This window comes from Rhipicephalus microplus, unplaced genomic scaffold (genome assembly GCF_043290135.1).
Source record: "Rhipicephalus microplus isolate Deutch F79 unplaced genomic scaffold, USDA_Rmic scaffold_49, whole genome shotgun sequence".
In the NCBI taxonomy this organism is placed as follows: domain Eukaryota; kingdom Metazoa; phylum Arthropoda; class Arachnida; order Ixodida; family Ixodidae; genus Rhipicephalus; species Rhipicephalus microplus.
This window is the reverse complement of record NW_027464622.1, coordinates 33,939-322,296: the sequence shown is the minus strand read 5'-3', so window position 1 is coordinate 322,296 and position 288,358 is coordinate 33,939. Positions and strand designations below refer to the sequence as shown.

The 288,358-nt window shown below is 49.8% G+C and overlaps 2 protein-coding genes across 4 annotated transcripts; both read left to right on the top strand.

Moving 5' to 3' along the window:
• The first annotated feature begins 26,062 nt into the window (after positions 1-26,062).
• LOC119161975 (organic cation transporter-like protein) lies at positions 26,063-26,974 on the top strand. Its single transcript, XM_037414464.1, has one exon. The coding sequence runs from the start codon at positions 26,063-26,065 to the stop codon at positions 26,972-26,974; it is 912 nt and encodes a 303-aa protein (XP_037270361.1).
• Positions 26,975-46,120: 19,146 nt separating this feature from the next.
• Positions 46,121-276,160, top strand: pan (transcription factor pangolin). 3 transcript variants are annotated; one of them, XM_037413461.2, is made up of 10 exons: positions 46,121-46,412; positions 46,557-46,644; positions 90,096-90,184; positions 227,221-227,353; positions 235,076-235,166; positions 257,667-257,864; positions 261,561-261,933; positions 262,476-262,635; positions 269,407-269,479; positions 270,794-276,160. In XM_037413461.2, exons 1-10 carry the CDS (start codon positions 46,275-46,277, stop codon positions 271,161-271,163), a joined length of 1,713 nt encoding a protein of 570 aa, XP_037269358.2. In that variant the 5' UTR covers positions 46,121-46,274; the 3' UTR covers positions 271,164-276,160. The 3 variants fall into 3 exon arrangements, with proteins under 3 accessions (XP_037269358.2, XP_037269356.2, XP_037269357.2); XM_037413459.2 differs by having other exon boundaries at positions 46,121-46,644; XM_037413460.2 differs by having other exon boundaries at positions 46,123-46,644; positions 261,582-261,933.
• Positions 276,161-288,358: the final 12,198 nt, after the last annotated feature.

Here is a 288,358-nt window from a genome sequence, read left to right as displayed (position 1 = left end):
GCGCGGGTAACCTTGCGGAGAAGACAAACGAGACAGCACGCGCCGCTCTCCACAAAAATTGCTCCCACGCTGTGTGGTGGTGACCCGTTTTCGGTAAAATTATTTTGATCGAGCAAGTGTAGGGCAGTAAATGGCACCTAAGCTCTTTAAACTCTCATCTCTGACAACAATTCTTGAAAAGGCCTCGACATGTTTAGTTTAACGTCCCAAAACCACCATATTATTATGAGAGAAGCCGTAGTGGAGGGCTCCGGAAATTTCGACCACCTGGGGTTCTTTATTGATATACTCCAAGATCAGAAGTTTGAATCAATGCGCCCGCGCTGCGGGAGCCAGAATATCATTTTAGTAAACCTCGTACTTATAATCGACATGTCATAAAGCATTCGTTAAACATGGTTGTAGTACCATAATTTATCTTGCTAAAATAAACGTAAACCCAAGTGTTTGTCTCACTAGGCACGATGAATTAAATGTGGATTTTACCTGTTCCTAGAAGCGTTTAGGATGAACATTGTCCTACAGGCTACCTTATCTATTAACCACTTTCAACCATGAAGGCCCCGCCGCGGTGGTCTAGTGGCTAAGGTACTCGGCTGCTGACCCGCAGGGCACGGGTTCGATTCCCGGCTGCGGCGGCTGCGTTTCCGATGGAGGCGGAAACGTTGTAGGCCCGTGTGCTCAGATTTGGGCGCACGTTAAAGAACCCCAGGTGGTCAAAATTTCCGGAGCCCTCCACTACGGCGTCTCTCATAATCATATGGTGGTTTTGGGACGTTAAACCCCACATATCAATCAATCATCAACCATGAAGACATTGACCCTTTGTCCTTCCTTCTGCCATTGAGAACTTCCTATGAATCTATTTAAATATTGCAAGAAACGTCGCTACGATTGGCTGTCTTGCGCATTTTAAAATAAATATTATTACTGTATTGTATCTTTTACTGTGATATCTCTGTGTATCAGTGTATAGTTTTGATCCTGATGATTTCTGACACTTCATTATAATAATATAAGTAATTAATTTCATATGAATAATTCCCAACTATAGTGCTGTAGATATATGTAACATTAAATAATCAAAGTTGCCACATTAGATGCTTCGCCCAGCTAATTCACTTTCCCGATGTCACAAACCGAACGCTCAAAAAAGGGCGCGTCGCCAAATTCTCGCGACGAAGCGCCGAGAGGTCAAGGATAAAAAAAGAAAACAAGCATCCAAAGACTCCCCGGGCGCACCTCCATCTCCCCTCAGAAGCGTAGGTTCGCCGACGAACCTCCTCACATCGGCAACCGAGCAAGCCCTAGAAAGTTCTCGATGGAAAGGGGCGTGGTGATGCAGGGTTGTGTCATCCGTCGCGGACGGCCCTCGTACCGTCTCGCGCTTTCCCCAGCCTTCGCTGCGTATCGCGCCGACGAAATGATGAGAATTTTCTGGAATCTCGCGCGGAAGGTATTTAACCGAGCAGCAGAGATGGGAGATCAGGAGAAGAAGGAAGTTAGCGCCAGTGTGCGTGGGGTTATTCCGCCGCGTCTGTCGGTGAAGGTTTTGTCCGTAGGGACAAAGCAGGAGAAGAAGAAAGTATGCGCCAGAGAGCGTAGGGTGTTCCGCCTTGTGGGCGAAGCCTTTTGTCTTCCGTGACAAAGGAGGAGAAGAAGAGGATTTCCACCTGAGGGGTGAAGACTCGAGCTACAGGCAAGAGTGTGTGTCTACCGCTATCGAGCGAAGACGCGTGGCAACAGCTGCGTGTGTGAAGCTGACGTGTTTCCGGCGAAGAAGTTTGGAGCTTGGAGAGCGGCCAATTGAAGACGCGAGGTTTCCTGGAAGAGAAACTTTGGGGGCAGCGGAGCGACAACAACGCTGGACTTTGAGTGATTCTCGGAAGAGTATCATTCAGACTTTTGTTCCAAGAACTTTGGACTGAATAGGTTTTCTAACTCTTTAGTCTTTAAGTGTCTTGGTTGTTCGATGCATGCGACTGCATTGTAGTGCATATTGTTGTCTGTGTCCGTTGTTTTGAGTGTGGCTGATTGTGCTGTGTAGTACATTGTTTGATTGGTGACATATTGTATTCAACTATTGTCGAGTGTGCATACTTGTGTATCGTTTTGATCTGCCATAACTGAGAATATAATATTGTTTTGTTTATCAACTGTCGGCTCTGACTTGTTCTTTGGACCACAGCCGGCGTCCGCTGGTGCGCCAAATAGGACCACTTCTAAATTGTCCACGCTTTTGTGGTGCGGTTCGGGGGGCTGATACTTTGGCCCTTGGAATTAGCCCGGCGATCACCTCCCTAATTAACGGGACCTGTGACAGTGTTTGCCCGTCGTGCTTTTGGAAAGGCGCTCGTACTGCGATATGGTCTGTGCCTCTATCAATTCTTCCAGCGTGTTGTGAAGACCCAGATCGAGTAATTTACTCGTGCTCGTCTTCATTGGTAGCCCTATCGCCTGTTTGTAGGCCTTCCTGATTAAGCCCTCCATCTTTGTCTTTTCCGCTACGTGCCACTTGAGGTAGGATTAGAAGAAGAAGGGAAAAGAACATTTCTTCAAGCCTGGGACGCTCGTCGTGACGCTTGCACGTGCATCACCTTTGTGATGCACGTGCATCACCTGTTCACATACCTGTGTCGTTGCATTTGCCAGGTCAAAACAGCGAGGAGGCGCTGGTCAAGACTACGTCTCAGCACTGTTCGCACTGCCGTCTACCGCCAACTGCAGCCAGAGCCACGGCAGCACAACTGAAAAGAGAAAAAAAAATTGCAGCAGCAAGGATAGTAATCTCCCATTATGAACACAGAAAATACGGCTAGTTTTTCGAAAGGGGGTCTTCTCCTTTCTCTCTTGTTTTCACTACAACTTAGAAGTGTGGCAGCTTGGGCTAGTTGGTATGACATGACGATAGTTATAGCACGAGAACCGAACGACGACACAGAGACAAGAAGGACACTGTCCTTCGTGTCCTTCTTTTCTCTAGTATCGTCAGTTTGTTTCGCCCCTCTCTTTCTTTTCCTAAAGCACCACGTCCCACGAAGAGTCTAGTATACTTGTAGGTTAATATCTCAGCTACCATTTATCCAACCAAAATAACTTTTTCACAAGTGTGAGTGCGTGTATGCGTTCTAAAAGTCTGCATCATTTACGACGCCTTATATATACCTCAATTCACTACATTTATAAATAATTAACACTGATGTTAGTCATTCAAGTTTTATTAGTTCAGTTTACATATTCTATCAAAATAAATTTTGCGCAGTGGTAGACCTTGACTTGGCATTTGTTGATATTGAAAGCGCACAAATGTTACCGTTAATGTGTACTGACAAGACCAAAAATAATGATACAAGTCGTCATTAACATCAAGGAATGGACCATAAAGGAGACGAAAATGACGATTGAACAAAAGCTCGTGTTGTTGTTGCCACTCCGCCATCTTGGTTCAAGGACACTGTGTATTCCGTGTACAATCTGTAAATATATTTCTATCCTCTGCCTACTCTCACCCCGTGACATTTTGGTGGAGGTATGGGGTAACAAGACGGAGCTACGCAGCGGCCGACGCTTCATTTCTTCCACGATGGCACAAGAGGGTCCAGCTCCAGCTCCCTCAGCGGCCACCACAACGACGACAGTTGTTTTGCCCAAGCTGAAAGACCATGGAACGTTCTGCGGGACCAGCAACGTCGACATTGAAGAATGGTTGCCGCTGTACGAGCGAAGAAGCAGGAATTATCGCTGAAACGAAACGCTCATGCTGGCGAACATCTTATTTTACCTGAAGGGGACAGCCAAAGTGTGGTTTGAGAACCACGAAGCGGAAATGGGCAGCTGGGATGCGCGCGAGGAAATGATGCGTGAACTGTTTGGCAAATCGACTGGCAGGAAGACAGTGGCCAAGAAGGAGCTGGCATCTCGCGTTCAAACGTCCCGGAGTCGTACCTGTCTTTCATATACAGGACGTGCTCGCCCTTTGCCGCAAAGCGGACGACGGCATGGAGGAGTCCGAGAAGGTAGCGCACATATTAAAAGGCATTGCCGATGACGCTTTCAATTTGCTAATTTGCAAGAACTGTGACACAGTAGATGCCATTACCCGAGAGTGCCAGCGTGTTGAGGCCACCCAAAGCCGACGTATTTCCCATCAGTTCGCTCGACTTCCCAACACTGATGGAACATGGTCGTGCGAAGACATGCCTTTACCACAGGCACCGCTGACTGCAGAGCACGTCACGAAGATCATCCATCGAGAACTTGAAGCTATGTCTCCCGCTTTAACTTTCTCTCGTGACTTTGACACCAGCTCCCAAATGGGGCCTTTAGCGCACGCCATCGTTCGCCAAGAACTTTCGAACGTTGGCCTAAAATCTGTGTGCATTGCCGCCCCCTCCCAACCGACTGACCGTCGTTCGCCAGTTTCCTACGCCCAAGGCCAGAGGCTCCCAGCACGCTCTCGCATTCCCGCTGAGTGGAGGACTGCTGATGACCGGCCCATTTATTTTAACTGCCACCGTATTGATCACGTGGCCCGCTATTACAATAGCAGGTGGTATTGGCGTCAGCATTCCTACGGCTACAGCCGTCGCGCATGCCCCGCCGCGGTGGTCTAGTGGCTAAGGTACTCGGTTGCTGACCCGCAGGTCGTGGGATCAAATCCCGGCTGCGGCGGCTGCATTTCCGATGGAGGCGGAAATGTTGTAGGCCCATGTGCTCAGATTTGGGTGAACGTTAAAGAACCCCAGGCGGTCGAAATTTCCGGAACCCTCCACTACGGCGTCTCTCATAATCATATGGCGGTTTTGGGACGTTAAACCCCACATATCAATCAACCGTCGCGCAGAGGCAGGTAATGGCCACTTCGGAACTCGCCACGAGTCACCTCGGCCAGCCGGTGGTGACGGTTCGTCGATGGTGCATTGTCGGTCACCATCCCCTCCCGGCCACCAGTCCCGCATAGCGCTTCTCATCACCCATCGTCGCGCTCCCCCTCATTTCGCCGTCCTCCTTCGCCGACTGCACATCTGGCTCGGGAAAAATTGACGATGCAGCTCCCAGAGGTGATGCTGCATCAACAATTCACCAGCCAAATCCTCTGACTATGCCGACATGACGCAAACTTATAGACGTTAAAGTAGATGATTCACTTGTTTTTGCTCTTGTAGACACAGGGTCCCACACTTCGGTGATGAACTCAGAGCTTCGCCGCCGCCTTAAAAAGGTTTCAACACCACCCACAGTGCCGCTCATCCAAGTCGCCGACGGTGGAACTTTTCCTGTGCTTGGCATGTGCTCCGCACGTGTTAGTGTTGCTGATCGCTCCACAACTGTGCTTTTTGCCATGCTCGAGAAGTGATCTCATGAACTCATCCTGGGCATGGACTTTCTTGCCACGCACTCTGCCTTAATTGACTGTGGAGTAGGCTTGCTTCAGCTTGACCTACCTTATTGCTATGACACTCCAATTACACCTCAACCACGTTTGTGTTCTGTCGAGTACGCTCGCCTACGCCCCAAGCCGTTACCTATGTAATCATGAGGTCTTTTCCTCCGGTACCCGACGGCGATTATGTGCTGGCACCGATTTTGGACGTGTTATTAGAAAGAAATGTGGCCCTTCCTCATACTCTGCTGACGATTACGAATAATGTGGCGTCGCTACCGATACTGAACTTCAGCCGGTGCGCTCAAGTTGTTCCAGATGGTATGGCTCCAGCCAACGTCTCTTCCATCAGTGAACATTTTGTTTCTGCATTCATTGCAGACGCTCCTTTGCCCGCTACTGCATCCTCTTCACAGAGCTTCACTGATGCCGACTTTGACAAGATGATTGCGCCAGACCTCGTTCCAGCACAAGCAGCCGATCTCCGGCATATCTTGGCTTCCTTCAGGGACATCTTCGACTTTGGCAACAGCCCTTTAGGTCAGACGTCAGTTGTTACTCACAGGATTAACACTGAAGACGGCAGCCCAATCCGACGACGCCCTTATCTCGTGTCACATGCAGAGCGGCAAGTCATCCAGCGTGAAGTTGATAAAATGCTCACAAAAGACGCCATAGAACCATCTTGCAGTCCATGGACCTCACCAGTCGTTCTAGAAAAAAAAGAATGGCAGCTGGCGCTTCTGCGTCGACTACCGTGGCCTAAACAAGTTCACGCGCAAGAACGTCTACCCACTGCCACGGATTGATGATGTCCTTGAGTGCCTGCGCGGGTCTGCCTACTTCTCCTTATCGACCTGCGTTCAGGATACTGACAGATTTCCGTCAATGAATTAGACCATGAAAAGACTGCATTTGTTACACCGGATGGACTTTTTCAGTTCAAGGTAATGCCTTTTGGCTTATGCAATGCTGCCGCTTCATTTGAGAGAATGATGGTCTCCTTGCTACGGGGTTACAAATGGTCAACGTGCCTCTGTTATCTTTATGACGTCATTGTATTCTCGCCGTCATTCGAAAGTCACCTTAGCCATGTGTCAGTTTTCTGTAATTTTCCAAAAGGGCAGGCCTGCAGCTCAACTCCTCCAAATGCCATTTGGGCCGCCAAACAATCACTGTGCTAGGCTATATTGTCAGTGCTAAAGGCGTGCAACTCGATCCCGACAAAATTCGCGTCGTTACAGATTTCCCCATACTACGTTCCACGAAAGATGTACGGAGCTTTCTCGGCCTCTATTCCTATTTCCGGCGTTTCGTCCACAACTTCGCCGACATTGCCCATCCCTTGACACAGCTACTGCAGAAGGACACGCCGTTTTCTTGGGGTCCCCAGCAAGCCAATTCGTTTCGCCGACTTACTGCGTTGCTCACTTCCCCGCCCATCTTCGGTCATTTCGATCCTTCAGCGCCCACTGAATTTCGCACCGACGCCAGCGGACACGGTATTGGCACTGTCCTCGCCCAGCGGCAACAGGGTCAAAATCGTGTAATCTCCTACGCAAGTCGCCTCCTCTCCCCATCGAAGTGCAAGTTTTCCATCACTGAGCGCGAGTGCCTCGCTCTTGTATGAGTAGTTGCGAAATTCCGACCATACTTGTTCGGCCGCCACTTTTCGGTCATCACGGATCACCACGCCCTATGCTGGTTGTCCTCCCTCAAAGATCCTTTTGGACGCCTGGGTCGTCCGGCTTTAAAGCCATACATAGCGAACAACTCAGTCATGCCAATTTGCGGTATATCATACGCCGTCTAGCTTCTGACACCTCGGGTCCTTCTCTTCGCCTGTTCACGCTTCATGACGAAATTCTCTATCGGCGCAACACAAGCATCGAAGGCCCAGAACTTCTTCTGGTAGTTCCTGCAACACTCCGTTCCACTGTGCTCGAACAACTTCATGATGCTCCAACTGCTGGACATCTTGGAGCAGCCCGAACGTATCACCGCCTACGCCGTCGATTCTTCTGGCCCGGCCTTTACCGCTCTGTGCGCCGATACATTGCAGCCTGTGAGTCCTGTCAGCGCCGCAAGCGTCCTGGCCCACTTCATCCTATCGACATTCGAACAGACCCGTTCTACCGCGTCGGCCTCGATATCATTGGACCATTTCGAACGTCTCTGAGTGGGAATAAGAGGGTAGTGGTGACTACAGACTACGCGACACGCTTTGCCATCACGCGAGCGCTACCAACAAGCTGTGCTACTGATGTCGCAGACTTTCTCCTTCATTACATTATTCTCCACCATGGAGCGCCGCGGCTGACCGACCGTGGTCGTTCATTTCTCTCCAAGGTCGTGGACGACATTCTTCGCTCATGTTCCACACGTCATAAACTCATTACTGCATACCACCCGGAAACAAATGGACTCACTGAGCACCTTAACCACACACTGCACGACAATGCTATCCATGTATCTCTCGGCAGATCATCGTGATTGGGATGCCACTTTGCCTTACGTGACGTTTGCCTTCAACTCGTCACGACACGACACCGCTGGCTTTTCTCCCTTCTATCTCTTGTACGGCCGTCACTCCACTTTGCCTTTTGACACTCTTCTGCCGTCGCATACTGACACTCCTACCGAGTACGCTCGCGATGCAACTACTCGGGCTCGAGCGGCCCGTCAGATTGCCGGGATCGCCTTTCTGCCTCGCAGCTGTCTAAAAAGGATCGCTACGACAGCCGTCACAGAGCTGTCTCTTACTCCCCAGGATTGTTGGTCTTGCTCTGGACTCCCTCCCGTCACGTTGGTCTGTTCTCGAAGTTCCTCGCTTGCTACAATGGGCCTTACAAAGTCTTGCGCCAACTGACCGAGGTCACCTATGAGATCGCCCCCTTGGACACTCCATCCTCGTCGTCTCTGCCATACACTGATATTGTACACGTCTCCCGCCTTAAGCCGTACTTCTCTGCTCAGGATCACACGCTTTCTCAAGCACCGAGATGGCGCTTTCACCAGTGGCGGCTATATGATACAAGCCGTCATTAACATCACGAAATAAACCATAAAGGCGACGAAGATGATTGAACAAACGCTCGTGTTGTTGCCACTCCGCCATCTTGGTTCAAGGACACTGTGTACTCCGTGTACAATCTGGATGTAAATATATTTCTACCCTCTGTCTACTCTCACCCCGTGACAATACCTTTTAACCAGATAGGTTTACCTATAACAATCATTACCGTTTGATAGATTCTACTTAAAGCTATGTTTTTGCTATTGTTGCATATCTAATCAGCGCTCCAAATATTAGTGACTTGATTCACTTCACCGAAGTTATTATGGCGTAAACGCAGCGAAAAAGGACGAGTACAAGAAAGTGAACAACGACAAGTGCTTGTGGTGTCCACTTTTTTTTGCACTATATTTATGCCATAATGAATCAGTACCAACTCGCTCACCTCTCCGTTTTGCTTTACCGAAGTTATGTTAAGAAAAAGAAACACGTAGTTCAAACAACGCATTATCGGAATTCCGCTGATTTTGCACTGGCGTCTTGTGAAATTAGCCAATTATTGATCACATGTTTGGTTTGTCAACCCAACATTATCTAATCCTAGCACTACCTGACAAGAACAACGCAGGTAATTCAAGGATAGCTCCCTCACAATTTTTTCGCCGTACCAGCAACCGCCGGGACCATCAACACTCGCGAGATCACAATGTGTCGTTCACTGCCAGAAACCACCACACGATTTTCGTTCGCGCAACTCCCTTCTGTTGTTGATACCCTTCATTGCTGCCTGTCGCTTTTGATACCCAGAAGGTGCTCAGAACGATTTCCTTTTCTCCAACGCGGCCGAACGGTTCGCACAATCCTCACTGCACCGACTTGGTATGCGCCATGTTGGTTTGGGGGGAACGGGCTCCCGGCGGCGAGGCTGCCTACGTCACTCCTCGAACAGCCAATGAATACCAGTGAGCGATGACCCGGAGCAATCGGGGAGCATCCACCGAGGCAAAAACGATGCGCGGGAGCATTTTCGGAGGAACCACGGGAGCATAATCAGGGAATTGGCCCCGTTTTCCTGAGGTGGTTTCCTTCGTGCGGCGATCACCGGAGAAAAACGGTGGAAAACGAATATACTTGCTCCGGTACAATCCGGTTTGAGTGGGGCCACCGGAGCAGAGCGGGCGTATCCTTCACCGATTCCTCCCAACTGGGTATATTTTTGCTTTCAGTGTGTGGTTTGCCGGCGCTGCCCAATTCTATTTCCTCATCGGAGCGGTGAAAGACGCTAATTTTTGGATACACTGTATATAGATGAGAAAAGCGAGGTGTCGTGGAGGGAGTATAGGAGAAGAAAGCCCATCTTTTAAAGAGTTAACTGCGGCTTGACGTTAAGATGCTATTTTTGATTCAGTGGCGCAACCACGCGCAGTTAGGCCAGTGTACCCAAAATATAGACAAGTACACTTTGTAATCCATGACGTAACACGCGGAGATTTATGCTTGAAATAGAAAAAAAAATTGGCAGATCCCACGTACCCTGGGAATCGAAGTGGAAAGCATGCGGAAGGAAGGTGAGCGTGTCGCATTCTTTTCTATCGAGCTACACGTCATGAAATGACGCTAAACATATGTAAAAATGTCGCACGCACGGATATATGTTGAAGAGTTGCAGATGTTTATGTAACGTGTTGTTTGCACTTGCGCAACGATGCCAACAGGGACATGCGTATTACCAACACCAGAAGCTGATATGAAGCGCTGATGCTCGCGAGGATGCTGGCCCAGGACACTGCTACATAAATCAACTTAGCGCATTGCACCTAACCACAATTGCCGCTAACCCGACGTGATGGCTGTATCAAAGGAGTACAGATGTAATTTTTATAAAATTAGATAGGCAGCACTGCAACCACTATTGACGTTTCACGAAAGTTAGCGTCTATAGGGATAAATAGTTCCGAGACTTGGCGAATATCTGTAGGGAAGGATGCTTCATTTCCACGCAGAATGCTTGGGTTCGATTCTAGCTGACACCCTGACATTTATTCTTTGCATTCGTCGGGTCGACGCTACCAATGTCAGGTAAGTGTGTTCTCGTCGTTCCTCGGTATATACTAAGTGTCTATCACATGTGGTACATACACGCATTTCAATGGCACATACTCGCCCGTGGGTATGTGCCATAGTCTGGCGGGAAGTGTTTGACGATGTATGCGACAGGAATATAACATGCCCCGCCGCGGTGGTCTAGTCACTAAGGTACTCGGCTGCTGACCCGCAGGTCGCGGGACCAAATCCCGGCTTCGGCGGCTGCATTTCCGATGTAGGCGGAAATGTTGTAGGCCCGTGTGCTCAGATTTGGGTGCACGTTAAAGAACCCCAGGTGGTCGAAATTTCCGGAGCCCTCCATTACGGCGTCTCTCATAATCATATGGTGGTTTCGGGACGTTAAACCCCACATATCAATCAATCAATCAATCAATCAAATCAGGAATGTGTCATTATTCAGGTTTTGACTAGCGCGTCATGTTTGTCAAACCATCTTACCCTCCCATGCTAATTTTGGTTTACGCCAAATTAAGGGGGTGATCACGAGAGCACCCAAACGTAAGCGGCTAGGTAGATAGATACGCTCAAAGTCGCCGAAGTTCGCTAAGAAATGCTTCGTATTTAAAAAAATATATTCGGCATTGATTTTTGCTTATAGTATCATATATAGCAAAATTATGATTTTGAAATTAACTTCGTTCTGAGAGTATAATTTATCAATGTAAGACGATCAGGCCCGTAGCCAAAGGGTGACCTAGCCCCCCCCCCCCCCCCCGAAATCCTTATTGAGGGGAATGTTTTATGGATAATAAGCAATAAAAATAGGTGTTTTTCGAAAATAGTCATGATATCAGCAAGGACCCCCTCCCCTAAAAATAGTACCATGTGCGTCAGCACGATTCATTGTTTCACTCAAGTGTCACTTTGGATGTCTCGAATGTTAAAAATCTTTTCCGAAATGGCTGGCTAGGTTAAACAACTTTAGACGCCAAGCTGGTACCGCCCTACGTTTCAGATTGACCCGACCAAACGTTCATCGGGGTTCCTCTTTTCCATCGTGTCGCTAAGGCCGTGCGCGTGCAAAGTTGCTTGCTTGGCCAAAGATAGGTGGTCGAGGTTGTTCTGGTTATTAATGTACCACAACTTGAGCGGAAGCCTCCTTGCCAGGTTTCTCGCGGGGCCCATGACAACAAAGACATCAAAATCGATTAGACAGTAACGATTCTCAGAGTGTTCGTCAAGGGCGTCACGCTGATCTCCATTCTCCACCCGTCGTTCTTGTGTTGGCACGTTCGGCCATGTCGCCGATGCAACTGGCTGGGCAACGGTAGTATCACGCTCAGAATAAACGGCGCGCCTTTCACTGTCATACTGTCAAGGGCTTGTAAACGCATAGGAGGTGGCTTGACGTAATGGGATCTATGCCGTCTTCAGTGGATGTTGTCACATCATTGATTAGATGATTTGTTGCTGTCGTTGGGCTGCCTTTTCAGTCTTATTGTAAATTGTATAGTTTACCGACCTATTTGACATTTTGCATTTGTATAGTGCGTAAAGAGCGAAGCCAATGACAGACAGATAGACAAGAACGCCATGCATCTGTTTTTGTACATACTTTCAGTGCTCCTTCGAAAATTTGTTTGTCTAGCTGACCATCGACATGCCATTTGTGCGATAAACGGAGTATTAAGCACACAGTTCGACACTGAATTAGGAAACCCGAGATGCTTGTGTTGCTTGATAATCCGGCATGCAGGGCCACTTCTGACCGATTGTTAGTGACGAGCGTTGCCTATAAAATATTTTATTTTGGTTTTAAAGGACACCAAATTTGGAAGCTTGAGATGCTTGTGTTGTTTGAGAGTCTGCCATGCGGGGACACTTCTGACCGAATATTAATGTCGAGCGTTGTCGATAAGATATAATAATTTGCTTTTAAAGTAAGGGTGCTTGCTCGCCCGAGTATTCAGGTTCAATCGACATTTTCTGTGGTTTGACGTACATAGGGGGCCCACCGGAGAGGGGGGGGGGGGGGGGGTGATTTTAAATGACAAGAAAAGTGAGCCCCGTAATTGTCTCTCAGGACACCTCAACAGTAGCTCACGTGGGATGGGGGTAGAGAAGGGATTAAAGGGTAGCATTAACAGGTAAAGAGATAGAGAGAGAGAGAGAGGAAGGAGAGAGCGAGGCGCAGGGACAGCGAACGACGGAAGTAAGGAGAAGATAGGAAAGATGGACACGGTCGCAGGAGTCCGAAGACGGGGCACCACTCGGCGAGAGCTCTTGTCGGCGGCAGGAGATGGCGTAGTGCGAGCCCAGTCGGCCATAGCTGCGCTGTCGTCGGAGATCGCGGGGGCACAACCGGTCGGCACGAAATCCAGCAAGCGAGTCCGGGGTACGCCGGGATGTTGACAAGTTCATGGTGGCTCAGCAAGTATTATTGGCGTCAGAGAACACTTGCGGGGCGCACACAATACCCCGACGGGCACCGGGCGAGGACTATTGTTCGTCACCCCTCTCGATAGTTTGTCGGGCTGTTCTCAAGGTGGTTTTGGCTGCTTAAACCAGGAATGCATGCTTTTCTTTTTTCTGAGGGGGAAACGTTCAAAGCATCCACATCGTTTTATTCTTCACCAACCGCGGGTCCCCCTATTTGAAAACAGTGCGTTTCAACGTCACCAGAGCTCAAGTCATGGCCTCCGAGATCGCGGGCGCGCATCTCGGAGGCCATGCTCGAGCACACGTAGTTTCAGGCACTTCCCCGCTCTGAGGCGCTAGTTTCCATGTATTTAAGCGGGCATTTCGAACTGACGCAAAACCGTTCTGACTTAGCCACGCTAGTAATATATATACAATGCTTAGAGCATTTACAATTAAATTTGGGCATTACCAGACGCAAGGCTACAAGCTAGTGTGAAAAGTTCGCAAGCAAAACTTTTGCTGCCAGGAGTCCTTTAAGAAAAAAAAAGTGGGAGATGTTTCAAACAAGTACATTTAAGAGAGAAGATTTTAAGCAAATTGTTCCTTGTTCACCCAGCACCAGTTATCCCAACAACAAATGGCTGCGAGGCCAAAGAAGCCGGGTGCGTACAGCGAGAGAATATTAGGGATTGATTGATATGTGGGGTTTAACGTCCCAAACCCACTATATGATTATGAGAGACGCCGTAGTGGAGGGCTCCGGAAATTTCGTCCACCTGGGGTTCTTTAACGTGCACCCAAATCTGAGCACACGGGCCTACAACACTTCCGCCTCCATCGGAAATGCAGCCGCCGCAGCCGGGATTCGAACCCGCGACCAGCGGGTCAGTAGCCGAGTACCTTAGCCACTAGACCACCACGGCGGGGCGAGAATATTAGGGAAAGGTGGCTGCGAGAAGGCCTACGCCAAGGACGACGAGTCCGTGTCGTGTCTTTCGTTCGAACCTATATGTGCCGCGAATCAACGTAGAAGCAATAGCCTATAGCAACGACTTAGCAGTAACCTATAAAAACAAACGGCATCAGCTAAAGCCCAGAAATAAGGCTATAGAAGCAATCACAGTAGTCTTCGGAATTGTCCTGTTTCGCTGTGTGAAGGTTTGCGCGGCTTAGTGCTATAGTGACCCTCTCACTGTTTAAAAACACAGCCCCTTGGTGGCATCCAGTTTTGTCCACCGATCTGCCGTAATAGCACCGGTGGGCAAGAAGAGCTTTAGTGAACAGCCCGCTGATTTTCCGCACTTTCTTTCCCTTATTTGGGAAAATATAATCAAATATATGTTCTTTTTAGCTACATAAATATTATAAGAAATTCCCTTGAACTTTACGCACCAGCCTTTCATCTGAAAAAATAAAAAGAGACATTTCTTACATTTCAAAGGAACTTGAAAACGTGCTTTCAGTTTCGGCGTCAGCGGCTGGTAAGTGAGGTGACCGGAAGTTTTACAACGCTTTCAATTTTGAAACCGTCTATATCCTCACTTCTTCTCCTTTTTTTTTTTTTTCGAGGGGGCCTGAGGGTGATTATATCGGTAATAGATACTTGCAGATGAGTTTATATGTGGCCATCTTGGAGGTAGTGCAACACCGGATGAGGCTGTGTTACAATTAAGCTTATTTTTCTCTCTGGTGTGGTTGGGCATGTTCTTTTTTTTTCGGTGCCGTTCTCCCACAATGTTTCCTATCCCCAAGGTAAGCTGCAGAGTGGGCAGTCTTCGACTTATGCCTTCTGTATAACCTAATCTCATTGTTTATATGCTAGTGATAATTAGAGCGCAACACAGCGTCAGCAGCTGGTGGTGCGACTGCCTGTCTTCCGTAGAAGTTGAAGTGGAGGCCTCCGGTCTTTGCGGACTCGCCGGATGGTGGCGTTGCGGCGTCGCCTCGTGGCTTCTGCATGCGGCACTACAAAGCTCGTGCTATACGCTATGATTTCTTTTTTTTTTCTTCCTCGTTCGATGGGAAAACCAGGTCCCGCCGCCTATTGTGTCCCACCGGAAAGGTCGGATAGCGATGGCGGCGTCTCTCGTTCCGACAAACGACAATGAGCGTCGACTCCTCGGCGTCTGCAGGTTGCGCATCGATCCGATTGCATCCGCTCTCTCCGGAGGCGCCATGCGTGCCCGCCGGACGATATGACATGCGAGTCTCTGGAAATCGCGGCGACCCGCGAGATTCGTCGCCCGCAGTGCTCGCCAGCACAGTACATTTCCACTGTGATACTACATAAACTACCTTACCTTAGACACATGGGCGCCACCATTTCGGGCTGCTAAGTCAACGTTTTCTTGTTTTTGTGTGCTGAAATGCGAATGAAACATGCTTTGCATCAACACAACCATTTTTTCGTGCGTGTGCGCCTACCGTAACGCTGTCCGTTCAGTTGTTAAAGATGCAAAACACAATGGTCCTCAGATCGGCGGACGAGGATAAGCGAGCGTCGATAAGCGGCCATGGGGCAGGAAATTTGTGCGGCCACGAAACCAAGTATGCATATTGACGGGTGATGACGGCGAAGGAAACAGTGTCGTTCTTGAGGGCGTTTGCGAAGTGAATGGTAAATGCGCACTTCGGTGCGCCAGTTTCGGTTTCACCCGTTAAATTAGCCAGATTTTATCGCCCCGAGGTGATTACCAGTGGCCCTCTTTCGGAAGAAAGGATAATAGGAGGAAAAGAACGGCAGAGAGGACATCTCAAAGTGCACTCTGAGATCTCAAAGTGCCATGGCTATGGACCATTCCCAGGAAGGACTTGAATTCGTCCATCTGACTCGACCACTTATTTCCACTGGTTAAAAAGTTCATTTTTATAATTACTGCGGTAATTATTGTTTGTACGTATCTGAATATCACTTCTGCCGCGGTGTAAGGAACGCCAGAGGTTGCACGCAGATAAACCTCCTTTCTGCAATTTTTCAAAAATAGTGGACACGTTTCTTGAAAAACCTTGTCACGATATACATACTGTACTGGCACCATCCGCGCGCACAATGCTTCTCAGGACCGAGATGCTAAAGGCAAAACGCGCGTACCAGTTTAGCATTCATCACGCTCACACGACGCTGCTTGCAAGTGGTCAGCAACACAAGCCGAAGCACCTGTGTATTGAGGGAGGAACACAGAATGATTCAATCGTTATTCTGACCAAAATGCCATGTTTACTTGCGCATACTTCATTATTAGCTAGTATGCTCGGCTCTTACATCGCTGCTCAATTTAACGTGATATTTCATTAGCCGAGAAAAAAATGCATTTTGAGAGGAAGCCAGCCCTAACACGATGGTATTTCACGGGAGAAGGACAGGTGCTCCACGGTCTTGTGGGTTATGCTGTCAAAATTTTATGCCATAACCGAGTGCATATGTATGACAATCTATGCGGAGAGCATCTAGAGGTGTGAAGCCCCCACCCTCCTCTTGCATCAGTGGCATTTACCAGGAGGTGGCACACCGGGCACGTGCCCCCCACCCAATTTTTTTACTGTCGTGATATACAGAGCAAAAGATGACCCCATCCGGGGGGTGTCTTTTTCCCCTTTCAAAAAAAAAAAACAGTTAGGTTGCCTTCTCCTCCCGAAAAAAATTTCTGCCGACGTCCCTGTCCTCTTTCGTCCATTTGTGTACCTATATGTAGAACAGAAACTGAGTGGTCTTGTTCACTCCTTTTTGAAACAGAAAACACGCAGTGAGAAAAATATACGTCAAAAAAGAAAAGTATAACGCAAAAAAAATGGTCCAATTCCACGTACAGTTGGAATCAATGATAAGCCAAGCACGAATGAGGAAGTTTGATATGTCCCTTCAAAATCAGCACAACATTTCGAGGATGACGTAAATTATGCCTTGCATAACTTTCATGTCATGATTATCATGCAAGAACGTGTCATTCACCTTCGTAGTCTATTCACGTCGCGTGATACCAAATTTGGTGTATGTAGAGCTAGGCAAATTTAACGGCCGCCAGCGCGCTATGAGCGTATACCATGTAGTAACGTTTTACATGACACGCAAGTCACGATTATCATGTTTGGACGTATCATTTATACCAAGCTTCGTCATCCATTCACATCACGTAATACCAAATTGGTATATGTGAAGCTACAGATAGGGAAACGGCCGTGAGCGCATCATGAGCACGCCATGTAGTCATGTTCTTACATGACACGCATGTCATGATTATTATGTTTGCACCAGTCATATACCTTCGCAATCTATTGACGTCACGTAGCAACAAATTTGGTATATGTGAAGCCAGCCAAACAACCAGGAGCGCACCATGAGCGTGGAGTGTGGCTTACATGACATGCATGTCATAATTTCCCCGTTGGGGTCTGTCACTTATGTTTGCCATGAAGTCATGTCATACCACACCAGTTTTGCGATGTGTCACGTGAACGAAACTACCGCGAGCGCAGCAAGACCATAACATGTAAATCATGGCAGTCATGACACCATCGGCAAAAACAGCCAGGTCTACACCGAAAAGACCAACATCTGCTAAGCGCGTATAAGATGCTAGCGAAAACTGTGATCGGGCCGCTCGGACTATATAGCTGCTGTATACGCCAACGCATTCGACCAACTTGAATAGCCCCCGCTTCGGATGCAGCCCATGACTGCACGATGCGCCTGCTCAAAACTTCACAGTCGACTGCTTCACTGTCCCCCAGGCCTCGCAAGCGACGTCGATGTCAGGAGACCGGCCAGCGCTCTTTAAAAATGCACTCGGACATGGGGTTTTCCTTTCCGCCGGCTCCATAGACGCAGAGTACATTATGAGAACTTCTACCAAAACAAGAAAAAAAAACGTCTTGAACAATAACCGCTCGCGTGCTGTGATACCGCTAAAAGCTCATCTCGATTCTCGAAATGAAGACGATTATCTGTGGTCGGTTGCTTCGATAGAAGGTGAGCTGCTGCACCCCTTCACAAGACCGCTCGTTCTTTTTTTGTGTGTTTTGTTTTATTTGCAATCATAGTAGTCGATAATTTTTTAAAGCACCAAAACGGCGATATGATTGCCGCTGCAGTGGAGGGCTCCGCAAACTTTAAGTCCTCGCTGTTTTTTAGCACGGGTCTCTAGCATTTCGCGTCCGTTGAAAAGCGTGGCTGCCGTGATTCACTTTATGTATAGATATATTGCAAAATATGAGGTATCTGCGCCACCGCCGAGGGGTAGTGACGGAGTACGAGGAGACGAGAGGACGCCGACGTGTGCTCGGTCGACGCCCAGTAATTTCCGCTTTGTCAGGTGCGGGGGAATAAGTCGCTTATCGTTATCTCCATTTAACTGCTTCCGCGGCAGCTTCGTGGTCGTTGTCGGCTTGCCTAAGTGATGTCCAGCCGAGAGGAAACACACGGAGGCCCTTTTTTTTTTCTCCCATCGTGTATTGCACTGGGAAGCGTACGCGTACGCATGAAAGGGGGAGCGGGTGCTTACTTAAGGTCACGCGGGTTTTCGATAATAATGTTGACCGAAGGCTCCTTCTGTGGCATATGAAGAACTGTTGAAAGGATACTAAACAAAAAACAAACATTTTGTGCAGATTAGTTAAGTGCAACTTCACAATCCCGAACACCACTCTTACCACGATGCGACGCTCGGTCAGCGAGAAAATGCGCGACAAAATGAAAAAACAAATAACAAAACAGAATTCTACGTACAGTGGGAATCGATGGTATGTGAAGCACAAATGAGGAAGGTTGATATATCACTTTAAAATTGGCACAACGTTTCGAGGCCGACGTAAATTATGCCATGCATAACTTTCATGCCATGATTATCATGTTAGGACATGTCATTCATCCTCGTCGTCTGCTCCCGACACGAGATCAGTGAGTGAGCGAGAACAACTTTATGATGGTCCAGTGCAGACGCTGAGGTTGCCACGCGTCACCCGGCTACTCCTCCCACGTGGGGACCGGCAGGTCTAGCCTGATGGCCCGAATACAGATGGCGCGTGCCATGAGGGCATTTTACTCCCGAATACCGACTATGTTTTGGCAACAGGAGCATACAGGTTCGAGCAGGCTCGATAATGTGGACGGTAGCGAAAAACTGTATTTTAACGAGTTTCACTTAAAGCGGACTTGGCTCTTCTATGGAATAACGCCACTTGTACAAGTGAATATCTCTTCATTCTATAACTTACAATTTCAAGTTAATTGTTCACTTCGCGTTTACTGCCATCAACTGTGCGGTATTCACCTCTCTTCTCATGTCGGACGATACTGATTTTGGTGTACATCATGCTACCAAAACGACCGCCACCGCACCATAAGCGGGACCTTGATTGATATGTGAGGTTTAACGCCCCAAAATCACCATATGATTATCAAAGACGCCGTAGTGGAGGGCTCCGTAAATTTCGACTACCTGGGATTAACGTGCACCCAAATCTGAGCTCACGAGTCTACAGCATTTTCACCTCCATCGAAAATGCAGCCGCTGCAGCCGGGGTTCGATCACGCGACCTGCGGGTAGCAGCCGAGTACCTTTGCCACTAGATCACCGCGGCGGGGCAATAAGCGTGGCCTGTATAGGTCCCGCCCTACATGATATGCATGCAATGAATTTCATGTTACCATCCGTCATTTATGTTCTTCACACAGACGCATCGCGCAATACCACTCATGGTGTTAATCAAGATAGCGAAACGGCCGCCAGCGCACCAAGAGTGTGGCTTGCAAGTCATGCCGAAAATGACATGCATATCAGAATTTCTATTCTACCGCCTGTTATTTACGTTTCTCATAGAGTCAGGCCCGTGGCATGTTGCGAGCTTCGCGGCCGCGCCGTGAGGCGTCGCTACCATTGAAACGACGAAAGCCATGGAGGAAGGAAAAAACTTAGGAGGGGCCCTGACGTCACTCGTGGGGAAGTCGTGGTGAAGCCGGAAGTCGGCCATACTGAATGGACAAATTCTCTCTTATTTACATCCGAATGTAAGGCAGAAGGCGTGACTCTCTCTCCGGCTCGGAAAGCACGTGGGCTGCGCAGCGCGCGTGTCATGACGATCCGAAACTATGAAACGGCGCTCAACACTCTGGGCCAGCGCGACAACTTCGGCGAAATTGTTTCGTCCGAGTAATAACAGCGAGTAACAGATTCCCGACAACGAAGTAAGTACAAGAGAACGCGCGCTAGATGCACTGACAACGGCGAGTGTTTTCACGTCATTAATTCACGCACTGTACAGACATCACGATCGGTCGTGCACCTTCTACGGTTGCATTCCGAAACGAGGCCGACGCAGCGCCCGGCCACTGTGCCCGTGTTCCACGTGAAACTCACCGGCGTCAGCATTCTGCGGCCGTGGTGACCTTCAACACGGTGCAAGTGACACTTGAACGCGGTTGCTCTAACGTTGAGATTACAAAGCTGTGGGCGAGCATAACAAGCGGAACAGAAAAGGGGTTTTAGTACGCACATGCAAGTTGTTACTGTACACATACCGAACACGAAACTACGTATGTGCACATGGTCCTCATTGCGTCTTGCTGGGCACAACAGTTTAGTTCGTTGCCACAAGCAGGAGCACTGCCTAACCGTCACTGACCTGCAAGGCGTTCGTCGTCGTTCCACTTCGTCATGGTGCCCAACGCAATTTCGCTGAACACTTCAAATGCTTCATCCCCGTCATCCGCCGCATGACACATGGATATGCGCTCGTTCTACGCACTGTTAAGGCCCCGTGGTGGACGAAAGGTTTCGCAAACGTTGCTAAGAATACAGAAACTGCCAGGAGAATACTGCGTAATCAATAACGCGGCGCAGAGCACGGATATTGTCCGCCACGGCTCAGCACGAGACCTGGGGAGGCACACATGCCGCCGCCAGCCGCGGCCGCTCACTGCTAGAACAGCTACACTGCGCAACACGTAACCACAGCAACGCTGCCATTGTGCCAAGTGAATATGGCCGCCATGATGTCATTTCCTCCACACTTTTCACGTAGCGCACAGGCTGGGCATGCCCCACGGAGGAAGGAAATGGCATGCCCTCTCTACTAGAAGTGTTCAGTGGCGTGACCACGCCTCGCCGCCTGATCCCTTCCGCGTTGCCTATAGTGGCGGCGCTGCAGTCAAATAGTACTGAAAGAGTCACGCGCCACGTGCAGATACTGCTATGTGCTTCGGTTCCCCCGTCGCGCTTTCTATAGAACACTGATTTCTTCTGTCTTCACTCTTTCTTCGTTGGCTAGGCGTCTACAATATTCAGAATAATTGAGCCGATTTATTGAAAGTTAGCTGCGCTCAGAAAGCTGTGAGATTAAAAAACAAATACTGTGTCAAACGTTCACAGAACCAGGAAGCCGTAAGTAAAGAGGGGAAAGGAAGGGAATGCGAATGCCCTACACCATGAAATGTTGCCGTAATTTAACTTTTCAGGGTATACTGAAACATTTACACGCATTCACAGCAACCACCAACTGCCAAAGGTAGTCGTTCTGCTGCAACCCCCTAAAAAAAACAAAACAAATTTTGGGTAGCCTTACGTCAAACGTTTACAGTTGGCGGAGCTAAATATAGCGTGTCTCTGTACAAATTCGCACTGTAAATATTTCACTTTTTTTGAATGTATGACGTCTTAAAAATCGTTCAAGTCTACCGTAGTCGGACGAGAAATGCACCGCCTAAAAATAGTAGCTGTGCTAAGGGGCATTGCATGGATATTGTCAATGGGTCGGTGACGTGTGACTTAAATGCGTGTACTTGTGGATATATATATATATATATATATATATATATATATATATATATATATATATATATATATATATATATATATATATATATATATATATATATATATTTGTGTGTGTGTGTTACTGTGTACATATAGTAGGTAAATTTCTCAAAACAAGATGCACCACTGCGTGCCTACACTTTTGACACCTAATAATAGAACAACGCTTATAATTCAAAACATCGTCATAAATTTGCTAGCTTGCAATGGCGTTACGCCAATAGAATATTTAGAAAGCAGCGCAATTTAAGCTGTCGATACAAAATAACAACTGATTACAATGAATTTATGCAGATTAACAGACGGGCTACATATACAATTGACGCATTTTAATATGTAATAAGCCGTCCAGAAAGCAATAATTATTATCTTAAACAAAACTGGCATAATAAAACTGAGTCGTCACCGATAAACATACTGTGACAATGTTACGTATACTCGGGTTTCTCGTGAAACAATCGAGTGCACGTAGGCTCGTACGAGGAACACTGTGCTCTTGATATCGTAGAGACTTCCGACAAAACGTGCGTATGATTGAATCGCGGTTTTGATACTTCTCTCTTTGTATAGTTCCCCAGTAGCCACTTGTGATTTAACGCAGCTCAAAGCGCTGCTTGAGTGAGAAGCTAGGCGGATCCGTGCCAATTCCGATTATTGACATGGTGTGTGTGTGTGTGTGTGTGTGTGTGTGTGTGTGTGTGTGTGTGTGTGTGTGTGTGTGTGTGTGTGTGTCGGCAGGCTGTTGAAACTGCAGTGAATGTATCGACGCAATTTCGGCGTGCCGGCATATTCACTCGTGCATCATGGCGCGTAGCAAATGCATCCACTGATAAAGGCTCGGAAACGCGTTAAACGCGCTAAAAACGGGCAATCACACGCTTTCGCAGGCTTCGGCGCGAGCGCTTCCAATGCAGACGCTCCTGAGTTCTTCAGTACCATGGGACAACAGCGCCGCCGCCACTGTAACCCGCCGGAGAATCAGCCGAGATGCGGCGCAGCCGCCTCGTTGGTTTCACTGCCCCCTTATAGTACATTGTACCCTCCCATCTTTCCTTCCTCCGCGACGAGAGCGCACCGCCGGCGACGGCAAACGAAACGCCATCTAAGCCTTTTTTGACGATTTTGTTTGTAAGACTTGAGAATGATACGCATAAAAAACTGATTCTCATTTAATTTTAAGCATTTGTAAACATGAATAGTGAGAACACGTAGAAGATTGGAAAGTGACCCACTTTATCTGGCAGCGCGAACCCGATAACAGCAGTCGGGCCGCACTGCTCGTGAAAGACACGCGGATACGATGCGTTGATATTAATTACAGGAAGCTTGCCGAATACTGTCAACGAAGTGTTACGACATCTTCAGCTACAGAAGTGCTGGAACGTTATCAGTATACCTTTACTTACTGCAGAGAACTTTTCGTGGAGTGCGATGGATATATCAGCCAGCGCTGGACAGCTTCTGTGCTCCGCGCATCTGCGTTGCAGCTATGCGTAGTACGTACCTTGTTTGCACATGAACGCTGATGCACACATATTGTTCACCGTTGTACACTCTAAAACGTTACTACGTGATTGATTGATTTGTGGGGTTTAACGTCTCAAAACCACCATATGATTATGAGAGACGCCGTAGTGGAGGGCTCCGGAAATTTAGACCACCTGGGGTTCTCTAACGTGCACCCAAATCTGAGCACACGGCCCTACAACAACGTTACTACGTGACCTTTATATCATGTGAACGTTAATTGACTTGGAATAAAACAATTTATTGCCACAAGTCTGTGTGATCAGCGTTGTCATCTCGCTCTGCCTGTATGCGGCATCACTCACTAAAGTATGCAAGATACTTATGAGCTTCTGGTAAGTAGTTTACTGCATTGTACTATATGGAAACGAGATAAATTGAGACAGGGAGCTGATTCAATGATTGGGGAACCGCCATGACGCAGAAGCAGACGACGACGGCGTCGTCTGCTATGCGAATGTCCAGCAGCCTTATCAAAACGTCCTGGTGCTTTGTAACTCATTTCGTGTTATACGCAGCTATAAACTATACAAACAATATTTTTAGTTATTATTTGTTCAAGAAAAGCTATTTAAGTACAGAAGATAATGAAAACTTTTTCAGTTGTCAGTAAAGTAGTAATTTGGGTGCACGTTAAAGAACCCCAGGTGGTCGAAATTTCCGGAGCCCTCCACTACGGCGTCTCTCATAATCATATGGTGATTTTGGGACGTTAAACCCCACATATCAATCAAGTAAAGTAGTAATTTTCAATCTTTCTACAACTGCCACCGGAACCCAGATGGTGCTATCATCCCGTTTATATTCGTCCTCATCGGCTCTATGGGCATGCCACTCCACTGATATAGTCATGTCAAGCGATACTAATTTTGGTCACTATGTTACAACTGGAAAAAAACGAGAAAACTCGCCAAAGAACACATATGACAGGACACAACACTGTGTCCTGTCATATGTGTGCTTTAGTAAGTTTTGTTCTTCTTTTCGCGCCGCAACATAATGAATGAATACTGACTCGCCCAGTATACTGTACTCCTCAGCTTTGGTGTATATCAAGCTACCGAAATGACTGCCATCCCACCATAAAATTGACATGTGAGTCACGCCCTACATGATATCCATGAAGCTATCTTCATGCTACCACCTCTCATTTGTGTTCTCCCTACAGACACGTCACGCAACATCACTTTTGTTGTTAATAAAAATAGTTAAACGGCCGCTCGCGCACCATGAGCGTGACTTGTAAGTCATGCCCTTGACGACATGCACGATATTCACGTTACCCCCGGTTATTTATGTTCGTCTAATAAATGTGTGTCGCCATACTTGTGTTGGTATATATCAATTCAATTATTCACCCTAAAGCACCCCGATGCCATGATATGTGAGTTATGCCTCACATCATATGCATGCCGTTTATAGCATAACGCAAGGCTCATTAGGGCCAGTAACTTACGTGCGTCATACACCCTCGTCACCCCTCGTCAACCCTGTTATATGTCAAGTTAACAAAACAGCCGCACGATCACCAAGAGCGTGGAATGAAAATCACGACGTTCATAGCAATAATAATATGCGGGGTTTTACGTCACGAAATCACGATATGATTGTTTATGAGAGACGCCTCCGGAAATGGAGCATCTGCTTTTAACGTGCAACCACGTTTTTCACGACACGAATATCATGGTTTTCATGTTATGATGCGTCGTTTATGCTCGTCAGAGAGTCATGTCATGCCGTGCCGATTTCGCTATACATCTCACTAATGAAATCACGAGAGCACGAAGTCGTAAGCTAATAATAATAATAATAATAATAATAATAATAATAATAATAATAATAATAATAATAATAATAATAATAATAATAATAATAATAATAATAATAATAATAATAATATAACAATAATAAAGTAGTAGTAGTAGTAGTAGTAGTAGTAGTAGTAGTAGTAGTAGTAGTAGTAGTATAGCAGCATTAATCGTGAAAACCTTTATTGACTACAAGTTTTCTGGGAAAGTGGACCAGGTGCTCAATCCAGCACTTTACTGGCCTTTGCGTTCTGCTGGGCTTCGTCAAGCAAAGCCAGACGGCTCTCTCGATCCCATGCTAGAAACCCAGAAATCGGTGTTTTGAAGTCATTGTTCTCACTCGCACGTAAGTGAGCGAGAGTTGGCTGTTCTCCCCACCAAGATAATATCAACTGTAATAATTGAAGTTTTTTGACGCCTTCGCAATCAAAATCGGACGTTAGCGTCGGTCGAGAATTCCACCTCCAATATCTCTGGCTGAAAACTGCGAACGCCTTTGGCGCATTGCCGCAACCATAGACTATTCAGTCGATTATTTCAGAGCGTGCATGTTAATGATGATAATGTTCTTGCATTCGTGGCACTCGCCCACACAGGAGCATCGGCCAAGAACCAGGGTGGCAGGATCTTTGGGTTTGTTGGTTATGTATTTCAAAGCATCCAATGGAGTTTCTGTAAAACGCAAAACCAATCGTAAATGTTGTATGAAAATGCTACACGAGCTATCGGTCAGGCAATCAGATAGTCTCAGAGCAAAAACTAATAGTATCAATAGAGTAAAAAGGTAATCTTTTTGTTTTCATTATATACGCACATACAGCAGGCAAACCTCCCGGTGGCTATAACATTTTGTAATCGCTCCAAAGGATAAAATTACTGTCACTTTTATTTGCGTAGGCGTGGCATAATAGCAGTGCGTGTTACCACGAAAGAAAACCTCGCTCACCCGTTTCCTGTGGTACAGAAGAAGATGAACAGGCAACCAATTGTCCCTGCAGAGCATGGCCGCAGAGAGAGAAGCACTTGGAGAAGTTAGAGCCCAAGAAGAACCGAGATGGCTGGCGTTACCGAGATGGCTGGCGTTAACGAGCCTCCGTTCGGCGACGGTCGCGTACAGCTCGTGAGCCTTCTCAACGCAGCGATCTCGTTGGCGGTGTACATACTGCACTACGAAAGCTGCGGGATCACCGCCTGCGTCATGGACCACTGGTGCAGCGGCCCAGAGGAACTTGGGAACCTCAGCGTCAAGCAGTGGAAAGAGTCGGCCATTCCAATGAACAGCATCTACAGCACCGTACGCGAACCGCCTTTTGGTGTAGCGAACAATCACGTCGTTCCCTGCGCCTCGTGGGAGTTCGACCTGGACAAGTACGGGAACAGCAGCGAGTGGGCGCTGGTATGCGACCGAGCGCGGCTTATCGGGCTAGCCAGGCTCGTCTACGCCGCCTCCTGCATCGTATCTACGCCCCTGGTGTACAGGCTCGTGGATCACACCGGTCGCAAGCTGGTCGTTTTCGGCACCATTCCGGTGGTGCTCATCACGGGCGTCGCCAGAAGCCTCCCGAACAATTTCCAGTTTTTCATCATCGTTCGCGCTGTCGTCTCAGCGGCAACGAGCTGCATTGTGCCGCCGGTGCTCGCGATCCTCTGGGAAGTGAGTACACCGCGGAAGGCGCCCTTGTACTGCGTCATCTCCATTCTGGTCACGTTGGTCGTCCCCGACAGCGTGGTGGCCGCCGCAGAAGCGCTGAAGACCGGCTGGACCACGCTTGAGCTATTCCTCATGGTGCCGACGTTCCTGCTTGTAACGCTGTACTTTACCTTAGCGGACTCTCAGCTGACTCGTTGCCACAGGCCACGCAGCAGAAACTGTACGGGTATCGGTGCACCTGGCCAGGTCCAACGAAGTGACCATGGCCCTCCGCCGTCAACTGTTTGCCTTGCAGGACAAGACGCAGGCGAGTAATGGGGCGGAGATGGTAGAACAGACCAACGCCTGCGGCTTGCACCTCAGAGTCCGTACTGTTCTCTTTTTTACACGTGGACGGTGTGGGCCTACGGCGCGACAGCTACGTCACCAACGACGAAATGCCCGCAAGCGGCCCGGTAAAGCTTATCGCCATAAGCCGCCGTCACTTCCCTCAGCGTGTGTCTCTTGTCCACACGCTGGGTGGTTGAGTACGGCCCCAAACGCACCGTCGTCGCCAACGGGCTTCTCTTCAGCGCCTCGCTTGACGCCACTACTGCCACTTCAGTGAACGATGAGATGGTTCGCAACGTCCTAACTGTCCTCACAAAAGTGAGCGGCCACAGCCTTCTCTTGAATTTCAGCATGCTGACCCTCCAGATGTACACCGTCACTGCACGTTGCGTCCCCATGGCCATCGCTATCGTCTGCAGCCGAGTGGGCGACACCTTAGCGCAGATAAGCACCGCTTTCTTAGGGCCTACTTGGCACACGGGCAACAATCTCGCCATCGCCGCTGTGACCATGGCACTATTCGTGATAGCCGGCGAGTACCTTCCCGACGAGCACAAGATGAGTCCTTCGGTCGCGTCTTCAAGCCGCAGGCGCAACTCGGCAGGTGAAGAACTAAGGCGAGCTTTTCGAGATGCTCTCAAGCCACTTCAAGTGAAATGCCTGAAGCAGAGTGAAAAGAGGCCACGTGAGAATTGATGGAATATTCGGCATCAATAAATTTGGCTTACCCATCGTCCCCTGCAGACGATATTTTTCTTGTCTTGTCTTGTCGCCTTGAAGAACTTGGCTCATACCCACAAAGCGGATTGGCCACACTGTACCTTATAATAGATAGTTTTTGTACAAGGCTTGCTAAAAAAGAGAGAAATTAGATAAAAACAATAATAATGTTCCATTGCAACAACGTGCAAAAGTGCAGAAGAATTCGATAAACCAGAATATATAAAACAAATTAGTAAGAATGAAGAAGGGGGACAAAGAATTGGATATATCTGGTAGTACCACTAGCAGCGTATCGTTCCGGTTGCCTGAATGAATTTATGTAGCGCTGACAGAATAGCACATCGGCCCACACCCAACTGACTGGCTCCAAACAATAATAAGGTGAATGTATTAACAGACAATCTGTAGCCAGCCGGTCTGAGAACTGGCTAACCTCCCTGTCCTTCCTCTTACATTCCTCCTCCGAGCATACCAATCGGTCTCTCAAGAATGATTCGGCGCAGTGAGGCGAAGCGGCGGCATGTGAGAAGAAAGACGATATTTCAAGCTTTCAATTCAGCTGAATTTTCACTTTTCTTTTTCTTCTCTCGCGTTTCCAATCGGGTTAATGGTAACACTGTCTAGCCATATATCTGCGTACCTAGAATTTTTTCTCTGCCTTCTTATACAATTGAGATTCTTAACCACAACAGTGCCTCAGTTGGGTTCTCTTGCTCTGTTCTTCATCAGATAATTCACCTATTCGCTTTTTTGCGCATCCAAATCTGTCATACTATTAAAAAGTACTTATGCACTGTTACGCCTGAGAGTCCAGACCAAACGCCATTGCCTCTGCAAAGGCAATCTGTGTCAAGGCCAGCGAGTGAGCCCACCTAGCGCCATCAACTCAACGACGTCATCAAAGCGGTGGCGCTGGTCTGTCTTTCGCAACGCACGGCGTGCTCTCTCAGCCCACGGGCCTGATAACAGCCCGATGAAGCAATCGGCGTCATCCAGTCTGGCGAGTCTTACGTAATGCGTGGCAACATCTCTCGTCCTTGGGTGCAGCTCAGCGCAGCGGCTCCAGATTAGAGGATCATGGCGCTACCCAGTGGCGGGTCCCGATTTGAGGAAGCTGACGCCAGCAGCGGCGGTTCCGATTGGACGTTGGTGACGCAAGGCATAACCCGGGGCCTATAAAAAAAGCCAAGCGGCGCATCGACAAGCAGCCGACGTATGCGTCAGAGCGATAACATCTCGGCTCTTCGAGTCCCTAAGCTGTCGGCCCTAGTGCCGATTATGTAACGCCTCTACTTCTATGCTGTATATAAATCTTGCCTTAACTCACCGTCGTCTTGTCCGCTCGTCTATCAGCTCTGCGCAGAAGCAGTGGCGAGCTGAGAAACACACGCTACCAAACGGCTGGTGACCTTGGTGGCCCGTGACCTCGGTGCACTACGCAACAATGTGTGATGTCAACGCCAACGCGGACTTAATCCCGGGCCTTTAAAGATGTTTACGTTAATTTCTTAAACCCACGCGTTGGAAAACAAGGAAAAGAAAACTGTCGGGGTAACGAATGCGCATTTCGGAGTGTAGTTTCTGGAAGGATTCTGTTGACGGTTCTCGCGGGCCCACCGCGCAAACACCAGGACCGGGTGGTGCCTTGTTGTCTACGGACAGTATATGGTGGCGATGGTCCGTGTGGATCCTTCAGATTTATGGCATGGGGGGGGGGGGGGCAGCATAGCACCTCTAGTAGGTTCTGTACATGCGACCCGGCTGCAGCGCCTGTGCCGGGCCCGGCCTGACATTCCGTCAGCCTCCGTGGCTCCAGGGCTCATTACTGCGTTCTGCCCGGATGACCACCTGCGGCGTTGAAGGACGAAGAAGCGATGACTGTGGAGAATTTTTCGGGAGACACCGGGTTACATGGAGGGGTCGAAACTCGATCTGAACATCGGGTCGTCGGGCACCGGAAACCGGGGCAATTGGAGCGGCTGAAAACATTTCGGCACAGCACTCCAAACTCCGGGCGTCGGCCATTACAGACGGCGCGCTTTGTCGGAACAGGAGGGCGCTGCGAGCGCGCAACCGATTAGGACCTGCAGCGTTTCGGCTCCATCGTTTTTCGATCGGAACCCCTGACCACCTCTTCGGACCCTCAAGAAAACCTCTCCACCGTCACCGGAATGTGATCCGGTTCATCTGGACACCCCATTTCGGCAAGTGGACCCACCTCACAACTTTCACGGGCGACTTACATCTGGACGCCGGAGGCGGCCCCGCTCGGCCTACTGGCTATGGCGCCCCCCCCGGCAAAATGGGCGATCGGTCCCCCACCACGACCGTCACCGTGGCGGACACCTACACCGGATACGACCCCCACAGCATGATGTGGACTACCATCTCTACCTCGGACAGCAGGCCGGAGCTGCCCCAAACATTTAAGAGCACCGCGCTTGCTGCCGCGGTGGCAAGACGCGAGCGAGCGACGCGGCAGTGGCGGCCTCCCCGACCACGGCTGTCGACGAGGCAGACCGCTCCTCCTCCACACTTCCGCCGCCTGCGCCGCGCTCCGCGGGCCCGCAACAGGGGAGGAAGCGGCCCTCGTGGCAGCCTCGGCCTCTGCCGAAGCCGAAGGAAACTGATTTTGTTGTTGTTCTGAAAGCACGGACACAACTATCCCTCACCGCTGTTTTCCCCGAGAACGGAGCCGGCAGCGCGCTCATCGCCCACCTCGGAGCGAACGCGAACCGGCTGGTCACAGTCGTGATGGTGCAGGACGAAAACCTCATCCTGGCCTACACACCACATCCGCTTATTGCGGACAAACTAATTGGTGAACTGACAGTTCCTTCATCCGTCGGACCGGTGCCCCTGTTTGGGTATCTCCGCGCGGGCACCCAGGACTCCTGCTACGGAGTGGTGACAGTGCGCTGCTCTGACTCTGAAGCCGAACTTCGCCAACGCTTCTACTGGCCGGAAGGCGAAATACTGCACATCCGGCGTTTGGGCACCTCCAACAAGGCGCGGCTCACTTTTGCAGGAAAGGTGAAGCCCAGGTACGTCACCTATGACGCCCTGCTGATCCCGGTGCAGCCATACAGAAAAACTGTACCAGCCTGCAACCAGTGCGGCTCAGTTGGGCATCGACCCGACGCTTGCCCTGACCCTAAACCGGACCTCTGTGGTACCTGTGGCAACACAGTGCCACTCATAGATGATGCTCGCGCACCTCACGAATGCACGCCGAAGTGTGCTCTATGCGCCGGACCCCACGTCACCGGGGACCGGTGCTGTAAGGAACGTTACAGGGCACCACCACCAAAACCATCCACTCTTCTACCGAAGAACCAAACCGGCTCCAAGAAACGCAAACGCCCGCGAACACGGAAGCCAAGCAGGCCGACCACCGGGACTTCACCGCAGGGGGCCCAGCCTCCTGCCACCAAACCTTCTCCTCCACCCCATCATCCTGGCGCGGGGGCCCCGTGCCCTCCAAGCGAGGCCCCACCCCGGCCGGACCTCCCGCCGCGAGGTCCACCTCGAGCCAGGGCCCACCTTCCTCCCCTACACCGCACCCGCCGTCACCCGGAATCCAGCCTGCTGCCCAAGGGGATGCCACATGGGCCGCTCGCGTCCGACAAGGACCCGAGGTGAGCGGCTCGGGCGGGGCAGCCTCCCCATCCGGAACCCCCTCGAACCCACCCAAACCTCAAACTTCTTCCGCCCCCACACGGGAACAACTCGAAATTAAACAGCTCCGGGCCCAAGTGGCCTCGTTGACCCGTGCAATGGAGGCACTCGCAAACCGCCCGCCTCCATCTAACTCGACACCTTCCGGGCAGGCGCCGGAAGCGATGGATAGTGTCCCCTCGGAACAAAGAGACACCACGGCACTTCTCGCTCCGATTGAGGCGCGTCTAAATAGCCTGGAGGGCCAGGTGGCCTCCATAGTAACTACTATCGAGGATCGCTTGGCTGCCGCCCTCCAAACCGTATTCGCCAGAATCCCGGGCATGATAGTGGCCCAGCTGCCCCAACTCGCTTCCAGCACCCGTCGTCCCACCCCAAAACTTAAGCGGGTTAATAAACCTCAGACGCCCCGGCCACTTCCCCAAAGGGCTGAGGCTGACAGGCAGCCTACCATATTGACTGCAACATCAGCAGCAAGCCCCGGACCGAGCGGTGGAGCACCTCTGGATCTCTCTGCTCTCCTGGAGGCTACCCAAAATTCTAATACCCATGATGGCGGGCAACGCCTCTAGATGGCGCCGCGCCCGCGTTAATTCGGACCCTTTCACAATCCTCCAATGAAACTGCCGGGGATTTCGGGCTCGCACTCAGCGGGCTGCTCTCCGGCTCCACTTAGAAACCTATCCCCAATTACCCGCGGTAGTGGCCCTACAGGAACCGGGCGAACACGCCGCCCTTACAAACTATACCGTGTATCAAAGGGACGCGCAAACGGCACTTTGCGTGCATCGAGATTACACCGCCAGTTTGGTGGATCTCGAATGCAACCCGGCTTACTCGTATGCTATGGTGACTCTCCTCCCTCTAAGGAAGCAGGACCCATCCATACACATTCTTAACATCTACAGTTCACCCAAACTGCCCAACATAACATACGCCGACATCTTTAGCAAAGCTCACACGGTGGCAGGCAAAGAACCACTAGTCATAGTAGGCGATTTCAATGCCCCCAGCCCTCACTGGGGTTATCATCAGGAGGAACGACGTGGTCGGAAATTGGCGGAACTCATTTCCACCATGGGCCTAACCATCCTGACGGACCCCACACACCCAACCCGCATTGGAAACTCTGTTACCCGAGACACATGTCCCGATCTCACACTCACCAAAAACATCAAACACGCAGATTGGCTCAATACCGAGGAAACCCTCGGTAGTGACCACTGCATTGTCATTACCACAATCCGGACACACCCCCTTACTCGTCCCCACCACCAAGCGAAACTTCCAGACTGGACCAAATTTCGCTTGGTATACTCCAATCCGACCCCCATAGCTCACCAAGGATACTACACTTGGTCCCAACATCTCGTAAACTCACTCCACAAAATCGAGCAGACGGTTCAACTTTCAGAGGCCACGCCGGCGGTGGACAACCACCTCCTGCATCTCTGGGAGGCTCGGCACAGCCTAGTGCGCCGATGGCGCCGACAGAAACACAACCGCCAGCTCAAAATCCGCATAGCGGCTCTCACCCTAGAGGCCGACGAGTACGCGGCCCAGCTCGCCGACTCAAACTGGGTAGAGCGCTGCAACACTGCCGCCACACAGATGTCAAGCCGCAACACCTGGCATCTCTTTAGGGCTCTCATCGACCCTAGCCAAACACGCACAGAAACACAGAAACACCTTCAGCGCGCGCTTCACGCCTATGCGGGTGACGCGGAAAAATTGGCACAGGCTCTCAGAGACAAATATCTCTGTAGCCAACAGGACCCCATCGGACCGGCGTATTCATATGCAGGTACGGAGAACGCCGAGTTGGATCGTTGCTTTCAGCTCCACCATCTGAAGGCGGCCCTGTCCAAAATGAAACGAGGCACAGCGCCAGGTCGGGATCGAGTGACGGTTCGGCTCCTAGCCAACCTCCCTGACTCGGCGTACATTCACCTCCTCGACTACTTCAATCAGATCTGGGAGGGGCGCGAACCCCTACCGCTCGATTGGAAAACGGCCTTAGCAACTTTCATCCCTAAATCAGGCAAATCTGTAAACATCGACAATCTCAGACCAATTTTCCTAACCTCATGCGTAGGGAAACTTATGGAAGCCATGGTCCGGGACAGGCTCTCTGAATACTTAGAGGCCCGACACACTTTTGCAGACACTATGTACGGCTTCCGCCCACATCGCTCTGCTCAGGACATCCTCCTGCAACTCCATCATGACGTTGTCGAACCGGTCGAACATCCCAGTGACGACAAGGTAGTCCTCGCCTTAGATCTCAAGAGAGCTTTCGATAACGTTACCCATGACATCATCCTTACCAACCTATCACAAACAAACTGTGGGCATAATGCTTTTAGGTACGTCCGCCAATTCCTCATAGAACGGCAGACATACCTGCGTATTCAAGACAAGGAGCATGGACCGTACCTTCTCGGTACGCGCGGAACACCACAGTGAGCAGTCCTCTCTCCTCTTCTGTTCAATCTTGCCATGGCTCACCTTCCCTCATTGCTAAACGATGTCCCAGGCGTGCAGCACGCTCTGTACGCCGACGACATCACGCTATGGGCAACTCAGGGTTCCCTTGGTAGCATCGAGACATGCCTGCAACATGCCGCGTCGATAGTTGACAGCTACGCCCGCGGCTGCGGTCTCGAATGCTCACCCACCAAATCGGAATACGTGCATCTTCGCCCCAAACCGAACGACACGACACAAATTGAACTCACCTTGTGTAACAGGGCCATTCCGGAACGCGACGAAATCAGAGTCCTGGGACTCTTCATACACAAACACCGCGAAATTGACACCACTCTGCGCAAACTACGCACTGTGGGGGATCAGGTGGGCCGCATGATCCGCCGGGTTTCGAACAAGCGAGGAGGTCTCAAGAGCCGTGCTGCTCTGCGCCTCGCCAACGCTTTCGTGACCAGCCGGATCCTTTATTCGACACCTTACGTGTGTCTGCGTAAATGCGACGAGAATACACTAGACTGTATACTCCGCAAAATTTACAAACGTGCCCTAGACCTCCCCATCTCAACGTCGAACCAACGTCTCGCAGACCTGGGCATGACAAACACGTACAGGGAACTTAAAGAGGCTCATCTCAATAACCAGTACCTGCGCCTTAGTAGGTCTCAGGATGGGAACAACCTCCTACACCGCCTCCACATTTCCAACACCCACAAGGTGGAAGAGCGTACCGCAATCCCCGAGGATCGGCGTGGTGCACTGATCATTCCGCCTCTGCCCCAAAACATGACAAATGGGACTCACGATGGGCGGCGTACAGCGCGGGCTACAGCCCTACAACAACGGTATGGCTCACGACCGAGAGTCTTCTACACGGACGCATCCGGCCCCCACCACGGCGGGTGGTACACGGCCGCTGTGGTTCACCAAAACGTACCTATTCAAGGGCTCACCTTTCGAGCACCGGACATCACACACGCGGAGGAGGTCGCCATAGCCCTCGCCGCAGCGGACCCCGCATCTCGGATAAGTATTACCGATTCGCGGAGGGCGTGCCAAAATGTCACACGGGGTTGCATCAATGATCGCGCCGCCGAAATCCTTAAGCGATGCTATTATCTAGATCGCCCAAATCCACGCACCGTCATCTGGACTCCTGCTCATACGGGGCTAGTTGGAAACGAGGCTGCAGATGCCTCGGCCCACGCGCTTAATTACCGGGACCCGCCTCGCCCTCCATCGCCTGATGTTCCAGAACCCAATCCGGCTACCTCTTTCAGAGAAATCACCGCTATGTACAAATCGAACAGACTCCGCTTCCCACCCCCAGCATCGGGCCTGCCCAAGAAGGACGAGCGCTGGCTCCTCCGTCTCTATACCAATACAGTATTGTGCCCGGCGATATTCAAACATTTCAATCCGGCATTCTCTGGGGAATGCCCGCACTGTGACCATCCGTTCGCGGATCCTTTCCATATGGTGTGGGCATGCCCCTCAAATCCGGCGGTCCCGCCACTTCCTTCCCCTTCCCTCCCTACCCGAGAGAGCTGGGAGGCTGCCCTGCTCGGTTGCTCGACCCTAGAGGACCAGCGTGCCCTAGTGGCCCGAGCGCGTGCTGCAGCAGAAGCCACAGGGGTCCCGGACTAGGGACTCCTCCTAGATTTTGTAAGGGGCCGGCCCTTAAAGCCATCCCCAACTCTGTCCTGTCAACTGAGTAAATAAAGTTTACTACCTACCTACCTACCTTGTCGGAACATTGGGACTCCTGGTCGCCCGTAATTCTAGTGTCATCGGACAGCTCGCCCATCTCTCTCTCTAAAGTTTGAGTTTGTACAATGTTACTTGCTCTACCTTGCTTGGGAGAGGGCTTTCCACTGGCGTAGGCTGCGGGGGCAGTCGTTGAAGCTGACACACACCGACTGACAGAGGAATGTGTCGTGTCAACAGTGGCAATTGGTTAGGTGCTACGGAGGGGTGGAGCGGGTACTGCAAAAGGGACAGCGCAACGGCGATCGAGGAGACGATGCGATGAGATCTAGATGGCAGAGAGACGGAATGAAAAAGGAAGATAACGGTGTGAAGAGATAGCGATGAGAGTCGATTAGATGATTGATGCAGGGATGGTGTGACGAGGAATGAAAGTTAGAGATGGGGAACGAGGAAGCGAGTGATTGCGGGACGTTATGAAAGAAGACTAAGATGGTAATCACTGAGAGAGACGACGAAGACGACGAAGACGATGAGGACCTTTACAAAATTCTTGTTAATTTGTTTTATATATTCTGGTTTATCGCATTCTTCTGCACTTTTTCACGTTTTTTAAATGTATATTATTATTGTTCCTATCTAATTTCTCTTTCTTTTTTTAGCAAGCGTTGTAAAAAAGTTATCTATTATGAGGTACAGTGTGGCCAATCCCCCATGTGGGTATGAGCCAAGATATCCTAGGCGACAAGACAAGACAAGAATCGGACAGTGACCCCAGGAAGAAGCCCTGAGCCACGACTCGAACATGCAGCTCCGACTGAGCTCCCGACAACATGGACAACTCGTAAGACGAACTTTATGTACCTTATTTAGACAAGCTTTGCAGGAAGGGATGTGGTGCGTTGAGACATTGCGTGGTTTTATTGATAACTTCATCATTTGTGTCGTCGTGTGTTTCCTTTATATTTGCGTACGTATTGTTGCAGTTACTTCATTTACGTGACCTGTGTCCATCGTCGCTAGTGTCTAAATTTTGTTTTATAATTTTTTGTAGTGGTTGTTGTACGCGGGCAGCATGAGTGTTTGCAACTAGTAATAAACGAAATGCATCAGTAATTAGGAACAGGTCGTAGCGTCACCCATTTCCCGGCCCTGGCACGAATCCCTCTGTGTGGAAAGTGGCTGAGACGCATAGCCAAGAGGGAACCGAAAAAGGGTTGAGTGGTGTTACCTCTCTTTGGTGATCGGTGGCGTAGCGGGGAAGTCTCAAGTGTCGGCGGCGGTGCGAGTCGTAACAGCACCGAAAACTGCTGTATCACATCTTCAAAATCGTCTGTGCCTATAAAACTGTTGTCGATGGGTTTTTAATCCTCCTTTCTCCTGCTTTTCTTAAATTTTGTACACTTATTTACAGTGAACTCATTTCCGAGTGTTGTTTTTTTTGCACTAGTGCGAGTGTTTGATTACTGTCAAAATATTTTTTGTATTTCACCTTCACCCCTTAACATATTGTAACTTATTTTTCTAGTATGTATTGTGCTTACATGTTCATAAGTCGAATTGCACTTTCTATAATAATCAAATTTCGCATATATATATATATATATATATATATATATATATATATATATATATATATATATATATATATATATTGATACCCACTACGGCAATAACAATAACAAGTTTAGAATAGTAGGCTGGCATTCGCTATGTTATTTTGCGTCACTCTTCTGAGAAGCGTGGTATCCGCTAAACTATTCCGAAGAATTTCGTGTCACTTGTTCACTGAAGTGGCTGACGACGATGAGGAATTATGCCTGAAGTGGGAATGTGCCACAATTAGGAGCTCAACAAAAACAAGCTTTTGTAGCGAGTTGGAGTTACAGTGTCTAGAAGTATATTTCTGGACACTGTAGTTAGAGCATTGGACGACCCGCTCGTTACGCTATTTGCATTGTGCGACGACTCCTTGTTCTTTCGCTGTTTCAAAACGCTTTATAAGTCGTATCAACGCGATTGCTTTTCCGACATTAAGCATGCCTAAGGCAAGTTTGCCAAGAAGTCCCTATATCGGCATGGCTCGGTGGTCGAATACTGAGCTGGCACCCAGAGCACCTGGGTTCAAGCCCCACTGTCTCATTGGTGCTAGGTTCTTTTTTTCTAACTTCGCGCGATATGGTTACGGACACCGGTGGCGGCGGCAGACAACTGAGAGTGACCCGAGTTGTGATCTCATAACAGCTTTCGCTGTAAAAGATTCGGCGGTTACGCTCCGGATGTACCTAATACCATTCTAATTCATTTCCTCCTTCATTTGGAATATTTTGTATTGTAGCAGCAGACTTACCGCGTAACAGTGAATCGATTTGGTTTCAAGATAATTTATTGGTGCAGCCTTCTTCTTGTCAACTTCTGACACAAAACGACCACGTTCATCTTTGATTTTTCTCTTCAAGCAGATTTGATTGATATGTGGGGTTTAACGTCCCAAACCCACCATAATATTATGATAGACGCCGTAGTGGAGGGCTCCGGAAATTTCGACCACCTGGGGTTCTTTAACGTGCGCCCAAATCTGAGCACACGGGCCTACAACATTTCCCTCTCCGTCGGAAATGCAGCCGCCGCAGCCAGGATACGAACCCACGACCTGCGGGTCAGCAGCCGAGTACCTTAGCCACTAGACCACCGCGGCGGATCTCGCTTCAAGCAGAATTTGAACCATCGAATATTTCTTTGTAGTATACTAGGTAAAAATTGTAGTATATTAAAATTTAGGTAAAAAGGTAAAAATTTGTAGTATATTAGGAAAAATTATGAAGTCGGTAAATTCGTCAATCTGCTTCGTTATATCAAGATGTGATTAAACGGAAGTTTTAAATTTAAAAGGGCCAGTAAACAACCCCGAGTTCCAAAAATTGTTATCAAGAGAAATATGCACACTTTTACTTAGTGAACATGCTGCCGCAAGAACTTTGCGAATACGTGCCATATTAAGGAGGTTACAGGGGCTGGAACATCGGTTTCAACTGGTTTTAAATTTTCGCGCGGTCTCGCCACACTTCTTCCTAACGGGAAGGCGTAGACCATTGTCGTGACTGGTTTAGACCAATGGACCAGCTTCGTGTTGGTGGTAGTGGTTAGAAAAAGAAGGCGCCTAATTTCTGCAGCCCGGTTGGGAGCACGGTGCAGTGCCTGCTACGTGAACTCGCCGATCACCGACTTTGCGTCACTGCCACGTGACGTGTGACGTGTGAAGTGCTTTTCGAGAAGGAGGCTCTGCGCGGCGTACAGCACTGTAATATTCGGAAAACGTGATCGCCGCGGTGTGCACTACTGTGCATACGGCGGTGTGCCGCGGTATGCGCTAATTGTCGAGCTTCTTTCAGGGGTGTAAAAAAAAAAAGAAAGAAGTCTTAGCCTGTTACTTGTCCTTTAAGCAAAATGTAGTCGCCAAGAGAGTTTTTTTAGGGCGTGGATGGCATGTTGAGGCAGTACAACAACCGAATTTCAATAATGCGAGAAAAAAATTAAAAATTTAGGATCCTGCAAGTGCGACTTTAATACCGCACATGAGAAGTAGTCTCCTTCATGGCAGCCGTTAAAGAACCCCAGGTGGTCAAAATTTCCGAAGCCCCCCACTACGGCGTCTCTCATACCCATATGGTGGTTTTGGGACGTTAAACCCCACAAATCTAATCTAATCTAATCTTCTTCATGGCAGCGGAGTGTCACGTGTGAAACTGAAACAATATGCAGGTCTAACGTGCTCTGGTGATACAAGATGATCGTTCACAAAAGCCACATGCAACTTAATCATATGACCACTGGCCAATCCGGCACGTTTGTCTTGCTTCTTGCGATACATGTCCGGCCTCTTTGGGGGCTTTCCTGGTCGGCTGCGTGTGGCACGCGAGGGCTTGTGAGTCCGTTGCGGGAAGCAGATCGAATGAGGCTCACTTTTTTTCTCTCTCTCTCTCTTCGCCAATATTATACTTCCTGTATTTTTTATTTCCCTTACCACATCCCTCTGTCAACCTGTTCAGGTGTCCTCGTAAGGAGAGACAGTCACGAGTCAGCACTTTTATCTTCGACTGATGTTATCACTTAAGGAGCAGCAGAACTTACAATTCGGTCTTCCTCCGGTGCAGCTCTGCAACTTCGTAATATTGAATGCACGGATGAACATGCTTCCCAAACATTCAGGTTCAAGGACATGAGGTTATGGAAAGTGAAATACTTCGATATATCGAGAATTGCGGGATCATGAAGCTCGTTCAATTAAGGTTTAAGTGTATTTATCTGTTACTATCCTGCCTATACGCTCGTGTGAGACTTCGCGAATCATTTCTTGATCGCATAGCGAATTTCCTTGTCTTCCTAGATTCTTGGCTTTTTCTTTTTTTTCCACCAGGTCTCTTGCTTCTGTTCCCTTATTACTGAGTCGTCATTACATAGAAACTCGCTATATTTGCGCTTGCCATGTGTTTAATTCAACACAGTGTTACGAAAGCCGGGCGACGCCAACACGGTCCCGAAGGCGCCACTGCTCCGATCTCCGCCGACACGGCCACCAGACGTTTGGTAGCGTAGGTTTCTCAGCTCGCGACTGCTTCTGCGCAGAGCTGATAGACGAGCAGACGAGACGACATTGAGTTAGGCAAGGTTTATGTACAGCATAGATACAGAGGCGTTACAAATTCGGCAGAGGCCGACAGCTTAGAGACTCGAAGAGTCGAGCTCTCTTCTCTGACACATAGGTCTACTGCTGGCGACGCGCCGCAGGGCTGTTTTTAAGGCACCGGGTGGATCCTTTGAGTAACCAAGTGTCCAACCAGAAGACCGTGAGGTCAGAATCCTGCAAAGGGGCTCGCCGCTGGGCCGCGTCATTCTCACCGAATCCGGAGCCGCTGCGCGTGGTTGCAGCCAAGGACGAGTGACGTCGCCACGCATTGCGTAAGATTCGCCAGACTGGAAGGCGCCGATTGCCTCGACAGGCTCGTGGGCTGAGGGGGCTCGCTGGGCGTTGCGCGATGGACCGGCGCCGCCGCGTGATGACGCCGTTGAGTTGTTCGCGTCAGGCGGGCTCGCGTGCTGGCCTTGACACAGATTGCCTTTTTCAGAGGCATGGACGTTCGGTGTGGACTCGCAGGCGTAACAACAGCTTGTGGCCTATACTTGCCGTATGTCACTTGAATATGAGCTACCCAGCTTTATATGAGGCTTTTTTTTTCCGTCGACATGCCTGAACCACAAAGTGACGTGCACGTTTTAGGTCGTCACAAGCTTCTGCACTTACTTCCTCGTGGATACGCTCAACGTTTTCATAAATTCATTATGTATGGTGAGATTGTAATTGGCGGTAGATCGCGTGTTCGCGGATCCCTACATGATTTGACATGAGCCACCTCTCGCTTGGCGGCTGTTAAACCTAACCACCGCTAATACGTGCATGCCTTGAGGCACTAACGGCTTTACAAGTGGTGATAGCGTCCCACAAATCATACGTGTGTTTGTGCATATATGCATGCTCAACATAAAAATTTCGGGCTTTGAAGCTCCCGTGTGGTTATTGTAAACAATTAAGCTAACAGTATAGTCGATCAGAAAGCGCTGTATGGTGGGAACAATATGTATGGCTGCCATGTATACTCGTATGTGCTGCATGTGGTAAAAGGTCACGTGAAACATTCACTTGTCCTCCATTGAATAATTGGAATCAGACTTTGGAGATGAAAGCGCGATACAATCAGCATAACTATATGGGCAAGGAAACGCTTCTCTTTTCTCGTCACGAAATCGCACCCCTACAGGTATACATGATCGCTTACGGTTTTTACATTTCCTCGATGAACTTATAATCAAATGCTCAGCTATGACTTTGTCAAGCCACAAGCCAAAGCACTCTAACCATCAGACCCCCCCCCCCCCCCCTCATCCTTCGCCGCTCCTCCAATAATTTAAGGGGGAGGGCAAAGTCTGACCTCTTAGTCCGACCTGCACATGCGTAATTGTTTAAAGGGACCCTAAAAGTATTATTCTAGAATTAGTAAATTACTCTTTCACAGTACCAAAACCACCAAGCTTGCCACGACAAGACGCTTGGTAAGTGAGAAAACGTGCGAAAAGAAAGTGCGGCTGGTGAGACTGGCGACTTCACCTTGAACTTCCAGGCCCCAGTCAGCTTGACGCCATCATTAGTAGATCTTGACAGTGGCATCCAGGGCATATATCGTTCCCAATCAGTAAAAACAAAATGAAGTAAATGGTACTCTGATGGGGTCACAGATTTAACATACCAAGTTTCGGGAAGTTTCCTTGGACTGATGTCGTCAAAACGCCGCACAAATGTTCTATGGAATTCTCGATTTCATGTGTGGAGATTATCGGCGCGAAACGTACCTTTAGACTTTTCCCCCTCAATTAACGAACGTACGATGTTGAAACTGACGTCATTACAGCTCTCCGAGTACAATTCATTGGTGTAGAGCAATTCATTATTTCCCTTTAGTGCCCCTATAAAAGCAGTGTTTAAAGCAGGCCAGGGGGTCTTCCTCAATCTAGGACCACTAATTCTACCAAAGGCTGTTTACTTCCCACCTTTACCCCTCACTTACCACCTCTGAAAGCCGGTAACCAAAGGCAGGTCACCGTGAGAACTGCGTCATCGCATCATTTTTCTTATCATTTTTGCGAACACCACGAATAGGTGGTAGCACAGGCACATGAAGTAGGATTCATGCCCTCAGCGCTCCAAGCAATGTTATAGATGGATCACCTGCAGCAACGTTGGGACGACACCAAGGCAAGCAAAAGGGGCCAAGCTTCAGGCACAGATGAAGCGTCTAAAGAAAAAGAGCCCCATTGTTCCACAATTATGGGAAGAAATAGAGGTTTTGGTGGCTGCAAGACCGTAAGACAGTCCAAGAATATGATACTCGAAAGAAAACAATTAACGGGGAGATAGGGATGCTGCGGTGAAACTTGCCATCTCCACTGACGCAGAAGCAAGCCTGTGCTAACCTCACTGTGCATGACTGTAAGGCACGCCGGAAAGGGAGACTGTGTTAATTTTGACAAGTTGAACGTCTGTCGGCGTGGCGCAGGGGTTAGTATACTCAGTTCATAATTCGAAGGTGCCAGTTTCGATGCCACGCTGTCGCAGCGTTTTTTTTTACGGGTGCCTAATACATTCTTTTCTATACAATTATTTTCATTATTTCTTTAGCGGCAGCTTGTCGCGGTAGTTCTGACGCTGCTTCGCGCTCCAGCATTGCCGGCTGGAGCAAGCCATCCACCATCCGCTCCACCATACGCCACCATACTCCATGTGCCACCATTTCCACCGCCATAATCCACCAAAATGGTGGATGGTGGAATCCACCACTCCTATGGCGGACGTTTTTTCAATAGGAAATCAACGCACGAAGGCGTTCTTGCGGTTCGTCCTGATCAATATTACCGTGGTCGGGATTAGAACCCATGGCCTCGGGCTTCGTTACGGATGGCAGATGCTGCAGAGGGTTGAAGAGCTTCCCTTCATGTAAACAGAAGCCGGAACAAACACTGAATCTCATTTTCCTCTCAAAACCCCAAGGTTATCTCATATCTGGTTACAATACAGCTTGATGATCTCCTTGGAAGACATGACAGTACCGGCAGGGCGACGCCGTTTGACTTCTGGAATATGAGGAGCTAAATCTGCGGATTTACTTTTAGATATGTGGATAAACTTGTAAATTTGCCTTCAATAATATCGGTGGTCAAATGGCTCTTTTTTTACGGGTGCTTGATATATTCTTTTTATACAATTATTTTTATTATTTCTTTAGCGGCAGCTCGTCACGGTGGTTTTGACGCTGCTTCGCGCTCCAGCATTACCGGCTGGAGCAAGCCATTCACCATCCGCTCCACCATACGCCACCATACACCATGTGCCACCATTTCCACCGCCATAATCCACCAAAATGGTGGATGGTGGAATCCACCACTCCTATGGCGGACGTTTTTTCAATAGGAAATCAACGCACGAAGGCGTTCTTGCGGTTCGTCCTGATCAATATTACCGTGGTCGGGATTAGAACCCATGGCCTCGGGCTTCGTTACGGATGGCAGATGCTGCAGAGGGTTGAAGAGCTTTCCTTCATGTAAACAGAAGCCAGAACAAACACTGAATCTCATTTTCCTCTCAAAAACCCAAGGTTATCTCATATCTGGTTACAATAGAGTTTGATGATCTCCTTGGAAGACATGACAGTACTGAATCTCATTTTCCTCTCAAAAACCCAAGGTTATCTCATATCTGGTTACAATAGAGTTTGATGATCTCCTTGGAAGACATGACAGTACTGGCAGGGCGACGCCATTTGACTTCTGGAATATGAGGAGCTAAATCTGTGGATTTCCTTTTAGACATGTGGATAAACTTGTAAATTTGCCTTCAATAACATCGGTGGTCAAATGGCTTTTTTACGGGTGCTTGATACATTCTTTTTATACAATTATTTTTATTATTTCTTTAGCGGCAGCTCGTCACGGTGGTTTTGACGCTGCTTCGCGCTCCAGCATTGCCGGCTGGAGCAAGCCATCCACCATCCGCTCCACCATACGCCACCATACACCATGTGCCACCATTTCCACCGCCATAATCCACCACTCCTATGGTGGACGTTTTTTTCAATAGGGAAATCAACGCACGAAGGCGTTCTTGCGGTTCGTCCTGATCAAAATTACCGCGGTCGGGATTAGAACCCATGGCCTCGGGCTTCGTTACGGATGGCAGATGCTGCAGAGGGTTGAAGATCTTCCCTTCACGTAAACAGAAGCCGGAACAAATACTGAATCTCATTTTCCTCTAAAAACCCAAGGTTATCGAATATCTGGTTACAATTGAGTTTGATGATCTCCTTGGAAGACATGACAGTACCGGCAGGGCGACGCCGTTTGACTTCTGGAATATGAGGAGCTAAATCTGTGGATTTCCATTTAGATATGTGGATAAACTTGTATATTCGCCTTCATTAACATCAGTGGTCAAATGGCGATAGTTATAGCGCGAGAACAGAACGACGACATAGAGACAAGAAGGACACGAAGGCTCGGGTCCTTCTTGTCTCTGTCACACTTCTAAGGTCAAATGGCGTCTGTTCCTTTCTGCAGTTCTCTCTCGTTGAGCTACTTACGATGGTACTTATGTTCAAACACCAATTCGCTCAACATTCAACTCTATTAAAGAGTGACGAAGATCAGAAGAGCGGACTCGCGTGCCCTTATGGAGTATGCAACGCGCCAAAGAGTACCGCGGCGACGCAATGAAAGGCGACGAGTTAAGCCTTCGCCCACGAAACTGTCGCTGTTTATCTTCAAGAGAGGGCGACACTGCAGCGGCTCCCAGCTCTGTGCACGGTGTACAGAGCGTGGGAATATTTTACAAATTGTAGTTAATTTGGTCACTAAAATCGTTCGTATTAAAAACTTTATTTAGGGGGAGTAGTCCTAATTACTACTTTGCGAGACGTAGCCACCTTTTAGGGTATGAGATATAGTATTTGCAGAACTTCTCCAAGCTAGGGTTTTTATGAAGTTAATGCGAGAGACTAAACGTATTGCCAGCTGTGAAAAAAAAAAGTGCGCCTTAAACAAAAAGAAAGTGCAAATGATAGATGCAAGACGACGGCTGGCGTAAATGTGACACACGAAGACACACGCTTGATCTTACGGCCCTCTCTCGGCTTTTTGTCTTGTGCGCTCTACGTCCATGTTACAGTGTACATCATGTCGAACGTCATGGCGATATCAGTACGCTTTGATAACGCACATATCTTTGCCATTTAATAATAATAATAATTTTTGAAGTTTCACGTCCCAAAACCACCATATCGTTACGAGAGACGCTGTAGAGGAGGGCTAAGAAAACTTCCACCACCTGGTGTTCTTTAACATGCACCGAAGTCTAGGCCCATGGGTCCTTGCCATCTAAGGCGAAATGATAGCACTGCATGGTGGTGGTTAGAAGAGGAGAGAGGCACCTAATTTCTGCAGCCCGGACGGGAGCACGGCGCAGTGCCTGCAGGGACGTGTTCATGCGACAGTCTGCGACCCGTACGATCGCCGGCAACGTAATAGCGCGCGCCGTGCCATCATGCGGCCGGTGAAAGTAGCCAGGCCGGAGGCGCGTGAGCGGCGTCGCGGCAGCGAGGCGGAGACAGCACCACCTCCGGCCGTCGCCGCACCATCTCGTTAGCGTTTTCACGGGCGAGGAGGGCGAGATCGGCCGTCGCGCGGTCACGCTGCTCCGGAATGTTTACCCTTTTGGCGCACCTCCTCACTCCTGCGCGGACAAAGGCGCCCTCACCGAAGCGGCGGAGCACTAACACGTGTTGTTGTTTATTTTGCTGAAGCCGCCAGGCGTGCGAAGTAGCGCCCCTGCGGAATTTCGACGGCAGTGGCGCTTCGGTCGCTCTAGGCGTTCGGTTTCCGAAGCTCCCCGACGGCGCCCGCGCTTCGTCATTGGCTGCAGCTTCTAGACCTCGCGGTGCACGTGCTCTCTGATTTGTCCCGGCAGCAAGTAGCGCGAGCGGAGCGGTACAGCGATGTCGCGTTGTTGTGGCGGTGGCGACGAGCGCTGCCGTTGAAGGCGGGTCTGCTACGCGTGTTCTGTGTGCGGTGCGGTGGCGTGTGTGCGGGCACGATGCCGCATGGCAGCGGCGGAGACGACTTGGCCTCCTCGGACGAGATCAAAGTGTTCAAAGACGAAGGCGAAGAGGAGAAGCGCTCCTCGGAGAACTTGACGGACCTCAAGTCAAGCCTGGTAACTGAAGGCGAGGAGGTAAGTGCCGCCGTCGCCGCTGCCAGGACCTCGGCTTGCCTCGCCGCGTCGTGCCACGCTGACTTTGGAGTATCTCGGCTGCAGCAAGATGCGTCGACAGCGAGGGGCCTGACGCCGACCTCGGGTTTGTGCCGGTTTTTGCAGGAGAAGATAGTTGGCCTACCCGGGCAAGCGACCTCCGGCTACGCTTCGCCGAAGCCCACGCGGTCGGACGCCTTCGGTTCGCTATTCGGTGAGTGAACTAATCGTGAACTGTTTCAACAGCCGATCTATCCTGGAGCGCCAGGCGCTTTGTCGTCGCCCTCTCATTTCATGCGCTTCCAGCGCGCATTACGTGAGAATGCGACGACGCACGCATGCTGTTTGTTGTGTCGAGTGTTTGCACACTTATTTGCATGGAATGTTCTTCTTTCTTTCAACGTTGTTTAGCGCTGAATTTCGGGAAGTATTGTGTAAAGTTACGCAGCACGGCGTTCCCCTATAACTACCGCATTACATTACCCGGGAGGATGTGCTGACAACCCAATTAATACAGTACTTCACATATTGGTTCCCATTCTAGTTCTCTTTCGTTGGATTTGTAGTGAATGACCGGTCAATTTGCCAGTCGCTTTCGGCCCGATTACTCTCATGAACTCAGATTTTTTCGTTCATTTTCGTTTGTTGCAGGCTTAGTTCTTAAAACTACACCTTAGCTCAATTACTGTGCTGCTCTATTCTTATTGCAGACAATTTAGAACATTTAGGTAAGGTGAAGTCATTTTGTAAGATAGTCGGGAAACCGCCGGGCTACGAAAAAAAGGCCCGTTGAAACGAATACACAAGGACAATTCGATGCGTTCTCGAGCCAAATTAGCGCTCGATTCTCTGCCACGGTTCGTGTAAATGTGAAAGTTTAGTGACCGTTCTGTTCTGTGTATTGGGGTTTCTTTTATTTAGAATTTGTTCTAAAGTTTGCTGGCGCTACTGTTTCTCCTGTCACCGGTGCGTCGTGGTTGGCGCTTCTTTTTTTGCTGATAGTAAAACGTGATAAGGGTGACTGTGAGCGCGACCATGGTGAACGCGAGGTTTGGTCTTCGTTCGAGCGCTGACTAAAGGCAGAGCGGGAAACCCAGATAAGATAAGGCCTGATATGCCGGCTGGTGAAGGCTCGGGGAGGACTCGAGAAGCAATGGAGGGGGTGCGGCCCCGTCTTGAACGCGCGCGGAGGGGGCAGTCGAGAACGAAGGGGAGTGGTGGTGCGGGGAGGGGGGGTTGTGAGCCCTCTGTCGGAATGCGGTTTGTCTCCTGCGGCTGGTGCCAGTGACGTGTATGCTCTTCTGCTGTGAAGCAGGCGGTCGCTTTGGAAGCTATCTTTCTTTGCTTGGTCTTTTTCTATTTTTATATTTCTGTTGGCCGACTGAAACAGTAGGGAACAGTCAGTCCCCTGCCGTCGACGATCTCTGCCCAGTCCGCATTCGAAAAACACGTTACTATATTGTTTTCACAGAGTAGACGTCATCAGTGAATAAAAAAAAAAAAAGCACCGGTTGCAGCGCTACGACAGTTTTTGGACTGTGTAGCTTTCGATGATACTGCAGGGTGACATCGGTGATGAGCCCATTATTGAGTACAGGCTGATCAGATTTTGCAACCTCTTCCTCTTCTCTAAAGCAGTGGCTAATCGCATTAGCATTCGATTTCATTGCGTTAATCTGATTTTTTCTGATCTCATTACGATTTTCGTGCAGGAAACATGATTGCGATTCATTTAGTATGTACAGGATTGGTATTGAAGTAAATATTCATGAAATGTGCTTCAGGTAGACGTTAAAAAGCCACCGCGGAAATGCCCGCAGTGTTCAGCACCTCTATACGATTTCTTGCGAACGTTTAAGCGTATGTGTTAGTGATCAAGCGTCCGAACGAGCGTCAGATGTCGTACCACAGACTCCATTTTGACTGGTAACGAGGGCTTTAGCCTATCGCTGTCAGCGCCAAGGCTGCCGAGCATGGCCGACTGTCGGAGTCTGGCAGATTGCGATAGAGCGACGGTGGTGAAATCTTCAAATTTTATCGCGCTCTTTCACAGGGAGCGGCAGGCGCGTATCCGTGGCAAAGAGAAAAAGTGATTTGGTCCTGGGGGAAGTGTATTTTTCTGATGCGCGTGCTCTGTTGCACTGTCTTTGGTGCAAAACAGCGTGGGCAGAAAAACGCAGGACAGGATTCATCCTCTTACCCTTGGTGCTATTTAAGTGTATGGAATGGATAGTTTGCTGCTGGACAACTCTTTATTACAGGGCGGTGTTACGGCTGACGTGACAATTCTGGTGTGGGATTTTCGCTGACTTTTGATGCTTTTATTTATCGTCGCCGCGTTCGAAAACAAAGACTTGGGTGCACGTTAAAGAACCCCAGGTGGTCAAAATTTCCGGAGCCCTCCACTACGGCGTCTCTCATAATCAAATGGTGCTTTTGGTACGTTAAACCCCACAAATCAATCAATCAGCGTTCGAAAACAATTGTGGACTACTGAGCTGTGTTTGATATTGTTACAAAAGCGGTTTCTTCGCGGTCCGTGTAACAATGTTCGTGTAAAAATATTACTATAGCAGTCGTGATGCTAGTAGAGCATGTGTTTGTTGTCTGTCCGTGTGTTCCTTGCGCTTTAATCACGTCCGCTGGATGCGTTATTGCCAAGTGCCGGGTTTTGAGGCTAGCTGATCTCTTCCTAAATCGGCGTTCTAAAACCCGTGGTTAGCCGTATTTCGTTTTCATTACTGCGGCTTACAAAAAATGGTTTGAGGTCCATGTACTCAGATTATTTAGGTGCACGTTGGAGAACCAACCGCAGGTGTTCGAAATTTCCGGAGCCCTCCACTGCGGCGTCTCTCATGATCATATCGCGGTTTTGGTAAGTTAAACCCCAACAATTATTATCACAGCAGCTTCGTAGGACAAGCATTCATCGGTTGCCCCGCTGCGGTGGTCTAGTGGCTAAGGTACTCGGCTGCTGACCCGCAGGTCGCGGGTTCGATTCCCGGCTGCGGCGGCTGCATTTCCGATGGAGGCGGAAATGTTGTAGGCCCGTGTACTCAGATTTGGGTGCACGTTAAAGAACCCCAGGTGGTCGAAAGTTCCGGAGCCTTCCACTACGGCGTCTCTCATAATCATATGGTGGTTTTGGGACGTTAAACCCCAGAAATCAATCAATCAAGCATTCATCGGTTTTGTCCAAAAATCGAATTCATATGTCAATTGCGAGATATATTGCTCCGATAAGCTCGCTCTTTGGCTTCTTTTCTGACGTTCTTGGAGCGATATATGGAAACGAGTCGATCACAATCGGGGCTTCCATTCCGTTTACTGTTTCGTGAAAATATTTTACACTGATGTAATTATAGACAGGTGCATCTCGTGTGGGCAATCTACACGCTCCGGCTACGCCTATATTTCGCCATTCTTATTCACAGTTAAAGTAGCGAAATATAACGAAATAACGCGTCAATTCATGCAGAAGTGCACTTGCAACTATCGTAGATACCATCTCAAGCTTCGCGGCGGTTTGGGCTATAGTCGCTGATGCTCTTTTGCATCGTTTGTTGACTGGAGCCATAGGAAAGGCGAATCGCGAAGCAATTTCGGCAACTTTGTTCAGAGTCCTTCTCCACTATGCATACTTGGGCACAACGCGATAACGACGAAGACGGAAGAGAACAGGCGGGAGCGACGCGAACGTCACTATCGATGTTGGAACCATGCGGCGTCTGGGAACAATCCTGCATGAAAGGAACGTGTGCCACCCGGAGCGTGTAAAGAATCGTACAGTTGGTATTGCGTGACGTCCTCCGCAAGGGGCGCTAGCGCGGCAGCCGCCCATAGTTGTGGTCTCGCGTGCGATCATCATTGGACCGCGGCCAAAGTTTTAAAACGTGTTAATGAGGTGCAGCGCCGCCAAACGTGACGCGGTCATATACCGGATCGCTCTCTGGATTTCGTGCCGACCGGTTGTGCCCTCGGGATATCCGACGTCAGCGTAGCTCTCGCCGACTGGGCTGGCCCTACGCCATCTCCTGACGCCGATCTCCGACGACAGCGCAGCTCTGGCCGACTGGCTCGCCCTACGCCATCTCTTGACGCCGACAAGAGCTCTCGCCGAGTGGTGCCCCATCCTCAGACTTCTGCGACCGTGTCCATCTTTGATATCTTCTTCGTACTTTCGTATGTGGCTGTCCCTGCGCCTCTCTCTATCTCTATACCTTTAATTCCTATCCTTTTTAATCCCTCTTTACCCCCATCCCCCGTGAGCTATTGAGGTGCCCCCCCCCCCCCCCCCCCCCAGAGACAGTTACGGGGCTCACTTGTATCTTCTTTCCATTTAAGAATCACCTCCCCGGACCATGGCTATGGCGGCGCACTCGCTGACGCTTCCTTGCGGGGAGGGTTCCTGCTGCATCGGTGTGTGTGGGAAGGTATACCGAAGTTGTCTCCGTGCAACAAAGCAGTTTTAACGCGCATATTTTACAGCGAAAGCTGTTATGAGATCGCAACGGGGGGCCGTATATAGTTGTCCGGTGTCGTCGATGTCCGTAACTGATATTGCGCGAAATAAGAAAAAAAAAATGGAAGAAATATCACGATGAAACGGGATTAAAACCTCGGCCCGCGCCAGCCTAGTATTCCACGCTTAGTCATGACATATTTTTTCTTTATTATTTAAAAAAAAATAGAAAAAAAGACATGTCGGTGCTCGAAACTGATGCGCGCAGAAACCCTACATAAGTGCTATGTCGGGAAGGAACCGCGTTAAAAATACGCAATATAACGTCGTAGAAGATTAAAAAAAAACAACTAGGCGTCATATAGAAAGCGAATAATGGGAGTAGACGTCGCACAATGTGAAGTGCGTTAATGATTGGGTCGTTGAATGCTTTCAATCCATTACGATAGGATCAGCCATAATAATTCATGGTCGTCAGCCACCGATTCAATTAATGGAGTAGTGAGCACCTTGCTACCGTGTACAATCGGCGTCAAATGAAACACGAACAGCGGACCGCGTGCCCCAGGTATTGGAAAAGGTGCGTCCTCCCTCCAGTGATCACCACAGACACTTCCCCTCACCTGGTTTGGATGCACCGCGGGACCGCCTTACAGTCCGATATTTTCGCTTCTGTCGTAGTTCTCATATTCGAAATGAAGGCAACAGGAATGAAAGAAAATGAAAGCGGAACGACGAAAATCTCTCGGCACTCCGGCCCCTCTGTCATTTCCATACCAGAATTAGAATGCTAAATAATAATGAAAATGCATTATAAGGTGATCGCGCAGTGCTAAAAAAAAAAAAACAACTGATGCGCGTTTCTGTAAATGGTGATGACTTGACGGAGTGCACTACACTGTTGCCATTGATTGGGCCACGCACTTCGTGGTTCATTTAACGCGTAGAGACTTTTAAAGGGCCCCGCTGCTGGGGGTCTAGTGGCTAAGGTACTCGGCTGCTGCCCCGCAGGTCGCGAGATCGAATCCCGGCGGTGGCTGCATTTTCGGTGGAGGCGAAAATGCTGTAGGCCCGTGTGCTCGGATTTGGGTGCACGTTAAAGAACCCCAGGTGGTCGAAATTTCCGGAGCCCTTCCACTACGGCGTCTCTCATAATCATGTGGTGATTTTGGGACGTTAAACCCTACAAATCAATCAACATATATGGTGCATGATGGCGGCGAAATCCAGCCGAGAGTGGCCATATAATTGCTGTCGCAATAAAAAAAGGAAGAAATAAGCTTGGTGCCGTTACTGCCTCTCTCATGTGAGGGCACCTGCACAGTGCCGCGCAGGGAATGGGAATTTAAGGGACGGAATAGAAAAGGCTGATAGTTGTATTAGTAACCCCAAGAGAGTTTGCAACGGTTTCTAAAAACGGCGCTCTTCCAGCTTTTGCTGCGACTGTGCTGCGCTTTCCGCGCAAACCTGGCGTTTTTTTTTTTTTTCAGCGGCGCCTAAAAAATCGCTTTCTGGATTATAGCCATCTTGGTTATGTTTAGGTACGCTCACTGTTCAAGCAATTTATTCGGTAGGTTCTCGGCGGCATTTAGCTTCAAAACATAGTTCAATTGGTTGGGCCGGTATGTAGTGGTGATGCCCTACTCTATATTCCTTTTTTATAGTCCTATCAGCCACCGCTCACGGCTGGCAGATCCCGTTGGTGACGTCGATAAACCTTCGCTCTGTTGCCAAGCTCAGAAAGACGTCAGCACGGGAAAATGTATGTACCGACATAGCTAATGCCTGATCGGATAGCGATTAAATTTCTAGAAAAGCGAAGATGCGTTCTGTCGGCGTGTCGCGACTTGTCTACACAGCGGTAGTTAGCGTCCATCTTCGCGGCCGTTTCAGCGTTGCGCCGGCAAGCGCCGCTGATCCTACGGCACAGCGTCTGACGCCGCCAGCGGCACTTGGCGGCGTGGCAGTCTTCTGCGGGTTCTTACCGCATTTACTCACGCAAGGGCAGCCCGCTTGTCTTTTACAATTGTTTCGGGCCTCGCACGAGGCAGGGTGCAGTCGCCGATGAGCTGGCGGAGGAGACCAGCCGTGGCAGTCCAGTCGTCCCAGGCCTTTCGCAGCATGCGAGACTGACACCAGGGCCCGCGGGCTTCTTGGCTCTCGCTTTGCACTTATAGCACAGCCTTATCTTGTTCTTCGTCGATGGGCTCTCATAGCTTGTGCAAGGCCCATAAGGCGACAATTCGAACGTGTTGCTACGCGATTCCTTCCGCCTGCTATAGTAAGGGTGTACCGAAGGGTTGAGATGCATTCTTTCGGCGGGATAGAAAGCGTGTCTACAGTGTCCTTGTCACATGAGTGAAACGCAACATCTATGGCGTGTTTTCTTTTTTTCTTTTGCGCGTGTTCGTCTGCACTAATTTTTTTGCTAGTTCTGGGCAACGCGTGCATTTGTCGCATCTCCTGGAGTAAGCTAGTTCATCTGGTCCTCTCTGTTTCGCTCAGCGTGCTTGGTCGTTCCCGCTGGCAGGCTGCGGCGTCTGCAATTGATAGCATGAGGCGGGATGAACCTTGCGTAAACAAATTTAAAGCTTTTATTCGAGAACAAAAATGATCTATTTCGTGTGACTCTCTCGACGCCCGGCCATATGCGGGGAAACACTGGAGAAAGTACGCTGGGAAGGCAACAATGTTTATTCACTGTATTTACGTCTTCATTATGCCACATTTCCCTACCTTTGTTCGAGAATCTCGGAACCGTGGCGTAACATCGGCGCCTGAGCCACGTCCCGTGAGATCCGCGCTAACTGGTTCGGCAGGCCCGGGCTGGCTGGCTGAAGGCTGGTCCTGGACTGAAGTCGCTGCTGCCGGGAATGATGAGCACAGCAGATATGGCGCGATAGCTCCAGACATTGACCTACGACGGTGCGAATGGTAGCATCTGTATACCGTTTCTGAATGAAGCCCTCAGTTGATAGTAAAAGCGCTGCTGTTGTTCCCCCTCTTTGACCGTGTGCTGGTCTGCGCTAGGAGAAAGTTATCATGCTAGTTCTGGGACTGCGGAAGGCTGGCTTCCACAGGCCTGCGACGCCAGCCTTCCAGAACTATACAAGTAACTGCGCAATGTTTATGCGGTGCTTGCACGAACCCGTTCAGTTAGGTCGATCATTTCGCTGTGCAGTGATAATTTACGATACTCTTGAATGCTTTTCACTCTTTCATTTCGTCTGCCATTATGATTACAGTGTTCTGCCGCTGATCAGAAAGTCGTGCGTTTGATCCCAGCAGCAGCGGTCGCACTTCGATGAAATGCACCATATGGTATGTGGGGTTTAACGTCCCAAAACCACTACATGATTATGAGAGACGCCGTAGTGGAGGGCTCCGGAAATTTCGACCACCTGGGGTTCTTTGACGTGCGCCCAAATCTGAGCACACGGGCCTACAACATTACCGCCTCCATCGGAAATGGAGTCGCAGTAGCCGGGATTCGATCCCGCGACCTGCGGGTCAGCAGCTGAATATCTTAGCCACTAGACCACCGCGGCGGGACAATGCACCATATGGTTGAAGCTTTCAATGCTTTACGGTGCGCCTAATATTCGTGTCGTGGTTATGACTCGTCAAAAAGCGTTATCTATTTTTTTTTATGTCGCATTCGAACTTTGCGAATGGTTTACCACTCCATAGGCACTGTCTCGGCTTCACACCCACGTCTGCACGACGATCCGTCCATGCGTTCTCGAGTAGTTTCGTCACCCCCGTGTGGAAGCGTTGGCGACATGGCTGGCCAGCATCGTAAATGATGGGGCGCAGCGGCGGTTATCGCTCATCCGAATCATCGCCCAGCCCTGCCGGGATAGGAGCGCGCGCTTCGGGGCGTCTGTGCAAAGTTCAGGGTCGTCTTTCGAGATCGGACGAGGTAGTGATTAAGCCGGACGATCAAAATTCGCTCGAGCCCCTAATTGGGGATGCTAATGATCGCTGTCCCCCCAAGTGGCCAATTTTACGGCACTGCCAACGCCGAAGCAGGCGATCGTTCTGCTGCTGGGCTGTTTTATTTGCAGTTCATGCCACCAACTCGTAAATTTTGACGTCCGAGGCGTGGAGGGAGGGATATTCCTCGAGAACTCTGTGCCTGGTTTGTCGTCGCGCGCCAAAGACGATTCCGGCGCCCATGTTCGACGCTCGCTGGCGGGCGTTGCAGCAGCGCGGCACCTGTGGGGCTTCTTTCAAAGCACACCGAAAGCGCGTCGGGCCCGTGCTCACGGTTCGGCCAGCGATTTATTAGCCTTTTTTTTCTCTCGCTCGTCATCACTTCTGTCTGACATGACGGTCAATTGCGTCTTACTTCACAGTGAACACCTTCGTTTGTGCCAGTGATGCGTATTAGCTGGTCTCGATATTTTCTTTTCATTTTTTTATGCGGAGCTTGTTATTAATAACATATATCGGTGGTGGCGTCGCCCGCGAAAAATCCGGCAACTGCACAGAAATGTGGCGGCCCTCGGAGGTGTGCACCTGTGACATGCGTATTTGTATGCGCCCGTTTGTTCAGTAGTTGACGCTGTCTCAATGGTGTGCTTGTCGGCGATCAGCCGTTTCCGATGTGAGAATCTGTTCTTTTTATCGAGTGCCCTTCTCATTTCACGTTGCCACATTTCAGTGTAGCCCGCTTATTAACACGTCACTGTCGTTGTTGCCCCCAAGCAACTCGAGTGTTGTGCTGCTAAGCGCGTCGATGGAGGTCCGATTCCTGGCATGGAGGAAGAAGAAGAAAAACAAAAGTTGGGAGGGAGCATTGCGATATGCGAATGAAAGCGAAGTAGTAGTCGGGCAGGCGTGCACACGCCAAGCATAGGATTGGATTGGATAAACTTTTATTTGGTCCTCCAAAACACAGATCACTGTGTTGCGGGCAGCTCCCACGTGGGGACTGAGATGCCAAGCTCCTCAGCCGCCTCGCGGGCTTGGTGGGACTCCTGAATTAATTACCTTTTATTGTCATCACGCGAGTGTTACTGTGCTCCGGCATCGCGCAGGTTTTTTTGGTGGGGCTGTCTGTGCGCACTATTGTAGGATGATCGGGGGGCAGTTGAGCGCACTATCAAGGAGCAACCCCCCTTCCACGTTGCTGCCTGTTGAGGGGGGGTCGCTGCTCGTAATGAGATTCCCGCCATGTCAGCCGAGTGGACGGAGGGTGCCCGGTGCGAGGTTCGTTGCCCCCTCGCGGCAGCCCCGAACATGGGCCATGTTTTGCCTCAGAACGAGCCTGTCACTTCGGTGCGTCTCGTCGCGTGTCTCGCGAGTGAGCGGGCGCCGCCGGCCAAAAAAAAAAAAAAAAAAAAAAAATCGTGGCGAGGATTGGCTGCGCCTGCGCGTTTTTCGCGCTAATCGCCCCCCCCCCCCCCCCTCTCATACCAGCCTCTGCCACCTGTCGCATCTCGAAGGCGAATCTCAGTGCATCAACCCAACGTTGGAACAAGCACGGCTCTTTTTGGCTCTCGATGCGCAAGACGCGTTATTCTAATATTGCCAAGTCGTCGCGACCTTCGCCACGTGACTTGCTTTTCTGCTCGCAGTCGCTCGTCGTTTGCATCCCTCTTGACTGCGGTGTGACTTCCTCTGTGGCGCGAATACTCGACGCGTTCTGGGCCTCAAAGACGTGGATCGCGTCTCATGGTCACAGCCGGTCGGGACCAAATTCCTCAGTAGTGATTGTCTCCTTTCTGCGGCTTGCTTGTAAGCCAATCGCGATCGAGCTGTTCGATCCGGACCAAGTTCAATCGCGCTCTGAAGTGGCCACGTGACACCGCTATTAGAAACACGACGATCATGGATAGGTCGCTCGTCTCGACGAAAAGTTCCCTGCCAGAACGGGGCGCAGCTTTGAGAGAATCCAGATGGACATGTTAATGGCCTTGCCTATCTTCACCCCCGCCGTATAACACGCGTACTTACTGCATCGACACTTGCAGCTTTTCTGCATCTCTTGTGCAGCATGTGTCATGTCCGAGAACGGCTTTTGAAAGAGGGGAAAAACGCTCGGCACATTATATGATGGCGGACATGCGCCGAATCGTCCGTTGTGAGGTTTCGCCTAATTACTGCGGCGCGTGTGTGCTCGACAAGTAATCCGAGTCGCTGGCAAGTTGGGCGCACAACGCGTGGCGTTCAATCTGCGCTCCTGAAAGGGCTGCCGCTGTTCTGCGCCTGCTCGGTGTCGCATTCGGAATGCGCTCTCATTAAGCCGTCCGGGCCTACAATGACCACGCTGATTGGCTGCAGCTGCGTTCGCCTGTCCGGTCAGCAGCGCGCGCTCTGTGGTGATTCGAAAGGCTGGCCCGCTGTAGACGACTCTCTTGGAGTGAGCGTTCCAAGTGCTCGCGTAGACAGCACTGTTGGACGCGCGAACTACGAGCACATTCGAGTCTAGAAGCGCTTGCAAAGCGTGATACCTTTTTCTGTGTGTATACTGCTCGCGCGATGTCATTGAAGAAACATCGCTGCACCACCCTTTGGAAAACGGGAATCGTGTTGGATTCATTTACACGTTAGATTCGCGGTATGCTTTGAAAACTGCTCCGAAATATTCAATGTACTAAGTGGCCCCGCCACGGTGGTCTAGTGGCTAAGGTACTCGGCTGCTGACCCGCAGGTCGCGGGATCAAATCCCGGCTGTGGCGGCTGCATTTCCGATGGAGGCGGAAATGTTGTAGGCCCGTGTACTCAGATTTGGGTGCACGTTAAAGAACCCCAGGTGGTCGAAATTTCCGGAGCCCTCCACTACGGCGTCTCGCATAATCAAATAGTGGTTTTGGTACGTTAAACCCCACAAATAAATGAATGAATGTATCAATCAATTAATCAATCAATCAATGTACTAAGTGGAGGAATCTCCTCCGTCCCATGTTTCCTGTGCTTGAGAGCGTCTAGTTTTGGAAATGAGACAGGGCCTCTGCCGATGCAACACCGCTGTGCTTTCATAATCGCTATAGGCTCATCATGAGAAACATTGGAATACGCGAAGCGTTTTCACAACCGATGGCTCACCGAGGAGGAGAATGCTTATTTCGCCGATTTGAGCTGCTGGGGCTTCATTCGGTTAGGCCACCGCTTTGGCGATGCACGTTATCGGGATTGCATGGTAAATTTTGTGACAAGCAGTCTAAACTTTTCTTCCTAACCTGTGGTGCAGGCCGGGGTACATTGATATTTTTATTAAATTTTTAAAAATGTTTCACCCCGTAATAACTATAATGTCGGGACACGTCGAAACGTAGTATTCGCGGCCGGGAATCGAAAGCCCAACGTTTGCTGTATGGTGGATAACTCTTGCTGTGCCGTGAAATTTCGAAGTGCAGCGTTAAAGGAGTCGCGAAAAGAAAAGTGAAGCTGCCTGGTTGTGAATTTCGCTGCCTCAGTATAGATTAGACGTGGCGATTTCGAAATATTTAGGCGCAATATCCAGTCTCTAATTAATGATGCCCGCTTTAAATCAGTTTTCTTGGGCTCTTAAGCGACCACACGGTACCACCGGCCGCCATGAGCCACTAACGTATGACGTCAGCGTAACGTCTTGCTAAGTGAAAATAATTATAAACACAGCGTTAGCTTTCTTCTGCTTGAAAATAATGGTTGTACAGAAAATTAAATAACAGCAATATTCGCTCTCTGAACTGTATAAGGTGCAAGTACAGCAAGTGATATGCTTGGCTCCGACACGTGGGCCTTCCCGGAATCTCGGTTGCCTTTGCTCGCTCGCTGCAGCATCCCAGTTTTTTTCTTCCTTTTTTTTTTCTTTCTGGTTCCGTTAGGTCATGTTTTACGGTTTGATTTGCGTGGCTTAGTTCTCGCGACGCAAACCGTGTGCGTCGTCAGACTGTGCCGCACTGGTTATCGAAGTTTAAACGTCCTTACCGCGCCGCAGTCGAAACGGCATGATGCTATAGCCTCGGTCAAGTATGCCTTAGCAAACATCGCTGCGTCGCCATGTTTTGTCGAGGACAGACACTTTTCATTGGCTCATTTAAAGTGACGTCAGCTGTACAGTTAACTGGAGCGTGAGCTGGGGAATGGGAATTGTGATTTCATCGCTGCTAAATGTACCCGGACGTTGAAATTAGTCAAGGTATATGCTGCATTCAATGGACGGCGAAGATACCAAATACACACACAGTTGAACATTTTTGGAAACCGTTTCGCGACCTCTTTAATCTTCCTTCAGAAGAACAAGAATTAATAGATGGATGCTTTGAGCGGCCCTTCTGTAACCTGTGGGCCATCAAGCTCAACCTTATTGCTGTAGTTACTCTATATACCGTTTTACACCAGAGTAACTTTGGTACACATGCTATTTTGTTTTGGTTCTTTATCGGTAGTTCTCCGCCACGAATCCGAAAACCGGCGTCCATAGACATGTTCACTTTTCCCGTGTACGATCCCCGAAAACCCAGGATGCCAGATTGTCTAGTTGGTCTAGTGCCCAGACGTACAACGTGGTGAATGGAGCAAGTACATGCCTCTCCCCCCCCCCCCCTTTTTTTTTTTGCATGCCGTCGTCATTTCGCGCTGCATGCCGCAGCCAGTTCACGCCTCTCTCACCGGCATTTTTTGTTTTTTCTTTCGGGGATGCTCGGGGGCTGGCCGAGAGGGGCAACGAGGGCCGACGCGCAGCAGTGGAAGCTCTGAACAACGAACGGCGCACGAGAACGATCTCCGTGAACAAGCGAACTTTGCTGCGACTTCTCTGTGGAACCTTTGCCTACTTCTCGTAACTTTAGTTTAATATAACTTTCTTTTTTTGTGTGTGTGATTCAAACACCCGCCTTTTATTAATGTGCGCATCGCTTACATATTCATTACTGCGTCTCTATATACATGACTGCGCGTTATAGGGCAACCCGACCTTGCTTCAAACAATGTAAAGGGCTTACCCCTCAATTATCACCCGAGGCTTGCCTCCTGATTTCGTCATTACCTTTTAAAATAGTTACCCTGAGCTGTTCGTTAATTCATTCATTTTTTTTTCAAGCAATTCTCTATATCAAGTTTCGCGCCTCACTAACCTAGCGCCTAACCATCCTTGTTGGCAGACGTTTGCGCCGCCAGCATTATACTTACTGGCGTTGCTGTACAAATATGCAAACACTTCCTCTGTACATCTTGGCCGTTCAGATATAAGAATGTCGCCTGGCACAGTCACACCGATGGATCGGTCTCATCTGCCGACTTCATAGGCGCTGTTCTCAATCTGACCATGCATGCCGTGTCGCAGTCAATTGCCGACTGTCATACTGTACAGCTGCGGCAGGAAACTTGCCGCCTGGCTGCCGCCATTTACGCATTGGAAGCCCAAACTCTAAAGTGTGTAGCGCCCCGCCGCGGTGGTCTAGTGGCTAAGGTACTCGGCTGCTGACCCGCAGGTCGCGGGTTTGAATCCCGGCTGCGGCGGCTGCATTTCCGATGGAAATGTTGTAGGCCCGTGTGCTCAGATTTGGGTGCACGAACCCCCGGGTGGTCGAAATTTCCGGAGCCCTCCACTACGGCGTCTCTCATAATCATATGGTGGTTTTGGGACGTTAAACCCCACAAATCAATCATCTAAAGTTCGTAGCGTTTCGCTCCTCTAAGGGCATTGCTTCAAGGTCGCGGGTTCGAATCCCGGCTGCGGCGGCTGCATTTCTCATGGAGGTGGAAATGCTGTAGGCCCGTGTGCTCAGATTGGGGTGCACGTTAAAGAACCCCAGGTGGTCGAAATTTCCGGAGCCCTCTGCTACGGGGTCTCTCATAATCATATGGTGGTTTTAGGACGTTAAACCCCACACATCAATCAATCAAGGGCATTGCTTCAGATTCTGCTATCCGCGTTTCACGCGGGCCGCATGAACAATTGGTGAATGGGACATTCGAATCTTTGCAACCGGCTGTGTCCACGGAACATGACACCCCATTCCGATGGCTGTTAACCTGTCAGGGCATTGTGGCGCCCTTGGTAACGACATCGCTGATGATGCGACCCTGTCCGCCAGAGGGACACACAGTATAGTTTCAATTACGTACCGCTGTCGATTACAGATGCCGCCAGGTGCCTTTTTTCGCTTGCTGGTCCAACGACGTAAACTTTGTAGAGCAATTGCTGCGTCTTGAACTGCCTCCAGCGTGAACCCGATTTATGAAAGTGCGAACGTCATTGCTGTTCTCCCGCCGTGACGCAACGTTACTGTGCCGCTTTTTGTTAGGAGGGGCTCTCACATAAGTGCACTCTTTCCGTGTGAGAATGGCGGACACCACCATGAGTTGTGAAGAGCTGATAAGGCACATGTTCTGCTTTTGCGGCTGTCATGTACAGTGCTCTCATGTCTATAACGACGGAGCGTCGCGCGCGAAACAGCGCGAGCGACATCTGCAGTCGCTAATACGCCGCATCTGAGCATGCGCGGCGCCAGTGATGTGCCTGCCTTGCAGTTTCCACCCTTCTTTATCTCAGTGGCCGCGATGACTGCTTCGGCCGTCGAAGCGCAGTCAACGTTGTAGAACCGAAAAAAAAAAAAAAAACGGCAATTGCCCGGACCGACGCCTTTTATACTCTAAACTTATTCTCGCTTCGTGATATCGTTTCACGGCGAGAATGGTTCGATTTGTTTTTTGCTTGCTTTTCGTTGTTTTGCTAAATTGTTCAGAGCGCTTTCTACGGCCAAAGTGGTTGTTACATCTTCGGTGATGAACAGCGACGAGTACTGCAAGGCAGGCGCATCACTAGCGCCGCGCATGCTCAGATGAGGCGTCTTTGCGGCTGCACATGTCGCCCGTGCTGTTCCGTGTGCGACGTTCCGTCGTTACAGACATAACAGTTGAGCACTGTACGTCGTGTATGGCATTTTCCGCACGTGCCTTCACGCTATTGCCTTTCTTCTTGGCTCCTGTGAAAAAAAAAAATCGCATTGAAAAAAGTATTGAAGGGCGCCTTTAGGGTCCGCGTAACGGGGAAACTTTTTTTTTTTTCACCCACTATTCACTGCCTATCAGGGCGCGCTGTCGAGCGACCATTTCACTGACCTCTCGAGGCGAGCCTATCGCGCTACACCCGACAACGGCAGGGTCTGTCTCCGTGTTTGCCCACTCTTGCAGCTGATACGGAAACGCTGGCGCGCCGCGAGAGCGCCAGGTGCTGTTCGATTACCTGTGTCGCAGCACTGCGCCGTTTCGCCGAGAACCTTCTGAATACCTGAACGGTGTCTTGCTACGCCTGCGCGAATCTTTAAACCGTGTTTGGCGTCTTCTGCTCAAGTCGAGCCGCGCAGAATGGCGCCCGTAAAGACCAAGCCGCAGCGGTTAACTTTTCGATGCATTTTCGGTGCCGTGGCGTAACCGGATTCGTTTGGGCGCTTTAGGAGTGCTGATTTTACCGCGCGGTATATGTCTTGCAGCACGGCACCGTTGTGGTTGGCACGTAGAGCTGTACTATAGTCTGCAAGACCTGTCTTTGCCAACCCTATGATCTTATCACTTTTCCGTTCGCATCGAAGCACTCGTACTGGAAACGTTTTCGGGTTGTGTGACGCGCTAACACGAAAGTGCGGCACCGCACGGTACCGCACATTGCTCTGCTAAAACATGTCACGTCCGGCGGTCAACCACAAGATGCTATCAATTTCGACGCGTCTGCCATAGCTCCGTCTCATCATCCTCGAAAATAAGCACAACGCTGTAGATGGTGGCTTTCAACGCTAAACTGTGCGCCATGACCGTAGCCTCACACTATAGTTTGCAAGCTCTCCACAACTCCTCCTGTACGAATGCCTCGCAAACCGCTGGGAGCTTGAGTGGCCTCCGAGCTTATACCTACGTGGCACCTATAGCAATGCCTCTGAGGTCGTGATTTATATGTTCTTGCGTCCCACTTCGGTCGCAAGTTGCACCCTTAGGGCTAGAACATGTGCGGTCTTGAATTTGTAGACTTGATCGTCGCTTAGCGTCACACTGGTTGTTTTTACTGCTTCATAATGGGTTTCTGGTCCATAGCGTCGGTCTCATGGACACTGTCGGATCATGTCTTTATCAGGAGCGCCGTACATTTAGTTCCACACAGACAGTGCACACAAGTTCGTGTAATCCGCATTTGTGTTCCACTGGTTTTGTTCAAGGAGTTTGTAGGAACCTGTCCTTGTCGCCCACCTTTGTAAGCAGCCATGGTCGTCGTCAGGATTTCCTCTTGTGGGGTGCGAAGCATTGTTGCATCGCGGCTTTGGGAGAGGGAGAGCACTGGTCTAGCTTGGGTGAGGGCAAGTGCTTTGTAACTTGAGGGGTGCAAGTGCCCCTTTTGCACCGCCTGCTCACGCCCATGTAAGCAGCTGATTTCGCGTAATACGGTTTGTAGAACATCATCGCATATCGTCTGATTACGCCCACTACACAGCGCAAGGGCGTCTCCCATGTTCCACCCCGCCGCGGTGATCTAGTGGCTAAAGTACTGGGCTGCTGACGGTATCGAATCCCGGCTGCATTTTCGATGGAGGTGAAAACGCTGTGTGGGCCTATGTCCTCAGATTTGGGTGCACGTTAAAGAACCCCAGGTGGTCGAAATTTCCGTAGCCCTCCACTACGACGTCTCTCATACACATGGTGGTTTTGGGACGCTAAATCACACACATATTAATCAGTCGAATCTTCCATGTTCCGCCAGTCAACCCTGTTTGGTGCTTGCTGTGGCCACGACCTCCTCTCTAAAATTATAGGAGGTCGTGGCTGTGGCCACGTTATACCTAATATGAGGTTCCAGTATGAGGCTGCTCGAGTATACCATGGCCTTGTGTTCTTAATTGGGTACAGTTTGTTTGAACGCGAACTAAGCTAACTCGTTCGAAACGTTTCGCACACTGTAATTGACATTACTATTGCAGTCATACTTTATTATGTGGCCGACTCTATGTATTGTGTGGGCTTGCTTCAGCAGTTGGTGACGATGACTTATATTCATGTCACGTATCCTGCGTGCCCTGGAACAAACCTTAGGGGCGTACAAATTGATTGTAAAGGGAAAGTGCTATTCATCGTTAATGTACAAGAGTAGATCTCCTGCTTCTGGACGAATTGCCCCGCACATAGAAGTTTTCCGTACGTGGCCGAGCCAACTTGGTGAATTATTGATCTTGAAAGAGAGCGAGTCGTGCCGAGCCTTGGCAGCGGCTTTTGTACCGTGAGCTTTTGTACAGCTAGGCAGGCATGGTCAACTTCGAGTACCTGATAATCGCTGATAAGTGGCGAAACAGGTGGATACTCCAATTCCCTTTGCTCGCTGCGAACATCTTCGGTGGGGTCTCATTCAAGTCCTCTATGGCTGCGTTGGTGACCGTCCCCGCTTTTGGGCGTTAATACTTCGAATCCGTATATGTTTAGCTCCTCTAAGGCGCAGTGTCAATCACTGCGCAGCCTGTTGTTGCGTTTGGCGAGCCACCCTTTTGCCGCGACCGCCAGAACGGAAGAAAGGCTACCGCCTCATTTTGTGGAGATAAGGAGCAGCGCCAAGACCCCCTGCTGTTTCCATGTGTTTCCAGCCACAATGCCGAGCTTTTGCCGATTACGTACGTCGGACCACCACGCCGTGCGTCTCTGACTGATGACGATAGTTATAGCGCGAGAACGAAACGACGACACAGAAACAAGAAGGACACGAGTGCTCTGTGTCGTCGTTTCGTTCTCGCGCTATAACTATCGTCATGCCGTACCAACTAGCCCAAGCTGCCACACTTCTGACTGATGAGCTGCTGACGCTCAAATCAGTACCAGATGTCCAGGTGTGGCCCCTCGGAGGCGCCTAGACCGTGACCGCCGTTCCACAAAGCATGGGTGGTCGGCCCGAGCAGCGAGATGACAGACCAACTTCACCCAGCTCGCTAGAAGCAAGATTCGCCGGAGGAGGCAGCATCGCTGGACCGTACACGTGTTTGGTTTGTGTATGTGTGTACGTTGGGGCAGTGCCGGCATAATGACCCTCGTGTGTGCTGTGGGACCTTTTATTGGACCGGGCAGTATATGGACCTATTCCCCGATCTAGGGACTTGGGGAAATGAGACTTTAAAATCTGCCCTCGCGGGCTGCTGAATTTGTTCAAGGTGCTTGTTCAATGGTGAGCCTTTCAATGTAGAGCTACGGGCCAGAGAGCTCTTGCCATGTAAACAAACCCTCTCTATTAAGTTCAACTTCGTCCTGCCTCGGTATCTTAATCCCGGATCTCCCGTGACTGGAGTCACGCTCACCGTGTGGAAGGAAGGAGAACAGCGCAGCGGCAGATCTCGCTTCGTTTTTTCGAGCGATGTTACAGAGGCTACTTTCACGCGTTCATTCTCGTATTCCGGTTAGTTTTCTAACGCGTCGGCAAGAGGCTGGGCGTCCCTGAACTCTGGGACTCTTATCTTTCTCACTCGCCGCATTAGCAAATGGTTTCGTTGGCGGTCTCGGAATACTATGCTACTACTTCCTGCGGTGTATGCAAACTTTCCGAATTCAAAGCCCGCTGCTTTCGATTGCCTGCGCGGTGAACGCGGGTTCGACGTATACTTTGCCGTACTCGAAGGGACCGAGATGTCTTCCCGCTGCCCCCGAGCGTCCCCGGCAGGTCATCCGGGGCAACGCGCAGTCGCCCCGCTCTGCTCGATGGGAAGACCTGCGCACAACGGTTCACCGCGGCCTTCCTAGCGGAAGCGGCAACAAACATGAAGTTGTTGCCCCGTCGCTTGGGCGCACTGTTTGTTTGGCTTGGCTCGTGGGTCCGCCTGCGGATCCTCTGCCAGCCGCTTGCCGGCATGCGACGCGAAGCGAGAAGCAATGCTGCTTCTTCTGGTTGCACCGTGCTGTTTTCTGAAGGCGGCTGTCCAGATTGACATCGTGGGTCTCTTGAGTGACCCGACGCGCTCGATGTCGCCGCGGAGAGGAGTGTGCGGAATGGCGAGTCTCGTCTTCGCCCGACTGTTTCGAAAGCGGGTTCTGCTCTCCCAACATCTCGGAGGCGAGCGGTCCTACTCGTTGCTTGCGTTTTCGGGATCGTGCGTCCAGATTGGCGACATATCTGACTAGTGGAGCCGGAGTGCAAAGGACGAAAGTTTTTCCGCTAGTTGGTCATTCACTACGGTGCTCTCATCAGCCACATAGACCACTTTACGTGAATCAGAAATAAGTACCGGAAAAACTTGTTCGGCTGTTGATGTGCAGTTCTGGTAAAAAATTACCAGGCCAAGCATCCATAGCAAAATACATGGGATAGTGGCCTGGGAACTTTTGACCCCTCCTGTACGTTTTGACGCGAATGCACGAATTAGTTCGGCGTACGCGCTAGCAAGGCTAATTAAAAGTTAGACAGGAGCTGCCGTGACTTTTTCTGGTCGGGAAGTGTGCTTGATGCATACTGAGCAGCCGGTTTGAGGAATGATGTCTTGTAATGAGTGAACAACATCAAAGTAATTGGTGTAACGGAAGAGTCAATAAACCATGAAATAAGCTTGCGTACATGTTACGTCATTTTAAAAGCGAGCACCGTGCTATAGAAGTTGGCGCCGAGAAAAAAAACTGCTTTAAAAGAGCACCAAGAGAAAAAAAAAACAGGTTTTTGTATAAATGAGTTTCTTTGTCACGATAACAAAAACATTATGCCTGATACAATACAAAAAGACGTGCAAAACGAAGAACCGTGCAAGAGAAAAGGCGGGAGGTGACGCTACTCTCATGTTTTATGCACAACCAGTTTATACCCTTTTATACCCTTAAGAGGGTTTTGCAGTGTCCATAATTAACCCTTACACATCAGGAAAAAGGTGTTTTTACTTCTTGAAAACACCCATACCATAGGGTGTTTTGAATGGCCTAAACACCTTTACACTGTAAACAAAAAAAAACGAGAAAAACAAGGATGTACCCGTCAGGGGACATGCATTTACAGATGACATCATCATAGATGTGCGCACACGCTTCAAATGCACAACCAAGCGTATTTTAAAATACCCCACGGATGGAGAATTTGCGCTACTTATACCGTTAAAGTGGCCATATGGTATATGTAGCAGTAGTATCATAACCCGCTGTTGAATGTCGGTGAGAATATTCTTGTTCTATATAAATAAACACTAAACATTAAGAGAACATGCATAAGTTTATGATGCGATTGTAGATAGTCCTGAAAGAGACGCATATTTTAATCTAAACTCGCCTATGTCCCGGGGACCTTTTATTTAGCGAGTCCCGTTCATCATTTTGCTCACTGTTGCTTGGGCCATGGGTGTTTAAGTAGGCATAGACTGCTGCGCCACACAGCCACATCCACACAGAAACCGCTGCTGCGCCGCAAGGAAGTGACGTCATGCACTTTCCTGTTAGGCGCTTCGTTCGAATAGTCGGAATGTCTAGCATTACGTCTAGAAGTAACGATAGAAGCCGTTAAAGTTACGCCCAAACGTAAAATTAAAAAGAAAAATCTTAGTTACGTCCAGCGTCACAACAATAAAAAAAAACCGGCTTGTTAAACCCTCTGGATGGATCTGCGGCTGTGGCGTAGTTGGCTAGAGCGGCACATACAGTGCGGGTGAAATGCTTTGTTCGAGCCCCACTGCGGTCGTTTTTTCTTTTGCGCAAGTATTGTTTTAACAATTGTCTCCTCATCGGCCTCCCGTCAGCCTAACTTGCTGCTGCTGCTGGTGGTGGTGTCTACAGGCCCTTGACGACCCTCGCTGAGTTGATATATATTACTATAATAAACTGTTTTGCGAATTAATTGTCCTCATCGGCGAGACGCAGGACGACACTCGAAACTCAAATGTAGCTGGCTGCATCGGTTTCTCCGCTACACCCGTCAACAACGTTGATCTGCACGGTTTATCAAAGTTGTGATGACAAATGCGCACTGCACCCGTAGCTACGCCGAATATGCAACAGGAACCAAGTTGTTGTTTGGCGTTGCATAAATCGTTGCCAGGCTTTGAGGGGTCGGTGTTGCCAAACTGCCGCCAAATTTGGCAAAGAAGTTTGCCCCTATATTTGTGCTTCACCCGTGAGGGCTCTGTGTCGTCGGCGGTGCATTTCGCGAGTGCGTTGGCGACGTTTCCCGTTTTAATTAACGGAATGAACTGTGCGTTGGAGAAGTCGGGGTGCGTTTACTTGCCGTGTATACGCATCTGTGCAATTAAGAGGTCGGTCTCGATCGTGTCTCTTAATTAGGGAATCAACGCGCAACGACGACGCGCATGAGTACACCGGGCTCTAAAGGAACTGAATTTTTGCGCCGCGTTTCACTGTACGTCGGACCGAAGCACGGAATATCTCCGTAGCTGTGCGTACCTATACGCGATTTCTGGGGAAACTGATAAGAGTCGCAGCATGCGGCGCGCTTCTCTTTTCTGATCGTGTCCGATCGGGTCTCAGAAGTAGGAAGCGCAGTTGATGGTGCCGCGTCGACCACGTGCGATGACTGGGACGCTACGCTTCCCCTAGCAGCACAGGGCGTATCGTTCGGACTCGTGTACATATGAAGAATAGACGTGTCAACTCTGGATGATTGGGGTACGTCGAATCATCCAATCACCGGAGTGCAACTAAGCACGACTCGCGCGTACCTGTGAATGGGACTCTGCCCGACGAGCCGCCGTCGCCTGCAGGGCCCCACCCACAATAAGCCAAACGACCAAGATTCCAATGAACGAATGTTTGTCTCAGGTTGAAATTCAGTTCCCCTTGAGCGTCTACTCATACTCGTCGTTGTGCGTTGATTCCCTAATTCTGAGACACCATCGAAACCGACCTCTTTACTGCACAGCTGCGCACACAGCAAGGCAAAGCGCCCCGATTTCTGCAACGCGCCGTTTATTCAGTTAATTAAAACGGCCAACGTCGCACGCGCACTCGCAAAATGCACTGCGGACGACACAGAGCCCTCACAGGGAAGGCACAACTACAGGGGCAAAATTATTCGTTAAATTTTGCGGCAGTCTGGCAACAGTGACCCCCTAAATCTGGCAATTGATTTATGCAACGCCAAACAGAACCTTGCCCAACAGCAAACCTTTTAATGTGGCTCAGCGTACCGTCACCACCTAACGAGGTAATCGGCAGGCCGCTTCAAAATACTGACGCGCCGCCGTAATGCTCTAGGCGATCAGCACTTGATGAACGATGCCCAAGGGCAACTGCCGACTGCGTTAGCCTACTTAACTACGAAACAGTGCCGAACAGTTTGTCTGCCTTGCTGAATAACACTCATGGTCTGTGACAGCACTGCAGCAGTTACCTACCAAATGATGTGAACGGCCGTACGTGTTCGCCCTCAGCGAAAAGGCGTGCAATGCAGGAGATTTGGCCTTTAGAGATCACAAACTTAGTAAAAAAAAACACTTTGCAGCCGCTCTGGGGTTTCACATTCCACATAAACTGGGCAAAAACATTTATTTCATCGTCGGCCTTGCCCTTCGCAACCAGCAAAATGAGGTACCTGGCAGCAAGGACACTTTCACCTTTGAGAACACCACGTTTTGACATTGTAATCTAGAAAATTATTTACGTCCAACAGCAATAATCGGTACTCCATACTGAGAAACTTCACGGCGCACACCCAGATGAGCTGCGGCGTGGTGGACGGCCGCGCTGCGCAACGCCAACGTCTGGGGTCAACTGTGGGCAATCCTTGCTAGCAACTTAGAAGTGTGGCGGCTTGGGCTAGTTGGTATGGCATGACGATAGTTATAGCGCGAGAACAAAACGACGACACAGATCTTTCGTGTCCTTCTTGTCTCTGTGTCGTCGTTTCGTTCTCGCGCTATAACTAGTTTCTTCAGCTCGCTATGAATCTTTTGTGCCAAAATGTTTCTCATCGGACACTCAACAACTTCCACTGTCTTGTGTTTACCAAATAAACGTTAACTGACTTGTCAAACACTTATTTAGTGTCATTTATGTTGGTTTAGCGTATTATTCAGCATAGTTTGTACATTTTAAGTGTCACACACTTTCGGTGAGGCCCCGCAGATCCAACATCGACGTGCGGCAGACTCACAGGCTTTCCACTTTACGCTTCGGCCTGCGACGCCTGAAAGGCCTTGAAGTGGCACATTTCAAATTTATTAGCAGATCGGTCGACCCGTGCGGGGTTGCACGTGTGGTGAGGTATGGGCCTGACTGACGCACTCGTAGAGCAGACACATAGATTTGATTACGCACAAACAGGCATTTAATTAAAACAAGGGCAAAGGCAGGAGAGTTAACAAAAATAACAGAGGAGGAAAACTTATACGCGATGAAAAAGAACGGCTATAAAACAAACTGTGCTCTCAAAGAAACACCGTAAGATGTACAAACAAAAGACAAATACGCGGAATTTTAATAAAATAAGATGGAAATAATAGAAGAGGGATACAGGGAAATAATTACAGAATGATCATGGTTGCGCTTTTGAATTTCTGAGTGAATTTCTGAGTGAATTTTTTTGAATTTCCGAGTAAAAAAAGGCTGGTTATAATAAACTAAGTTTTAAAAAAGTCACAATAAAAAGTTCCATACGAACCAGGCCAGCTCTTTGTACACGTAGGGGAGTTGACGGGTGCCGCTGAAGATCTCGCCGGCTTGGTAGACGACGAGGGTGCCCGGAATCGCAGCCCGCAGCCGTCTCAATACGTTGCGCGGGTCACTCCATGCTCGCCGCCTACGCGAGACTCGCGACACCGACGACCACGCTTCTTGCTGGCTGTAGGTCAACTGCCCATCCCGATGCAGACCAAACTTTTTCAAGGGCGTACGCGTGCTCCCGTCCCATCTGGAGGTCATTTCCTTCTTTTTAGACCGCACGTGCCCCCTTCGGTACAGGTGTAGGGAAGACGAGGTGGCGCCATCGCTGGGTCTTTAGTCGCCGGATGTCGTCCTCCCAACACAAACGCGCCATTCCTTGGACGATGCGAAAACTGCAGTCGTTTGTTACAGTTAATTATTTGATGCGAAAAATTTTTAACCAGAAATTATTGCTTTCCCTTGTTGGCGGAGGCACGCTTTGACTAACTGTGCACATTTAGTTGTTCGACCGCAAGATGAAGACAAATAGGGCTGGTTTTTGAGAAAATGTTTTGAATTCTGTTTATATTAGCCAAGGGAAATGGATGCCAATTTACGACTGCGTGATCGATTCGATTATTGGCTTGTACGTCATCCTCAGCCAAGCGACCAATATAGGAGTGGAGCGCTATATATATATATATATATATATATATATATATATATATATATATATATATATATATATATATATATATATATATATATATAATATGCGTTGAATGACATGTCATATACGGGCAAGTGGCGAAACGTTCGGGCCGCACGCTTTTGTTTATTCGGATGCGAACGGGGACCTTGACCCGGGATAAAGGAAGTCTATCTCTTGTGTAGGTTTTGAGCCGCAGCCTATTCATTTCGCTGCCGGACCCGGTCGGCCATATCGCTGTTCGCACAGAGGCGTTCGTGATTGTGCCGCAGAGGGTCTCTGCATCTCCAAGGAAGGCAGCCATCGCTGTGTTGGACGATGAGAGATGCGTTATGGAAAGGGCCATCACGCCGTGTTCATCAAATTGCCTGGTCTCAATGTGCTTTCTATAAGTTTTTCTCTTTTTTTTTGCCTTTGAGACAATAGATAATACTATTGACATTTCTTGATTGATGAGTTGATTGATTGATATGTGGGGTTTAACGTCCCAAGACCACCATATGATTATGAGGGACGCCGTAGTGGAGGGCTCGGCAAATTTTGACCATCTGTGGTTATTTAACGTGCGCCCAAATCTGAGCACACGGGCCCACAGCATTTTCGCCTCCATCGAAAATGTAGCCGCCGCAGCCGGGATTCGATCCCGCGACCCGTGGGTCAGCAGCCGAGTACCTTAGCCACTAGACCACCGCGGCGGGGCCTATTAACCCTTCTTTGTTCAGTCCCTAATGTCCAACGTACTATGTGTAATTTGTAAATACTACTCCGTGTATGGTGCATATCCGAGGTCATTATTTAACTGTATTAAGCTTAACGGATAGCCTATAATAACGATTTTGATAGGATTTGGCAAGTACTTAGTTCGTACATGCGTTAGCATGCTAGAAACTATAGTACCTGCAATGCAATTTGATATATAACTGCTAATGTCATTCCTTTGTCTCTTCTTGGTACGCGGGAATTTTGCATGGCCAGCAGTTAGGAGGAATGAGTTGCTCCGATTATGGGTGGACACGTCTTTCCACCAGTACATGTCTGCACAGATGTTTACTTATTATGACGCTCATACGTTGGCAGTATAGATATGTTGCGTTACCCAGAGAAAGAGAAGCAACCCCTCCGCTGCGCTGTTTGCAAAAAGTTAGGTTCGTTACATTAGATCTAAAGCCGTGGTGGGGCGGTGGCCCTGAGCCGGCAGTGATCACTGAAGCGTGTGGCTGTGTGCGTTCGTCCGTGTCCAAGTGATGTCGCGAGAACTAAGCAACCCCCTTCCTCCACACCTTTTAAACTGCAAACACCGACCGCGAAGCCGCCGCACGTCGCGAAATTCATTGTAAATGCTTTGTATAACACCCGTGTAACGCTGTGCACCTCATTTGCAGAGCACTGCAGGTGTTCATTGTTTTTACGAGTTTTGGACGGTGCCTACACGTTACCTCGCATCGCCTTTGGACGCACTGCTGATTACGATGGGTGTGCACTGGGCTTGCATTTTTCGCGGTTGCTTCGTTCCTGGGAAGAAGTGAGGCGGAATGAAATTGCTTTCTTTTGCACTCGTGGTTGCTCGCAACTCTTAAAACTTCTCCTTCAGCGAAAATAAACCGTATAGTTACGTGTAGGAAGATTATTTTGAATTTATTAATCGCGCAAGCCGCGTAAAGAATAACACGGGTGGAGGGACACTTAGCAAGCTAAAACAGTAAATAACAATGTGTTTATTAAAAAAATTTGCGGCTTCACAGGTTATAGATGTTGCGGTTAATTGCACAAACACGTGACGTAATCCAATGCGCGGTACCAATGCAATGCGTAAAGTGGATTGATTGATTGATTTGTGGGGTTTAACGTCCCCAAACCACCATAAGATTATGAAAGACGCCGTAGTGGAGGGCTCCGGAGATTTCGACCACCTGGGGTTCTTTAACGTGCACCCAAATCTGAGCACACGGGCCTACAGCATTTCGCTTCCATTGAAAATGCAGCCGCAGCAGCCGGGATTTGAACCCGTGACCTGCGGGTTAGCAGCCGTGTACCTTAGCCACTAGACCACCGGGGCGGGGCAACGCGTACAGTGGAGCCTTAATGTTTCTTTTGCGTTGACGTTTCACAGATTGCGCAATTCGCTAACACTTTATAAGCATACGTTGAGTGCACAGCGCCAAGCCAAGGATTGAAAAGTGCCGCGACCAGCAGCTTGTTCGCGCCCATGCAGTTCATCAACCATTTCTCGCAGCTGTTGTGGCAACGAAACGCACTCCCGCTACTAGATGGTTATCGATGCAATTATATTCCACATTGTTCAAGTGAGGCCTGGTAAGAAAATGACTGCAACTGCATTTTCCCGAACGTCCAGGGATGCTCATCTCGAAATCTGTGCTAGTCTCTGGATTCTTACTCTTATCGTATGCATATATGGCTTCAACGCTTGCAGAGGTCAAAGTGTATTTGGCTCGCAAAGGAATCCTTTTGCATACTAAAGATCGACCCAAATCTGATCGGATACACCTCCTGCTTTTCGGTCTGCTTAGGCGGCCAGGCGAGCCGATTTCCGGCGAGTTTTGCCGCTTCAGCACCCGTCGAGGCCGACTGTGAATGCGCCTTGAGCAACTTTTCTTGGCAATGAGGGTAAAGTAAACGAGGTATAATGCACATCCACTCCTCCCTCCGCGAAGTATAGTCCGGTTCGGCTCACGTTTCGAATGACGGGCGTGTTCGAATAATAACATTGCATACAATTTGTACGTCTTCTTAGACAGCCATTTGTGAGTGAAATTCGTCACAAGCTCCTGAAGACGAAGACGCCGTTTTGACTGTGAGGTCCACTTGAACGAGCGACGTTTTCGCACGTGCCAAAACGCGAAATGACATTGCGTAAGGTATAACAAAAATTAATATCTCCTTAGTGCCTGCTGCGTCTGCTTACAGACATCATCTCGTAGGAAATAAAGAAAAAGTAATGTGGATAATGTCTTTTATTTATGATTTTCACGCCGACAACACGCACGCAATTGTGGAACTGTATTCTTCAGCGGTGGCACACGCACACTTTGGCGGCGTAGCTTGGTTTGATTGCCCAGTTGTCCGCTAGGATAGAAAGGTGGCACTGGAGTGCTGGCATTGCGCATGCCTTGCCTGCCTGCGCGTCGGCAGCCGCTGAAATCTGCTTGCCGCTTTCAGTGCCTGTAAGGCTGGTTGCGTCCAAAGGAGCATCACAGCCTTCGCCATTGTGAGACCTAATGGAAATCCGACAGAGGGCTCCCACCGCAGTGCTGTCCCGCAGGTCGCGGGATCGAATCTAGGCTGCGGCGGCTGCATTTTCGATGCAGGCGGAAATGTTGTAGGCCCGTGTGCTCCGATTTGCGTGCACGTTAAAGCAGCCCAGGTGGTCGAAATTCCTGGAGTCCTCCACTACGGCCTCTCTCGTAATCATATGGTGGTTTATGGGTGTTAAACCCCACACATCAATCAATCGAATCAAATCCGAGAGAGGGACAGAAAGTGAGTCGAAATGAGCGTCGTATCAAGTCCACGAGCTGAAGCTATGCTGTGTGTATAATTCAACTTGACGCGTTGAATTTATTACCGTATGCTTGCGCTACAAATGCGTCATATATCTCAGCAAAGCAGACATTAATGTTTTATGTGAGAGTTAGGATAATTTCATTCATTTATCGTCGGTTGTGCACAAAGTTTTATGCCCTCCACTGCGAGGAATCTAATTCGGCCAACATTTTAACTTTAAACACAACGCAACACAACAATGTTTAGAACGTTGGCGACTTGTTGAAGCAGTCGAGCAAATAAAATGGTCTCTTCTCCAGCTGTGTAATTATTCATGTCGTCTTTGAAAGATGTATATTCAATGAACCGAGTATAGGCGTAGACTAAATATATGACATCACCAGGTGGGAGGCTTACCTTTCTCCTAGACTCATGGTTACGGCCCAGTCAACCAGGCGGATTGCGCAGTGCCTTTTAGATACATTAAATTGAAGTCATTCAAGTGCATCTTTTGAGGCAATGCTTGCTGCGGCTGTTTTTTTTTTCTTCTTGTCTGGTTATGGCGCTGACTGCGTATCGTCTTGTTTAGGGAAACGCGTTGGTTCGGTCATTCCTATGTCAAATGTGGTACGGTATCCGGAAGTTGGTTACAGATATGGCAAAGGTACATACGTCATGCCATGATTGTTTGCGTGTTGGTTTGAGGGCGATGGAAGGTGGCTTTCTTCTTTGTTGAGAAATGTGTGTGCCTGGTATACGGGATCAGCTCAGAAGCTTGCCAACGGAAACACTCCTTATTGACTGGCTCGCCCGATAAAATGACTTAACGAATACACTTCAGTATAGTTTCTGATTCTGTATGGTTGCACTAGTTCGGTATATAGCTTGTGCTCGCGGCACGAGAACTTTCTTTTTAATCATGGAAATGTCGAAATTTGTGGCTCTTCGGGAAGGAAGGTAGGACAAGAACAGAGAAGGCAGGGAGGTTAACCAGGCACATACATGCCCGGTTTGCTACCCTACGCTGGGGGAATGGGGAGTATAAAGATTAGATAGAGAGGAAAAAGAAAGAGACAACGAAAAATTCAGTCAATGGACTGACGCTCATGCAGTGGTGGACTACACATAAGTTAAAGGCGTTCACATAGGCCCGTGTAGTCCTGCGGGAATTTCTAGCTGGCCTCTTCAGTACTCTTAGCTTCCATTATTCATTCGGCTGTTTGTGTTTCATAGTGGATTGGACACCACTCATTGCGTCGTGGCATTTGAGAAAGTGGGTTGTTGGAAACGAATGACGGTACTGCTCTGTGAAAAGGCTTCCATGTACGAACTATGCAACTCAAACAACCGAATGAATAATGGAAGCAAAAGAGTATTGAAGAGTTAAGCTGCTCGTTACATATTTTGGAGATTCCAGAAAGACTACGGGCCTATGTAAACGCATGTTTTTAGGCATGCGATCATATGGAGATGGGATAGGGCCAACAGCTGTGTAAAAAAAAAAAAATCTAGATGGCCGTGAAATCAAAACGGCCACAAAGAGTGCGTCGTTTATGCAGGCGTATGTTATCAGTCGAAACGCGCTTCGTCATATGAAAAAGATATGACAAAAGCGCCCTCAGGCAGCGCGGATCTTCGGCTAAACAAGCACTACTTCCACTGTGGTCACTCGTAGAGTACGCTTGCATGTCTGTAAGGCCCCGCATGCTTCGGTGCAGCGACGTCACAACCCGCAACGGTGTAACCGAATGCTAAAGCCTCCTTTATTTACACCGCGGTTGTGCGCCTGGCTCACCCTCTTGGACTCTCAGTCGGGAAGGAGAATGAGCTTAGTAGTGCCTTCTTTGATGCAAAAAGGGTCGACTTCATTTTGGGAGACCCGTTCATACTGGGTGCAGCGGAAAGACGGTGGTGCGGGATGAGCGCGAAAGTTATCCCGTGAAGCAGCGTTACAGTTTCGGCAGCCCTTGCTGTCTTCGTGTGTCCGACTGCGTGCCGATCAAGGAATATCAGTGCGAACAAGCGTAAACGTTAATGTTGAATAGTAATAATGTTTCATTATTATCATTACCTCCATGATTGAAGTGACTGAAACCGCTAGTGATCATATATTTAAACAGTCTTTCGAACACTTGTATCTTGTTGCGTTCGAGTGCCTGCCTTGAGGAGACCAAAGTTGCAAAATGGCGGCACCAAATCAGCTGTAGGCAACTGTGCTTGACGAACTTACTCTAGAATTCGACTTTTTAAGCAACGCTAGCGAAATGATGAGCAGGAAACAAATGACGGCGCTGCTCTGTTAAATGTACGAACTAGTTCGAGGGAGACTCCCTTAGTTGACGATTCTAGCCTTATCGCTTTCACCCGCGGGCCTTGGCACCACGAACTGCGCGCACTGACGACACGTGCGTAAAGGCTTCCCCGAGTGCACGGGGCGCGGAACTTCCCTGCGGGGTGCGCATGGTGCCAGCGCGCACTGGGAGGGAACAAAAGAGGCAAATGTGAGAGGCCGTTCAAGGATCTGCGCCTTGCTGTGCCGGACAGTTGTGGCAGAGGACGGGAGGCAACGGCCGCGGGAAGGGGCCGTGCAGCACGCCGCGGGACTGCTCAAGATGGCCCCGGCGCGCTGCTCTTTATCGCGGCCGAGTTCAGAGGTGGCCTGCGTGACTGCAGCCTGGCCGCCCCCCTCTCCCCCGCGCGCCCTGCTGCCCCTCCTTTCCGTTTCGATCTTTCGCGCAGCCGGGGCATTTGTTTTTATAAAGGTAATGGGATTTTGGTCGGCCCCGACTCGTAACCTTCTTTCTCGGATGCGTGCCTTCGCAGCTCGTTCTCGGCATGTTTCTTTTCGTTTTTTCTCGCTCGACGGAAAGCTTTCTTCTCCGCGCCTTTTTCTTCTCGTTGGGTAACGCGTGGCTCGCTCCTGGCGGAACCCGCGAGGCAGCCGGAACGAGCGCGCTTCTCGCTCACTCTCCCTCGCATGACTGCGCCTCCTCCGCCGAGCCTTGTTTCCTCCCCGTCAAGTGCCACTTTAGCCTGGCGGTTTACCGTGTGGCGCTGCTAGCTTTCTTCTTTCTCGCCACGCGAAAGGCCATCGACGTTTCTGGCGATATCCAGCCTGGCCAACCCCGGTTCCCTGCTTCGGCGATAGTCGACTGCTTTGTCCATCTTGATGAGGCTCGGCTGCCGCGAATAGGCTCGGTGTCTGCGGCACGCGCCCATCGGGGCCCCGTCCGCGAGGGTTCTCCGGCCGTATTGGATTAGCATCGGCCGCACCTGTGGCCGTCTGCGTGATGGATGAAGCGACGCCAGCGGAGGTGTGTGAAGGGGGGCAGTATTCTACGGCAGCAGCGTTCCTCTCTTCTGGCCGATGTTTTCTTTTGGTGGCTGCCCCCCCCCCCCCCCCCCCCCCCCTTGGATTGCGTGTGTAGCCCGTCTCGCTCGCTTTCACTCGCCAACTTTCGTTCGACGAGGTTCATCTCCTTGCTCTGTCGCTGCTCGATTCGCTTCGTGGTGCTCGAGCCGAGCGAGTCCTACTGTTAGAACAGGTTGTGATCGCTGCGAGGGTAGCGGTTCTCCTTTCGTTTTCGACGCTTTCTCCAGCTTCTCACAGGAGGAGTTCGACGGGGACAGCCACGGGTTTAGGGTTGCCGTCCGTGCTCGGTCTTATTAAAGGGACTCCTTATCGAAGTTTCCGTAAACAGTAGCTAGATAAAGAGTTGGGCATGACCCAAAAAACGCACAAAATGCATGGATCATCGTCACCATCACCACCGGGCCCGGTGTTACGGTTCGCAAACTGTGAAGCCGCATTTGTGAAACTTCGCCAAGTCTTCCCGTTGACAGGTTTTCCCAAACTGAAGTGCTTTCGTTCACGATCTCGATCAGCTTCCTTCAGCTGTGCTTGACAGACGTGGTCCACGATTTAGCACCGTATATTGTTCATTTATCATCGTGTTGCGGCTACTGAGTTTCAGGAAGTAATGGTAGCATTATTAAGATAACACCCAGCCCTGTTTCTTGGCAGTCATCTCAGTCACGTGGCGTCGATTGGGCTTTCTTTTGAATACATTACTTAAAAACTCTGCGTCATGGGGCTGTATTATAAGAACTTGTTTGGCGCAAACAATACAGAAAAGCGAAAAAAAAGTGAGAAAATAAACAGACTGGTGCCAGTCTGTTTCTTTCCTCACCTCCTTTTTTTTTTCGTTTTTTCTTCGTATTGTTTGCGCCTAAGAAGTTCTCTTCTTATATTGATATGTACCAACTAGACCCGACACAAGTTTTTCTGGTCGGGATTTAATTGTATTAGAGGGAGGGACATACTTGAAAAATAAAATACTTAATGTTGAGACATCCTGAATCCATCCTGAATCCATCTGAATCCATGTTTTCAGATTTATAAACCCATTGTGAAAGGTGTTCGTATATGTAAATGAGAAAATAAGTGATAGAAATAGAAAAAAAGTGCATTTATGATGAATTACATTTCAAGCACTGCAACAATTTCTTGGTCCAAGACTTGCACCTTGTTTGTGTGAACGAGGTGCATTACGTCGGGTAGCTTTCGTGGTTTTAAAAATAAGTATCAGCCGAAAAAGAAAAAAAAAACATGCCTGCTCTGGGTAGTCCTCTATCCGAGCAAGGATGCGCTCCTCAGTCCTGGAGCCGTGTGCTTAGATTTGGGTGCACGTTAAAGAACCCCAGGTGGTGGAAATTTCCGGAGCCCTCCATTACGGCGTCTCTCGTGATCATATGGTGGTTTTGGGACGTTAAACCCCACCTATCAATCAATCAATCAATCCAATCAATCAGTCCTGGAAGCCTTGTGAGGATGATGAGCTTGCTTACTGCTCCGGTGGAATCACGGGAACGTTAGCATCTCAGCGCAAGTTCGGTGTCGGCATTCCTTTTCTATGTTCGCGGTTGCCTGTTCATGCGTAGTAAACTAGCCCGACCGTCTATTCAACGTTATTATTTCAGTTACATGGCAATGGTGATACGGTTCAGGGTGTTTACGAAGGCAAATTTTTTTTTTTTTTTGGGGGGGGGGGGGGGGGGGTGATCCGCCTGGTTGCCATCATGCACTGGTGTTTCAAAACGGACATGCAGCGCCACTGCGGCAACTGCTGGCGAAATGTCCCTGTTCCCTTCGCAAAGCCGGGCCCGGCCCTGCAGTGATGTTCTGTGCAGGGAATTTTTCCCTTTTTCGGGGAATTTTCGCCTGGCATTTTCATCAAAAAAGGAAAAAAAAGGACCCGTTGTGATATTGCAGGGAATTTCAGGAATGGCTAAATTATCTTGTGACGACCGATAATTAGCGGTCACAGTGCGCCTTCATCTGCTGTAATCGATTCAGGCACATGCACCACGCAAGCATAGCCTTCGAGATTTGTTTCTGATATTTACACGGAGCGATTTAGACTTGAAGCCCACAATGTGCAGTGTACTAACAGTATATGAATTAATAAACTAATGCTTTTGTTGGGTGGCAGTGAAGGGACTAGTCATGATTTCAAAAGTCGTCAGTACGTCAGACACGTGTAAATATAGTATGTGTATGCGTGTATGGGGGCGGAAATTAGAACTGTTGTGCAGGGAAATATGCTGGGAATTTCGTCAATGTTTACAGGGAAAAGTCCCCGAAATAGGAAATTTTCATGCCTGTAAATGGGAATTCGGTGTAGTACGGAACATCACTGGCCTGGCCGCAGCAGGTTGGCAATGACCCCTAGCAGTGAAAGGTCTGTATGCGGCTAAAAAAAAAAAAAAGTCTTCATTATGTGATGTTATTGCCTATCCGGATGTCATAGAAGCTGCAAGAACATGACCGGGAAACTGCTGAATGTGCAATTATAATCTTACAAGAAAACGTATATTTACAGATATTTACAACGATTACACGCGATGACAATGCCTGGCGCACTGGCGGGCTGGAACCAGTCTCTATCCACTTCGTAGTCCTTTCTTTCAGCCAGGGACCCTCTACCGATTTATGCCCCAATCCCACTACTGCCTTGTGGCACTACCCCGCGGCGTTAAAGCGCCGACCCGGCGCTTGTCACGAAAGGGGAGTGTTGGGTGACACATAAGGCTTCAGTCTGACGACGTGCACAACAGTGGATGGTGGTGGCATTGAGTGCGCTTCGTCGACGACTCGCTGTATCTCGTAGGTGAGGTTGGTAATCTTGCGAAGGACTTTGTATGGTCCGTCATAGCGAAATAAAAGTTTTTCGGAGAGGCCGATGTGACGACATGGGCGCATGTTGTGGCGGTAGAGAACTCCTTCATGAAGGAAATACAAGTTCAGAGAAGTGGGTGGAGTAGCGGAACTCAGGCTTTCTATGATGGGAAGTAAATCCGTGTCGCGGCGTTGCTCAGAAGCGATATCAAGAAAGTCTGATATTGATAAGACGCAAGCCTCCGTAGCTCTCTCTGTGGCGTCTGGTGGATCCACTGGATACCGTGACAGGCAGTCGGCGTCTTGATGGAGGTGACCAGATTTATACACGACCGAGAAGGTGTATTCTTGGAGGCGTAGTGTGGTGTTCGCGATAGCACACCTGATAACCGAACTGTCGTTAGTGCGCATGCGCCCACTAGTGCTTAAATGGTAACGCTCAAAGCACTGTCCTCCAGTCCCGTGATGTAACCCCAGTCGTACGCTTCGGCAATAAACGCTGTTGTTTGCCCGTTGGACCCTTGGCCTTGTCAGTCCCTGGACGAGATTCAACACTGGCGACGAGGATGGGATGAAAAATGAAGAGTAGCGAGCAGTGTGGTGAAGAAGCGACAATGCGGTCTGGTGAGCAGCTGGGCCAGATGGTGAGCAGAGGGCAGCTGGGCCAGATGGAGTCATTCGACGTTACTGCAAGCGACTGGACGGCATACAAGGAGAGGTTGCCAACAGACATCGGGACCAACAGACATCGTCCTGTTCGTCCAGACATCGTCATGTTGCGGACCAACAGACATCGTCCTGCGCACCTATACCGGAGCACTCGTCCAACCTTGCGGCGTGGCGGTCGTCAAGGTGCAGCACGGGGAGCAGACGGCGAAACTACCACTCTACCTCGTCGATCAAGCAGGACCACCACTGCTAGGGCGTGAATGGCTGCGCACAGTACGGCTAAACTGGAACCAGATTTGGGGCCTCAACCACGTCTCAAGGTCAGTGTTCGACTTGTCCTCGCGAACGAAGGAAAGGCTAGAATCGTTGCTCGAAAAATACAAAATGCTGTTTAAGGATGAGCTAGGCGCTATCACAGACGAAAGGGCCGAGCTGTTCTTCAAAGCCGATCACCGGCCGAGGTTCCTGAAGGCACGCAATGTGCCATTCGCACTGCAGTCAGCAGTAGAAGCAGAGATAGAAAAATTGGTGCAGCTGGGAATACTCACACCCGTGAATACATCAGAATATGCCACGCCCGCCGTGCCAGTGATAAAAAAAGATGGAAGCATACGTCTCTGTGGGGATTATAAGACAACGATAAACCCCTCTCTGGACATCACACACTACCCGCTACCTAAAATTGATGACCTATTAGCTGCGTTGGCCGGGGGAATGCACTTTAGTAAGATCGACCTTAACAGGGCATACCAACAAGTACTCATGTCAGAAGAGTCGAAGAAGTACTTGACTTTGAACACGCGGAAAGGGCTGTTTGCAGTCAACAGGCTACCTTTCGGAATAGCGTCAGCACCAGGTATTTTTCAGAAAATAATGGACACAATGCTGAAGGGCCTAAACGGAGTTTGTTGTTATCTCGATGACATCTTAGTCACAGGAAGAAACGCTGAAGAACACCTGGTAAACCTAGACGCACTCTTGAAACGGTTGCTGGAGCGAGGCGTCAAAATAAAGAAAGAAAAATGCGCGTTCTTTCAAAATGAGCTCTGTTACCTGGGGCACAAAATTACTGCAGCAGGAATATCTGCGTCACCAGAGAAAATTGAAGCAGTCATAAACGCTGCCGCACCGACAAACAAGCAGCAACTGCAGTCCTTCCTGGGTGTCGTTAATTATTATGGAAAGTTTGTGCCTAATCTTTCAACAATGGCTGTGCCTTTTTACCAGCTTTTACGGAAAGACGCTCCTTGGTGTTGGGACGACTGCTGCCGAGACGCGTTCAACGAAGTTAAAAGAATGCTGTCATCGCCGCAGGTGCTGGCCCACTACGACCCGGATAGGCCATTAAAGCTGGCCTGTGACGCATCGCAGTATGGGGTAGGTGCAGTGCTCTCCCATGTTTTTGAGGACGGGAAGTCTAGGCCAGTTGCTTTTGCTTCGCGCACGCTTTCCGAGGCAGAGAAGAAATATAGCCAGCTTGAAAAAGAGGCGCTGGCCATAATCTTTGGCATAAAAAAGTTTCACTGCTATATTTATGGCCGCGCATTCACTTTAATCACTGATCATAAACCCTTACAGCAAATTTTGGGGCCAACAACAGGTATTCCGCCTATCGCGGCTGCGCGCCTACAGCGGTGGGCTGTGACGTTGTCGGCATACAGATACGACCTTCTTTTTAGAAAATCAGCCGATAACGCAGAAGCCGATTTTTGCTCCCGTTTGCCGCTACCATGTGTGAAAGACGAAACGCAGGAGTCGGAAGAGACTTTCTATTCATTGCGGCTGGCCTCCCTACCAGTGTCGAGCAAGGGAATTGCCCATGCCACAGAGCAGGATAACGATCTGGCGAAAGTAAAAGAGTGCATAAGCACAGGCTGGCCAATATTTGTCAATGACCATAGACTGAAACAATACTTCGCCAGACGCAATCAACTGACATTGCATGGAGGATGCATTTTGCTGGGAACGCGGGTAGTCATTCCCGCAAAGCTGCAGAGAGCAGTTCTGGCCGAATTACACGAGGGTCACCCAGGTATAGTTCGCAGCAAGGCGCTTGCGCGTAGTTACGTCTGGTGGCCGTCCATCGAGGGGGACCTTGAGCGTATGGTGCAGTCATGTACAGATTGCCAAGAACAGCGCAGTGCCCCTTGCAAAGCTCCGTTGCACCCTTGGGCCTGGCCCTCAGCGCCGTGGCAGCGCATACATATAGATTTTGCAGGACCATTTCAACAGTCAATGTTTCTTATAGTGGTCGATGCTCACTCGAAGTGGCCCGAAGTTTTTATGATGCGTTCAACTACTGCAGATGCAACAGTTGAGTGCTTACGAGATGTTTTCGCTCGTTTTGGGTTCCCTGAGACAATCGTGTCGGATAACGGCCCACAGTTCACGTCAGAGGAGTTCAAGCAGTTTGTAAGGGAGATGGGTTGCCGACACGTGCAAACAGCCCCCTACAATCCCAGCACCAATGGACTTGCGGAGCGTTTCGTACAGACCCTGAAGAACGCGCTAAAAAAGGATGACGTGCATCAACCTATGAAGGTAAAGCTCAACAAGTTTCTGCTCGCTTATCGCAACACGCCCCACGCTACGACACACGAGGCACCAGCCAACTTGTTGTTGGGGCGACGTTTGCGCACCCGCCTCGATGTACTCAAACCCGCCGTGGGGGAAAGGGTGGCTTACAATCAGTTCAGACAGACGGTGAACCGACAGTGTCGTGTGCGTGACGTGAGTGTTGGTGATCATGTACTTGCACGAAATTACAGGGGACAGCCCAAATGGGTACCAGCTGTGGTGATGGCTCAAAGTGGACCAGTGTCTTTCAGGGTACGAGCGTCGACATCTTCAGGATGCTTCGAGTGGCGGCGCCACAAGAACCAGCTACTTCAAGGCACGGCAGGGCTTGCCGAAGACGTCGCGCAAGACGACGGTTTCTCCGTGTGGCCACAGAGTGACACCGAACCGGAGCCAGCACCTTCATTGCCTGCAGCTAGGGTTTCGCCTTCACCACCGACGTTGCTGACAGACACTTCTCGAGGCGACCTGGATCGGCGCTACCCGCTACGAAATCGCCGACCGCCTGATTGGTTCTGAGAGGGAACGTGAACTATTAGCTTCCGAATAAAAGCAGAGGAAGTGTGGTGTTCGCGATAGCACACCTGATAACCGAACTGTCGTTAGTGCGCATGCGCCCACTAGTGCTTAAATGGTAACGCTCAAAGCACTGTCCTCCAGTCCCGTGATGTAACCCCAGTCGTACGCTTCGGCAATAAACGCTGTTGTTTGCCCGTTGGACCCTTGGCCTTGTCAGTCCCTGGACGAGATTCAACACGTAGAGACCAACGACCGAGACGTCCCGTGGGATCCTTTAGCGAGGAAAGCCAGCAGAGTGCATGGTGATCAGTTACAACAGTAAAACTGCGGCCGAAGAGGTACGGGCGAAATTTAGCGACAGCCCAAACAAGAGCAAGACACTCTCTTTCGGTGATTGAATAGTTCCTCTCGGCAGGGGATAAAAGGCGGCTGGCGTAGGCGATGACACAGTCACGTCCATGCTGACGCTGAGCTAAAACAGCACCAATTCCGTGGCCACTCGCGTCCGTACGAACTTCTGTCGAGGCAGTCTGATCGAAGTGGGCTAATATTGGCGTAGTCGTGAGGGCTGCAATGAGCGCCGAAAATGCAGCACTCTGAGGCGAATTCCAAGTAAATGGGACGTCTTTTTTAAGAAGCTCGGTGAGAGGCCGCGCAATATCGGCGAAATTTCGGATGAAGCGGCGAAAATAGGAGCACAAACCAAGGAAGCTCCGGACATCCTTATGAGAAGAGGGCACGGGAAATTGAGTCAATGCGCGAATTTTGTCCGGATCGGGTTGTACCCCAGATGCGTTAACGAGGTGACCAAGTACAGTTATTTCGCGACGGCCGAAACGGCATTTGGAAGAGTTCAGCTGAAGACCAGCGTTGCGAAATACTTGGAGAATACTGGACAGTCGCTCTAGATGGCTTGCGAACGTCGGTGAAAAAACAATTATATCATCCAAGTAGCATAAGCAAGTGGACCATTTGAAGCCGCGCAGAAGGGAGTCCATCATGCGCTCAAAGGTGGCCGGCGCATTACAAAGCCCAAACGGCATTACTTTAAATTGATATAACCCATCGGGGGTTACAAATGCTGTTTTTTCTCGGTCCCGTGGGTCGACAGCGATCTGCCAATAACCAGATCGAAGGTCAATGGACGAGAAAAACTTTGCGCCATGAAGGCAGTCAAGGGCGTCATCTATTCTTGGTAAAGGGTAAACGTCCTTCTTAGTGACCTTGTTGAGATGTCTATAGTCGACACAAAATCGCCATGTGTTGTCCTTCTTCTTGACAAGCACTACCGGGGATGCCCACGGACTAGATGAGTGTTCGACGACGCCTTTGGCGAGCATTTTCTCGACCTCTTTCTGGATGACAGAGCGTTCGGCGGCGGAGACGCGGTAAGGGCGGCGATGAATTGGGTTGGCATCGCCGGTGTTGATGTGATGGGTCACAACTGAAGTCTGGCCTAAAGGGCGGTTGTCAAGATCGAATATGTCCGCATAGGATGTCAACAGACGGTGGAGGTCTTGTGCTTCGGAGGGCGAAAGATCTGGCGCTATCATTTTGGCAATGTCAATGCTTGACAGGTTGGGCGCAGTGAGCAAGTTGACATGCGGAGTAGGTTGCTGAGCCGACAGTTCAGAAATATCACACTCTTGCAGCGACGACATGACGCCTAGTTTAATACCAGCAGGCAGCACATGCGTGGAGAAACCAAAGTTCAAAAGAGACAAATGAGTCTGATTGTGGCATACTCTCACCACGGTGTGCGGGACAGCAATGGAGTGCTTTAGCACAACGTCGGTAATAGGTGAAACGACATATTCACCATCGCGCACAGGCGGATCACACACGAGCTGCACGTAAGTCGCGGCTTGCGGCGGAAGATGCAGGAACTCGGTGGCGCAAAGGCGACTTTGAGCGTCATGGGCAACAGCGGCGTCAAAAGGCAGTTCCAACTGAAGAAGACCTGTCGAGCAGTCGATAAGGGCGGAGTGCGCAGAGAGAAAGTCGAGGCCAAGAATCACGTCATGTGGGCACTGCTCAAGCACGGTGAACAATACGACGGTCTGGCGCCCAGCAATACATACGCGAGAAGTACACATGCCGAGAACGGCAGATGTGCTCCCATCGGCAAGCATTACTGCACACTTAATAGGAGGCGTGATCACTTTTCGCAGTTTAGTACAGAGAGCAGCGCTCATGACTGAAACTTGTGCACCAGTGTCTATCAGGGCTGTAACGGTAACGTCATCCACCAAAAGGTCCAAAATATTGCGGCGTGTAGGAATCGTCAACAGAGGATTTGCAGAATGGGTCGTTAATGCAGCGTCACCTCCGGGAGCTGCATGGTCTAGTTTCCCGAGGTTGAGGGCCCAGGTCGTGCAGGGGACCTGGATCGAGAAATCATCGGCGAGAGAGATCGGCGGCCTTGGGGCGATGGCGACCGGCTGAACCTTCGGCCCTGAACGTTAGTAGGAGCAGGCTGTGGATCGTACGGAGTAGAAAAGTGGCGAGAACTGCCTTCAAAGCGACGCCATGTCCCAGTGTTCCAAGATGAATTGGATGACCAACGATTGCGACAGTAGCGTGCAATGTGGCCGGCGCGAGAGCAGTGAAAGCAGATTGGTCTATCATCCGACGTTCTCCATTCAGCAGGGTTCCGGTAGCGGGAAGGGTAGCGTGAAGGGTACACCGGAATCTGGTTAACAGAAGCCGAGCTCTCGGTGGTGCGAACAGCGCAAACAGGTGTGATGCCGAGATTTGCTATTTCTTGGCGAACGACGGCTTGGATGAGGGAGACGGTGGATGCGTTGTCTTGAGGACCGTCAGAGGCGATGGCTGCAGGAGCCATTGCTTCGAGTTCGCGACGAACGATTCGGGTGACATCGCTCCCTGGAAATAGTCCGAGGCTGATAGGCGAAAAAAGTGTTGGATCGCAGCTCTCTGGAGAAAACGCTGCCTGTGTTGGCACGTTTTCTTTCGCTTTCTCTCCGCGTCACTGGCGATGCTGGGGAGGGGGGGGGGGGCAATTTTGTTTAATTTCGCATGCGCAATATACACGTGCGTATATAAAAGCATGCGCGAGCGCACATGAAGTACGGTTGAACCCCCACTGAAAAAAAAAAAAAAAAATCTGGCTACGCTACTCCTCCAGCTAGTAGTTGGCTGAGTATACCAACAGCGAAACCTCGTAGTTACAGCGTAACTACAGAAGCACGCTGCAACTACTCCTAGGTTGCGCTGTTCTCATATTCAGTTATGTCCTACTAGTCCAAGTTTCCACGCTCAATAACGACATTGTTGGTTCCTTTGTTTCTATTATTGTTTGACCGAATGGAGATTGGTGGCAACCAGTGCGACGTAAAACGGTGCCCGTTTTGTCGGCTGCGCCCATCGGTTGGGCTGAGGGCCCTCAGGATTCACTATACGATGGTTCGACGTGAATAAAAAACACAATACATATTTTCAGAAATGTTTTTGCGAGTGTTGAACAGCTGCTCACAGTTGACCGATGACTTTTTTTTTCCTGTCAAGCGCTGGTCGGCGGCTTCTGCTAAGCACACGTCTGATCAGTAGATGATTTGCGCTGCTGGTTGTTGACATACAGCCTTGCAGGTGTAATGGGCTTACAATTTTTCTTTGGTGCGATGATAACTAGTAGGAGAAAAGTGCACAGTCGGTTTACGCCTGCACAGAAAGTAAGTGTTTACAGCCAATCCAGAGAATGACACCAGGCTGTTGAAGTGAGCACGCCCATATCTGCGCAGTATGTAAAATAAAATTCCGAGGAGGGTTTCGTAACACGTAATCGGCCACCGCGTAATAGCTAATGCCCTCATTTGACATACTAACAGCTGGATAAACAGACAGGGGCCTTTCGTGTGGTCTCTTGTCTTTTTTATCGCTGCTAATGTGTAATTTCAACTATCCCAGCTTTCTGGTAATGCGCGTCGATCATAGGACAAGCGATGCGCCAGGTTGCCGATAAAGGTATTTTCTATCGCCAGCCAAGAAAAAAAAAAGTTTACTGACCACTAGGCTCATTTGCGCGACACACTTTCCGAAGATTTGCGTCGGACCGACGCCACTGTAGAGTTTCTTTCGCTCAATAAGCAGGATTGGCGAAGTGCTAGTCACCCTCACGAAGCAGACTACTTCGCCTGAAGTATTCGGGAACCTTTGCTGTTTGTCGGTAGCCGCAAAACAGAAAGCGGGACTCGTTTTGCGTGACCATTGTTACGCACCGGCCTTCTCCGCACACATCTTCAAGCTACGCGCCGGGAAGAAAACAAGGGCAAAGTGCGCGAAGTTGCCACGTTGGCGCTGCGCTCTCTGAGAGCGGTGGTGCCATCGAGTGAGTGTGACAGGCCTATACGATGAGTGGCATGGGTAATGAATGAATGGCTGTTCCTAGAACTAATATGATTGGTAAGATCGCTTCTTAATGTGGGTTACATGTATTACGCAAGCGTTTTTATTTCATTTTAATTTGTGGATTGCGCTAGAATATTTATCCATAAATCCTCCTTTCGAACAGCAATCAGCGGTGTACGTGCGTCGCTATCAGCTGCCGCTACTCTTATTACCGGCCATTTCGCACCATCTGCGGTCTTTTTCTTTCTTTTTTTTTAAGTGGTCGTGAGTCTTTGAGACACTTTCAACGCTGAGAAGCGCCTCTGGTCTGTTGAACCGGAGTACAAAGGCCGACTTCACTGTCTCGGCAAAGCATTTGGGGGGGGGGGGGGGGGCACGCATATATAAAACAGCACAGAAGGAAACTGCGGTGGTGTCCAGGGTGCCTTCGTTGTACCGGCGTGCTTGGTCCAGGCTGTGCGAAGCGCAGCTTCACCGCTCGGTGATGCGATTGTACTCGGGATCCGAGTTTCCCAATGTACACTAGAGGGAACTCTGGCGCTAGTGTCTATGGGAGCTGCAATGCACGGCGCTTCGGCGAGCATGGGAATGATGGGTAGTTCACACATTTGTCTAAACTTCGTACTTCTGGCCTGCTTTTGGCTCCGTGTGTGTTCGTGTGGCTTGAAGCTGTTTTCTCACGAAACAAAAATCAGCAAATGTTCAGCGATTGCGCTTCACCACCCTATTTTTTTTCGAATTACCTTTCCAAATTGGGTCACGAAGTTCAAAAGGGTTGAATCTTTCTTTCAAAACAAAATCGAAACACAGCTATGAAGGAAGCCACAAGTACGATTCGCCGCCCGCAAGTACGAAGACTAGGCAAATGTGTGCACTACCCATCATTCCCATGGTCGCTGAACGATCCCAGCGCCATAGTGCCCTCTAGTTAATTTTGAGAAACTCTATGTTCGGCATGGACCCTCGTAAACAAGGCATTATGAGCAAACTGCACCGCGTGTAATGCAATTGCGGTGGTAAATGCGCACTCACAGTCCCTTTAAATAGTGTGTGTCTGTGTCGCGATGCCGTCCGTACCGTTTTTGTGTGTTCAACCAGGCCCCGCGCGTTGTTGCAACATCGCGCTCATCTTTGTGCATTCTCTCTCTCTCGGTTTTCCAGGAAAGTCTTCGTTCGAACCCATTCCGGGGCCGTTTGGATATGTCGTTCCTCCTTACCACAACGGAGCCCTCGGCGCCGCCGTGTCAATGGTGAGTCAGAGCACGTTTTTATAGCGCGCGCGCTCTCTCTTATCTGTTGTGCCCGATGTGTGGCAGTTTGCGAGCGTGTTTTGGGGGGGATGCTCTCGCTGGCGCGACCTGTTGCCGAGAGGCGCGTCGAAAGGGAAAGGTGACCGCGCCTCGGGCAGCTTCGCCGCGGCCGGGCGTGTCCGACCGTGACGTCACTGCCGCGCCGAGTCTGCCTCGGGCGCGAACCTCTGCTAAGCGCCAGTAGTACTATTAGTAGCGATATCATTGATATGGGTTGGTGCGCGCGGCAATTTTGTCTTTTTGTTGTTTCTCTGCGAACGGGCTTTGCTTTTGCGTACTTGTAGGGTACGTTCGCAGAGTTTAACACGGTTATTCAAGGCTACAACCAAAGGCCTAGCTTTTGGTTTCTGTGCCATTCCGAACGCTTACAGTAACCATTTTTCGCGTTAAACGTAACTTATTTTACGCTATCGTACGTATTGTTTAGTGAAAGCGTTCTGTATGCACGCCTACCTCGTCGGCCAAGCTTCACGTGTGAACACGTATGCGCGGGTTAGCAACCCTGTTCGCGATTCACTCATTCAACTTCACATTCTTCGCGTCTGTCACTGCTGCCAAGGCTATTCCAGTGCCAGGATTTTTTTTTTTTTCACTGGGCACCCACGACAAGCGAGTTCGTGCGAGGGGGAAGAGGTTCAAAGACGGGCAACTCGTGCATTCTCATTTTGACTGTTACCTCTTCGGAGGGGGGCAATGAAAAATTATGGGCGGGGAGGGTTAGCCCCCCAGCTAGCGCCGCTCTCTGGTCAGTTAACTCTCATCTGTCGTTCGTTAGGGCTGCTGCTAAAATATGCAGTGTCGTCCATAGATTAATTTGTTTGTGCTTGTGCACATCGTGATTTGCCACGTGAAATTTCCCGCTAGACCTCGTTATTTTCGTTGCAGGGCACGACACCCTTCTGTATACTATTTTCAGAATACCGATCACAGTAGCTCATGCGCAGACTTATTTCTTTTTTTTAACTTAAAAAGAATAATAGCGAATATCAAATAAGCGCATATATCATATGCACTGGCTCACTTTGTGTACAGGACGAAGAAAGATTTGCTGCTATTACGGCAATACGCAACGTCCATCACGACACAACACTCATCTTGAATGATAGACATCCCTATCGAACGCCATTAATAGCGCATTTCACATTCCGCGATGCCCTATTTAAATTCACCCGCCTACCTAATTTAAGTGTACATAAAATAATAAAACCAGGTGGGAGCCCTCCTCCACTACGGACGGCGTGCCTCATAGTCGTCATATTCGTGGTGTAGGCGCGCAAAGCCCCAAGTATTACCGTTACCTTTTGAAAGTAATAATCCAATCTGTGTTATCGTTCTCACTGCCGAACTCTGCGTTTTGTCGCGGCCTTAATGCGACGTCGTACGGTTGCGTGCAAACCACGGCAGAATGTTTTACCGAGTGTAAAAAGAAAAGTTTACGCTTGCTTGATGATGCTTCTGTGACATCAGACTGAACATTATTCCGGACTAGCGTAAGTTTGACGTGTAAGATAAGAACAAACTGATGGTGGAGTAAACAATTTTCGGTCGTCAGCGCGAAGCCAGTGATAGACTAACAGGGTATAGGATTATCCCGCCAAGTGGAGTCTGGAGGGGCATCGCCAGGCTGTATTAACGTCGCAATTAACACCGCTACGTAACCAAAACCACTAAGTAATAATTGACTGACCTACTGCGAAACCTTGATTTCGAGTTCGTTTCGAACATTTGCTGAACGAGCAAGAATGATACCAAGTCGGGTGGTAGAAGTTTACAGGAACAGTGAAACTAGCGTCGTATGATGCCGCCGATCTTCAGGCGCGAACTTGTTTTTATGTATGAGCAACACAGCACGTTTGCGTGTTTTCTCGTTTCCACCAATCAATAAAGGGGAAAAGCGGTATACAGGAATTTATGAGTACGAGTGATTGACGCCATAACGGGCTGCGTTGCTCACGCTTTCAAAGGGCTAGTGTGTTTTTTTCGCTGCAGGATATCCTCTCGTCCACATACACTCGCAGCATTGTATAAGACAGTGCCTACCTTAGTTTATTCTCTCTCGCAACGTAAGTTGTTGCGCATTTGCTTTTGGGTTACGGGCCATAGCTTCGCGGTGGTGCCTTAGAACTCAGGACAACCATATTTCGATGACGTAGAGATTTATACGCGGATAGAAGATTGTTGCTATAGGTATTATTCGTAGCATCCCAAAGGGCCCCTTGCGTTCTTATAGCCAATGCGCGTCGCGTAATCGGGAATCGAGAAATCTGCGTCCACTCTATCTGCCTGTAGGCCGTTTCCCGTGGTTTCGCGCCTGCCGGTGTTTCCCAGCAGGCTCTCTCGTCTTCGCGAGCCTCGTCGGACAGGGCCGCGGGGGGGAGGGGGTACCAAAGAGAGGGAGCGAGTTCTACTAGGATTCTTGCGCGTTGCCTCTTCGCTGAAGATGCTGCCACGTAGGGCGTGGTTTGTTTGTGCTCGCTCCTGGTCAAATACGTCTTTTTTTTTTCTCCCCCTCTCCCGAGATCGTTGTGGGGCTCGAAGCCTACTTCCTGCGGCCGTCCATCTTCTGCGGGCGGCCTGTTTTTCTGCCGCGGCGCCTCTTCGCGGCCATCTCTGGTGTCCACCGCGCTCCTCAGAGCTAGTAGCTTACTGCCCCGCTGCGAGGCTCCTTTCTCTCGCTCTGCTGCCACTTGTACCAGTGCTGAGTCAGCTGCTGGGACCGCTCAGCTCTGAGGCGTCAGATACAATGTAGATTGCGACCGCTACGCCACTGGCATTGCGCTCTGGGTCGCGTTTTCACTAACGGCACCCCCGCGGCAGTGCTCTGTTGTCTTCCTTTCGCAGCGACCTCGTTTTGTAGCTTTTGCCGATCATACAAGCGTTTGAAGGAGGGACGGTGGTGTGTAAGGGCTAACGGTCAGCTCCTCAACTGTTTGGGATTGTGACGCGTTAACCGTGTTTCTGGATGGTTTGGATCAAACAGCCAATGCGGTTTGGTCCATCTGGGCCCGGGTGAGCTGCGGTGTTCCCTCATTAGCTTCTGTGCTGGTTCGGTGCACCTCACTCAATCAATCGGTCAAAAGAATCGCGTTGCTTGCAGTCTCCACCGTCGGGGAACTCACAACTTTTTTTTTTTCATATTGCTGCAATCCTGGATTTAAGATGAACATTCTCCAGCCCTATTCATACATCTACGTTTTTTTGTTTTTTTTTCGTACGTTGAGCCCCGTGAAAATAAAAAACAAGCGCGTCTCACTTTTTGTGACGGATGTTTTGCTGCCGACGCTTTGCTCGTCCAGCATGGAGCTGCGATGTAGTCATACATTATCACGGGTTCTCTGCTTTGTCCGAGTTTCCGTTTCGCGGGTGTTGAGAGCACTAGCCTGTCGAACGTATCGCGCTGATTCGTGCAGGCGACGCTGTCTCCAGTCAGCGTCGTTTTGGTGTTTCTTTTCCGGCCATTGTTTGCCACTACTGGTGTTCTATCGACTCCAGCGCTGGGCGAACAAGTGAACGATAGCGACGAGCGCTCTCCCAAGGACTTTCGCTGGCGGGTCAAAAGGCACTCGTGCCGTCAGGGTTATGTAGCTACCGCATTGTATTTTTTTTTTCTCGTTGGACGCGCGCGTTTCAGTGGTCAGCGTGCAAAAGCGAGGCAGGTGGGGAACGCTGTTTTGCATCGGCGTGACGACAGCTGTGCGAAATTAATGGTGCGCGCACTTCACAAAGCCGAGCTTGTCGACGTCGAAGAAGTGTTCCGTTTCGGAGGAAGGTGGCGCTGTTGTGCTTTCGGGGGGGGGGGGGGGGGGGGGCAGGGTGCGCCGGAATGCTCTCGAAACAGGGTTCCCTCCTTTCGCCGTTACGCTGTTGTTGAAGTCGCATTCTCGTCGCCTGTTTTAACGCCTCACCCCAACGGCCGTACCAAATGAAACATGGCAGTGTGCCTCACCGATGCATCGGTGAGGCGCTTCGGTCGCGATTGGCAATGCGAGCGCAATTTTCGCCCGCCCTTGCGTATAGGGAGCTCGGCCGACTGTAAATCTATCTCGGAGGCCCCACAGCTGGTCACTCTGTGATGGCGTCGCGATGTTCTTGTTAAGTAGGCGGCATCCTCTGTTATGTATACGCGGTGCGCATTGCGCGAGTCGCCGTTTTTTTTTTCTCCTCCTCGGCAGTGTAACGGCTTTGTAGAGTGCTCTCTCTCTCTCTCTCTCTCTAGTGAAACGCCCGTATAACGGAAAGAGCGCGCGGACCGCGACCATCGCGCGGGGCAAGGTCACGGTCGACGTTGCGTATTCTTCGTGCGCCGCGTGCGTTTCTGGCGAAAAAAACAAAACAAAAAAAGCAGCCGTGTGTGCGCCATTCTGCGCCCACCGATGAGAGAAAAAAAATATATATATACCGACTACACAGCGCCGTAGTAGCCTTCCCATGTCGTGGCCCGCGAGTTCCTTTAAAACGCATTGCTCAGTTCTTGAGAAAAGCAATTAGGCTCCCAGCAGCGGATTGCGCGCCGACCGAACATATACTTCTTTCAGGCGGCCTTCTGGTCTCCTTAACCTCCGTTTGGGCACTGATGACGCTTACGTCTCGTGCTATATATATATATATATATATATATATATATATATATATATATATATATATATATATATATATATATATATATATATATATATATATATATGAGAGACGACTTAGCGGTTGTCCTAATTTTATTTCCAAAGGTTTTGACCGGGGTGCACCAGTCTTCGTCAGCGTTTGCGAACAAGTGCGACGATCACTGGTCGACACCGTTAGAATAATATATTATAATGTGTGTGTGTGTGTGTGTAAGTGTGTGTGTGTGTGTGTGAATGTTGCATACTTTGCACTTGGCACACACACACACACATAAACACTCTTTTTCAGTGCATCTAGCATGTGTCTTTAGCCAGAACAATATTGTTATGCGGCTGAACGGGGGTCCAGAAATATGCGCGGCGTTTCCTGGCAGTTGATCAGGTCTCCTAGTCTGACACAAATGTGGGCTTGAAAGCAAAATACGCAGGTACTGACTGGCTCGTAGGGTCCTGGTATTTTATGCGCGCCCTCTAGAGAGCTTCTTAATGCCACCAGAGTTGAGTCACGTTTCTCTGCCATAGCGCGGCGTGGTTCGCTGGGATTCATTAACCTGGCCATTCAACGATTATTTTGTTTATATTTTGGAGGCAGTTGTCGATCGAGTTTTTTTGAGCCGAGGGCGCAGTCAGCTGTTCCGAATTCAGGCAGGTGCACTATATATATATATATATATATATATATATATATATATATATATATATATATATATATATATATTGCTAGTGAGCCCCCAACTGCTGCGCGTGCGCTTCTGGAACTGAGATCGGAACCCGAATTCTCGGAGCTCGGCGTGTCGAGGGCCGCTGGTGCTGCGGTGGTTGGGGGGGAGAGGAGTCTGTCACGGTGCAATCAAGCCCGGCGGCCGAGGAACGCTCGCATAAACACACGTCCGTATATGCGGCGAGCAATTAGCCGAAGCTGGGAACACAGGTGTTCATGATTACGAAACACGACTGGCGAAAACTTTCGCGCGGGCGGAGCTGCGAAACCCGAGCGGTGAGCAGAGAAGAGAGTGCGGCAAAGGGAAGCAGTTTTATTTTTAACCACCTCTCGCTCGCTCCCCATCTCTACTTGTAAGTGGATTAAAAAGCTGCGCTGGCGCTTTTAGCTTCTGCCCCGTAGGTTTTTTGCCTTCCGCGTTTATTAACGGACAGTTTTGATTTTTTTTTTTCTTTTTTCGCGCGGCCCGCATGGTTTTGGCGCACATAGAGCAGCACTGCTCAACCACCAGCGCGGCAAGCAAACCGGCGAGCAGTTCCTCTTCCGAGGGGGTGGCGATGTTTGCTTGGAAGCGGGTCGAGTGGAAGGTCCGCCTGAAGACGCTGTCCCCCCCCCCCCCCCCCTTTCACTCTGGGAGCCCCGGCGTCGTCTCTCGGCGCCTGCTCCTTGGTCGTCGCGCGTCGTCTTTGTTTCTCTTTGGTGCGGAACCTGTTTCTGGCTCTCTCCCTTTCCCCTCTTCCCGGGCTCCCGCGGCGGAGCCCGGCGACATGCCGGCGATGAGGAAGGACGGCCGAACGACGTGCTCGCTGCACGCACCCCTGAAAGAACGAACGTGGCGGACATGGTGGATACGCGCCTCTCTTCTTCAGAGCACGCGCTCAGTGAGAGTTGAAAAAGAAAGGCAAGCTGTGCGGCAGCGGGCGCACCGCAGGAGTTTCCCCAGTCGTTGTTGATCGAGAGAATCGGGCGGTTTGTTTAGCTGCCCTCCAGATTTGTTTTTTTTTTCTTCGCTTTCCGGTCGTCGTTCGGCGAAAAGTGTGTGTGGGGGGGGGGGGGGGACACCTAACATCCACCACTTCTTTTTTTTTTTTTGTTGACAGTGGTGCTACTTATGCGATTCATAATGGCACCACGCCGCTGCAAGACCGATGACTAATCCCGGCTATAGTTTGCATATACCCCCTTACTCCTGTCCATTTGATTTTGCAACTCACCATTGGGATGTACCTGCCATGGTGGTCTAGTGTTTATGGTGCTGGACCTTTGATCCGCAGGTTGCGGCGGCTGCATTTTTGATGAAGGCGAAAATGCTTGAAGCCCGTGTGCTTATTAGATTTAGGTGCACGTAAGGAACCCCAAGTAGTCGAAATTTCCGGAACCCTCTACCACGCCGTCCCTCATAATCACATGGTGGCTTTGGGACTTTAATACTTCAGATATTATTATTACCATTACGATGCATGTACTTCGCAGCGGACAACAGTTATTGTAGCCGCGAGTGCTGGCTGCCTGGCTTTACGATACTTTGGCATCTTCATTTTATTTTTACATATTTGACACGAGCGGCCATTTGCCGGTGAAATTCGTTCCGTATGGGACGCTCGTCTACCTTCAATCGTCAACTGTGGTTCTTGCAATGAACAAGAAACAAACGAGACGCCCTGTAAGCATACTTGCCTTGATCAGATCCCGGCGAAGCGTGTCTTTCGAACTATGCTCGCGAAGTGCTACTCTTCGCACTTGCAATGTCACAGGGAAGGGCCTTGTGATTTTGGGGACCAAGCGCATCAAGGTTTTAGCGCACATACTTTTTCTCACAATTGGTACTGGTACTGTCTCTAGGATTGCGTTTGCAACGTGTTGGAATGTAGTTACAAACGATGACATGCATGTTTAAGAGAACAGTACGTACAGCAAGGCCGCAGGTACGTAGTGCCATCAACTGTTCACTTACGGTGTAGCTCCGTTGTCGCCCTTTTGCACTGCGGCGGTGTACCACTCTTCCGAGTATTTCCGATGGCGTAGTGAAGGGTGTGTTCACTGGGTGTACTGGGAATCTACACTTTCACGGCAACTAAGGTGAATGCTTTATTGACGACATTGGAGGCTTTGTATGGTGCGAAATTGAAGGAAGGGCACCCGCAACTTCCAGAACCAAATAAAGAACAATCCAGATATGGTATGAGCTGAAGACAAAAAAAAAAAAAAAACAGGAATCCATGGCGTACCGACGCTTTGGTTACGGCGTGATATGCAGGTGTGCTATTTCAGGCTAAATTTGTTTCAGTAATGATGAACCACTTTTCTATAAACGAAGGAGATATTGAAATGAACTACTTTTTATGTCATCGCTCGAATTAAGTTGGCAGGACTCTATTCCGAGAAAGCCCTGGGCGACGAAATTGCGCTGGTCGTCAGGCCTCAGTGTCTTGCTGATTGCGAATGAATGAATGAATGAATGAATGAATGAATGAATGAATGAATGAATGAATGAGGCAGTCTTCCTTCGGGGATTAACCCATATCCTGGCTCTGCCTCCGTCAATGCTGCCTTGGTGGTTCAGGTGATGGCTCGAAATTCGACGGAATATTTTGCCCATCTTTATTGGTGGGGTGTGTAGCTTATACCGATGTCACGTGGAAAATATCCTATTTACAGTGAATATCATTTGTTTGTAATGTAATTTGTTTGCTGTCACATGGGGAAAGTAATGCCATTTGAGGAAAATGACATTTTCGGTTGAATGAGTTCCCGAAACACATTCGCATTCGATTTCTGACCAAATGGGTAGTTCCACGCCAGGGACATTTAGGGAGATGTCTGTTAACCTATGTATACTTAACTTTTTATCATTTGTAAATAGATCAACTTATTACTGCGTGAAAGTGTCAAAAAAAAAAAAAAAGCTACTCCGCTACAGCGGCTGGACGCTGGCCATGTTTCATGTGTGCTTTGTTGTCGTGTCTGTATGGTGGGCGTTGGTGGTCTGATTGCACGTGTTGTGGCGACTAAGGTGGTCACTTCACGAAATCGCTGCCGCCGTCTCATTTCTGCAGCCGGGAAGTGAGTCGTTCGCCCATTTTTCAGTTCACTGTATACTTACGCCCGGTCATTTTGTCGGCCATGTTGGTTTTTGAGTGTGTCGTGCAGCTGTGACAAGTTACGTAAAACGGCCGCGTTTATATTGTAGGAGCTCCTTGTTACCCATAAAGATTATTTTAGTGAAAACGTTAATCTTACATGCAAGTTTTAATATATTTTTGTTTCTCTCAAGGCCACGGCTTCGGAGGTCAAAGGTCATGGTCATCATTTCAAAATGACATTTGTTTTGGCGTGTGACAGCACGCAGGTAAAAGGACATTAGGGCCTCCTAATGTTCGTTGTAATTGACATTAGATTTACCGTGTGACGGGGGTATTAGTTTCTCGATAAAGGCGGAAATGCTGTAAGCCCGAGTGCTCAGATTTGGGCGCACGTTAAAGAACCCCAGGTGGTCGAAATTTCCGGAGCCCTCCACTACGGCGTCTCTCATAATCATATGGTGGTTTTGGGACGTTAAACCCCACGCATCGATTAGTTTCTCGATGACATCGCGCGAAGACGCTCCGCAACTCATTTCTAATTTCCCCACGTATGCGGCCTCTCGGTGCTTAGCTTACGGGCGGAATATAACAAAACGTAACGTATGTAGGGGTCCCATGAGTCACCACTGTTTACCTGTCACGAAGTTCGTTAAGATCTGCGCACCGTTTCTCGTCGTATTTCCGTCGTTTTGTCATACTGACTTAGAAAACTGCGTAAGCCGATTCTTTCAGTGGATTTAATGTATTTTCTTTTCTTCTTATGTGCATACATAGGGCTTGCGCCGTGGACTTGAAGTAACCTCTCCCGCTGTCTTTTGCGAGGTAAGAGTGCACCAAACGGAGAGCTTGAGGCGCAGGTTCGGTTTCCGGCGGTCCTATTTTCGATAGGCTTAAATGCTCAGAAGATCCGTTCGCTTAGGGTTCATCATCTTCATCAGCCTGGCTCATGTCCAGTTCAGTACGAAGACCTCTCTCAATGATTTCCAACCCACCCTTCCCTGTACGACCGAATTTCATTTTATGGCCCCGAATAAAAAAAAAAAGTCACTCCACGTAACACCCCTCCGCCATCGGTGCTCTTCACATCTCGTAATATTCATTCCAAGTCTTTTTTTTTTTAATTTCTATAGAAGATCGGCAACTTCTCTTTGTTCTATGGTCCACTCTGCTGTCTTCTCACCTCTTAGGGCTACGTCTATTATTTTCTGTAAAATTTGCACGCGGCATGGTCCTTAGGTTCTCTTCGACTTTCTTTGTTATTCTCCATGGCGCTGCGCCATGTGCTAGGACTGACAAAAAGTGCGCTTTCAAAGATACCCAGACGGTCGAAATTAATCACTAGCCCCCCCCCCCCCCCCCACCCACTGCGACGTGCCTCAAAATCATGTCATGGTTTTGGCGCGCAAATGCTCGGCAGTCGTCATCACGTGCAACTAGTGAAGCGTTGGTGATATCCGTGTTGCATTTGCTGTTTGCGCGCGCGTGTTCTTTCCTTTCTCTTGGCTTTCGTGGCACGGTCTGTCGGGGTTTTCGTATCGGTATGCCGATCGACTTTCGCGGGAGAAAGAACCGAGTAGTGTGCTACCCATGTGCTCTTACTTGTGTGTGTATTCTGCTCGCCTCACGTGCTCCGTCGCCTACAGCCGAAACAGACACCGGGCGTCGTCCTCCCCATGGCTGCTTAGGGGAGAAAAAAAAAAGCTAGTAACGTTTACTGCCTTTTCGGCCAGTTTAGTGTTTCGTTTCCAGGAAAAGGCATCTCTCCCGCAGTGGCGCTGCAGCACCCTCCTGTCTGTCTCGCGATGTGTTTGGTGCACCGGTCGGTATGTAAGTGCTCTTGTTGCTTTTTCCAGCCGCCGTGTCCCTCTTCTTCTGGGGCGGAGAAAAGGAAGCCACGGGGTGGTGTTTTGTTTGTTTAGTGGACCACAGAGCTCGCGTGTCTCCCGAGGCGGCCGCCTGACTTCGGCGCGGGTGCTCTTTGTGACGGCTTGGTTTTTCGGTGAGTGCCGGTCGGCTCTTCTCTCTCCGAGCGCGCAAGTTGTGCCCTATGCCATGTGTTTGTATACAGCGGTGGGCGCCGTCGATTTACCCTAGTAACCGAGACTCTTATAGTGACGTCGCGGTGCGTAGGTTCAACACCAACTAGACCACCAATTCCAGGTGGTGTCGGTAGGTTCCCCCTAGCCCAAAGCTCGCCACTGCCATGTAGTATGTTCACGTTGACAAGTGGCACAGCAACTGCAAAGCTGCCACCGAGCACAGCTCGCTGCAGAGCCGCAGGACGCGGGAGGTATACGCACTTGACCGTCATCCGCGAAGATCGCTAGCGTCGGGATCGCCATTTTGAAGGTCCGAGCTCTCTCTGCACGCGCTGTGTTGATCTGTACGGCGACTAGGATGATTAGAGACCGCCGGTTACACCTCCTCCACGCAGACGCACGAACCTTCAGAATGGCTTAGAAGTGTGGCAGTTTGGGCTAGTTGGTATGCAAGACGATAGTTATAGCGCGAGAACAAAACGACGACACAGAGACAAGAAGGACACGAGCGCTTCGTGTCCTTCTTGTCTCTGTGTCGTCGTTTTGTTCTCGCGCCATAACTATCTTCAGAATGGCGTGGCGATGGCACCTTGCCGATCAAGGCTCAGTGCGAAAGCCTTAGATCACCACTGGTCTATTTCCTTGAAACGTGGAGGAGGCTTATCAAACGTGAAAAAGTGATCGCCGTTGTCAACGCGAGTAATGCAAAAAAAAAAAAATATTGCGCGGTGGCGTGTCACGTCGCACGATGACGTCATACCTTGACGTCGTCGTTTGGTCAAATGTGCACCGGTCCCGGAGGCACAGCAAAACCCCATTTGACGCAGAAAGCTTTCCGGGTATTAGTCGACTGAGAAGAATGTTTTTTTGCCTCACAGTCGTTTTAGGCTAATGCACGAGGGACGGCGTTACTTTGCTATCCATGAGATGTCAGCGTAAATGTTTGCGAACGCGTTCGCACGCGCGTAAAAGAATGGCGGCACGAAATGCAGTGTTCGCACTCGCTCGAAAAGTAATGACGCTCGCAAGTGGAAGGGATAGGTGGGAAACGCGCGGTTCGTTTCGGCAAGATCTGCAACAGCGGCAGTGCCGCGCTTGACGTTCTCTAAAGCGCGCTCGTTTGCGAGGGAGGACTCATTCGCGAGACGGCGGCCACACGGGAGGACTTTTCACTCTCGCGAAATGCATGGGAGGGGCCGGGAAGAGGTGGCTTTATTTGGCTTTGCCCCCGAGCGAGCACACACATACCGGCCCCTGTCTGGCAAAATGGACGGAACAACGCGAAGAAAAGCCCCCCTTCCCCGCTTTTCTGTTTCTTTCTCTGCGGGAGGGGAGGAGGACATGGCTCGTCGACGGCGGATTACCGGCCCTTCCTGGAGTCTTCGTCGGAGCTCGTTTTCTTCGGAGCAGGCGGATGGGGGGGAGGCGCGGAGTTTGTAATTTGAGGATTGGGAGGAGCGCCGGCTGTCTATTTATTTGGGGCCCTCGTCATGCACGAGGACCGGGGAGGGCTCGTACGAAAGTTGGCGTGACGCTTCAAGGACGTTCGAAGAGACCTGCTGCTGGGCCGCAGTGCTTTCTAAAAGAGGGGGAAACAAGGGGGTGGCACACCGCGGGCCTTCTTTTCGGTCGACGGCTTTCGTTTTTTCGCTTATTCCTTCACCGACTCCCCGTTCTGCGCACACTTCTAGCGCGAGTCGTTTCGCGCCGAGCTTCGCAGCCGCATCGCACGAAACTAGCTTGGCTTCGCGGTGGCTGCAAAAACCGATGGATGGCATTGCGTGTGCGCGGTGAGGCGACGAGGGATAGTGTGCGGTCAGCGTTGTGGGAGCGACGAGAAAAAAAAAAAAGTTAACGTTGTGATCGCGCGGACCAGATTCAGCAGCATTTTGCTCTCCGCACCTCATAGCGATTCGTCATGACCTCCTACACCTTCTATGGTCTTTGCATGTTCCGTATTTGCGTACCGGCCAGGAAAGTCTTTCCTGGGGCGTTTTGTGTGTGTGTCATTTTGCGTCTTGGTGCAGTAGACCCTTACCGGAACAACCCAATTGAGGGCATTGCGCAACTTAATAGTGCAATAACAAAAAAAAAAAAAGAGCCATTGCGACTTACTACTGTTTCATTGGACCGTACATTGTATACATTTTTGTTGTTTGTTTCATTCGCTGTACTAGAGGTACATTGATTTCTCAAAGCGCTTAGTTCATTCTTTCGCCACCCGTAAAGTAGGCCTATCAGGTAAGGTATCAAGGAGAAGCCCCCCCCCCCCTCCCCCATGATACCAGTCAGTACTTGCGTTGCCGCCTTGCGCTTCATGACTGGATTATACCGAGGCTAGCTGACTCTTCATAGGCTTCAGTCTATTGGCGTCTTACTCACGTCGCCACGAAACGGACGCGTTCGCACATGCGTGGTGACGTGTGGTCCACGCGTTCATTTGAGTTAAGCAGGAAGGAAGGAAATCTTAGGCAGGCACTCTTTCTGAAAATAAAATAAATCTCGTCCTCTACTCCGGAGTACCGAGTGCGGCTGCCACCACCACCACCACCACCATAAGCTGCGTAAGTGGAGTGGTGCGGAAAAAAAAAAAAAGATGAGGAGGACCATTGAAGATGGCCAAGTCTCGGAGGCACTCGGAATGCATCGTCTCTCTGCTTTTAGGGGGCGCGTCTTCTTCGTTTATGACCCTTTGCTCGTTTTCCCTGGGCCCGCGAGATTGATGCGGCCATTTGGGAGGAACGATGCGCGAGTCGATAGTAGGCGCGCACGTCCGAAGTGCTTCGCGGAGGAGGAGAGGAACCGGGCCTGCAGCCGCTATCTGCGCGAGATGAGGTGCGGCCGTTCGCTTACCCTGCCTGCGTATGCAGTCCTCGTGCGCGCGTTGACAAGCGCCCCCGGCTCTCCCCGTTTTCGCTTCGGCGCTGGTCTGTTGCGCTCGCCGTGCAGTTCGCACGTGTGCCAGGGGGCGGCGTCACGTGTAACGTGACCGCACTTCGACTAAAGAAACGCCGGGCAGAATGAAATTCGTGTGGTTTCTGTAAATGTGGAAACCGCTCCAACTCCGTCACGTGTTACGACATGCATTTTTTTTTTCAATTTGCGTTTTCACTCTTAGTTTACTTTCTCCCTTTTTACGCACCCTCGTGTACGGTAGCGAAACTTGTAGGCCCGTGTGCTCAGGTTTGGGTGCACGTTAAAGAACCCCAGGTGGTCGAAATTTCCGGAGCCCTCCACTACGGCGTCTGTCATAATCATATCGTGGTTTTGGGACGTTAAACCCCACATATCTATCATCACGGTAGCGAAACGATTGCTTGTTGTGCCTGGTTTAGGTGCCTGTCTTTCCTTATCTTTCATTAAGCACATGCTGCAGTGGCACATGACGAAACTCAACGTCACGCACACACAATGTTGCCATTAATTCTGGCAAGCGAGCTGTGCGTTTCGAGGCAAGCTATAAAATTCATTTGAAAAGAACTTGCGAAACTCTCAAGCTTGCAATTTGGCATGAATGGCGCAAATGGGCAAAAGAACGTACGCAGTGAATTTGATTGAGGTCCACTGACCTCGAAAAATCGCCGGAGTTGGCCTTTAAAAACCTAAGCACTATCGTGGCAGACGGTGACATTGGCCGACCAACGTGTTTGTAAACATAAAGCACGGGTGAAGTTGATAGGTAGAAAGCGATCACGGTGACAAGATAGCAGCTGACGCACGTGCGCGCACGCCTATAATGTGTATATCTATAGTCCATGCTGCACTGTTCAGTGATCGACCATCTTGCGCGTTCGCAGCGCGCAGTATGACTTGAAAAAAAAAAAGGAGGGGGAGAAAAAAAAGGAAAGTGAAAAAGAGGAAGAACCACTGTCAACACTGAGAACGAAACCAACTGTCCGTGTACGTCCACATACGTATGTGGACGTACACGGACAGTTGGTTTCGTTCTCAGTGTTGACAGTGGTTCTTCCTCTTTTTTACTTTCTTTCTTTTCTTTCTTTTTTTCTCTCCCCCCCCTTTTTTTTCTAGTTCCCTCTCACTCTCGCAAACATCTTTCAAGGCGAGAGGTACGCGGCAGCAACGAAGTTTGGAAGTTCATGTCAGTATAATTCATCCCCTGATGAAGGGAGGACCCCTCCCGAAACTGTTGGGAAATAAATATATTTATCCTTGTTGACAACGCTCCCGTTGTGCCATATCCCATACCTTCACGAAGACTAACTGGCCCATTGAATTATTACTCCCACTATATATATATATATATATATATATATATATATATATATATATATATATATATATATATATATATATATATATATATATATATATATATATATATATATATAGAGAGAGAGAGAGAGAGAGAGAGAGAACTCTGCGTCTACCGAGTGTGCGGCTCGTTCATAATGCATGTCACAAACGACTGCAATTTTCGTTTCGCCCGCGCGCCCCATCGTCCAAGGAAGGGCGCTTTTGTGTTGGGAATATGACCTCGAGAGGGGACGGGACGGCCAGAAAGAGTTTGGACTGCATCGGGAGGGGCAGTTGACGTACAGCTTGCAACAAGTGCGGTCGTCGGTGTCGCGAGTCTCGCGTAGGCGGCGAGCAACGTATTGAGACGGCTGCGATACCGGGCACCGTCGTCGTGCACTAAGCCAGCGAGACCTTCAGCGCCACCCGTCAACTCCCCTAGTCGTGTACCGAGAGCTTGCCTGGTCCGTATGGAACTTTTTATTGTGACTTTTTTAAAAACCGTTAATTTAATATAACTAGCCTTTTTAAAAATAATTGTAGTCTGCGCTGCGTCGCACGTCGAAGCTCAGAAGCGCGAGTCGGAGCTTTTCTTTTTTCTCGTAAATTTTCCTTGTCTCTCCTGTAGTTTCATCCTGTGGTTGTTTTATTGATAATCCGCGTGTTTGTCTTTAGCCTGTATCTTTTGTAATGTTTTTTTTAGCATATTTTGTTATATAGCTGTTCTTTCCATCGCGCGTATCAGTTTTCCTCCTTTGTTATTTCTTGTAATCTCCTGCCTTTGCCCCTGTTTTAATTCAATGCTTGTTTGTGTGTAATCAAATCTCCGTGTCTGCTCTATGAGTGCGTCGGTCAGGCCCACACATCACCGCAGGTGAAACTCCGCACGGGTCGACCGAGCTGCAAATAAATTCGAGATGTGCCACTTCGTCATGCCTTTCAGGCGTCGCAGGCCGAAGCGTAAAGGGGAAATGTAACTTATAAGTGTGGCAGCTTGGGCTAGTTGGTATGGCATGACGATATATAGTTATAGCGCGAAAAGAAAACGACAAGAAGGACACGAAAGACACGAGCGCTCGTGTCTTTCGTGTCCTTCTTGTCTCTGTGTCGTCGTTTTGTTTTCGCGCTATAACTACCGTAAAGTGGAAGCCTGCGAGTTTGCCGCACGTCGATGTTAGATGGGCGGGGCCTCACCCGAAGTGTGGACAATGCATAACTGTCGTTTGATATGATGCCGCTGCCCTTTCTTCAACCTGTGCGCGGTCCTCCGTCGGGGGTCTGATTTCGAGTGTCCGTAGCGAAGCGCGTGTTCCTTGCCTAAGTTTCGTCGACGTTTTCCTCTTCGGCGTTGTCGGACGGGCTCCTCTGGGCCGGGAATCCGGGGTCTTGCTGGTGTCGCTGCGTGGCTGAATGAGACGTCTCACCCTGTTTGTCGACCGTGTAATCCGTTGGGGGTCTCTCTCGTCGGGATGATGATAATGGATTCGCGGCGCCGGGGCTTAAAACGCAAACCTGTTTGCAGTGCGCTAACGCGGCGTCGAACGCCGAAACCGGCACCGCCTCGTTGATGCGCGGTTGACCGAGCGCCGCCGTCCTGCTCGGAGGCTGCAGTGTAATATGGGCCCGCGACGGGGGTCTTTCCGGCGAGGGGATCGCAACGGCCCGGCGAGGAGAAGGGGGGCGGGCAGTACAAGCTGGTTCTGGGAACTGCTCGTCCCGCGTTTCTCCGTCTGCCGTTCCTTTTCGCGCGCTTTCTCTTTCCCCGCACGCAGAGACAAAGCGCGGCCGTGTTTTCTTTGGCCTGCTCGTGGGTGGTGTGTTTCCCGCCGGATGGGCCCCGCCAGATGAGCGGACCGGGCCCCGGACTCTAATTCGAGTGGTGGCCGCGGGGCGCGAACCCTCCCCCCTTCTTGCTGTGGTCGCGCGCTCCCCCTGTTCGCGGTCTGGGATGAAGACGGATTAAGCGTCTTCGTTGAGGAGGCCACTCGGTTCTCGAAAAGAGGGGGAAGGTGGCCGCTGCACGGTGGCCCGTAAAAAGCCGTAAAGGCGACGACGATGTAGCCACGCCGGCGCGGCGAAGTTCAAAGGAACAGTTACGCGCGCGCCCGGCCGACCTGGCCGGGACAGTGGGGGGGGGGGGGGGGGGGGGCTCTCCCACTGGCCACTGGCGCGAGATTCAGAAAATGGGAGGGGGTTCGTTCGCCGCTAACGGGGGGAAGGGCGTTGAGAGAAACAATTAGGAACTCATCCGTGGCCGTCCCGCCCTCGTTCTGTGTCGCTCGGCCTGTTTCGCTGCGCGGCAGTGTCTGGCAACTGTAATGATTTGCGGCTGTCGACAAGCGTCGCCCCGTTGTCGTCGCCAGGGGCACGTGCCGACGCCGGCTCTTTCGAAACGAATAAAAGGGCTGCGGCACGGGTTCTCTCGTCCGTGTGCCGAAACTTGTGCCAACGCAGGATCCGCGTAACAATGCACCGTGGCTTCACTTCTGTTTGGTCAACTCAGTATGCTGTGAAATCTGTTTGCTTTTGCTGTCTTTTTTTTCTTTTTTCCCCTAAACGAGCTCTTGTGCCTGCCGGCTGATTCTAACTTGGTAGAGTTTTGGTAGATGCAATGATAGCTTTCTGCGGGCGCTTGTAGTCAGTTTGCGACTGGAGCCTAGGGGCAGAAAATGTGCGGCTTTTTAGCGGATATCCCACATAATCGACAGGAAATGACACTGCGCCGTTCCTTTTTCCTTTTTTTTTCGCGTGTGCCTTGAGGGAGCCAAGGAAAAAACTGAGCGCAACGACTTTGCTTCGCGTTTCTTCGTGCCCAACACAACGAACGGCTCGTGTCCAAAAAAAAAAAAAAAAAACAGAAAGAAGAAAGATGCGGAAAGAAGGGTCGTTCCGTCCTGGCGGGAGTGTCTCGTAATAAGCATGGCGGCTCTTTCGGTGGCGAGGACGGAGTGTGGGGAGGCGATCCGCAACGAGGCGACTTCTCCCTTTCCTCTGTGGTTGCGGTCCGAGCGCGCTAATGGAATCTGAACGACGGCGCCGCGCGCGCCAAGGCAGCCCGTCGTCTCGCGAATCGTCTGTCACTGCAGCGTTGTTAAGGAGGCAGGCGCCGCGGCTACGGGGAGGGGGGGGGGGGCACTACGACGACTTTCTTCTCCAGAAACAAGGAACAAAAGAGATTCGCGAATCGTGGGAAAAACGGAGGGGGGATGCGAAGTCGTGCTGCCCGCCGCTGCTGGGCACGACTTCTCTCCGCGGAACGGCCCCTCCGAAAGAAGAGCCGGAGGTGATCTGCGACTTGGTGGCTGCCTTTTTTTCCGCGGAACCGGAGCACCCGGTGCACGCCTCGTCGCCCCCGCGTCTTGGTTGATTTTGGGCAGGAGAATTACTTCAAAGTGAAAAATGAAGCCGAGTGGTTGTCGCATTCTGTCTGCCTCGCGCTTATTCGTTCTCTGCGCTTCGGTTCTTATACGGCAGATGCTGATAACCGCAGACATACCTTCGGCCGTATTATCCACCTAACAGCTGCGAAAGAAATAGTATAAACATCGGAAGGTTGGCGTATTGTTCGAGTATGTGGTTGTGTTGAACTCTGTTACAGCGTGAAAGTTGTTCACTTCGGTAATAAATATGAAAAAAAGGGAGTGGGGGTTCGACGGTACAGTTCGAGGCCATTTGCCCTACATATCCCAGGCCCTACGCGACGGTCTTTTGAAAATATATTTGACCTGCGAGACTGGCGACTCTACTGAGGTGTGTTGCGAAGTGTAGCTCGATTACCGCGACCACTGTCGACGCGTGGGGGGTTGCTGGCTCATCCAGTGCCTCTAAGCGCGCGCGGTCAATGGACGAAAGCTCTGAGCACTTTAGGCTCAGCCTGCTCCGCGGATGTTGGTTCGGCGGTGGATGCGTCGGCACACACACACAGCACAGCCTCCTCCGGAGCAGCACGGTAGCTTTTGTGCGTTAGTACGCGTGCTTGTCGCATTTTGGGCCGCAGCAGCAGCAGAGCAGTCTGCGGTGGTTCGTCGTAGCGGAGGTGTCGTCGGGACATTCCGCGGCGTCTCCTTCGCCCGTGGCGCTTCTCGGTTGCCCCGCTGGTGACGAGTGCCCCTCCTCGGCTGGAAACAGGTTTTTGCGCCGCCAGCCCCCCTCGCTTTCTCCGAGGCTCGTTGCTGCGCTGGCTTCCACTTTGCTCCGCGTGTTTGCTTGGCATTCAGGCGGAGGAGCGTTGTTGGTGCAGCAGCGGCGGGAAAGCCGAAACAAGCTTCAAGAAAAGGAGGGAGGAATTATTGCCGCCGGAGAAGCGCCGTGGTGCCAGGATGTGATGGCCAGAAATGCTCGCCTCCTCGTCCGAGCAATTTGTCAGCGCTTTGCGCGCCCCCCTTCCCTTCCTCCCCTGTCTTTGTGTTTGTACCCGTGATTAACGCCGCGGGCTTGCCCTGGCACGACACTGCGTCGATGTCACAGAGGGCTACCTTGGGACGTTGCAGCGCTCGCGTTGAAAGCCTCCGTATTGTTGCAGCTCGAGCGCCCTCCAGCTTTCTGTGTTGTGTTCGCGAAACACGAGCTTTATTTATTCCGCATTGCTGCTTGGAGGAGGCGAGGTCGAAGCTACTTTACGTTGTACGAAGATAGTTATAGCGCGAGAACAAAACGACGACACCTTCTTGTCTATGTGTCGTTTTGTTCTCGCGCTATTATAACTATCGTCGTGCCATACCAATTAGCCCAAGCAGCCACACTTCTACGTTGTTCGAAGACGTGGAAAAGCAGATACGAAGGCGCGCACTTTTCCACGCCGAAAGCGATAACATTTGGCATTCGACGTTTGCACAGCTGTTCACTGGCGACTTGCTTGTTCCCGCGCCATTGTGTCAGAATTATTATATATTATTTATTTTGCTAGATTACTACTGAGTTGTCGTGTTGCGTTCACTGTTGGCACCGCGGATAGCAACCAGGTCCCGTAGTGTAGGTGGTACTATCTCGCTGCGTTGCGCTACGTCGACGCTTAGTGACTGATCTAAGAAGCCTATATCTATCGAAGAGTTGTTGGTGGGGTGGTTTTCAATATCTAGTGTAACTTCAGCTGAGGGAAAGAAAAAAAAAAAAACGTACCTACGACTCGCTGTCACGTCATTTCGGAAGCCACCAACAACATCGCTAATACCTTAACTGCGCATATTTCCTCTGTAGGTAAGAACGTCTGGAACCTCAGCGCATTTTTTACGCGTGATTGTACTTTTTTTTATGTTGCATCGCGGGCATGTGTACCGTGACGAACTGCGAAAACACGTACGTTCAGAGACGCTCACCAACCGGCTTTCCACAGCTGTAATGAATAATAATAATAATAATCTGTGCAGATGTTTATTTATTTATTTTCGCGCACCGTATGTCCAAGACAGTCGTATAATGAAGGATGGTCGAAGCTCCTTTACCCCGCAGCAGGGTCGGCGTGCTGTGTCAAGAGGCGCACGTCTACCTCACCGTTTGACGGCTGATTTTAGTGACGTCTTCTGGCGAGGCGGTCAGTTCTCGGGCTCGTGTAGAAGGTGTATACGTCCTGCTCGTCACTGTCGCGGGTTCCGAGTCGTGCGAGCTCCTGTCACGCGCTCGGTTCCCGAGCCGGGGGCCCCGACGGAGACGGAAGCGACGACGACGATCGCCCGGTCTCGGCAGGGTGCAGGAGGAGGGGCGGGCAAGTTCAAGGACTCCGGCGGAGGGAGAGCCACTTTCGGGCGCACGATGTGGGCGCCCTCCCTCCTCCTCGCGCGCGGGACCCAGCGCCTGCCCCGCTGATGAATGGTTGTTTCGCAGTTGGCGCTGTCTGGACGCTCGGCCGGGCCCGCTCCTATCGGCCAGATAGGGTGAGCCTCTCTCCCCCACCCAGTTTTTGTCCCCCCCCCCCCTGACGCCAAATAGTGGCTGTTATTTATATCCGCCTTATTTATTCTCGATCTCGCCTCCTCATCGGGCCCGTCTCGTTTCGGGACACCCCTCGCGTTCCTTCGTCCTATCCAAGTTTATTATAATCTTTCTGTATCGCCTCCACTGCCAGCCGTTCGTAGTGTTACCTTCTCCTGCATCGCGGCGGGGTGGGCGCAGCGGCGCACGAACGCCGAGTACTCCACCTGCCGGAACGTCTGCATTGTTGTTCGGGGTATGATTGCATCGAGCCAAGTTCCTCGCGGGAACGCCGGGTGGCTGTTGCCAGCCCGATAGCAGTGTTTGCGCGCGGTCGTTGAAAAAAACTACTTTGTAGCCATGCTACGGCCTTCGTGTTGCAGCAAATGTGTAAACGGCGAACAGTGTACGTTCGACTCACGGACGCTTGTGTTCTGTGTATATTCCTTCTGTGCCCGTGTTTATTTATCTTCCATCGTCTGATGCGTTTGTTTATCTCGTCTTTATTTATCACCCATCCGATGGCTGGAGTAACACTTGATTTCGCGTCTATGGGTGCCTCAGTTTCCTGTTCAGACGCGGTGTGTAACTAATCCGGGTGCTGGCTTTTCTGCGCTTGATTAGGCTTCTGCGCTCCAGGTTATAAGGTCATCATGGTCACATCTATCGGTTCGCGCGAGTTGGGCTTGCTTTCCCGCTTGTATGTCGGTCGTTCAGGGAGTCGAGGGAGAAGAGCGGATAGCAGAGAAGTGGGGGGGGGGGGGGGGTAGTTTGGCCGCGTTTGTTTTTTGGAGGGCACATTTACATCTTCTTCTTAACGGTTAGGATTTAAGTGATAATCGCTTGACGCTGTGCGACCGAGCAGTGGATGAAGGGATGAGTGTGTTGTACCGTCTACTGTGGAGTCCTTAGAGATTCAGTCAGTGAAGTGTATGGCTTCGCCCGCTGTGATCGGATCGGTGGAGGTTTGCAGTTCACCAGCATTAAGAAAGGTAAACTTACGAGAGAGAGAGAGCATAACATGATACTGCTGAAAAAAAAATGTGGCTGATCCCCCTTGTATAGGAATCGGTAAAACAGGAAAGGGAAACGTGTCTGTACAGAGGTAGTTGAGCGTTCGTTGTGCATGTTTCAAGAACAACAACAAATCGCAAAGTCATGTTAAGTACGGCAAGCAGCTTGAGACTTGCAGAGCCCACCTCAAGCAGAAGGCACGCACGAAATCGGCATACACAGGACGAGAGCGAACAAACAACGATCGCAGTGCGACACTTAAAGAGCGCTGTTCAAACAGAAAGACGCACGAAACGGGCGCACGGGTATACAGAATACGAGCTCGAACAACTGTCGAAATTCTTCCTGCTGCGTCGCGTGTCAGCAGCGCGCTCTTTTCGTAAACGCGGCCGTGGCAGCGAGCGAAGTGACCTTCGTCCTCTGCTGAATTACGAGTCTGATAAGCGTGCGCGCAGGAGAGACCACGCTCCGTGGAGGCGACGACCTTTAGAGCGCGCCCAACGGGAGCCCGTTCCGCCATCCTGCCACTTATAACATAAACGCGCTAAAGTGTCGAAGCTCCGAGGACTGCCAAACGGTTTGGATTGGATTGGATAAACTTTTGTTTGGTCTTCCAAAACACAGATCACTGTGTTGCGGGCAGCTCCCGCGTGGGGACTTAGATGCCAAGCTCCTCAGCCGCCTCGCGGGCTTGGTGGACAGCCCAGAGCTGATCTGCCAAGGACGAGCTGCGGATTGCCGCCTCCCATCTGGAAGAGGTGATGTGCGATAAATGAGCGAATTTGGTGCACTGCCAGAGCATGTGTTCTAATGAAGCTATTTCCCCACAATGTGGACAAAGATTACTTGGGTATAGGTCAGGGTACATGATGTGTAACATTTTCAAAGTAGGGTACATCCGCGTTTGCAAAAGCCTTAATGTAAGTGCTTGGGGCCGGGTTAGATTTCTGTGAGGTGGAGGGAAAATCCTTCTAGACAGGTAGAAATGTTTAGTGAGCTCGTTGTATGTTGTAAAAATTTCCCGGTTATCCCCTTCGCCGGTAGAACGCATCCCCGGGGAGGCGCGGTTGGTTTGTGGTGTATATATATAACTGGCTTGCCCATCAGCATACCAAGTAACGTACGCTCTGTGGCGTAGTGTTAGCGCTGCATGCTGAGAATACTGAGGTTGCTGGTTCGATTCCTCGCGACAGATGCTTGCCTTCTGGTTTTTTTCTTTGCAAACTCTTAGTATATATCGTTCAACGCTGCTTCCGGAACGGAAGTACGTCAGCGGAACCGTGGTGGACCTTGGCATAATACACTTTAGTGTTAAAAAAAAAAAAAAGGAGTATTAGTGCGACTCGTGATCGTCACGCCGAAGCGTACGATTCCCTTAGTAAGGGTTAACGTACTCTACCTCAACAGAGTGACAAAGCGCTGCCCGAAGCAGAGTAGCATAATCCTGCTGATTAGAGTGGTAGAATGCCTCACGAAAAAAAAAACACATAACTTTAGCCAAAATTTGCCTTTTTAATTGTTTTTGACGGATGTCCTCGCGCGCGTACACCAAGAATAGCTAACTACAAGCACTAAGTAAAAAAAAGGTAAAAAAAAAACTGAGTGAGGCTTGAACCTTTGACCTCTAGATGCACTGCACAATGCGAGCTAGACATGGTAACCACTACATCACACCGAAACATTGTTGATCGGCGTATAATTCTTCATGTCGTAAGTAATGTTTGTGATCTGTTTGCATTTTCTTGTTTACAAGTGCAGATTTGAGTGTCTCCGTGCTTCTCAAAACCAGCCGGACTGTAGCTAACGTGTTCACTGTGTTTGTTTTGTGCTTCGTGAGATACGCACGTCTATCCGACACGTTTCTTTTTTTTTTAAGTAGCAAAATAGAAGATTAGCGCAACTGATTCTATGTATGGCATTTGCACTGACTCGCTAAGTGATTAGTCACTTCTGCGTACGAAACATCGCGCTTCTGAAGTTCGCACCCACTTGGACATAATTTTTGTCGTTGTTTACATTCTACGGCAATGCCACAATACTTCACTGTAGCCGTACCGTACGTTAGGCTTACGACAGCATGCCCCTTGGGTGATGGCTGTAGCGAAAAACATGAATATTATTGTAAGGATAATGTCATAGCTGTTTGCGTTGAGTTTCGATCGTGACCGATTAAAAAAGGATGGTATTCGCTTATTTCAGTACACAAATCCGAAGCTAAAAATGTGGATATTAAGGGTTCCAAGTGCCTTCCAGTACGCTGAAATTCACTGGCGCGCGCTGGAAACGCCGTTCTTCTTTTGATAATCGTCTCGAACGCCTCAACAAATAAATTCAGCATGTTTTACAACACATGTGTGATTATTAGATAGTGCAAATAACTGGCGGTGTGCCGACGCACTTGCATATAATCAAGAGCAGCAGTAGTGTAACAGCATTTTACTTTTTCATGCCTGAAGAGCATATGGACATTCCATTCTTTCAAACAGAGACGGAGTAGAAAGCTGTTCCACTCTCTCATTTCATACAGAGTGGAAATGAATTTCACTCTGTCTGATGGTTTGCGGGAGTAGAACAACACTCTGAAGAGTAACTTGGCCTTTTTACTCTGGCGTAGATGCACTCTAAAAGCGCCGAGGGTACTCCGCAGTTTTTGGAGCGCTATCTGCACCACAGTCTAGACGGGCACAGCCATATGCTACAAGGCATGTGGAGTCTATAGCATAGTGTGCAATTGCCTGGACTACTCTCGAAGTGAGCAATAGGCCTTGAATCGCTTTAATATTACTTTTTTTTTTCATCCCAAGACGGTATTGTATGCACGACGGGTCGCACAACCTCGGAGGCCATTTGCAGTGCGCCATAGAAAGCCCGTGTGCGGTATCTTCTGTGATGGTGTCAAGCGATGCAATTTCAACGTCACTCATTAAACATGCACCGAGCTTGTGCTCGTGCCTCGGTGCGCTTAAATAGATGGTTATTCTACCGCCGCGTCGACAATATTCGGTGCCTCCACGGTCGCGGTAAAGTGAATTGTGAACGATATGCTCGCACAGCAGAGCGGTGGACCATGCGTGTGCGAAGAGGATGCGCGTATATCGTGATCCACTCTACACCTCAAAGTAGTGCGCGCTGTACCACGTTCTTCGTCGCTCATTTGCAGAAAGGTCCAGCTGGTCGGTCCCTCGCGTCCTTTCTCAATCGACTTTCCCCATATCGTGGAGTACCACTTATCGAGGGGAGTTTTCGCTCTGTTGGCGTAACCATCGATTGTTGCCGATTATTTTGAGCCACATTTAAGAACCCACACCCGCGCTCTTTACAGCGCGACTGCTGGTATAATTGCGCTTGTCACGCAGGAAGTCTATCCATTTAGCGGCATGGCGTTACCGCTAACTGCTGCGTCGCCCGGCCATCTGCGAAGGTTATACGCGCGCTATAGCCAAATCTCCTTCTTGCATGCATCTGGCGCAGTAGCACTTGCAGGTGGCCGGCGGCATGGCATAGTCGTAACGGTGATCGCGGCAGGCCCGCTAAAGTGCGCCTTCATGACCGGTTTTGTTTTTGCTGGTGACGTACGTGGCCGCATGACGTTGACCGGTGGGTAGTTTGGAGGATTCGTGGTCGACACTGCCTGCGAGAGTACGCAGGGGACGAGGTTACAGCAGAATGGCCGAGAAAGAGAGATAAAGATGCAAGGAAAGGCAGGGAGGTTGCTGTATTCAGAGCTAGCTGATCAAGCGAGGCGCTCAGGTGGGCGCGATGGGAGCTTCTGCGGGGCGTTCTTGGCGCGAGCTGCAGCTTCCACCGCAGCGCCGTTAAAGAGGGGCTCGCGACACGCGTGAAAAGCAGCAGCAGCAGGAGGCTGCCAGTATCGCCAGGCGCGAGTGACAGCTTTTCTTTTTCGGAGAGCGAATGATTTAGCAGCCACCTGTGCCGAGACGTAAAGCAGTGGACGGAACGAGGGCCGCCGTAATTGCCGCCGCGGGCTCGTCGATCCGCCGTTTAGACCCCCGGCCGATAGTCGGCTCCGAGCGGTTTGCTTGCTTACCATCGGCCACTGTGTGGCGACCCAATCGCTTTGGTCATTACGGCGGCCATGAACGTATATGGCGGTGTACTTTGCGAGTGTTTTAAGCTTTTGAGTTTTTTTAAGGTGGCGTGCACCGCTGCTTCCGAGGGCCCGTACGTGTTCCACGAATTTCTGGTGTCGCTTTTCTTTGACCGTGTTTACGGTCCAGCCTTGCAGCATATGTATGGGCAAATGTCTCGATTGCGCTTGTTGCTCTGTTGTAGTCTGTTATTGATCACCGTTTCGTTTCCTTTGTTGTGGACGATTCGTCGTTAGCTTATGGCCCATGAAAGCTTTCCGTGTTGGCTACGCGGCGACTTGAGAGTACCATGCATATAACAGACACAGACGCACAGGCTATCAGGTACGAGATAATTTACATTCTTGCGCGGGCAGCATTACGGCTTGTGAAAGTTAACCGTTGCCCAGCAACACACCCCTGAAAGGCGCTGTTACCATTCACGCGGATACTTCCTGCAAACGAACTGAGCGACGTGTTGATTGCGGCATTAAAGACGGTGGGGACTCGACTGAAAACGACTGCGTAATGTCAAGCCCCCTTTTATTCTGCGAATGGAAGCGTTGCTTGCGCCATTCTGTTGGTATCGGATACCGAACGAGCCGGCACCTTGACGCTCCAGTTCAGACTCTGTAGCAGTGTGGCTGGTGTGCGCGGATCGTGCTTTTAGAGTCACGACACCCCGTGCGAAGGAAATGTGATGCCGCCTACGCGCGTATTTCTGGAATTGTGCCTTGCACGGCAGCAACCTGCGCGTCGCTAGCTAGGCCCGCGCCGCGGCCATCTGCAGGATCGCCCTCCATTCCCGTCTGCGGCGCCCCCGGGTGGAGCGTGAAGGCGAAGCTCTGTGCGCACCGATTTCGCTTGCCCGACTCGGGCGCTCTATTTGCGCTGCGGCCGCGAAGATGAGCGCAAACACTGAGCCCCCCGTCGCCCTTTCCGGATCAGGGATCGTGTCGGGGGCTCGTGCGCGGTTTTTTTCGCGCAGGGCCACCCCGCTTTCGCTGGTTCTCCAACCGAAGACGCTGCCTCACTTGTCGCCTCCACCTGACGAACGCCGGCATGCCCGCGTCACGTTATACGTTACGACGTGTGTCTATCTATCCTTGCTTGCGTGTAAATGAGATTTTCGCTGTTTCGTTGGCTAGGCACACGTTCTTACTTGCACGTCTGCAATGATATGCGGCACCAGAAACTGTATTCTTTGTAATACAGGGATCTCCTAAGCGTCCCGGCAGAGGAGACGTATGTCCGAAATACAAAATTTACGCACTGGACATTGGCAGCACACGTTTCGCTTAGCATAATCATAATTGAAGCCGCTGTCCAAGTCGACCGCGCTTCTCGGTAAAGAGTGTCGCGGCACGCGTCTCGCGTGCCGCGCGCACCCGGAGCCAGAACTTTCTCGCTTATCGCCGAGGTCGCGGGTTCTCCGCGGAGGCAAACCCCTGCGTGCGCTCGGGCGCGACCGCCGAATCTGCTTCGCGCGCTATCTTATCCGCTCTGGAACTTGTCACTCCAACTGTGTGGCGGCGGCGCAGAGATTGATCGCGCGGGGCGACACCCATGTGGCTGCTGCTGCTGCCTTCACGCCCGCTGTGGCGTCAAGTGGCCCCCGCTTCTTCCTCCGTTCACCATTTTCTCCCTGCGGAAGAGATACAACCCCCCCCCCCCCCCCCCCCTCCTCTGCCACCACTCCGTCGTCCTGTCTGGATTGAATCCCGAGTGTGGTGCGCATCAGCGGCGGGACTCCCTTCTCCTTCGGGGGAACTGCGGGGCCAACCTGCCGTTGTCGAATCTATTCCGCGGACCGGGCCGGCGGAACCGGTTTTCGTGTTTCCACGGCCACTATCACTTCGCCCCGGCTGATCGCCGCGCGATGTCATCGCCGGCGCAGCCTTTTGCCGCGCTCTTTATCGACTTTGTTGGTTTTAGGAAAATGAAGTGCGCGGCCTCTCGGAGGGCGGCACTTATCTTTCGTTTCTTTCTTTCTTGTTCTCTTTCCCTCCTCCCGTGAACGACGAGCGCCCGCTGTCGGAACTCTGCGAAGACGGTGGCAGGTGTGACTAGCACCGTGTTGCTGCTGCCTGTTTCTCCTTTCCGCTAATCACACCAAATAAATTGCATCCTTTGTTCCTTGTAATGTGATAGTATGGAAAGTTGGACGAGTTGTCAGGTCGCGCCCGTTTGGTCGCCTTTCGTTTGTTCGTCGATTTGTGTACGCACCGAAATGTTTCCAAGAATGCCCTTCGTTTTTTGGCTCATTCGTGGGTTGCAGGGCTCATCTCGACTCTGTTGCTCCAAAAGCTTTCTTTCCTATATGTATTTCGGGACAGCGTCATGCGTCGCCCTTTTTTTAGGGGGGGGGGGGGGCAGGTAGTACTAGCTTAGATGTTAATTGGAGAATGGGAAAGCAGCATACTTTTGGTCACCCTTGTCACGAAAAAAAAAAAATCGCTTAGTAAGCGTGGAGATTTTTCATGCGACCTTTCCGAAGTTTATATTCTGCTTAGCGTTATGAAGCGAGCACATGCAACTTATGTTTCGCTTGCCTGTCTTCGTATCTGTTTTCCGCCAATCTCATTACGTTGTCGCTCGTCTGTTTGATAACTCGAACATTTTTGTGTTACGCTGCAAGAGGTGGCTCACTAATTTCGTCGGGCACCGGTCAGCAAGAGTTCGGCAAATAATGAGAGCTTACGTAAGCTCTTTGTAGCGGCATGGTGGTGTGCCGCCATCGATCTCGTGTCGCCAAACACGCGAAACCTACGACGAAAGTGTTGCCGAGTGTGAATTTCGTCTTAGATATTTTAGCGAACGGTGCTGGTAATGCTTAGAAGGCGCCTGATTTCGGCAGCCCGGTAGGGAGCACGGCGCAGCGCCTAACGAATCAACTTCGTATTCGTCCTCTGACCCGCAGGTAGCGTGATCGAATCCCGACTGCGGCGGCTGCATTTCCGATGAAGGCGGCAATGTTGTAGGCCCGTGTGCTCAGATTTGGGTGCACGTTAAAGAACCCCAGGTGGTCTAAATTTCCGGAGCCTTCCTCTACGGCGTCTCTCATAATCATGTGGTGGTTTTGGGACGTTAAACCCCACGTATCTTGGTGTCGAATGGGTGGCATTTTTTTTCTTTTCTATAAAATTTTGCTAAGTGTGGATTGTTGAAAAAAATATATAATGCGCTTGTTTTTTTTTCCGAAAAGTGTTTCTCCTAAGCTTTGCAAATTCTTTACAACTTTTTTAAATCTTGCTTTTTTCTTTACGCATGGCGTACTCGCGGGTGTTCGGTTCCCCCCCCCCCCCCCCTCTTTACCACGTTCTGTTGTGCATCGGCTTCGCGGGAAACGAGGAAAGCATTTGGACGACGACTCAATCCATGGCGAAGGAAAAGGCGAGCTAGTAGTGCTGCAGCAGCCGAGTGTGGTGACGCCCACGAAGCTTGCCTGTTCCACCCCCCCCCACCCCCCCACCATTGAGAAGCCCTGCGCGTGTGTGTGCCCTGGTGATGGCGGCGGAACGACTACTCGTATCCATTGTGCCCGCACCGTCACCCGCATTTCTCGGAGGCGCCCCCATCGGTTTGTCGAAGAAAGGGGAGGAGTGGCCCCGGCGTATTGTCGCCGGCCACCACCACGTGGTGCGCCGATGAAAGGGACCTGCTTCTCCCTTCCTCGTCGCCATCTATTTCCGCTCCGTGCCTTTCCTTACCGCCTTTTTTTTTTTTTCTCTCTTCTGAACATTTCGCGACGTTCAATATCGGACTGCGTCTAGGATGGAATGCAGTTCCACTTCAAAGACCAATCGTGGAGGTAAGGGGGGGGGGGGTCTTCTTTCCTTTCGCCTCTATTTGTACACCCCCCCCCCACCCCATAACATTCCCACTGTTTTTTTTTTCTCGAAAGTTAGGCCCTGGCAGTAGGTACCCCTCTTTTGCGAAGATCTCGTTCAGCCTTTCTTTTCTCTGCGTCACCGCTCCTTCAGTTATTATTGTATTTTGCGATTGTTCTGTCTTTTCCATTCATATTTCTCGGCTCTTTAAGTTTTGATGAACGCGGCCACTGCTTGTACCGCGGTGTTTCCGTGGCCTCTGTTCTTTCTGTCGACGACTCTGGCGGCCCGAACAACTCGCGCTTCGAATTCATCCCGGCAGCTTCGGAATTTCCACTCTTAAGGTTATTGCTTCCAAAGTCTCAGACCTCGGCTCGCTCTGTTCTCGTTTCATTTCCGCTCGTGCCTCGCCCTTTTTTCCTCTGTAGCGCGTATCCTCCAGTCGGGGGAGAAGCGAAATAAATTGGGAGAACTTCGGCTAGTTCATTGTGTTCGGCGTTCCTGCCCGTTTTGTGCTCGTTCTTCGCCGCCCGCGTGTTCTCTCTGCGTCCAACTTGTGGAATTCGGCTAAACGCAGCTTGTTTAGCCCTTTTTTTTTTTCGCTGTCTCATTTTTGTGTGCTCGCGAGCTGAAAAACAGCTTACAGCTTAGCAGCAAAGCGAGGGAGAAAAGGGAAAGACAAGTCATAGCAAGAACCGTCGACGTGTGCCCTTGTTACGAGGTTACAGTGTTCATGTTGTGTTATTACTGCTTCTATTGGTGCCATTCGTTCTAACTTTGAGAGTAGTCTTGACTCGGGCATAAAGTGCAAAAAGAAAAGCGGCGCCTGCATACGTGGGTGCACAACCGCTCTTCGTTTATTATGTTGGCAAATCCTTTTCACTGGCGTAGGTATACGCGCACCCCGTCTTGATGATTGGGATGCTTGTAACTAATTTATTTTGGCAGTTTGTTTAGTCTGGAAACTTTGACCAACTGGGGCAGCTGGCTGCAGTCTTTTGCAGTCGAGTGTAGACAAACGCTGATTCTCGTGCGTGGTGCTTGTTTGTGACGCATTTATTGCCTCTGAATACATTTGGCTTAGTTATGTGGTTAATGTCGTCGTGCAGCCGGGGTAAGTAGGTTTGCTTGGCGGTCACATTTTCCACGAGGTTGCAGATAACAACGGAAGCAATGTTTGTGCATGCGCCTTATACGTCTCAATGTAGTTCTATTAGCGGAGAGGAATGCGGGTTCTCTACGATTTGGCAATACGCTGGCAGAGCAGTAGCAGGCTGGTGCTATCTAAGCTCTCGCTTTGTGACTACAAGCTAAGGAGCCTTTTTCAGGAGACAAGCCTGCGCATACACAGCGTTGGTGAAGTCACTCGCGCCTTGATATTTGGGGGTCACTGGGTGGGGTCATTTGCAAATTATCACGAAAAATACCTGGCCCCCGAGATTTTCTGCTGATAACTTCGAACGCCACTGACCCCCAGTTTCGATTTCGGCGATTTCATCTAGAGGCACTCTTCGGACCGTTTAAAATTGTGGGAGAGGTGATTTAGTTCCAATATTCGCAAGGAAAGTTAAAGTAGTGTGACAAGGATGAAGCGTATATGGTATCAAACCAACAACAACAACAGCAGCAGCAGCAACAATAACAACAAAGTTTTTCGTAGCATTTGTTGTGTGGTGGAAAGACGTGTTGCTTACCAAGGGCTTTAATAGTAGTTGGTAGTGTTATGCCAGCGAGTCCTCGTCAAACGACCGTGCCTCTGAAAAAGGCAATCTGGGTCAAGGCCAGCCCGCAGTCTGCCTGGCGCGATCACCTCGACGGCGTGAACACGCGCGGCGCTCCTCTGGCCCACGTGCAGTGAGTCAGTTGCGCACGTGACAGCGAGCCGGCGTTCTCGTGCCTGGTGGTCTGACGCATGGCGCGGCGACCCCCATTGGCGGAATCTGCCCGGACGACCAGCGGCGCTTCTGATTGGACATTTTGGTTGGACCCGGTGTAAATAAAAGAAGCCCTGCGGCGCGTCGCGATCGGCGGTCCTATGTGAGAGGCGTCCCCGTGTCGGAGTGCCGACATGTGTGTGAGTCAGCGGTCTTAGGCGAAAGGCTGAACTATGTGTTAGAGGAAGAGCTCGGCTCTTCGAGTCTCTGTCGGCCCCAGTGCCGAAATTGTAACGCCTCTGTATATATGCTGTACATAAACCTTGTTTGACTCACCGTCGTCTCGTCCGCTCGTCTGATCAGCTCTGCGCAGAAGCAGTCGCGAGCTGAGAAACATACGCTACCAAACGGCTGGTGACCTTCCCGGCGGAGTTGAAAGCAGTGGCGCCTCCGGGGCCGTGTTGGCGTCGCCGTCTTTCGCAACAGTGGTGGCTTCGGCGGGATCGGTCCGTCGTGCAAAACAGTGGAGGTCAGCGGCGGGATAGGCCCGGCGCTTCGCAACAGTGGTTGGCAGCTGCGGGATCGGCCGGCGTCAGCGACATCGATGCGGTGAGTGCCTGATGTTTTCCCCTCAGTTCACCAGACTACTCTAGCTCAGGTTGTAGTAGTTTAGAGAAAGGGCTGTGTGAAGCATTGAAGTGAGCTTTGATCGTTTCAAGCCAAGTTGAAGTGCTTTGAAACCAAAGTTAATGCGGAGGTGGTAAACACGGGAGGGTGAAAAATTGCTTGCGCGTCTTGCTAGTAGGCTTATAGTGGGTACGGCAAGTAGATTCTTAACAGGGGCAAACAGCAAGAGGCTAGTGTGAACGATGGAGAACCTTAAAGTGAAGGAACTCATCGAAATTTGTGAGGAACTCGGCATTACTTTGGGCCGTGCGAAACGAAAGCAAGCGATCCTTGATATCATGAAGGATGAGGGAGTGTCGGCTGAGGAAGTCGATGAGGCCTGGGTGGATATTAAAGCACGCCGTGAGGAGGCTGAAAGGCGAGAAGTAGAAGCTCGCGAACGTGAAGAAGCTGAAAGGCGCGAAGGACGCGAGGAGGCCGAGAGACAGGAGCGTCTCGAGTTGAAACGACTAGAATTGGCAATCCTACAGTGTTCGCAGGCGCCTAGCGTAGCTTCTCCGACGATTCAGGTCAGCGGTTTTAGAATTCGGGACCAACTGCCACCGTTCGTAGTAGGCGAGGACATGGCGAAGTATCTCGTCAAGTTTGAACACGTCTGTGAGCGAAACGCTTTGGAGCGGTGTCTTTGGGCGCGGAACCTGCTAGCTCTTCTTCCCGGCGAAGTGTCCGACGCGATAACTTGCTTGTCGAGGGAAGCGTTTGAGAGCTATGACGAGGTTAAGGAAGTGCTCTTAAGACGTTATAAATTGTCACCCGAGGCTTTCAGGCAAAGGTTCCGGTATGCTAGAAATGGGAATGAGTCACACGTTGACTTCGCGTTTCGTCTTAAAGCCGATTTGATTGAATGGCTCAAGGGCGAAGGTGTTTATGACGACCGCGATAAAGTGGTGGAATGCGTTGCACTGGAGCAATTCTACCGCTGCATCGAGGAGGATGTCAAACTTTGGCTGCAGGACAAACTTGGTGAAGTACAGCTAAACAAGGCAGCAGAGTTAGCTGAGGAGTATTATACTCGCCGAAAGTTGCATAGCAGGGCAGTGCGCGTTGAAAAGGATGAAAGAAAAGAGGGCTTTTCAAAGAAACCTGATCAACGGAAACCCGCTCCGCACCGTAATTTCAAGAAGGACCCGTCTCTTACGAAGGACAGTGTAGGGGAAGGGCAAACAGAAGCGGAGAAATCGAGTGAGGTTTCTACCACACAGGCATTAGAACCGGAAAACAAACGCAAGCCGCTAATCTGCTACAACTGTAAAAAGGAAGGGCACATCGCGAGAAACTGTCAGGAAAAGTTTGCCTTCGCAACGATCCGAGAATCAGAAAAAAACATGCGGTTGTTGGAGCCGTATCTCCAAGAAATTAGGGTCAATGAGAAAACGTGCCGAGCACTTAGAGACTCAGCGGCAACCATGGACGTTGTCCATCCTTCATTGGTGTCTCCGGATGACTTCACAGGAGAATGCGCGTGGATCAGGCAAGTCGCCGAGGAGCAGAGTGTTCGCTTACCAATCGCCACCGTTGTCATTGAAGGCCCGTTCGGTAAGCTTTGCACCGAAGCGGCTGTGTCTGCCGCGCTGAATGATCGTTTTTCTTATCTTTTCTCCAACAACTCGGAGCAGCTTCTCAAAGAGCAGGGCAAATCGTTCTTCCCCAACTTAGCGTGCATGGCTCCCACGCGATCGCAAGCGCGAAAGCTTTCGCGGAAGCTTGACTTGGTTCCATGCGGTGAACTCTCAAGTGACCTTGTCGGCGGGTCGACGGAACCCCAGAAAGGAAATTTTCCGCATGAGTCATGTGAGCAGTCACGCGAGCGGCCCGTCGCGGGAGCGGCCGGCGCGGTATGCGCTGGGGGAGACGACGTGGCGCCATTGAGTCAGAGCGAGAGGGTTGCAACGCTCTCGCCTGTAGCGGAAAGTTGGAGCGAGCTGCCGAGAGTTGATCGAGAGACGCTCATTCGAGGGCAGAGTGAGGATCTCTCGATTGAAGCGCTAGTGGAAAGCCAAATTGAAGCGCTCGTGGAAAGCCAGAAAAACGTGGCAAAAGTGCTGTCGAAGGAGCACTACGAGAAATCGGGGAAGAAGCGCGCTTTTGAACTTGATAATCAGGTAATGCGGCGGCAGCCACCCAAAAGGAACAAGCTTGAGGTTGATTGGGAAGGGCCCGCCACAGTATTATCGAAGCCTTGCGATACAACTTATGAGGTGCAAGTAGGAAGGCGGCAGAACAAAATTTACAACTTGATGAAACCCAATGTTCAACATCAAGCGGTCGTAAATCAGCTGTTGAAGGCTTCAGAGGAAGAGGAAGCAGAAATTTTGAGTTCTAGTGAGGTAATTGAAGGGGGATCGAAAGTAATCCGGGAGCAGATAAACCTAGAGCCTAGCGTAAGTGAAGGAGGACCTGAGAAAGAGGACCTGAGAAAGATTGTTTCCGAGTTTGGGTATGTGTTGTCGGACCGTCCCGGAGACACGACGGTGATCGAACACGATATCGAGCTAAGCGGTGAGGAGTCAATCAGTAGCAAGCCGTATCGTTGTTCCCCTGTGCAACGTCGAAAGTGTGAGCCGCTCTTGGTGCCGCATAGGTATCGTCGCCTAAAAGTGGCCAGTTACTGAAGTGGGGCATGTTGCTCCACAGCGCAACTTTGACGTTCGCTAAAGAAAAAAAAAAGAAAAGGTAAACGCTAATGCAGGTGCATTGAGCAGTGCGTTCCAGCTAGTAACTTCTCAACCCTTCGGTTTCTGGCTGGCGATTCGGGGCACAATTTTGACCTCATCACGACCTGGGCTGAGCGCTCTCGTTCAGAGTGATCTCAAGGGGCCAACTTTATGTGGTATTCTAATTCGTTGCGGGGTTGTAATTGTGAAAAATTCAAGTTCTTACTTTAGGAGTCTTTTGTCCCACATGTGCCTCTTGATGTAGAGGGAACGAAATTCCGATAGACACGTAGATAGGTATTTGTTGTTCTATACTTTGTCTGGTGTTCTGTTGGGTGACCGAGGGCACTTGCTTGTGTCGTGTGTTGTTTGTTGTCGAACCGTTCTTAGCAAGTTGCAGAACCATCGACAAGTGCTGAAACCGAAGAGGGTCGGAAGAGACGAGCGAAGTTGGCCAGCAAGTTGTGGCGACAAGCCAGTGGAGCTGGGATTCGTCGTCAAAAATGGGATGTGTTCCCGGAACAGTTTGGAGCTGTATTCTCCACATGGCCCTGGAGGCGAACCTGGAGGGACCTGGCGAACGAGCGCACCTAACATCCGAGCCCCGTGGAAGCAGCTCGTCTTTCCGGTGCATTGTCTGGCGGCGGGGGTGCTGTTATGCCAGCGAGTCCTCGTCAAACGACCGTGCCTCTGAAAAAGGCAATCTGGGTCAAGGCCAGCCCGCAGTCTGCCTGGCGCGATCACCTCGACGGCGTGAACACGCGCGGCGCTCCTCTGGCCCACGTGCAGTGAGTCAGTTGCGCACGTGACAGCGAGCCGGCGTTCTCGTGCCTGGTGGTCTGACGCATGGCGCCGCGACCCCCATTGGCGGAATCTGCCCGGACGACCAGCGGCGCTTCTGATTGGACATTTTGGTTGGACCCGGTGTAAATAAAAGAAGCCCTGCGGCGCGTCGCGATCGGCGGTCCTATGTGAGAGGCGTCCCCGTGTCGGAGTGCCGACATGTGTGTGAGTCAGCGGTCTTAGGCGAAAGGCTGAACTATGTGTTAGAGGAAGAGCTCGGCTCTTCGAGTCTCTGTCGGCCCCAGTGCCGAAATTGTAACGCCTCTGTATATATGCTGTACATAAACCTTGTTTGACTCACCGTCGTCTCGTCCGCTCGTCTGATCAGCTCTGCGCAGAAGCAGTCGCGAGCTGAGAAACATACGCTACCAAACGGCTGGTGACCTTCCCGGCGGAGTTGAAAGCAGTGGCGCCTCCGGGGCCGTGTTGGCGTCGCCGTCTTTCGCAACAGTGGTGGCTTCGGCGGGATCGGTCCGTCGTGCGCAACAGTGGGGGCTTCGGCGGGATCGGTCCGTCGTTCTTAACAGTGGTGGCTTCGGCGGGATTGGTCCGTCGTTCGCAACAGTGGAGGTCAGCGGCGGGATAGGCCCGGCGCTTCGCAACAGTAGGTAGCGATTTGGCCTGATTTGTGGTTTGTTGCACTTTGTGGGTGATGAAGGAACTTGACTGGGAAGTTCCCGCTTTCCGTCGTAAGTCTGCAAGGTTCCCAGATTTCGCATTTTGCAGTGTTTTACCGTTACGCGATATTTCATGCTGGCATATGAAACCGGCTGCATTATCTTGAACGCACGAGCATTTTTTGTTGGGTGCGCGCAAAGAGATACTGCTTTCTTTGGCCCGCATTGCTTTCTGTTTGGTGCGATGTTACGTATATGAAATTAATGTGGGGGGTATTCTCAAGTTGTATGTGAAATTCAGTGTGTGTCACGGGATCTCGCCACGTCTTGTCGCGTCCGGCCACCTAATTGATGCCTCGGATTTTCGAGGCCCACCGTCTAACCGCTGCGTGTTGGCAGTCTCGTTGGTTTTCACTCGAAGCTTACGCTTGCGGCTGCTTAAGTTTCTAAGGGTGCACATTTTACAATTTCTCCATTTCGACGGTTGGCCCAATGTGGGGTCTGGAGATGTCGAGGATATCGAAAGGGGGGGGGGGTGTTGACTTAAGAAACAGGGAGAATGGAAAAGGGAATTACTTCTGCAAGCCATCCTCTTCAAGTCTCGGTCTGTTCTTCAGAGACCTACTCCCGTATTCATAAACCTAACTTAACCTTATCCTTATGACTTAAGTCAACCTTAGCCACAAGTCCGCCCTTAACGCGTTTCACGAACCTACCTTGTACTTATCGTGGAACTTTCCTAGTACTTAAGTAAGCCTCAGTTGAGGTAGCCTATGACCTACCTTAACGCTTCCTAAACATGGTGGGGTACGACAACTGTGGACTGCAGTGAAGCAACATTGAACGGCACAGCATACGCGTACGTACAGCTGTGTGTGCGAGTCCTCAACGATCGACTGAACCTGGTTGAGACCTACGACAAGCAAGGATTTCTGTGCCACCCCCGCTTCACAAAAAGTGCCGTGCAGAATTCGCTCGCAGTGCTGTTTCTGGAGGAAAATATCCATCCGTGGTCGTGGGTTTGTTGTGCCCCGTCTCGTGCAGCTGCTAATCGCATCGCACTTTTATGGGGTTGGCTCGTTTCAACTTGGGAGTGATGGCCTTGTCGGTGTCTCGCAGCCTACAGTCGAGCGGATGCCCGCTATGCTTGCAAAAACACATTCCCCGTACCAGTATAATTCTCAAAGTGTCGTAAACACTTTTATAGTCGTTCGGCCAGCCGTTCAGGGATGCACAGTGAGTGGGTCGACTCTTAAATTCCATCGCGAGCTGCGTCCACTTTTTTTTTTTTCTCTAAAGGCACACGGCGTCCTTCTTGGTGCTTGTTCACAAAATCCGCCAGGCTGTATGGTTCGTGTTTAATGCCTACCGACACGACACATCTCCACCAGCTCTTTTGGAAAAGCGCTAAGCTCAAAACTTTGCAATGGAGACGTTACCACGAAAGAATGAAGTTGTTCTATCTCATATATAATGGCAAGCTAGCAATTCTGAAAACCAATTACATTGAACCGATTTTGCGCCGTGAAACACGCTCCTCCCACCCTAAAAGAATTGGTGCGCTCCTCTGTCATACAGGTACTATTTTTTTTTCCCGCTCAATAAACGAGTGGAACAAATTGCCACCAGAGCTTTGACCCAAACCATTTCTTGTGCTTCACCTGCTCCATCTTTACAATAGCTACGCTCCCATTTCCTTTACAGTGCAATTCTTCTTGTGCCCATCCTAGTATTAGTCAAAATGTTTCTCACCAGTTTGCCACGCTTTCAACTAACATGACCGGATGTACTTTTCGCATTGTTACCGATTATACTTGTATTTGACCTCTTTTCCTTTTTCTCTCTCTTTCTTTTTGTGCACTGCAAGATCTGTCCAGCACTACTTTCGTGCAGTTTTTGATATTGCCCTGTAAATGCATGGCAGTTGTGGTCTGCATTTTCTGTTTTCTTTCTATGCGAATCAACGCGTTCCTTTTCTTTTTCTACACAATATTTGCGCTGCTGTATAATAATGTACTCAATGTTTTTTTGTACTTCCTGCATGCATATTGTTGTGTTGATTGTACCGCCTACTCTGGTGCTGAAAGTGTGGCATTTAGACTGGCAGTATTGTTTTATATATATATATATATATATATATATATATATATATATATATATATATAATATGGCGCCCACGTCACTGTGGTCACCATCTCCACGTACACAGTTCTGAGAACCTGTTTGTGACGTCACGTACAAGCGTGTGTGTGTGTGTGTGTGTGCTCACTATCGAAAAAATTACAGAAAGGAGGTATGTGAGTGCAACCTCTGGCGTTCCTTACACCGCGGCAGAAGTGATATTCAGATACGTACTCACAATAATTACAGCAGTAATTATAAAAATTAACTTTCTAACCAGTGGAAATAAGTGGTCAAGTCAGATGGACGAATTCAAGTCCTACCTGGGCATGGTCCATAGCCACTCTGAAATGTCCGAAAGGCGGCCACTGGTAACCACTTCGGGGCGATGAAATCTGGCTAATTGAACGGGTGAAACCGAAACTGGCGCACCGAAGTGCGCATCTCCCATTCACTTTGAAAACGCCCTCAATGACGATAGTTTCCCTCGCCGCCATCAACCTTCAATGTACATCGTTTCGTGACAGCGCTTTCCTGTCGCATGTCCGCTTAATGACGCTCGCTTATTCTCCTCCTCCGACGCAAGGGAAACAGCGTCGTGAATGATAGGGGACACTTTTCTTGAAACAACCCCGTATGCATAACTTGTATTGACGTCACTGTGTTCGCCATCTTCAGGCGCGGCTGGCGAACAGAAGGCAGAGCACTAAAGAACGTGACGTGTGAGCAACTCTCTCTTTTCTTCTGCACTGACACTGCGTAATGAGATAGAAAGTCATGGTGGCCGCCATCTTGAGGTACCCAGAGTAGAGAACCTGTCTAGTGAGATTACGTGCAAGTTATGGATATGGTGGGCGCAGGGGAACGGGGCTCGAGTTGGGGTTCGGGTGGCGCGACGACATGGTCGTATTCCGCGGGAGCTACATCAGATGACGAGAGGCCTTGCTTTGTGCGGGCCTCAAGAGACAGATGGCGGCGACGGGTGCGAGCGACGCCTGGCCTGCAACTTGAGCAGCTATCTCTCGCTCGGGTGGCGCGTTCGAGGCGGCGCTGCTGCGCCTTGGCCATCTCCGTGTCTGCAGGCGAGCTCGCGTGCCACGGCGGCACACATTCCGGGAAACCGACATGGGCTATGTGCGTGATGGCCCCCGAGTTTGACCCTGGTCTCTGCTCCGTGCGTCGAGTCTTCTCGGCGGCGAATGCCCTTCGAGACGAATGCCCTTCTTGCTTCCCGGGGTTGTCGTCGCAGAGAGGATGGCGCACAGGACGCCGCCTATCAAGAAGACTCGCAAATGGACGTTTCGCATTGACTCCACGTGTAAACCGCTCAGCGCCTTAGTGGCGAAGTTAGTCGTTTCCGGCTCGGTCTACTTGGCGAGTCGAAAACGTTAACGGCACTCGGGTCTTCCTGGCAGGTCTTGGTCAACCTCGAATCTAGTCGCTCTGGACTGACCGATTGGTGTTTGATTTAAATCCCATTTCGAACGCGTACCCGGGGAGTTCATCTCTCACTTCACCGGCTGCGGTAACTCGTATGGTGCTGCGCCAATCGTAGATACGATGTTTAGAGAGAAAAAAATCTTGTTTTACGTTTTTTTTTTTTGTAGTCTGTCAGCCTCTCACTCTGGAATCGTGAGGGAGGTAAATTGAAACATCAAAATCTCCCGTATTAGTTCAATCGCAGGTCAAGAAAGGGAGCGCTTTCACTTGCACAGATGGCGCTTCCACTGCCCCCAGTAACTGATCCGCCGTGTAGTTTAGCACGTGTATATGGTGCCGCGCTTAAGCTCGGGAGCGCGGGTTGCACTGCCTGCTGCGGCGGTCACATTTCGAAAGGGGGGGGGGGGGGGGGTGAACACCCATAAGCTTATATTTAGATGCGATTAAAGAACCTCAGGTGGTCGAACTTTTAATCCGTAGACCCCCGCTGTGAGCTGCCTCATAATTGTAACGTTGGATTGTAAGACCTTATGAGGACACTCTGAATTACTCGTTCCTTCAAACCTGATTAGCTGCACAGTCAGCGACGACGTCATAGGGACCACGCGAACATGTCCCGAAATGGCCGCCTGCGCCGTCTAGTGACGAACCGCCTGCTGACGAATGAATGAAAGTGAATGAAAAAAAAAAGCTGGTTTTATACCTTGTAGTAAGACGGTAAGTTGGGCCAGTTGGTTAGGATCCATCGTGAACATACTTACAGCGCAACACCAGAAAAAAAATACAGGACAGGGAAGGAGTAGAACAGAAAGAAAAGACGGCGCTGACTCACAACTGTTGTTTATTGGAGAAAACGGGGTGAAAAGTATATATATATGTACTGGCAGCCTACACCACAACATGCGCAGAATACGAGGTGCACCGAGGTAGCGTTATCACACTCATGGCAATAAACAAGCTTGGCCTAAATAACTTAATTCTTTTTCATGCAGTGTGACGGATGGTTCACTTGCTACCCCTAATCTTTATATGATATGCCTCAGCGATTTCTCTAGTTAGCTGGTTAGGATGCTTGAAGATGATGGTGGTTCTCTCAAAAATGGGACGACAACCGTTTGACCTGCAATGTTCCGGCAGGTGAAGTCGCGCGATCCCTTGAAGAGATAACTCATGCTCCCTTAAACGAACATTCACACATCGTTTCGTTTGTCCCACGTACTCCCTGCCACACGATAATGGAGTTACACAGCTTTTTTTTTTACGCATGCGATGTACTTGTTCTTATGATTCACAGCGCATCTCCCATTGGCCTGTTTGTTCCTCAGCGCATTATCAACCATCGGGCAAATGCGACCTACCTTATGTTTGGTGTTTGTTTTTTTTTCGCCAAACATTTCGCTACACATGTCCAAAGCTAAAAACGTGGATATTAAAAGTTCCAAGTGCCTTCCAGTGCGCTGAAATTCACTGGCGCGCGCTGGAAACGCTGTTCTTTTGTTAATCGTCTCTAACGCCTCAAGAAACAAATGCAGTACGCTTTACTGCATATATGTGTGGTTATTAGGTAGTGCTAATCACCCGTGGTGTGCTGACACATCTAAAAGTAATCAAGGGCAGGAGTATAATCGCGTTTTACTCTCTCTTGTCTGAAGAGTATACGGGCGTTTCACTCTCTCAAAGAGCAGAAGAGTAGGAAAGCTGTTTCACTCTGTAGTTTTATACAGTGTGAAAATGAATTTCACTCTATCTGATGTTTTGCGCGAGTAGAAGAACTTGGCCTTTTCACTGCTGCGATAAACTTCGCAGTTTTTAGAGTACGTGATAACTTGTGGATCCTTGTTTGCTGACATGCCTGCGTCCCAAACTTGGATATCGACACCAGACCACAGGTGCTGCTGATGGTCATTTCGACGTGCTCGCATAGCGCATTCGCTATTTGGACTAACTACGCTTCGTGGAAATTCATTAGCGCCAAGTCCATTCGACACTCGGCAAGCGAGGAGATCGTTTTTCTCGCTATCGCGTTTCTCGGCAATCCCTGAGCGGCCGGTCATTTGAGAAGGCGCTAACGATCCACGCATTCCTGCACGCACGGCCAAATTGTTGACAGCAAATCGCGAGAGTAGTTGTATGCCGAGCGGCGGGTAGCGATGAAATTGCGTCGCTTCATCGGGCTGAGTCCGCGCGTAAGAATTTCTCGGCGGAAACTGCGTTCCGACACGCGCGCCGGCGTTTTTTTCCGCGCGTCCGGAGCGTGGATGCCGAAGCGGCGACTCGTCTGTCGCGATCGGCTGACGCTCTTGTTGCACACCGCAACGCCCCCCCGCGCAGGTTGTGTGAAACCGCAAGCACGCTGCGGCGTGCCTAACCGCGGCAAGCGGCGGCATATATGCAAAAGTCTGTCTCGCCGGTGTGTGCACGGCTCGGGTCCGGTTACTGCGACTGGCTCCCACGGATGCGAGTGTAGAAAGACGATATCCGATTCCGCGCCAGAGAAGCGCGTTCCCACTGGTCACGCCGTACTCTGCCTCCGCGCTGCGCTGCTTGTTTTCGTGCGTTTCGGCTCTTTCTCGGTTGCGCTTTCATATGTGGCTGCGTAAGACCGACCTGCCTATTCTTTCCGAATTTCCTGTTACTGTGCGGGCGTTTTCTTCAATCCTTCTTATATAAGTAGTGTTCATGTGAAAAAAAAAAAAAAATTCCGTGCGCGTTGGCTCTACGTATACTGTATGACGAGAAGTCTTCGGCTGTGGAAGAACACGCGATGGAAATTAGTTTTCAGCACTTTTTGTTTTAGCACGTCCCTGAAGTAAGCGTAATTCACGGCAAATAGAAAGGGAGCTCGTCTACCATAGCTTCCGGTTAGCCATCGTGCGCTATAGAGCCGAAGAGAGTGGCACAGATAGTTGATTCGGATAATGCTGTTAATGGTCACTTTCTGTTAGCGCAAACTCCGCAGGTCTGCCGAATCTCTATATACTTCGGAGGTGCACTAACGCAACCTTGTGGAAGTGAGCGGTGGCCTTGTTCCTAGTTCAGAAAAACAAAAACAAAAAAACGAAAGAGCTGCAGAATTATTTACAGAAAAACTAAACCTTCCTAACCATAGAAGATATCAGTTCAACCTCTCGCCGCATCTTTTTCGCAGAACAACCATAATCTGGGCATATGTCGCAATCACTGACTTCGATTGAGAGATAGAGAGGAAAACAGATGTCACGTAGTGTCATTGTATGTACAGCCACGGACACTGGAGTAAATGCTCCGAGAAACGTGTGCTTGTCAGCTGGGTCGCGACTTCTATTGGTTCGGGTTGGCAGCATGCAGCCATCATAGTTTGCCCTTCCCAGCGGCATCAGTGAGCCCAGCCCGGAAGGGCGCTCAAAAATTGAGCCCCGTGGCACTGTTACGCCTCACGAATTGTGGCGTTCGGAGGTAGGAAGGTACGAATTTATCTTTTAAGTTGTTTCCAACACTCGTATCGACTCGTTTCCAACACTCGTTTCCAACACTCGTACGGAAGACCAGCCGTTGCTGCTCTTCCGTATTCCTAGAGTCTTATGGCGATATTCCCCGCTACTAGTCTTCTCTGCGGTGTAACATATACACATCACTTTGATTCACGATTAACCTGTTCAAACTCTTCACCTACCGTGAAGAGTCGATTTCCACTGTCTGAAATTTTTCTGTTGTGATTCAATTGGAAGGAAGCTTCAAGTGCAGCCTCCGATGGATGGTTTCAACGGAAATGTATGCTTCTCTGCCAATATATTGTGCAGCGTAGCGCCCACTGCGGTAGTTCCCATTAACTCCGAAAAATTGGAACGAATAGTCGCTGTGGACCAGTCCACAAGATGGCGCTCGCGTAAATACCCAAATAGTGACTATATTTGCTACCTTTAAATAGTACAGTTGCGCCACTAATAGAAATCGCCGGTCGCGCCCCCATTCGCCAAGCGCGTTCGCGTGTAAGTTGTGCTTAAAAGAGAGAAAGGGAGATGAAAGTGAGCCCCGTAATTGTCTGCATCATTGTGCGACACCTCAACAGTGGCTCACGAGCGATGGGGGTAAGGAAGGATTAAAGGGATAGAGATAGGACAGGTACAGAAAAACCCACATACGGAAATAAGGAGAAGATAGGCAAGATGGACACGGCCTCAAGAGCCCGAGGACGGGGGACCACTCAGGGAGAGCTCTTGTCGGCGTCAGGAGATGGCGTAGGTGAGCCAGTGGGCCAGAGCTGCGCTGTCGTTGGAAATCGCGGGGGCACAACCGGTTGGCACGGAATCCAGCGAGCGAGTCCGTGTTCACGTGCGCAAAACAAAACGAAAAAAAAAAAGGCTTGTATCTGCATTTTAATCTGCAAATGTCGTCGAAAGACGATAGTCTTGCCTCTGGAGAGATTGCAGAAAACGTTTATTTGATGTTCTGCGCAAGAAAATCGGGGAATGGTATTCTGGAGGCGCTGCGTTAGAGTGCCTCGAGCGTGCAGCGCAGGCGAACGAGCGCACCAAGTCACGTCACACGTGAGGCATGAGCGCTATCTGGCAGTTATCTTGGAAAACTAAACGCGCGGCTCTGCACGCCTGCCCGTCTTAGAGGTGATAAGGTGTAGAACGCATGGCGACGGGTAGGTGCCACCACCGTGTCGTCTTAGCAAAGCGTTGGAAACACTTCCCTTTTCGTGCAAGTGTTGCATGGTCAGCGCCGCGTGATAAACGCTACGGTCCTTAGAATACCTTATGTATGTCTTTTCTCGTAAAAAACGCACATACAGAATATATACGTGTTATGGTGTCTCAGATATGCGCGATAATTGCTTTTTAATTGACAATCGCACAAGTATGAACGCTGAATCTTGAGCAAAATTGGTGGGCGCTGCGGATGGGGTCGGCCGTTTGGGATATCTGCTGGTGCCGTTTAAAGTGCCCGGTACCGTTAAGGGTGGACGAACAGACAAATGGACAGGCAGGCAGACAGACAGACCAAAATTTTTGCGTCGAAGGTTCCCAAGAAAGACTATCGTCTTAAAAAAAAAAAAAAAATGTCCGTTAGGGAAAGCCAATTTTACGGCCGCGCGCGTTCAGGCGACCGCTGCCCGAGCCGTCCGGCGAGGAGATCCCGCTGAGTGCGCAAGTACTACTTCGTTGATGTTGTGGATGTGTCTTGTGTTGCCCGTTTTTACGTCAGTGCTTATTGTCAACTTCAGTCAACGTCAGTAAACTTATTGTGTCTATTCAAGCGTGACTCCAGCTGTTTCACTTTGCAGCAGCGATTTGCGTGTAGTATGCCTGTATAGTATGTGGCACAAAACTATTGCCGTACTCGATCGCAGTCCGCATGTCAATAATAGGATATACGTATTACTACTCACGCGGGGATGCACGCACCGCACATGTTTAGTACAACTATAGGCGAATCTACACGTGCTTTCGGCCGGCGTCACCGTAGCATTTTATTATCTTGTTCTGGCTGGCACTTTTGCATGCGTGTGTGTTCCGAGAGCCCGGCAGGACTGGCAACTGATACACATGCATGCGGTGCATGAGCTTAAGTTGGAACAAGATTCTAGCGCTACGCTGACGCCGGCTTACAGAACAAATTCTGCCTTGTCACATACACCGAGTCTAAAGCAACGCTTTCCGCTGTTCGCGTTTCTTTCAATCGCACGTGCCTGATGAAGCTGCTTCGGTAGTCTGCAATGCACGTGCTGCAGGCATTCCGGACTGTCGAGGAAGGTCTCCTCGGCGTTTCACCCGACATCAGCATGAACTTCCAGCACAGGAACACCGCGAAACATGCTTACAGCCGGACTCGAGCAGTAAAGTTTCGCGTTTGATTTGCAGAGCGTCTGCTCAGCTGGCAGTTGAGAGTGTTGCTTCGCCGCGCTTGCAACAGACGGCGCCACGCGCTTTTCAATATTGTGGTAAGCACTGAGCTCGCTGTGTTCTGGTGTATAGCATCAGTGATATCGAAGACCGTTATTTATTCGAGTTTTTTTCCCCCCTTCAAAGTGAGTCATTGCGCCAGCGACGGGTTATGAACGGGAGGAAACGCACGGAGCCACTGAGCTGCGTCGGCTCCTACATTCGGAGGGGGTGGCTTTCCTGCATGACATGGACGTTTCAGCGGGCAAGATAGTGGACCTGTGCGCAACTCTGCTACCGAAAGGTAGCATATACAGTAACTCTATACCCAACTACATGCTGCCGGCTCTCGAAGAGCACTATTCCTTGCCAATTCTTGTCCGCGCGAGAGAACTAGTTGCGCGCGCATCTGCGTGCTAATCACACCTCTTTGTCTTCATTTGGAGGGCGTGCGCAATATTCACGCTTTCTGTATCTTGCTTGCACACAGGCGGACTATAATGAAACTGCTACACTTCAGGTGGAGTGCTATATAGGATTCTTTGGTTGAAAGGCGAGCGTCAACCTTCCCTCGTCCGCATTTGTTTACGGTCGGTACATCGTCACGTGGACTAAGGGTGTCCCTGCGTCTTAGGTAGGAGGGTAGTGCGCACCTCTGGGCATATTCGAACCAGTGTTCGTTCTAATCGATCCCCATACGCTCTGCTGGGGACTGCGGCAGCGCTGCATCGATGTATACAGTGTGGTGAGGGGACGCGCTCGATGATATTGGACGTTGCTATCGTACCGGCGTTGCGTTAGGGATATTGAGAGCACGTAGTTTACCTTCCTGTACCGCAGTCAGTGGTCATCACTTCATGACGAACGCCAAAACCTCGTTTTGTTTGGCGGCGGTCTGACACACAAGGTGGCGCTCACAGCGGCGCGCAACAGCAAGTGTTGGGGAGGAGCTCCTTTGTTTCCACCTGTTGTGGCCGGCGGACCGGCTTTGGAGCGTCGGGTGGACTCGTCGTCGAGTTTGTGGTGAAACGCCGAAGGGGTGGCGTGCACCAAGGGGCTCGTTTCGTGCTGTTTGTTGATCGGTGCGTGATAGGGTTTTATCTCTCCGCGTGTCGTACACGCCCTCGTGGCCCCCCCTTGTGACAGCTCGACGTACCGACACGAGGAAGGGTAAGCGCGCGAGAGTTGCGTGAGGTCTTGCCGAGCTGTCTGGAGGAATACGGGCGCGCCCACCACCGCGCCTGTGGGGGCGATAAGGAGGCGCGAGTGGCGCGTTGTATGCGCTGCCTGTGGCGGCGAGAGACGTCGGGAGCGGCGGCCGCGTGATTTACGGACCCGAGTGTGCCGGAACGCCGCGCGCTCTCTCTTGCGCACTTTCACGTTCGTGCGCTCCATTGTGCGTGCGAGCCTCCCGCGCCGTCTTGTATGTACGCGTGCAGTTGCACCTCGGCTGTACTCCTCGGTGTCGGCTATCTTGTTGCCTTCGCCACTCTTACACTCGCGAAGATTCATTTTTTGGTTTCTTGGGGTGCAGTGTATATATATATATATATATACATTCAAAACCAACATATGCTTATGAATATATGACGCCGTAGTGGAGGGCCAAATTTCAACCACTGAGGTACTTTAACGTGTGTGCGCGCACGCACACACACATTATATATATATATATATATATATATATATATATATATATATAGCGTGGAACAAAGAACTGAACCTTCCGTCCAGCGGACTTCGTCCGCGGCGTTCGTGTCGTCGCTCCTGAGCGCGCATTTCTCGGTTTTCTCAGCGCGTTCTAACGGACAACATACTGTGATACGCGATCCTTATTCTGACGTGACGACAGTTCATTGAGCTTTCCCACATGTTGATGATGAGGGGAACTTTATTGCTTTGAAGCGTCAGAAAAGAGAAATCTTTCTGATGCTTTTGCAACGACCAGTATATAAACCGTATTTTCTTGTAGACACGGCCAAACGCGGACTTGGCGTCGACGACGCTATAGTTGACACAGTACGTCCAGACTTTAAGCTCCAGTTTTAGCATGGGTCTCCATACATCACCAGCCAGTTTCGGTGATGTGGATACAATGTGCCGTAGCTACGCAGATTTTTATGATAACATTACCGTCGACACATATCCTTGTTTTCTACAATATTTACTTTCACAGAAATCCTTGTATGGCTAAGCGGAACGAATGACCGTTCGACACGAGTTTCGATAACGGTCTCCATTGGGTGCGTCGTCAGTTACGCGTTCTTTACGTCGCACCCATGTGCGCGCGTGCCATTGGCTGCACCGTCGGTGACGTCGTTCATCCATTGGCAGCCGTGCCTGAGTGCAGCAGTTTCAGATTACAACTTCGACATGTGAGAGGGCACGAATCCTTTAAGAAAGCCCGTACAGCTGACAACTTTCCTAAAACAGCTTATTCGTCGGTGAACAGCTGATTCATGGAGCCAGCGCCTCGGGCCGATGCAGTAGTGCGGGCACGAGAACAGGCCCGGGCCGCGAAGCTCGAAGGCCAACTCCGGCGATTTTTCGAGGTTAAATGTATTTCAATGAAAATGACTGGGTGCGTCGCTTTGCACATTTCCGTAATTTATGCCAAATTACGGGCTTGAGAGATGTGCTGGTTCTTTGCAAATGAATTTTAAAAATTGCCTCGAAAAGCTCACCTCGCTTGCCAGAATTATCGGCAACACTCTCTGTGTGACGTCATGTTTTGCATGTAAACGGAAGTGACGCAGCCGATGGCATCGTTACTTTGGCCGCTACAGCGTTTATTGTGCTGGCCACAAGGCGGCAGTAGTGGTGTTTGGCACGGGTATAGCACAGGAAAGCTTTCTTCCTTCCTCTGTGGTGTTTCCAGCGCCTCTCTGGTCTGGCTTTCAGTTTTCATACTTTGCGCCGGCGGAATTGGTATACGGCCTACGGTTCTTACCAAATAGTACGTCATACGTAGACAGGGCGCCCGGTTGGGTTTCGATTTCAGTATCGCACCTTTTTGCTTATTATAAATTGTTTTCAAATTTACTGAGCATTTCAGTCATTGGGCTCGTGACAAAAGTGTCTCTGAAACATACAAACACCATTACCTTGACATGGTCGAAAAATCGCCGGAGTTGGCCTTTAAGTAGGAAAGGCGCACTGGGAATCTGACAAGAGTTCCCAGCCGATTTGAAGCTACTGTTAGCCGAGGAAGCGGCGTTGCGGGCTGAGCAGCGTCAATGACGCAATGGCGGAAACGCGATCGCCCGGCACATTGGCATTGGCTGCGACGTCTGCAACCGTCTGTGGCCGCACGTTTCAGGTTACTTAGTGCTTCGGTGGGAATATGTTTTCATTGTGATGGCAAGTATATAGGGACACTTCAGACGCATTTCTAGCTATCGCCGTGAGGTTCCGTTTAAAGTCCGACTGTATAAAATACATCGCCTCTAGGATTCGTGTTCTATGTACGTGCGAGTGAAAGCGTGAGAAGGCAGCCGACAATCGCGGCTCAGGAAGAGATGAGATGCGCTGGCCACCTTTCGTCACGCTAAGTACCCGTGCTTGGGTGGAGGTGCTGCGTAGCTCCTGCAGCAACTGCGAACTGTTACCGCACCAACGCGCTCTATCTTTACGTCTTTGCAGGGATTGGCAGGCGTCTCCATCCTCTTTCGCGTGCCGTGCTCCCGCCGTTTAATTTTCGTTGAGGCCATAGAAAGCTCGGAGGTCGCTTCGCTCGCTGCCGCGTTTCCGTAGTGTTTTGGTGAGTTAACGCCTTTCGCATGCTGCAGAAGTTAATAGCCGAATAGTTTTTTTTTCCATGTCTCTTGCTGTCGCATTGATTGCTTCTATCTTGCGATGAAATCGACATTTTTTTAATAACGCGGATTCTCAGAGGGATCGTGGATGTTTTTTGGTTTTTTTTTTCCTTCACTATCTCGCTCTTTCTTGCTCCATGGTTCAGTGATGATGCACTCGCGAGTGTGCTCAAATTGAGCCCCGTCTCCTGCTTGTGGACGAGATGGAATGTAGCGGGCTTTCCTCTTTCTGCGTGCGATGTGTGGTCCCGTTCATCCTGCTCCTCGAGCGCATGTCCGGGATGTAAGGAAGAAAGCCGGGATCACGGGAGCATGGCGACGCCACCCAGGCAGCTTCCGCGACGCCCAAAGGGTGGCGCATGCTCCGTCGGAGGGCTAGCAGGGCGCGCACGAAAGATGTCCCGTGTTTCTTCTTTTTAGGATAGAACGTGTCGCTGCGGTCGGCGGTGGTGGACTGACGTGCGGGGTCGGTGAGGGTCACCACCCACGTGTTTTTTTCCGTGCTGCTTTCTTTCGGGCGGCGCGCCTCACGCTGCGCACCGCCGTTTCTCTGATGGTCCCGGTTCCTCTGGATATTTGTCCCTTCCGTTAGAGTGCGTGTGCGCGCGCGTGTTCATCATTCTTTCTTGTCCGAACGGTCGCGTTTCCTTCGCGCATATTGCTTCCGCGCGCTTTTCTCGGCCCCACGTGTTGGCGAGGAAAGTGGAGGGGAGTGCCCTGGGCGCCACGCTGTGCTCGTAGCAGGAAAGCAAACAACAAAAAAAAGTGAAGTCCCTGGCCGCCTTCGTGAGACCGGACGTCGCAGTGATCGCCGCGCCTGTGTCTGGTTAAAACGTATATGACATACAGGAGGTGTCAGCGTGGGTCGGAGAGCGGTGCTTATTTCGGTGTAGTCCTCATATCCCAGTGGGCGCTGGGTGTCAAAACGCCATTGACATCGAACTTTGTGGCTCGGTTTCAAGCGTGTCAAGGTTCTTTATGCCTTCATGTTTGGATATATGTGTAGCGTTTCTTCCATTTAAGAATTTCATTTGTTAGACAGCGCTTGTGTCGTGCACTCTCTTGTGATTTGTGTCCTTTTTGTGCGCTGATGGTGATGAGTTTGTTGCTCTGGCTTGCATCTTTTGCTGTGGCCAGGGTTTATGCAGAATTTTTTTTCCGGTGATGGGGAGGGGAACCGCTGATGTAATGTGGAGGCCGAGCAGACATATGATCATTTTGCGCTGTGTATTCATGGTGAAAAGGCAAGTTTTTTTTTTGGGGGGGGGGGGGGGGCTTGGGTTCGGAGTTCCAGCCCCTGGTTACGTCACTGCCTGTGGCCGACAGGATTGCTGGAATGCGGGCGCGATCGCGTGATCATGGCCGAGTTATAGCTGTCATACCCCTTCTCTCTCTCTTTCTATACCTTAGACCGGGCTAGCTTGTATGCTTTGTGAGAGCTTGCTAGGTCGCTGATAGGTGGCGCAAGGCAGCGATGTCGATGTCCCGACCCGTGGCACCCTCTCTGCGCGTGAGGTGGCGCCGCCGCCGCCGCCGTGCGCGCAAGCACGTCATCACGTGCACCGCTTAGGTATCGCTCATTGCACCGCGTCTTTCCTGGACCTGTAGTGTTTCTCGCTGGACTTTTGAGTGCTTCTTGATAAGTGGAAGAAGGCGTCTAATTTATATCTGCCTCTTGGGCGACACGGCGCAGTGCCTTGTAAGGCAAGGGGGAAGGAGGGATAAGAAGAATAGTGTAAAGATATCAAGAAAAAACATGACAAGGCAAGCGAGAGAAAGAGAAGGAAATAGGAAAGATTCCCAGCTGGTCGAAGACGTCCGAGGACGGGGTATCCTCCGAGCGACTGCCTCGCTGGACGCGGTCGGCTTTCGTTGTTGCGTTTTCTCCCGGTTCGCTGAACGTCCTTCGGCCGATTGTGCGAGTACTGCCGTGGATTATCGGTCGTTCCGAGTGGCGGGGAACGTATTCCAGGGTAATTTCCCGCCGCCACCGACAGTTATCTCCTTCTGGCCGACGTGGGGATGAGTTCTAGCTGGCTGGCCTGTTGCGTCTCCCCTGTGGTGAAGCTCGTACACTGGCGCTCCGGGCCCCGTCGGTATCTCTCTTAATTGCGGCTTTCCCCGGGGCACTATTAACGGGTCAGAAAAGCGTGACTGCGCGGCCATCCCCTGCAGCGGGGGGATCCGGCGCTTGCACGTAACGAGATACGCGGTCGTGAGGCCGCCGCTGCCTGGCGCGGTCGTGATGAAGTGCCGCGCCGAAGGGCGCCCCCGACTGGCTTTTATTCGGAACATTGGGATGCTGGGCCCCGATGGCTGGCCTTTGTCTCTCTCTCATCTCGACATGCATTCTAACGCTTGCCTACCTGCCGTTGTGTCGTTGGGAATCTCGCTCGTCGCACTTGTGGCGCAAATGCTGCTGATTGACGAGTCTGTGTTCTTCCTACTCGTACGACACAAAAGCCTTTCTTCCGGATGTGAAATGCATCACCGTAGACTTGTTCTGGTGTGGAGCTCGTTCGCTGCGACAGCAGCAAGCTCTCCCACCCCCGCACGCGGTTCTCAATGAGCTTGTCGTCTAGCCTGTTGAGGGCTCCTTGATGAATCGCAAAATATGCCGACGTAGTAGCGCAACAGTTGGCGCGTGTGGCTTCCTATTGTATGCTTCCTTTGGTGCACAATGTGGAAGCCCAGTGGTATTTGTGGACATGCAATGGCATAATAATATGCAAGCGCTGCTTTGAGGGACCATCTCCGTATATGTCGACATTCTTAACGCCTATGAGGTTCACGCTACGAATCCATAGAATGTGTTATGCATTTATATTCGATGGCAGGGCGTTTCTGAGCGCAAGTTCCGATTAGCTCTCGTGGCTGTTGCATTTAAATTAGGCGAAATAACCTGCCCTTCCTTAGCAATGAACGTGGTGTCGGCCATGTTGCGGCTCTGCTTTGAGCGCGGCGTTTTGCTCCTCGTTGGATTGGGCAAACCCGACCAGGAAGAGTATCCATGCGGCAAAATGGCATTGTTATCGCATACCGTTGGAGCAGAGAACTTATGTTGAATTCCAATGACAGAGACGGAGCAGCCGATGAACTCTTGTGAGCGAGCACTCGACTCTGGCGTAGAGCAACGCCTCCGAATCCGAGATCGGAACACAATCCGCGCCGTCGGAGCAAGCATATATAGAAGCGAGGAGGAAGCGGATATCCTTGAGTTGCCCAGAATGCCTTGCGCGTAGTTTCATTCCATTAATTCCGCTGTCGAATTCTGTTGGATTACCGCTAGTACGTAGTAGTTTCAGTGTCGGCGAACACGATTCGATCAACTGTTCGTCTAGAAACTGGAGCTTTCTAACTCTGAGATGTCGCAAAAACATGAAAGCACGCGACAGCGGCGGCGCCACCAAGTGGGTGAAGGTGTTAAAGGGGAGTGCGCCATGCCGAGTTCTGGTTTACTCCGCCGATTTCGGCGGAGCAAGTTTTCCTGCTCCTCCGAATCTGTCATTGCAATACTTCACTCCCGCCCTCACTCTTCTATTGAAACACACTTGCCCGAAAAGGAGCAGAAATACTTATTCCGACTCCGCCATTGGAATGCAACATCAGAATGTGGTGAAATAGCACCATCTCGCACGAGGGCAGGAAAACAAACATGGTTTTTTTTTTTTCACACTTAATTTCAGTGACCTCCGTGCACCCTAAATTTACGCTAAAAATTCGTCCTTGTATACGCAAGACACCCACAAATAACCATTGCGTACATTTTTTGTGAGCCCTCGGTAATACGCCGAAGCCAGTGAGCATACCCGCCCTCTGTGCGAATGAAGTCATGTAGTGCTTATGTTCTGTTCCTAGGCCCTGCCAACTTTAGTAATGCGTTCACGCGCTCCCATGCGCCCTTCTCTCGGCTTTCTCGTGACTGAGAAGAGACAACTTTGCTGGTGAGTTTGTCCTCCTCTTGCGTTGTCAATCTTTGGTTTCCATCGAAAGTGCAATGGGCTCCGGGCTTCTTGATACGTGACCCGCATGCGTAGCTTGCTCTTTCACACCTGCGACTGTAGGACCGGTAGTGCGACCGTTTGTCATTGGCGACGAAAAAGCGATTCAAGGCGACCGATGTGAACCGACCGATGTGAACCGACTTTCTACACATGTCGCCACTCAGAACTCGCGTCCGGTCGCATATAGTCCGCATTGCCGCTGCACCGTAAGATAAGACGATGCTCCGCTCCTGCGCATATAACTGATTCAAAGCTGTGCGAGTACAGTCGCGCGACTCAAAAATCGAGCATCGAGCGACCACTGAGCCAAAGTAATAGTCGCTTTTCGACCGAAGCGGCCATTTGCGACTAACTTGGTCGCGAGACCGCGGTTTAAGTCGCAGGTGTGAACGAGCCATAACTGGACCCTGTAAAAAAAAAAAAACAGCTCAGTGTGAAGTTTGGCGTTTTTTTTTTGTCAGTTCGTGTGTCTTATACAGCCCTGTTTGGCGACATTAACCTCTTGTAAAACACACACACACTCACAACACAGCGTCGGGTTTTTTAAGCGTTTTATGTTGCAGCATTGATCCGCCTGAAAACAGCGTGCCATTCACCCGCACGAGCGTAACGTATACTACTTCCATCCACACACGGATGAGCGTGTTTCTCCTGCGTATAAACCGAGGCGCGTAAGAAAGAGAAGCAAACAAACAAACAAAAAACAGCGATAAAGAAAATCTCTGCGTAGTCTATCCCCCTGGCAGAGATCCGCATCAGCCTGTTTGCGCTCGGGTGTGCTTTGCACCTGATGCGGCTCTTAGGCAGGTGGGGAGGGCGGGCTTGGCGCGATTGGCTCCCGCGGCCTCTTCAAAGGGAGCCGCGGCGGCCCTTCCCGCTGCATGGCCTCGTTGTTTCTGCGGGACTACTGCCGCTTCCCTGGGTCGCAATTAAAGGCCCATCGCTGCTCTCGTTCTCGGCTGATCGGAGCGAATGGATTGATCGCGGCGAGAGCTGCCCTGGCGCCCCCTTGTTAGCGCGCTGTCCTCGCCCCGGTACTCTTCAGTACGTCGCCCTGCCATGCGGGCTCTGCAAGAAAGTGGCTGATCTGCCGGAGCGCGCTCTCTCTGCGCATACGCGCTCGTTAACGTAAACATGCTGCGCTTGTTCAGTAGCATGCCTGCTCGCTGCTGCCGTAGAAAACGGTAGTAATGGCCGCTGTTTTTGGAAATGGCGTGCACCAATCGGCAGGGAGGAAAAAGCCGTGTGCGTGCGTGTGTCCCGACTCGTTCCTTTTGCCCCTGCCGACTTAATGGAGCGGCTCTTAGTCGAAGACAGCTTACGTACCGTCAGGCGGTAACGTCACAGGAAGGCGCCGTCGCATTAGCACCTTCGTCGTGCGCGCGGCCAACAGCACCGACTCGAATTTGCTGCCCGTTTGCTTAATTCCTCTCGACTTTGGACGCGGTGCTGGATTACTGACCCGAAGTGTTGAATTCCAGCCGCATTTCGAGGCCCCAACGTTAAAGAACCCCGGCTGGTCGGAATTTCCGGAGCCCTCCACTACGGCGTCTCTCGTAATCATATGGTGGTTTTGGGGTGCTAAATCCTCAACAATTATCATGTATTACGGCAATTGTAAAGTCTTCTTTCACTGCAATTTCTTTGTTAAGATGATCCTGTATCCACGAAGCAGCGTTGCACTTATTAACCGCCTTCGCATTCTTTGTTATTTTAATGCTGCCCCCCCCCCCTCTTTTATCTTGTGCAGAAATGGTAAAAAACACGAGTGACAGTGCAAGATGAGGTCGCTTTTTGAATGCGGCCGCACATCCTGAGGTGCGGAGGGCGGTGCTCCCTACGCTTCTCTGGTGTCGATGCGCCACCTTTCCCCCTGCATTGCCCTGCAATAGCGCATGCTTTAGCAACCACTTACTGCACTCGGCTGCCTGATCGTGGGAGAAGATTGCGCATTCCTCCTAGACGGAGCAAGCTGCTCACGTGGTATCGCACTACGCGACCGGTGGCTTACGGATGTGGCCTGCAAAGCTTACAGAGCTTTGCTGTACGCACTCTCTTGCGTGTAATACCGTAGCGTAGTGTTCTTATTGCTGCTTAGTCGCCGCCGGAGAGATGACACGAACACACAGCAGATACACAGTCTTTCTCCTAATTTGATTTATTTGGCTTAGGTTTCTCTTGTTAGACACTTTACACACTTGCACATTACATGACTCTCTGACGAATCTAAGCAGCACTCGCTGCAACCTGCTCTCCTGGTGTCTCCGGCGCCCCTCTCTTGGCGCTTCTCCAGAAGCGTCCCGACACCACGCCACAGACCGAACGAAAAAAATAAAAATAAAAATTAGAAGTCCCCGTTGAACAAACCCAATCGGGTGACATGGATTCAAACACGGGACACCCAATAGCAGGTGGTCTTCACCGAGTTCGAACTCGATGACAGCGCCCCGCCGTGGTGGTCTAGTGGCTAAGGTACTCGGCTGCTGACCCGCAGGTCGCGGGATCGAATGCCGGCTGCGGCGGCTGCGTTTCCGATGGAGGCGGAAACGTTGTAGGCCCGTGTGCTCAGATTTGGGCGCACGTTAAAGAACCCCAGGTGGTCAAAATTTCCGGAGCCCTCCACTACGGCGTCTCTCATAATCATATGGTGGTTTTGGGACGTTAAACCCTACATGTCGAACTCGATGACAGCCGTTCGTCAAAAAGAATCACGATCTGAGCCGAAGTAAAAACACAAATAAAACTGCCGTGACGTCGGTTAGCCTTCCACCGTGCAGTTTATCCCACATACCATAATGCAAAATGGGAAAAAAGCATCTCGCCGGAAGATAGACGACTCTGCTACACAACAACGCCGGCGAATAACTCGGGCAGCGCCACAAACCCTGGTCTTGGTCAGCCCCGCAACAGGGAAGGGGCCGGAAAAAAAAAAAAAGCTCATCAACGTTTACGCGACAATACCCGTGTTACACGGGCGTTTGGAAGGCTATTGAACCGAGGGTCTATTGACTCAACTATCATATAGCGCGAGCTACCACACGAGCGATATCGAAACCTATTCAGTCAATTGTCTATCGAGTCAACGGTGCACCCCACACCTCAGTTGAAACTTCGACGGCTATTGATCGATGGAAGCGGAAACAGCGCGAGCGTGCCAACGTTGACGAGCGGTGACAACGCGGCTACAGTTTCGCTCTCGTTTCGCTGTTCAACACTGCGAGACCAAATATGTACTCTTAATTACGTATAAACAATTGATTGAACTGTTCAGACAGCAAATAAACAGCAACATGTGTTATTGAGTGTATTTATATCATTTCACTTACGATAACACAAAACGAAAATGCAAGATTTGTAGCGCCTCGCATTTTCTTGCGAGAAACGCCTGAGCCACTCAGCGGCCGTTTAGCAGCTCGACATCTCTTGATTGATATGTGGGGTTTAACGTCCCAAAACCACCATATGATTATGAGAGACGCCAGCTCGACGTCTCTTATCCTGTCGATGGAGCTGGGGCGTATGGACGTGCGTCGACTCTATGGCCTTTCAATAGTGCCCGTGACACAGTTATCACGTACACGCACCTAAGGAAACTGTTTTATTTATTTATTTTCAAATACTGCAGCTCTATAAGAAACCGGAGTTCAAGTTTATGGAGCGACGACAACGCCGCGCCTGACCCTGGCGGCGAGCTCCGGAGCACTTGAGGAGAGACGCGAAAGAGGTCGCAGGCGGAGTGAGTGTGTTTCGCCGAAACGGGAGCGCGCGCGCGCAATGCGTTCTGCAGGCGGTGCGGCCGTGGCCTCCGCGATCGCCGGCAGCCGATCGCGGAGGCCACGGTGCGGCGAACTTGGGCGCCGTGCCGTCAGCTTGGCGCGCTAAAACGAGACGCTCGCTGTGTGAAGTTGCCTTTCCGCTACGGAAGAAGCGGTCCCACGGAAGCATCGCCGAGGTCCGAAGTATTGTGTTGTTGGCTGCCACAACAATGCAGGCAACACCAAGGGACGCTCTCCACGTGTAAAGCTGTAACAGTTTCCCGGCGAATGCAGAGGCTGTTCGCGAAAGATAGGGCAAACATGACACGAGAGCCAAAAAAAAAAAAAAGTGAGCACTTCAACTTGACTCGCTGTGGTTAAACTAGCTTGCTCCTTCGCGGCGACATTAGCGGGTCATGCGCGGCACGGAGGACGTGACTCTAAAGCTTCTCGGACATTTTAATGCCATCACCCTATATCTTTACTTTTTATTTATTTTTTCAGCTCGCCACAAATGTTTGCACTTGACAGTACATGGCTGCTACTGCTAGATAGATACCACGTCAAAACAATTAGCTACATCCCTGATTTCTACTGTTCTACCAAAGATGGCGCTGCCTGTCCGGAGTCGCAGCGCCACCATGCGTTGATTTGGCTTCCTATACAGGGCTATTTCAGGAGTGGGGTACACTTACTTGAACAAAGTACACTGATTGCATGGTTTAAAAATCTTAGCAAACAAAAAAGAAAAGGATTTACTTATAACAGTGCATCTACAAAATCTGACAACGACAATTCACGAATACTACCGGCTAATTCGTTTCACCTTTCAATAGCTCTAGGAAAATAACTGTTCTTAAAAATGTTCGTGTGCGTAAAGAAAGGCTTTAAGTTGAGGCTGTGGTAACTTCTAGTTGAAAGACTATCAGCATATGAGATGTAATCATCTGAACATAGTCGACAAGATGAGTGAAGAGATGAATGCAATAGCATCAAGGAATCGGTATCCCGTCTGGTGGATAGGAGAAGGAGTTTCAAGGAATCCATTGCTGATGAAGGTGCAAAGTTACGATCGTTGCGATGGCGAATGAAGCGAACCGTCTTCCTTTGTAGAGTTTCAACTTTGTTGACATCACATGTTTTATACGGGTTCCAGACACACGAAGCATACTCCAGTATAGGGCATATAATGGTTTTATACAGCAGTAGCTTGGTGCATTTCGGAGATTTATACGACGTACGACGCAGGTGACCTATTTTTTTTTCAGTTTTTGGATGTGATGTAACCAATATGCTGCCACCATTGTAAATTGTGTGATAAGATAAACCCAAGGTATTTGTACTCTTGTGCCCCTGGGAATAATTGTGTTCTCGGAAGTGTACGCATGCGGCAACAGAGAGTGGCTGTTAGTGAATGATACCACTGCTGTTTTCTGAAAGTTAATGCGCATATGCCAATGCCTACACCATGTGCAAAAGCTGCGGAAGGAACCCAGAAGTATGGTATGATCGCCAGGAGATGAAATTACTTGATATAAAACGCAGTCGTCGGCATAAACACGGACTTTTGACTTCATATTGTTCGGAAGGTCATTTATAAATATTACAAATAATGAAGACTCTAGAACGGATCGCTGTGGCACACCCGAAGTTACATCGACAGTTGACGAAGTGGAGTTGAAAGATACATATTGAGATCGAGATTTAATAAAGCTAGCTATTTAATTGAAGGTTGTTTAAGGAAGCGTCAATTTTACTTAGCAGCTTATTGTGTATAACGGTGTCGAAGTCCTTGGGAAGTCTATGAATAACGCATCAATCTGATTGCCAATGTCAAGGTTGCTAGAAATGCCATGTGCGAATTCGATCAGTTGTGTTAGTGTGCTGAAAGCACGACGAAAACCATGTTGAATGTTCGAAAGTAGGTTATTCGACTTAAGGTATTCCGTTATATGATGGTGAATGATATGCTCAAGCAGTTTACCGGAATTAGAAGTAAGTGATATCGGTCTGTAGTTGGGCAGGAGTTTTTTGTTGCTTGACTGATGTAAGGGTAAGACTTTTGCTTGTTTCAGGACTGGGGGACAGTGCTTGAAATTATAGATTTTTGAAAAATGATGGACAAATAACGTGCACACCAGAGTGAGTATCGCACCAGAAAGCTGTTTGGAATGTTGTCGGGACCAGGGCACTTTTTTGTGTCTAACTTGAGTATCATGTTCAGGATGCCATTTTCGTTAATCAATACACCGTCTATAGCGAGTTCAGGATTAGGGCTTTTGAATACCGGCAAAGAACTGTTATCATGCGCGAACACAGACTGAAAGTAGACATTGAAGGCGTTGGCTATTTCAAGTGGGTCTGAAATAACCTTACCATCTAGTATAAACGATATGGTATCACTTTTATTCGGTGTTATAGAAGCGCAAAATTTGCGCGAATTGGATTGAAGTAATCCTGGAAGTTGAACTAGAATTTTATTAAAAGTCTTTAGCTTTTTGCAATTCGGTACGTAGTTGCAGCAATGCACTATAAAGCGAACGATACTTTCGGGATCTTAAGTATTTTTTTTTTTGGCGGCGCAGACGACGAACAAAACGTGATGTATGCATAGAGTGCGATTCATCCGAAGGACATTGGGGTTTCTTTTTTTTTTTAAGTCTTGAGGGGAACGAAGTTATTACTGCATAGTTTAACTATGCGCTCAAATTCTTGAACTGATTTATCAACGTTTTCGCGAAATGCTGCCACAGTCTAGAGATGCAGAAACACGTCACGTGAGAGCGCACTTCGGTGGACGGGGCGCTGCCGTGCTTGCTCGCTTCATTATTTTTCGTTTCATTATTATTTTTTTTCGAGAGCGGGCTTTTCCGCCGGAGAGGCGCGACGACTCAAGTGGCAGTCCCTCTTTTGTGGCGCCTGCGTCATCCGATCCCATCGCAGCCGGCAACCGGAAGGAAAATATGTGGAGGAAAAGATGCGGGAGAGAGTTGCGAGAGAGGTGGTCGGAAATATCAATGTCCCGTTGCAACCGGAGTCCTAAAGCGAAAGCGCCTGTGCACTTGCCCAGATTGCCCCGGCACTCGTCGATGGTCCGTTTTCGGTATGAGCGTAGCCCAGCCGGTCATCCGGCCAGCATCGTGTAGACGCGAAATGAGAACCTTTAAAAAAAAGAGCTAAGTAAACTTCGTCCGACGTTCGTGGTTGTCGGGAGGCGAGCGGGGGCTGCGCCTCAAGCGCGCGGTAACATCCACGTAGCCGGCGTCTTATTACTGCCGGCGCCAGCGGACCACTTGAGTGGTGAGCCGCAGTCCAGGTCGTCTGGCAATCGAAGAAGACTGCCTCACTTCTTGGTTGGGACGCAGTGGATAGGAACGGCGGGTCATCTCGTACCTCGAGGGTCGCGAGGGAGCACGTGTGCCGCTATTGCCCTCCTCCCTTTCCGCCCCCGCTCTTCCATTCCGCAGTGTCCGGTTGCGGCGAGGTCTCGACGCCAGCCAGCCCGGCATGCGCGCAGTTTGTTAGGATAAGCGTGGTTAAGTTTACTGAGTGCCCGGCAAAAAGGTAGTTGAGTACAGTATTCATAAAGTTTTCGAAAGTACGTGAATAAAATACTAATTCACGAAGAAAAAAAAAAGACACCGATAAAAATGTGCCGGGGGGGGGGGGGCTCTTCATTCAGAGTGCAGAAATGAGAAGTAGACTGTCCGAAGCGGTTGAAATGTGCGGTACATACATAACAGCGCCAAAGACGCCACCAACAAGTACTCGCAACTGAGTTTATTGACAGAAAGTTTCGCTTAAGCCGGACAAGCGAGCATGTGCGCATATACGCTTCTTATGCGGCTCAAAAAAAGCTAATCCTTCTTCCGATAAATTACGTGTCAAGAACAGCGTCGTATACGTGTCTACTCTTTCTTTGTTTCGGATTTCGTTCAAGTATATATAAAGGAGAATTTTCGAAATGAATGACATACGTATTCCACGGCCATCCGAAGGATTTGTCAAAAAGGGATACTCAACAAGAATTGAAAAAAAAACTGACGAAAATTCGAAATTCGACCCGGAATACGCCACCGTTCCGATAAATCCCGTGTTTTTGAACAGTTGGCTGTATTTTTTGATGGATTGTCAGTGCGCGGCGGCTGGTCGCGACCGTGAGCCATGACGTCGCACTCACCGAGGAGCATGCAGGATTCACGTGGTCTTGTATCCCCTTCCTTTTATCCACCTCTTTTCATCCCACTCTCCCTCTTCTATAAAAGGGGGAAGTGATTCTTACATGAAAAGAAGAGAAAAGTGAGCCCCGTAACTGTCTCTCAGGAGGAGGACACCTCAACAGTAGCGCAGGAGGGATGGTGGTAAGGAGGGATTAAAAGGATAGGATTAATAGTAGCTCACGAGGGGTAGGCGTAAGGAGGGATTAAAAGGATAGGATTAAAAGGCAAATAGATAGAGAGAGGATGGAGAGAGCGAGGCGCAGGGACACGGAAGTAAGGAGAAGACAGGAAAGATGGACACGGTCGCAGAAGTCCGAGGACGGGGCACCACTCGGCGAGAGCTCTCGTCGGCGGCAGGGGATGGCGTCGGGCGAGCCCAGTCGGCCAGAGCGGCGCTGTCGTCGGAGATCCCCGGGGCACAACCGGTCGGCGCGAAATCCAGTGAGCGAGTGTTCCATAAAAGCGGCTGGTGCTTTTTATCCCAGCCGGAAGGATTGTTCGCTGTTTTTGCTGTTCATACCGGGTTTAGGAACCGAAGTAGGAGCTGAGCGATTCGAGAGACGCGGACAACGCTGGCATTGTTTGTTGACTTGGACGTTTCGAATGTGTGTGACGTCACCAAACGTCACCTTCTATAGTTTGCGGAGCGGCCGCTAGACGCGGCAGTTTGTCAACAACGCATTGAATTATTTTCCCGTAGTTTCTGTCTGGAATGAAGGCGGTCTCCAATCGATTTCGCGGCTCAAGCTTTCAATTTAATTGAAAATTGTGGCGGCGAAAATTTTGTTCATTATCCCTTTAACGTCCCCACTAGCGCTGCGCAGTGGGCAGCTCTGATAAAAGCTTTCGTTGGTGGATGCAAACAACGGTTGGTTTACTGCAGATAGCTTAGTAGGTACAAGTTAGTCCCAGCCGGAACGATTGTTCGCTGTTTTTGCTGTTCATACCGGGTTTAGGAAACGAAGCAGGAGCTGAGCGACCTATGTGCAGGTTATTACGGAACCTGTAGTAGAGAGTTCAAACTAGTTATACAAGCCTGGCGCCACAGCCATGCCGGGATGCTGTGCTCGTGTGATTTATCCGGCTGGTGTCTATAGGAAAACTGCGGCACTTTCTGTTCAACGGCACGCGGAGCTTTGCTAGAAGCGGTACTTCGGCGTCCGACGTCTTTCGTTGCCTCCTCGCATGAAGTCGGCACTCGCTCCGCATTTAGAGCCTTCCCTCCTGGCCTAGCAGCAGCTCGAGGAACGTTTCTTTGGGAGTAGTGTAGACGACCGAGGGAGCGCGCTGTGCGGGCCGGACAAGCGCAGCTGTTGCGACGCTTCGTCCAACGAGGGTCGCTCGTCGTGAGGGTCGGATTGTCCGCGACTGCCGCAAGCGGTCGTGCACGACGTTCTCTGCGCCGGTGAGTGGAAAGAGTCACTCACTCGCCAATAAATGAACGAGTCTCGGGCGCGCGCCTACCAGGATAGTAAATTAGACGTTTGAAGGTTTGTTTAACGCTAGGCATGTGATACACGGCACCAAAGGAACTTTTTTTTGGACCCAACACAAACAGGTGTGCCCCGCCACGGTGGTCTAGTGGCTAAGGTACTCGTCCGCTGACCCGCAGGGCGCGGGATCAAATCCCGGCCGTGGCGGCTGCATTTCCGATGGAGGCGGAAATGTTGTAGGCCCGTCCGTGTGCTCAGATTTGGGTGCACGTTAAAGAACCCCAGGTGGTCGAAATTTCCGGAGCCCTTCACTACGGCGTCTCTCATAATCATATGGTGGTTTTGGGACGTTAAACCCAACAAATCAATCAAATCAATCAACAAACAGGTGTATGACAAGGATGCATTTAATAAAACAATTACTTGCAGCGATTACGATCTAATTATGGTGTGCGCCGCAGCCAGAAGGATCTGGAGTAACGTTGACCAAATGAGGTGCACCTAAGTACATGAACCTAAGTGCATGGGTGTTTATTACTTTTCCCCCCTTCCCCGTTGTAATGCAACGGCCGTGACAGGCGTTGAAGCCGTGACCTCGAGCCGTAATGAGCTACTGGATTGCCGCGATGCATAAAAACCGTTATTAAAGGGGTTTGCGTATGAAAGCCTGTCACCAATTGTGAACACACCATACAGTGAAATCGCGGCAGTCGAGTTTCGATGGAGGCATATATGCTAGAGGTCCGTGTGCTGTGCGATGTTCAGTGCATGTTAAAGAACGCTAGATGCTTGCAATTATGCGGAGCCCTCTGTTATAGCGTACCTCGTAATCGCATCGTGGTTTTGAACGCTTAAAACACCTGCTATTAAATTATTATTACGAGATGGCTCCGAGCGCTCTCCCGCCTTAAGCAGTCGAGCATAGTTTGCTATACCTGTGACTCGCGTCTGGCCCGCGAGCCAAAGGTTATCGACTGTTGTAAAAGGCTGGCGAGACGCTCGGCGAGCCTCACGTTGGGTCCCCGCCGAACATCCTCGGTTCTATTGGGACAATTGAGCTAGTTTAGTGCGCGGGTCATCCATCTTGTGGAAATCTGTACGCATATATTCAAGTAGACGTTGAATGACGAGACTTCGAGGCTATTACGCGACTTCTTCCTTCGTCCCCGGATTCGCGAACGAAGACACTCTAGCTCCTCTCGGAGCACTCGTGTATCAGACGCCGAATAATTTTTTCCCGTTTAACAGCTCCATCTCGACGCTTCGGGTTTCATCTTGTCTTACGTGTGTGTGTGTAAACGATTTTACTCCCGGACATTTCTTTCTGGGGCGTGGCTAGTGTGTGACAAACCAAGCCCGTGCCCCCCCCCCCCCCAATCAAAGATGTGACCTCCTCTGGCTACGCACTTGCTAAACGTTGTCATAACTAATGCGTGTCAACGGTCATTTGCGTGCGTCCGTGGGCTGATAAACTGTTTCCGAGGTCTGGTGATATTCAGCCGTTATACGTGTCAGTCCGTGCCGTTCTGTTCGTTCGGAACGTATCAAGAAAAAAAATGAAGATTTTGAAGACACCCACATATCGTTTTGCAGGTATACTCGCTCGATGTAACTTGACATTGTCCCGGAGTGTGTAAAAAAAAGGAGAAAAAAAAAGTACACTCGCGCCCTGGGTATTCGTTGGTGACTTACCCTATTCCGGGCGTATATATATGTCGAGCGTCGAAACCGGCAGGTGTCCGCCGCACGTAATTACGGTGGGCACAGAGTCGGTCACTGGCGCGCTCATCTATTCGTCGTGATGGTATACGTTTCCCGGCTTCATGGGAGCCGGCCTCGGCGTGGTGGCGCCGTCGCGGCGATTGCATGCGAGATTGCTCTTTTTTTTTTTCTTTTCTTTTTGCTTCTTCCGGCTCGTAGAGAGAGGCGCGATTCGAATCTCGGGGTGTCGCCGCCAGTGTAAGACTGCGCGCGCTCGACCGAGCACGACTTGGACGCCTGCCACGCGCCCTGTTTTCCTATGCGTCCAGACGGATAAGGGGCTGCTGTCTTTGGCTGTTTTAGAGCGCGGACGTGACAGCTGCGAACATCAATCTGCGCTTTTCCCGTCTCTCGCGCTGTACTTTTTTTGTTTTTTAACATACCGTTAATGCGAAGGCCTGTTGCGAATAGGGATCCCTTCATCCGTATTGCTCTATCTGTGTGGGGGAGAGTACGGACGTGTTATGGAGGGAGGGGGAGGGAGGCACTAGCTGCGCGAGCTTCATGCTCTTCATACACGTTGTGCACTCGAATTTAAATACCTCTCGTCTTCGACTGAATATCTCTTTCAATACCCACCATTGGTTAACAGGCGCTTTATCTATGTATAGATGTGGAGCGCTTGCATTTGATAATGTGTGGTTTTCTGGTAACTTCGTTGTCGCGCGCCTCTTGTTTATCTTAAGCTTTTGTGGATCAATGGTTTTGCCTTTTGTCGAATAAATAATTTGAGCGACGGCCTTCTTCACTTCACTGCAAGGCTCCCGATAGCGGCGCCTATTTCTGCGGTGAAGTCATCCGTGTTGAACGAAAAAAAAAAAAGAAAAAAGGAAACCCGCGCCGCTTACTCATGCAACGTAGCTGTATACGTATTAGATTGCGTGTGCCTTCAGCAGTTTCCTGGCTGCGCCGAAACACCAACCGTCTCTTCTTTCTTATTTTTTTTTTCTTCGCAATTTCGGGTCATACAACGGAGCGAAAGCGTTCTGGAGGGGCGCGCTGGAAAATAAAGGATAAATAAATGTACAGGCGTCGCTGGCGGCGCATCGTCGCCTCCGATGAACAAGAGACCGTGCGAATGGATCGGTTATGGAAAGGATCCGAGGAGCGGGAAGAATCGCTTCTACGTGCCAGCGCCGTCCGACTTTAGTATACTCGCGCACGACTCATTTTGTGCGGATGGGGGATGAAGAAAAAAGTTAGGGATGGATAAATCGAAAGCAGTTGGGTTCTCTTCTCGGCCACCGTCTTTGCTTCCGTTTCCGCGGCTAATTGCAGCAACCTTGGGGAATGCTCTCTTCTGTCGGCCTCTTAGTTTTGTTTTCTTTTTTTTTAATCATTCCCCTTATGGGTTTCTGCTTGCACGTGCTCGGGTCGTTGCCGGCAAAGTGACGCTCGCAAGTGGCCATCCGAACTACCCTCCCCTTCGGAGCTGCTTCCTTCTTAGTGCGCACGTGCTGGAAAGGAGCTCTGGGCCCTTTCGGGCCACTGCTGCCGCTGTGCGGTCCCGTTACGGTTTCCAAATCGCCGACAGCCCGCGGAAATTGGTCGCGCTTCTGCTTGCCTCCCGGGCGGGTGCATGTGTACGTGTCGAGGGCTGATTTTGACGAGCGTAATCTTCCGTTATCGAGCTGACGCGATCATTGACAGCTGTCCGGTCTTGGGTTTCTGGCATTCGAGATAGTGCACGGGTGCGTCCGTCGGGGCGATAGGCCGCTGTAACTAAGTGGGGGCCCTTCGAGTTGTCATGACAAGCTAAACTAGTAAGGTATCAGATTACACACACACACAAAAGGGAAGAGGACCAGGGGGAGGGGGGGGGTAACGACTCGATCACTATTTTAGGACAAGTTCCTTTTCCGTATTTATTTATTTGTTTACAGCATCAGTTGCTTAAGGCATTGATAGAGAACAACGAATCTTGTGACCGATAGTGTGGAAATGGGGCAGCGAATTGGGCATCCAATTGGGGCAGCAAATTTGAGTACACAAGACAAAGAATTGACATACACGATAAACAAAATAGCTTACCGGGGAGCTATCAAGTTTTTCTAATCACCGTGATGTAAATGTGGGGGCAATAGCGTCAAAATAAATGCGTACGCAGTGACTGGGAAAATATTGGGAAACTGACCCTCTAAATGTTGACTAAAAATACCAGGAACCAAAATCACGCGTGCGGAATAAGAAATTGCGCGAAGAACTCTAACTGAGTGCTGCAGGAAAGTATCCGAACGCAATAGTGTCGGCCTGGGGCTTCCCGTTGTTGTTTTTTGCCTCGTTTTTTCGACATGGCAAGAGTTGGTGGACGAGCTACGTGGTTTGTTCCTGATAACAACGCTCACAAACAATAGCACTCTCACAAAGAATGATGCTGTCGCGGCATCACCTCTTCACGCGATTCATCTGGTAGCTGCCGCGAGAAACTCGATTTTTCTTCTTTCGTGTAAAGTCTCTGTGCACCTCTTTGTTTCGTCCCTTCTGGTAGCGCTTCCTTTATATTAGTTTTTTTTTCGGGGGGGGGGGGGGCAGCAATCGCTACCCCACAAGGAGGCTTGTATAGACTTCAGGCTTCAGCATGGCGGAATGGAACGACGTTGGAGTGGCCGCGTTTTCCTGCAGAACACATGAAGTCGCACGGATCGCGTTCAGCTCTATACCGCCAGTCTTGCAGCGCATGGCTATTATCGATGTGTACATGTCCACCTCGGCGGAGCGCATTCAGTAACTCGAAAAAAAGCGGCGACTCGTGGCGTCGTGGCGCTCTTCACCGCGTCGACGCACCGAAACCTCCAGCGCATTCGTAAAGCGAAAGAAAACAGACGAAGTGCACCGTGACAGGACTCTTAAAACTTACGCATTGTCACACACTTCGGGTGAGGCCCCGCCGATCTAAAATCGACGTGCGGCAGACTCGCAGGCTTCCACTTTACGCTTCGGCCTGCGATGCCTGAAAGGCCTTGAAGTGGTACATCTGAAATTTATTTTCAGGTCGGTGCGGGGTTGCACGTGTGGTGAAGTATGAGCCTGGCCGACGTACTCCTAGAGCATACACGGACATTTGATTTGCACACAAACAAGCATTGAATTAAAACAGGGGCATAGGCAGGAGTTAACAAAAATAACAGAGGAGGAAAACTGATACGCGATGGAAAAGAACAGCTACAAAACAAGAAAGCAATCTATGCTAGCTCTAAAAGAACACTACAAGAGGTATAAACAAAAGACAAATACACGGAACGTTAATAAAATAACAACATGATGGAAACTGAAGGAGATACAGAGAAAATTTACAAGAAAACGATTATGGTCGCACTTATGAATGTTCAAATGCAACGCAGCGCACACAACTACTATTAATTAAAAGCTGGATATAATAAAATAACAGTTTAAGAAAGTCACAATAAAAAGTTCCATACGGACCAGGCCAGCTCTTGCTACACGTAGGGGAGTTGACGGGGTGTCGCTGAAGATCTCGCCAGCTAAGTAGACGACGAGGGTGCCCGGAAATTGCAGCCGTCTCAGTACGTGGCTTGGGTCACTCCATGCTCGCCGCCTACGCGAGACTCGCGACACTGATGACCGCACTTCTTGCTGGCTACACGTCAACTGCCAAATTGCAAGCAGTCGAAAAACTTTCGGGACGTCCTGTGCCCACTCGAGGTCATTTCTTTTTCCCCGAACACCTGTTTCTCCTTTCGGTACAGGTGGAGGGGAAGACGCCGCCGCTGCGTCGCCGGATGTCGTCCTCCCCACACAAAAGCGCCCTTCCTTGTACGATAAGGTGCGCGGGCGAAACGAAAATTGCAGTCGTTTGTGACACGCATGGACGCGTTGAGATGGCGATAGTTATAGCGCGAGACCAAAACGGCGACACAGAGACAAGAAGGACAACGAAAGGCGTTGAGATGTTTGGAGAACGATCCTGGCAATGCGTGGTGATCTTTCAGATGCGTCAGGCGGGCGCTTTAAACCTTATACAAGGCCTAACGTGATTTGAGTTCGTCATGCGCGGCCTCCCGAGATATTCGCGCTGGGGGCTGAACTTATTGCGGTGAAACGCGTTCGCTCTTTTGTCCATTTGGGTCGAGAGTTTTGAAAGCTTCGGGGACGTAAAACCACAGGAAATAATATCATCATCATCGTCACAGGGTGGAGACATCGAGAATCGCGCGTCTGTCCGCACGCGGTATGGCAAGTGCTGCATCATGTCGGAAAACTCGGCTGCCCAATTGACTGCTGTTACAATGCGTTCGGATCGTCGCATGCGCTGCGAAAACGTGCTGGGGCCGCCCTGCGAAAAATTTTACCCTGCTGTCTTTGTCGTGAAACTTCGCTCCATGAGGTTTGGGCTTTATCGTGGTCGGGCAGAGTGAAAGTTCGCAGCCCTGTAATAATAATAATAATAATAATAATAACCGTCAGTCTTCCCAGGTGCTATATTTTCAGATTGCGGGGGTGTTTTTCGTGTGACGTAATTTTTTCCCACGTGCTGCGCGTTGATTCAGCGCGCGCTCTCCGCTCCTTCGGGGGAAGGCTGAGCAAATAGCAGGCAACTCTGCGAGAGAGGGAAGGTCGCCGTGGTGGCGCATGGGAGCCGGGCCCCGCTCTTTTAATTTCACGGGTCACTAGTGTTGGAAATGGAAAACAAGCTCAGCGGCAACGCTCTTGTCTTTTTTTTTTCTTTTTTTGTCATCTGAGCGGAAAGTTTGAAATAGAGGCGAAGTACGGGTCCCCTCGCTGGGGCCAAGGTGCGCGGAGAGCGGACGTAGCACACGCTGAATGCCAATCAGAGACGAACTGGGCTGTGTGTTCGCGCCAGTCTTGTTCCGCTGCCGTCGGGGAGAACGCTGTTCGTGTATTGCACACCGACGGGCAGATCAGCCTGAAAGGAGGAGGCTCGAGCAAACGTTGCGCTGGCTGTTCCTTTATGCTAGGGGCGCCCTTTCGACATCCGCCCCCGCTGCGTTTGTTTGCTCGTTGCGTGAAAGAGCATCTCTCTCTCTCTCTCTCTCTCTCTCTCACACACACACACGCACACACACACACACGCTGTGCCATAAGATCCTTTCCAGTTTCGTAATTTGACTGCTTAGAGAATTTGGTGGAGAACTCGCTTGCACTGGCGCGCTGCGGTGTAGCCATCCTCTTCTATAGGCTGTTCACTTGACTGTGCGTGGTGCCACAATCTCTCCGGCTGCTTATCACCTCTCGGCGCAATCGGAGCTGCCCAGCCGAGCCGATGCACAATGAGCCCAAGGTGCGAAGAAAGACGTAGAAAGTGAAACGCCACTCAGTGAGTGTCTTACGGGGGGGAGTCTGTTAGCGCCTCAACAGCTCGGGGTCATGTGACCTGAGCAGATACGTATGACGCCATTGGTCGAAGTGACACGTACAGAATGGCCATACTTATGTATTGCTGGCCAGAGCCTTCTGTTACACTGATACTACACAGCATTGGTATGATGTCATTCGTCGGGTCACAGTGTTGAGGTGCTGGGAGACTCTCCCGTTTCTCTTGCACGTGCAATGTTGTCTGTGGTATAATCACATCTTCGAGGACGTCACACCTCGTCCTGGACGCTGATTGTAGGACCGCCAAATGTGCACACAAAGCTCGAAACTAAATTTGAAGAGGCAGTGCTATATGGGTACTCTCGATACTGCTATGAATTCGTTCCGTGTGCTGGGATTAACATTTCCAATCTTCTATGGCAGGGGTCGGTGACCTGCGGCCCGCGAGGCCTTATTATGCGGCCCCCAGCACAAGGTCACCCCCCAACTAACCGATGACCGCCTCCACGACTTTCTGCGCCTGTTGTGAGCAACCTTGATGTAGATAATTGTGAGTTGGCTGAGCAGGTTCAGCACGAAAAGCCCCTTTCAAAGTGCTTTTCTTTTTGTTTTCTTTTTGCTTTTAACCCATGTTTAGCATTGCGAGCTCGTGGCATGCGTACTGAAACTAACCATTTCTATTTCAATTTTTTGGGCATCATTGTTGTCGATTCTTTTGTGATGCGACGATATCGCTTTGTATAGTCATGGACAGTGTGAAAGAGTGGTTACTCGCTATGTGCGAATTCAAATTTGAAAAATCGCCAAAGTAGCAGCGTTATGGTCCACTCTTTAGCCTTATTGAAGGCCTTGATGCGGAATGATCTTCTGCATACGTAAAAAGGAATATCGCTTCTTCAGTCACCGCCTCAACTCTGTTTTTCCTTCATCATTTTACGGCAGCGACCGCCGAATTTCGGGAACCGACGCCTGCGGCGCCTTCCCGCACAGCAGCAGGTTCCCTTGTCCGCCTTCCATATCGGCGAGATAAGGGCGACGCGAGCCCCTCGCTGCGCTTATCGCCGCGGCGGAGCGTATACCGGCTTTGCTGGCGATGCCGATTGTGCGCGCGCGCGGGGGATGCATGCTCCGGAATCGCCAGCCACCACCGGCAGTGCCTTTTGTTCTTTTTCCGTCCTCCACGGGGCGATTTTATTCCCCGTCTTGAGTGTTATTATCGGGGACGAGCCTGTTTCCAGATAGCACGTTCCTTCGAGGAATCGCTCTGACATGCGTCGGTGAGGGGCATATCGATATATTTTTTTTTTCGCTGGCCGCCGCTCTCGTGGGTCTTTTTTGAAAAGGACCTTGCGTGCGCGGATAAAGCCTCTTGTCTTCCCCGTGGCACTTGTCTCGCTGTTCGGCCATTCTTTTCGGAGGGGCGTCTTTTCTTCCTCTCGTTCTCGTACCGTGCCTCGAGAAACGGAGGTATACTCTCACCCTCTCTCTGAGGACACACATCTTCTGTATTTCAGCGCGTCCCTGAAACGGTGGCGGACCCTCGAGAGCTTCTAGGCTCGTCCATTATCGAGGCGCACAAAGACGGTTGTTCTTGCGCCCATCGTGAAAACTGCTCCTCCACCGCCCTGATACGGCACTGGTATTCTTTTTTTTTCTTTTCTCTAGTTTTGCGAGTACAGAGGTGGGGTGCATTTCTCCTCACGAGATCTTCTTCGCGCCTTTTGTGCACTCGCAGAGGACTCGCTGCATTCGGCTCGGCGAAGCGGACAAAGCTTTGACCCGCTTCAACACCTCGTAGTGAAGCAATGCAAATAAAATACCTACTCGTATCGAAAGACTCAACAGGTGCCGCGGAATTGAGCGGAACACCGCGAAGAGATGACTTTAATCTTTATTCGCGCAAACGGTAGCCGTGGTCACTCTCCATTGGTTGCGCCATATTACGGGATGTTTTTTTTTTTTTTTTGCGTGTTCTATATTGGGGCGAACTTTTCATCTGGCGCGTCGCTGGATCGGCACATACTCGTAAGCTGGTGTTTGAGAAGCGACAGCATAAAGTTGAAACGATCGTAAAGGGACTCTTTGTACACGCTAAAAATGACGCCAAAAATTTTTTTTTTAACGGGGCTTGGTGACTCCTCGATGTCGAGCGCGATAACCTTGTGAATTTGCGCTTTGCTGAACGCGCGCACTTGGCCTTCGGTTCTGCTGGCCTGACAGGGTAAGACGCATTGTTTTCCCGTATAGCTTCTTACGCGTGATGTGTGTTCCATTCCCTCCGCGTTCCTGTTCATGCAGGCGGCGTCGTGCGACATATATTGTCGAGCGGCCACGTTTCATCGGCATACGTAACTTGAGCCGGGCCGGGATCCGCTATATATATAGCCAAGAAAACGAAGCCTGCATTGACCGTTTTTCATTTGTATTCGTGTCTCCGGGGTACGCGTAATGCTTTAGAAACTGGTGCCCGCTAGCTCAAGGTCGTCACGGGAACCCCCCCCCCCCCCCCCTCGAGATCTCTACACGTGCGTCGTCTTTCGTATGTGCAAAAGCGTCGCGTTCTGCTTGCCCGTCGGCGCGTAATCCTGACAAATTGTCTCCGGTTTGCCGGCCCGGCTGCTGTCCGCAATCTCGATGCGCCCGCCCGATAGCCATTTGCTGTGCCGCCGTGTGCGAAGACGGAGCTGGCGCGATTCTTGCGGTCGTGCGCTACACTCGCGGTGAAAGAAGAGCCAGCGTCTGCCGTGGGGCACCCTTCTTAATTTTTTGAGCGGTCGAGGGGTGCTGGGACGCTGGTATCTGTGGGAGCTGCAGCGCCGCAAGGCGCTTCAGCGAGCATGGGAATGATGGGTAGTATAAGGATTTGTCTATTCTTCGTACTTCAGGCTCTGTTTAGCTTCGCGTTGTTTGGAGCTGCTTTGTCACGAAATGACAGTCTGCAAATGTCCTGCAGTTGCACTTCACCACCGTAGTCTTTCAGGCTCGCCATTTCAAATCTGGTCGCAACGGTTCCTTTCATTCTTAACAAAAGCAAACCACAGCAGTCGGCTCTGCTCTTCAAGCGCAATGAGGCTGTGACAGGGCAAATTTCAATGACATCGGTGCTCTTAAAGAAGTCTTTAAATTATTAATGTCACATAATATTATTAGTATTAGTAGTAGTATTAAACAAATCTAGAAGTGCGTGCGGAGCTCGCAAGCATGAAGACTAGGCAAAAAAAAAATATCTGTATACTACCTAGTACTCTGTAAACTACCCATCATCCCCATGGTCGCTGAACGATGCCAGGGTCCCCTCTAGTTAATTTCGGGAAACTCTATGATGGCACCTTCCTGTCTTCGACGATGCCCCATGCTCAGACTAGGGCGCCAACGTGGATGAGCTGCGGCAGCGCCGGTGGCTCTAGCTAGTTTGTCGGAGCACGGCGGCCTCCTTTGATCACGCCGCCCTTATGTAGCAACCCGTTCGCCCTTTCACCTGGCGGCTGCTATAGCAGTCCTGCTCGGTCGCCTGCCTCTCTAGATGCTCCGCAGCGGGAGTCTCTTTCTTTGCGGCAAGTCCGGCTGTGCAATCTTACGCCGCCGAGCTGTTGATTGCGCTTGTTTGTGACTATTCAACGTTTCCCCGCTGCCTAGGCGGTGTACACCTGCGTGTGGCTTCGCCATGGGTGCTCCGGCGCGGTTGCTGGACGTCGTTAGAAATAAGTTGCCGCTGATGTGGTAGTCGTAGAGTTTGCTGTAGATCGCGACCTTCGTGTCCGGTAAATGCGTGTCAGCATTTTCATATAGCGATGAGCGTCCTTCCCAGTGCCATGGCCTCTCATGTGTGAGTAGTACCCTGCGCCGTTTCGAGGTGCCTTGAACCACGGAAGCGCGCGGGGTCCGCCGAGAGGGAGAGCTGGAGATGCGACGGGTGCACAACTCCCCCTCTTTGCACTGACGCGGAGGGCGGCCGGCTTGGCGCCGGGGGCAGCCATTGACCGCGACTCGAGCCTCGCGAGCGCATCCGTCTGTCGCGCTCGCCCCCTCGAGCGGAAGTTCTTCCCCTCTCGGGAGTCGCCGGCCGACGACGCAAGTGATATTAATGACGCAAGTTGTCTCGCGGCTGGCGGCGTCGAAATTCGCGATACATTTCGAGCTCTCGGGTGGTGGCAGCAGTGCCATGGTGGGGGGGGGGGGGGGGGCGACGGTGCGTGTATACGTCCGCCGCCCTTGCCGCTGCGCCCCTCTGCCGCCACCACGTTTGCGTGTAAAGCATAGCAGTCAAATGTAATTCGCTGTTACAACAAACGCTGTTTGCCTCGCAACTATATAGAAGCAGCTGTAAACCTCCCCATGACGAAAGTGTTGGTTATAGCAAGTAACGCATCAGTGGAGGCGAGACGTGATAAGAACTGAGCGGCCTGACTTAACACTTCGTCTTTTTGGCCAACGTTTAATAAAGTTCGCCTTATACGCCAGTGCATAACCGCATGCATGTCTGTATATGGTGTGTCAGATGATCCAATGTGCGTAGGTCACTCCTGTTACGTAACGTGGGATCCGTGCGCTGTGTACGCCAGTGTGGCGACCGTCCCACTATCTTCCTCCCAGAAGTGTCTGCAAACCAAGCCTTGCTAAATCTGCCGAATGCACTTACGTACGTACCTGCCTAGTGGCGGCAGAGGCAGTACACTCAGCATTCAGCGGTGCGGGCGGGCGATGCTCCTTCTGGAAGGAGTCGTCTTGAGAGAGCCAACGCTTCGGTGGCAGGCTGGCAAAGGCAGCTTGAAAGGTATGAGTGGCGTCCGGGCGCGCGCGTGTGTGTGCGCGTCCCTGTAAGGGGGGGGGGGGGGCTGTAGTGATGCTTGGGCCTCTTCTTTCCTCGGGCTGTGTTGAACTTGTGCACGCCGGCTCTTCCTGCTTTCGTCGTACGGCCGGCCAAATATTGGCTTTTCTCTGCTTGCCCGCCGCCTCTTTGGCGTCCTCGCCTCTTTATGCGTCGTCATGCGGGGCGCTATGTTATGAGGCGCACTCGCGGAACCAGACGCTCTAGCGCGCGCTGTGTGTGCCCACCCGCTTCTCGTGGGCAGTGTAGAAAGCCGCTGGGGGAGGGGTGGGACATCTACACATCGTGGCACACCAGTGCGCCTTACCGAGCACTTCTTTTGTGTTCCTGAGAAAACAAAGGGCCTCTAGCTTTGCAAAACGCTAGGTTAAGCTTCAGTGAATTTTTTTTCGCTTCCCTAAAAAAACGTGTCCGACACTTGTTGTGCATGCAGTTTGGAGGGAGGTGCTAGCGAATACTACGTTGCCAGGTAGTCCGATTGCCAACACTGAAGTGGACGACAATGACATCGTGCTTACACGCTTGAGGTGATGGCAGTGCCCAAGTTTAGAGCCTCTTGCTTTACGCCAGTGAATTTGTTCCGAGCTTGAGGAACTGTAAATGTAGCCTTTTTTCCCCCATTATCTTCCACCCTGTGTTCTATACGACTGCGCCTGCCTTTGGCCTTGCGTCGAGTTATAACCAATGGCATATGTTCCGGGAGATTGGACCAGTCAGGCCAAATAAGGGTTTGTCGTTCTGCGTCGTCGTCGCCGCTTGACAGGTGTTTCAGTTTACGTACCATTGCAGCCTTGGCGGCCAATGCGCTATTTCCTGTATGACCTGCTGGTGTAGCCGGTGCGAGGATGGAACTATCCAGTATAGTTACTACCTAGAGCTGCAGCAGTCTTTCGCACCCATCTTTTGTGTGCAAGCTGCTCTCCGTGAGATATAGCCACCTTCTCTTGGCATTTAAAAAGTTCAGGAAGTGTGTCACAAACGAGCGCTCAAAAAAAGCGCGTGCCTCGTAATTCTAACCGCTATGTGAAATCGAGGCACCAGGATGACGCGACAGAAACCGGCGTAAATGAAGAAAACAAGCATCAAAGGACTCCTAGAGCTCGCCGCCTCTCCCCCTCGAAGGCGCTACGCTGACCAAGCTCCTCGCATCCATCGCCGAGTGACCTCCAGAGTCCCCGAAAAGGAAAACGTGAGGCACTCCCTAGTTGCGTCACATGTCACGGATAGTTCGAAGAAAAAGTCTCGCCCATTCCCCAGCTTTTGCCGTACAGCGCGCCGACGAACCTTCCAAAACTTAGGGCTAACCTGTAGAAGCGATCAGCTGACGGTGGTGAGCAGGAGATAATGTGCGTAGGGCAGGAGATGGAGAGTTTGCCGCCGTCAGGCGAAGTGCTGTTTCTACAGTGACCAAGCAGATGAAGAGGTTTTCTACCTGCGGGTGAAGGCTTGTATTTTAAGCAGGAGAGGAGTGTGTGTTTACACCGCCAGTGGGCGAAGACGCGTTCTGCAGTCGCAGAGCGTGAGTGGCCGACGTGTTACCGGCGAAGTTTTCTTATTGGCGTGCGGAGATTTGACGACGTGAGATACCCGGAAGAGAAACATCGGAAGCAACGGAACGACAATCAGCGCCGCACTTTGAGAGAGTGGTTTCTTGAAGAAATTCATGAAACTTTGTTCCAAGAACTTTGACTGAACAAGTTTGACGAACTTATTTAGTCTTTGATGGGAAGTTGAAGCACTTTTCTAAAAAAAAAAAAAAGGAGCGTGTGTGGACAGTTCGATCCCTTCTGCATTAGAGAAGCGATGTGAGAGTTCTCAAAGTGAACGACAGTATCACTTTTTCGGGAAAGAACAGTGGCTGTGGCCGCCGGGCATTTTGAAACGCCGAGTGAACATGGTGACGTCATTCTCGGTATGCCGCGTCATCTCCAACATCAGCTCTGCTGAAGTGTGGCCTGTTCGATTAGTTCAGGCAACGGCACGTCATGGGTTAATCACGGAGGCCGTGGTTGAAGGTAAGAACACTTGCTCCGGGCCAGAGGAAACGAAGATGACGTATGTTTCCACGCCCACACTTTCAAGCGCGCTCGTGGGGGCGGAGCAAGACAAGTTTTGATTTCGCCTGTTCTAAAGCTCCTGCTGATACAACCGCGAAAACAATTATGATATCGTCAACAATAATGCCGGACCTTCCTAAACACGAAGTTTTTTAAATTCTAAAATTTATTTAGTTTCCCTTTAAGTGTCTTGTTTAGTGCATAAGATTGCACCTTTAGCGCATGTTGTTGTTTGTGCCCGTCGTTTTGAGTATGCCTTGCTGTGTTGTGTACCCGTCGTTTAGAGCCCGTTGTTTGATTGGTGACGCACTGTATTGCCGAGTGTGCTTATTTTTGTGTTGTTAGATCTGCCGCGTTTGAGAATATATTTTTTGTTTTGTGATCAACTCTCGTCTCTGACTCGTTCTTTGGACCACAGCCAGCGTTCGCTGGCGCGCCAAATAGGACCACATCTAAATTGTCCGTGCTTTCGTGGTGCAGTTCGGGGGGCTGATACTTCAGCCCTTGGAATTAGCCCTGCCTCCCCTAATTAACGGGACCAGTGACAAAGTGGCGCTCTGGGAGATCATGGGATGCACCCATGCGCACGTGCTGCAATGCCACTGCAATGCTTCGGTTAGCTAAGCGGGCAGGCCGTCTCGCGCGGACCATGGGGAGGCGCGTCGGGGACCTCCAGGCTCTTGACGCGGCAGCGTACGCTCCTCCTCTGGGCGCGAGCTCGGCCGCTGCCGTGAGGTGGTGGGATGCTGTAGAAGACGAGTCTCCTTGGCGCGCGCGCGCCAACCGGGCATGGCCGCGCGAACGGATCGCGTGCTGGCGTCGCGCTTGGGTGGCCGTGCGGCTCGTAGCCCCCCTCGGTGGAGCCGTGAGCAGGTAATCTCCTCAGGAGTACTGCCGAGTGGGCCTTAGCATTGGCCCATGCGGCTTCCCCCATGCGTGCCTGCCAAGTTTAGTTTGTTGACCTAACTGCATCGCTAGTTAAGGCTGCTGGTCTCTTGTGGGGGAGTCCCATATCGCCTCGACCCCCCCCCCTCCCCCCCGCCTAAAACCGCACGTCTCCTGCCGCATGGGAACCACGGTTTCGTCGCAACAGCTCGTGGCGCAGTGTCGTTTCTGTAACGCAATTCATGGTGGGTTAGGAGGGACAACTGGGTCTTCCATGTTGGCTTTCTTATATTGATGAACGCCAGCTTTGGAAACCCCGTGTAGATTTATTATATGCGTAGTCTGAACTTGGCTGCCTGCTCCCCAACCCGTCTCCTTTTAATCAACGGTTGTAGCGTTCCTTCTTCGCAGTGTCTCGCGCCTTGCTTGAGACATCTTTTTCATCATACTGCTCCGCTTCCAATGTTATCATTTGGTTGGATATGACGGCTAAAACTGCAGCGGGTTTCGTCTCTCCTAAGTGTTATCCAGATGTCGTCGTCGATCTCTGTACAGAAGCGTTTAACGTCTTCAAGCCCTTTCGTGGCCTGAAGCCGATTCTTCACTGAATGTTCGGGACGTGCAGGGTGAGAAAAGCCAGCCGCGACAGTGTAGGTGGTGACGGGTTCTCTTTTTCAACTTGCCGTGGCACTCATTAGAAGAGGCTGATGTGTGTGTAGGGCAGAGGAGTCTCTATTATGTTGTCGTTCCTCGCGGCCGGTGCGCCATCGATGAGCCATAAACAGCCGGGCGACGGAAGTGGTTCCCGGCGTGATATACGCGTTCTCCTGTCACGCTCTCTCCGCGTGCAGCTGCTGCCTCGAGCGCCAAGTAGTGCGCTGCTGCCGTGCTTGGTGACCGCTGGCCACTCGTCCTCTCTCTAGTTGAACCCGTCTAAGGAGTGGCTGACGGGTTAGTCTATGCACCATCTCGGCCGTGGGTGCTCTTGGCTGGGATGGGCGCGATGAACTTATTTGCTGCGAGCGAGAGGGTACGGTGCGCGCTTTTCTCCCGTCGTAGCCCCCTCGTTGGCGCCCTTTGTTTGTCCTCGGCGTTTTGGATTTACGAGGGTAAGGGCTGGACGGCGCAGAGGAGCCCGCGGCTGACGCGCGAAGGCGTTTTGTCATCGGCGGCCGGGTCGTCGTTCCGCTTTGCGCGCTCCGGACCCGCCCCTCCTTTGGGGGAGAGCCATTTCTCATCCCGCGAACGCATGGGCGGGTGTCGCCGCGGCGCTAGTAGCTGCAGCTGGAACAGGTTGCAGCTGCCGCCGCCCTGCTGATGGCGCACGCACCTCGGTCGCTGATGTTGGCGGTAGATCCCCCCCTTCCCGTCTTGTCGTTCCACGACTCGCTCGTACCTTCGCGAGCTGTTACCACGCTCTGTCCCCCCTCACTGAAAGACGTTTCGGGTTGGCGCCCGGTATATATGCCGTGCTTTTGCGCGCACGAGCGACGCTGACAGCAGAAAGGATGCCTGACAGCAGCGTGGAGCCTGTTGCTGCGGTGGTGCACGGCGCGTGTTTCTACCGATAACATTGTAGAAATGCATCACACGCTGTCTGAACATATGCGATAAGCGTCATCTTCCCCCCCCCCCCCTCTTACCTAATATATTTCGCTGAAGAACGGAACGACCCGGCCGCGGTGGTCTAGTGGCTAAGGTACTGGGCTGCTGAACCGCAGGTCGCGGGATCGAATCCCGGCAGCGGCGGCTGCATTTTCGATGGAGGCAAAAATGCGGTAGGCCCTTGTGCTCAGGTTTGGGTGCATGTTAAAAAACCTCAGATGGTCGAAATTTCCGGTTCCCTCCACTGCGGCGTTTCTTTTGGGACATTAAACCAGCCCCACGTATCAATCAGTCGAAGAACGGAATGAATTCACACTCTAATGGTACACGTGAAGTTTAAGATAATGTGTGGTGTAGGCATTTCGCCATTGTTTTACGGTGTCGGGACCTACGGTAGTTCCGTCCACTCGCCTTGCGAATCACACCCTCTTCTTTAAAAATTAAAAGGGTATTCTAGCTAGCAGCACTTTTTTTTTTTGTTCGTAACAGACCTCCGCTTCGACCTTCCAAGCGACTCGTCGAGTGTTGCTTGGCGCGACATCAGTCCCCGAATGTCCCCGAAAAGTTTCGGTCTTTGTGCTACCTGACCATAGTAGCGCTTTGACGTACCGGCTCCTAATTGCGAAGTCTGTCGACCGACTCGCCGAGTATGTATACGGTGGAGCTGCCTTCCTGTTGCCTAGGCGACCGTTTCGCGGTGGCGTGTTGTTCCGACTGCAACGTGCGTAGTAGCTTCCTTCTGTCGTGCGCAGCGTCTTTAGCCGTGTGGCACTAGTAGGCGTGGGAATTGCAATGGCTCGCTTTGCTCTTCCTTGCGCGAAATCGTCTCCTACTGCTGTGATGTAGTGTTGGAAGACTGAACGACTCTTGTCGATTCCCGATGCCGATTCTGATATTTGCTTCGAAAAGTTGGAGTGGCGCCTCCTGGCGGGATGCCTGGGTGACGTCACGGCACAGACTCTTCGATGCTGAACCGCAGGTCGTGGGATGGAATCCCGGCTGCGGCGGCTGCATTTCCCATGGAGGCGGAAATGTTGTAGGCACGTGTGCTCAGATTTGGGTGCTCGTTAAAGAACCCCAGGTGGTCGAAATTTCCGGAGCCCTCCACTACGGCGTCTCTCATAATCATATGGTGGTTTTGGGACGTTAAACCGCACATATCATCAGCCACCTCATGAATTAATTTTCCTTGCAGCCGATTACCTTTAGGTGGACATGACGCACGAGACCAGTCGTCGCCTCAACGAGGTTGTTTAATTACTTGGACCACGTCGCTGACTGCCTCATCGAAAATGCCCATTTCGACTTCCTGGCGTTTGTGTTGGAATCGTTGCTATCAGCGGTGCTCCCATGTCTAGTGAACATTACTGTTGGTGACGCGGCTGTAGATCACGCCAGCACCCAAATCGGGGCATACGACGGCGCAATCTCTGGCGACTGTTGAGATCCGAGTGAATGGACATATCCCAACATTTCCGAAATTGTCGTGTGGCAGCACAATTTCGCTTGTTTTCCGAATATGTGACGTTTGTGCTTATGACAGTCAGATTCATGGAAAGTCACTTGTTTGAGAAAGCGCAATTCTGTCAAATCATTCAGATTGTTCGCAGATACAGGCGCACCTACCACGGTACAGTGCAATGTATTTAGTGAATTGGAAACATCCTAATTTGGTTTGTGATACTTCGGCACAAATATGGTCCCATCACGAAGTTTATGCCTAGTTGTGATCACGTTCGCATCACTTAGCATATTTTTTGTATCACCCATTTCTCGGTACACGCAACGAAAACAATTTGCACTGTAAATCGGCCGTTCGGGCGGGAGTCTGCCTATCCTACGCTAAATTGTGCAAAAATTTTCAGCCTCGATAACTTTCACTAGTCGTGAGACCTTTCACTTTGTATCTGGAGGGATTCGCGTCACGCAATTGAGCAGTAATTGCCAACGTATCTCTTAAGAGCGGGGTACGAAGGAAACTAGCGGCGGCGGAGAAGGCGAGTCCTTGCCGTCACGTCACATCGCTGCGACCGCAGTGGCGCCAGTGTTCGTTCTAGGGGCTGATACCTTCGTACCCTTCCTTACCGGTTCCGGCCCACTCTGTCCTGCTCGCCAGTGCTGCATAGATTGTGCCAGGGGTCGACAAGCTCGAGCTCACCAGGAACGCAGTCGTCCTATAGTTTTTATGTCATATTCATAGTCATTTTCCACTATTTTAGGGGTGAAGTCCCTCTTAGTCTAACCTTGTCCTGCGTCCGGCGTAACCAGCAGAATCCGACAGGCGAACAGACGGAAGCATGGACCGACCGACAGACAGACAGACGGACGCTTCGCCCCACTCGTTATCATTCACTCCGTCGATATACTGTAATTGTTTATGTCATCTGCAGGATTAAGACCTTTAACTAAGATCTCCAATTTGCCTTGTCCTGTGCGAACTGACTCCGTTTTATGATTTGCGAACTTTGCGATTTCGTTGCTTAAAGCTTTGCTGTCGTCGGTTGCGTCTCCCATAAGGCTCATTATTTGGGTTCGATGATAGTCATATGCGTGGTTTTTGCCCCGATTCGTGACATAAGGGGCATAGACGTTTCTTTGTCTCGCGAGGTTCGGGCGTAATGACGACGACGTGGCGCAGGTGAAAACACCTCGGCACGATGGGAACCTGCCGGCCTCTTCAACGTCTTGTGCCTCCTCTCGCGACGGTCCTCCCTCCTGTCGTCACTGGTTCGCGCATTGTCGGAAGAACCGGCGCTCGTCCTCTGTGGCGTCTCAGGGCGCGACAGGAGCTTCGTTCACAACCCGACGCGCGAGGGTTGAGTTGAGAAGTCGCGTTGACAGCCCCGGGACCGGCGGGGATGGGTTACGCGCGTTTGCGGCTGACCGAATGTGCCCCTAGGCTCTCGCAGCAGCACCCTTACCCTCTGGCGTTTGCACGAACTCAAGGACATGGGTCTTGAGCCGACAGTCGCCACGACACTGTCGAGCAGCTCTACTGGGCCGAGGGGAGCAAGAATGCAGCCTCGGCAGCTGACGCGCGCCTTCGGCTCTGCTGCGCGGAGTCTCCCCAGGGGCAGGGGAGGGGGTGGTGGTGGTCTGACTGCCCCGAGGAAAGAAGGCTCCGCTGGGCGGTTTCGTCTGGCGCCTCGCGCGCAGCGCTGGCGTCGCGAATTGCAAATGTTTGAGCTGGCAGGCCGGATCGGGACGGGCTCCTAACAACGTGTTGCTGCTTCAGCGGAGGGGGAAGGGGGCATCCCTGCAGAACCTGTTTGGGGCACTCGGGGGCCCGCTGCAGTTCTTGGGGCTGCCGCCACCGGACGCCGTTCCGGGTCGTCCGTCTGTGTGGCGGCTCGGCGCTGCAGCCGTGGTGCCGTGCTCTCGAGTCGATCCTGCCGAAGAGGTCGGGTGCGCGCCTGGGGCTCGCAGGCCGGTTCTCTTCCCCTCACTCGTGACGATGCACGAACGGGCTGTCCTCGTACGCACTCACTCGCGCGCTCAGAGGCTTCTCTAGCAAATGCATCTGTCCCATTGAAGTTGGTACATCAAGTACCCGTAGTGAATATTATTTGCACCATTTCCATTATTTTCATCTTTTTTAACAGCTCACATTTCAAGTTCCTGCTGCTGCTTAGGCGCCGTCTAGTTATGTGTTGTATATAGACGCGGTCGACAAGCGCAATATCTTTTTCTTGGCTGTTGTAGCCAAGTAATTTCATGGCACTTATTTGGCCTCAGAGCACAGGCCTTCCAAATCGCTTTCCCGATTTCGTTCACTGCGGCGGGATGCCCCCCCCGTAACACACGTTTTTAACGCACATGCAGTGCGTTTGGCTGGTCGGCTGTAGATAACAGAAGTGCATCGCCGCCCCGCCGCGGTGGTCTATTGGCGAAGGTACTCGGCTGCTCACCCGCAGGTCGCGGGATCGAATCCCGGCTGCGGCGGCTGCATTTCCGATGGAGGCGGTAATGTTGTAGGCCCGTGTGCTCAGATTTGGGTGCACGTTAACGAACCCCAGGCGGTTGAAATTTCCGGAGTCCTCCACTACGGCGTCTCTCATAATCATATGGTGGTTTTGGGACGGTAAACCCAAATATCAATCAGAAGTGCATCTGTTCATCTGTTCGGCGCACCGCAGCGCACCGAAACACGCCGCTGCCCTTCGCGGAGTGATCCCAAGGCCGCTCCCGGTGGTGGCCGAAGTTGACGGCGCACAGGCATTGCCGGTAGAGCATGCAGCCTCCTTTGTTCGCGCACACCCTCGCAAACTCTCGTCGGGGCGCGCTCTCGCCGCAGATTTACGACTGCACGGGATTCAAGTCCGCGTGTGCGCTGACTTGTTTATGGTGCTCCCTCCTGGAATTGGTCACTAGTGCTGCTGGAAGAGGCCCGGCCGGCCCCCAGATTGGGCCCGCGTTTCAATGTTGGGTCAGTCGGGCCAAGCTGGAGCGACCTCTTGGCTCCACTTCACCATCCGCTGCTATAAACTCGCCTTATTCAGTTTTTCTTTTTTAACCATTTCTCTTCGTCTGCGCTTCTCGCGTGGGCCCGCGCTGGCTCCTCCCCTCGTCGTGCCTTCATCTTGCGGCTAACACAAGTTGCGCGTGCTCTTCTGCCCCATGCGAGGCACGTCCGATTCAACGAGGACTCGCGGCAATGCGTCCTCACGTGAGTTGACGTCGGATGGGTTCCTTTTATGCGCAAGAGCATTTTAGTAAATTGCGCAGAGATGATATCCCCCGCTTACCAACAAGTCATTAACACCCAACCCGGCCTTCACTTTTCCGGAAACGCGGAAAACTGGAGGGCTCCGTTTACGTTTTTCCCCGTCGTAGTTGAGGCTGCGGACATGCCTGTATTCAACCCCAACAGTTCAAAATTCGATTACAGTAAAGCTTTCACTTCAGTCTTCGTTTGAGGATTCGCATCAAGATAGAGGGAGAAGAGCTGTGCCGGTAGCACGACCATGTCTCCGAGCCTTGCCGCGCGCGCTCCAGTTGCCCATTGGCTCGGGCACAGCGCGAAGAGGTTTGCGCTGTGTATACGTCTCGGCGAACGTTGCGCGGGCTGGCACTCTTTTTCGCCATGTGTGTGTCGCTCTTACGCTCTCGGGCTTCTATATTGGGCACTTTTTTCTTCTTTCGCGCTAACAGAAGGGCGAGAGAAAGGCTTGAGTGGTGGTGGGCCCCTGGTTGAAACTGCGGCCTAGCCGCTTATAGTGGACGTTTCTCGGAATGTCTGAAGGCGCGGCTCCCGCTGAAAAGCGCCGGGCGTGCTCGGCTCTCCTGGTGGTAGCCTCGTCTTGGCGTCGGGTATTTATAGCCGGTCGCTTCTGTTTCGCAGCCAGGCGCTCGCTCCAAGCGCGTCGCGCGCAGCAGTCACGCGTGCACGGCTCGCTTTGCGTGCTGCGCGCACGTGCCACCCTCGCCTCCTCTCCACTTTGCCCGTTGTTTCGCAGCTGCGGCGGCGCGACGCACGTGCTCCTCCACCCAGACGGCGCGGCGATCGTTTTGTTCTGCATTTCAACTTCCCTCGAATCGCTGGCTTTCTCTTCGCAACATCGCGCTGCGGGAGCCAAGGTTGAACGCGTGCTTGGCCGCACCGCAAACGAGCGGGTCGTCGCCTTCGTCGTCGTCATCGATGTCGTCGCCGCTCGGCACTTGTCTGGGGACCGACGAGGACCCTTACCGACGAGGGGCCGACGCTGCTGATTCGCTTCTCGAGGATCGCGATCTTTGCGTATGTGATCCTGTGGTTTCACCAAACGTGGATGAAGCCGGGCTTGGTAAACAGGCATTTGCAACGATCTGTGCAGTTAACTTGTGCTGTCACTCACACACTCACCCACTCACTCTCATTGATGGGAGCTGATGGTCAACCCCCATTTAGTAGATGTTCACGTAGTCGTATAACACTTATAACTTACACGAGAGTCTTTCAATAGACTGCTTACACGCTTAGGTACGTTGCTTCGGACTACACGGCCATTCGGTGTACCACTGGGACATTGGGCACCTGCCAGATTCGAGCGATAAATCAAGGCCAGCATGCACTAAAGGTAGGTTGTATGAGAGAAAAAAAATACCTGGTAGGGATGTGTTAATATTTCACAATACCAAAATCACCACCGTTGCTGTTAGAAGACTCTTAAATGTGCGAAAATAAGATAATAAGATGCAGGGCGCGATGACGCTTTTTGATAGTTCTAACATCAACTCGCCAAGACGTCATTACGTTCCATGGCTTATGCGAGAGCCTGCGTTACTGTGTCGCTAAAATTGAATTATGTCGCATATAAACGGAGCTGCACAATTAATGGGCTCAGTTTCAGGAAATGTTGCTTTGCTAATGTGGTCACATACGAAAACACCCCCCCCCCCCATGTCTCACTAACATGATTTAGGTGCGGAGGTTTCATCGCGAGCAGCAAAAAAAAGAAAAACAAAATGAACATTTTTTGGTTACCATGAATCTACAATTAGAAATTAGGCACTGTACAGTGAGTGCTCGAGCAATAATTCATCAGGCTTAACTGATTCAGTGTTTCACTTTTAATTCCTGAGGTTTTAACTACCAAAAGAATGAGATTGTTATGCGGCACACCCAGTGTGTGCACCGCGTCATTTCTGGTATTCTTCAACGTTTACAGAAATCGCAGCGTGTATACGCTGGCTTTTAGCATTCTACTTGCATATAGGTTCGACCGTCGTGACCTGGACGGAGCCCTCTAATCTCGGGTCAGCATCTGACAGCCACCTTCAGCGCTGCGCCGCCGTGGTGGCATAAATCTATAGCTTCGTAATATGAGTGAGAGTGCCGTATGCTGAAACAGCTTATTTAATTCGGGACATCTCTTGACTAGCGTCTGCCGCTCACGTTCTTCCCAGTAACGTTCCTATCCGGGCAAGCTATTGTGTTCCATGTGATGCAAGCCCATAAGTCATGAGTAAATCACTACTAATGATAATAATATCTGGGGGAATAATATCCGGAAATGTTAACTATCTGGTGTTAATTAACGTACACTGAGATCGCACTGTACACGGGGCTCCACTGTTGCGCCTCCATTGTAATGCGACTGCCTCGGCCAGGATCGAAACCGTGACATTCGGGTCAGCATCCGAGCACCATATAGCACCATATATATCCGAGCACCATATCGAAACCGTGACATTCGGGTCAGCATCCGAGCACTATATAGCACCATATATATCCGAGCACCATATCGAAACCGTGACACTCGGGTCAGCATCCGAGCACTCATAGCGCCTTTACACCGCCGCGGCGGGCGAGTGAATCACTGAGCTCTCTCACTCCGTTTTCGCGGTGTTTCGTAGTTACCGAGTTTTCTCGTCACTTTTCAACAGATACTGGTGGCAGTCTGCGCTATGAAAGGAGCTTTTTTTTTTTTTCCTGTTGTCGAATACTTGCACCGGAAGGCGTACATCTTATCGCTTGCTCCGCTTTGAGTGTTAGACGTTTGTGAATAATGTATTGGAATAAAAAGTTTCGGGCGTGTCGAGGCTGTGTCCCGCTTCACACACGTTCGTCGTATACGTGTGACTCTCGGTTCGACCGAGATCCAGAGACCGCTGGGCGTGCCTCCTCCCGAGGAAAGCGGTCGCACCTTCTCTTGCCGGTGTATATATATGTGTATACCGGTCGTGTGTGTACGTGCGTAGTACCTGTCTAACGGATAAAGAATAGCGCGACACTTTCGGCTTGGTTGCAATGACACGTGTCTCTTCATTCCGTTCTGATGGCGTGCTTTGCTTTTTGTTTTTAATGTGAAAAGCCTGGGTGTGACATTGATGAAATTAACGGTTGAGTTTCCTGTGACGTATACCTGCTCGGCGTCGTGCGCACGTGACGTTTTCCTCGGCGCACGACAGTTGAATTTCCGTCCTCGACTGTGTCATTGTAACCTTTAGTGTTATTGTTATGCATTGCACTTAAAAGCGAAGCAGCACATGACTGGGCGAAATCGAAATTCGTCCGGTCTAGGTATACGTAAAAAAACTCCTTGTATGGGCCACATAAATTGGGCAAGCCCACTAATGTTGAAGGAGGAAACACACATGCGGCAAGATATTAGGACAGGTGAACCAATAGTTGAGGTTGTTGTGTCTTTTCTATACATATGTGTCTCGCACTTTGAGGGGGGGGGGGCGCATAGCGAAAGTGGGCTGACAAGAAAGAAACAACGAGGAAAGGAAAACAGAGTTATGGAGTCTCGGTCTCGCGCAGCCGCGTACCAACCGTCGGCTATCGTGTTACCGCGACGGTATACAACTGTGCTGGGCGCCGCCGCAGTGGTTTCTCGACTCCAGAGAAAGAACGCCGAGTTGTGGTGTGATGACGGACGTTCAGCAGGCAGTGAACGAGACTGAGCTAATCGCGCCAGACAGTGAAGCCGGACAGACGGTATACGTGGAAGGTGAACGGAAAGGGCAGAAGTTGTCTCTCTGTATCTGTGTGCTTCTGTTACTTTTATATAATACAGTTTGTGTTCGTGTTATTGTCAAACGCTGTCGACGTATCTTTAATCGCTCACAACCTGTTCTATGATAGTCTCAGCAGAGGGACCCCGCCGCGGTGGTCTAGTGGCTAATGTACTCGACTGCTTACCCGCAGGTCGCGGGTTCAAATCCCGGCTGCGGCGGCTGCATTTCCGATGGAGGCGGAAATGTTGTAGGCCCGTCCGTGTACTCAGATTTGGGTGCACGTTAAAGAACCCCAGGTGGTCGAAATTTCCAAAGCCCTCCACTACGGCGTCTCTCATAATCAAATGGTGGTTTTGGGACGTTAAACCCCACAAATCAATCAATCAATCAATCAAGTCTCAGCAGAGGGAGAGCTTAATGACACCCTTGGTTTGTTTGCTTCTATACGGGGAAGCAATACTATTTATTCTTGAAGTTCTGCAGAAAGCGTATTTCGAGTGCTTAAAAGTGCTTTATGGATAAAAAAGTGGCTAGCACTGAATTAAGGTGTACAAATGATCCGCAAGCTAATGTGGCGTTATACGTTCTGTGTTTTGCAGGTGAGTGTGCCCCATTTTCCTCAACGTTGGTTCCTTTAATCAGAGCTCGTCGTTGTCGTCGCCGCTCCGATCTTGTCCGTGAGCCGAGGTAAGGTGAGGTGCAAGCGTTTCTGCGCCATCGCGGTGTGGAGAAAACAAACGTATAGGGCCCGTCGTGTAGTTGGGAAAAAAAAAGTAATAGATATGGATGGGGTGTGCTCGACCGACATGCCGCATGTTGTAGCCGTTGGATACGCAAACGCAACGGGTGTTTCCTTGCGTTCACCCATGCATTGGAAATGCGAGTATAAAAAAAGTTCTCGGAAACTGAACACGGCGTCGACATTTCAGCAAATCCTCGTTCAAAAAAAAAAACACGCTTGTTTCGGCGTTTTCTGTCGCGAACGCTGGTAATGATAAAAATTGCTGCCCTCCCCGGCCGAAACCTTGGAAATCGCCTTGATTTTTCGGCATGCGTTATCTCATGTGTAACATGTTAATGTAAGAGAGAACATAAAAACAGCGCAATGACGCATTGTCCTCATTGCGCTGTTTTTTAAATTTGTTTTGGTCGTGTCGCAAGAGTGTATAACACTCTGTCTTACGCGCATATTTGTATGGCTTTGAGAATCTGTCTTTCTTGCTTTCATGTGCTGCGAAGTTGGCCGACAGTTCACCCTTTGTTGTCGCCACTGTGCTTGTTTTGTTTCGTGTGTGAAGTAGGAGAGAGTACGACATAGCGCGCTACTTTGAACGCTGTTCAGAAGTGTACTAGGTTACGAAGCGTACATACAGAGGCATATGACCTGGATGGATGCAGGTGGTAAAAATAAGTATGAATGAGGGAATGCCCAGTGCTGTGACATTATTAGTTTATACGTTTAAAATCAGTTTACGTATATAGAATGAATCACTTCTCCTCGAAAGAAAAAAAAAAGCGGACCTTCTCGAGGAGCTGTTCAAATGTACAGTACTTGAACGTGTCTGAAGGACGAGGGTATATAAAATGTCATTTTTCAGCTGGGGGTTCTCAAAACGGGTCTTTGCTGAATCTAAACAGGTTGTACCACGTGCTTGGCGAAGCTGGCCGTGTCTACGCGTGGCGCATGTGAGCTTGTCCTCCTTTCCTACCCACTACTGACCGCCGTTTGTTCAGGTGTCAAGTGCTCATGCTGACACTTACAGCATCGTCAGCAGTGCCTTCTTGCCTTCTGACACACACGCACACACACACACTATATATATATATATATATATATATATATATATATATATATATATATATTGAGCATGCATTGCTTGGTGCTGTGAGTGAGTGCATGACGAGGCAACCTGAGCTTCACGTTGTCGCGCGTCAACGGAGCACGGCCCATCGCAGAGGTGCGCCCCTCGCCCTTCTTAAAAGGCTGCGGTGTTGCGCCGAGCGGGGCAGCGCCCGATGCAAATGTTTGCGTGCCCTTCCCCGACGCACTCATTTGCCTAGGCATGACGTTGAGAACAGCAACCGCATAACCTTCGTATCGCACGCGCCATTACATTTGCAACGTTCTGTCGCGTGCGCACATCAAGCGTCGCTTTATAGCGTGTCAAATATTCTCTGTATACTATATGCATATTTTTCTCCCCCTCATCTGAATGCGTCGTTGTATGGCATTACCCTCGCGAACGCACAGAGACGCACGCTGCCAATGTTTTAAGACAGTGTCACACGTTTCGGGCGAGACCCCGCCGATCCACCAGTGGCGTGCGGCAGACTCGCAAGTGTAAGCCTGCTACGCCCGAAAAGCCTCCAAGTGGTACGTCTCGAATTTATCAGCACGCCAGTCGACCCGTGCGGGGCTGCACGAGTGGTGATGTATGGGCCCGACAGACGCACTAATAAGCAGATACGGACTTTTCTTCAAAAACAAACATTTATTTAAAACAAGGGCAAAGGCAATTGCTTACGAAAATTAACTCAGACACAAACATGCGATGAAAAATAACAGCTACAAAACAGACTATGCTCTAAACGAGCAGTACAACAGGTAAAGGTAGACACAACGCGGAATGTTGATACAATAGCTGCACATGATGGAACTAAAGGAGATACAAGAAGGAGAGTTGTAGAAAGATAATGCTCACGCTTCTGAGTTTCTACGTGCGATGCAGCGCACACAGCTACCATTGTTTAAATCTGGCTATAATGAAATAAAAAATTGCAATAAAATGTTCCTACGTCCAGGCCAGCTCGTGGTACAGGTAGGGGAGTTGACGGGGTGCCGCTGAAGGTGTCGACAGCTTATGAGGCGACGAGGGTGCCCAGTTTTGCAGCCATCTGCAAAACACTCCATGCTCGCCGCCTACGCAACACCGACGACCGAGCTTCTCGCCGGTTGAACGTCGAACTTGACTGCACGAGCAGTCAAATTTCTCTTCGGGACATCCCCCTCGAGGTCATTTTCCCCGAACAATTCCGTGCCCCCCATGGGTACAGGGAAGACAAACCGGCACCGTCGACGAGTAGTTTGTAGCCGGAAGCTTCTCCCCAAACACAAAGGCGCAAGGGCGAGAATGTCAGACGTTTGTGACAGACAGCTGCTACTTGACGACTCAGATTTTTTTTTTAGCCGATGTTTTTGCACTGAACCAAGTTTTGAGTTTTATGATTATTCCAGTTTTTTCACCGTTAAAAAATGTGAAGAGATATAAATGTTACCGACGTATTAAGGTCGGAAATTGTTGACTGATACCACGGGATGTTAGTTACCACTAGTTACTGCCAGGTACAAAGTAATTGTACTAGTTACTCTAATGGCCAAATTGAGTGGAGCTTTGTTGTAGACGGAGGGAGGGTGAAGTGCGTTTCGCTTGAACTCGAAGATGCGGAAACGGTTATACCTGGTCGAGTGCCTTTGTTACTTTTTCTCTCTTTCGTTTACTGGCCTTGACTCTTCAAGCTTTCCCTGCCTGTGCTGGCCCACTTAGCTTTCCCGAGAAACGTCCAGTGGCAGTTTGGCAATTAGTTCTGCCAGTGGTCAAAACCAACGGGCACTTTGCCTCCGTGGCATCCATCTTGCCGAGATTTGCATCGCGCGAGCGATACCGGCGCACCACAATATGGGCTAGAGCGCAACGCGAGGCCGTTTCTCAATCTCACGTCCACCCTCACGTTTCAAGACTGCACGCTTGTCCGTGGCAGGGAATGGTCGCGGTGATGGACGAGCCTAGTTTGTGGGGGCTGGTGACGGCGTGAAGGTCGCCGACAATGGGCCAGCGCGAAACGCTTGGACACGGCGGCGGACACTCCGCTGCGGTTTTGTGCGCGCCCGGCTGGAGTGGCGCGGCCGAAAAAAGGGAGTTCCCGCAGTGCGACCACCGAGAAGAACGCCTCGCGGCATTCGTGTTTTATTTTGGGGTCCCGGTGCACTATTTGTTTGCTTCCCGCGAAGCGAAACGGGGGGGTTAAGACCTTACAACACCCACAGCGTGGGGCTCGGGAATTCTCAGCGGTCGGTGTGGTGGCTGTGTGCAAGAAAAACGAAAAAAAAACGTGCTCCACTGAGTGGGAGGATTTATGCACACCGGCACACTACCGGCAGTGCAGTCCCGTTCTTAGCGGGGCCCACGACAGGCGGGCAAATGGACAGCCCGATTAAAGGAGCGGGCGCAAGGCTGTCCTGTTCGCGGTGGCGCATAATACGTTCGCGCGAACCGACCGCGAACTTGGTGCTTTCAGCACCCCACCCACCCTTTTTTTCTTCGCAATCTCTTCTTTCTCCTCATCTACGCGCTTTCCCTTGGCATCTCGGTGCGCAACAAAGCGAGGGAGACGCGCTACCGCTTGGCCCTTCCGTAGTCAGCGAAATGCGCGAAACGTTTTGACTCTTGACAAGACTGGGCGGGAGGCAATTCTCTCGGAATTGCGGGGCGGATTCCTGCGCGGCGACGCGGTTGTTGGCCCCTTGTGCGCGGACGCTTGAACGCGCCGTGTACGATGTGGCGAAGCGAGCCTTTTATCGGAGAGAGCTGATGCGAGCTGGCTTGACTTGCTTCATGCGAGCGTGTCCTCTTCTTTTTGCCCCTCTGCTTTGGGGGTGTTGCTTCAACACGCTCATTGAACCGATTCGAGACGGAAGTAGTTCAGCCAGCGTTATGCTGAACATAAATACTTATTTCGGGAACATTCCGGCAGCGCTTTTTTTTTTTTATTCTCGGCGCCGTCCCGCAGCTGCCACGATTCCTCCGTACGATGCGAGGGCTTCAACTGCGCACGAGGGTGTGACTACCCGCCGCGTCGTCTACCTAGGTGTCCTGGGACCGAAATCCATCGTTGAGAGAATCGTAGTGTGACTTCTAGCTCTCCCGTAGTTTGGTTGGCGTTAGCTGCTTACAGGGGAGCGCCCAGTTGCCTAGCTAAGAAAAGGGTGGGAGGAGGGGTTCAGCTTCCCCTCCCAAGTCACTTAACCACTTTTTTTGATGATTTAGAAAGTAAGCGGTGCTACCATCACAATTATCACTCCTAGGCGCTTTTACACTGAATACTGTCTACACAACGGAAAATGTGTTACGGTGTTTGTCAAGGCTTTGACACTCGGAGAATTTGGGCAGGAATATCGGCCGCGAGCGTTCTAAGTTGGCCCGGTGGCGGGATCGATGCTACAGCGGTGGTCATACGTGTACTTGCCGGAATAGATCTCGCCGGAGTCGATCACTATGATGTTCACTAGACAGAGACTCGTTTTAATGGTAAAAGCCAAGCACAGTTCCAAGGTCTGACAGGCCACATTCAAGCACATTACAGTGTGACTCTTCGTACGTGCGCTGAGATGTACTCAAGCCAGAGACTAACATTTCTATTCCTTCGCACGTTCTGCTAACATCTAAACACACACACACACACACACACACACACACACACACACACACACACACACACACACACACACACACACACACACACACACACACACACACACACACACACACACACTGTTGCGAACGACGGACCGATCCCGCCGAAGCCACCACTGTTGCGAAAGACGGCGACGCCAACACGGCCCCGAAGGCGCCACTGCTTTCAACTCCGCCGGGAAGGTCACCAGCCGTTTGGTAGCGTATGTTTCTCAGCTCGCGACTGCTTCTGCGCAGAGCTGATAAGACGAGCGGACGAGACGACGGTGAGTTAAATAAGGTTTATGTACAGCATATATACAGAGGCGTTACAATTTCGGCACTGGGGCCGACAGAGACTCGAAGAGCCGAGCTCTCCTCTCTAATACATAGGTCAACTTTTCGCCTAAGACCGCCGATTCACACACATGTCGGCTCTCCGACATGGGGACTCCTCTCTCGTAGGACCGCCGATCGCGACGCGCCGCAGGGCTTCTTTTATTTGCACCGGGTCCAACCAAAATGTCCAATCAGAAACGCCGCTGGTCGTCAGGGCAGATTCCTCCAATGGGGTCGCCGCGCCATGCGTCAGACCACCAGACACGCGGACACCGGCTCGCTGTCACGTGCGCAGCTGACTCAATGCACGTGGGCCAGGGAGGCGCCGCGCGTGTTCACTCCGTCGAGTTGATCGCGCCAGGCGGACTGCGGGCTGGCCTTGACCCAGATTGCCTTTTTCCGAGGCACGGACGTTTGACGAGGACTCGCTGGCATAACAACACACACACACACACACACACACACACACACACACACACACACACACACACACACACACACACACACACACACACACACATATATATATATATATATATATATATATATATATATATATATATATATATATATATATATATATATATACACCTGCGCGCGGGACAGAACATTTGGCTGATCCACCAAACTTCGCTTGTATGCGAGTGTACAATATATTGACACATATATTTACTATTTACTATGCCCTAATGACTAAAGGCACTCCGAAGTGTCTAATGACGAAGATGCAACACAGGCAAACGTGCAGGCCAATCATAACCTTAGAAAGGCCTACTAATATACTCATCGTGTAACTTAAGCTGATGAATAAAAAAGGTGGTGGTCATTAACCTGATTGATTGATATGTGGGGCTTAATGTCCCCAAACTACCATATGATTGTGAGAGGCACCGTAGTAGAGAGCTACGGAAATTTCGACCACTTGGGGTTTTTTAACGTGCACCCAAATCTAAGCACACGGGCCTACAGCATACTGCATCGAAAATGCAGCCGCCGCAGCCGGGATTCGATTCCGCGACCTGCGGTTGACGAATGAAAAGCGGCGCACACGGTGAAAACGGATACATTTCTTGTGTTCTCGGCCACTGTCGCCTTTATCAAGGTGTTATTGGTGTCGTTCAACAAGGAATACCGAACATGGAAAGTGGGAAGAAAAAAAAAATCAATAGGAACTTATATTTTTCTTTACTATTGATGCCGAAGACCGATTAGCTTGGGTCGTTTCTTCAAAAGCACACTTACACGCCGATTAAGCAGTCGAACTACAATTATGATTCTGTAACCTCTTGCGGGGCACAGTTGTGTCGTGAACACTGGGATGTGGCTTTCGCGCGAATCCTACCAATGCGACGGCTCTTTCAGCCGTTCGTCGTCCCCCTAGGCTCGTGGCTTCAGCTCCACCACGATCCCCTTGTTTCTCGAATAAGAAAATATTCGACGGAGTTAGCGGAGGACGGCGTTGGAGGGAGTCGAATGTGAGTGGCGTATATTTGGTGGAGATTTTTTCGTGCATGCTTGCTCCGGCGTCTCCTATGGCACCTTCTGTGTGGAGCGGGAACAGTATGTGCGTATGCTGGGGTGAGGAGGAGGAGGAGCAGGCACTTCCTCCGCTGGTCGCCCGTCTAACGGAAAAACGGAAACTGGAGGATCTTTTGGTGGTGCTGTAACTGCGTGGCTGGATAGCACCGAGATTCGGGCCGCCCCAGAAAGAAGAATCGGCGGCACTCTCCGGGTGGAAAGAAAAAAAGAGGAAAAAAAACAAGGAAAAGGAAAAAAAAAAGTGAGAGGGGTGAAATAAAGAAAAGAACGTACAAAGCGAGGCACGGCTTTCGCGAGTGGGAGGTTTAGGAGGAGCAGGGGCGGCGGCCGCGGTTTGCCAACATGAATCCGCCGTCGTTGAGACTGCGGCGAAAAGAGATGGATGCAGCGGCACTTACGCTTCCCCTTTCTACCTTCGGTGAACGAAATCCTCGCTTCGGTTGCCTTCGCAGGTTTTTTTTTTCTTCTCTTTTTGCGCGACGTTGGTTTACTTTGTTGCGTCTTGATTTTGTTGATACGCGGTTGTTTCTGCGTAGAAACACGGGCTTGGAGGGGCTGTTTTTGTTTTTCGCTCGCGCGATTCTCGTGCCCCGCATTGGCGGCGCTGATGGGAGGCGAGTCTGCGGATGTATACACGCAGAGCGCGCGCACCTGCTGAATTGGAAATGCGCGCGCCAAGTGGGGGGGGGGGGGGGGGGGCGCTAGTGAATGCGCGCGCGAAGCTTTTGCCTTAGTTCCCGCGCCTAACCCCAGCGCCGCCGCGTTCGCGGCCCGTTTCGTATGCGCATATCGACGTGTTTTTTGCCACATTCTCGCGCATTCTCAAGCTCCGAGGCGCATTGCACGCTGCCGACGTTGGTGTACGGATGCTGGCCGCCGATGGTGTGTCGTGTTTCTTCTTTCAATGCTTTGTCGCCGCTTCTGCTTGCCTCTTCTCGCCTGACCTCGATTGGACGAAAGTTCGATGTTGCTGCCGGCAATTTTTCGGGAGTTTGCTTCGGGACAAGAAATTTCTGACATTTATCACTTCTGCTTTTGTTTTGTTTTTTTCGGTTGTGAGGCGGGATAATGCTCGCCCGTCAGCAACGCGCTGTTGTTTTATGGGAACCATGCTTTGCCTATCACACTCTGGGATACGAGCTTTCGGAGGCTACTCTGTTGGGTCGCCCCGATAAGCTTTTCCGCATCATCTAAGTAGCCCCTTCAACTCCCGCTCCCCCCCCCCCCCCCAAATAAAGAAAACAAAAAAAAAACGTATTTCCGCCACCTATCATAAGCAGCTGACGTTGATTGGGTGGTAACGCATTTTTTTTTTTTTTAAATCAGAACTCTGTTCCGCTTCAAGGCGCACACATAGTTTATATAGATAATGTTCCTTCCGTATTTGGTATGTGAAAGGACTCTTCGTAGCCGTGGTAGGCGATAGCATCGATTTTTGAATGTCATTTTAATAACCAGTAAGGAGGGATTTGCAGGCACAGCTTGGGTGGTGTATAACAGATGTGTGTGGTATGTCTCTGGTTAGCTAATTGTGCTTGATTTTTGAGGTGCAGTTCCTGCTTCATCAACACTCTCGCGATACAGGTGCTCAGTTATTTTAGCGACTGCGAGTATTCAATATTGTTTCAGAATGGGTACCGACACCTCGGGTTCCTTACGCGCTGCCTTCACCCAAAGAGGCTTGCGTGCTAGCGCATCGACGACAAACCAAAGGTGATTGCGTACGCAAACGGTACACCGTATTCTAGACCTTTGTTTATGTTTTTTGCATCGCCGAATTCACGATGCGCCCCCAAGCAATATGCAGCGCGTTCATCGCGGCATTGGAATGGTCGATTATGTATATGCGCGGACTGCAGAACGTGTCGCGCAATCTGCGCTCTTCAGTGCGGCTTCTGAGAGAGAGAGAGGGGACCGTCGCTCCGCGTTTCGGCGGTGGCGTTGACGTGCATTTAGCCCAGTTGTCGCCCCCCTTCGTTCCTCGCGACCGCGGGCGCCGTCTATTTCGGTGGGCATTGGCGGAAGTGCCTCTCTCGGGGTGTCCTTCCGGTGGCGCGCGCGTCTCTCCTTGCGCTTCATCGCTTCGTGGGAAAGCGCGGAGGATTCCGCCGTCTTCGGTGACAGCGCGGGTTCTCGTCGCCGCAGATGACGATCTCGGGAAAGCGAACCCTGAGCTTCCCGGAACCCGCGGGTCCGGAAACGCCCGAGCGGGCACTGCTTCTTTCTCTCCGCGCCTTTTATGGGACATTAAAACGGACTGGTATTCGCTTTCGCGCCCCCCCTTGTTCCGAAGCCCCGTCGGCGGCGCCGGGATTGTAGGCGACGCGGGTCTCGAGCTTTGACGTCAGGCTTTAGGTCTCTCGTGAGAGTTGTCGTCAGGGCCTCCATTGTATCTGGATGCGTCACGTTTCGCTGCAGTGCGAGGTGTTAGAAATGACACCTGTCCTTAACACAAGCGGAGAACTGCATCGTAGCTCGGGTACTCCTTCGCTTACATTAACTTTATTTTCGACATTACTGTATGTCGCGTGAAAGGAGGAAAAGGTCCGTTTCTTTGGTCTCGTATGCTTCTGCCCTTGAAGATTGACCAGGCGAGAATTAAACAGAAAATTAGACCAATATATGCGCCGAGCTGTGATCGCGTTTGGTGCTCCCCTTGCCTGCTTACTCCCGCAAATAGTGGTTTGACGCGATGGTCACTATACACATAGTACCGATGATCAGAAACAGGAAAAAAAAAATCGTGGGACCTTGCCTTCAACGGAAAATAGGGTGAAAAGTAACTTGGAGTATCGTATACGCTACTTTATTTTATTTTCATTGGTGCCGCCGTCTTGGACTGATAAGCGATTGTTGTAGGGGTTCTTTATTTCATAATATTAAGGGGTCATGCAATGTTAATGTACTGGCCCAAGCGTTTTCGTGCGTGTGAGTTCACCGTAGCAAAGTTTGTTTGCTTGATGTGGATACAAAACTGCAACTTATCAGTCGAAGATGGCGGTGCTCGGAACGTACCTGCCCCTCCCCCCATCAATAGGTGGGACGAGGGGGGGGGGGGGGGTTAGGCGTGAGAGCCTTCGTTGAAAGGCTAGATTGACGAGTTGGGCACAGTGTGTGCGTGCTACACTGTTTCCGTTCGAATGTAGCGGCGGGATCTGCTTCCCGTAAAGGAACTTTGCCGGGAAGGATGTATTCCTTTGTCGGTTGTCACCGTGCATAAACGCCTTTCCGGAAGATGCCCCCTCACCTAAACGTCTGAGGGTTCCCGTGTGTCACGGTTAGGGTTGCGGCAAGTGGTATGCGTGACTGCCACCGTGGGTCAAAGTCTGACCAAGTTGCACTAAGTGAAGGCGTTAGAGGGACGCGATTGAACGTTGGTGAGCTTCGGTATTGAATAAACGAGCGAGAGTTTAGCTAGTCGGTACAGATTCATGATATAATAAGTTGGCCTGGAGACACGGACACGTGCGAAGAGATCATAACACCAGCAGCTTCCCGACTATAGTAGTGCGAGTTGTTTGCCACTCTAATCAGCCGAGATTATCGAAAACGACACGAACCGTACGATGCGAGTTGAGCCTCATTACAGAACTTTATAAATGTCAGATTGCTAAACATCCTTCTTTGGTACGTTTTTCATGTTAGAAAAAAAATGCGTGCCAAAAATTTAGAACTATATAGTTGGTGTCGCGGGAGTGTGTGTGCGTGTGTGTGTGTGTGTGTGTGAGAGAGAGAGAGAGAGAGAGAGAGACAAACTACGCAACATTCAAGGATTGTTTCGCGTAAGAAGTCGCCAGGGGTGTTTTTGAGACTGTTGATACCTTCTTACTACTTTTCTTCGGCGGCGGCTTCTCCTTGAGCACCGGGATTCGCGAGAGCTCGCAGCTTTGCACCCCAAGCGAACTAGTGTGAGCTCGCGTCGCCGATCGGCAATCCGTCGCAGCTCGACGCCTCCCCCTGCGGAAGCCGGGAAAGAGTGGGGCGAGTGGTGGGCACAGGTGTGTGGCGCGTTCAATGCAGCGCGCCGGTCGATGACGATGGCGGGGCCGGACTGTCGCCGGGTTCCTGGAGAGGTGGGGGGGTTTCACCCGCAGGGCGGGCGACTGGTCGATGCGGCCAATGGCGTCGTCGCTGCGGGGTCGGAGCGCGCGCCCGGGGGACGGGTCCCCGCCACGCCCACCAGCTACACCATCATTGCCACCAGACCCCTTCCTTCGACTCCCGGTGTAGTATCGCCATAACTGTGACCGTGCTCGCGGGAAAGCTCCGCCGGTGTCGCGCATGGCACTGAACCTGTCCGCCGCGCCAAGCTTTGCATCGCGTCTCTCGGAGGCACCGGGCGCCCTTTTTGATTGAAGTTCTGATGGCGGGAAGATGCGACACCCTCCTATCGCTCTTTCGGTTTATTTCTGGTTTTTATATATCTAACTTGACCTTTACTGCTCCGCGTCATCACAGTGGCCGCGAGGGCATGCTTAATGCTATGCCGTAAGAGAAGTGCAGTCGTAACAAGACCGGGAAATGCTATCGCAGCTGCGACCTCATTTTCAACCTCTTAATCTGCGGATCTGACGAGCAACTTAAAGCTTGATTCAGAATGTCTCTATAGTAGGTGGACACCGATTGCATTATTCGAGTTCGCCAGGGGCAACCGAAATCGCTATTGTATATCGCAGTTTGTATGACCTCGCCACGTGCCTTGTTTGGATGCATGGATGCAAACGTAGTTTCCTCTGCGCTCCGAACCCGACCCGTGGAGTGCTTTCGTGGCGCAGTCTTAGTGTAAGCTTTGTCCTTGTCGCATAAGCAACGCTTCGTTTTTGTGTGTACTGATAGGAATTGGGAACTGGTCTGGCGGTGGTTCAATCTGTAGCAGAATTTGTGCGTATGTGTACGCGTGGGGTTTGTTCATCGCACGTCACTGATGTTTACGTGAGATGCCGCGAGGGAACTTAGTTTTAGTGTGTTCTATTGTGTTTGTCCCACAGAGAGAGAAAAAAAGAAAAGAAATAACGTGGGGGTAGCCCGGACCATCCGGAGGTACAGCGGGCTCTTGCTTTTTTAAAAAGGAATAATAGTCAACCTTGGAAATTTCCCGTAGTACATGTGTGTGTCAGAGACCGACCATCGGTTTCACGCGGTAGCTCTTAAGGTTTCGTTGCTCGGCTGCTTGCCCGGAAGACACGGCTTCCATCCCTGCCGCAGCGGTTTTCGTTTCTATGCACGTGTGCCGTGCGATTTGAGTGCACGTATGAGCTTGCAAAATTGTTCAAACAGGCCATGCTTGCTCGTCTTGCGTGTCTCCTCCTGTTATTTTTTCCCAGTTCTCTCGCCGAGTGGTTAACGATCTGCTCAAACGAAGGTATGCAAACTTAATAACAAGTGTTGCTTAGGTTAGCTTGAAGAAAGGTGGGCGGAAACGTCGAGGCCCATGTGCTCAGATTTGGGTGCACGTTCAAGAACCCCACGTAGTCAAAATTTCTGGAGCCCTCCACTACGGCGTCTCTCATGATCATATGGTGGTTTTGGGACGTTAAACCCCACAAATCAATCAATTATTGAAGAAAGGTGCACCGTTCTGTTTTTCAACTGACTTTCCTCCGTGTTCATTGCCACGGAAAAGCGTTGCGAGGGGAATAAACAGATGACCGCGTATAGCAACTGTCGTCGTGCCGCGGGCTTTCCGCTCTTGCGAACTCGTCGCGAACTCTTGATGAAAAAACGTCCACAAGAAATTGCGTGAGTGTGCCGCAATTCCGGTGCATGTCCACCAGTGCAAGGCAGCACACAGGACATGCGTCTGGCTAACTTCCCTGCCTTTCCTTCCAGTAATCTGTGTGCGTGCGTGCGCGCCTGCACTGCGCACGGCGGCATTCTGATTTGTCGCCCTTGCGTCGATGCGCGACCCGGTGGTTTTTGTTGCACTGCGGCACCTTCGACGATGAGTGGCGTGCGTATGGCAGTGAGGATGACGTCGTCGTCTTTTCTTGTCGCTCAATGCGCTTGTCTGCGACGTCGATGCTGCGAGGTCGGTGCGGTTCAAAGGATGTTCTCTAGCTCGCACTGATCTCTCGCTCTAAGCACCCCGGGGCAAGCGCGGCGGCGTGCTGGCTTCTGTCGCGTTCCGCTTGTGTGTGTGTGTGTGTGTGTGTGTGTGTGTGTGTGTGTGTGTGTGTGTGTGTGTGTGTGTGTGTGTGTGTGTGTGTGTGTGTGTGTGTGTGTGGGCGCACGCACGAGACGCTCACAAATTGGTGAGCGTCTCTATACACAAAAGCTCATAGCGTCCGCCCTCTCGCTTCTTCCCTCCACCGCGCGCGCGCACATGGCGCGCGCAACGGAGTTGGTGTCGGACACCCCTCCCAACCCCCTCTATTTTGTGGGCCTTGCGTACTACCCCCAGCCCGCTTTCCATATCTACGCCTCGTTTATCCATATTTTTTTCCCCTTGCAGCTCATCCCAGCTTGTTCGTCTGTAGTTCGTCGGATTGAACGGCCGGGCAGGGTCGACGAAAATAGCCAGAAAAGAAAGACCCGTCGCGGCAGCGTCCGCGCGCGCTGGGCTGGAGCAAACGCAGGCCGTGCATGCGCGCCTGGCCGCATTCGGCAGATTTAATACGTTTTACATCCGTTTTAGCACTCAGCGGTGCAGGGAATATGGGGTGCCGAGTCGTAATGGTGACCGTAAAAAATAAGTAAAAAAATGGGGAGGGGGTTCTTAGAATGGGGGGGGGGGAGCGGTGTCAAAGACTGGGGAACTAAATGGGTGGCGAAGAGAGTGCGGCGTCGGATGGGCTGGGAGGGGGTACGAAATGTTTCTTTTCCGTCGGCTTGGTCCCCGCGAACCATTGAAATTCGATCGGGCATCTCCTAATGCGCTTCGCGGAGATGACGCCAGAGGAAGCTTCAATTGTGGTGCCGTGTAAAGGAAGGCCACGGGGAGGGTGGGGGCACAAAAACTGGTGAGGGAGAAAGCGACGAGACCGGAGGCTCAGCGCTAAAACGCAGTTTCCTAACCCCGTGCACTTTCACAGCGCTTTTTTACCCCCCCCCCTCCTCCCCCAATCGCCTTTTCTTGGTGTTGCTGCGTGCGCGCGCGAGCGGGGAGGGAGGATGCTCTGCTCGATGTCCGGAAAAACAACAAAGGAAACTGCATGTACAGTGCGCCCGACTGTTGGTCGGTTGTGGGCCCCGCCCCCTGCGTGCCTTGTGGGGGCTTCGCTGGCGTTGAACTCGTGTGTGTGTGTGAATGGGACTGTTTTCCTGCGATTTTCGATGCCCTGGGACTCTTTCTGTTCGCACTATTTTCTACCGTGTACGCGCGCTCGACTGAACTCGTGCCTGCCGATTTATACGGGTCGGTAGACAGTGTGCTCTGTATTTGTTCGCTGCTGCGAGGCGTGAGAGTATACGTGTGACAGCAACAGGAACTATGTTCGCCAGCAGATCCAGCAGTTTGTGTGTGTGTGTGTTTGTGTGTGTGGACCGTCTCGAATGCGATCCCAAACGTAGCTGAGTGATGGCTGATATATTTACTTTCCCATACATGAAAACGTGCACTTTTTTTTTTTTCATTTCGTGTGCGTTCCAATCTCGGCTAGCAGTGTTGCTAAACACATCAGGGATGTTTCGGTACTTTTGTGGGGCGGTCGCATCTGCATTTTTTTTTTGGGGGGGGGGGGGGGGGATTGTGTAACAGTGTGAAAAAAAAAAGATGCGGTGGGAATGGCGCCCAAATATGGTTCGGAATAGTATAGGCTTACTAGAGAAGACTTTGACCCACCTTTGGGAGTGAAAAAGAAGAAGAAGAAAAGCTGAGCTGGTTGGGCACCGATTTAAGTTTCTCTGATTCATCAGCAGCAGCAGAGATACTTGGTGGGAGCCCGTGGCGAAATTCAACGAGCTGAAGAAATAGATTTGTCTCCTCCTATAGGCTATAACGCCGTATATAGTGCTCGTAAAGACAGCTGGTCATAATATAGGCGGTAGTTATAGAAATTTTTCTGCCTGATCATTTGGTTGTTTTAGCAAAGTGAGCAAATAAATTATAGGTACCGTGATTTGGCACCAGATCATGACATGATGGGTATATTTAAAAGCGAAGGAGCATTTAAGCATGCACACATTCATGGAGATTACAGGTATTATTTAAACATTTGTGAAAAATAACACTGATAGCTGAACACAAATATATACAAACACACAAACTCATAACATTTCGAGGTATTTTTCAAAGATTGTTTGGGGATTTTGGGTAACAGATTATTCCAGTTCTTTTTATTGCCTTAAAAAACAATGTTTAAAACGTCTGTTTCTTGTTTACATAGGAACTATTGTTAGTTCGAATCCCGGCTGCGGCGGCTGCATTTCCGATGGTGGCGGAAATGTTATAGGCCCGTGTGCTCAGATTTGGGTGCACGTTAAAGAACCCCAGGTGGTCGAAATTTCCGGAGCCCTCCACTACGGCGTCTCTCATAATCACATGGCGGTTTGGGGACGTTAAATCCCACATATCAATCAACGTGGTCGCCTTCCTATCTTCACTCTTTCTCACGCGAGATTGAATACTATGGTCCTCCGCATACGCTTCGAAACCCGACTCAGAAAAAAAAAGCAGAACACTTTGTACTGTATTGCCTTTGCTGAATAACAACAGGACTCTGATTGAGCTAGTAATACTAAGGCGCGAAACCGAATTACTTGTGTTGTCGGCGCCTTGGAAGTAGCCGTGTGCAATCTATTTCCCGTAACGCCACGTACACATCGATGCCTCATTCCAGGCCTAGTTAATTCTGTTTTATGTTTTCAGTCGTTGAAGGTGGACTGTGTTCTATTTCGGAGCAACCAGATACCGAACCTACAGACCTTCTCCGTGTTCGCGAACCGCTGTAGGTGCTGTCGACGTGTCATATATATATATATATATATATATATATATATATATATATATATATATATATACTGCACACCTTTTCGGTCCAAGCAGTACTCAGGCGCTTGTAGCGACGCAGCGCAATATCGCCAGCACCCTCTACGATCACGTGACAAGTGCGCGCAGAAGGCTCCCCGACGCGCCGTGCTCCGAGGCAGCTTTGCAGCTGTTGCGCTTGCGCCACGTGGTGGCGGTGGCGAGCTTTGGGCTGTGGTAGAGCCTGCGCGCCGCGACGGCGCCACTAGCGCTTCAGTGTGACCACGCCGCCTACAGCTGTTTACAAACATGGAGTAGGCCTCGTGCACGTGTCCCTATACTTAAGGCTTTGACTCTACATTTGCAGTAGTACTGGTTTTGTTTTCGTTTTGACTGACTTAGTTCATTCTGGATTATAAAGCTCGGTGTGACCGTGACAAGTATACAAAATAAAAGAAGCGCTTTTCCGTGACGCGTTTTTTTTTTTTTTTTTGTACTCACCCTCTGCAGTCGCGCTGCGTTTTGATCGAGTCTGCGGCACTTGGCGCCGTTTTTTTTTACGTTTGCGAGATGGGTGGGGCGGGAAAGGAGGGACGACGCGACATCGTGACCACCGGGGTCTCCCATATTCCGGTTTCGCAGTCGTAAACTTTCGCGTAAAACTTATCGCGCTACAAATAACCCCTTTACGGGGCGGTAAAGTCGTACTTATGCTTCTCGATCCTGACGCGACGACGCATTTGGCGTCATGGACACATTTGAAATTTCTTGCCTCCCGCCAACCCCCTTCGTCCATCCTGCTCACTTATCATCAAAAAAATGTGTGTGTGTGTGTGTGTGTGTGTGTGTGTGTGTGTGTGTGTGTGTGTGTGTGTGTGTGTGTGTGTGCGTGTGTGTGTGTGTGTGTGTGTGTGTGTGTGTGACTGAAATATAGCCAGCCTTTAGGGATTAGATTTCTGCTGTGTCGTTCACCGTTCGTTGTGCGATCTTATTACTGATCGGGTGCGTGGCGAATTTTCTTCGATTTTGCACTCTCGGGTAGATGGCAGTGCTGGCAACACTGATGCTGATGATCGACTGGCTGTGCAACTTTATGCAGCTCTGTGTAACAAAAAAAAAAAAAAGAGGCGTTTGATAAATCCACTCATGAAACGCTTTCAATCATATTTCCGTTATGAATTACATGACTTGCGATTATTACGTATATCGCCATTTTTTTCTCTTCAGGTTATTCAGACTTATCAACAATCAGTGAGACAGGACGAAGAGAAAAAAGAAAACGCAAAAGCGAGTGGCGTGTGTGCCGCTTTGGAAGTCAAGGAGCTTTCAGTGTCACTTTTCCGTAGCATCATGTTGAATAGTTCATAAAATGGAGGCCAGCCCTGCCGGTTCCTTGACAAAGTTCATTTACAATATACTAAGATTAAGTGCGCTGTGCGGTCTCACGTTTCACAACAGAAATTAGCTAACTGGCATATATAGACACGCCAACCTGGGTCAAAAAATTTTCAATGTAAAAGATTTCTGTTTGAAAGCTTTTTTTTTCTTTTTTTCGTCTTGAATTCTTGCCCCCCCCCCCCCTTGCCCTCTTCAAAGTTTCTTTATATTATTTTTTCAGTTTGAAATATTTCTCTACATACGATCGCTCTGGTGAACGATATGGTAATGTGTTGAACGAAGGGAAGAACGTGGGGCGCTTCGGAATTTCAAAATATTTTTTACCTTTTCATTAATGATTGTTGCTAGTATATATAACCAACGCATACAATTTGAAATCGTTGTCGAATGTGGGTTTATGGAAAAACAGAGCACAATGAGAAATATTTTCTTTGTAATTACGGTTAATTGCATTAAGCATGTAATAATGAAGGAAAGGAGAGTATAAATTTAAGGCTTAGTTTTGCACAGTACTATTGAGAATTTATATATTTGTCTGTTAGTCAGCATTTATATAACCTATGCTAGCATTTCTAACATTTCCGCCTGGCTTAAATGTGGTCTCCGGAACCTCGATATCAAAGTCGCTAAATTTTGACACGTTTATGGGCAGTTGGTCGTAATGTGTGTCACAAAGGTTGTATGGATGAAATATAGCCGCAGCGCTTTTCTCTTTCTTTTTTGGGGGGGAGGGGGGGGCGGACGTTAAACCCCACATATCAATCAATCTTTTTTTTTTGGGGGGGGGGGGGGTGGACGTTAAACCCCACATATCAATCAATTTTTTTGGAGGGGGGTGGGCACTGCTGCGGTGCCGAGGGCGTGCTTGGGTGGACGTCGCGGTTTCGACTCGGCGTGCGACGCGCGTGGTCTTATGCTGAAGGTGCCTTAACCCTGTCGCCGGGCTTTCCTCTATTTCGGGAGGGCTTCTCGCCGTCGGCCTGCAGCCGAGCCACGTTCGTTTGCGCATATAACACTCGCTCGCCTCCGGGGAAGTAGCGGCGCGCCGCCGCCATGCGTCGCTCTTTTCACGTGGCGCGTTGGGCCGCGGAAAAGCGTTTATTCGTCGCTGCACACTCTGCCAAATCTTTAACTTTAATCGTGCGTTACCGGTACTTTTTGTGTGTGTGTGTGTATCTTCGCCAGATGGCTGAATTAAGCCCCAAAAAAGGGTAAGGACAACTCTATGCCCACAAAGCACATGCCCGCAAACTAAAATTTTGCAACTTTGGTCAATGTATGCAACTGACAGACAAAAAAAAAACAAACAAACTGGCCGCTGCGCACGATAGTTAAAAGATTTGGCCGGCTGTACCAGAGTGTGCCGATTTAGCACAGAGTGTGCCGATTTAGGCGTGAAGTCGCGACCACCGCTCCTGTTGGGGTTGCGAGTAGCGCTGTGCACGGGTCGCATTACCGGGCCCGCCGACTGCACCGAAAGCTCGCCCGGGCCCGACGAGGGCTGCAAGCCCGTCCGGCACGGCTCGACATATAGAAACAGGAGCCCGGTGCGGCTTGACATTATGTAAGGTTGCGGCGAGAGCAAAATATTGTTTGCCGGTAATTGCGGCATTTTATTCAACATATCATGAGATAGAGAGAATAAAATGACAGAAAGGCAGGGAGGTCAATCAGAGTTGTAGCATCCAGTTTGCTACCCTGGACTTGGGGGGAGTGAGAAAGGAAGTGCAAACATCAGAGAACAACACGTGACAATTAACATATACACAGATTACAAGCTGTCCAATGATTCGGGCTTCAGTGAATCTCGGCGTTCCGACATCCCATATTCCTCCGCTCTGACGTTTCGTTCGCTGCTCGCTCTAGTAGTCGGAATTTCCAATATATTTTTTCTCGGGCGTCTCTCATAACCATATGGTGGTTTTGGGACGTTAAACCACACATATCAATCAATCATCATTTACCCCCGTATTCTAGAACGCCCCCCCTTCACTCAACGCTCCATCTCCACTTGAGAAAGCCGATGGGAGCCCCATCTCTAGGCCGGGCAAGTCACTGCATATCAGTGATTATTTGCTGCTATTCTTGAGTAGCACAGCGTCATTTTTCAGCCGAGCAGCGGCGCAGTGCTCAACTCTGTCAAGTGAAGGGTGAAAGTCGAGTCGAGGAGCGTTTGTGAATACGGGGGTTAGACTGCTCGTTAATTCAGCAGTTTCGTACCTCAGAAGCAGAACAGGGGATTGATAGATGATCGCAAAGCTCATCCTGCCTGCTCTTCGCTATGCGCGCCGGATAACGATTTTCCATGTACATCGTCTATATTTTGGGCTTGATACGGGCTTTGCAGCTGGCCCGGCCTGCCCGATAAGGAAAAAAAAAAAAAAACGTAGCCCCAGCCCGGTCGGGCCTCAAGATAGAGACGTTGGTCTGCTAGGGCCGGGCCGAGCTCGGGTTTTTGGGCTAAGCGGAGCCCGTGCACACACACCTCTAGTGGAGTGTTCGGTCATCGCGGGGCTCCTATCGATTGAATTGACAAGTTTCTCGGTGTTTGGTCAGCTAAAGGATTGATGTCGATTGAGTTTTGAGTCCTAATGCCGTCGATCTGAGTGGGAAGTGGGCCGTTGCATGGTAGCGGTAGGGCATAGAATGTCAATTCGAAGCAACGCTCGTTCTGCCTGCACGTTGTAGTTATAGCTGTTTCTATAGTCTGTGGTTGTTTTCAAGCTCTGCGAAATGTTGAGCATGAAACCGTGGCATTCGCGGTCTGTAATGCGATTTCTCTTCAAGTGATGAACGTGGCGTATTGAGCGGGCATGTTCGATAACATTTCTGGCGTGTATGTACACCCGCCCACAAAAGTTAGCGGAACGTGGCCTCCACTGCAGTTTTGAATTTCTGCTCTGCTAGTACTCGGTGCTTCTAACCTACCGTGTAGCCGTATAGGTACAGGCTGTAAAAGAATTTGTTGTTGGGCTAGTTCGTACTACATTTCTGAAAGTTAATTCGAGCGCGAGCACACGACGCGATCACTCACACACGAACACACACACAGACATCACACAGAGAAAGGTACAGGCTGGAACATCTGTTCGGAGGCTATACGTTCTCGGACAAAGCGGGAATGTAGCCGTCCCGGAAATTTCGAGTTCCGCAGACTTTTGAGGGATGAGGGCACGTGCAGCGCAACACATGACGGTGGACAAAGTACGGGTGACGCGCGCACTCAACTGACAACTTTGTTTACTGCATCAACAAGTCATAATAAACAATGATGTCATGGGGTGCTTACCAGATACGCAAGAGTGTCAGAAATCGGGCCATTCGAAATCTCGATTTATGTTTTACTTATTTATGTGGCCCGCTGCGGTGGATTGGTGGCCGCGGTGCTGACTGCAGACTTTAATGCCGCGGGATCGATACCGGCCGTGGTTGTGGCATTTCGATGGTGGCGAAATATGAGATGCAATTTTGTATACTGTGCGATTTAAGTGAACGTTATAGAATAATTCCGCAGGGGGTCGAAATTATCTGGCCCCGCCGCGGTGGTCTAGTGGCTAATGTACTCGGCTGCTGACCCGCAGGTCGCGGGTTCGATTCCCGGCTGCGGCGGCTACATTTCCGATGCCTCCATCGGAAATGCAGCCGCCGCAGCGTATGTTGTATGTAGGCCCGTGTGCTCAGATTTGGGCGCACGTTAAAGAACCCCAGGTGGTCGAAATTTCCGGAGCACTCCACTACGGCGTCTCTCATAATCATATGGTGGTTTTGGGACGTTAAACCCCACAAATCAATCAATCAGTCGAAATTATCTGGAGTTTCAGTCGCCTTGAAGCCACAAACCCTGCAAACCACAACCAACCAAGCATGATTTTGATGCAGTGACGTAAGAGGTTTGGCTAACACGCGATGCGGAATCGATGTGCATGTGCCTCGACTATCTTTCATAGGCTTGTTTTTGTTTTCGTTTTTAATAGCATTGGTGGTTTGGTGGTAAAGGGAATCGCATTGCCAGTGCCCTACAAAATGCGACCACATTGAGTTAGTAGAAATCCGGACATCAGCGGGCTGCTGATATAGTATTTTGTGGTGCGCTCGCCCGCTCCGCGTCGTCACAACGTGGCATGCATGTGGCCGAACTCGGCACACCTTGGCTTTTGCTCCGAACTTCGATATAATCCTCTCTTTCCGCGGCATCCACGAGCGCGAGCAGTTTCGATTCCGCATGTCACGCTCATCTGAGCGTTCTTGCGATGTTTCCCCTCGAGATGCCCGTCACACACCGGATGTTGCGGCCTGCACAATTTCGTTCGGTTGGCGTCCCGGAACGAGTGTGTGCGTGTATCTATCTCTCTTGGAGAAGTGGCCTTCGAGAGCAACGGGCATATTTCGTTACCTGCGTGGCGAAGCTTTTTGTTGGCGCGGAATTGCGTATCGCCACAATTGCTCCGCTCGGGGCACTTAAAACCTCGCCCGGCTCCGTATATATATATATACCGAGGATGCGTTCGTCGAAGGAAAACACGGCTCTGCTCTTTATAGTCACGTTTGCGCGCTGTCTTCTGCTACTTTCGCGGGCTCTTCCCCATCGTGGTTCTGTTTGCTGTTGGTGCGCCGGCAGTCGCGAAATCTTGCCTCCCCCTCATGTGCGACCCGCGCGCTTTTTTTCTATACGGCCTGTTCTCACACCGCCTCTTGCCTTCGCAGTGCTGCTTTTTTATGCTTGTGTTTCTCTGTTTATTTTTTTGCCCTTTTTTTTTACTCGTGGTGGCCGTTGTGTGGATAGGCGAGCGAGCCTGCAACAGCAGCAGAAGCCGTGTTTTCCAGCTTTTATTACGGCCACTTCCTTCCTTTATGGCGCCAGTCACGGGGAGGGCTTTTCAGTTTCCGGCGGCCTCCTTGCGGCCCTGCAGTGGCAGCAAGAGAGATGGTAACAGCAGTAAAAACAGGATCGCCTCGGCCAAAAAGAAGTGGCAACTTTGTGTTTGTGGGCGTGCGCCAAGTGGAAGGGGGGGGGGGGGAGCAGGATGGCGTGTGACACTCGGGAGAGGCGGGAATGAGAGGGCGCGCGTGTCTGTGTGTACACGCTGCAAGAAGAAGGCGTGTTGCTGCCGCTGCGATTGATCAAACGCGCCATTAAAGCGTTTTTTATCGCGCGCCCACTTAGCGCCCATTGGCCTGCCGCATTTTCCCTCGTGCTTCTACGTACAGATCTGTTTCTCCCCCCCCTCGTTATTATGTAATATTATTTTTCTGCCTCCTCCCCTCCGAAGGGCGGTGACGCGCGTCGCACGTACCCTGGGGGGTCAACACGCTGCTTCCGTCCACTCCCTCGCCTTGCAGCCGCACTTTCTCATGCGACTGTAGTGCGGAGGCTAGGTAAGGGGGGGGGGGATGGCATGCTCGTGTTCGCACGTGTTGCATGCGCCGCGTTTATAGGTGCTACTCCTTCGAATTTCCACGCGAGTTTTGCTTGTCCCTGATGGCCAGTCGAGCGTCCTATGATCGTCATCGAAGGCCAGCCTCCGCAGTTTCAATCGCAATAACGTCATTGCAGGAAACTCGTATCGGCAGGCTCTTTATCGCGTTCATTTTATTTTTCGCAGTGGTTATACGTAAATGTTTGCAGTAAATACCGCGACATGTCATGTGTGCACATGATTTGAAAGGAAGGGATTCAATTAAAATGCTTGCAAGTTACTGCGAACGCTTTTTAACCCTCTGCAGTCAGAGCTAACTTTTTTATAAAAGCTTCACAACGGGGGAAAAAAATAAGTGGGAACAACCGAGCAGCTTATGCACAAAATTCGCAGGTGTGGTACCCTACACGTCCAGTCCAACCCAACGTGGTCATGCTGGAGCCTTAAATGTGGCGTCAGCATGATGTGCTCTCGCACACTCCTAACGTTCCACTGTCAGCTTCAACTATTTGGCCACGGCCGCCTTGATTACCTAGCTCATTGCGCGATTTCGTCTGTCGTGCAAGCAAATGTCGTACTTTCACGTTTAGTACTCGCTGATGATACGACGCTGCTCCAGGAAGAGCCTACGGGCCTCAATCCCTTTTAAAGGCTTTCTGGACCGAGACCCCAATATATGTGTGGTGCTCGTGCTAAGGCAACGTACTGTCTTTAGATCCCTACCTACAAAGTGTGTTCCACTGTAACCGCGGCTGGGAGGCCAAGGTTGAGCACGCTCTCCGATGCCGGTCACGTTTGCAGTGGGCATGAACGTTCTCATTTGCGCGCTCTCCACAGCCTCTTCGACGCGGGGAACGTTCCATGTGCCCGGTACTTCACAGCGACCGTTTTTAAGATGTATTTTTGGTGTGCCATCGACCTGCGTCCCCGAATCCTCACGATATACGATTGATTTGTAGGGTTTAACGTCCCAAAACCACCATAAGATTATGAGAGACGCCGTAGTGGAGGGCTCCGGAAATTTCGACCACCTGGGGTTCTTTAGCGTGCACCAAAATCTGTGCACACGGACCTACAGCACTTCCGTCTCCATCGGAAATGCAGCCGCCGCAGCCGGGATTCGATCCCGCGACCTGCGGGTCAGCAGCCAAGTACCTTAGCCACTAGACCACCGTGGCGGGGCTCACGATATACGCACGCCCTTATCGTGGCCGAAAGCGGATTACGTCATTCGATATGAACGGCAGTATGCAGACGTAGTTATGGTCCGTGCGATAAAACACAACCCAGCAGTGGTTCGCATGTAATTTCGAGAAAAAGACAGCGTGTGTCGCTTTCTCGGCATTTCGGGCTGTTGACGAAGGAAGCAGCTGGCGCATATATGCGAGGCTCAATTTTTGAACAATGTTCATCTGCCGTCGTATGGCTCTGGGGTTCGGGACGCTCGCCATTCGAATGAAGCCATTACTGGTGGCCCGGCACTGTCGGGTGGGATTCGCTCTGGCGGATGAGCTAGTCCTCGCGTGTGCGCTTGCGTCTCTTCGCACCGGCCAGCGGGAAGTCGGGATTCGGCTGGCTGCCGTCGATCCATCTCCATCACGGCGGTCCCCCCCCTCCGGCAACCGAGGTCGCCACTGGCCGTGTATATGTCTTTGCAGGCATGCAGCAGACACCATTGCAATGGTGGCTCGCGCACGCATGGAGGAGCGTTCGGTGCGTGACGTAGCTGAGCTGATGTACGAAGGCGGTGCGACCGAAAACGTGGTTTATCTACGCAGGGCTGTACAACTGGTTCGCGGGGTACATACACGCGGACGCCTGGCGGACGCCATGGCGTCACCGGGTAACAAATGAGTGGAAAAAAAAAAGGCTCGGTGTCCGAAATACTTTTTGTCCACTATCTTTTTTTCTGTGGTTGAGCTGTGTGTCGCTTGCCACCGAACGACGTCTAAGCTTCTCGCTCCGCTTGCGCGGCCTGCTGTGCACGAAACCGCGTAGCGTTCGGTACGTATGATTCTCCTTGGCGGAATACAGTGCACCCCTCTTGTGGTGTCGCATCCTCGAACGTCACGGCGCGGCCTGCGCGCCGTACTAGGCCGTGAGTGGTGCAGTTGACCCGCCTCGTATCTCTGAATAGCGCCCGCTTTATCAAACTTTTATGGACGGCCATAATGCCGATGGCTCACCGCACCGGCTATACGCTGCGGGGAACGTAGCCCGTATGGCGCGCGCATTGTGTGTACACTCTACGACAAGACGTTGGCGTCACTTGGGCCCCACGATAAAAACTGAGCTTGCTGGCACGTTTAAAACATGGTGACAATTTAGCAGATAACTGCGTAGGTCCCAGAAAACAGTGCGGGTAGAAAATTTTCTGTAAACTTTTTCGTGCAGACTTCTTTGTTCAGCTGTTGCGTCTACTAAGCCAGCTAACGTGCGAAAAGAGAAGAGAGAAGCAAGGTTATCTATACCTGGAGGTTTTCATTTCACCAAGAAGTGTGTGAAGGGGTGCAATACGGCACGTCCGTAGTATACGTATCGTTGCCATAATGATCGCGTACGCCCACACTTAAAAGAAATGCAACAGAGTCTTGGATTTTTTTTTAAATCCCTCACTTGCTGCGTATGACTCTTCAAACAAACCCGTGGTCTCTCCCTGGAGGTCATTTTATTCCCATAGTGCCACCCCTAAGAGAGTCATTACGTGGCAACATGTGTGTGTGCGTGCGCGTGGTGTGTGTGTGTGTGTGTGTGTGTGTGTGTGTGTGTGTGTGTGTGTGTGTGTGTGTTAGTGTGTGGAGCAGGCGCGCTGCGCAAGCTCCGCTGATGTTATAATTTTCAAGAGGCCTGTTGCGTTCTTCTGTCGACGTTGTTTCGGCGTATCTCTTTTGTTCTCCCGTTCCGTTTCCGATGCATTGTGGCCAATAATACCTCCCAGCCTTCGAGGCGTGCTGTCCATAGAGTAGCACGGCTCGTAGCGATCGAGCGCGTAAATGAGATTGCAAGAATTTGCTTCATTTGCGTGTGGGTCAATGCCTAGCATATATGCTGTTTAAAACTATAGCGCACTGTTAATTAATAAACTTTTTATAATGTAACAAAGATACGCTGTGTCTATTATTTCGTCGCCATTGGCACGCTTGTTCCACACGACAATTTTCCCACTGGCTTAGGCGCCGCTGAACCTCGATTTGGTGCGTTACTGAGATTAGCAAGAAACGCAAACGTCGTGTCAAAGCGCTTTTTATGTATCATCTATGCAACGTAACTGCATCCACCAATGCCCATAGAAACAAACTTCTCGTTCGCAGTTTTCAGGTGAAGCCTCGTCGCGACGGTAATACGCTCTCCAAAGTCGCTTTCTGTCCTTGAAGTATGGCATCATCTGCGTGTTCAGTCATTCCATATATTAGTACTATTATTTTCACCGATACACACTGCGTATGATTTCGTGGTGCGGTGGCTGTCTGGCGATATGGCTGCGTTCAAGACCGATACAACAACGCATCGTTTTTACAGGCTACGCAGAAGGAAGTCAACAATGATACGGGAATGGTTCATATGTGTTTATACTTTTATAACGAACACGCCTATTGATAGTGTACCGTTTTACTTTTTTTATTTAAAAGTTGAATCCAGAATACTAGCATGCAAAATGTTGGTCGATGCGATGAGGTGTTTGAAATATATATAGCGCCGGGTAGGGGGGGGGGGAGGATGTATTCTTCAATTCAATTAAAAAAATGAAAGAACAAGAACAATCGGGCGTTCTGTAACGGCCTTGTACGCAGTATATAGGGAAATCTAAGCGCGACAATAGTACGGTTTACGGTTACTCAACGCTGCATTTGACAACCTGCAACAAGAAATTGCAAAAAAAGCGGTGGCTGTTCGTTGTTCTCTAGCGCTGTGTACTCAACAGAGAGACGCAGAGATATGTAAACAACAAAGAATTGTGCGCAAACGTGTTGTGTGGCGGTTATATACGCGACGAGAATGAATGTGAAAGACCGTTCGTCTTTGTGTAATTGTACCTTTTCTCCTAAACGTATACTTTAAGAAGTAAAGGAGGAAAAGTGTTGTCGAGGTTGCTCATTTAGAGGAGTAACTAACCTGCCACACCCATTGCAACATTTTGGGAGGAACTGCGAACGAGTAACTCCTCAAAAAAGTAACAGGTATTTTGCACAAAAGAAAAATCAGGATTTGGTTCACTTAACCAGCCTTTCAAAGTGGGTTCAGGCATTATTTGGTTAGATGTGCAAGCATCGAATTCAGAAATAAATTTTGGACAATTTGCAGTAATCGCACGGGATTCGAACTGACGACCACTCAGTCAGCGTGCGCGCACACTAATCACTACACCACCACACAACGCTACGGCACTGTCTGAAAGGAAACAAGCTTGTGTAGGCCCCGATGGGTCGTTTGCGCACGAGGCCAACATTCCTGCAGTTACTCAGAAAAACGGGCGCTTTACTCCACTAGGAGTTTCGAAAGTGTCCCTCCTTGCCCTGCCGTGTGCAATCTTTTTGCGTGACATTCCGTTTTTTTTTTTTTTTTTTTTTTTGAGGAACGAAGAGCCCTTGTCAGGGTAACTGCGCAGTTCCCTCGGAAAACGTTTTCTAGTGTATCCACAGCGCACGAATGCTGTACGATGCAACCCGTGTTTCGTTGGTGCCTAATATGATTGTGGTGGTTTTAACGTATCAAAAGCACGATACGATTACGAGGGATGCCACGTAGTGGATAGCTTCGGGAATTTCGACCACCTGGAGTTCTTTAACGTTCACGTAAGGGCCTCGGACATTTTGTCTCCACCGTAAAGCATGCGACCGCCATTGGATCACGTGACCTTCGGGCACCCACCGCGGCGGAATCCGTTGGTGCCTGGCTCATGGTACCGTCTGAGGAGCTCGAAGACGCCCAGTGCGGGCGTTGATACTCTATAGGACCCCCCCCCCCCCTCCCCCCCCCCCCGAGGTAGTGTTATTTTGCTCTCTCGGGATGACGAATATTGAGGTAATAGTGCCCCCCCCCCGGGGCTCTTTCCCCCCACTAATAAATCTGCCTCTTCGACGAAGCAAAGATAGACAAAGCTTATGGTGTCGTTTCGGCCACTTGAGCCGACGAGGCGGGCGCTGTGCACAGAGTGCGCCATAGCAGTCGTCGTTCCGGCCGTTGGCGAGGCTGAAAGGCCGCGACGAGCGGGCAAATTGCGCGCTCCTCCTTTGTTCTTGAGCTGCGCCGGCCGACGCGTAACGGGCTTCTTCTTCTCATCGCGGTCATTGCGCGCACCCACGCGGCGCAATTAGCCGGCACCGCCGCCGGAACTTTTTCGTAATGGCGGCCCCCTGTGCGCGGGGCCGGATGAAAATCTCGCGATCTGTTTTTAATTACTCTGCAGGTGCGCTCCGCGGGAATCAACACTTTGCGCGCGCGCCCATTCTTCCCAATCTTTTCGCCGGCGAATTGCGAGGAAGGCCTTCTGTGGCGCGTCCCCATTCACGGGCAGCTGTGTCGCCGCTTGATCGCGCAGCTGCTGCCGTGGCTGGGAGCAGCAGCAGCGGCTCCTCCCCCGCCGAGCGCTGCTGTGAGCCGACCCGGTATAGTAGTAGCGCCGCGGATGATCGAAAGGCGCGCGAGGCATGTTCAAGCGCGCATCTCGCGTTGGTCGCGGCTTCTAAAGCGACTACTGTCGCGCGGTCGGCACTCTCGGCCGGGCGTCTCCGCTCTGGCGCCTCCATTCTCTGTGGCCGTTCCGCCCCGTTCTCGTGCCCCGCTGATTGGCAGCGTGCACCTGACGATCTGCGCCGACACGCGTCAGGGCGCACCAGCCGAGCGCGGAGGCCAACCGCGGTGCCGGCTGCGGGCGGCCGACCCCGGAAAAATTCTTTCCCTCCTTATATGTGTACGTGGTGAAAAGCGGGGGGGTTCTTTCGGCTGGTATACCCCTGGCCCACGGTGTTCGATATTTCATAACGGCCACGCGCAGTCGAGTGGTTGATTGACACCCCCGAGTTGACGGTGTTCGCGCTTGGCGCGCGATCATGTTGTCATGGAAATTCGAAGCTCCTCTCGACACCGCGGCGGGGGCTCTGTTTTGACAAGGCACGTCGGCGGGAACTTGATACCCCCCCTCCCCACTGGGACCCGAGCGCGGGCCGCTATAGTTCGCTACCATGTAACCCCGGTTGGTGTTTGTTGCCACTGGGGCATGACACGATGTCTGCTGCAAGTGCGGTGCTTTCTGTGCCTGCCCTTTATTTGAACGGAGAATGGTACTTGTTCGCCTTTAGGACCTTAGAAACATTGGTCGGTGTAATGCAGTGATTGCGATCTATCTTATGCTAACGTTCTCGTCCAATGACCAGCCGGTAGCGGTGATAGCGAGTGGCTGCAGTAGTTAAGCGTGGCTGTAAGTGGCCGCGTATTGACGACGGCGCAAACGCGCAACCGCCGTATATAGGCGATTTGGGCAGCACGTACGTTAACAAACTCCTTGTGGCCGAAATCCGAAATTAATTCGTAGCCACCATATATTATATGGTATGCTTCGTAATCAGATCCTGGTATGAAACACATCACTGTGGAATTGATTTTCAGTGGTATAACGTTGGCGTAGCGCTGCTGGTATCACTGGCGAACTGCGGAAAGAATTGAAACGGAATCGTTGCATTGTCTCTGCGTTTATCTCGTGGACGAATTCATTATATTGATATAGATGCATATGATTTGCATGTTAACCCCAACACTGCTTATGCGACTGTATACTAAGTGGCGCGTCGGTGCAAAAGGTGTGAAAGTTGGTAGTGTTATGAGAGAGGTTTAAGCAGTTTTAGAATAGCGTACGCTAAGTTTGCGTTCGTCGCGGACGCCCGCTATTTCCGTCTCTTAATGGGAGCCCACAAGAGGTTAAGCGTAGGACGCATGTACATTTGCGGCAAACGCAGAGCTTTGCGTGGTCTATTCTAAAAGTTCTCTCCTGTCTTGACCTTGTCTATGTCATACGATCGTTTAGTTTGCGTCTGTGACCGTTGATTAGTTGGTTCGCGTTTACTACGGAATCGCTGTGGATGTTGCTTCCGTGGTTCTCGTTTCTCATCTACAGTATGGCTATTTACTTGAAGTGCACTTTCTAAATGAAAAGGAAAATGCAGTTCATGCATATGAGGTTGAGTGGTGAAATGTTGTAGTGAACGAGGGTGAAACCCTCATTAATCTGAATTACTCGTTCGGCTCTTGAGAGTTTGGACGACGTTGGGTTACTTGTTTTTAATTACCAATCAATATTCTGGGTCCGGCGCATGTCGCGCTGTCCCTCGTCAACGCCGCCCTACTCCCCACTGTGATTTAATTACTTGTTTACCGCTGACGAACAAAGCTACCTATCAGAGTTGACTTACGGTTAACGTGTCTTACTTCCCGTTCGTTTGCACGCACACAGTCAGCAACGAGACATACTACGAAAGGAGGGTAACTTACAAACGAGCAGTTGCACGATCTCGTGCTTAATAAAGCAGAAACAAAAAAAAAACGCGATGTACGCCCCCCCCCTCCCCCTCCTTCCACCGCGGCGAAAATAAAGCGCACGAGGAGAAAGTATTTCCCGCGCTCTGTTTCGGTGTGCGTAGTACCAGCGTAGTACGTTTGCCTCAGCGAGGAACCCGATTGTCAAGTGCGTTGGGTTACGCGGAGAGGTTCTCCCGTGGAGTGCTGCTGCGCGACGATGCTCGTTCAGCCGGGTCGGGTCATAGGGGGGGGGGGGGGGGGGGGGGGGTGAGGCTTCGGGAAACGTCGTTGAAAGGCGCGCGCGCAGATGCAAATTGGCCCGATGACCGGGGTACCACTCTTGGCCCTTTCGGCCGTGTACCTCGCGAACTCTCCGGAAGGTCCGCTCGCTAACAAGCGAGCCCTCGAGGCACGAGAGCCGCACCACTCGACAAGGAGCCCCCTGCGGCGGAGGAGGCTTTAACCGGCAATGAGATTAATTGAGTCGGTAAAGTCAGCGTTTTCTGATCCTTCGCCCGCGAAAAAATCCACCACTGGCGCCCTCTGCTTCGACGGCGTATACGTCCGCCTCGCCTGACTCTTTTTATTTTTCCGTTTCGCGGCTTCTTCTCTGGTCGCCCGCGTATTTTGCTTCCTCACTTTCGATTTCGCTCTCCGTGTGCGGCCTCTGCGTCGCTTCTAAAGTGATTTATTTTTGGTTCTCAGCGGCAAATTCAAGCAAGCAAGCGTGTCGTCCCACTTCAAGTTTAAGTGAGCCTCTCCTGCAGTTTTGAATTGGGAACCTAGCGAGAGGATGGCATGTTCGTCGGTTGCGTTTGCGTATCCCCCATTCGCTCCAGTCTTTATTTTTTTCTTTTTACTTCCTTCAAGTGGGCTCCGCTCGAAAACGGCGCTGGAAAGTCAAAACTGCGGCGGCCCTTAGAGAGTGCAGCGGTAGGGGGGGCTTTCGGTGCTCCAAGAGACTTGCGTCTTGAATAATTTATCGGCATTTCCTTCTGTCTCTGTTTCGGCGTTTTTCTTCGCCGCAGAATCCTACAGCACAGCGAACGTGAATATATGTTCGCGGTAATTGGGTACGTATAGAATGCATGCCAGTGTGTTTGAGTGTTTCCTACAAAGCTTAGGAGCAACAACGGCTCTCTCGCGAAGGCCTGTGCGAGTTTTCGGAGGGATTGTTTTCTCACGAATGCACGTTTGCGTGTTGCACGTCGCGGACGGAGTATACCTGCCACGGCAATCCGCATGGTTGCTCTGTCAGCAAGTTTTGATCCAGCGTTTGATTGATTGATTGATTTGTGGGGTTTAACGTCCCAAAACCACCATATGATTATGAGAGACGCCGTAGTGGAGGGCTCCGGAAATTTCGACCACCTGGGGTTCTTTAACGTGCACCCGAATCTGAGCACACGGACGGGCCTACAACATTTCCGCCTCCATCGGAAATGCAGCCGCCACGGCCGGGATTCGAACCCGTGACCTGCGGGTCAGCAGCCGAGTACCTTAGCTACTAGACCACCACGGCGGGGCTGATCCAGCGTTTGCGGTCCTTGTGATGTAATTTTTGTAATGCCTTTTTCGGGCCATGAGTACTACATCGCGCATTTCGCGGAGAGATGGCATCTACAGTTGAATCGCAGTATATGTCGACGCAGCGCGCCTACTCTGTGCAGTCCCGTTGTTTAGTAAGCAAAGCGGTACAGACAGGTGCACTGCCGTCCATATTTTCTTCCTCGGGAGCACCGTGAACAGCTGCACACCGCCTTTTTGCCACCCGAGACAAGCTGGCGTCGAATGTGCCATGTCGTTCGTTGCCTTCGGCGCTTCCAGCGCACGATCTGCGGTATGTTTTATATCTTGTTGTCCTGTGACTGTGACCAGGCATGTTGTGATCACAGTTGCCAGTTTTGTTGGATGGATTTATTTTTTTGAAGAGAAAGGTAAATAAATTGTGTTATTACTGTTCTAGGCGATAAAAAGAGCCAGGCCACTAAAATAGACGACAAAGGGAGAGCATCGTTAATTGTAGTCGGGGAGTGACCCACCGGGCCCGGCCGTGCTTCGGCGGCGTCGTGGTGCGTATAGGCTCCGGCCAACCCATGGAGGAAAGAAGAGCTTCCTCCGTGGCTCAGCCCAAAGCTCGCCATTGCTCTCTATGATCACGTGACAACTAGCACAGCAGCTGAAAAAGCTGCCTCCGAACATGGCACGCCGGGAAAGCTTCTCGCGCGAGCCTACGTCCCCACGACGTCACCACAAGCGCCCGAGTCGACGGCGCCTACCGCTGTTTACAAACATGTCAGAGGTCTATGCGGGTGGGAAGTTTCTTGCATCGCATCTCTCGTATATCGTTACTTACGTGAGCTCGAAGGAAGGAAGGAAACAGCAGAAAGCAGGGAGGCTAACCAAAAAATGTGCCTGGTTGGAATGGAATGATCAGGCGTAAAGGAGGAAAGAAATGCAACACTAAGAGGGATACACGAGTGGTCGGGTTCGCTCGTCGTTCGCCACCGTTTTCAGACAGTACCTACACTGCCTTGTGGGCCGACGGGCGATGGGGCATGGAGAGGAGCCCAGTCGCTTCGCAACGCATCGGAAAGGTCGGGAAAGCTGCGAGAAAATTAATCGCAAGACGGCGCTAATATCGGGCGACGCTCAAGCATACAAAGAGCTACGAACGCGTCTCATTTTGTAAGAGTTCCAAGACAAAATTTCAAACGCGAGAATGGTATGAACACACACACACACACACACACACACACACACACACACACACACACACACACACACACACACACACACACACACACACACACACACACACACACACACACACACACACACACACACACACACACACACACACACACACACACACGCGCGCGCGCGCGCGCGCGCGCGCGCACAGTCTAAAACTAATCATAAAGCATTTAAAATTGCACAACTCAACTCTGGCGATTTTTTTAGGTCAGTGGATCTCAATGAAATTCGCTAGGTACGCTCCGTTGCACATTTCCGTCATTTATGCAAAAAACAGGCTTGAGAGGTACGCTGATTGTTTGCAAATGAAATTTAAAGATTGCCTCGAAAAGCTCGCATATTATTATTATTGGCAACACGGTCTGTGTGACGTCATGTTTCGTATGTCAAAGGAAGTGACGCAGCCGATGGCATCGCTGCTTTGGCTGCTACAGCGTTCACTGTGCTGGCCACAAGGCGACGGCAGTGGTGTTTGGCATGGGTACATTATGTAAATGGTTCTTAGAAGAGATAAAAGATAAAAGTGAGCCCCGTAACTATCTGCATCATAGTGCGACATCTCAACAGTGGCTCACGAGGGATGGAGATAAGGAGGGATTAAAAGGGATAGGGATAGAGATGAGGACACCCACATACAGAAGTAAAGAGAAGATGGAGAAAGATGGGGACACGGTCGAAGGAGTCCGAGGACGAGGCACTACTCAGCGAGAGCTTCGCGGCGCCAGGAGATGGCGGAGGGTGAGCCGGTCGGCCAGAGCTGCGCTGTCGTCGCAGATCGCGGGGGCACAACCAGTTGGCACGGAATCCAGCGAGCGAGTCTCGCACGGGTATAGCACGGGAAAGCTTTATTAGACAGTTATAGTATACTGGGCTTACCGTCATAGTGGAATCGAAGTGCGCATGCGCAGATACGTACGTTACCCGTACCGCTTACCGTACACGCGCTATATTTGAGATTTAACGTTACCGTATTACCGTTGGTGTACGTAGTGCACGTAAAATAAGGCGGCGCTCTCGGAGGCTCGCTTCGAAGTGATCTTGGCGTAGTTGTTGAAAAATTAACCTTGTTCGCAGCAAACGACTGTTGAAAGTGGCTTCCCTTGCCTTCAGTTAGCTTCGATGACCGAGTATTACTGACACGTCGGCGTTGTTTTTCAAATAGCTTCTCATTTCGAACGTGTCTAGGCTTAACTACAAGATTGATGTACACAAATCGGCAACATAAATGTTCTCGAGTTCGGTACGTGGTTCATATTTATTTACGTTCATTATTACTAAAATAAACGTGTAACAATGCTTCGCGACATTGCGCAGGCAGACATTCTTGTTTTCTTTTCATTTTCGCTGTTCTTATTTCTAAACTCTTGTATAGGTGGCGCCACCAGCCTAGCTGGGGCACGTAAACTGCGTTAACGTTATCTCGCTAAACTATAAAACGCTGTTCGCAACGAACGTTTGCTGTACGGTAACGCCATTCCCTTTACCTCCGCTATCACCTTAACGGGTAAAGTATAACTGTCTAATCCTTTTTTTTGTGGTGTTTGGCTGGTGCTTCGTTGGTTTGGCTTTCACAGTTTTCGTACTCCGCGCCAGCGGGACCAGTATACGGCTTCCCGTTCTTATTAAATAGTACGTCATACACAGACAGGACGCCCTGTTCGGTTTCGGTTTAGGTATTGCATATTTTTGCTTATTAAAAATTACTTTCAAATTTTCTGAGCATTTCAGCTATTGGGCTCGTGACGAGGGTGTCTCAGCAACATAGAAACACCATTAACTTGACAAGGTCGAAAAATCGCCGGAGTTGGCCTTTAAGGTGAACACCGTGCAACTGAGTCAAACAGGGTATACCTGTTGGAATACGAATGACCAATATTGAAATACGAAGAATTTAATAACCGTTCGAATGTAGTTTCGATCGCCAACGGCTCAATGAGGTTATATTTGCTAATCTATCTACGCAAATCGTAAGCTGAAAACTCTGATATAAGGCGTTCCCTGTACCGTCCAGTTCGCTGAAAGGCAGTGAGATGTGCTGGAGGCGCTCTTTTTTTTTTTTTTTTTTTTAAGGAGCTTCGCTTCTTAGGCATCTCACGATGCCCGTTGACGCTGTTGTCGCAGCTTCGCGCCGATCCGAAACGCAGGTGTTACACATGCCGTACTTAGAGCTGTCATAGCGCGCATATAGGTTTAAAAAAGAATGTACTCTGTCCGCGCATTCGTCCGTCCGTTCCTTCATCTATCTGTCCTTTATACTAGTCGGCTGCTTCAACGTAGACGTTAGGTATACCTCAGGAGCTAGTCTCGCTCCATTATCAGCATTTACTTCATGGATATGCAGTAATCTTTTTTATTGGTCGTCTCCAGTGCCATAGGAAACAAGGGCAGTATGCTACTTTTTAATACATACATGCGTGCTTAATAAGTAGTAGTCATTATTCGCGATCATGTTGGCACATTCATATAGATCATGATCAGGAGTATACAACTGTGCCTTACTCTCTCATGCCAGAAAAGCACGTGGGCATTCCAATGTCTCAGAGATTTGTGGAGTAAAAAAACGCATTTCACACTCTTCTTCCATATAGAGTGAGCAGTTCTTCACCCGATGCTTTGCGAGAGTAAAAGGACGCACTGGACAGTAACTCGGCTTTTGTACCTCCGCCATGCTCTCACCATTTTCCACAGTGTGGATCATTAGCTAGTCAACAGGAAAAAAAAAAAACGATGTAGATTTGTGTGTCTACCTTGAGGAACGTCGGATGTGGCACGTAGAGTGTCAAGGAGCTTGCTACACTCCTTGACAGTCGACGTCCTGTTCTGGTTACGCGGCCTTTCCTGCAGCTAACTGTAGCCGTGACCGCTGTATCTCGGCAACCCTGTGCGACCGACCGCCGCGTCGAAAGCAACGTGGAGGGCGCTCTTGACGTGACAGGCGGCGAGCGAGCGAGAACGGCACATGCAGGGATGGCAGGGCATCGTGGACTAATTAATGACCAGCGCGCGCGCGCCAAGCTAATGAACGTCTCCCGAGCTGGCTCTGGTCGAGCACTTTGCAGGCGCTTGTCTCGGGGCTACGAATTAATAGGGCGCCCCCCCCCTCCCCCTCCTTTCCTGTGTGTGTGTGTAGGAGGGGGGGGGGTATGAACGATGGGGTCACAATCCAGGATGTTTGTCGTTGCAGAGGCGCAATGAACAAGTGAAAACGAGACGACTTTCTCGTGCTGGCTCGTTACCCCGATGTAGCCATGTCATCTTTCAGTATAAGCACCGTATACCTCGAGACGTTGGACACGTATGCTGCAATACTCGTGTGATTGAAACGCGAAAAATTGATGCTAGGTAGTGCACGTACTTTGGTCTCCAGCGCCTACAATTAGATTCAAATAGGCGTAATGTGCTGTGACATGATGTGGTTATCGCGAGGAATCGCTTGTATGACATTTGCTGTATTGAAAATATTAAAAAGCCCCCTTTCAAATTTCGCATGCCCCATTGCCCCCCCCTAAAGGAAACCATTTATCGTGGGTGCTGCCCCCCCCCCCCCCATTAAAAAAAAAAAAGCTGGCGCTGCCCCTGTGTGGTTCGTAATCATGTTGCAGTTTTAATACGTGAAAAATCATTAGGTTCATTAACATTTCGAAGATATGGAATTTACTAATTATTCAGTGGGAGACTGAAGAGAAGATGCACTTCTTGTGTCGGTAACTTGCGTTTTCACAATAGCAGTATCACCAACTCTGGCATGCTGCGAGAAGGCGCTCGGTGAGCGAGAACGCTATAGGCTGCCTAGAGAAAACGCACAGAAAGATGCTTCAGGTTCCCGCAGCAACTACGTCTTGACCTCGAAAACTGTAGTATCGCGCTGACATTTTTCAGCTGGCGAGGTTTTGGCTTGCAATTCAGAAATGCAACGCTGACCTTCATGTCCTCTTCTAATAATGAACCTGATTATGGCAAAATCGCGGACATAGTTGATGCAGAATAATTTATTTATCAATTGATTGATTTCATTGATTGATATGGTGGGTTTAACGTCCCAAAACCACCATATGATGATGAGGGCTCGTTTTTCCGACATAATATATATATATATATATATATATATATATATATATATATATATATATTTGGCGTGTATTTGTTTTCGTATCGTCGTGGCCCCCGCGTTATAACGGAGTTTTGTGTGACTCCTTCAGGCGCGAATTATCATCCATCGTTTGTAGTTGAATCAAACTTATACTACATGATTCCTAAGCACTCAGTATTGCATTCCAGGAGAGAAACTCAAGAAATGTGTTGTGTTGTGTGAGTTTCATAATTGATGTTAATTATCGTGCAATTGAAAAAAAATGGATTAGGCCCGGAATGCATGCACAGTTTGTTTTCTGGGCTGCGTTCGTTTCGAGCAAAAATAAAATATACTGGACGTTGGTCTTGGAATGCGGTTGCGGCTGGTCGGACGATGGTCGAACATGGTATTAGTGTGTCCAGCACTGCACAGTACGCTGCAGAATAAGTTTAAATGACCGTTAGTTGTCCACGCAGGAAGCCTTCACGAATGTGAAGTCTGAGTTTCGAGCTATTTGCGGAAACACTAGTCGCGTGACGTAAGTTGGTTTGTACAATTGTACACACGTTCGCTGAAGGGAAAGCGCTAGATGCCGTAATTGCCGATCCCGCGAATGATTTCGCGTTCGACCTCATTGCAAGGGCGGCAGCAGACGACTCAGTTGTCAGCGATAACGCCACGCCAGAGAACCTAATCATAGTATCTGGGTTTTTCACGCCACGAAACCACAATATGATTACGTGGGACGCCGTAGTGGAGGACCCCAGGAATTTCGACCATCTGGGGTGCTCTTAACATAGCGCAGTACATGGGCCTCTAGCATTATGCGCCTACATCGCTGTGAGCCCGCTGCTGCCGGGCTGGAACCCGCGAACCCCGAGTCAGAAGCCCAGCACTGTTACAGGTGCACCACAGAGGCGAACTGTACTGCCAGAGGGCTCGCGCATTCGAAACTTCCACACGGCGATGGTTTGGTCAATCTGATCTATTATGCTGACCGCCGACAGTGGCAGTTATGCACCAGGTTTCAACTTCTTCTCATGATTGATTGATATGTGGGGTTTAACGTCCCAAAAAACATCTTCACATGCTGGCAAACGTAGAAAGCCCGATGTTTGATTTCAAACTTGGATTTTGCCTCGTATTAATACGCATTGAACCGGTTTCCCACAGTTGCTTCCCTTTTGTAGCTTAGTGTTCGCTGATTCCTATAACGTGTGATGTTTACTATGCCTCACTGTACTACCTCACTGTACTGCTATACACAGTCTTCATTGGCTGGCACTCCTTCACGAAAATATATTACAAGCTGTTAGTGAGGTTACAGTCACTTGGATGTGTTTTGTTTTTCCTTTTCTGGTGCCCTAGTCGTATTAAGACAATGCTCGCGGCGTTTACAGTGGCTCGAGAGACGATGCTTCGAGCACGATTCCAAGCCTTTGCTGGCCGAATCTCAAAAGTGCTTTCTTTAGCGCAAAACTACACCACGCATTGCGTCGAATCTCGAGACGCCGTTGGTTTAGTAGCAATGACTTGCCTCGCTCATTCTGAAGTCACAGCAAGCGAGAATGGAAAAACAACTGGTGAGTGAATGGCGAGTAATTGGTTCGACCAACCCTTTGAGAGCTAGCTATTTTCTATTCCGCGTCTTGGCGTATGCTATCGTAAAAGGGTCAAACTGGCCGTGCTCGTGTGCACATCTGGCATGCTCACGCGCGCTCACGGAAAAAAACCCCTTCTCATCTCATTCGCCTGCTTGCGCACAGCATTGTCGCGTAGAAAGTGGCGCCGCGGCGAGCGAGTGGCTTTCTTGCGTGTCGCTTGAAAAGAGGATTCCCTCTCCCTGTTCCTTGGCGAGCGCCTCCTCGGTTCCGCTCTTGCTGGGCGTTTTTTTTTTTTTTTGTTTTGTTTTCCACTTCAATCTACTCATCCCGGTGGGCCGCGCTCTTTTCATCCGATCCGCGTGGCAGGTTCGAGCCGGCTAATTGCAGTTGCATAATGAAGTGGGCGCGCGCTTAAAGCGCCGCTCACCCACGCAGTTCCATAATCCGCGCCTGCTTCGGATGCGCGCTTTATGCGGCAGGCCACCCGGAACTGGCATCCTCCCCCTTTCGGTGTTGGGGCCCCGGACGCATTTTTTCAGCTTCTAGCGGTGGCTAATCGCGACGCCTGTTCTTCCCGGAGTGCAACAGATAATGGCACACAGGGGCTGCCCACGCGCTCTCCGCATTCTGTGAACCAGAAACGCGTCGACCGGCTAAGGAGGTGCGCCGAGGGGGGGAAGCGAGCCGCGGCGAGATCAAAGCGCCTCTTCCACCCCGATCCTAAGCAAATAGCATTTTCGCTCCTATCCATCAGCGCACTAAATGAGATGAATAGCGCAGTTGTCGAAGCGGCCGTACTTTATTTTTTTTTTTTCGTTACCCTTCTTCCTGTTACGCGATCATCGCTCCTCGTATCTCGGGGAGGGTTTTTTGTTGTCGACTGTTTTTGATCCCGGCGAGATGATGATGAGGGGATGTTTCGGGAGGGCCCGCCGTGAGTCAGCGCCGGTAGCAGCCCAATTTGGCGTCGAGGTGCGAGCCGCCGGACGCTGGCGGCCGACCCCGCCCCGCGCTCGTGTTCTCACCCCACCACCGGCGCGGTGTCGGGTGTCACGCCATCGGCACGTCGTCGAATCGCCGTAACGGATTCGCGCGCCACCCACGGCCGCGCTAATGCACCTCTCAGCAGGTCGCCCCTGTGACGCGGGGACCCCGCAATACATACTCCTGCGTGCGCGTGCCGTGTCGCGCAATCCATATAGTTCTCACTCTGCAGGTCTCCACGGGAGAGCTCGCTTGGCCGCAGATGGCGGGCCTGGCGACCTCCGCGAACACTTCCCTCCCTGCGCTTGTTTTGGAGTAGTTTCATCGTCGTCATCCGTGTCTGTGGAGTTTAGTTTGCTGCGATTACGTACCTGAGATTTCTATTCACGCAGTGTGCGTGAAACCGTGTTGCGCGCGCGCGCTACATCCGCGCGCGACGATTTGATGTACACACACCGCGGAAGATTCTGTGACACGTTTCTTTCAGCTGAAATTTCCTGTTTTCCTTGTATATTTACTTGTAAAACTAACGAGTAATCGCGCTATAGTACGCCCGCTGCGGTGGAGCGTTCTGACTAGAGTAGTGCCGTTGAGGCAAATCTCCAAAGGAAAGCGCTCTATCCAATAAGCACTGGCTCCCTACAATCGTGGTGGCGTATTTCATTTCCTGCTTCGTTAATGTATCTCGTGTGCGTGTTTCCTCGAGAGGCAGTCGGTACACTTCAGGCAGGCTGGTGAACCATTGTTGGCTTTTTCGTTTTTTCGCCAAAACGTGTGCTCATATCGTGTCCTTATGGCATCTCGGGGGGCCGTATACGTGCATGTCTCATGAAAGCCGACCGGGTCGAAGCGTTGGCCGCCTGACGTGCCCGCAATCTGAGCCCCGTTGGCCGGCGCATATCGTTGCGTCGACGTCGATGTGACGGTATACCGCACGCTTTCGTCGTCTGAAAGGGGGCGCGTGTGCCCTTCGACCTTGTGTATTTTCGATTGCCCATCTCAGATCGACCGAACGACGCTCGATTACGTTCAGTGGTCGCGGCGACCGCGTTCGACATTGAGACCGCGATCACGTCGAGTGGGCACAATGAGTCGCCTGCAACCGATCGTGATTCGGCGCGCTGCTTTGTCGGAAAAATATCATTTGCGTGCGCACTGTGAACAGGGCAGGGAGCGATCTCGTGGCAGCAGTGCGCTGAAAAGAGTAATTATATATATATATATATATAATCCTCGCCGAATCACCGACTCTCGCAACGTTTCTTTTGCTCGGCAGAAAAAAAAAGGGGGGGGGGGGCAACTCAAAGCAGCCTTTCACGGATTGAACATTCCGGCTCAAAGCAAACGGCAGAAGCACGTCGACTGACGATGGCGCGAGGTCTATGACCAGGCCCCCCTTGCTCATCGTTAATGTTTTGCTGATCGAATTCTTGGACTGCGATGCGTGGCTTACGGCACTGTGGCTTCCTTGTGACTCGCTTAGAGCACTGTACTCGCCTACTAAAGTCGTAGGCCGTATTGCCCTCTACAAAAACACCGAGTAGTGGATGTCCACGGGCATCCGATGCTATTGCTACGCTCTGAAAGAAGAACATAGAGACGGGAATCCTATACGGGCTATAGTCGGTGCAGTGATACGCCGCTTTTCCTCCTATCGCACCCGCTCTGTAATATTCTTGCTGGCTAAACCATCTGGAATTCCGCAGGCGAAAATTGTAGCCGATCATTCTTCGCGTTTCCTACATGGATGCTTGCTTCACATGTGCTGTCAGTGTATCGGCGATTAAAGTAATCGTACCGGATTTGAAGGCATGTATTCCTTACAGAACTCTGATTAGTTATCGCCGTATCGTTGCCAGCATGGATTTATTTTTATTTGGATAGCCGAGTCCTCGTGGCTGACGAAAAACGCTCGGGTGTCTGGAGGAATACTCGTACGATGACAGGAAAAACGCGAAATGCGGCGTCATTATTACAGCCCGCACCACATTGTGCTTCATCTTCATATCTTCTCCTTTTCTCTTCATGACTGTAATGGAGCGCAAGGTCATGCTTGCGCCAACGAACGTGCAAGAGTGTCACGGACGGCTATTTTCGGCGACACCGCGTCACGGCAATTAACGGGCGCCGTACTCCCCGACTGACCGTGAGAAACGGGGGCACATGAAAGGGAACCAATAAGTGCAAAATGGGGTGCTCTCCTTAGAACGTCGCCGCCGACAGTTAATCCTTTTGTAACTGTGGCGGCGTCTGCAAGGTCATAGAAGGCCGCGGTATACCCCGTACAAGGACTAGACTACAAGACGCCCGGCTGAGAGCTAAGTGGTTGACCGTTCCCACGGAGAAAAGCGTGGGAAACGCTCTGGTGGCCAAGCCGTATGACAACAACCCGACAGGTTGTCACTCTCGCTAGTTGCGGGCCCTCTCCCAATTAAAAATGGGTGGGGTCAAAATAATTTTGGGGCGGAGTTTCCCCTCAATTAAACGCGCATGATTGGACCCAGGTAGAGGTCTCTTGTCCCCAAGGAAGAGAGCGAGGAGACACGAGGGGGATTTAAGCGCAGGATTTTGCCCTGCTAGGCAGACTAGTCGCTGACCAAGATGGTGTAGAAACAGATCAACAAGCATCTCTTCTAGAAGTTTTTAGTGTGGCTCTGTATCGGCTGGCCACCTAAACTTAGCCGTTCGTCTAGTTGTGACGGGATATTAACGTCTGCAACGTAGACATCGGGACTTCGCCTCGAGTTAGCTCAACCTGCTCGAAGTCACCTGCAAGCACTAGCCTCCTGGAGCCACCAGCGTTGCAACACCGCCGACATCGCAGTCGTGCCAGAACTCTCTTCGACTTCTCGCATCCGATCGTCGGGGACACAACGCTGCCGGTCATCACACGTATGCCTTCACCTGTTTATATCTTCGAACTTTCTACTCCGTAGTCTATTGGCGTTAGTTTGTGTAGTTTGTAATAGTTCTCTCTCGTAAGCTGATTTATTGTTTCTGTTATATATTTCTTAATTGTATCAAGTGTCGTTGTATTTTGTTAGTTGTATAGAAGTGTTGTATTAGATCCCGTGTGCTGCAATATCACTAGAGTAAAGTTTGTTTTGTTTTCTCACGTCTCTGATCTCTTCATTGTCTCGGCTTGCGTACGGAACGAACCAACCTGCTGTCATTCCCGTCGCCGACTTCGCGCTGGCGACGCTAGAGTGGCAGCTTGTGACAAAGAGCAACGCCCCCACCGCTTATCGCTAGCCTCCTTATTATACACTCGGGTGCGTTTCTGAACACGCTTTTTTGTTTCTTGCTACTCGCCTTTGCTACTTAGTGGCATCAACCGGTTACCTCGGTCGGGGATAAGTCCTCGAGTTGTGATCAAGTCTCGGGACAATAAATGAATGCTCTGCTGTGGTCTACTCCAGCATGTGACTCTACTCATAGTTAAGGGTCTACTCTTTCTCGTGTATATGCGGTTATGTGCTCTCTTTTTGCCCTTCTAACAGTCTTCTCCAGTCTCACAGTTAGTCGCGTTTTTTTTTTCTTAAATGGGCCCACCCACTGCTATGAGCACTCTTCTGCTCTTACAAAATTAGGAAGTTTTAGAAAAAGCGTACACAAAGATAGCGGTCATGGAGTTTAGCCGCTATTTCCGTCACTGAAGCTGTATTGGAATGACTGACGTGATCGCGAAGGAATCAGTCACGTGACATGTGACGGGATTCGGATCCCTCAGCAACCAGCAATCACACGATGGAGCAGAATTCGCGCTACAAGCGATTGATTGATTGATTGATTTGTGGGGTTTAACGTCCCAAAACTATATGATTATGAGAGACGCCGTAGAGGAAGGCTCCGGAAATTTAGACCACCTGGGGTTCTTTAACGTGCACCCAAATCTGAGCACATGGGCCTACATCATTTCCGCCTCCATCGGAAATGCAGCCGCCGCAGTCGGGAATAGATCCCACGACCTACGGGTCAGCAGCCGAGCACCTTAGCCACTAGACCACCGCGGCGGGGCACGCTACAAGCGAGAGTTTCGTCATTGCTCACCGAGGATCCCAACCGTGATTTGGGATACCGTCGTTTCACGAATCGCTCTACGTCATTGCGTACTACTTCACTCTGTCACCCGTGTTTCCACGTCCCCGTAGCGGGGACGTGGAAACGCGGGTGACATAGAGTGAAGTATTGCGCAATCCGCAAGCTCGAATGGCGATTTCTTCCGTCCTGTGAATACAGCTTTAACGGGGGCCTGCAAGAGAAAAACGTACCATGTACTCGCAGCGGCGACAAACATTAATGGCAAAGATTTGCGTACGCTATTCTAAAACTGTGTGTTAGAATGTCATGTCGCGTCGGGCACCAGAAGCTCGCTCCGTCATCACCTGATGAAAGTTGTAGCGCGAGAACAGAATGACGAGAAAGAGACATGAAGGACACGTGTGCTAACGTTTCTTTGTTTTTTTGTCGTCGTTCTATTCTCGCCCTATAACTATCATCATGTCATACCAAGTAGCCCAAACTGCCACACTTCTGTCATCACCGTTGACACCATCAGCATTTTCCATCCGAAGCGCGATTGAGATTGGCATAACGATGTCTGCATAGCTAGGCTGGACGAGAGAGTAATATTTGTCTTCACCGCGTTGCATGGGCCTGCCAAGACTCGAAGATAGTGCAAAGACACAGCATATCAACATCGGAGCATTGAGATGCTGCGTTGCTCTGCTCGTAGCCTCAAGAACTGCCCAAGCCGATCGGCAGAGCTCGCAAGATGGCAAAGGCCACGGGGGCCCTGTACTGAGGGCTCCACCTTCGCCGGAAGAATTTCTTCGCAATAAAGTTTTTTCATTCATTAAGCAAGTGTTTTTTTTTTTTTCACGATTGGCAGATCGCGGAAGCTAGCGGACGCTGGCTTAACCAGCTTTCGCTGGCTCCACTCTTTCAGTTCCACTCTTTTTCGAGGTTGCGCGTCAGAATGTCCAATATTTAAATGGTAACGTTGAACTTGAGGTGGCTGCTTCCTTCCTCTCCATATCCCGTCTTTTTTTTTTTTTTAATGTCCATTCATGTCATGAGTTGCGCTCCCTTGCTGTCTGGCAGCCTCCGGCGAGAGCAGCCACCCCGGTGGGCACAAAGAAGGCAGCGCGGGGTGCGCTGCCGAGATCGCGGTGTCCCGGGACGGCTTCGACTTCACAAAGGGATGAGTTTCTGCGACTGCGATCGGTAATGGCACTCTGATGGATACCACTACTGCGCGGCCTTGCTCTCGTGTGCCTTTGTTTCGCCCTTCTTTCTCTGTTTTGTTATTTTTTTCCCGCTTGCTCGCTCCAACTTTTGTTTTTTCTTCCGTGGGGTCACCAGTTTTGCTTGCGGCCTTCCCCTCGCTGGTCCCTGCTGCGTGCGAAAGTTTCTTTCGGTGCAATTTCCATTTGATGGCGTCACCACGTTCACCTATACCTCTGATGTTCGTGCGTTTGGCCGGCGCACTCCTTCAGCCTTTGTAATGTACTTCGCTCCCCCCCTCCCTCCAAACTCTTCTGTCTCGTTTTATTTTTTTATAACCGCCCCCCTCGGATCTTCCTTTCCGTTTATCTGCGGGACGTTTCCCGTGCTCGCGCGAGTACACCCCTGTGGGACGGATTTGAAATCTGCGACTGTGGCAATGTGTCTGTGTCCCATGCGCCGCTGCTGCGGTGTGTCGTCCATTGTGTTGCCGCGCCAGTGGAGGGACCGTTATCCGAATGGTTTCCGCGAACAACAGCGCTAAATGGAACGCTGCCGCATGGTCGACTATTGTCAATTTTTTTTCTTTTAATTTGACCTTGTCAGAGAGGCAAATCGAACGCGTACGAACAACCCCGACCCTTTTGTGGTCATTTTTTTTTTATTTTCCGCAAGTTTGGATTGTAACCCCCTTTGTACGCGTCGTTTGTTTGTTGAATAAAAGCTCCGTTCTTACCGATCCAGTCGGTGCGTGATGAGCGAGTAACGTGTTTTGTGTCTCTTCTTATAACTGCGTGTACATTCTGAATCGAATTTTTTCTGCGGTTGTCGAAAAACGACTTTGGCCGCCATCTTTTGCCCAGGACGGCACCGCAATAAGACCCACATTAATTAGGCATGTGCGATGTGACACAAGCATAAAACCTGGCTGCTAATTTGTGGTTGGAAGTGTGGACCTTGGCGTAGTGAGAAACCGGCCGTTCTGCCATAATATCGCAAGCTCTACTACAAATTTAAAATACGTATACCCCCTCCCAAATCGAAAAAAAAAAAAGAAAAAAAAAAACCCTGCTACCCTTATTGATCGTGCAATTGGAACGTCGCTCAGAACACTGATCCATACCGCGCGAAGATTGGTGCAGAGCGAATAGGGGAACGGGGTCGCTGCGAAAATTTCAGCCCGCTGAACCGTTTCGGAATGGCGTACTGCGTACACGTAAGAATACGCTAAATGCTGCTCGCCACTGCTGCCTACGGTTGCCTCCCGCTGCGTATCAGTCTTCGTAAACTAGCACAGACGTATGGACGCTTATATTACGCCGGGGAGGGGGGGGGGTTCAAAAAGTTGCTTTGGTGCGTTGTTGTTTCGAACAGACCACACACACACACACGACGAAGCGCTCCGCCGTTTCCTGCGCGCGTTCCGCGAATGATGCGTGTGTGTGTGTGTTCGCGGACATTTTTTTTCCGCCGTCTTTTCCGGCGGCCTTTTGCGCGCGTATAGTAATGTACTAACACTGCGCCAGGCTCGTTTGCACCGGCGGAAGGCGAGAGAGAGCACGAAACTTGGCAGGCTGCGCGATTCTCGTCGTCAGGTGCGGCTGGCCGGCGTTGGTTGTTTTCTCGATAAAAAAAAAAAAAAAGCAAGAGCGAGAGAGAGACGGCGAAGCAACGAGGTGCAGTCTCCGGAAACGCGCCGCCTCCGCGGGCATCGGCAGCCGCATACGCGCGCGCGGCACGCTGACGGCTTGACCGGGCCGGACAGTCGCCGAAGCCTCGTTTGGAGCCTCTCCAAAGTAGCCTCTAATGATTCGTATTTAGAGCATCCGCCGGCGGCGGCATCGGACAGCGCGAGCCCGCTGTCCTAATGTGTCTACTGCACAGGGAGGGGGCCGAGCTGTGAAGCGCCGCGCCAACAGCTTGATTACAAGGCGGCGGCCTCCGGGCAAGCTTTCGGCCAGCGTCCGTCGTGTGCGGCGTTGTCCGCGGTGGCTTTCACAGCAGGGGGGGAGCTCTGTTGGAAACGCTTTAGTGTGGCTACACTAAATGTGGCCGCCGCCGCGTTTGTTTTCTCTCCTCCGCTCGTTACGCGGAAAGAAAAACGTACGCGGTCCCAGTCATTCATGACGGCTGGGGCCTCTGTCGCCAGGGGCGTGCGCGCAGCAGCAAAAAGGAAGGAAGGTGGGTGGTTCGGACCTTGGGTTCGCTGGCGGTCAGCGAGCCCCGGAGCGCAGGCGGTGAGAAATGTTTTTTTTTTCGAGTAGCTAGCTGGCTGTGTGCTCGCGCGTGCCAGAAAGCAGGCTTCGGTCTGGACGCGATGAAAGATGCACCCGCACGGAAACCCGTATAGAGGCAGTCAGTCGCTCATTTCTTTCTGGGCGTGCGCGTGCGTTTTCTGCGCTGGTCGGTTACAAAGTGGGCTCGCTTGTGGTCTTCTATCGTAAAGCGTATATATACTCTGTTAATTTATTTTAAACACGACGCTGCGCCTATTCTCTGCTTCCTTGTCTTTTTTTTTTCGCGTTTCTAAGTTCAACCTCAACACCGGATTGAACGGAAGGAACGAGAGAAAACATGTGGAGGAAACTTTCTTTCTTTCTTTCTTTCTTTCTTTCTTTCTTTCTTTCTTTCTTTCTTTCTTTCTTTCTTTCTTTCTTTCTTTCTTTCTTTCTTTCTTTCTTCGTGCACCACTGCAGCGTCGTAATCAAATGTATATCTGTCTCGCGGCTTTGCCCCGAGGGCAGCTCCAACCAATTGCCGACTGATCGCGCGCGCGCGTGTGCAGCCGGGTGCGTAAAGAGTTCGCGGTGCTGCTTTCGCAACCCTCGCCGTCCGAACTGTATGCATCGCCGCCCGAAAGGCCGCGGTCTCTCCCCCTCTCGTTCCACCCCGAGTAAACGCGGGCAGCGGCGGGCCAACCCTCTGTCGCTGTTTGACTTGTGAATCGGAGAACGATCGTTTGTTAGAGTCGGGCTCGCGCAGCTGCCGCCCTTGCAACCGACCACTCCTGAAATTTCGGTGCTTCCCTGCCCCGAATCCAGAGGTTTGTTGTGAGTACACACGAGGGTTGATGAATACGGGCTCACCGGTGGCTCTTAATGAGATTTTTTTTTTTTTGTAAGACCAGAGGGCAAGTTCAGCGTATATGCGTTTCGAGTTCAATGGAGTGACGACCTAAGCAGGACATGAGCCTACTCGGTTGCGTGAAAAATTAATGGTGCCTCGCAATGGTTTGAAATGCACTAGCCAGGGATGGGGTCGTGCGACGACGATTTTTTTTTCTTTCGATTAGGAATCAGGTGTGTCACTAATGGCACCTGTCTGTATGTTCGTCGAGAATTTGGGTGCAGAATACATATATGCACGGCATTGAATGTGAAGAAATAGTGGCAAAAGAGTATTTAAATGTGACTAATATTTAAGCGCTGCTACCTGCTCGTGATGATGTACGTCAAGCAAAACAACTCGTCGCAGTGGCTTAACGAATATATATGGTGTCGCTCTACGTATACATCGTCGCGTGTTTAATTCGCGAAAATGTAGGCGTGGACAAAGTGTGGAAACGCCTCTATACTTGGATTTAAGTTTACGTTCAAGAATTTCAGGTGGTCAAAATTAATACGGTGTCCTTCACGGTGGTCTGCCTCAAAATCGCATTGTTAATGAAAACTCTGGTATATTTAGTTATTTATTTATTTATTTGAATACTTTCCATGCCCGAAGGCTTTACAGAAAGGAGTGGGAGTTATACAACAAAATGTAAGCGAAATGTTACAGTTGCTGCAAAATGGAGAGTTTGAAGTTTGCATTTTTCTCTTGCATGACTACAGTTAGTGCGTATCTGAAACTGTTTACACGGATAGTCAGCGGTCCGTGGAATCGCATCGTCATGACGTCGTGTGGCTATATTCGCGATTGGTGTGTGTGTGTGTGTGTGTACGGTTCCATATGTCTGCAGACGCGAGTGCCTTGGTGTGGCCTGCACTGACCCTGTGGCCTGGTTTTCTCTTTGCAGGCGAGCAAGGGTCCGATGGTGGCCTCTCCGCACCCGGGATCGCCGCTCAATTTTATGGTCTACAACGAGACCTTCTCGCAGCCACCGCCTGCCCACATGGGCATCCCGCCGGTCCACATCGATCCCAAGACGGGTGAGTACCGACACGTCAACTCCCACCAGGGCGCTTGCCAATAGAATTGTGTAGCTTTTTTCGCATGTAGCTATAGTGGTCGCTGATTTACTGCTTCAGAGACGGAACACAACTTGAGACATGAATACAGGCACGTCTCTGGTGACAAGAGAAGCCGCGACATGCCCATAGACGTTCAGAATCAGCCGAAAGCCGCCTTGTACGATCATGCAGTCATAGTGATCTGCGTGCAAGCTCTCCCTGAGTGACGACGAGATCGCCAAGCCAACACCGAGGAACCTTGTCGAGTGCGAGCTCGTGCGTCCGCTGTAAATTTCGTATGCCGGGACATCGCACAGTATTTACGTCCTTACACTTTGATCGCCACCGCACGCATGTCGCAGAAAACTGGAGAAATCACTCGGAGCTTTGCGCGTCAACACTTGACGCACTACTGGAAATGACATATTTTCTGCGCAATTTTATCAGCCTGCAATGCCGCCTGTGTAGATAATCCGGGTGAGTTCGACATATATAGTAGCAGACTGCAAATAGTGCCAACTATTGCATCCAACACTAGAACATCTCAACGGGCTCTGGAAGAAAGTTTTGGTCAGCTGCGACCCTGTGGATTAGCACAGGCGTGTCGAGAGGGTCGAGGACGCAGCCCGAGTTGAGTGCATTCTGGAAGAAGGATGCTTTTTTAAAGTTTCTTTGGCGAGATGAAAATAATTCATTCTCTCTTTGCGAAGAACAAGAACGCCGCAGAATGTGTGTCAAGAGCCTGCACGAGCTCGAAGCAGAGATACGCGGAACACTCATGTTAAAAACAATGAACGCCTATCAGCACTGCCGCCTATCAAAGGTGGCCATTTTCGAATCGCAGAGCGCAGTAGATGTATCTGGGTGAAGCATTCCTCTGTACTCTCCAAACGGCGTCTGACTAGAGCTCTTCGTGCAGTCTATAGCGGGCTCAAGTTAATTGTAACCAGCTCTTTCGCAATCATAACCCCTAACTGACTGCCGTTCAAGTGTTGGCAGATGTCAACAACACGGCGTGATCGGCAGTTTGTTCTTCATTTCATTTAGGTCGAGCAACCAGTTATAGCTACACATGCTCGGTAAGGTGAACGGTGGCCAGCAGAGGTCCGTGCACGCATGGCAATGCACGCCACCACAGCGGCCCCCTTTCGTACGCGTTAGTCGGTCCCAATCCCAAGATTTTAGCGTCGTGTACTCTCGGTTACGGTATTTTTTTGTGGGGAGGGGGGGGGGGGGCACGCTCGTGCAAAGATGTGGACCTCGAGATTGTTTTCACAGATGCGCGTCGCAAAAGATCTTGCGAAAAGGCTGACTCGCTAAAAGAGTGAACTCGAAGAGTGAGTAAGAGCGGTAACAAGCATGCCTTGTCGAATTTCCGTTTGCGAGAGCAATGTAGCTTGACTGCTGCCGAGCTCGCTGTCGCCGGAGGCGCTGTAGAAACGAAAAAAGGAGGTGGGATAGTAGTGGGACCTGCAGGTCGTGGCAGTGACGCGATGAAAGGTGGCGCGTTCGCTGCTGTGTGCACATTACGGGAGGAGGAAAAAGAAACAACGAAACACGGGGGGTTTGCGTGGTTCGGGGGGGGGGGGGGGGGATGCATCGCGTAGAGGACGCGAGTCGAGAGAGGTTCGGTTACGCTGCGGGGCCCGAAAATGCAATTTCCCGCCACCGAGTTCGCGCTGCTCGAGGCGAGGCAATTTTCCAACTCCTCGATGGGGAAGAGCGAGGAGGCCAAGTAGGAGACGGGATCGAAGGAGATCGGGCGTCTTATTTCGGCTCTGCCGGCGCAAACGGGAAAACGTCGTTAGGGGGTGCGCAAAAGCCGCCCCACTCCCTCCCGCCGCTAACGGCATTCGTGCAGTCCCTGTTATCGTATCGACGAAGGAACGCCGCACGAGAAACTTTGGCCCGAATGCGGAGCAATACGACCGGCGCTGTCGCGTAAGCTCGGGCCGCAATCTGATTTCGCCCGCCGCCGCCGCCGCTGATCCGATCCCGTTCGCGGCCGCGTATATCCTTGGCGTCTTGTTGGCTCGCGCTAACCGCATTCGCCACTGACGGGGTCCCGCCCGTCGTCTGTGGCGTGGCGCGTTTTCGCTTTGCCGGTTTCACTGGGTGTCCACGTTTGGGTTTTTGTTTTTCGATCGAGTTTGCGCGGGTCGTTGCGCGATGCCGACGAAAATTCGGCGTATTGATATCGCGCTCGGCAGCCTCGCTTGGTTGCCACGGTCAAAGTGGAGATACGCGGAACGACTGCCAAGCGTGCTTCTTCTGTCTGGACTCGTTGAAGGTGTCCCTCCTCCCCTACTTCTGGGCGCTGTTAAATCATGTCCGGACTCGCGCGAATCGGCTACCCTTGGGCGTTGGAACCACTGCAGTTTCCGCAGAATCTCCGGTTTTCGTAGAAATTGAAATAATAGCGCTGCTTGTTCGTACGCCTTCGTTTTAGCCTCGTCTTTCCGCGTACCGATTCACTCTCCTGGTGCGGTCATTGCGCGCATAGCAGTGCTTCGCTTCGTGCATCTTGGGCGTCATGAAACGCTTTCGCGATCCAGCCGGCGATGCCAGGTCACTGAAAAAGGAAACAACAATAGAGGCCCCGCAGCGTTCCAAGAGCATGCCTGCTTCGAAGGGAGATGCGCGCAGGAGGCATTAGTCAAACTGTGGACTCGATAACGATGGACATGGCCCTCCGTTTTGAGCGCGCACGGAGGCGGCGTGCCCCGATAGCTCTGCCGCGTGGATAGCAGCCGTCGCCGGCCGTTCTGCAGCGGCTCGCTCGAGCGCGGCGATGGTGGTGGTGGTAGTGATTAGAATGAAGAGGAAAAAGGCACCTAATTTCTGTCTGCCTTCAGGCGACACGGCGCAGTGCCTTATAGGGGTGGGGGGAAGGAGGGATAAAAAGAATAGAAGGAAAGTAGAAGCAGAAGAAGACAGCCAACGAGAGGAAAAAAGAAGGAGATAGGAAAGTGGGGATCCGGTCGAAGAAGTCCAAGGGCGGGGTGCCACAATGCGAGAGCTACACGGCGTCAGGAGACCGCGGAGGGCGAACCAGTCGGCGGGAGCTACGCTGAAGTCGGAGATCGCGAGGGCACAACCGTCCAGCTTGAAATCCTGCGAGCGAATCGCGCGGCGATGGGCAGCGTGTAACGGTCTTTCGCAGTCTTGCAACGAGAATGGGAAAGGGGGACACCACGAGAGGTCCGGTTCTCTTTTTCCGATAAGCGCATTAACGTCGGTTCCTATATCTGCGATGGCCGGCCGCGCCGCCAAGCTGGTCGCTGTGCCCGGAAGGCCGCGCAATTGCCGATGCCAATGACAGATCTGTGTGTGTATCCTTCCGCACTGCGGCGCCACCCTATCGACTGAAGGGGACGACGCCGTGGAAAATGGACAGGCTTGAGAAACGCGCTTTTTCTCTAAAGGCGAACACTAGCGCTGGTGCCGGATGTCGCCTGTACTTGGGCCGCTTATTGGTTTTTTGACGCTCTGTACCAAATTTAGAGTGGGGCATAACACTATGCTGTCCCGAAGCAAAAAAGGAAGCGAAAAAGGAACATCAACTGGGTGCACGTTAAAGAACCCCAGGTGGTCGAAATTTCCGGAGCCCTCCACTACGGCGTCTCTCATGATCATATGGTGGTTTTGGGGACGTTAAACCCCACATATCAATCAATCAATCAATCAATCAATCAATCAGGAACATCAACTTTGTTGCTTTCTAGACGAATTAAAAAAAAAAGAACTACGTGTGCGCCAGTCTGACAGAAAGGGCAACGAAATTAAAGGGACTGTAGACTGAAATAGACTTGATTCAAATCGATAAACTGTATTCTGAAAATTTCATTGTTAATTTCAGGATCATAAGTTCATTATTAGAGGAGAAAATTGAGGTTGAAGTTTCGAATATCGCGCCGAAATTTCTCCACACGACATCACTGATTTCAAAATGCATTTTTCGCATTTTCATGACATTGGCTCGATGAAATTTTGTGAAACTTCGTATGTTGTAACTCTATGGCCACCGCAGACGTCAATGTACTTCAACCTAGTAGAACATGTGAGAACCTATGACGTCACGGTGTGTGGTTCGATAATCTCGAGGTTGCCTCTCCACCCGCATTTTCCTTTCGCGCCTTTTCTCGCTTACCAACTGTCGTCTCGCGGTAAAAGTGGCGTTTCCGCAATTGTGTAACTCTACTTTATTAATACCCGAAAAAAAAGTTTTTTTCCCCATCTTTTCAGTGTCCCTTTAATGGTAGAAACGGCTTGCTCGCTTACGCCTATATGCTACTGCTACCATATTATTGGCACATATGGTTAGCTACTCCTACGAGAGCCGTGTAACGCTCCGCCGGTTTAGCGGCACTCTGCAACCTGTTGACGTTAGGCCTCATTGCACACGTGGACAGGTCCTCCAAAATGCACTCCTCATCACCAAAACAAGTCTCTGGCGAAGTCCGACTGCGCCGACGTGGCCGAAAACACACACACACACACACACACACACACCATATATATATATATATATATATATATATATATATATATATATATATATATATATATATATATATATATATATATATATATATATATATATATATATATATATACACCTGCTTGATGTATATAGGAGCCGTCAGAACATGGATATAGGGCAGATGTGTTTTGGAGGTATATATAAGTTGGGCTCGCCCTCTACATGGAATGAAAATTCTCCTTGCCTAGCCACGGCCGCTGAAGTCACTGTGGTATAGTTCACCGAGGTGCCGTTCATCTCAGCATTGTCTAATCTTTACCAGTTTCGCAAGAGAACAAGTACAAATGACACCGATTAAAAATGAAGTTCCGCGTCTGGCAATGCGCAGTCCGCTTCGAGTAAGGCAGTCTTCTGCGCGGAGTGTGTGCGCACCGCCTCCAACCTTTCATGTTTCTCTGTACATTGGGTAGACTTCGCAACGTTGCGCAATTGACCCGCTGTTCTAGTGGCTATAAGACACCCGGCTGGTGACCCGCAGGTCGCGGGATCGAATCCCGGCTGCATTTACGATGGAAGCGAAAATGCTCTAGGTCTGTGCATTTAGGTGCACGTTAAAGAACCCCAGGTGGTCGAAATTTTCGGAGCCCTTCACTACGGCGTCTCTCTTAATCATATGGTGGATTTGGGATGTTAAACCCCAACAATTAATAATGCTGCGCAATCCTCCGCGTTGTGCCTTAGTGGCCGTGTGTGGCGTTTTCCTAATAGCTCGGATTCGATTGCCTTCCAGGGCAGCCGCATTCAGATTGGGGCGAACGTCTTCACACGGCATTACGAGCGCTATATGGCATGACGATAGTTATAGCGCGAGAACGAAACGACGACACAGAGACAAGAAGGACACGAAAGACACCTTCTTGTCTCTGTGTCGTCGTTTTGTTCTCGCGCTATAACTAACGTCATGCCATACCAACTAGCCCAAGCTGCCTGATTTTTAAGCTATAGGTAGTGTCGAAAGCAGCCGTCGGCAACTGGTGCCAGAATAAAGGACTCCCGTTTATTGCGTTGAGTGATAATGTATGCACTCTTGTGAGCCTCACGGGGTAATTAATTTAGCTTGGCACACGTAGGTGTCGTCCAGCGTTACGTCGCACCACTGGCGTAGCCAGTAGAAATGGAGGGGGGATGTCAATTTCCCATGTATATATATGTATACTCGCACATACAAAACGGGCACGAATATACGTAATGTTTGGTTGATCCCCCCCCTCTCTCTCTCTAGGCAAATGAGTAAACTGGCTATACGCTTTTGTGTTTCACAGTGAACGCAGACAGGCTACAACCATCTTAAAAAAAAAAAACAAAGCATATTTCGATTTACACCCTAGTGGTCAAGTCAAACTCAACTATAAGATCCTCGGTCTTCCTTCTCATCCTCCTGCCTTCTTGCGCCTAATAGCGAAATATCGTGTTCGAGTGGTGGCCACATTTCTTTAATAGGCGTGCTAAATGGGTTCATGATGGAGTCACTGGAGCCTTTTGTTAAGACGACCCCCCATAGCCTCGTTAGCTGCCTCGGGTGTGTGTGTGTAATAATAGTGTGCGCTCCGAAAATGTGGTTCGTTTCGAGGCACTTTCACTTCACTTATGGGCTCCTCCGGAGCTCCTATAACGCAGGAGATAATGCGATGGCCGACGTGTTAATGTCGTTAAGTTTTCGCGTTGGATTTGCAGACGAGGAACGAACCAAAGCGCTGTTACAGATACACACACCGCATCTCCGACTGGGTTTTCTTTCTCGTCTAAAGGTTGGCGTCTCGCCGCATGCCGAGTTCAGGCGCCGGGCTCCTCGGTAGCGCGCTTGTGTTTTGCCGCGCGTGTATTGGTGCGTGGCGTTGCGGGCCGGCTGGCCCTCTAGCGTCCGGGAACTGTGTAGCTTGGCTACAGCTGCAAATATTTACGCCTTGGCTGGAGGCCCGCGGTCGGCCTTGCGAACGGACCCTTTCTTCGGCTTCCGGCACGCCTTTTCGCATCTTCACTCGCCGCTGCCTTCGTTTCCACCGACGCGGGGCGTAAATATTTTTGGCCGCGCGCTGTGTGTCCCGCGAGGGGCATCTGAGCTCGCGCTGGTCACGTGGGTTTGGTGGAGAGTGGCTTCTCGTCGAGACGGGCTGCAGGGCGGTTGCGAAAGAAGTGGGGGTCTCCATGTGGCACGCCGGCTCTGTTATTGCTCAGAATGTAGGTTGTACGTTCGATTCCTAACTTCATATTTATAAACGTACCGCAGCTGTGAAAATTGCCATCCACAGCGATTAAAATAAAACATCACAGAAAAAAATATTGAATTGGGAACACAACCATGAACTTCGTACTAGTTTATGCTCAAGCGTTTATACTAATCGGTTTGTGTGCTAACTTCTACTCAATATATGGCTCCAGTTTTAATTTATGGCATACCTTGTCTCTAAAATCCTAACCAGAACCCATTTCACCCCTTTTATTGTTTGTTTTTGTTTTTATCATGGTTTTCTGACAAATTGCACAGGCACTTGACGGGGTAATCACTCGGAGAGTCACTCGGTACTTGTGCCACTAACAAAAAAAAAAGGGGGGGCGGGGGGGGGGCTAGGAAGTTCGAGCCTTTTCACGGGGTCCTTAACGAAATACGTCATAGCTGTTTTATTAGTTACGCGATTACGTTTTGCACCGCTGACCAAAATGTTGAGGTCTCGGAACTGTAATGCCTTCCTGTCTCCACAGCCAAAAACTGTGTACGAATAGAGGCGGTACTGAATCGCTTCCCTCGTATTCATGCGGATATCCGAGGAGGAGCAACTACTCGGGCTACGTGACAGGGCTTTCACAGGAATCCTCAGCATCTCGTGGCGCCATGGAGTGAAGCTTTGTCGTCGAGTTGGCCATTGCTGAAGAGTTTAGTTCCAGAGTCATTGGTGAATGGCGCTCGTAGTGGTGTATGTGTAGTAGCTGCGTACTTTTTATGAATGCTACGTTTTCCGCGTTCGAGTCCAGGGTGTTTTCCCCCATCGCGCCGTTTAAGAAAGCGCTGTTTGAGAGACGTGCGCTTTCTGTTCATAAAATGCCTCGTGCATATATGTTTGCGATTGTGTCGCAGTCGAGGGTCTTCCAGCCGCGGATCGTGACCCTGCTACGGTTGGTCGGCGTGCATGACTTCTTTTTTTTTTTTCTCGTCTCTGCAGGTATCCCGAGGCCGTCCGTGTACCCGCTCACCTCACCGGGCCAATACACGCATAGCATGTTTTCCCAGGAGTTCGCGCAACAACTGCACTGGTGAGTATACTCTCGCGTTGCGCATGCTTGACCTGCTGGACACGAGTCGGGGCCAACGCACCCTTTGCTCCCGGCACGGCGCTCGTCTGTGGGCGGAGGGTGCTCGGCCACGCCAGCGACTGTCCAACAACGCTCGTTTTGGCGGACTCACCACGCGCAGTGCCGGAACTGGTGCCGCAGTGCGCGGCTGATGCTGTCGAGGGGAGAAATAATTGGGGGCGACCGAGTGCACGCTGGAAGATGGGCGCATGCGCCGAGTTCAATCAATGGCGCCGTGTCAGTGGGATTAGGATTATTGGTCCAGTTTTGGCTGTTTGTATCTTACCCAACCACATTACACCGCCACCTGATCAATAAACGGTCCTTTCTTTAAAAGATTTCTGCGGTTTTTAGATTGCGTCCCCGCGGTTGCACGGGGTTTCCTCAGGTAGCGCGACCTGGCAATGCTCGCCAAAGATGCCCGCCGGCAGCGAAGGCCCCTTAGGTGACGCTTTCGCTTGAGCTCTCACGAAGCGCTTATTACAGTCGATTGCGTGCTTCCACGTGCCCAGCGACACAACTTTTTTTACTTGTACTATGTCTCCCCTTCTGCTAACGCCACGCCACTGCTTACCGCTGTGCAGGAGTGAGTCGTTTGTAGTTGGATAGTTGGAATGCACTGTTCGGCAGTAACTTACTTATTTAAATAAAAGAACGATCAGACCTTTTAGCTGTCGGAAAGTATATTTCTGCCTTTACGTGGAGTTCGTGTGGGAAAACGACGAGAACCTTACTGTTGTACAATTTTTATGCAAATCTGTATAATATATATATATATATATATATATATATATATATATATATATATATATAATGTGTATGTTTTAGGACGCATATATGAATCTCGTATTATAGCATTGCAGTTCATGTTATTTGGACGGAAGCTTCTCATAACGCGAAACTTTCCTGTGCCTTGCTGGTTGTTGTCGTACTCATCCACATAAATCTCATAACGTTAAAAAGAAAAGCGAATGTACGTGACTTTATCTCTTATTCTCTCGCCGGGCTTCTTGTCGGACATATAGTTGACGTTGTCTCGAGTGGAAAAGGGGAGATCCGTGGAGTGAAATGCGTTTCGCAGATAGGGGTGACCAGTGGAAAAGGGGAGATCCGTGGAGTGAAATGCGTTTCGCAGATAGCGGTGATAAAATGCTTCTAGATGCGTGTGCTGCTGGGTAGTATTATTTTTTGCCTTGTTTTCATTTCGTCTTCGGGGAGTGGAGAGCACCTATCCCGAGTGGCCGCTTCCTCGTCATGGTCAGTGCCGGTGCAACGCATCGCGAAGCCGCGTGGCGCCACTTTGGCCGCCTGCTGTGTGGCCCTTTGCAGGCGGAAGTTTATACACGGACGTGGTTGTGGCACCGTCTAGACGTTAAAGCCCACCGGGCCACATCTCGCCTGAGTCAGATAATGTATCTACATGTTCGTATCGAGGCCACGTGGTGATGCCCGCGATCTTCTCGCCACGTGGTGATGCCCGCGATCTTCTCGCAGTTTGTCACGGTACGCTCGCTTTGAATTGTGTGCGAACGGAGGGTGGTGTGTGTGTGAGTGTGTTTCCCTAAAAGAAAACAAAAAGCAGCAGCGAGTGGCTAAATGCGTACTTCCTTTGCTTTAAACTACATTGCTGTCTATCCAGTCATACAGTCAAGTGCTGCCACTGCACCGTACAAGACTCATTGCGATGCACAGCTCCTTTAAGACGGACCCATGGCAGCGGCAGAGGACTACCGAGACGTCATCAGCCTGCAGTGTGCAGTTTTCACAATTACGGGAGTGATTTTTTTTTTTCCTGCATGAGGGTGGAGATTCGAGCTTCGGCTTCTTAACGCGTCATGTCCGGTAGTCGCGGTAACTCCGATACTGCGTATAGCGCGACGGCGTTTGCGGTGTATAGCGTTACTGTGTGCGCGCTCTTCCATCATCCCTGGCGCCTTCTTCTTCTCTCTTGACACTCTTTGTCTTCATTGCGAGTGCCGAGGGGCACTCACGTTTTTCGCTGTAATTCGCGAGACGAAGACCTGCTTCTCGAGGGAGAAAACCTAATTACGAAGTGGAGGTTGTGCAGGGTCTGCAGGTCGGGGATTGAATTGCAAATGGAGAGGAATCTCGGAGGAGCATGAATTAACGATTAATCTCCGCGGCATTGCTCAGAGCCGGCCACTCGGGACCCCGTTTTCTTCTTTTCTCACGGGAGCAGTTTCTCTCTCTCTTTTTTTTTTCTCGTTTCATCGGTTTTTGTATCGCCCGCATATATAGCTTCGTTTCGGTATAGTTCGTTTTTTTTTTCTGCCGCCTTCTGTCGCTTCTTTTGCACCGATCGCGGACGTGCCGCTCTTGGTCCGCTCTCTCCTTCCTCCCCCGGTTTCTTTTGCCTCTTGGCCCGCTCTGTACCGGCGGCCCCGTGCCTTTATTGCATCGCTATGGTTCGCGTACCTGTAGTGAAGTGTACTGCGTAGGACTCTCCGGCCTTCGGACCTGATTCCTATGCACTTCTCGGTAATCGAATCAGCCTTCTATTCCCCTTGATGAGTATTCTGTTCGCCCTCCTCATTTGGTGCCGTCAATGACGGCGCGCCATCGGCAGTGATGTTCAGACACGCTGGCGGCACGGAGAAAGGTACGAGAAACTTGCACGAGACTGCTTCTCGGAGGCGGAGCAAGCGATGAAAGAAGGCGCGTCATTTGTAATGCTTGTAGTGTGTGGGTGTAATCTGTGTGTGTGTGTGTGTCAACGTGTGTCGCCACCTGTCAGCGTGGGAAACGCGTTGTCCGAACTGACGGGAGCAGCAGCGGGCGATCGAGATGTGAACACCTTTTGTCCATTTTTTCCTTCCATCACCCCCCCCCCCTTTTTTTTTTGCCTTATAAATGGAAGGGACCACATTGAACGTTACGTGGAAGTTAGGCCTCGCTCCGCTGAAGAGAAGTTTGTCTCGTTTATTTGAAGGCGAAATCTTTAGATCTCTTATGTTCTGAGGTCGCGTCAAGAGATAGACAGACAATAGTTGGGCCGATACCGGAGCGAATGTGACACCAAGCGTGGCGTAGAAAGCTTCAGGGGGTTTGGGGGAGGGGGGGGGACTATGCTGCTGATTGGGGGGAACGTCAACTACGCGTCTTGCAAGGAGTCTGGTCGCCGATGGTGTAATTTAGCGCATATAACTGAGTGTGAAACAATCATTCGCACTCAAGTGTCGCGGGCCGTGTAACGCGCCGAAGAAACTACGTTTATCTGATTCGAAGTAACATATGCGATGTCTATCTAATTTGCGCACCGTCTTGTACGATATTCGCCGTGTCACCGTGTGGCTATATAAGCGCGTTGCGTTGTTGGGGACCGTGCGCAGAGCGGCATGCGTGATTGCTTCCGCCGCTCCGCGTGCGCAGTCATGGGGTGTGTTCCAATACTCACCGTAGACAGCTAAATCGACGGCGGCCATCTTAATGCCATCTTTCGAAAAGCGCACCGGTGCGCACTAACCGTCTTCGGTAACCAGGGCGCACCCTGTCGGGGCACTTTTTGTTGTTGTTGTTGCTCCGAAAAAAAATCGCCGGAGCGACGCTGTGCAATCCCAGCGTTCGTTGCGTGGCGCGCGCGTAGCAGACGATCAGCAGACGACGCGCAACGGCTGGTATTCCATTTGCCCCTTACAAAGAACCGGGGCGTTCTGCCCCATTTTGGTTTATGGGGAAATGCTGGACTGCTCCGCGAACTGCTCCGGGGCACAATTCCCGAATATGCTATGAGTTTCATTCCAATTCTCACGTAGCCGGCAAAATATACAGCTCCGAGAAGACGGCATCGGAAACAAATACGATGCAGGCTAATTTGCTGTCCAAACAAGATGGCGGATCAGCGAATCGCTCAGATAGATCGGATTTCGCTGAAATAGTCGTCTGCACACAAGCAGACGCTTTTTCAGACGCTCAATGTGACTAACGTTTATTTTTTTAGATTTCAACACGAAATAAGCAAACAAATACAACAATTATGTTTATTTCAGTTTTTTCTTCTCGACGCGAGGTGGCGGCTCGTAGCGTAGAAGCCGTCCAGACGTGTTCCATTTCTCGGACAGCATGGGCTCGGTGCGGTATTCTAAGCTGTTTGCGTTATACTATATATCGCGGCTCCAGCAATTCATGCGGCACTTAGCGGCAACATAGGGATGCTGCGTAGTGAGGTCCGAACAGTCCGAGAGCGCCAGTCGTATACGGTAGGAGCACGATAGTATGGTTTCGCCCGTGAAGGAAAAATGAATCGCCAAGCAGATTCCTTCTTTTTAGGTGAGGCACTAGTGTTAATTTGTTCACTCGAACCTATTGAATGACCATCGTATCCAGTGACTACATGTCGCTGCGGCGCCCGATGCAAGCAAATTTCGCAGAGACGCGGTGCGCCATGTGCATTACACACACAACGCGACCACTTTAATAACACCGCTCGCGCTTGTGGCACCACTGGTGCCGACTAAAATAAGATGCTCCGCGTCAACAACCCGCTCCCCTTCTACAAAGCAGCGCGAAGTGCATTCACACTGCAGGAAACTCGATAATTGTGTTAGCGACAGCGGACGCGGTGACCTCCGTGAATCCGCCATGCTGCAACTCCGCGGCGCCCTCTCATGTTCATTTGAGTTGCGAATACGTGCTGTCTAAGAACTGAAACAAAGCCATGTTCGGCTCTTACATTTTCTGACAAAATTTACACGTGCATATCTCGCAAGGCTGAAGCCATTGTCCTCATTCTATAGAACTAACACTGTTACCTCGTGAAGAATGGGACCCTCCGTTGTAAATTTTCTTTCTTTTTTTTTCATTTTGCTCTATTCAGACTAGTAACCTACCATGGATGGCATAGTAGTTGATGGGAACTAGAAACGTGCTGTCAGCGCTGTTAAGTCTTGACACTCACCGCTGCGTTTCCGTTAAAAATTTGAGAGAGAGATAAAGAAATAGATGGACAGGTTAGCCTGTGGTGTAAAGTGGGCGAGTATATGAAGGAGGTAGTGACATGGCGTCCTTCCTGAAATTTATCAGAGACGCGTGTTTCATCCTGGCCACTACGCGCACAGCCTCCATCATCAACTAAGCAGAATCTTACCTGCCCCCGCCGCGGTGGTCTAGTGGCTAAGGTACTCGGCTGCTGACACGCAGGTCGCGGGATCGAATCCCGGCTGCGGCGGCTGCATTTCCGATGAAGGCGGAAATGTTGTAGACCCGTGTGATCAGATTTGGGCGCACGTTAAAGAACCCCAGGTGGTCTAAATTTCCGGAGCCCTCCACTACGGCGTATCTCATAATCGTATGGTGGTTGTGGGACGCTAAACCCCACATATCAATCAATCAATCAATCAATCAATCAATCAATCAATCAATCAATCAGAATCTTACCTGCTGTACAGTTTGGAACTGCGCAGCTGTACTGTATATGCGTATAGGTGCTCGCATTCGTACACTGAATGATCATCGGAATCCAAGCTTCTTGGGACATCTTAGGCACAAAGTGCGAAACGCTGCAGTATACAACGAAACGAGTGCCGCGTTTGGTCGTTTACTCTTCGCTGGTCCTCTGTTTTGCGGTTTGTGTACATGCGCATAAATCATGGTCATATGGCTCGTTTCTTTCTTCTTTGCATCTCCGTTGATTTGGCGCATTTCTGACGAAAATCATGATGCCACCTGTTTGTACACCTGTCGGCAACTTTTACGTTACGTTGGATTCCAAACATATGCGAATTCTCGCTCTACCAGTTCTTGATACTTCTACTATAGCTGGTTACTTTATATGTTGCAATAGCAACTACTGGCTTGAACATCCATTTGGATATGTTCACATACAGAGCGACAACTATAGGCTTTTCGAACATTTCGTGTCGCGCGAGCTTTTGCTGTTGCGTGTACTCATTATTAATCTTCGTGTGTGGCCCCGCCGCGGTGTTCTAGTGGCTAAGGTACTCGGCTGCTGACCCGCAAGTCGCGGGATAGAATCCCGGCTGCGGCGGCTGCATTTCCGATGGAGGCGGAAATGTTGTAGGCCCGTGTGCTCAAATTTGGGTGCACGTTAAAGAACCCCAGGTGGTCGAAATTTCCGGAGCCCTCCACTAGGGCGTCTCTCATAGTCATCAGTGGTTTTGGGACGTTAAACCCCACATATCAATCAATCAATCAATCAATCAGTGTTCGCGTGTGCATGGAAGCCCCGAAATAGCGTGAGCTGTCTGTTCTTTCGATTATTATTGTTTTTATTTCACGTCAGCGCTCCAACTTTCGGGAAGTAATTGTACTCAACTATGCTTGTGTAATGACATTTCCACTTGTACGTTTCTTTCATCGTTTTCAGGGCGCGCACTGGGTGTAGATTCGAGGGGAGGTGGTAGGGAGTTTTAACAGGACGGGCAAACACACGGGCGCGTTTAGAAAAGATCTGGGAAAGCGCGCTCGGGCAGCGGAGAAAAAAAAACAAAAAAAAACAAAAAAAACGTGCACTTTTCTCTCGCGGTGGTTGGCGGTGCACGGGAGGATATCCACTTGAAGCCGCGGTGCTGTCGTTCAATTTGCCTGCGGGCGGAATATCCTATGCGGGCGAGCACTCAACCCTAAGCGAATGGAGAGCTCTTCCCGACTCGGGAGCGCGCGGATGCACTTGCCGCGGCCATCGAGCGGCGGCCTGCTTGCATGTACGTGGTGCGCGTATCGGTCGGTCCTCCCCCCGCTTCTGCAATCATTTCCCGACCGCCGGCGTTGACGAAAAAACTGCGGCATTGCGTCGCTTCCGTGGTTCTTTGAGGTTTTCTGCCAACCCCTTTCGCGAGTCTGTGCAGTTTGCTCACGTTTCACCCTCTCCCGATTTTTCAGCCGGTCGGCGGCGGTGACTAGAGAAAGTTTTCTCTCTCTCTCTCTCTCTCTCTCTCTCTCTCTTGTACCGTTCGATTTTTTGTTTTACTATTTTGACGCTTATTGCCGTAGTATACTGCTCCCGCTGTCCTTTATAGCCCTGCGTGTTGATAGCGCCGAGTGGCTGCTAGACAGTTTTGTATTTTTTGTTTCCTTCCGTAGTTGCTGCCTGCCCACTTTGCTGACTGAATGCTTATATCGAACCTTCATCCAACCTACTGGGGCCATTGGCTGTGTTGTTGCGGACTTCTGCTCTTGGCTGGCCTGAAGTCGCTGGTTCGATTTGCTGCAACGGCGGCGGAATGCGAACACGCTTGTACCGCGCACAAGGCTAGCGCTTCGTTTAAATACCACGCGATGAAAGTTAGTCCCGGGCCTATACGGCGTTCCTTTATTATAACCACAGCGCGGCTACGGGCTACCCTATCAGTCAATCAGACCCAACCTCCGTATGACTTGCGCGCCCGCTTCGCTGAGCGGTGCTCATCAAACTCGGAATGCGACGACGTCTGTTGAATGGGACTGCCGCATTCGTTCCTCACTTTTAACCCTCCTTCACTCCTAAAAGGAAGGGGAAAAAAGAAAGGGGGCGTCTGGCCTCTGTCTTGAGAAGCGAAACCTTCTTTTCGACCTCTTTCCGCCGTCTTTGAATTCTCGTGCAGCCAAATTAGCTGGGCGAACGCGCTCCGGCGGCTGCCGGTACGCGGTATCGATTGCCGAAATAGCGTCGTTCCAGAATTCCGAAGCATCGCGCGCGCTACCTGCCAGCGCGCGTGCGCCGTCGATGCATACGCACCGAGAGAGCGGCGCACGAAACATCCCTCTCTTCCGTGCCCTCTCCCAGAGCACGCGTGGCTGGCTTGTTAGGGTAATTGGCAGGCGATGCTTCTCCCCGAGCTCCGTAGCGGTGCAGTGAAGCCGCCATGGCGCCTCTCTTCTGCAGCGCTTTTTTCCCCTTCTCACCTGGTGTGCCGGGGGCGATCCGAAACTGCTCGCGGCCATCCCTCTCTGCGATGCCTGCCTCGAGAAATACGAGCCTGCCAATCTGCCTGCGAGCGCGCCTCTGTCGTTTGCGCGTCGCTTTCTCTCCCGCGTGGCAGAAAGTGCTGTGCGAACTACGAGCCGAGCGCCAGTTTCCTGTGCACCCTGATCGCTAAAAGGCATTATATATTGTGAGTCCTTTACCGTCGCAGCGACGTGTGTTTCGTACCCTAATGTATACAGTGTACCGAAAACGCGCAGTACCGCAGGTTCCGGATTCCCTCGTATGCGGAATAGTCGTATGACCTGAGTGAAAACATCATAGGGCGACACGTAACTGTCAATTTTGGTTCTGGCAGTTCTGGGTGAAATAGCCGCGAAGAGGCATGGCGTAGGTTACACCACACCCCCCTCCTCTCTCCAGAAACACGGACAAACAAGTGAAGTTCGCCAAATAGCGCTACTTGCGCAATGGCAGGTATAACCCCGCCTTTCATTTGAAGTTTCACGGCGGCGGTATGACGTCATACCTGGCTTCCTTTTCTCGCGTCACGTGACCTCCTCTGTGACGGTGATCGAAAGATCTTCCTCTGTGCCCTTCGAATTACGGAATATGTCACAGCCACGCCTGCGTGGTCTGACGTAACTGCAGAATGAAGGAAGGAAGTGCAAATTTTAGGGCCAGTTTTCTTTGTTAGGCACGACATTAATTTGAACTAAGTGACAGTGATGCCAACGAAAGTGTAGGGGATGTTATTAGAAGTAATTGTAATGTCAATGTGAAGAAAGAAAAAGTGGATGAAAATATAACTTGTGCAGATCCTGCTGGGGGCAAGTTATCTTTTCGTCCACTTTTCTTTCTTCACGTTTACATTACTTCTAATACCATCCCCTACACTCACCTCGGCGTCATCGTCCGTTAGTTCTCAGTAATATCGTGCCTAACAAAGTAAACTAGCCCTTAAATTTTCACATATTTGGTTAATTAATGAGTTATAGTGTCTCGTTCTGGTAGATTCGATGCGTACAGGTGGTATGCGAGGGATTATTGGTCAGCTGCAAGTTCGTAATATAAGATCACGTGCTACGTCACGCCAACTGGCAAAAAAAAAAAAAAAGCGTTCCTCACTTGCCGTAAGGGCGGCACCCAGCGCTGACTGACGCCAAGCGGGCCAGGAGACCATCTATCTGCGTCCGTGACTTCTTTCGTTTTCTTTGAATTCTGACAGGCCTGCCTTTTTGAGTGTACGTGCTGAAAATGCGGCTAGGTTGTGTATTTAGCAGGAGTGTAATTGGGACAAAACCAACTTCGGACGTGCTGCAGTACTGTGGTCATGGGCTTCCCGCGAACGTAGCAGTCGTGCTTTGGTAGCGTTTCGGATGAGCGCTTGTTTCGGTCACCTCGCGCGTGGTTGAAAGCCGCCCGTGCTGATGCGACCCTCACGGCAGCGCTGTAATCTCTCGTGTAGCTCGCTCTCGGTGGCCTTCGTCCGCTTATAACGGCGCTTTCGTTTTGTCACGACGGCTGTGTCTCGAGAAAATGCCCAGCATGTCGAGTCTTTCTGCCCGCATCTCTGCCCCGCTGCCGTGGTCTAGTGGTTAAGGTACTCGGCTGCTGACCCGCAGGTCGCGGGATAGAATCCCGGCTGCGGCGGCTGCATTTCCGATGGAGGTGGAAATGTTGTAGGCCCGTGTGCTCAGATTTGGGTGCACGTTAAAGAACCCAAGGTGGTCGAAATTTCTGCAGTCTTCGACTACAGCGTCTCTCATAATCATATGGTGGTTTTGGGACGTTAAACCCCACGTATCAATCAATCCCTATTGAAAAAAACGTCGACCACAGGAATGGTGGATTCCACCAGCCACCATTTTGGTAGATTATGGTGCTGGAAATATTGGTGGCACACGCGGTGTAGTGGCACATGGTGGATGGAGTGTCGGCATTGCTCGAGCGCGAAATGACATCAGAACCACCGCGATGAGCTGCCACTAAACAAAAAAAAAAAAATAATTGTTGGAAAGCGATGTAGAAAGCAACCGTAAAAAAAAAAGCGACCGTAGATTGGAAACTGAACACACTATACCATTGCGCCATGCCGACATATGGAAAGACTGCTGTAAAATGACTAGTCAGCTTACTAACTCAGCATTCAGCTTCAGTTTTGTATGTCGCGTACTCGAAATAGGCGGGATGTGCACCTGCTACTACAATGGGCACATTTATTAAACAGAAACAACTGCAGCCTGTAACGATTGCCACTGCGATAATGGCAACGGTGCTTTGTTTTTTTTTTTTTGTTACAATTCACAACCGCAAAACAAAACAAAAAGTGGACTGCGGAGCAGGTACAGTTTACCGGCAATTACTGTCAAGTTTGATATCCGTTTCTTGCTCGTTCCAAAGGGCGACATCTTCTCGGGCTTTATGACGCCTCTAGGCTCATTCGATAGACACGCCCACACAATGATTTAGTTTTGTGATGTTTTTCGCGCAACGTGCAGCGTAGTCGTGCCAACGTACTGCTGTAGCTCTAGCGTTAGCAACAACTACGTAACAGCTTGGCCAAAACTAATGCAGTGCGCCGGAAACATTATGACATCACATTGTTTCAGTAAGCATATGAATTGACAAGTCTGTGTTCTCGCAAGAGCCAGAGAAGTGCCGGCGAGTGCGACCGGCGGCTGTCGGTGAGCGGAGGCGCACGTTTGGAAGTGCTGGAAGCGCGTTCGTAGCTTCTTGCGTGGACACCGTACACAGTAAAAATGCGTTAGTTAAGTTACATGATGCCACGGCTGAGCTGTGTTCATTTATTTCTCGACCAGTGCGCGGCGATGTAACACGTTTACTGTCGCTGTTCACAGCGACACCTCTAGTCTTCTAAACATTACAACAAAGCACCACCTCACGCATATCAAACTGATGTATGCGTGCACGAAATGTAAACATTCACGGCCACATTCTACGCTCCACAAAATTTGAAGTGTTGTTGAAACCAGGAAAAAAAAAAACGTGCTAGAAAGCGTAATGAGCAGCGTTGGTTTTTTTCGACCGTAAGCATATTTCTCTGCACATTCCGGAGTGAAACACTACGAATAATTAAGTGATTTCACGTACTGTCATATGCTTTTTCATCATGCCACCTTCGTCCACTAAGCTTTCATCCTACCACTGTCAACCAGCTTGTTAACCAAGCCATCCACCAAACACGTTTTGAATTGCCTCCATCAGCCGGCATTTTTCACCGTCGCCTCCATTGGCTAGCTACCACCACCACCACCACCACCATCATCATCTGCCACCATTTTTTCCACTCTCGCCGTTATCGGCCATTTTGACCACTACAGCTTCCACCATATCCAGTATTCTTTCCACCATACCCACCAACGATTCCAGCATACGTCATCCCAGGATTTTCAATAGGGATGTCCACATTTATTGCTCTCACAGACGGGGTCATCGAGTAGCATTTTAGGGCCCGTGTGCTCAGATTTGGGTGCACGTTAAAGAACCCCAGGTGGTCTAAATTTCCGGAGCCCTCCACTACGGCGTCTCTCATAATCATATAGTGGTTTTGGGGCGTTAAACCCCACATATCAATCAAAGTAGCATTTTAGCCGCTGCCGTTGTCATCCTCGATTGACTTTTCATGGAGCCCCTTTATGTATCATGATTTGTCACCTGTCTCCTCAGTCGAAAAACTCCGTTCGAACTAGCGTTGCAACACGGTGAGACAGTTTACGTAAACGGTATACACAGAATTCTGTATCTGTAATTCTGTAAGCCTGTATTAGAGGGTGATGTCAGTCGTATACGGTTCAACGATGAAAGCGCCATCTCTATACTGCGTAGAACTGTGCTTAATGTTCTGCGCATGTGACGTCACTGTTTTCACCTTGCTATAGTGGAGACCTTAATTCGTTCTAGGCTTATAGTGTGGTGTGATTCGCGATTCGCTTTATAATACACCTTCAGTGTCCCTTTAAGGATATGCCTATACGCACGCATTAGTGACGTCACACAGCTACGTGCTCTTCATCTAGAGCTCAGTGACGTCACGATGACTGCATGGGCCTTTTTTTTGTGGGAGCCGATATGAAGGTTGCGTGACAGCTTGTCTGAAAACACTGTCGCCAGCTGCAGTCGCATTTAAAAGAACTTGAAGTGTACTTACCTTCACAGCGCCTCTTGCCGCTGCTTTCCCGAACGTGTGGTGGTTTTTTATTCCTTTTTTTTTCTCCTCCTGACACTTTACAAGCCCTGGATACCTTATTATGCATTCACACTCGTCAGTTTTTGAAAACGTGGAAGTGCTGCTGCGCCATAGAGGCCCCGTTCGACTTGTTCATATTTTGTTGTGCTCTTATCACTGCATGGGAGGTTTTTGAAAGGTCCTCATTTTTTATTTTTTTCTTCCTCAGTCGACACTTGGGTGTATAGCAGCTCGGCACTTGGGTGTATAGCAGCTCTAGTGGCGGCCACATGCGGGTCTTCGTGGCGACCTAAAAAACGAGAAAGCGAAATTCGAATGTTAATAAAGAGGAAGGGTTTGTTGCAGGACAGAATATAATCTACACCCTCAGTACGGCGAACATTTTTCAAATATGCATTGGCAACTGTATAATTACTTTTTGATGCTTTACGAACCGGATTTTGCTGTCGGGGAGCGGTGAACTGCTGAACACGCTGCGCAATTTAGCTGAAGTACCTTTGGCCGCCATGTTGACGCGCGCAAGCCGTGGCTGCTTATTAATTAAAGGGGTCCTGGGACACAATTTAAGCGTGTTGTTTTCGTCGCTTCTGGTGCTGCGGAATGTGCCAATATCGTTGGGCAAGTAGCAGCGTGTCGAAATGCTCTCTCTCTCTCTCTCTCTCTCTCTCTCTCTCTCTCTCTCTCTCTCTCTCTCTCGTTCCGGGATGTTTATTTGTTCATTCTAGGCACACGTGCGCGTGTGCCAAAGTGTGCTTAGTTCCCTCCTTTTTTTTTCATTTTTGAAATTACGCAAGATCTTACGGTATCCTCTTATCGGTAATACCGTCCTAAGATGTATCTTCTGTATACAGTATTTGCTTATTAGTGTCGTCAAAGGCGGCAATTGCCCTGCCGACAACGACCGACCTGCATGCTGTTTTTCGACGTATTTTGTACCTTCTTGGAATGTACAGTCGTCACTGAGCTTAATGCGAACGCACACACTTTTGACCCGGACTACTTTGACTGATGCCAAACGCGAAGCGGTGGTGTCCCGAGATGCTTGGATATGTCGGCATGCTACGCTGCGTTCAACGTTACTAGATTATTATTACTAGATTCAACGTTACTAGATCTAGTAACGTTGGCTGCGTTAGCGTCAATCAGACTGCTTCAGGACACGCTGTGGAGCGTTTCGTATCAAGATTGCTGATGACTGTACATGCGGAGGTTGCAGAGACGGCTGAGGCCGAAATTGAGAAAAATGCGCTCAGCATCAGCGGCGGTCAATTTATTCGCGCATGTGGCACGGAATATTTTCTACTTCGAAATTCTGCAACAGTAGTTCTTAAATTTGGATCTTGGAATCCCAGGTGGTCCGCCAAACCTATGTTCTGGGAGGAAAAATAAATTTTTTTGGAGCTTCACTATGTTCCTTGACAGCGGCCCCTTCTAACTTTTGAAATGCTGCACCACGTGGCAGTTTTGCATGGCAGCAAAGCTGATTTATGGTTTCCATTTCTCAAAGAGGGTGGCTGTAAAGCTTTTGTTGCAGTTTTCCTAGGATGTATGCTTAGCATGTTTTTACCTGATTTGTATGCCCGAAAAGCAAACGCAGCTAGAAACATGTGGCTGTAAAGCGGACGATTAATCGGTAAATTGTTGATATTCAATTGGCGGGACACTCTGACCGTTCTTTGCCAGGTAGAAAGAAGACACCTTGTTCACGCTTCATGTTGCATTAATTTATGGAACCCCTGACCCGCCGCGGGGGTCTAGTGGCTAAGGTACTCGGCTGCTGACCCACAGGTCGCGGGATCGAATCCCGGCTGCATTTTTGAAGAACCCCAGGTGGTCGAAATTTCCGGAGCCCTCCAGTACGACGTCTCTCATATTCATGTGGTGGTTTTAGGACGGTAAACCCCACACGTCAATCAATCAATTCATGAACACCACTTTTTCTTGCTGCAAGAATTTCTTCAATCACTTCCGCAGGTCCCCAAAGTATCCCCGAAACATTCATGGCTGAGAACAACTGCTCTAGTTTCGCCCTCATTCGTGCTTGACTTCTTTCACCCTTTTGTGTGTTCGACCTGGGCCTGCAGTTGCGACACAGCCCTCGTCTTTGCGGTACCGATTCGTACAACTCTGCGGGGCAAGTGGGAGTGACGATTTGTTTACCCATGACACTGTTACAACGGAGCACTTTGTGTACGACGCTCCCCTTGTCCTGAACGCTTGGGACTTCGATCGCGCACACAGAAAAGCACACATTTAGTGCTCGTGGTACTGGTTTCTGCGACCCGCATCCAGATGTTCTATGCTGGACTCGAAGGAAATAAATGGCCAGTTTTTATCCGTGAAAGTGAGTGCATTGCTATATATATATTAAAGGAGACAGAGAGAGCCGGCTACCGCACGTTCCATGTGGTTTTAACGTGTTGTTATACGCTGTTGAGCGGTGCTGCTGAGCAGTTGCCGAGACGTAATAGGCACAAAATAAACACTAAATAAACGCGTTTAGCAGGTAAACCGTGCACGCAAAGCGTCCGTCAGCGGAGGAAGGTAGCACGGCCCGGTACTTGGTATAGTGCTATCTTCCGCTGCCCACTGCGGCGTTGTCCGAGGTTCCGAATTTCTCGGATATCGGAAGTGGGGGTATACCTGCTCTGGACTCTCGGATCGGTGGGCATGGCGTCGACACGTCGGAGCCGTTGCACGGAGTGCGTGTTGCGCTTCTGAAACCGGAAGCCGAGGCGGAAGTTATTCGCTGGGCGGCCGCTATCGATTGGTTCCGTGCTCTGATGAACACGGGAGGCTGGGCCTGCGTCGCGTCGACCAATTGGCGTTGCACCCTGTGCGCCCACGTGATGGGGTCGACGTTCGCGAAAGGAGGAGTCTGCGCAGTCGGGCTAGGGCTCCGGTCGTGATTTGCATGCGCCGTCCTCCAGCCCGTGTCGGGCGTCGTTGCCGGCGTTGTTAAACGCTAGCCGATCCGCTTACATTACATCCCGATGTCATTACGCTGCACTCTTTCTTTTTTTCCCTTCTCGCTCCTCGTGGTCCCTTCTCCGTTGGGCGGTGAACCCTCCTCCCTTCGTGCGAGCGCAGTTTGGCCCAGCTTTTGCCGTATCGTGGATCGGAGTTCCAGGCTGTCTCTGGACCGTTCATGCGGAGTGCTTCGGTGCGTTTAGAGCCACTGCGTGTTGTAGGTTTATCGAGACGAATAGTGTATAGTTTAATAGGCGAATCATAAGCTGGCATTTACTAATGCCGTTTACTTTGACATGCGCAGTATGAGCTTTGCGCCTATACGGTGGCGAAGTGTACCGTGGTTATGCATACGATGGCAAACGTACCATAGTGGGCAAGTAACGAAGAAAAAATGCAACTAGGACATAGCTTCCACTAGCTTCTTGCTGTTAAAGGCGTCGCCGTGGCGTGACCGATCTGCCTTAGGCTATGCGAGCAAAGTTTTCGGAAGCGCACCTTTGCATGGTCGTCCAGGGCTCCCAGACCGGTAGGCGTCTGCGGTCACTTTGGTCCGATAAATTTTCACGTTGCATGTCCAATGAGTGGCGGCAGATTTGTTTCACCCGACGGTGTTCCCCATTATAACGAATTCGCCAAATTGTGCGTTGTCAGTTGGTCTCTTTAAGGGACGCTAAAGAGCAAAATGCTTTTCGTGTATTACTGAAGTACAATTTCACGTCCCGCCGCGGTGGTCTAGTGGCTAAGGTACTCGGCTGCTGACCCGCAGAGATCGAATCCCGGCTGCGGTGGCTGCATTTCCGATGGAGGCGGAAATGTTGAAGGCCCGTGTGCTCAGATTCGGGTGCACGTTAAAGAACCCCGAGTGGCCGAAATTCCCGGGGCCCTCCACTACGGCGTCTCTCATAATCACATGGTGGTTTTGGGGCGTTAAATTCCACATATTAATCAATCGAAGTACAATTTCACAATATCAAAAACACCACTATTACCGCGGCACGGCAGTTGGTAAGCGAGAAAACGTGCGGAAAGGAAGTGTGATTGGTGAGGCCACGTTGAGATTCCCGCACCAGACACTGTGACGTCATAAAATTTGAAGGCGTCTACTGGACCCTACGGACCTCCTTCTAATCGATAAAATTGAAGTACATTGCCATCGGCGGGTGCCTTCGACTTAGCATTCGAAGTATCAGAAAGTTTCATCGAGCCTATGTTGCGACAATATGATAAATACGTTGTGGAATTCCTGACGTCACGCGCCAGATATTATGGCGCGAAATTTAAAAATGAAACTTCAACCTTGATTTTCTCCGCTAATAATGAACTTATGACAGTGAAACTTGGAGTTCTCAGAGTGCAGTTTATCGATCTAAAACAACTCATTGTTTCGCTTTAGCGTCTTTGTTTATTTCTCAAGTGTGCCCTGCGAAGCTTTTCCAAGTAACCATTGAATGGCTTCGCTGAAGGAGTATATTGCCTCATACCGCTTCAGAAGTTTCGCTCCGTCTAGTTCGAGCGGGGTTAATTTCTCGCACGCTGTATTTGCGTTCCCTCGTACCGACGGACGCGCGCTGGTAGCAGTGAGGGATGTCAGGGGGGTAAGACGCTACGTGACGCACGCGTCGTGAGCTTCATACTTTTTTTCTTTCTAATGCACTGCTTACTTTTAGTGTTATCGCAAGCGAGTGCGTGGGCACATGGCGGCCTCTCGCGGCGACCGCAGTACCTATGCAGCCCACGATGCTCAAATCAGCCAATGGCCGTGAATTCGGGGTCATTTGGGTACGTGACATCGTTTGCAGAAAGATGAGAACGATTTCTCGCTGACTTTGAAAATTAGTCGTAATTTCCAGGCCGCGTACTTCGATATGTGTGGTTCGCGTGCGCTCGTGAGCTTCGACCACCGATCGGCGGTGTTTTCTGCTGGAAAAGTATTGCAGGTACCCCCTTTAAGGTAAGGATATGTTCGAGGCCATGTGCTAGTGTCCTTGTGGTGCGTTGCGGCTCCGGAACTTCTCGATGTTGATTGGCCGCCGACCGTAGCTGTGCTGGAGGATTAGTTCATATAAAAAAAAAACAAAATAAATGAAAATTGCGGTATGACAGCCAAGTCGTCCGCGTGCTTCTTTTCGCTCTCTGGGCCAGCCGCTTGTCTGTTGCTCCGAAAATAGCCCGCCCCGGAGAGTCGTTGCCGCTGCTTTAGGGTGCGCTCAACAGTGAATAGTGGCTGTTCGAAGGGCGTTTCCTGTGCGTAGCTGTTGTCGCAAAAGAACGGCTCGTGCCGCGCCGCAGCTGGCCCGAAGCACGAGCGCAGCGACGAATGAAGCGGCGGCGCGCGCGAACTACCTAGGGCCCTTCTCCGCACGCACTTCTTTTTCACACTCAACGGAAGCGAGCCACTTTCGGTGGAACGTGTAAGACCGAAGCTGCAGCTGTTAGTGTCAGAAACAAAGTGCGCTGTCGTGCGCACAGTGAGAATGAACATTTATACGGCCCTGGTCTCTAATTAGCGACACGGGGAGCGTTATTAAAGGATTCCATCATAGGCATTGGAGCAACCGGGCGGTGTACGATCGGATGGATGACGCGAACTTGCATGGTGACCAGGCAGCATTGGAGCGATGACAGAACGAAAATCATTTCCAACTGTTATTGGAGAGAAAGATTGTTCGCATCTCTCTCTTTCTCTCTCTCTCTTCTGGTGCGCTCACAGCCAGGGGAACATAAGAAGTTCGCTTTCATTTTGAGATAAGCTGGAAAAGTAACTCAGAAATGACGCAAATTTGAGTGCACCCTTCTTTTTTTTTCTAAAGAAAAAAAACTGTTGCGGAACGTTTTCGATCACCACATATAAAAGACGATGATTGAAATGATTTATAAATAAATAAATATTTATTTATTTATTTATTTATAGCGGCATCGTAGTTGCCGCTATAAGTACACAGTTAAAGGTTGAAGTTTCGCGAAATTTTGATGTTGTCGTGTGGGCAGTACCCTTTGTTTTCTCGTGCTCGGAAGTCACAGCGGGGCTGGTGGTTCTCGTGGTCACGTTCTCTGCGCCCATGTCGTTTGGGTGCTTTTTAACGCGACAGCGTTAAAGAGCTCATTTCGTAGAAAGAAAGAAACATTACACTATCTCCCACTAAACGGAAGCCGCGCATGAGTCGACTTGAGTTCCGCTCATCACGGGCACCTTGCCCGCTGTTAACGCGTTCTCGCCAGTAGAGCGCACCATGAATTCACTGCAGTAGTTGCTCTTCCGGAACGCCCGTTGGAGAGCGAGAGCACGTGTGTTTATCGCGCGTCTGCAGAATCTCCTTCCCCAACGGCATCACGTGATTGCTGAGAGAGTGTAAGGGGAGAGAGGGCGCAGCCTTCTACACAGCCACTTAGGCTGGCCTAAAGACGCTACCGCGTGCCAATGCGTTCTGTTGGATTCTGGGATTTAACTTGTTGTTATTTGAATTTAACTTGTTGGGTTCTGGGATTTAACTTGTTATTGGGATTTAACTTGTTGGATTCTGCGATTTAACTAATTAAAACCACGATATATTCGAAGCACGCCGTATACTGGAGGGCTCCGGAAATTTTGACCACCTGGGGTACTTTAAAGGAACACCAAAATGAACTATTTTGACTGTACATTTAAAAAAAAAAACATGGTTGCTCTAGACGCCGCTTGACTTACATTGCCAAAACCACATCAAATTATACATAGATCGGCGACGGCCGGTACAGACCAGAACGCCGAGGAAAGCAGATTTACACAGTTTGCCTACGTGGCCAAAATCGCAACGACACGCAGAACAATGCACATCGGCAACACTGAACACTGAATCTCTGACTAACAAGTTCTCCGAAGACTAGTCAGTTGTCATTGTGCTTCAGTCACCGTTAGACGCACTTCGCGTGTTCGTCGATCTCTGCAACGGCTTGACTGGATGTTCTATGTCCCAGCACATACAAGCCTTCAGTGTAGGAATGATTATCTACAGTGGAATTTGACACGCCTGACTTCCTGCGTCCTTATATCCACGGAACACAGCAGTGTTGTTTAAGCTCATGCGATTTTTTTTATGCTTCCTTCTTTCTATCTCCCTATTAGGATAGCGAAGCGCACGCTCGTCTGGTTGACCATCCTGCCTTTCCTTCCTCCTCCCAGAGTGCAACAGTGAAGTGGTCTAGATTTACAAATTGTACCATGAGAACTCCAATTAATTTCACCATCATAGGTTTACTAAAACATGAGAAAATTGAGGTAAAATATTCAATTAAACATTTCGCGACGGGGGTGATGTGTTACGCTAAAATTATCCCCACATGGACACTGTTTGTATTGTAAATATTCTTAAGACGACAGAAAGTTGCGCCTTTCTTGTGTCCGTGTTTGCGCGCAAACGGTATATTATCGTGAATTGCAAGTAAACATGTAAATCAATATTTATCTTTCGTTGCGTTTGTTGCTTTTGTTAATGAAACGTTGGCATTCGTCTTGCCGTTCTTCGGGCTGGCCACGTCAATACTCATTTACTGGATCGCCTAGCAAACAATCTTCGTGGGTCTTGCGTACTCTTGTAAAAAAGAAAAAAAAAAGACACCCGCGATTTGATGATTACGCCTTCTTCAGACTCTTTTTGTCTTTTTAATGATGTTAAACGGATTTGCTCGAGCGGGAGTGTGTAATTACTGTGTATATATATATATATATATATATATATATATATATATATATATGCAAAAGAAGTGTGCCACACTCGCTTCATAGCTACAGGTGGCGCTGACTGGCATTCCCCCGTTTAAGTCACATATATACCCAATAAAGTGGATAGCCGCCGAGGTAGCTCAGTTGGTAGAGCATCAAACGCGTCATTCGAAGGTCGCAGGTATGGTTCCCGCCCATGGCAAGTTATCTTTTCGCCCGCTTTTCTTTCTTCACAGTTACATTACAATTAGGTCTAATAACTTCCACCATACTTTCCTTGACATTATTGCCTGATCTTATTATCTCATTAAGATTATATATATATATATATATATATATATATATATATATATATATATATATATATATATATATATATATATATATATATATATATATATATATATAGTCAAGTAGATCCTCCGTGAGCGGTCACAACGTGGTTTATTTCGACGTTTCGGCCTAGAGTAGGCTAGACTCTAGGCCGAAACGTCGAAATTGAAACGTCGAAATAAACCACGTTGTGACCGCTCACGGAGGATCTACTTGACTATATGCAACGCTAAGGCCACTCAACCATCATGCCTGCATATATATATATATATATATATATATATATATATATACATATATATATATATATATATATATATATATATATATATATATATATATATATATCAAGGAAACATTAAAACGGTGCTTTTGTCATGGGTGTTGCACCTTCTGTTTCTTTTCAAAAGAAAAGGTTGCTGTTGTGCGTGTCGCAAAAAAAAAAAGAAAAGAAAAAAAAGCGCAGCCATCGTGCAGTGCAGCGGCCGGTGGTGCGGTTTAGCGCCGGTTCGTGTGCGGCCAATTCCCTTTTGCTCTAGCGTGCATCGGCGGCGCCATCTGGGAGTATTTTCGTAAAGCATTTGGCGCACGGCTTGTGGGCGACGCCAAGGGATACCGGAATCCGGTTGCATAGTTCAGTTGGCGTTGCATTGCGCTATAGTAGCCGATTGAGCACAGAAATCGCGCGAAAACTTGTGCCGTCGCGACACTCTACCATGTGGTCGATTTGACTGACTATTGAGACTTTTTGAATGCAGCAGCAGTGGCTCAAAAAGTATTTATTGCCGAGATAGGTAGGTAGAAACAGAAAAAAAATGGTATTTTTTTTTTAACCGGCTGTGATTTCGCGCCATTCACATACACTTTTTTTCCCTCGCTACCTATAAACGGTAATTAATATAAGGAAGAATAATAATAAGTAATAATATTATTTGTGGTTTTACGTCTCAAAACACTATGATTATGTAGGTAAATGCCGGGAAGGTGCAGTTAAATACTTCTCTCCTGAGGGATACGGGTGCACTGTCATTTATCACCAGGTATTTGAGGCATTTTATTTCATCCGCCAGTTACTTAGGAAGGCAGTGCTATTAGTGAATCACAGGTTACTAGGATATTCATTGACTCTTATCCCAAACTGTTTCTTATTCTCACTACTTTATGCTATCATTTGGATTGTATTGCTTAATTTGCTTTATTTGGGAGGGAGGACTATTGTGGCTCCGATCCTCTGCAGATGTCTTCTTGTATTTTCAGATACGGTTCATCTACACCCTGATTTCATAATGGCTGCATGACTGTTAAGGTTTTGACGGAATAAAAGGCTGTCTCATAATTTATGAAGGATATATATATATATAGTTGTTGGTTACATTACACACATTTCCCCATCATCAGCACAATAGTGTAGTCTATTGTCGTGTCACCTTTACAAAACCCTGGTTGGCCAATATTATGGCATATCCAGTGTCCATGTGTTTAAAGTGGCTGGTTAATTTACCCCTGTGCTATTAATTGCTGCCTTCCTGATTGGTTCAATAGGTTGAATGATCACCTTGAAAATATGTTGGTTCTGGTTCAAGCCTCCGACCAGCAAAGATTGTTTTGTCAACTGAGGAGCTTTTTACTTTCGGAAAAATCTGTATGGATTTCTGCGTCGCTTTGCACTGCAAATAGGTCATGTTAATTTTCACAAAAGATTTTTTGCAACTGATTTGCTTTAATAGGGTTCAGTTTTGTACAGTAATGAATAAGGAAATTATTACAAACTAATAATAAAGTAAGAGAGCAGGCTGCTAGAAAAGCTACCGGTCAGGGCCAGTGTGAAATGATGTGTTTGACATGTATGCCGAGAAATTGTTGTGGTTGGTTGGTGTTAGTTGAATGGATTAAAGAAATTCATGCTTTTTAACCTCTACCCAAACTAAAGCGTATCACAAACCAGTGCGTTGGTCCGAGGGGAAAAGTGGACAACCTGACCAAAGGTTTTCTCTTCTCTGTGGTGTTACATCGAATGTTTGCAGCTACATCAACCCAAATGCGACTTTTCCATTACTTGGTTGCAGAATCGCTAGGCGTGATGGACAAGGCTCGTTTTGTCTGTGCTTTTTGTCAACACCTTATTTTTTGAAACCCCCAGTTTGCCGAAAGCTGCCTAATATGACTACAATTAATTTCTCACTTTATTTCTTATTGTGCATGACATTGCCCATGGAAGGTTTCAGGCGCACTGTTTATTCATGGACATTCTGAGCAGATGTGCCCCGGTGCCAATCTGCCATTTCTTGTGGTGGTAAAATTGAATGTGGCGTCTGTGCCAAGTCATGTTGCCTGCATGTATGGAATTCGTTCATTGGTCGTTTGCAGGCACTCAGCAGCTGCTGGCATGTACCCAATGCCCCCGATGGCTTCCGGGGGCTTCAGGGGAGGCAGTAGCTACGCGCCGCCTTTGCCCAGGATCAACCCTCCTCTACTGCCTTCAAGTATCATGCCTCACGGCTTGCACCCGGCTCTAGTCACTCCGGGCCCCAAACAAGAACTCTCCTCCCCTCTCCCTGACACAAGGTATCAGTCGGGAAAATGTGCGCAATCGATTTGAAGCACATCTATGTTTATTTACTTGATATAGGTTAGTGTCCTTTTAGCTGCTACCTTTGCAGCCTTTTTTTTTTTTTATAGTTCAGTTGTGGTACACCTCTAGAGTTTGCTTACTTGATGCCACTTGAATACGCGAATCGGTCAAGTTATGTGATATGCGTTAATTTGTGTCTATGACTGTAGTGTTTTATAATTGCGACGTGAATTGAAGTGGAGCAAATGAAAGGGGCAGATTTACTAGTCGAAAATCTAGCGCCCGTCAGTGCCTTAAACGTTTCAGTCCAACTTCACTGGCGTGTGGCGACACCCCGTGTCGGTCGCAGTAACCACGCAGCACGATCCAAGGCCGCGTGATCGGCGCGCGTCGATACAGGCGGTCGTGCACGATCGCTTGTCGTGTATGCCCGAGCGCCATGAAAACGTGAAAATGGGCCTTTTTTTTTTTTTTTTTAACGCTAGCTTGATCGGCGGGTGGTAGTTCAGAATACTGATTGCGATTTTCGAAGCGGTTTCGATAGATCACGCGATGTTGGCCGAGGCGCGAAACTGGCGAGGTGAAAAAGGGCGAGCAAGCGTGCGCTGGCAAGTACACTGGCGGTTTAGGGAACCACGATGTTGACCGGTGAATACCGTTGTAATGATGTGAGAAGACACGAGCGCGCTACTACAGCACAAAGATGGCGTGGGTGGAAGTATGTGCAGGATGCCCGGCACTGCATCGCACGAACGCACGAGAATGTAAGTGTTGAAGCAGACGACTCCGCTAATCGAAACCGGAAGTACTTAGATAAACTTCTTCAGAGCTTCTTAAGGTAGGCACATGTATACATTTTGTTTATGAAGCTCGGAAAGCGCAATAAAAATTATTTGAGATTTTTTTTTTCTCTTGATCATAAAATGGCTCGGTCGATGGCCGCGTCCCTCCCATCGTCCGCGCAGAATGCGATCGATTTTCTGCTGGCTTGGAAACGAAATTGTTAATTCCCTGCCGTGGTGCTGTGCTGTAATAACTGGCTCCCGTGTTCGCGGTAGCCTCGATCGGCAACGTTTCCCGACCATTTTCAGAAAGTGCCCCAAACCCCCTTTGAGGATTTACTCCTCAGTGTTTCTTTACATTCAGATTTCTTCCATGCTTTTTCGATGAAACTTGTGAAGCTTGTTCATCTCGTGCATTCAGAACGGACTTTTGGAATGCACATTGGTGGTAGGATCTCATTTCTCTACTGAGAGAATATTCCTGTTGGTTGCCTCTAATGAGCTGGTATTTCAGCTATTCAGTTAGAAACCACTCTATTTTTTTTGCATTTAGAAGGGCCATAACTGTTGGGTGTTTATATATATATATATATATATATATATATATATATATATATATATATATATATATATATATATATATATATATATATATATATATAGTTGACATCGCCATGATACAGTAGGTCAGATTTACTCTTTCTCCTTGGAGCATTTCCATTTTTTTTTTCTTCTTTTACTCCTTGTTCCTTTCAGCGACATGCATGGATAATCATGCCTCACCGGCCAAAACAGTGCAATTGGGAAATTTAGAAGACGTCCAGTATATAGTGCAACATTTATTGGGGTGCTCTGGTTCGTTTTCTGACAGGTGCAATTGTAATGCCATAGACATCACAGAAAGTGTAAGACATTCCTGTTTTTTTTCCCTAGCATGGCACGAATAATGCAGTATGCTAGCATTACCAGTGTTCGCGTTTTTTTGGTGTTTGGTATGTGGCACAGCAGTGCCTGAAATGAATAGTGTGGCCGAAGTACTACTTCACTTCAAGAGATCTGCCACTATCATGCAATTTTGGAATGCTGTGAAAATCTTGAATAATTTGCACACCCCAGCAAAATGAACAGTAGGTTACAGGAAGAAACGGCATAATTATTCCTTATGAAGGTACAGAAGTTTCTTCCTGTTCTGGTCTATTAAAGGTGTACAAAAATTTTGCACCCTGTTTTTCTTGTTGCAAGAGGTAGCTTATGACCCACTTATCACGGCTGGAAACCTCGTGTGCACGATGGTTATTTTTGCAGTAATAGCTGTTATGAGGTCACAACTAGGATTGCATGTGCCGTCGTAGTTATCTGCCGCTGCTGCCCGTAACCACAATCACACGAAATAAGACAAAAAAAAAAAATCCTTTTTGGAAAGGAATCGTGTCAGTATGAGTGATAAAGCACTTTAGAACTGCAAAGGAACAACCAGGCATCACATAATGCGAATCCCACAATTAGTGGGTCGTCCAGTGCTCCAACTCGTTACAAAAGCTTGTTCTTGTTCACCTATTAACTCTGGCACATGCCCACTTCAGGCATAATTCCTTGTCATCAGCCACTGCATCAAAATTAGCACAAAATTGTTTGCAAGTGTGTAGCAAATACCACGCTTCATCTAAGAATGACGAAGGATAGCATAACGAATGCCAGCCTGCTACACAAAATTTATGATTATTTATGGCGTCATGGCTACCAAGCAAGTGTGCTTGTAGCACTTTGTCAAAAAGCGTGTTCTGCTAGGAAGGCGAACACAGCTCACCACGTGACCACTTAAAACTGTGACACGGCCGCCACGCGCTAGAGGGCGCCACACTGACACCCACCACAGCTAGCAGACACGGAGGAGTCGCAGTAACAGAGGAGGAAATTGCAGGCAACGCAAGTGTAGGGTGCGTGCCAAGCAAACAGCCGACATCAACTTGTGACGTAGGTTTGTTTACACTCCCCCTGCGTTAATATCGGCGTCGTGAGGGGCTTTGCATCCCACTCAGTCATGGGGCATGTACTTTAAAATTGATCTTAAATATATTCTCGGCCATATTTGCCCATGAACTTTCGTAGATGTTGTGTATGTCTCTAGATGCCCCGCTGTGGTGGTCTAGTGGCTAAGGCACTCTGCCGCTGACCCGCAGGTCGCGGGATCGAACCCCGGGTGCGGCGGCTGCATTTTCGATGGAGGCGGAAATGTTATAGGCCCGTGTGCTCAGATTTGGGTGCACGTTAAAGAACCCCAGGTGGTCGAAATTTCCGGAGCCCTCCACTACGGCGTACAATCATAAGGTGGTTTTGGAACGTTAAAACCCCACATATCAATCAATGTATGTCTCTAGATAACTCTAATTCACTGACTGTCTTGCCTTCAAACTTTTGTGTTGGTGTTCCTTTAATAGTATATTATTGATCAAGTTGGGAAGCACAAGTTTGATATGTGATATTTTTGAAACTGTATTTGTGTTCATGAAATATTTGGGCAACAATTAGCAAAAAATTTAACTGATAAGGTAAAGATTTCATTGGAGTACTTAGAGAGATACGGTACAACATAGCATTTGAACGTTGTCTGCTTTTTCTGTATCGTTTTTATAATGCAATATCTTCCATTTCTCTTACTTACTCTACTACACATTACAAAGCTGCTCTGTTTTGCCATGAATGCATATGGCAAATTATCTTCATCTGGATCACTCGTATTACAGCATAAATAGTTTTCAATGCAGGGGCACCTTAGCTTTGTCAGTATTCTCAATGCATAATGAGTGTTTTGTTATACAGTAAAACAGGGAGCCAACAATAAAGGTTATTTCATTGTGTGTAGTTTTGTAGTTCTACAGTCAGGGTTTGTTGCTGGTACAAATGCAGTGTGGGCCCTGCATTTCCCAGGCACCCACTAGCCATGTACCACCCACTGGACTCCAAGTGCAACCAGGGTCGACCAAGCTCCCGTGGTGACTTGGTGAATGGCGTGTCGGGTCTCAACGGCCATGGTAGTGGGCCACCTCCCAGCCAGCCACCAAGCCACCCACCTAGCAATGGCAGCAGCAGCAGCAGCCAACCGCACCAGCCACAGCAGCAGCAGCATAATGGCACAGAGAAGAAGCCCCAAAAGCCGACTAACCATGTCAAGAAGCCCCTCAATGCCTTCATGCTGTACATGAAGGAAATGCGTGCCAAGGTAGTCGCTGAGTGCACCCTCAAGGAGAGTGCGGCCATCAACCAGATTCTTGGGAGACGGGTGCGCTCTTTTCTGCTTTCTCTTTTCTTTGCGTGTGCTAATCCAGTTATACTCAAATTGTTAAGTGTGGGGCTGTGCTGATGCCTCCAGTTTAATATTTTAAACTAGAGTTCTTTACCCCTGAAAGTAGAATATTGAAGCACATTGCGACCAACATGTAAAAGATTCTCTGAAGAGTGCTTGTTTTGTAAAGTTCTTCAACGAATGTACATTACATGAAGTAATATACATCTGTTAATGTACATCCTATATAAGAAGCATGCTTCAGACAGCTATTCTTGGCCTTTATACAAGATGTCTAATATAAGCAGGGTGCCTTGTATGCATTTTCTTATCAACCTGTATTTCACTGTAGGCACACTCGTGTCTCTTATGTCAGTGTCTCTTATAAAGGGGTTCGACTGTAATGGCTAGACTGAAGTTGCTAATAACAGCCGGCTGCCCGTTGCTTTTCTGCAGTTGGGTGTGCTACAGAGTTGTGCTACAGTGTTGCTGGTGTATTTGGGGGTCTGATTCATATCCTCTTTCTTTTTCTTTTCCAGTGGCACAGCCTTTCCCGAGAGGAGCAGTCAAAGTACTATGAGATGGCACGCAAGGAGCGGCAGATTCACATGCAACTCTATCCGGGTTGGACGGCGAGGGACAATTATGCTATCAACAGCAAAAAGAAGAAGCGGAAGAAGGACAAGAGTCAGGATGCAGGTAAGTTGGTCCCTAGCTTCACCTTTTGTGCCTGTGTCTGTAGCACTGTGTCCTGCTCTCTCAGTCAGTCACTGGTTGTCATAAACACCGGACATTTTTAATGGTGCGTACCGGATGCCGACATTTTTGAATTTCAGTGGTGCGTCCTCCCTAATTTCCACAAAAGCTAACCAAAAAATCATCTTTTGAAAATAAGAGCAGGTTGATAAATATTGAAAAAATGCAGATCCCACAGAATGTAAGCAAGGAAACTTGGGTGCAGAGTGGTGGAATGAGAGTAGGAGTTTGCTGTTGACTGCTCAGTGGTTTCTGTGCTGCCATGATTCTTTGTTTGAAAAGCTTTTCTTGTACAGTAAAAGCTCTTTAATACGAACTTGAAAGGGACTATAAAATTGTTCGAATGAAGCAAAGATGAAATTAGCGTCGGGTACTAGAATGAACGGGCATCACATCACACTGCACAGGCTGAACATAAAGAAGCAACCTTAGGGCTCGTTATCCCAAACCAGGCACCAGGACATGTTCGTGGCAGGTAATTTCGAAAATTAAGTCCATGGAGCCTCAACAGTGAACATAATTTTAACCGATAGTCAGTGATGCACCAGTTCGGGTGCACGTTAAAGAACCCCAGGTGGTCGAAATTTACGGAGCTTTCCACTACGGCGTCTCTCATAATTATATGGTGATTTTAGAACGTTAAACCCCACATATCAGTCCTCAATCAATCAGTAATATGCCAGAAAGAAGCACCGACATGCACTTATACGAGTGGCAGTTCATGTCGAAATACATAACACTATTAATGCTGCAACACACGTTTATTTACATGGCAGAGTTAAGGGGGAATGACGGGCTAAAAACACAATTTTTGAAAACGAAATTTCATTTTCAAATTTAGTTTGTTTTGGGTAAATGGTGCAATAAGAATGTTCGCCAAGTTTGGTTGTCATGTATACAGCAGAAAGGAATAGAAAAATTGTTTTTATGAGAGGGTGGTACAGATTTGTTGAGAAGAGGGTCTTTGAATCGCACCTTTCAAGACACGGCTACAAAGTGGGCAAGAAACTGAACACAGGGTGAATGCTCGTGTTAGATTGTTTGTTTGTATCGGAAATCGGTGGTGGGAGTTATTCTCAAACAAACTGGGTAGGGCATGCTTGACGGTTTTGGGAATCTAGAAATGTACAATTAAGTGATTGAAACAGCCTGCTTGTTGGCAAAAACATGAGATTTTTATCAGCAAATCTTTGTATACAGAACTCTCTGGTACGAGCACAATTGGGAGAGAAATTGAGCATTTGCATTCAGCTGAAATGCTGCTTGTTGAATGCCAAGTATTGCAGTATAGTCCCAAGCTGATGCTTAATTTCATTTCAAAAGCTCTGTAAACTTTCATTCACTGACTTCGCATAACATTTGCGCTTTCACACTCGTAGATTTACCACCGAACCTTTGACTTACACTACCAAGTGAAGAGATTGATATTGACCACTATGTCGATGGCTATGTAGACGATGCACTCACTTTATGTATTGAACATTGAAACATTGAAGAAAAAAGTGCATGTAATACATGACGAGCGCTGCTCTATGAAAGCAAGCAGTGTGAGCAGATGAATGAAAAGGCAGCTATTCTGCAAGAATGTATCAGGTGACAAAAGGCGAGTCCCCAGCTGACGTAACATGAGATTTTTGCAACAGACAAAGCAAAAGAATAGCTGGCACTTCTTTGTGTATCGTCCGCTTGTCTTCCGAAATGAAATTTCTTCACAGCATCCGTGGAGAAGTACTCGTTTCTTCATATTGTCCATTAGTTCCTCTCTTTTGGGGGAAAGCTAGTGCTTTGCAAATTGACATTGCTAATGTTGTTAGCTGGTGCAGAACTCTGCACATGAACCGTAAAATCATCTTAAAAAACATATTTTTTTCACATGGATGAGATTTCACTTACATCTTTCCTATGCATTGTTTTGTTTTTATTTTCAAGACCCAGTTTCGGGCAACTTTTTGAGTTCAGGCATCATGTTTTTAGTACTTCTGATTTCCCGGCCAGAATGAAACTGTGCCCACATATTCCTTAACATGTGAAGGGTGCAAGTATCTTCTTCAAAACTTGATATCGCCTGTTTAATTATTACCAACCTAAAGTAAGCAGTTATTATGGGCTAAGGATTCCAATATTTTCACATTAAAATTTTTTTTGTCCAATAAAATGTCCTATACACACTTTCTTGGTAGTTATTTGCATTGCCCTGTTAATGTGCAGTAATATGAGCCATTATATGCTTAAAACCATGAAAGTTTGACATAAAATGTTTGTCTAAACTGAACTACACTTTACACATTGTCATAGCACAAAACGAAAACTGTGCATCTTACTATAAAACTATTTACATATTTAAAATCAGCACAAAGACTTCTATATAGTGCAAAAATTTTATTGCCCTAGGCTACAGATTAACGCATTTCTTTTTTTCTTTATAATCTCGTCTCCCCGTAACTGCAAGTCTAGTCACACGAGCCTAGCTTATTGCATTTCCACCGGGTAACCAAGCTCTTTCCCTGACATGTCAATGGTTTCTGTCATATATTGTTGGTCCTTATCAAGTACTGTGCTATGTCTGCTTTTAATGCAGGGGTGAGACAGCTGCGCATATTGTGCATTTTTGATACCTTTCCGTTTTGTAGCACCAAGCTGCTCCAAAAGCATAAAAATTGTAAAAGTTGCGCCAAACTGCTCTAAAGCAGCCTCAAAAGCTAGAATTTTGATGATGCCAACCTAAGCTTCGGTGGGGAAAAAAGCCGAGTTGACTAATAAAGACGCGCCCAATCGTGTTTTTTTTTTTTACTTTGCACCTGGAATACAGTGACACCATGCATGATGTTGCCATATTCTCCTCTTAAATGTTGTAAATATGCGTGACCCCGCAAACATGTGCTGCCGTGCATTGAGCGTGTCTTCTGGTGCCAATGTCGCTTAGCAAAAACCGCGGAGTCAATTGGCGAGCATAGCGGAGTGGACTCTTAGGTTCTTTGCTGTGCGTAGCGCGTTCCTTTGGTCGCTGCGGTTTTTATGTGGACGCTGCTGCGTGGAGTTACATACGCCTGCACGTTTGACATGAGCGAGTAACTGTAGACGTGGAGTCAATTTCATGCATGCGACTGGTCTCCTGAATGCTCTAACGCCTGCACATGGGTTCTCAAAATGGCTTCCGTGAGAGATAGAACGAGTGCAATCCATTCCCGGTTTATGCCTATTAGCTACTAATTTATTTCAATAGACAAGGGAGTTCTCATCGCATTTAAAAAAGCGATTGCACGCAAAGTGCGCACATTGGTGTCCACAGGTAGAGAGAAACACTTGGTTATTTGCGAAGCCGTGGTGACAGAATGCGCGCTCAAACCATTTTAAACTATATTAACGGGTACCTTGGTGCTTATTCACGACTCGTGACGCGTCGGCGATCACCTGGCACAGTTTTCATCAATGGTGATTTGCCACTGCTATATTTTGTAATCTGCCCCGCCGCGGTGGTCTAGTGGCTAAGGTACTCGGCTGCTGACCCGCAGGGCGCGGGTTCGAATCCCGGCTGCGGCGGCTGCATTTCCGATGGAGGCGGAAATGTTGTAGGCCCGTGTGCTCAGATTTGGGTGCACGTTAAAGAACCCCAGGTGGTCTAAATTTCCGGAGCCCTCCACTACGGCGTCTCTCATAATCATATAGTGGTTTTGGGACGTTAAACCCCACATATCTATCAATCAATATTTTGTAATCTAAACTCGCAACAAGCGCTTTAAGAGGCATCGCTGCGTGCCGGTTCAGGGCTGTGCGAGATTTTAGGCTTAGCTTTATGTTCAATCGGTGTTTCGGTCAGCGGCCGTTCTTCAGGGTGACTTCAATTATTTTTGTTTTATTCTTTCTTTGCAATAAAACCGGTCACTGTGCATTCGGCGGTTCTATTGCGTGGACACGAATTTCTAACCAGCGCTCCGCGGTGCTAGCGCTTCACGCGAGTTGTGGCGCAGGCGGCATTCACAAGTTACTGTATTATTGGGAGTTCTACATCAATGGTGATGACCTACAATATTAAAAAAAAACAACATTAGAACCTGCCAACATGTGCAGTAATAATAAGGCATGGTTGCTCACGTGGAGAGGCATTATCAGTACCATTCCTTTGTTACTTAGTGCCATATGCATGCGTTTTACGACTTTGTGCGGCAAGGTTTCTTGGCTCCCATACTGCTGCTCTATTGTAGGGTGTCTCGCACGAGGTGGCCGCGAACAGCGGTGCTGTGCGCTTTTGTTGTCTGTCAATAACTCTTGAAGCTATTATGTCAGGTTTTTCTTTAAGTGAAGGACCACCGTTACGTAACTAAGATTCTTGTGCAATCACAATTTTTGAATTTTTTCAAAGTGTGATGTGTTTTTCTTTTTAAATGTTTCTTGGTACCGAGTTTTCAACAAAACCTTTTTTTAAAATATTATTTCACGTGTTTCTTACGAGGACTAGATGGGTCACGTGGTATTTAGAAAAGTAGTGCTGTGAATGCCTGGTGATAATCTGTTTAATAACTTCCTTGAAATTCTGTTTCAATGTTATTTGTATCATAAGCCAATGAAAATATGCACTGGTGCACCCACGTTGCTAAAAATTTATATTTTCAAGCTCCCAGGACCCTTTATTAAATGCCGCTAGCTGCTCCCAAGCAAGGTTCTCCGGCTCCAAACTAGAAATTTCGCTGCTCCAAAAACCGCTTCCTATTTAGTTTCAGCCGTCGCACCCCTGTTAAGGTAATAATAATTGTTGGAGGTTAACGTTGCTTTTAATGTAGAATGGAGAGTGCACCAAATGGCAGCTCATACACTTGGGACTGCTGCTATTGCTAGTCCCTGTTAAGGTAATAATAATTGTTGGAGGTTAACGTTGCTTTTAATGTAGAATGGACAGTGTACCAAATGGCAGCTCATACACTTGGGACTGCTGCTATTGCTAGTGTGCTGACTGGTTGTCACTTGATATCTTGATTCACTCTTTGTGCGTGCGTGTGTGTGTAATGAACCTGGCAAAATGGAGGTCAATGCTGTTATGTCATTTCTCAATATTATGTACAATGTTTGCACTGACTCATTATCAGTTATGTCATTATAAGTTATGAAAACCTTATTGTATAGACTGAACAGGTAGTCATTTGTGCTCAATTAAAAAAGAAAGAGTTCCTTGTACAACGCTCAGGGCTAGTGAGAGTTCAGATAAATTCCTTCGTTATATTTTATTTCATTGCAACACTTCATTGGGGCAGCTGCTATATGAGCCATGATGGACCTTTAGAGGGTTCTTTGTGTGGCCTCGGCTAGAACTTTTTATTGAACTGTTGTCGACTGTTTTGAAATTACTTTGTAAATGAATCGAAAATGGCATCATGTTTACCATATCTCTTGCTATTTTGTTATTTTTGTCTTGCCATTCTAGTAGTACACTATTCTATGCCCTGTTTTCGTTTAGCTTTTAAAAGGCATTTCATTTTCTCTGCTAAAGCCTCTTGCACTTCGCCCCTATGTGTTTGCTTCAAAGTTTCTATTTTTGGCAATTTCTGTGCCACCTTAGGGACACTATTCCTGGTATACTTTCATCTTTTTCAGTTCATGGTGGCCATGAGTTTTTTCTTTGCTTGGTTTATGATTTAGCAGTGTGTCCTTATGTGTGCGTATGCTTGTGTGAACTTTTACACTTGCGTATGCCTTGCTGCTTTCTTCTTTCGCACATTCCGCACTAGTCTCTCATATCTTCTCTTTTTTGATTGCGACTTGACTCTGCATGAACCACACGCCAGGGCTCCTTTCACTGAATGGCTCGTTCGTTTGTTACACTTCTGACATGCAGCTGTGGCTAGGTCAATGGCAGTGTAAGTAAGATTTTGCTGAACAATTTCCTCCCTCTAGTTTTGGTCCTTGCAGTGAGCCTCCTGCCCGCTTGTCCTTTACTTGCTTCTGTTACCCTGCATGTGTGAATTCATGACTGCCTGCTTGTCGGCCAATATTGCACGTTTGATCAAATTTGAATGCCCTCCTTAGTTGTAATCTACAGCCAGAAACTTGGGCTTTTTCTTTCATTTTATTTTTATCTGGTGATACGCTACATGTTATTTCTTCTTAATGCATCCTATGTGCATTGCTCAGTTTGTCTGAATACCTAGCTTCTTTTGATGCATCCGTGAGACACTACAAAAAATATGAGCCAGTTTTTTTTGCAACAATTTAAGCACTGTGCATTGCTTTTGTTCTACCGCACTTTTCATATTCGGCTTCACAATCTTCTCGCACACATCAAAGTCCAGTTAGTAGCAGTCTTGATGCAGTAATAACTCTTTTTTTATGTCATGAAAACAATAAGAAAGAATAAAGCATCATATTCAATTCTGTCTTAGTTGTGTACATCTGCCCCTCTTATGTAGAGAAACTGGTATTTCCAGTCTGCATGTTACAACTTTGATGCCACGTTTCTAGTGCTTGTGAATTGTGCATTATAACTCATGGTCTTAACATATGAAATGGCATTTCTTGGCATCTCGTTTTGTTGCTAGATGTTTTGAGTGGAACATTTTATTTTTCGCATGATGCCTGTTTGGTGCTGACATAAAAAGTTGAGTTTTATACGGCAGTAATTTAGTGTGCATTGTCCCAAACTGCTAAAGATTGGTTGGCAGTGATTGTGTGCTCATCAGCGATTATCCTACAGTGCTGTTGAACCTTTTTTCTTGTTGTTTGCAGATCTAAACAATCCCAAGAAGTGCAGAGCAAGGTTTGGCTTGGACCAGCAGAGTGATTGGTGTAAGCCGTGTCGGTAAGAATGTATTTCCCTTTTCATTGTAGTCATTTCTAAATGAATGCCAAGTATGAAAGACTACACCACGGCATTAGTCTGGTATATATATGTTGAGCTTGAATATAGTAGGTTGACCCTCTGACACAGGAGTACCGTATTGGCTCATATAATGATTGCACTTGGGAAATGATTGCACTGCTGAATTTTGGCGGCAAATTTTAATCTTTTTTTCATCATAATTGCACCTTGAACGTAACAATGTCATCGCGGCGGTGGCAGTTACTGATGTTATGGCGCCACATGTTTGCTCATTTTTTATGATGGCCACTGCTAAAACTGCACTGAGGGGCTCCTTGCTTTTTACCATTTTGCTACAAATGCTGTGTGTCACACATCTGCATCTGCGTCACGTGCTACGTGATGCCAGCAGGCAGAAAAAGAGTGTCACACGTGCGCCATAATTGCTCCTGGCGGCGCTGACTGACGCTAGCTCCCCCGTTTAAATGCACATATACACCCCATAACGTGGTAAAGCGGAAGGGGGTTGGGGGGGATGGCGGTCGCAGTATCTCAGTTGGTAGACCATTGGATGCATTATTCGAAGGTCGCAGGTTTGCTCCCTGCCCACAGCTAGTCATCTTTTCATCCACTTTTCCTACATTTTCATTACATTTACTACTAACGACATCCCCTATACTTTCCCTGACAATATTGTCTGTTGATTCTGATTAGTGTTGTGTCTAATCAAGAAAAAAAAAAAAACGAGCCCTTAAAATTTCCACTTCTTCCTTACATCTGCCGTAAAGGCTGGCACACACCCAAGCACTACACTGTGCCACATAGTTTCTGTGATGGTGACATTGAATGCACGGTACCTTGACAGCCTGCAAGAATCCACAGACATATGGATAGGCATGGGAACGGGTGGAGGCATGCAGTGAGCGTTCTCATCCAGGCAAACTTTTCGTCGCCACATGCAGTGTATTACAGCAGAACATCGTTGATATGTTCCCGCTTAGTACGATTTCCCAATCTGTATGCTCGCAACCTCAAAAACTAAAAATAACCCAATAAAACGCAATGTTTTACACGTTCCAGTTAATACGTTCCCGGAAATTACGATTATTGCGCAGCAACATTCAGCAGCGAATGAAACTGTAGTCCAGTGATACATTCTGCAGCCAGAAACTCTCATTCAGATGTGCAAAAAGTACTTGTGAAAAAGTTGAAGCAAAAGTCGAGTTGTTTATATGCTTGTTTTCGCCGAGGTGTGTGCATGAAAACTTGTGCACTTATCCTTAAAATAAAGCCTTTGTCTTTGTGTTTTTCCAGTCGAAAGAAGAAATGCATCAGGTACCAGGAGGGGCTTGATGGCAATGCGAACGAGAGTGAGGACAACATAGGCTCAGTGGAAGCCCCAACGCCTGAGTCGCACACGAGCCACGGGGGTGGGGATACAACCACCACAACGAGCACCGGCAGCCCCTGCACCAGCCTAGGCACTCCTGAGCCAAGTCCTGGGCCACCCGCACGACGTGCAGACTGCTACAGCCTCAACAAGCACCACCCTCTCAGTGTGCACCATCTGACAGGACAGCCACTTGTTAAGCGAGAGCCCGACGACGCTGTTGACATTCTGACTCCTCCATCTACGGATTCCTCCACCACTCCATCTTCCTTGCCCCTATTGACGGTCACGTAGCAAGAACTGCCAGTGGGGCGTTGTATTGTGCCTCGAGGACAGTGCAGCGACTGGGTGGCTCCCTACTTGCACATGTGCACAGGACTCCTTCTCCACTCTTCGCAGACTCCTTGAGCCCACTTGCAGCCAGCACACATAACTGGTGTTGTGCGAGTCTTGGAGATGGGCGTCGTCAACTGAACAGTACGAGGCCGCTGATGATCGAGAGATGCCCGTTGACCGCAGGTTGTGTGGCATGTACATCCAAGAGCCCTCAAGTTAAGCTTGAAGTCTTCATAGCAGTAGAGATTAAAACTTGTGCTCTGAGGTGCGTTAATACATACACACTTGTCATTGGCCTTGTGATGCCTGCCCTCACCGACTTGATTCAAATTCTCAATTCGCTCTTCTGTGCTGCGCGACATTATGTCATCATGATCAGGAGCTGTTGCAATGTGCCGCCATTGGTGCCGAAGTAGTGCCGTGAGGGCAACCTATGAAGGGTCCCTTTCCTTGACTGTGGTTTCTTGTAAATTCACTATACAGGATTAAGATGGCATGTGAAATGTGCTCCAATGCTCTGTAGGTATTGTTTGAGTACTCGCAGCAAGCAGCCTTTGGAAGAGGTAGTAAGTGGCTGTATAGAAATTATGATGCAAAGGCAGTGAACAGCATCCCTTTGTTGCCTTGCCATTTGATCGGAGCTATCATTCTATCAATAGGTGTGAGCTAAAGCTTCCGATGCATAAGGAGACAAGCATTTGTGTGGGTATAAAATGCTGCTACACTCTTAAAAGGAGACTGTGTCTATTTCAGTGATTTCTTGCTGTTTTAACTGCTGAACATTCAATAAGTTTTCGGTCTACATTCAGTGCTGGGCAGCAGGGTTTAAACTCTTATTTTATGACCAAGTGTGTCTACATGATGAAACTTTAGTGCATGAAAAGAACACTGGCAAAGCAAGTGACAAACAACAGGACGATGCACTTACTTCCAACCGAATGTTATGAACCAGAAATAGAACATATACATTCACCCATGTGCACAGGTGCGAAGAGAATACCTGTCCGGGCCGACATTGCAGGTCAGAGCAAAGCACGAAAAAAGTCTCTTGCGTTGTGCTCCAAGTTTCCTCATGTATCACCACAAACTGGCTTACTCTTACACTCTCTTGAGTGTGTCTACCCAACTAAAAGTTTTAGGAAATAAGTTGTTTGAAAGTTCAGCTGCGATTCATGTGTGATACAAAGGTTGCAAATTAAAGAGCACAGTGTGGTGATTGCAGGGCCATAGATAGCCAGAGGGTACCAAAGCAGGCATGTGTCCCATTCCAAACATTTTTGTAATGCCATAGGATATCAACCCAGTCCTCACACTTCCTGGTCATGTGCATCCCTCCCAACCACCTGTGTTCCTCCACTTCCTCAAAGAAAAATTCCTGGCTATGCCACTGGTGGTGACACAGAAATGTATAGCCAGTGTTCTTAAATGTCAGGAGGCGTGCATTATTCACTAGGTTACTTTTTCTTTATGGCACAACACATATTTGGCTTTGTGGAATTGGACATTTTAACTGTATTTCACCACATAATGACGCCTCACCAACAGCTGTGCTTTTTCCCATATTTTCTTTTAGTATGCTCATATTCATTGCTCTTTAAAATTTCTTGGTCCTATTGAAAATAAATGCGTTGAAGCTGACTGCGTGTGATAAACTGTAATCTACAGTCAAGGTAATTATAAAGCTCTGGGGTGCCCCTGGAACCCTTTCCAATAGCAGTGTTCGAGAACATGTCCTACAGGGACTGCTGAGTTATTTTTATTGAATTTGAGTTCTCTGATTGGAAAGAAGAAAAACATTTGTACACTTACTCTTATTTGCAAACTGGCTTTCAGTTTTGCTAAAACTGACATCAGACGACTAAATTTAGTTGGAAAATGAAAGTCAGCACTATATGAAGCATTCGCTCATTTTGGCTAACTCAAATATTCTCGTTGACATTATTCTGAAACCTTTACTGTTTTGCCCTCATGGACAAAAGAGTGACTCGGCCACATATATGTGGCCTATCTGTGACCTCATGTTAACTCATGTAGTATTTGTACTGTTACAAAGAAAAAAAAAATGATGGGGAAAAAAGGGAGGGGGGTTGCCTGGATGTACGCTTGTGTGCAGTGGGCAGCTAGTAGCTTGCATTTTAATTTGGCCCAGCTATCTTGGGCATGTAAGGGGTGCTTTTACGGGTGTTGTATACATTAGTGGAAAGGGACTGAGGCTGCCAAACAAACTCCATGTCACGCACTGTCAGATACTGAATAACTAGGGGAAGAAGTCGAAACCGTGTAGGGGCAAGGCTTCAAGAGTACTAATGGCTGTGTATTTTAATCCAACCTCAAGAAAGTGTGCCATCACCTAGAGAGAGCTGCTAGCCACAATTTTTGTCCTACCGTGTAGTGGTAGCGGCTCGCTGTGTTTGCTGTGCCACTTGCAGCCCTCTGCTGTGGCCTGCTGTAGAGAGAGAGAGATGTTCCAGTGTGACTCCCTCTCCCCTTCCTTGTAAATAGCTCTTACACGAGACGGGACAGGACGCAGGGAGCTGGATATACTCCCGCCTGTACAGTGATCAACATTGCGCCTTCTGCCTGTCTTGTTTACTCATACACTGTGCTGGAGAGAGAAGCGTAATATGTGCCAACCTTGGGGGGAGGGGTTTTTTTTTTTGTTTCGTACTACTACACAAATGCAGTATTCTTTCCCTTCCCGACACCTTTAAATCAACAGAAAGTGTTAGTGTGGCCATGTATATATTATATCCTTGTCACTTTGAAGGCTCCTCGATATAATTGTGCAGTTTTCTCTTGATTCTCCAGTCTCGTCTCAGCGCGTCAAGAGTCAGCATAGTGTTAAAACTGTCTGGAACAGAATCATTTTTTTCCCTTGCCAACCTCATTGTAAACAGTCACCTTCACCTGTTTTTGATCTCAGCTGTGAGGCGAGAGATGTTTGCAAGTGCATGCTCAGAGAAAGGTAAACTTGGAGAAAGCTGCATTCTTGTACCAAAAATATATATATTTTTCTTCATTCGTGACAGTTTTTGTGTCAATGGTTTTGTATCTTCAAGGATAAGTGTGGGTAGTAAGCTGTGTCTCAGTGGTTTCTATTCTTTGTTGATTTGTTGTTTTTTTTCTTTTACACGCATTCTTTTACTGGTATGTTTACAAGCTTTTAATTTATGTGTTACTGAGTGTTGTCAAGTGGCATTTTATTGAGCATGCCTATGAAATGTAGGTGCTGTGTGAAAGGGCCCTGTAGCCTTTGACACCATATTGCGTTTAAAAAGGGACAAACTGAGCAAATGATCATGTGTGCCTTTATAGCTTGAACATGCCACAAAGGAGTCATGGAATTATGTTTCAATCCTGTCTGTTAGCCGAGTGACGAATTCCTGATTCGTACTCTGCATTAGAAGCATGTATACAAAAGAATGGTAGGTTTATGTTAGCAACAAAGACTAAATCATCTGCTTCATGTGTCTGTCCTGCACAGTCAATATCTAAACACTAATAAACAGGGAGGGTTGGTCACATGAGCAGACTTCAGAAGGCGTGCGACACATTTTCTCATTTGTGAAGCTACAAACATTATACGGTCTTTGTTTTTTCAAACACTTGCAACATTATGAACATTATGGTGCAATTACACCCATGAGTGTGGTGATACAGACACGAAGACAGCATGTCAAGGATATGCGCATGACGTGTGTGGAAATTTTTATTATGATGTTGCTTGAAATTGCGAGGTACAGACGGGCATCTGCTTCACCTTGAAACCGGCATGTGTATATCTCAAGAATGCTCAGGTCATGGAGCATGCAAAGTTTAATCAAAAAAGCTACCACTTGTACAAACCAAGTTTGTAGTTTTGTTCAGTTATGGCTGAAGGGCACAATGTCATTTTCTCTTTTATGGGTACATATTGAGCAAAAAGCAAATTATATGTAAGCACTTTGACAATATCAGTTGCTGGATTTTAAGCATAGTGGCTGAGTGCTTTCTAGATATTTTTTTTATGCAGCAATGCCACTGTTGCTTGGTGAATCGGCCACAGGTCTGGAAACATTATTTTCTCAGTGGAAAACAAAAACAGAGGTGCATATCAGTCTTGCATTTTTGTGATTTTGCATTGTGCAGTTCAACCACAAGTGTTCTGTGCACCTTTAGAAGAACATTTACTTATAGCTTGATTTTGTTTACATTAAATCTAATACAATCCTCTGGATCAATGGAATGAGACACTTTTTTTAGCCTGGTTTTTTAGAAATATTTTGTACTGGTAAAGTAATAGTGTATGGGGAGAAAGTGCTTTTTGGTTTTATGCGTTTACATATGACTGAGTCATTTTTAGCATTCATATGCATGCAAGCTCACCATTTCATGGTGTTGAAACATATGTAAGGATTTATTCATAGGCCTGACATGTCTATTGTAGTTGTTGCGTCACCCATCAACTGTCTGGTCCAAAAATCAAAACTTTTCTTTGGAGACACTGGTGTCAGAAGTGATGTGCTCTTTGTTGTTCCTAGCAGGGCAGACACAGGAGTGCATGCTTGCGTTTTAGCTATGTGCAATGAATCCTGCCCGAGGTCATGTGCATTAGGTACTTTTTGTTTTCTTTGAAAAGAAAGAAATGAGAAAGAACTGTAACAAATGTGTCTGCTGTTTCTCATTTGTTTCTGGAGGTTGTGTGCAATTTTTGAGAAAACTGGACTGTGTACTTGCACATGTTGTCATGATCACAAGTCTGTCTGTTGCATATCCCATTTTCAAAGATTGATGTGTTCACTTAATGCTATATGTTTGTATCAACTGTTTTTTTTAAGTGTACCATGAGTGGGCAGCTTTGAAGAATGAGAGAACTGAGCAGATAGGTTTGCTGATGTAATGAAAAAGAATGTTGCATTTTTCAATTAAGTTCATGGCTGAAGGAGTGCTGTAATGATTAAAAACAAATGAAGCTACATTTTGTCCTTGTCTGCATTGCATTGACATTTGAGAGCAGCCAGAGTAAGCACTTACATCCATAGACTAATATACTTCAACAGTTATCAAGTGGCTAAGGAATATAAAACAGGATAGGTCCATGATCATATAATTAAATATGTCCCTGGGCACCTGCTTTATTCAGGAAGAAGTAATCAAGCTTCTTCAATGAATGGTTTGACAGTGCTGGACTCCGTATACCAAGGTGGACCCTCTATCTTGGGCATCAAGCATTTATTGTTCCATTCTGGCAAGCTTCTCTACAACTAGCATTCTTGGATAGCTTTAATTTGGTTCTGTCACCACATCTTCATATGTTCAAGCATTGAATTTTTTTTCTGAAGCATGTAAAATAAAAAAAAATTTAAGACGTTCATTTACTCGAAATCCCAAGAATACTGTCTACATGTGTTCAGTTCCAGCAAGTGCATGTGCCTATTGCTATCAGACGACCGGAATTCTCTAAGAACTTGATTGTACCTCGCGCCTTCACCCATCTGCTACAGAAATATTGTCTCGCTCTTTATTTCCCCTTCCCTTAAGGTGAAACTTTCGTCTCTTGAAATTGTAGTGTGGCGATGTATTCCAGGGAACACTTGTCATAGTCTGTTATGCCCTGTTATTTGTTAGACAAATACCAGGGCAGCAATGCATATGCTCCTTATATCTTATGAAGCCTGGAAATGCCGCAGTACTCTGAAACCCTTTCTCCATACTGAGTGAGCACCAGGGCTGTCAAAACAAGCTTGCAAGGCCAGTTATGGCAGGTATGACTGGTGGTGACGGCTACTGGATTTATGCTCTAGGAGTCTACACGCTGGCTGGTTAAAAAGCAATACTTTGTCAACTAATTTCTTTGCACATTTAGGTTTTAATAAAGTTTACTACTAGTGTTGGCACCAGGACTAGATCTTCGCAATAATACTGTTCACCGCTAGGTGTCGCAAGATGCGAAACCCGCTATAAGGAATAATTGGTCTACTGCTTAAAAAGTGCATTCATTTTGAGCAGCAGTGGCATGCATATGAAGTGTAGATGCTGTTTAGAGATTCACTCCACCCTCAACGTCCTTTCAGGATAAAATAGTGGCACTGAAAAAGACAAGTCCCCTCATTGAAACAGCTTCAGCGAGGTTCCAAAGTGATGAGGTGCTCAGACTATTACCTCATCTCTTTATATCTTCATTTACCCTGAATTTTCATCTTTTAATTGTCTGTAGTCACTCTAAAACAAATTGTGTAATTAAGTTAAAATTTTCAACAGCCGTGCAAGTGCTCAGCTTCATCTAGTATTTAAAGATAGTGAAAATGAATGTCTGATGAAGATTCTAACGGAGTTCCACTGGCTAGGGGACAAGCTTGGTCTGGTCTTGCCGGGACCTTTGGCATACTGGCAGGTGAGGCCATAGTTCCATTGTACTGGAGGGGTGTGAGGAGTAATTTGCTGATGAGATGGTGTGCCTGAAAGCAAAACTTGCCTCTCAATCGCTGATGGAGTAGGGAGGGTTTAAGTAGGGACTGGATGTACAGGCTTGTTTATTGATATCCCTCTTGGTGTATAGCTTGTGAGGTAGTCAACTACAAGTGTGGTGGATAGTGAAGGAATGATAAAACTTAGAAGTGAGCATTGTATGTGTTGCCTGAGAAAAATATTCCTTGTATGGCAAACAAGGCAACTAGTGCGTGAATCATCACGTTGAATCTGTGCTGCGAGGTCTGGCAAAAATTTACACTAGGGCCTGGCTCGGAATGCACCACGCCACTATCTCGAACATAGCACATGCCCACAAGGGGGACAAAGGATGCCCTGCCCAGTGGTGGTGGGGGGGGGGGGGGGGTAGCCGAGTCTGCCCCGTACCTTTACTTCATTTGACCTGCCCCGTTATTGCCACGCAGGTTTACTTCCCATTTAATATAACCCAGGAAAGCCGCAGGGGCCAAAGGCAGGCCATTATGAAAAGTGCGTCATTGCTTCATTTCCATTTTTGCATTCGTTGCCATGCTTTTTCGGATTCGATCGAACCACCTGCGCTGGCTCCAGTGATGAAGCGAGAGGTTGGCACACGAGGCCCATGCCGCACCTCGAAAACAAATTGTTTTGCTACACTCTACCACATCTGCCTGTGTGGCCCCCATTTCAAATGAAGGTGGTGCCCCTCCCCCGCCTCCTCGTCCTCCTCTTCCTCCTCCAAAAAAGAAAATGTCTGCGCCCTTGCTACAGCAGAGACATACAGCGCATATGCGTACGCACGTGGGGTGCTCACCTGAGTGGTGGTTGACTGCGAAGAAATTTCGTTCTTCATTTATAAGCCATGGTTGTGGCTGTTTCATGCAAAGAAATAACGAGGGAAGGGTCAAGAAGAACCTTCATCCCCCGGAAGGGTCGTGCTGCGCATGCCTGTCTTCTTCTTTTTTTTTTAACAGCGAAAGCTCTTATGAAATCACAAGGGCCGTTTTTGGCACCGTAGTTGTACGTCGCCGCTACTGATGTTCATAACCACTAGCTAGGGAAAAAAAAAAGAAAACTAAGTGAACAAAAAGCAGTAAAGAGACGTTGGGTTTCACAGGCTGTCAGCCCAGTTTGTTTGCTTTTTCCTCTCTTGTGGCTCTTACCCACTAATGGGTATAGGCCAAGGAGCCGGAAGTTAATAAAAGTGAAGAATTAAGGTCTACACCGGGTAAAAGGAAAAGCTAATGCCTTGTTCGGTTTTAATAGAACATCACAATTTTTTACACAGAGAAAAAAATAAAAGAAAAAATAAAATTTATTGAATGAATTATGCGTGATACATGATTCTTTAGTAGTGTTAAATTATTGCTATGTAATACTGAAATGCTGAAGTTAAGCTTGGTTTGGAAATGGGGCTAATAACTGACTCGGCAACGTAATCCTCTCGTCTCCCACAAGAACTAGCAGGTTTCTGCCACTGATTTTCATTGAACCCGCCCGAAGGAACAGAATATCTACCACTGAGCCATGCCGCTTTTTTTTATGTATTGCTTTGCATATCAAGACTTGACACAATCGAGAAAATACAAAGGAATAGCAACACAACCACAAAGTACAATGAAAAACCGTCAGCTCAGAGCTGAATATAGATCAATGTTTTGACGTGACTGAGTGGTTCAACTCGCAAAATTCCCTTCGGTACATCCTCCTGCCTCTTCAACACTTCAAGAATATGGCACACATGTTCACAAGAATATTCTCGCACATTGCACTTTTGCAACCGCATTTTGAAAGGCATGTCGAGTTTGCCATTCTGTAAGGCCAGGAGCGTAATTAGATCATAAAGTAAGCCAGCCTCGTTTTTACCAGAAAGACTTTAGTGTCCCTTTAACGGTACATCTTTTTTCAAGGTTCTCTGCAATATACCATAGAAAAACACCCCGCTAGCCCGCCGTGTTGGTCTAGTGGCTAAGGTACTCGTCTGCTGAACCGCAGGTTGCGGTATCGAATCCCGGCTGTGGTGGCTGCATTTCCGATGGAGGTAGAAATGTTGTAGGCCCGTGTGCTCAGATTTGGGTGCACGTTAAAGAACCCCAGGTGGTCGAAATTTCCGGAGCCCTCCACCACGGCGTCTCTGGTAATCACAGGGTGGTTTTGAGACATGAAACCCCGCTTATCAATCAAACCAAAAAACACCCAGCTCCGGCAATCTATAAACTTGTGTTCCATTGTTTCCGGTTTATTGCATAAGTAACAACGTGTGCCTCATGGGACGAATAACCATCAGATGAATACCCTATCGTCCAACCAGTGGCGTATTAACTCTTTCACGAGGGGGGGGGGGGGCAAACGTACCTCACTCGTCAGCAGATATATCTTGCTATCACGCCTCTTTCTACGATTATGCTTTGGCAGTTAACATCTACAGATACCACAATGGTTTGTCTAAAAAATTTACCATGGATGTTAGTCGTCGGGAATGAGATTTACCAAGTGTCAGTGAGCATACACCGACGTTGAACGGAGCTATAGGTGCCAAACACCAAAACGCACATTCGGCAAACCCTCCTCTATCAATGTACTGTAAATATTTCATTACCCCCGTAAAGACGGATTTTACTTTCGTCTTATAGGCCGGCTCCCATCATGGAGAGTTCAACAATGTTTTTTTTTTTTCAACGAATTACTGCTGTTATATTTTTCATAACAAGTATTACACTTTGTCACAAACGTCTGCAATCCTCGTTTCGCCCGCACGCCCCATCGTCCAGACAAGGGCGCTTTTGTGTTGGGAGGACGACATCCGGTGACTAAAGACCCAGCGATGGCGCTACCGCGTCTTCCCTACACCTGTACCGAAGGGGGCACACGTGCGGTCTAAAAAGAAGGAAATGACCTCCAGATGGGACGGGAGCACGCGTACGCCCCTGAAAAAGTTTGGACTGCTTTGAATTCGGCAGTTTACGTGTAGCCAGAAAGAAGTGCGGTCGTCGGGGTCGCGAGTCTCGCGTAGGCGAGGAGCATGGTGTTAGGAATTTGCTCTGTCGCGATGGTAGCGGTGGCGATGAGCGGCGAGCCGTCGAGCGGACTTCGCTGAAGCCTTAGCCCGAAGGTGAAACAGGGAGGCAATCCGTTTGGAAAACAGCAACAAAAGTAGCGTTTACTGTAGCAGGTTGTCGTTTGTACAGGGCCGGCCAGCACGACAACGTCGGCTGGGGCAAAAATCATCTAACATGGGGCCGGCTCGGCCTTAAATAGCGTCTTTGGTCCATTCTCTCAGACCAGTTCTCGGGCTCGGAGGGGGAGACGTAGCCATACCCGGAACTGCAAAGTGGTTCGGCGGAGGAAGCGACGTTATCCCCGGAACTGCACGGTTCTCCTGCACAGAAGGCGGCGCTGGGAGGGGGGGGGGGGAGACAGTTCGCCGAAACAGGGCTCGATCTTGTGAGACGTGCTCCCGAACGAGGAACATGTCTGTGGCACAACAGCACCCCCGCCTCCAGGCAATGCATCCGGAGTTTTGAGCCGTCAGCGCGGCTCGGAAGGAGGGATGCTGGTTGACCGTCGATACTGTAGCCACTCCGTGGTGATCTTCAGAGCCCTGCAGGGAATCACTGGAACGACGGAGTTGAACGCTAAGCCAAACCAACTGGCCCTCCCGAATGCTGTGATTACACTGCGCAGTCCCGATGCCAAAAAAGGCCACGCGAAACCATCCCCAATGCCATAAGAGCGGGTCGGAACCCGCTGAAGCAGCCCAAAACCAATTCTGTGCAATTTTTTTGAACAATTTTACCAGAATGGTAGAGGCTGGGCTTCCTGGTAACATATTAGAGTACACTTCAAACAAAATTACATGTGTTAGTGCAATGCGACATTGTTGATACAGTTTAAATCAAAACGAAATAATAGACGCCAAAATTATGCAAAACACGTCAAACCAGAAGGATGTGCCTCAACTTGTATGAGGGAGCTGGGCTGCACTTCAATAAGCTCTGCTGAGACCATCTGCATTTGTGTGCAGCTTCCCTTTCTTATAGCGCACACTAATGTTATGGTGCTGAAGCGTCAAGCTCCACCTAAGTAAATTACCGCTTTTAGACGACATGTTGTGCAACCAAGTCAAGGGGCAGTGATCAGTTTCTACTATGAAGCTCGACCCTGAGACGTAACATGCTAGCTTACCAATTGCCCAAACAAGGCAGGCGCACTCTTTTTCTGAAGTGTTGTAAGCTTCCTCTCTGACACTGAGCTTTCTGCTGAGATACAAAACTGGCCGCTCGTGCCCTTCGGCGTCCTTTTGGCACAAAACTGCTCCTAGGCCGCGGTCACTGGCATCACACTGAATAATAAAACTCTGAGAAAAGTCTGGTGCCGCTAGCACGGGTCGTTTTGCGAGAGCGCTCTTGAGGCTCTTGAAAGCATTCTCTTTTCTTGTGTCCCACGAAATGAAATGACGGTGGGCTCGGTTTTGCGGAGAGAGTCCGTCAGCGGACTAGCGAGGTTTGAGTAACCTTTGACGTAGTGTTGATAATACCCCGCCAGTCCCAAAAACGCCCTCAATTCCGACTTTGTGGTGGGACGACGATACTCTAAAACGGCCGCAACTTTCAGCTCGGACGGGCTACGCTGGCCACGACCCACGATGTGGCCGAGATAACTTACGCTTGCGCACCCTAACCCCCGAATGCAGAGATGTTACTTGGCTCGCGACTTCAACTTAACTTGAGCAAGTCGGCGCGAAGCAAGCAGCGGACTTCAAAACGCCCAAGTCAGCCTTCGCGTTTCATAGATGCTCAGGCTGTCTTGCTTGGTCAAGTCAAGAACGAGCTTCAAAGCAGAAACACGCTGCTCGCCTGCTAACGAGGGTAATAATGAAGTTGTTCGCGTAAGGCATGCATTACACCAAAAAAATACCCTACGTTTTAAAATAACTATAAAAACGAAGGGCCACAAGCATATTCTTGACATTTTACGGCTAACGAGCGGCACGTGGTGCCTGCCTTCACAGCGATGCGCAGTGTTGCTTCTTTAAAGCGTTCGTTGCCCGCTGGTTTTAGTGGCCACCCAAATGCGGTGCGTTTCTCCACGGTTGCTTGTTTGGAGGAGAAACAAGCATCGCGTTGGGTTCTTTCGTCGTTTTTTTTTTTTTCTCAATCGAACGCCATGGCACGTATTTGTGCTGACCTGGCTCACGAGGTGACGCGATTTTCACGGTATTTGCCTCTGTTCGCCTGTGTGCATGCCTGTAATGGGCTAGGTCGCAGTTATTATGAAAAAAAAAACAAGTTCTGGGAACAAATGTGATTCGTATCCTTTTGTTGAGCTTGGTAAACAAGAGAAAAAGCGGGGGTCAGCACATTGCCCTCAACAGAATTCTGTCTCGCGGGGTGCAGCAATGCATCGCTGCATGATGGTGACGCGGATAAAAAAACCCGTGATAGGGGCACCTCTTTTTTTTGTGTGTGTAATTTTACGTAGCGTTGTGCTACAAGCGATGCCTTTCTGAGCGAGAAACAGCGCCCTAGACGGGACGAAATGATAGACGAAGCACACGGACACAGCACCGAGTCAATTTTTTTTTTTTTACCGAAAGAGACGGAAAGTGTCGTCGTGTTATAGAAAAACAGAAATAGCCTTTGCGGTTACGGAACACTTCGGCGTTGTCGACACCGGGGCTATTAATACGCACGTGTGTGTAGTCGACACAACCTGTAACGCAAGGGAACTCAGCCACTTCATAACAGTCCGCCGGCTGCGGAAAGCGCATCAGCATCGCGTACAGGTGCTTTGCGATGAGTAGCGTAGCTTTTCCGACTGCACGGCACACTGTCGACTACGGAATGCGGAAGAAATTTCCGGTGACTGGTTGGAATGTGCCAGCGCTGTAAAACCTGAGAGCCATCAGTAGCTGTAACACTGGATGCACGGGCTGTCTTCGGTTGTCCCCACTTTCACGGAGCGGCAACATAACGAGCAGCTACCCCACGGCGTTCTTCATGAATCTGTACCTAGCGTAGAATTGTTGCTCGTCGTACAACTCCATCGGATTTCCTTGGTCACGTAAAGCGGTTCCAAGAATCTTCGGCAGGCAGTGCGCCTCAAAAAAATGCTACGCTTATGGCGAGGCAAGCAAACTCAAAAGCGGCCACCTTTCACGCGACGTCCATTCGAGAGGTGGCCATGTTGGAATAACGCGTGAAGTCGCTTTCAAGAAAGCCCCGCAGCTGACTTGAAACTTGTCCTGACTTCGACCGAGCCAAGTCGCCTTCAAGTCATCCGCAAGTTCGAGAACGATTTATGGCGACCGGCAAGACTGTCTTGAGTCAAGAACGAGTCAAGTAACATCTCTGCATTCGGGGGTAAGTGGCATTTCTGCGCTCTCACGGTGAGGCCTGCATCACGTAGTCGAGCCAGAACGGTCCTCAAGTGAGTCACATGCTCGACCCACGTATCAGAGAATATCGCCACATCATCGAGATACGGCAGGGCGAAATCTCCTAAACCCCGCAACACCCGATCCATGAGGTTTGAGAAGCAGTAGGGAGCATTCTTTAAGCCGAAAGCAAGCATTAAAGGGCGAAATGTTCCCAATGGGGAAATGAATGCGGCATAACGAGAGGCTCGCTCCGTCAACGGGACCTGCCAGTATCCCCGTACCAGATCTAAGAGGGAGATATATGTGGATTTTGCCATGGTTTCTACTCTCTCCTCGATATTAGGTATCGGATACGTCTGATCTAAAGTGATCTTATTTAGCCGGCGGTAGTCCACGCATGGCCTAGGGTCTTTTCCCGGAACCTCGACTAGTATGAGTGGGGAGGTGTAATCGCTTTCACCTGGAATGATGACCCCCAAGTCACACATGCGGCGGATCTCGGCTTCCATGATCTCTCTTTGCCTCGGCGATACGCGGTAAGCCTTGCTAGAGATCGGTTCTTCACTTGATAACTGAATATCATGCTCTACCAAAGAGGTTTTCCCTGGTTTGTCGCAAAACACGTCTGCGTAGTCTCTAACTACTTTCGTGAGATCATCACGCTGACTCTCCGTGAGACTTTGCTCTTCGGCAATAAGCTGTACGAGCCTGTCAGCTGGCGCGTTGCTTTCACGTGGAAAACTTAAGAGGTCGGCCTCCACTTCGTTCGCCGCATTCAGTGTCATGTTAACCACGGCATAGCGCTGGATGTAAGGCTTCATTATATTACTGTGGTAAACCTTACCTTTCTTTCGGCCTACTCCTTCTTTCCCATTATGCTGCAGATTCTTAATGGTATCATCACTTGCCTGCGCAGTGACGAGTGTGTTCCTGTCTAATTTACTGAGCTCTTCCCAACAAGTGGATGTTGGACCAAGCAGGGACGACTGAACGCTCTCCTGAAGCGCCCTGCTTTCATCCACCTCCACAGGCTCGTCGCGTTCGGCAGCCAATACCGTATCCGGAGCCCTACTGTCTTCGATGTCCTGTGATACACTAGTCGCCTCTTGGCCCGAGTCTCCCTGGGGAGTTGTCTCACGCTCGACCGCCTCCTCGTTCGAAACCGAGACCTCAAGTCTCCCCGCGAGAGCGCGGGACCGCGATCGCGTGAGTGCCATGCACGCGAGGGGAGATGAAAATGACTGGCCCTTTTCTTTAAGGAGCTGCTCTGATTTGTTGGAAAAAAGGTACGGAAAATCTTGGGGCAAATTAGGGCTCACGGCCGCCTCAGTGCGCAATTTTCCAAAACTTCCCTCTAGAACAACCGCAGCTATTGGCAAACAGGCACTTTGCTCTTCTGCAACCTGTCTGATCCAGGCGCATTCGCCAGTATAGTCGCCAGGGGAGATGCAAGATGGGTGTGCTATGTCCATCGTCGCAGCTGAATCACGGAGTGCCCGGCATTTCTTTCCGTTGACCACAATTTCGCGCATGTAAGGCTCGAGTAACTTCAAGTTCTCGTCCGACTCGCGAATGCCAGCGAAAACAAACTTTTGCTTACAGCTAGATGAGATATGACCCTCCTTTTTACAATTGTAGCATACAATTGGTCGTTTTGATTCAAATGCTCGAGCGGTGTCGACGCGTTCCCTCGCACTTGCTGTCGACTCAGGTGCCTCTCCTGGCTTTCTCCTTTCCCTCTCATTGTTAGTCGCTCCCTGACTGAATTCGTCACGCGGCGGAGCCATCTTTTGTGCTGCATTTTGAGCAGCAAGCCGCCTTGAGGAGTCCCTCTTCTCTTTTGTATCCTCGCGATCCAACTGAAAATTCCTTCGCGTATAATACTCATCAGCTAGCTCAGCAGCTTTGTCAATGTCTGTTCCCTTCATTCTGTCCTGAAGCCAGAGTCTGGCATCTTCAGGCAACACACGATAGAATTGCTCGAGGGCCACACAATCAATCACCCTGTCGTGGTTACCGTAAGCATCCGCACTTCTAAGCCATTCTTTCAAATTAGACTTAAGCTGGTACACGAACTCTGTGCATGATTCACTGCCCCTTTTTGCTTGCCGAAATCGCTGCCGAAATGCCTCGGCAGACAAGCGGTACTTACGAAGGGGGGCCGCTTTGACCTTAGCGTAGTCGTCAGAGTCTTCCGCGGCCTCTCCCGGAATGACTGCCAGAAGCTTCTGGGACCAGACACCCTCATTTATCCCAATTTTCTCGCACGTGCGCTCAAAGTTCACTAAAAAAAGCGCGATGTCTCCACCCGTCCTAAACGGCAGAATCAAATCTTGGATTTTCTGTCTTGGCATTTCGTCTGCCAGGGATAGCGAACTAGACTGCGCCGATGTTATGCGAAGTTGATCAAGTTCCAGCTCTTTCATTCTAAGAGCATGTTGACGCTCTTCTCGCCTTTTACGCTCCTCAGCCTCCTCGCGTTCGCGTTTTTGACGCTCCTCAGCCTCCCGCTGTTCTTCTTTAATTGTCTCCATAGCCTCTTTTACCTCCTCTTCAGTTATTCCTTCCGCTCTCATGACATCAAGAATATTTCCTTTGCGGCTCGTCCTAGCAACAGAAACACCCAGCTGCTCACAAACATCGAGAAGGTCCCTCACTCTGAGCTTCTCCATTGTGTACCGCAACTCGTGCACGTTCCTTTCTGAAATAGCTTTGTCTCAGAAGCTATATTCTTCGACGTGAAGCAAGTCGAGAACCAGCCAAGCACTAGCCACCTAAAGATCTAAAAGAACATACTTGGCTACTCTGTGCTAACAGGGTCTGACGACAAAAGACGAAAGTCAGGCACTCACCCAACTAGAGCGGGTGACTTCGGCCATCTGGTCGTTGCCGTCGAGCTGTGTCGTGGGTGTCCTCGGGCCTGCCAAGATCCGCTCCAACTTTCCAGCCGTAGAAGTCGGCGTAGCGGGTCCCAGGGCAGCAAAACGATATCACGGTGGTCGTCCTCGGGCTTCCAGGGATCCGATCCAACTTTTCAGCCGTTGAGATCGGGGTAGCGGGTCCCAGGGCAGCAAAACGTTGAGGACAGGGGTAGCGTGTACCCGCGTATCCAAACGCTGATATCAGGTCGGTCGTGCTCGAGCTTCCAGGGGTCTGATCCGGCGTGCCAAACGTAGGATATCGTATCCCGTAGCTGCCAACCACTGTTAGGAATTTGCTCTGTCGCGATGGTAGCGGTGGCGATGAGCGGCGAGCCGTCGAGCGGACTTCGCTGAAGCCTTAGCCCGAAGGTGAAACAGGGAGGCAATCCGTTTGGAAAACAGCAACAAAAGTAGCGTTTACTGTAGCAGGTTGTCGTTTGTACAGGGCCGGCCAGCACGACAACGTCGGCTGGGGCAAAAATCATCTAACATGGGGCCGGCTCGGCCTTAAATAGCGTCTTTGGTCCATTCTCTCAGACCAGTTCTCGGGCTCGGAGGGGGAGACGTAGCCATACCCGGAACTGCAAAGTGGTTCGGCGGAGGAAGCGACGTTATCCCCGGAACTGCACGGTTCTCCTGCACAGAAGGCGGCGCTGGGAGGGGGGGGGGAGACAGTTCGTCGAAACAGGGCTCGATCTTGTGAGACGTGCTCCCGAACGAGGAACATGTCTGTGGCACAACAATGGAGTGACTCGCGCAACTTATTGAGACGGCTGCAATACCGAGTACCCTCGTGGTCTACTAAGCTGGCGAGATCTTCAGCGACACCCCGTCAACTCCCCTACGAGTACCAAGAGCTGGTCTGGTCCGTATGGAACTTTTTGTTTTGACTTTTTAACTTATTTTATTATAACCAGCTTTTAATTAATTGTAGTTGTGTGCGCTGCGTCGCACGTCGAAGCTCAGAAGCGCGAGGCTGAGCTTCTCGTAAATTTTTTTTTGTCTCTCCTGTAGATTCATCATGTTCCGCGTGTTAGTCTTTTGTTTGTACCTGTTGTAGTGGTTTTAGAGCATATTTTGTTATATAGCTGTTCTATCCATCGCGCGTATTAGTGTTGTTTCCTCTCTGTTATTTTTTGTATTCTCCATAAATGTTTGCCTGCCTTTAATCCAATGTTCGGTTCAGCTCTATGAGTGGGTCGGTCAGGCTCACACGTCACCACACGTGCAATCCCGCACGGGTCGACCGACCTGCAAATAAATTCGAAATGTGCCACTTCGAGGCCTTTCAGGCGTCACAGGAAGAAGCGTGAAGTGGAAGCCTGCGAGTCTGCCGCACGTCGATGTTAGATCGGTGGGGCCTCACCCGAAGTGTGTGACACACTTTCTTTCATTTATTCAGGATTGTGTGCATTATAATTTGCCTT

Coding starts and splice junctions, on each gene's coding strand:
- LOC119161975 (XM_037414464.1), top strand. CDS start 26,063: ATGGCTGGCGTTACCGAGATGGCTGGCGTTAACGAGCCTCCGTTCGGC.
- pan (XM_037413459.2), top strand. CDS start 46,275: ATGCCGCATGGCAGCGGCGGAGACGACTTGGCCTCCTCGGACGAGATC. Junction 227,354..235,075: donor CCACATCGATCCCAAGACGG/GTGAGTACCGAC, acceptor TCGTCTCTGCAG/GTATCCCGAGGCCGTCCGTG. Junction 262,636..269,406: donor GGACAAGAGTCAGGATGCAG/GTAAGTTGGTCC, acceptor TGTTGTTTGCAG/ATCTAAACAATCCCAAGAAG.